This window comes from Ahaetulla prasina, chromosome 1, assembly GCF_028640845.1.
Source record: "Ahaetulla prasina isolate Xishuangbanna chromosome 1, ASM2864084v1, whole genome shotgun sequence".
Lineage (NCBI taxonomy): Eukaryota > Metazoa > Chordata > Lepidosauria > Squamata > Colubridae > Ahaetulla > Ahaetulla prasina.
In genome coordinates, this window is record NC_080539.1 from 251,981,126 (window position 1) to 252,183,217 (window position 202,092).

Here is a 202,092-nt window from a genome sequence, read left to right on the forward strand (position 1 = left end):
GTAATTTATGATTTATTAGATTCAACATCTTGTTTTTCCTTGCTCTTTTTCACTACTAAGCATTCAATTGGGGCAAATTTTCCACCTTTCTTCAGCTATTTTCAATGTGTCAAATAAACAGTCATTGTTCATCCTTTTGCTTTTTGCATTTCAAAATTGCTTCATCTTTAATCATGCCATGAATATCAGTTCAGAGCAGTTGTTTTTATGTTTGTATTATTTGTTTCACATTTCTGTCTTGGCCTGTTAGTTTATTAGCATAGCGTAGTATGAGTATAGTATAATATAGTGTAGAATACATACTTACCTACATGATGCTATATATAGCAAACCATAGCACAATTTTCTGTACATATATTGGAACACAACAACAGTATAAACAGATAAAGACCACAAGTATGTAACATAGGTGTAGAGCGTCATCAGCTAATTGAAGATGCTACTGTCACAACTAGTTATGACACTTTAATAGTCCCCAGTCACTTTGAAAATCTGCTATTTGAATGACTCAAACCAAAGACCCCCTCAAAACCAATACATCCATACTCTGGAACTTATATCTTTAATATTGAACGACAAGGCTATTAAGATAATACGCTGGATTGTAAAACCTCTCCCTGTGGAGCATTTATCTCACTGTGTGGTTGACAGAGTCATACCATATTACAGTCTGGTCTTTGTGGTGCTAACAACCAAGCTCCTTTCAAATCGGGATGCTCATTGCCATTAAACAAATAAATTCGGTGCAGCTTTATTATATTTTCCCTATATTTCTTGCATTGGTATTTGTAAGCAGACAGGGAAATTAATCTGGGGAGGAAGGAGAGAAGAGTCTACCTGGCCAATAAAATGTTTGTGCAGGATATTAAAAGACAGAGGGAAAAAATCCTTCGCAGATATATTTTTAAAAATGCAATTTGCTGAAGAAAATTTAGGGTACAATCCCCAGTATCATCTCTATTGAATCAAGGACCTATTTAATTCACTAGCATGTTTTCTGCCTGCATTTCATATTCACAGTGGCTGAATAGAATAATCCAAGTTTACATCTCAAGAAAATAGGTGAACTGTTTAGCTGACATGATACCTTTTTTAAAACCCTATCTATAAATACTAGCCTGCAGAGGTGTTATTTTTCCCTAAGACTGAGAAAGTCTAAGCTGCCCAGTGTTCCATGAATGAGCGACAAATTCTTGTTTTTTCCTCTTCCTTGGTTTTTTTTAAAAAAAAGCCTTTATAGCTAGGTAGGTTGCACAGAGGGGAGATGTAAGAAAAGATGCGATTTGAGTGTTGTGTTTTTTCCTGAGGATCAAACAAAAGGTATTAAGAGGAGTGAGGAGAAGTTTTTCTGCTGCCTGGTTCATGGAAATTGCTTGAATTTACTCCTGTGAATCTGCAAAGGGTTATGTTGGAAGGAAAAAGTTCACTCTCTCCAGTTGGGAAGTTGGCATAATGGACAAAATGAGAAGATGGGAAAGCAAGCTGCTTGGAAATGAGGTTTCTTCATTTCAGAAGCCAGAAACTGCAGTGACAACAGCACAGGTTTCTGGGTCAGCTGGCAACCTGCTATGGTGACTAGATGGACTTTTACATTATTTTGGGGCTGTCACACAGCTCAATGCCTCTGACATCTCTAGGCTTCAAATCATTGCCAGCTCCATTTCAGCCCTCTAAGGTGGACCAGACTAGGAAACAAATGACTCCTTCTCCATCCCACCTAAAATCAGACTAACAGAATCTTGCAAATCTAAACATGCTTCCTCCCTCCCTTTAACTTCATCTGTACTAGGGAGGGGCATGTCAGAATAACAGAATAACAGAGTTGGAAAGGACCTTGGAGGTCTTCTAGTCCAACCCCAGTTCAAGCCTGAAACCTATATCATTTCAGACGAATGGTTGTCCAATCTCTTCTTAAAAACCTCTAATATTGGAACACCCACAAATTCTGGAAGCAAGTCATTCCACTGATATTGTTCTGTCAGGACATATCTCCTTAGTTCTAGGTTGGTTCTCTCCTTGATTAGTTTCCATCCACCCATCCATTCCATTCCATATCTGAGATGCTTACTTACATTACATTCGTGTGCTAGACTCATTCCTCTTTTATCTGGCCGTTATCTTTGTAGTGGATCTCCCTGTTTTCCCTGAAGGCCATTCTCTTTTTCCCTCTATCTCACCAATCACTGAACAGCTGATCAGCACACCAGCTTTTCCTTTGTGGCCTGTAATTATTTTTTATGTATCAGTCTGGGCTTTTTCCTTTTATGCACAGGCTTGACGCATAGTGTGTGCTACTGCACTCCTATAGCAGTGGCATGGTTATTTTAACAGATGGCTAGCTTTTTCTTTGTGACAGGCTTTCTGAACAGGTATCCCTTTATTGCAATTTCTGCAGATTTTTTTTTTTTTTGGTCAAATCTACATTGAGCTGGAACATGTGGACCTCTGCCACAATGATAGCACAGTTCATTTTGGCTTATTATTCTCTGTTTACATGTTACTGCAGGCTTATTCACATTTGCTTTCACTCTTGACAGCAGATCTATAGTATTTCCAGCAGCAGTTTCCATGGAGCGAGCATTTTCAAAAGTTCTTATAAACGTTAAATCTGTCCATGATAAGAGACTGAAGAGAAAAATGTTTTCTTTCAGAAGTCAATAGAATAGCCAATTTCTCAGTGCATTCTTTTGTAATGTTCAGAGAGCTTTTTAAATTCAGCTACTTATGTCGCTGCAGCATCTTTCTGGCTTCAGTTATGGACCCTGAAATATTCTGCAATCATTTTGATGCCAAACATGGCTGCATTATTTTTATAGTTCTGAAAAGCTGAATTGTAAAGGAGTTGGAAGGGAGGAGCAAATAAGCTTCTCAGTACATTATATACATTGCCTGTCATAACACACAATATTTTTTTCAGTAATTATCTTATTTGCCTCATCAAATCATTCAGCTTCTAGACCAGGGGTAGTCAACCTTTTTATACCTACCGCCCACTTTTGTATCTCTGTTAGTAGTAAAATTTTCTAACTGGTCACCGGTTCGGGGGGAGATGTGCAAGCTATTCTGGGACGAGGTTCTTTTGTTTGCGGTCGCAGTATAGCGCCATTTAGTTTCACCTACGTAACGTGAATTAAACTTATGCACAGGTGATACAAATAGTATATTTTCAGAAATTTAAATTGTCACAGGGAATTTTATGAAAATGTTTTTAAATAATCCTATGAATTTTTTTTAAAAGTCAATTAAATTAAAAAAAAGGAAAGTGCTTATCGGACAAAACCCCTACCGCCCACCATGAAAGCTGGAACACCCACTAGTGGGCGGTAGGGACCAGGTTGGCTACCACTGTTCTAGACAAACCAGCTCCATGAGTCTGCAAAAACTACAATATATACAGACAATCCAAAATAGTTGAGTAACAGTACAAAATCAAAGATATATTTAATTAGACAATAAGAAAATCCAAAACACTACAATGAGGAAGTGTTCTATTTCTCAATCAACCAAAATAGAGCTGGAAGGGACCTTGGAGGTCTTCCAGTCCAACCCCCTGCTCAAGCAGGAGACCCTATACCATTTCAGACAGGTGGCTGCCCGGTCTTTTCTTAAAAAACCTCCATGATGAAGCACCCATAACTTCTGAAAGCAAGCTGTTCCACTGGTTAATTGTCCTCACTTGTTAGGAAGTTTCTCCTTAATTCCATGTTGCTTCTCTTCTTGATTAATTTCCATCCATTGTTCCTTATCTTGCCTTCTGGTGCCTTGGAAAATAAGTTGTCTCCCTCTTCTTTCTGACAGCCTCTCAAATACTGGAATAATGCTATCATGTCACCTCTAGTCTGTCTTTTCTCTAGACTGGCCACAACCAATTCCTGCAACTGTTCTTCATGTGTTTTTGTCTCCAGGCCCTTAATCATCTTAGTTGCTCTTCTTTGCACTTTTTCCAAAGACTCAACATCTTTTTTTGTAATGTGGTGACCAAAACTGGATGCAGTATTCCAGGTGTGGTCTTATAAAACTGTACTAATACTTCACACGATTTTGATTATATGCCTCTGTTTCTACAACCAAGGATTGTATTAGCTTTTTTGGCTGCAGCCATAAACTGCTGACTCATGTTTAATTAATCGTCCATTAAGACTCCAAGGTCCCTCTCGCAGTTACTCTTTTTGATCCAGGTTTCGCCTAATCTGTACTTGTACCTTTGGTTTTTCCTGCCTAGGTGTAAAACCGTGATTTTCTCCACATTAAATTTCATGTTGTTGGATGAAATTGTTCTCGTTGATGTAATTGTGGGCCCATTATTCACCTCTGTCAAAATCTTTTTGATCCTAAACTTGTCTCATGAGGTGTTGGTTATTTCTGCCAGCTTAATGTCATCTGAAAATTTGATAATTCCCCTTCTATTCCCTCATCTAAGTCATTTATAAAGATATTGAATAGTACTGGGCCTAAGATAGAACCTTGTGGTACCCAAGTGCTTACTTCCCTCCATGTAGATATAGTACAATTAAGGACTACTTGTTGAATATGGTTTGTCAGCCAGTTACAAATCTATCTGGTGATGCTGCTATCTATCTCACATTTTTTTAGTTTACCAAGAATAATTTGTGGTCTACTTTATCAAATGCCTTGCTAAAGTCTAAGTATACAGTGAGGAAGTGTTCTATTTCTCAATTACATTTTCCAATATATACAATTGTGTGGGATGCCTAATAGTATTTTAATAGCTAAACTAATTATCTGGATATATTGAGACAGAGAATTAAGGCAAATGTTTGTTTGATTTTTCCAACCCAATTGATCACTCTAAAAATAACTTTCCTGTGTTCTTTTGAAATAAAATGCAATATCTGCAATAAAAAGAAGCTAACTATGATATGGAACTTTGCTGGGAAATATACATCCATCTCAGGATCTGGAAATTTTTGCAGGCTTTAAAATATATTACTGGGTCTTTCTTTAGTAAGTCAATAAATAAATCAACACTTTCATAATATTAATTGGATATTGTTTTTCAATGAAGAGAAACTTTCTATCTGTTTATGGGAAGTTTATGGGTTTATGTATTCCCATCACAGCCAACTTGGAGCAAAAGTTTAGTTCCAGGCATCAGAATTCTGATTCACCATATTTCCTAGTAAATCAATTAACAATTATCTTGCCATCTAAAATAGAATAAGGCATGAAACCTTTAAAGTAGATGCAAACTTCATCTTAGCCAGAATTTTATCTCTAGAGCCAGGCCTGCATTTCTCAATTTAAAGCTTACCAGTTGTAATCTATAACTGTGAAATTTAAACAATGAGGAAGAATGAGTGAAAAAAGATACCACATTTAAATTATGCATTTGGAGAGTGAAACTCAAAATACCAGGAACTACAAGATGAAGTTATCAGTCCAGGACCAAATAAAGACTGATTTCTCCCTTGCAGGGATGATTTATGCCATGTTTTAATTTGAGTAGATTATGTACTGGAAAAAAATAATTATGTTTTGCAAGTTTGCAAGCAAGGAGAAAACAATGGATAATGTGAGAAAGCAAGATAAAAGTTATTTCCAGAAGATCATTATAAGAGCTTTGAGTCAAAGGACAGGTCAATATGGCAATGATTTGCCCCATAGTCCCCAGGAATTAAATCTGACTCAATGAACCTAACTAATAATGTCTTAGTTGCAAAGCCGATATGAAGCCAGGTTGGACCTTAGCTTGAGAATTTGTTGTCATTCTCTCTGCGCTGCTCTCGGTGTCCTATAGTCCCATTACACTGTTAATTTAGAGCTATACTCAGTATAAAATCTCTGATGCTCAGCACTCAGAGATGAATAAAATGCAACTCTATGTTGTCCTAGTTTTGAAGCAACAGTGCCACCTTAAGGTATTTTACTCCTCAAACAACTCTTTATCACCATAAACATTAGGTGAATTATACAGTATAGCCTTGAAGACCTGGTTGACAAAGTCAATAGATAGATCAATAGATAGTACATAGCACAAGTAGATGCACTTTTTAGGCTCCTGACCTATTTTGAAAATTTGGGGACTTTCTCAGTAGACAAAGAAGTATAGTATACAAGTTCTTTCTTTCCAAGGGGTGGAAATACCACAAAGTAGCAGATAACTGTAAACAATGCTTTCTTATGTCACACATCTTCTCCAACAATAGCCTGTTGCTTTGGATTAACTCCTTTCTCCCAGTCCCTGCAATTTGATGTAGACACTTAAATACATTATTAATACTCAGTTGTTAAAAAAACAAACCCAAAGATTCAAAGTTTGTAAACTGGCATACAATTTTTGCCACCTTCCAAAAGGTCAACAATTAGTTGGGATGAGATGTTGCCTGGGTGTGGTTGCTCTTTTTCTCTGATTGCTGCCAAGATCCAAGCTCTGCTCTTAAGAAGTCTTGTTTTGGAGGATTCCAGCTGAGCCCCCAAACCAAGCTCCAGACAAGAATCCCAGCAGGATATGCTGCTTATCATAGCTTGTGGTCCTGTCATTTGTCTGATAGTTCTCTTACCTGCCTCTAATAGCTTCCTAATCTGCTCACCATCTGCATTTCTCCTTTTCTCCTACACATACCCCCATACACACACACACACACACACACACACACTGTCTTAGTGTTTGCTTTTATAGGTGAAGGGCTTGAGTGAGTGAGGCTGTCTCTGGGCATCCCATTCCTGGAAATGCCAGGGTCTATTTCAATTAACCAGGAAGCTGGAATGCTAGCATGGGTGCTTGTGAGTGAACTTTGAGTAAGGGCATGAACTAAATGAATGAAAAAGCTTATCTCTCATGTCTGGTAGACTGTAAATATTTAAGACCCTTTGAACTTCACCTAAGGAAAGTGGAGTTTGGAAGTATTTCTGCCTGGATGCAGCTGTTTTTTTCCAAAAGTAGACAGAAATCCCAGCTTCACTTCCTCACAAAGAGATTTAGCTTTGGACCGATGATAGATCAAAATAATAACTGAATGCCATATGGAAAATAAACAAAAGGAGAGCTGTAAATAATCTGATTCCCCTAAAGAAATTAAAAAGCTACCACCTCAAAAATGTGTATTGTACAATACCTAGGTGTTTAGGAAATGTTGTACTGGAGATTTACTTGAAAATTGAAGGCCATCACAAGTTTAGCTTTCAATTAGTGTGATACCACTACCTAAAGCTGGCGATAATAGGACCGAAAGCAGTTCCCAAGATGTTAAGGCAGTTTCTGCATATGGCTACGGAGATTCTATCATCAGGTCATGGTTGTCCCAAATGTGCTTTTTCAAGAGGCAACTGGACTTTCATGCTTTTCTTTGAAGACATTTTGCTTCTCATCCAAGAAACTTCTTGGATAAGAAGCAAAACGTCTTCAAAGAAAAATAAGAAAATCCAGTTGCCTCTTGAAAAGCACCTTTGGGACAATTTCTGCATATGTTTTGTATATATGAAAAAGAAAAAGTCTGTATGAAAGAAAGTATTTATCTGTGTTTGGCGGATAAACATTTACAGTAACATTACCTTTTATAGTACAAGTTGGGTTAGGTTGGAATTTTTTATCTGCAGGTGTATCTTATGCAATAAACCCAGTCTCCATTACTGCCATCCAATCAATATTTCTATCTGACACTGGAACCATAAATTCCAATGAGATGGCTAGCATTGCCTTTACAGCATAGTGAAGTATCTCAGTATCTCAACATGACAAACTATGATTGACTTGATCTCAAAGTATTTAACTTAGCTTAAGTTAAACAAAAAAAAGCCAACACAGTTCTGGGCTGCATAAACAGAGGGATAAAATCAAGATCACGTGAAGTGTTAGTGCCACTTTATAATGCCTTGGTAAGGCCACACTTGGAATATTGCATCCAGTTTTGGTCGCCACGATGTAAAAAGGATGTTGAGACTCTAGAAAGAGTGCAGAGAAGAGCAACAAAGATGATTAGGGGACTGGAGGATAAAACATATGAAGAACGATTGCAGGAACTGGGTATGTCTAGTTTAACAAAAAGAAGGACTAGGGGAGACATGATAGCAGTGTTCCAATATCTCAGGGGCTGCCACAAAGAAGAGGGAGTCGGGCTGTTCTCCAAAGCACCTGAGGGTAGAACAAGAAGCAATGGGTGGAAACTGATCAAAGAAAGAAGCAACTTAGAACTAAGGAGAAATTTCCTGACAGTTAGAACAATTAATAAGTGGAACGACTTGCCTTCAGAAGTTGTGAATGCTCCAACACTGGAAATTTTTAAGAAAATGTTGGATAACCATCTGACTGAGATGGTGTAGGGTTTCCTGCCTGGGCAGGGGGTTAGACTAGAAGGCCTCCAAGGTCCCTTCCAACTCTGATGTTATGTTATAAAATCTTGCCAGGATATATCAATAATCTCCTACTGTTAACTCCTTGTCTACATTGCATAAATCCTACATGATCAGAATATACTAAACTTGCTAGTACCTTTCAATTGGTTAGCAAGAATCTCACATAATTTTATCATTAATACTCACTGATGTATGCTCTCTTACTTCAGTGTAATTAATGAGAGTTACAGTGATATAAGAGAAGCAGATAAGAATACCAGATTCAAATACAAATTAAACTGAAAATATTTAGAAAACAATATATCTGTTGGTACTTCATTTCGTTTTTGTTGTGACCAAGGCCCAAGTAGTGATTACTAAACACAAATCAGTCCTCAACAAACTTATTGTATTAAAACAGCTGAGAATTAATTCATTCTCAGCTTAGTCCAAAACAAAATTCTAAATAACCAGTCCGTAGGCCTTATCACCAACCTTTGATGTCTTTGGCTACCTGCCAAAGGCTTTTCTTGGCAAAAACCCTACAAAGTTCAAGAGACGCTGGCAAGACGCATGGAAATTAACATTGCTTTTCTATAAAGAACCCAATGGCTCGTTGCTGCTCTTTTAAGCCTTATGGGAGTGGCCAATCTTCTGGCCTTACTCCTGAGTTGTCCTTTTTTCTTCAGCTGCTCTTGCCTTCTGGCAGCTCTTCATATGCATGCACTAGGAACAGGCTCCTCCTGTTCCTCTGCCTCTCTGCTGTCCAACTCTGGAGGCTCCGGAGTCCGTGCATTGCTCCTAGATGGCCCTGGCCCCATCTCTGCCTCTGATGCAGAGCCCTCGTCCAGGCCTTCCCCTCACTCCAGGACTGGCCCATTACCCTCCCCAGCCTCCTCACTGTCTGACTCTGTTGCCAGATTCACGGGCTGCTGGCAAACCACAACAGTTTTACAGGAAAACTATCAGACTGACATTTCACCGCTTCAAACTCTGAACAACGTGTTTAATTTCTCTCACCCAAATAGCTCAGAAAATAAACTGCCTTGCTGATTGTCCAGCACAGAAGATTCAACAACAAACAATTGATTCCTTTTCCATAATTCATTTCCCATCAAATTGTTATGCTGTCTTGATATTATATTGGCTTTCAGTAAACTCCTTCAAATTGTAAATGCATGTCTTCAGGTATTGCTACATCTATATTATGATCATCCTGAACCACTGAGATAAAATTCCAAGCTTTTGCTGCTTTCATCAATATGACAAAACATTATTTGGTTGTTCTGCAATAGATGTGTTAATGCAAAGCCTGCCTTAGCAAAAAGCAATTTATTTAATATATTTTCCAATTTGCAATTCCTTGAAAAAATATGGAGGAAATGAGTATAACATAAGGACAGTAGAAGCTTAACCTCCCTACATTATTTTTCTTCTTATAATTCCTTTCATAGAAAATCATTTGTCCTATATGCCTTGCACATTTCTTTGTCACTACTATAAGAGATAAGGATTCATCATTCGTATTAAAGTCACTATAGAAGTTTCAAAAGTTGTTTGTCGACCATCTAATTGTAAAATACTAGTTTCTACATTAACTATACTAATTGTAGTTAACTGATGCTGCAATGCCTCTGACCATCTTTCGTACCTTTAAACTCAACAGTCATATCATTATTTGTTTAAAATAAGATATTACACTACCATCTTGTTCCATAGTAAATGAAGGAGATGATGTCATTGCCCTGGAAGACAACGCAAAGCCTCTTTCCAGTGTTGAATTTCCCTAACTTGAAGGCATCTAAATAGTATTACAAACCATTTCAGAATTAGACCACTAAAATAAGGACTATTCATCTGTTTATCTGTTCTAATGAAAGACATGCATTGCTTTCTAAATGAAAACAAGAAAAGCAACAGGAACTTGGATTATGGAGACATCTTTACCAAAGCTCTTTTGCTGAAATGCTTTAATTTTATGGCATTTCATCAACTGCCATCATTGGTGAGTCAGGACAAGGACTTTTTTCTAGCACTAGATCCTAGATCAGCTGCAATTAGGGATAATAGCGGAGCTGCTATCTTTTTTTCATCTCCCTATTACACTGTGCTATTCATATGTTTCACAAAGGAAGCAGAAAAAAGTATATTCGGTATTTTTCTTAAATATTCTAAAGTAATTAGGTGTTAAATATCCCTAGATTAAAATTGGTTACATCTTCAGAACATGCCCACAGTTAATAACATCATCAGTAATTGTAGTGATTTATTTCAGCATTATAGTTTTCAAGCCTGAGCCAAATTTTATTCAAATATAAATAGGTGTCTTTTCTTCCCATCTTCATCCCTTAAATATATAAACCGTCTATTATAATTAATGCCAACTATGCACTTGCAGGAAGATAGAGGACGATTCTCTTAATAGATGCACAAGTTTTTGATAGAATTAATTGGCTCCTAGCAGGAGATCTACACTTGATAAAGAGGTAGAAAGTTCAATGGGGAAGGAAACAACAAAGTCATTACAAACTTAACCAACAATATTAAAGCCTTGCAAATTTAAATTAAAAGTCTTTAAAAGCTTAAGTCAGACTATGGAGTCATCAAAATTTGAAAGTAGAATGTTTCAGATAAATGTTCCCCATTTAACAAAGGAGCAAAGATGACAAGATTCAGAATCAGGAAAAATCTATTCATCTATTCATCTATCTTTCTTTCTTTCTTCTATCTATCTCTCTGTCTCTGTCTCTGTCTATCTATCTATCTTTCTTACTTTCTTTTCTTTTCTTTCTTTCTATATCTATCTTCCTTTCTGTCTCTCCTCTATCTATTGTCTATCTATCTGTCTTTCTATTTATCACCTATCTAGCTATGTATCTATCTATTTGTCTGTCTGTCTGTCTGTCTGTCTGTCCGTCCATCCATCCATCCAATTTATATGGTATTCAAATACAGCTATTTATCTTACCACCAGAATTTGACAAACAATATCTTAAATATTTAAATTATATAATTTGGTTGAATTTCAAAGATGTATAAATTTGTTTTGGCTCTCATATCCACAGTAGATATTTGATTTTCCAAAACTTAAAAAAGTTACAATAGTGTTGTCGTGTCCCACTCCTCCGCTGACGGCCGGGTCAGGGAAATCCGAATCAGGCTTTATTTATTTATTTATTTATTTATTATTCGAATTTATATACCGCCCTATCTCCCAAAGGACTCAGGGCGGTTTACAGGCATATAAAACATCAATATCAATATACAAATTAAAATAATCCTTAAAAAACTTATTCTAGCGCCCGAATTATTAAAAATAGAAATATAAATATCAAATATAAATATTAAAATCAATTTAAAACCCCTCTAAATTTAAAAATCTAAGCCAGTCCTGCACAGATGAATAAATGTGTCTTGAGCTCGCGACGGAAGGTTCGAAGGTCAGGAAGTTGACGGAGTCCTGGGGGGAGTTCGTTCCAGAGGGTGGGAGCCCCCACAGAAGGCCCTTCCCTGGGCGCCGCCAACCGACACTGCCTAGCTGACGGCACCCTGAGGAGTCCCTCTGTGAGAGCGCACGGTCGGTGAGAGGTATCTGGTCGCAGTAGGCGGTCCCGTAGATAACCCGCCCTATGCCATGGAGCGCTTTAAAGGTGGTCACCAAAACCTTGAAGCGCACCGAAGGCCACAGGTAGCCAGTGCAGCCTGCGCAGGATGGGTGTTATGCGGGAGCCACGAGGGCTCCCTCTATCACCAGCAGCCGCATTCTGAACTAACTGCAGCCTCCGGATGCCCTTCAAGGAAGCCCCATGTAGAGGCGTTGCAGTAATCCAGGCGAGATGTCACAAGGCGTGAGTGACCGTGCAAAGGGCCTCCCGGTCCAGAAAGGCGCAACTGGCGCACCAGGCGAACCTGGTAGAACGCTCTCCTGGAGACGGCCGTCAAATGATCTTCTAGAGACAGCCGTTCATCCAGGAGGACCCTAAGTTGCGCACCCTCTCCATCGGGGCCAATGACTCGCCACCGATGGTCACCCGCGATTTAGCTGACTGTACCGGGATGCCGCATCCACAGCCACTCTGTCTTGGAGGATTGAGCTTGAGCCTGTTTCTCCCCATCCAGACCCGTACGGCCTCCAGGCACCGGGACAGCACTTGATAACCGTTGGGGTGGTCCGGTGTGGAAAAGTACAGCTGGGTGTCATCCGCATACAGCTGGTACCTCACACCGAAACCACTGATGATCTCACCCAGCGGCTTCATGTAGATGTTGAACAGAAGGGGCGAGAGGATCGATCCCTGCGGCACCCCACAAGTGAGGGGCCTCGGGGCCGACCTCTGCCCCCCTGTCAACACCGACTGCGGCCGGTCGGAGAGATAGGAGGAGGACCACCGGTAAACGGTGCCTCCCACTCCCAATCCCTCCAACCCGCGCAGCAGGATACCATGGTCGATGGTATCGAAAGCCGCTGAGAGGTCTAATAGGACCAGGGCAGAGGAACAACCCCTATCCCTGGCCCTCCAGAGATCATCCACCAACGCGACCAAAGCCGTCTCCGTGCTGTAACCGGGCCGGAAACCGGACTGGAACGGGTCTAGATAGACAGTTTCATCCAGGTGTAAGGGAAACTGATATGCCACCATACTCTCAACAACCTTCGCGGCGGGTTGGAGACCGACGATAATTACCTAAAACAGCCGGGTCCAGGGAAGGCTTCTTGAGGAGGGGCCTCACCACCGCCTCTTTCAAGGCGGCCGGAAAGACACCCTCCACCAAAGAAGCGCTCGTAATCGCCTGGAGCCAGCCTCGGGTCACCTCCTGCGTGGCCAGCACCAACCAGGAGGGGCACGGGTCCAGTAAACATGTGGTGGCATTCAGCCTCCCCAACAACCTGTCCATGTCCTCGGGAGCAACAGGGTCAAACTCATCCCATAAAATGTCACCAAGACCACCCTCAGCCGTCTCACCCGTATCACCGCAATCTTGGTCCAAACCATCCCGAAGCTGAACGATTTTATCGTATAGATAACCGTTAAACTCCTCAGCACGTCCCTGCAACGGGTCATCCCGCTCCCCCTGGTGTAGGAGGGAGCGGGTCACCCGAAACAGGGCGGCTGGGCGGTTATCTGCCGATGCAATGAGGGAGGCGTAGCTACGCCTCGCTTCCCTCAATGCCACTAGGTAAGTCCTAGTATAGGACTTCACTAGTGTCCGATCAGCTTCTGAACGGCTAGACCTCCAGGAACTCTCTAGGCGTCTTCTCCGGCGCTTCATCCCTCTCAGCTCCTCGGAGAACCAAGGAGCCGGTTGGGACCTGCGCCGGGTCAGAGGCCGCAAAGGCACGACACGGTCTAAGGCCCCCGCCGCGGCCCGTTCCCAGGCCGCAACAAGTTCCTCAACCGAGCCGTGAGCCAGACCCTCAGGAAATGGCCCAAGCTCCGTCCGGAACCCATCCGGGTCCATCAGGCGCCTGGGACGGAACCAACGTATCGGCTCCGTCTCCCTGCGGTGGTGAATGGCGGTCAGAAAGTCCAGGCGAAGAAGAGAGTGATCTGACCATGACAAAGGTTCAATGACTATTTCCTTTAAGTCCAGATCTCTCAACCACTGACCAGAGACAAAAATCAGGTCCAGAGTGCCACCCCCAATGTGAGTAGGGCCTCTGCAGCTCTGCCCAAAGTCCTAGCAAAGTCCTCAGAGCAGGCAGGAGACCGGTAAGTGACTTCAGCAAGATAAGTTCGACTTTGCCTGACTCAGAGACTGCCAGAAAGCAGATCCTTTATATAGGCCATGGGGTGTGGCTCCATGACTCAGCACTCATTAAGGCCTGCCCCTCCCTTCCTTCTGTTGCCTCCGCCTATCCAATCTTCTGATGTGAGGGTCACTCCAATCAGCTGTTGGAAGTAAACTTTCCTCAGGCTCACATGCTGTGGAGGAGGGGGAGGGGTCTAGCTGCTCCATTTGCCTGGGCATGGAGCCAGGGCTGGGGCCGGGGGATGCTCCCTCCTCTGCAGCCTGCTTGGGCATGGAGCCAGGGCTGGGACCGGGAGGTGCCCCCTCCTCTGCAGCTTGTCTGGGCATGGAGCCAGGACTGGGGCCGGGAGGCATACATTCCTCCGTGTTCGGGAGCAGATAAGCAGACCCCGGCTGCGGTGAGAGCGAACAAGACACAACAAGTGTTAAATGCTTAGTCTTTTTGTTGTTGTTGTTGTTGTTGTTAATTCATTTTGATGATGCTTTGACAGGGGGAGGGGAGGCAGAATAATGTTGCAACATCACAATGTGTTAATGGTATGTTGGAATGACCTTGGGAGACAGAAGGAAGAACCGCAGCCTAGACAATAATTTGATTAATAACATTTGAGTCCAAAGGAGAAGGGGTAGAGAAAGCATCTCAGAAGGGACCTTCCCAAGTTTTGGGAAAAGTAAAAATGAGAGATGGGAGGGTTCTTTCAGAATTTCAACATTCTTGTAATATAATTTTACAATAAAGACACAGCTATTATTCCTGATTGTGCTTATTGTTTGGACTATCTCTCAACTCCAACATAATGCAAGCCCTACTCCTTTTGTACACGCATTGTGAGGTACAAAATACAATGCTACAGTGCTGCTTTAGTCATTCTGATGCAAACAGCAAATTCCTGGGGACTCTGAGACTTTGTTTAATACATCTATTTTGCATGTTTTAAATGAAAAACAACAACAACGTGAAATTGTACTTGTGTGGTAGTTCTGCTGTTAACTTCCAGTAACACAGCCTAGAATGCTTTGAGACTGCAAACTAGCAGCTGGGATCTCCATATGATTCTGTACCCAGGAGTTATGCATTCTTCCTGTAACTGCAGCCTTTCATTCTTCAGTTCCAAACCTAAGACAAAAACCAAACTACATCTACCTGATCTTTTGGGTTTCGACATCAGTCAACTGCCTATCATAAATAACTTGACCTTTACTTCCAGTACTCTCCTATTCCCCATTACACCATGATTTGACGAAGCTATCCATTCATTTATTCCAACTCTTGGCAATTCTGTGGGCCAGGTCTTTTCACATCTTCCAGTTTTGCACTACTCCTTTGAGTTGTTCTATGCTCTGGCTGGTTTCAGCTTTGATGGTATACTGTTCTTCGGCAGCATGGTTTCCTTTTACCGCTAACTCACAACATTATAAAAACATGATCACTGTCATACTACTTTTCATGAAAAATCCACCATAAAAGCATGACTCCAGTCTCCACACACAACAATATGAGTCAGGAAAGAAGGGGCGGGGTCTTCCATTCTCCTCAAGCAACGAGACCCTCTTCTCTTTGACATCACTTTTATTTGTGATAAATGAAGCGTGCAATAAATGCAGGAATAGAAAAATGCTCCTCAGATCGCTGTTCAGAGGAGGGCAAAACAGTTTTGCACTGCTAATTGTGTAGTAGTTTGACTTTATTCTGAACCTGGAGGCTGACTCCCCCATTTAAAGTTCATAAGAGGAGCCTGTGCATTAGCTGTTTGACCCTGGCAATATAAAAGAAGCCACTTTCTTAGAGGAGCACAGACAGAAAAGTAGCCACTTGTACCATTGCAATAATTACAAGGTTTTGGTCAAAATCAATAGCATGATTCTTAACAAAACCTTGTAATTATTATTAAATTATTGAAATTGAAATGCTAATCTTAATTTGATCCAGGTTTTGACCAGATCATAAAAATAACACTGAGACCTATATAAGAAAGTTCAGTGTTCCAATCTCAAGTTAATCAAAAACTCATTAGCTGTCCTTAGTTATCTCTCTGGATCCACCCTCAATGCAATCTAGGATCCCAAGTATATATGACTGTAGGATTAATCATATGAGTTGGAACTAGATTTGGCCAGACAGAACAGTCCTCATGACAATTAATGGCATTTATTCCAGCCATTAAATATTCTGAACCTTGAATCATATTTCACACTAGGACATCATGTGGTTTCTGTAATTCTCATTTTGATGTTGCAGGGATCCAGCAATTTGATTTGTAAATAATGATTTATGTCATAGCCAGTTGTATGTATGAAACCAATTGCAATTTATTCCCAGAAAATGGTTAAATAGGCCATCCTGTAACACAATGTGAAAAGTAGTTTTTGTATGTTGCCTTTCTGGATCCAGTCTTCTTTGTGTGAAGTGCTATGAAGTGCTGGAATGTAATTTTCTGTGAAGCATCCTTGTTCTGGATTTTCTGCTAAGATATGAGCAAAAAATACTTCTACCTAAGAGTTGCAATGATGATATAATTTATTTTTAGTTTATTATAAATGCTGCCATGTACAACAATACCTCATAGAGAAAATCTTACAAATATTGTTTACATGTTCTGTTGAAAAGCCTGGAGCTTTAAAAAAAACAATAAGTCAGAGTATTATGGTATACTGTACCTTCTAAATCCAATATTAACGTCAAGATAGCAGAGTAAATTAATGCCATTAGAATGGACATAATTTCCAATAATATAAACAGCAATTTGCAGACCCCTCCACTATGTTCTACAACATGCCTATAATTAACTCAACCATGGTTTATACAATACAGCTACATTTCCATGACACACCAAATTATAAATTAACCACAAGGCCTAGAGTCACATAGCATGCTAGGCTGAAATGTTATTTGTGATTAAATATGTCACGGACTCTATACAACCACCTAGAAACTCGGAATAGTTCCATTATAACTTTTAGAATGGAGATAAGAGAGTTCTGAGCTCTTGATTGATCTGCTATTTCCCTCTATCTGTTTTGCTAATGATGTCATAGAGATGTATGCAGCGTGGTAATACCAAGTCATTTTCTTTGTTAATGTCTCTACATATATTACCATGGAAGAGTTCATGGTAGGACTGATTTTTTTCCCCCACCTAGAATAACTATTGTCCAGCAACTCATAGAATTGGTACTTTAAATTTATAATCTCCTTCAGTTAGGAGAAATAAATCAGAATGAAATTTTTGGCACATAGCCAGTATAAGGAAGCTCAATTGTTTCCATTTCTTGATATCCCTTTTAAATCCACCACTTTTTAATCTCATTTATGCATTCTGGATACAACCCAGAAAAACATTCATTCATTCATTCTAATATGTCTCCCACCACAAAAATTTAAAATAGCATTCAACTTTATTTGCATTTAATTTTTCAATATTGTATCTTGTGACTACAGATTACTCTTATGGATAGCAAAGGGACAGCAACCACTATTGCTTTAAAGTGAGGACTTGAATACTTTGCCGATGGATTTAACAGGGCGCAATCATATCCTCCAATTTAATCTCAATTAATTCAATTTTGGTGGGTGGGTGGGTTTAATTAAATAAAAATGCGAAACAAGTTTGAGTTGGGACAATTAGATGGAAATACGGTGTGGCTGGATATGAATACTGTTTAACTTAATAACAGATAGTAGTGCAGGTTTATGGAGCTACAGTAAATGGTTTATTTAATGGATGGAATGGTTTATAATGTACCATATATAAAGATCTTAACAATAAACATTTAATTAGCAACTTGTCTTGTATTTTTTCCAGTATGCGGAGCAAAGCTGTTAATAAAAAGAGTCATTAGTTGGAAATAATTTATGTCTCTTGAAAAAAAATCTTTAAACTGCAGTGATGGTAACAAATAGAAAATGTCTGTTTCTTTGAGATATGGGAGACTTGGAAAAACTCAGTTTTTTACATATTTCAAGGACAGCAAGGCACCTCTATTTTCTTCTTACAACACGCTTGGAAGTGGCTAGAGTACAAGAAGCCTTGCAGATGTCAGGAAGTCAAGGGCTCTGGAATAAAAGGTTTGCTCTTTGAATATACCTCAGAAGAAGAAGTCAGCTGGGTGGCTCAACTAAATCATTCATTAGAGCCTCCATATTGTGGGCTATCACTAAAGGTTTTGCCATTTCTGTCAGAGAGAGAAGAGATATATTTTCCAGCCTGCCATCCCAGTTAGGGTGAGACAGTCTTTGTTCACCAGTGCTGGAGATCTCTATGGAAGCAGGTAGTAGATGGGCTCCATTGATGCCTTAAATTTGAACGTCTGAGAGATAACTCGGTTTACTGAGTATATTGTTCTTGTATCTAGTGGAGACATCAAAGGGTGAGGGGAAAATATAAGTAGCCCTTGACTTAGAATCATTTTAGTGACCATTCAAAATGACAATGGCGCTGAAAAAAGTGACTTATGACTGTTTTTCATACTTACAATCATGGCAGCACCCCATGGTCATGTGATCAAAATTAGAATGCTCTTATTTATGACAGTTGCAGTGTCCCTGGGTCATGTGACCTCTATTTGTGGCCTTCTGACAGGCTAAGTTAATGGGGAAGCCAAATTCACTTAATAACTGTTACTAACCTAACAAATACAATTAATCACCCTTCTGTGGCAAGAAAGGTTGTAAAATGGGACAAAGGTCATTTAACAACTGTCTTGCTTAGCAATAGAAAATTTGGGCTCAATATACAAGTAGTCAAGGACTACCTGTATATTATCAATGGCTGACCAAGAGTGCCAGTAACTGCAGCCCTTTGAGAACCTTCATATAGAACCCAATTATATTTTTAGCTTTTACTTTTTGATTTCATTTTCAAAAATGCTTCAGTGTACCCATCACACTTTTTCTCTCATCCACAAGATACTTTCCTGTCAGAAATTGCTTAAGTGCTCAAGTCAGGAGCTTTACATAACCAGAGCAGTGTTTTATTTTCAAAGCTTAGTGTCCCACTCTCTACCTGATAATAAGGCTAAGCCTGCCTAGATTTAAAGTCTACATTCCCTTGAATCTCTTAGGTACCTGGATGTTTCTGGACTCAGAGTTCAGGTATTTTAGCTTTCCAAGTCAACAAAGGTGCTGTGGTGCTTTTGGTGCATGAATTTTATGTCATATTTATCTCTACATGAGTGCTTCCTAGAATAGAAATGGGGTGCATAAATTAAATAGAATTTATTCGTAACTGTTGATATCCCCCACACAATTGGAATTCCTACACATTTCTGGAGAACTGTTGTATACCTCACTTTCCAAAGACTCCAGCATTAAAACAAGGAACCCACACTGGATATATTTGCAAATCAAATTCTTACCTATGGTTAAATAAGTTTTATGCAATCTTCATATGAGAAATTTATGAATCATTAACTGTTCAAAAAAAATCAGGTTAAAATGTATTTGGCTAGTTCAGTGCTGAATAAACAATAATGATATTGTTTCAGCTGGGAAGTGGCTCAACAGGCTAATGCAGTCTGTTATTAACACACAGCTGCCTGCAATTACAATTACTGCAGACTCGAGTCCCACCAGGCCCGAGGTTGACTCAGCCTTCCATCCTTTATAAGGTAGGTAAAATGAGGACCCAGATTGTTGGGGGGGCAATACAAGTTGACTTTGTATATAATATAAAAATAAATGAGACTATTGCCTTACACAATGTAAGCCGCCCTGAGTCTTCGGAGAAGGGCGGGATATAAATTCAAATTTTTTAAAAAAATTGTTTCAATGCACTTAACAATATATGTATTTATAATTCCCTATCTGTACGTGCATATTTCTAAGAGACTGAAATCCCATTGAAAAAGCTATTTAACCATTTGAAAGTTCTTGATTTGATTGGAATTGTGTTCATTTCCACATCACAGTTTTGATGCCATTCTTTCATAGATACTATGCACCTCGATCTATCATCCTAACATGCAAGCCGAGCTGAATTTTTTTCTAGAAATTTGCAACACTGGAGCTCAGGGAAACATGGAGATGAGCTGTTTTCCCATCACATATATTAGATTTCATAAGTGTTCTGTCCCCTCCCTTCCTTCCCAAAACAATACGCCAGCTGAGGTTGTCTACCAGCAATTTATTTACACTTGGCCGGGCTTCTTCTGGCAACAAAAGTTCTGGCAACATTCCTTCACGTGCCAGCCAAGTACTTATCAAGTAGCAACGTGCTGACAGACCATTGCCAGGGCAACCAGGAATCTGCAGGATGATCTAAAGTACTCACAAGTAATCCCAGCCTTCAGTCCAAAGCAGTCAAAGAGCCAGTAGTCCGTAACTTTGTCCGACACAAGGGCCTATGGAGCACTCTCCCTGCTTTTACCTCCTGTGGGGTATGGCTCCATGACTCAGCACTCCCTGGGCCTGCCCCACCTTTTCCTCTGCTGCGCACGCTTATCTTGGCATCGCTGTTTCTCATCTAGCCAAGATTGATCCTCAGCAGCTGGTTCTTGGGGCATTGCCAGGGAGGAGGAGGGTCGGGGGGGGAGGACGCCTTGCCAGCTCCTCCTTCTCATTCTCCGAGTCATCCGGCTCCAAGAGGCCAGGCCCGGGGGCCGGAGCCACAACAATAAGCAAACTTATTAGCAAATCCAGTGACAATCCTTCTAACTAGTTTCAAAAGTCTTGTTAAAAAATATCCAGTTCATTTTCCTCCTTATGAAAGCAACGTCTCTGGACTTTTGCCTCCCAACCTCTGGCATCCAGAGAGTTGTTTTTCTCTCACCTGGCACCTACATAGAGACAACCTCATGTCCATAGTGGCAGGTGTTGGGAAAAGCATAGCAGCCGCAAAATGTCTATGTTTTATGTTCATTGCAGCTTTCACTATCAATTTATATGCTGGAGGAATGATGTTTTGATAGCCGGACAGCTTTCTTTCGAATACCTGAGATTGTTTGAAAAAATTGATCAACACACAGCATGTACCAAAAATGGAGGTGGTGGAGGGAGCAGGAGAGCAATTTATGTTCCCTCTTTCTAAATGGAATCTATGAAATAATACTTTGATTACTTCAAGAGTTTTCGTAACTCAAGGCCCAGTCCTGATTGAATGGCAGGTTTTGTACTTTCCTACTGGTTGGCAGGAGACACTTCAATTGGCTCCTGATGCTGTCCGCCTCTTCTCAGCATTCCATAGTTGCTAGGAAAGATGATGACCGCACAGCCAAATTCAAAATATTTTGGGGGAAATTGAAAAGTGCCCTTATGTTAAGAATATCAAGGAATAAAGTTTTTCCACACAAAAATGCAGCCCATCCGACAGCACCCTTTTTATTTACTGAAGTAAGTACAGTTGAAAGGTCACAATTGCTCACAAGTGTTTAGTAACCTATGTGCATCTAGACTACTTAAAACATTTAGCAAAGGAGATTGTTGATATTCCTTTTCAGTTGAAGAAGAGAATTGTAATATGAGAAGAGTTCAGTTAGCTTTCGCCCCCAATTGCTTTTCTTTCCTCTCAATCCATGACCTTTCTGTATTGATTAAGGGAGTTCCAACTGAGATTCATGGAAAATGGGGAGCTGCAACCAAGAATGGAATATGGTGGCCAAGTTCTAATATGGCAACCTGTGTCTCAACATGCTACTGTATTAATATATTGATGATGGATAACCTCTCCCCTCCCCTGCTCCACTATAAAACCCAGATGGTCTTTTTCAGAAATTCATTTCTATTCTTAATTAAAACCAAAGAATGTCAGATATGCACATGTCTATGTCCAATACTGGTACAGAAATTAAAACTATCCATAATTGACCGGAGTTTCTGGTATATGTAGAGATTAGAGTGACTGGATGTGAGGAGCCACTACATTTCTCTTATTTTTAAGCAGCATAAAAAGACAGTGATGTGCTTGTTAAGTCGCATTTACTAGAATGTCTTCTTTTGTGCAACTATCACAAGTATAATCACTTGTATTTTGCCTTCTGGTCACTCTGGAGATTTGTTTCCAGTGTCCAGAAAATAAACTGTCTTTTTGTCAGACCTACTATTTCAAAGACAGTGTAGGATGACAACGTTATCTTTCTTAATGCGGTATCTCTAGCTTGGTGGCTTGTGTACAGTAACTACAAAGAAAGGAAGAATTACAGCAGATTATCAGGTGTAGTGGCAGTAGTGTGTAACCTAATATACTCTTGCATTTCACAAATTGGTTTGGTTCATGACCCAACCAAGGTGTTGTAGTCCCTCATCAGCAAAAGAATAATCCAAGGAAGGAGCTTGATCTTTAGCAGTCAGCAAGAAGCTAATTCATCCTGGATGCTTGCTTAGTTGTCTTTCCACTGGAGTTATTTATAGCTTTGCAAATTGAACAGACAGTACAAGACCCAGGACAGACTGATTGCCGATCTCAGTTTCATTCAGATTACTAATGAAGAAAAGGACACTGCTCCAGCAGAAGCTGCTGTGCATTTGATTTCAACTACCTGAGGTGAAGCTGCCAGATCCATTTCAGCAGCATCATTAATTTATAGCCCCACTGAGTGCCCTTCTGTTACTGTTGCCAAGGGCATTCAATATAGAGAACACCAGAACAACTAGACACAAGAACAGTTTTTCCCCGAATGCCATCACTCTGCTACACAAATAATTCCCTCAACACTGTCAAACTATTTACTAAATCTGCACTACTATTAATTTTCTCATTGTTCCCATCACCCATCTCCTTCCACTTATGACTGTATGACTGTAACTTTGTTGCTTGTATCCCTACAATTTATATTGATAGTGATTGTTTCCAGATTGCTTATTTGTACCCTATGACTATCATTAAGTGTTGTACCTTATGATTCTTGATGAACATATCTTTTCTTTTATGTACACTGAGAGCATATGCTCTAAGACAAATTCCTTGTGTATCCAATCACACTTGGCCAATAAAAAATTCTATTCTATTCTATTCTATTCTATTTTATTCTAGAGAAGGCATCAGCAATGCAACATTGGAAATGGTGTGAACATTTTGGTTAAACCAATATTAGCTTCTCTTTTGTATCTTTTCTTGCATGTAGAATACATTAAACTTTGATGTCTACAACAAAATTGCAAGCCTATCCACTAGATCAGGAGCTCTATATTCTAGGGAGATGGTGCATTGGGGTTTAAAGCAATAACATATGGCATTTCCTGTCAGCAGATGAGTCAGACTTCAAATGTTGGAAAGAAATTATGTAAAGGGGATTGAGATTGGCTGGTTGGTTGTCTGTCCAGAAGCAATGGGACCAAATTTGGTGTAGCCCGAGAATCTGACAAAATAATGAAAGCAATCCAGAGTTGGGGTAGAGTTATGAAGAAAAAAAATCATTTCAGTGTATTCCTGTAAGAAAGGCAAGTGGACAGCACCATGGAATGCTATCAATTCCTCCATTCTAAGCCTCTCCCACTTTTTAGCAATAGCAATAGCACTTAGACTTATATACCGCTTCACAGTGCTTTACAGCCCTCTGTAAGCAATTTTCAAAGTCAGCATATTGCTCGCAACAGTTTGGGTCCTCATTTTACCAACTTTGGAAGGATGGAAGGCTGAGTCAACCATAAGCTGGTCAGGATCGAACTGCTGGCATTAGGCAGAATTCGTCTGCAATACTGCATTCTAAGCACTGGGCCACCCCGGCTCTTTTAGGGTGATAAGACTGGAGCATGTCAAGGACACACAGACACAACCTAGGGATATGCAGAAATGCATACATAAGCAGAAATGCAGCACAATATTTATCACCCTATCAGTTATTTAGGGCCCCATGTGCTCACACAGAGACAACACATATGCTCTTAACTCTGAGTAACTCCTGGGGAGAAAGTGTACACACTTGTGCTCACAAACAGACAAAAGAGATGCCACAGTTTGTTTTACTGCACTGCAGAAAATACAGATACCCGGACTGGAAAGATCTCTGGATTGTGATATGCTGAGGTGTGAAATAAATTTATTGGTGGGCTGAATTCACTCAAGCTACTTAATTCTCTAACAATTGCTCCTTTTTCTGTAGAATTTCATTCCAGGGCTGATCCTTGCAATCCACATCTTGATACATTTTGTGAATATTATCGCAGTATTCAAAACTAAGCTGCAGGTTAAATCTGGCCTGTTAACTAAACATCCAGTGGAGTCAGCAGCCTTTCTGCCTCCTTAAAAAAAATTAGATCACAATGACTTTTTGTTTAGAATCAGTGATGAGTAAGCCTTCCTGATTAATTCACCTCATAAGATAAGCAGAGGGCTGTGAGGACATTCTTATATGTGTATATTAAAATGAAATTTGTTATTTTAAGCTCCTTTTCATTTTAATATTGACTTAAATCACTGGAGCCAGTGTTACCAGTTTTTAAACAGAATTGCCAAAGAAACTTCAGCTGAAATCTGAAACAGACTAAACTTAAATTTCTTAGCTTTCTGAATGAAAATAACCTTTCAAAGCCAAGAAACGAGTATACTTACATCATAAATCATCTATGTGTCTGTTGGGGGGTGAGGAGGTGATCACTCTTTCCTTCTGCCAATAATTGACTTATGGACTAAATTTTAAGATGCTTGTTAACTAAGGTAATCTAAAGATTCCAGTGGAACAAGAGGGGAAAAAAATGAAGAAAAATAGTAGAGCTGTTACAAAAATGGAATAGGATATTCTCTTGATCAATGAAATACTATGATAACTATTGACCAGCATCCAATAATCATGGATGCTGTTGGAAGAGGGATTAAGTGGCATTCTAATTCCAGGAGGGCCTACAGGAAATGAATCATCTCAGTCTTTCCAGATTAAGTTCATACATGAACCTGGAACAGAGGTGGTCTTGAGCATCTTGGAGAAGAACCATTCCAATGATACATCTGCCAAAGTTGCCCTCTGGTGGCTACCAGAAAGTGGTATTAGGCTACTTCTACTTAAGTCCATGGGAGGGAGGGAGGACCTTGAGGGCTATACTATTGTTAATGTCATTTGATATTTAAATGAAGATCCCAGGAAGAATCCTTTGCAAATTTGGAGGCAGGCTCATAATGCTCAACCACACATTTTTCTTCTGAGATGTCTCCAAAGCTTCAGAGTTTCTCCAGGATATAAAGAACAAGAATACAGAAGAATAAGCTGAAAATAAAAGAAACTGGCTGGATTCCACAATTTAGTAGATAAGTGGAACTGGACTCAATGGAACTCAATGGAACTGGACTCCCTCTTAATGACTAAGTTTGCAGTTTGGGGTGAGGAGGGGTGTCCTCCAGATCCAGGATTAATACTAAATAATTCTATAATAGTCATGGCACAGAGGCCCTTTTATAAATTTGCACTGGCAAAACAGTTCCATTCATCTCTTATCTAGAGGAGAGATATTTGGCTTCCATGCCTCTATATGTCAGTAACCTCATGTTTAGGTTACTATTCTTGTGAAGGGGGGCGGATTTAAAGACAGCCCTTGTAGTTTACTTGGAATGGTGGATCACCAGCAAGGATGGTGAGTTAGTTCTCTCAAAAGCCCTACATTTTCTATGTTCACTGATTGGTGGCTTCCTTCCAAAGCCATTTCAAAGTGTTTCATCTTGGTTTATAATCACATGCATAGTTTAGGCCCAGGTTAGAAAGATATGACTCTAGGATAAAAACACATATTTTTCAATATTTGAATTTAAAAAAAAAAGAACAATATACAAGGAAAAAGGATGACATAAAATTATATATTGTTGATTTTTGAATGTAGGGATAAATAAATGTATGAAATATGTCAGCAAAGTCACAATTACAGATCTCAATACACCAGGATCCTTTTGTTTGTTTGCTTGTTTGTTTGTTTGTTTGTTTGTTTGTTTGTTTGTTTGTTTGTTTGTTTTGGTAAGACAAAAAGAAATATCATCCCAATGTCATGTGATAGCAAGTTACAGGGTCAAATAGAGTCTAAGAGTCATAAAGTCAAGGAGTTAGAGAACTATTGGATCCACAAGGAATACAGTAGAGTAAGAACCAGCTGTATCTCCAAGCAAAAGGATTTAATAGACAATAGATATCAAAGTGTTCTTATTTTTCATGTGTAAGTTTTTTCCCCCTCTAATAGTGCTAATTTACTTGATTAACAAACTTGGGAGAATAGATGTCTGAAGAAACAAATGAGAACAGGAAAGATTTAATTGTTACATGCTAAAATGCTAGCAGTCAATAGGACAGAAGAGGGGGAAAAACATTTAGACTGAGGGACAGGAGGTAGACTGGCCAGCAAATAACAAAAGCATTTAGATTTATATACCACTTCACAGTGCTTTACAGCCCTCTCTAAGTGGTTTACAGAGTCAGCATATTTCCCCCAACAATTTTACCCACCTCGGAAGAATGGAAGGCTGAGTCAACCATGAGCCAATGAGATTTGAAGTAGCCTGCAATACTGTATTCTAACCACTGTGCCACCACAAATCTCATTGATCAGATATTCATTAGATTATAGTTACTCCTTATAACAATTTACTAGGTTCTGTTTGGTTGTGAACTGTTTCAACTCAGTTTTAACATTTATCTTCTTTGTGGGAACTCTATTTAATATTTGATAACTTCATACATTACTTTTTCCTTAAATACCTAGGAAAATTGGGCTTTACCTCTTCCAAGCATCCAGAAAGAATGTGAAATATGATGTGTTATGATGTTCAACATTGGATATTTTTTAGAATTTCAAAAACCAAAACTTTTTTAGACTTTACTCTGTCTAGCAAAGTTTTGTGACAGGTGGTGAATCCCACAGTGGATTTTCTATTATGATACTGCACACCCGGAGCAGATGATAAGAATTTATATAAATATGGAAATTGGTCATATCTGGTATAATCCTCTTCTTAGACTTATAAGTACCAAGAACAAGTACCAAATTCTTGGCTATATATTAACATAAAGATCCATTAGTCTACCATTTGTTCTTTGGCAAGGTTTTTAAAGTAACTTTTTACCAGTACAAAGTTTGTGTTTCTGGACATATTTAAAACTTAGTGCATGTTTGCAATCTGTGTAGTCCAAACTTCTCATGCAATATATTATACTTGATGGGTTCTCTGTGGAGGTGCTTTTATATAGCTGTAAAACAATTTTATATTGAAATCAGTACACTGAACTTCACCAAGGAGCCTGCACTAAGTTAGTTGAGCCAGAAAATGCAGCTTTAAACTTAGAATTTCTGCATGACCAATCTCAATACCTTTCTTAATAGAATACCTGATATTCCATATTTTGTTCAATAGAATTTTCAGTTCAAGTCCAAATGATTTGATTTCTGAAATTAAGATTTTGCTTAGCTAGCAGCTGCAAAGTTTTCTGTATGTGATTTGGCAAAGTAATCTATGCAGAAAAAGAAAGCAAATTTTATTTTTTGAGATGCTTCCCGTATGAAATCTATAATGATATTTTTGTAAGAGTTGTTTGTACTTTGAAACTTGGGGCTTGAATCACAACAAATTAAACCAAGCCTAAATAAGCATAACATACCCATACCATTTGTTTTTCAGGGAGATATAATATGCTATTTAAAAATCTAATGGTTTATTGCCTTCTTAGAAATTGGCCCACTATAGCAGGAAGAATGTGCCAAGATTACAATCCTGTACATACACTTACTTTTCAATAATTGTGTTGTAAACACTCTGCCAAATTTAAGCAAGCATACCAACAATAAACATTAAACTGATCAAATATTTTTTTCATCACCATATATCCAGAACTATGCACTCGAGGGCTATAACCCAAGTCAATTAATTTTTAATTGCAAACAATGGATTGGAACAATGGATTCTGTTCTACTATCAGATATCTCCTCAATCCAAGATATATTCAAATGAAGAGTTTTATCCAATCGTGTTACAGCAGATTTTCCATGGAATTACAAAGGGTGGGGTAGGAGACAACAAATATCAAAAGGCAGCTTTTTTATCCAGAGAAGATTTCTACGGGATTCAATCCAATATTTCTATAGCAAGAAGTACACTTCGTTTTTAAACTACAAATGAACTATGGTATACAATCATCTTAGCATAGCTTTCGTTCAGAGAATACAAGACAAGTCTTGTTATTCAGTTTAATAAACACTCATTTTAAAAGATAATCTATTTTTTTTGGTAAATTAAAGATTTTAATCAATAGCTCTAGCTAGTTAATTGCCAAAACTGTGATATAAGCACATTCCTTTAGAACAGGGGTCTCCAACCTTGTCAACTTTAAGCCTGGAGGACTTCAATTCCCAGAATTCCCCAGCCAGCTTTGAAAATGGGATTTGCATTGCCAAGTATTCTTCAACACCCTTGTAGAAGATACAGGCTATGTTGGATTGTTGTTGGGATTTTTTTTTATTTCCATTGAATTATTCCCTTTTCATTGAACAGATTTCTTCAGAAGCAAATTGAAATAGATCCACAGCAACTGGGAAAAAATGAATGAGACCTCAGAACTACAAGCTTATCAATCATTATTTTAAAGGCCAGGAGCTATACCACAGCATCAGATACAGAAATCAATAAGAACATAATACAGTACTGGATAGTTATTTTTCCTTAAATAAAGAAAGGTTGCCACATTTCTTCCTAGCATTTGTCTGCAAAATAAATATCAAGAACAGAGAACATGACTTCAGCTAAAAGTTCTATGTACTAGTTAGAAGTTAGATAATTTCTGATAATTTTTTCCCTCAAATTTCACAGGACTTATTTTTTATATAAAAAATAGATATTCCATAGATATCTTCTTTATTTCATGAGCATATCTTTAGTTGATATTCCTTTAAAACCACACAATATGTTTTATTCAGGAATACAAATTTGTCTATAAATGCATAAAAATAGCTTTAATGGCAAGTTATGAATGATGCAAAGATACATGCAATACTCGCTGGTATCTATCATGGAGTAAATAGCAATTTTGCAGAGGGGTAGTTCTAAGAAATGGCAGTGGAATTTAAATAATGAACCCCAATTCCTAGAATGTATTAAGGCTAACCTAAAACAAAAAGAAATTAGAAATTCCACTAGTCAGATAAGGAGTTTTGAAAACCTTGTTATGAAAGTTATTCTGCAATGGCAGATGAAATGGCTTTAATTGTGTGTGCGCAACAATACAGTGGCACACACTTCTCCTGGTTGTATGCACATACTCTTGACTGTGCAATGGCTCTGGATCAGGGGTGAAATTCAGCAGGTTCTGGAGAACTGGTAGCAGAAATTTTGAGTAGTTTGGAGAACCAGTAGCGGAAATTTTGAGTAGTTCAGAGAACCGGCATATGCCACTTCTGGCTGGCCCCAGAGTGGGGTGGGAATGGAGATTTTGCAATATCTTTTCCTCAGGAGTGGGGTGGGAATGGAGATTTTGCAGTATCCTTCCCCTGCCATGCCCAAGCCACACCCACAAAGCCACACCATGCCCACAAAGCTACACCCACAAAGCCACACCCACAGAACCGGTAGTAAAAAAAATTGGATTTCACCACTGCTCTGGATGGTGCTTTATATATGTGGTGCATTATTTGAACCAGGGTCTGTCTGTTATAGAGTATAAGAAGAAAAATCACCCGTGAATCTATCATCAAGAGGTGTTGTATTTTCTTACATACACATACAACACGTGCATGGATGTGTTCTATTAACCTTTACTATTGGTTTGCAACAGGAGCCCGCGCTCTTCTGCGCATGCACAGAAGTTTCTGCGCATGCGCAGATCGTCCATTATGACATCCGGGCAGGTGAGCGGAGCCTCCCATCGTTTTTACTACCGCTTCACAGGAACCGGACAGAACCAGGAGCAACCCACCACTGAACACGTGATTCTACAGACCATTAGAAACCTAGGCTGATTTTTCCCAATAGTGAAAATTGGCTTATCCTGCTTTTCTAAAGCTACCTTACATTTTATGAGATTGTCAAATGTTAAGTATTTTCTATGCATTCCAATGCACGAAATGGTAGTAGAAAAAAACTTTTGAAACCAGAGCAAAAAATAAATAAATTGAAAAAAAGGAAAACAAATGAACACAACCACACACACACACACACACACACACACACACACACAAAGACCCATGAAGAGCTCAGCAGCTGTATACAGCATAAAATGAATATTTGCTCTTACAGTTGTTGACCGTTGCTGCAGCTAACATTCAAGTAATTTATAGGTGCATTAATGTTTGATTTTTTTTCTGCAAAAAGATTTGTGGAAAATCATACTGCTATGGTTGGGAAAATCCCAGTGAATTTGCAGTTCAGTCTTGAGGGTTCCAGTAACTACAAAAAAGAAGTTTGGAAAAGTTTCCTTCCCCATACATTCTTCATACATTCATAATGCATCCTAGAAAAGATCCAGCTCTTCTCTGCAAATCAATATTACAAAGGAAAAATTAATAATGGGAAGCAAAGCAAGAAGCCTCACTGAGTTTCTCACTTGGTTGCTTCTGATATCTTTTTAAAGACAATTTGAAATGTAGAAAGGACTATTATTTCCAAACTGGCATTTTATAATGCAGTGGTTTAAGAGTGAGGCTATGATACCTGGGCTACATAAACTCTAGACAATCACTATATGGTAGCTACAACATTAAAAACCCTCTAATTCTTTGCAACCATTTAGTGATTGTTTGGGTTTTTGCAGCTGAGTGATGGTTGCCCTAGAACAGGGGTGTCAAACTCAATTTCAAGGTGGTGGTTGACCTCAGGGCGCTAAGTGGGCGTAGCTGGCTGGGTGGGGTAGCCAACTCAATGTCACTCACATTGGGAGTGGCCTGGGCAGGGCTGGGGGGGTGGCCTGGGCAGGGCTGGGGGGGATCCATTTTCTCCAGCGAAGGAAGGCAAGACCAGAGCGAGCTCCAAACCCTTGTCCACCAGAGGAGCCTCGCCATCCCTTTCAGGCCATGTGGAGGACCCTTGTACAACAGTGCGGGCTGCTAGAGCCCAGGGCAACAGTGGGCAAGGGCCCAGCCCTCAAGCTCCCAGGGCACTGGGACCCCACAGCTCAGCACCACTTCCCCGAGGGGGCGCCCAGCTGCACTTACCTCCTGCTCAAGGCTTCTGTGCTGTGCTTGCTCTCCTTGGCCAGGTTGCTCATGGTGGGTGTGGGAGGGCAAAGAGTATTGGTCAGAGAGAGGCCCATTCCTTCTCCTTGTGAGGAGACTCAGCTTTGTAACCAAAGCATCCTCAATGATAGGATGGGAGACCACAAGGAGAGGAGAGGATGGTGAAAGGGCAGCAGGGCTGCTGGTGGCCAAGTACTAAGGCAGGACTTCTCTCAGACCCTCTCTCCCATTCATAAACTCCTTCCTTCCTTCTTTCCTTCCTTTCTCTTCCTTCCCTCCCATCTTCCCTGCCTCCCTCCTTCTCATTCCCATTTCTTCCTTCCTTCATCCCTTCCGCTCCTTCCTTCTCTCTTACCCTCCTTCTCATTCCCATCTTCCTTCCTTCCTTCCTTCCTTCCTTCCTTCTCCTTCCCTCCCCCCTCCTTCTTTCTCTGCTTCCCTCTTTTTCATTTCCATCTCCTTCCTACCTTTGTCCTCAGGAAGGGACAAGGGGAGGGGGAGAAATTGGCAGCACTGCTGGAGCCATACCACTGGCAGTCGTGGCTTTCTCATGCCGGGGCAGGGGCAGTCCTGGAAAAAGGGAAGCGGTCATGTGCTGCAAGGCCAGGCTGGCGAGCGGCCCATCCTGGTGGCAAGCGCAGCGCTGATCTACAACTTGGTGACAGCCATCTGGGCTGCTTGGCCCCACTTCCGGGCATGTGCACAGAAAGTGGCGAGCGCATGTAGGCTGGCATCATGGGTGAAAGGGAAGCACTCAGCCAGGCTGCAGGGCAAGACGGTCACCAGGGATCCCAGACCTCATGTGCTCACCGCCTCCTATGCATGTGTCTATGTGGCGGGGTGGGGTCGGCCCCTCGCTGCCTCCAGGACAGCCTGCAAATCTAAGGCAGACAGCATTCCAGCCCAGATGGCCATCATCAAGTTGTAGATCAGCACCTGGCTGGCCTGGGCCGGGTCAAGATACCGCAGGCCGGTCCTTTGCTGTTTCCAGGGTGGCCCCGCAGGCCATATCTAACCACATCATCGGCCTGATCTAGCCCGTGGGCCTTGTGTTTAACAACCCTGCCCTAGAACTTCACCCGTTATAGTTTTTAAATACAAGATAAATACATCTTAAGAGCAAAGACACAGGGAATAATTGTTCAGGACGCAGAGCAATGCAAACATGGCTAGGAGTTATACAAACGAAGCACTCACTCCATCACTTCATTTATGTGACCTCTAACATTATGCCAGAATCAGCTGCATTGGTATAATTATATGTATCTCTCTTCGTCATCACCTCTTCCTATCAGACAGCACAGAATTTGCAGCCATCACCAACCTTCAATTTCAATACAATATTATGAAAACAATAGTAGTAAAGAAGCTATATTTATACTTTTCCTGCATATGAATGTTTCCTGCAGGAGTAAAAAAACACAGGTCATTCTTACACCGTACCTGTCAAGGACCAGGCTTACTTTCTTTCTAGTAAGCAATGACAAGTATTTTAAATGTATGAATTTTGGTTACATTTTTTTTCAAAAGGTGAACACAAACACACACACACAAAACACAGGACAGGCATTGAACCTGGGGCAGCTTGATGGTATACTTTGCAGGGGGTGCCACAGAAACAAGTTCAGTCACAAAACAGGTTGACCGTGCCTTCCCACAAGATAAAACTTTATTGTGTAGTTTCAGGAGAACAGGACTGCCAGTATTCACAGCTTACGATGCTGAGCACATCCTATTTCACACAACATTGCTCCACCACTCAATGACAACCTTCTGGATTGACCTTATTTAACTCAAACAGAAAAGGGATTTTTCCCAACCTGTCTTTCTTTATTATCTCTATCTTTGATAATACTTTGATTCAGTGGATTTCTAAGAAACATTGTTTTCTGTGAAGAATCCAACCTTTAAGCTGCTTTTTTTTAAAAAAAAAAACATTCTTTCAATTTTCTTTTAGACCTTCCTCAGGAGGAGGGGAAGAAGAACACATCTTGCTTTCTTGCTGAAGAGAAGCTATCTAAGGAGCGGCAAGACCTCACTGCACCCGTTCAGTGAAATTCTCTGGGAAAACTCCCCGGCATTGGTCAAATGCTTTGTGCTGAAGCCAATCAGATTCTTTCACACCCATCAGCCATCCTTCATCCTGGCAAGAGACAGAAGAAAAAGAGAATGTTAGTACAACAAACACCAGGCATTATTTGTCTCTAAGTTCACTGAAACTGAATTTTAAATCAAGTGATAAAGTTACGTATAGGTGATAAAACTATTATCTTTAATCACAGCACTTGTGAATAACCCTTGTGTTCCTTCTCATCCTTCTGGGGTGCTTGCAAGCAGGAAGTGCAGTACAGACATACTCTTTTCCCACAGTTGTTCCTGCAACTGGGATTTGGAGGCAGGCTATTCCAATACTGAGTCTTCAAGATGAAAATCACAATATCTCATAGCAATGAATTCTACAAGCTAATTATGCCTTTTATGGAGCAGTGTTTCTTTGGTCTGTCCTAAATCCCTTTCCAATAGTTTGATTCTTGGTCCTAGTGTTTTGAAAACTGTGAGGGAAATTTCCTTTCCTTTTTCCACGCTATGTATGATTTTATATGTATTTATCTTTCCCTAAAGTTGCCTTTTTTCCCTAAACTGAATAGTCTTATCTACACAGGCTCTGAACTGCCAGTCATTGTGGATATGCCGTTATATGGGAGCTTCCATCTCACAGCCAACCAGCAACTTAAGTGGGTTGAGAATGGATCCAGCGGCAAATTGGAAAAACAGCAGAGACCTTTTCTATGCATCAGTTCATCAGTGAATGAAAGACAAGGCTGAAATAGGTTGATGACCAACTGGCCAGCTGCAGGACTGCCTCCTTCCATCTAGCCATAGAGTTCTGTGCCTCCAAGAACATTTCTCCTTTGGTTGCTGGAGAAATTCCCTCTGCTTTTTGGCTCTAGTGGGAGTATTAACCTCATCAAGGTATTCCCTAAGGTTGATATTCCTACCATCAAAGTCACTGCCTCTCTCCATAGTGTTCCTGACTTTGCCTCCATGGTTTCTGGAGAATGCTGCAACTCCTGACTGCTGGAAGGGAGAAGGCAGCAATGCTGTCCAGCAAGCATTTGGGTAAAGGAGAGTTTAAAGAACAGAAGAGTTACATCTAATAAAAGAATATAGTCAACTAGTGGTCAAAATAAAATTGGCACTTGATGTGGGTCAACAGAATTTGGGAGAGAGAGTGGACTTAGGTTTCTTGTGCCAACGCAATGATTCCAAACTGATGACACATTTAACCCCGCTTTCCAGCTCAGACTGCTTTTCTCTTACAGAATGCAAGCAAACAGAAGTGACCCTAAGTGCACAGCTACTCAGAGAACTGGAGGAAAGGTTCCAAATCTAGAGGAAGCCTTCTACAGATGAGGCATCCTTTGTAATGTTTGATGCAATGCTAACGTTTACAATGAGGCTATAGGAAAAAGCATGCAAACAAAATGTACAATTGGCTAAGAAACATTTCTATTTCCACCTCACTCTCTTTACAAAAATGAATGAATGCAATAAAGACCTATAAGAACACAGTGCCATCTACTGGCATTCACAAAGAGCATGAACAAGACGGAGAACAAAAAAATATTGCACTGATAGCCACCATCACCATTTTTAAACATTTGTAGGGCAGAGAGAGGGATGAAAAGCAAATATGAAATCAGAAAACAGCAGAGAGTACAATAGTGGGTACATTAATTCACTTTTTTACAGGTAAATTAAATTACCTTGAGATACTGTAATTAAGAGGTCCCTTTTTTTAATACTTAAAAAATACGTTGCTGGTTGCAACTGCAATGAGACTCTCCGCTGTAGTATTCTGATTGCCTTTTTCTGATCTAATTAGGTAAACCTAATATTACAGATTAATATTTATATACAATATAGTTTAAAAAGTAACACTAAACAAGGATAACCTCCTTAGTTCGATATTGGATTGGATTAGGAAATTCAATAATCAATATTCATCTCCTTATTTATTTATTTATTTATTTATTTATTTATTTATTTTGTCACAACAATATATGTAGGTATCATGCAAAAAGATTATATAGTATATAAACACATATATGAGTAAATATAAGGAGGTATAAGCATATATATATATATATAGGAAGAAGAAAAGAAAAACAATAGGACAGGAACGGTAGGCACGTTTGTGCGCTTTGCACGCCCCTTATGGTCCTCTTATACCGAAGATCTCTATTAAACCACATCTCATGCAATATTTGCTTCTACATAGGAAAACGTCATTTTAAAGAAATAGCCTACTATTTGAAGAAGTAGAGATTTACTCATTATCTTGTCTATCAAGAGGTTAAACTGAAAGGTTTGACTTGCTGAAGGTCACATAGCAGAATGCAGATTTGATCTGAAATCTTGAAACTGGATCAATGCGGGACTTACAAAACCATGTTACTTATGAGACACAACTATTGCATTATCAGCATACCTGCTCCTCTGGATTTTCAAATGGAGTCACCAAGACCACATCTCCAGTTTTCAGCTGCAATTCATCATTGTCAGTAGCTGCGTAATCATGCATGGCTTGTACCTGCACAAGAAGAATGGTTCCACAGTAAGGATTAAGGGGGAGATCTTGTTTCATATCTATACATATCTAGTGCAGCTGAACCCTTACATACTAACTAAACTGCAGTCTATCTGCTGTTCTATTTCTCCTTAATCTGTTCAGTATTCAGGAAAGCTCTATGATACATGATGACTGTACTTTTAGTAAAATGAATTGATACTGTCCTGCAGATTATTTTTTTATAGTTTCATTGCTTCAATTATTTTTTGCAGTTATTTTGCGATAGTTTTTGTATTGTTTCTTTGTAAAAGAAGTAAGTAAATAAGATAGTCTTAGTAAGTAAGAGTCCAAGTCACTTGACAGTGAGGCAGTATATAAATTTAAATATATTCCCATACACACATGCAGACTATTTTGGATATAATCTGTTATTGAATTTCTAAAATCTAATAGTTATTTTATTTTATTTTTATATATGGGTGTGTGTATGTGTATATACATATAAAATAAAATAAAATATTAGATTTTAGAAATTCAGTAACAGATTCTATCCGAACTAGTCTACTCTATTTATTTTCTTTTTTCTTTCAACAGACAATAATTTATCAGCATTACATGTGACACTGGTGAGTTTCCTGTATCCAAACTAAATTCATTTAAAATTGTACACTGAGTTCTCATAAAGTGCTGAGTCAGCTTTCCCTTTTACAGCTTCAGTTATTCAAAACTCATAGAATGAAATGGCTGCATGTCTAGGGTGAATATTCAGGTGCATCTTCACCATAGAAACTTACCTTGAAGAGAAACCCTGGTGGCATGTCAGACCTCTCAGAGACAGCTGTATTCTCATCGGTCCCATTAACTGTGGCAGGGACAGAATCCACAACTACAGTTGGCAGAGAACTCTGAAGGAAATAAAACAGGGTTAAAGGCATCAAAGTTAGGCCCAATTGAGAAAAGAACACAGAGCAAACCCTCCCTGTAGCCATTTCTGAAAAATGAATCCTTTATTGAAATATTCATTATTTTGTGTCAGTATTTTGTGGAAGTTAGGATTTAGGTATGAGGGGTGGCTGAGGTAAATAGAATGACTTATGAAAAGATGGAAAGGAAACCACAGAAGGCAATAAACTGTAGAGGGAAATTGGTGTGTGAAAAGATTAATAGAGTAAATAACAGATTCTGTTATTACAAGACATTTAGGTTTGTAGTAATAGGCAGAATTTCTGGTCAATTTTCTCCCTTTTAAAAAAAAAATCTAAAATCAGTTTTGGGGTTTACCACGGATGTATCTAACTTCTGCGTCCTCTGAATCATTCTCATTCCCAGCAGTAACAGCTTCTTTGTGATTTTGTAAGGATATCAAATTGTAACTAGACATGCTGAACAAATGAAAGTTAGTCTCAGCAATAAAAAAGGGTTGTTGTTGTTTTTCTTTTTTAAAAAAATGTAGGTCCACGTTGGGCACACATAAAAGTTCCAAGATGACTAACTGGGACCGAAGCAGATATATTCTTTACAATTCAGATGAATTGCAAATGCTGCAGGAATATGTTTAGCTGTTTGCATCAAAGAGACAACCATCTATGGATGAATAATGGACTTTGTTCTATGGTCCAAATGAACAGAGTCTCCAATCAGGGATTCAACCCACGACTCAGAAAAGCTAAACATTTTATCTTCAATGGGTTCACATCTGCTCATATTAAATGTGAACAAGGTTTAGGGGAAAATGAGACCCCTCCTCCCTCTCCCTTGCCTATTGTCTTACTGAGGCAGATCCTGAATCAGTTTCGGGTTTAGCAGCTGCTTCAGCTCCAGCTGTTCCTCCTTTGCCAGCTCCCTCAGCCTCAGCAGGAGTGGCTTCTGTAGACTGCAACACAAAAGCAGTTAAACTCCTAGATCTCAAAGTGCCTAACCAATCCCACGCCTTTGCAGAGAATTGCCATGACCTGCTCTGTTTTTAGGGCTGGTTTGAACTATCAGTTTCTGAAAGTCAAAGCTGAACTGGGTTGATCTCTTAGATGAATAGCCATGTCCATGCTTGCAAGATTCTCAATTTGTGTACTGTATTGGCAAGCCGATGTTGCATCACCTTCATGAGAAGCAAATTGTTTTAGGCTAGAATGTTAGCTTTTTATTACATTCTCACAGTTGCCTTGTCTGGGTCAAGCTCGTCTGCCCTCTGATATTTCTATATGCGAGACTTAAGGAATCTTTTCAGTTCCTGGCTGTAGTGTTTCTCTTCTTGTAAAAAACAGAAGCATGATTTGATTATTTGTATGAAAGCTAACCAATTAAGATTGCTTCAACATTACTCGAAGGAAGTAAAGTTGTACACCTTCCCATCTAAAAATATTCTTGGAAATCACCTCTACACCTTTCCACAGCTTGGCTTCTCCTCAACATATAAATCAAGGGCACGTCCAGGATTTTCTGATGTCCGTATAATTGCAAAATGTCAGATTATCAAAATGTTTTTTCTCCCATCATCGTTATTGCTTCTATTCATTTGAAACCTACCATATCTTGTCCTAGTTCTCTTAAATAAAATATTTAAATGTGGCTGACAAAAAAGACTGGAGAACTAAAAAGGAAATATGATTAATTCTAATTTGGCAATAAGCTTTCTTTCAACAATAGCAACAGCACTAAGATTTATATACCGCTTTACAGTGGTTTACAGAGTCAGCATATTGCACCCAACAATCTGGCTCCTCATTTTACTGATTTTGGAAGGATGGAATGCTGAGTCAACCTTGAGCCTGGTGAGATTTGAACTGCCAAATGGCAGACAGCCAGCAGTCATCAGAAGCAGCCTGTAGTACTGCACTCTAACCACTGTGCCACTGTGGCTCAGTGAACCTGCTCCTTTTTAAAAGCACCTGTTAAGCAAATCATCATGATTGTTATCCGAATCCAGCTTCCCCAATGTTTTCTTGCTGAAAATCACATGAACACAGGATGCTGCTACCGGTCATAAATGTGAGCCAGCTGCCAAGCACCCAAACTGTGATCACGTGACTCTGTGGGTGGTGTGATGGTTGTGAGGACAAGTACAAGTCGTCAGTCACTTTGTCCAAGATTGCCATAACTCTGAACCATCCTTAAATGACATAGGACTATACCTGTATCCAACAAACCTGTCCTCAGCTATAATTTTCAAACCAACTTCATGAGAAGCTCATTAAGACAGCCTCTACAAATTTATTCCATCTCTTTTTTAAAGCCATTAATTAAAAAGTAGTATTTTTGTTGCAGAAAGTAATTTTGTTTTTGTTGGTGGTGGGTGATGATCCAGAATCTTCAGTCACAACTTTACTGTTATGAGAAAAAAACTCTATTCTACACTATGAATAAGCTCCTTCATTTAATAATTTTTCTCCTCAAACAACCTTCCAACCTCCAAACAAAACATAAATTATTAATATATTGAAAAGCTTGAATATTTCTAAAAAGAAATATAATTTCTGAAATCAGAACTCTGGGATACTCTATAACCATGATGGCATGTATGCACCAGCCAGCTGATTTTCCGGGCCTTTTGGGCCACCCAGAAGTAGGGAAACAGGCTGTTTCCTGCCTCCAGAGGGCCTGGGAAGTGGGGAAGGCCCATTTTTTGCTCTCCCCAAGCTCCAAAGCCTCTCTAGGAGCCCGGGGAGAGCGAAAACGGCCTTCCCAACCCCACCCCCCCACCCACAGCCCATTTGGGACCGGAAGTCGGCAAATTTTCAGCCTCCTCAAGCTCCTAGAGAGGCTCTGGAGCCTGGGGAGAGCAAAAAATGGACCTTCTGGTCCCATCAGAAGTCAGCAACCAGGCCATTTCTGGCCTCTGGAGAGCCTCTGTGGGGGTGGGGAAGGCCATTGATTTGTAATCAATAGGAATTTTTATGGACATAGTTGGCATTTTTCAAATGTTCTGGAACAACTTTAAAAATTCAAAAGGCAGGTTATAAAAGGACATCCATCCTAAAGATGGTTATGAACCATTACAAGATGTTCCAAATCAAATTACTGTAGAACTTTAGTTTCAATAGATCCCGCCCTATCGATTTAATAGGAATTAAATTCTAATTTCGCTGGAAATGAAGTGTGCTAAGTAAAGAAGGCTGAAGAAAACCAGCAATCAGATAACTCCTAGTATGGAGCACAGCAATCAATAAGGACATTTCTGAACATTTGTTAGTTTAACCTTTTTTTTTTATTTAGCTGGCTGATAATCTGGGTGGGCTGATTGGCCAATCTACCGCAAATGCACTATTGCTAAAATTATCAGCAGGAAATGAATCCATAAATCGCATCTGCTGAAGGGATTTTTTTTTTCAGGCAGATATATAAAATTTAAGGAAAAGAGAGAAACAGAAATTGGGCAGTAGAAAGAGAAAGTAACGAGCACGAGAAGATACAATAATGAAAAATACTGTGAGAAGACAGACAGTGAAAATGTTCCAGGGTAATTAGATGTGTTGGGCTAATAAGAGTCAATTGCTTTATATTTTGGATAATTAATAGGGGAAAGGCAATGCTATATTATGTATGCAACGAATACTGTAGCAAAAGTGTGAAATTATATGGTGGGAGGGAGAAAGATTGGGAAAGATATGCAATGTTAATGATATAGCAGTGCTGTATTTAATTGATGCATTAAACAGATTTGTATGTCACCACAACCAAAAATGACTCGGTGGCTCAACTAAAAAATGTAATGCAAAATAAACCCCATATAAAAATTAAAAATACAACAGCCCTACAAAAATAGAGAATAACAGATGGCAATAATAACTCAAATCAGGGCAGGCTCTCTCTCAAAAGAAAAGCTAGTTCTTTAAAAACTTGCAGAAAACCAACAGAGAGGGAGATAATCTAGTCTCCCCAGGGAGGCTATTTCACAATATTGGTTTAGCGGGGGTGGGGGGGAGGGGGGGGAGCAGCACCTTCTTCTCCAATCAACTCCAAACTTCCTTAAATAAGTATTTCTCTAGGGTCCTTAGTGCTCTCTGTGCTTGGTTGAAAACTGCAACTATTCTCTTCTCTAAGCATTTCTGTCATTTTATGTGGACTCTCATTATATTGCTGATTCTATTTTAAAATTTTTAGAGCCATTTATCTCTAGTTGTCCTTTCTCCTTAAAATCAAAATCTTGCTGGAATATAAAGAATTAAATTTGAATGAAGAAACACTGTAGTCTGCACATCCACCATAAATAAAATCAGATTTCCAGTGATTTCCTGCATGTTATTGTAAATTATTATTTTATTCTAAATAGATCCGAAGGACAGATTCTGAAATAACTTCCCTGCAATGTCTGGGATTGATATCTCCATTTCTAACCCACTGTCTACTCATCATAAATATCTTTTTTTTTCCTAGGAGGAGAAAGCATGGAAAACCCATTAGTAAAATACAGTTTAGAGCAGGGGTCCCTAACCTTTCAGACCTCAGGGGCCACTAAATTCATAATTTTAAATCCCATGGACCACTAATATGATCTGCTTAATGACCAGCTGGGTGGGTGTGGCTAAGTAGTCATGTGACTGGGTGAGCATGACCAACCTGATGTCACTCACGTCGAGGGACACCTCACCGGCCTCTACTCACCCCTCCCCTCCTACCCCCTCCTCCCTTGCCTGCCCAGGCTCCTTAGGGGCCCAACAGGAAGCAGTTGTTGGACCTAAGCAGCCACCATGAGAAAGAGTTGGCAAAACAGCTGGCTCAGTTCAAATTGGATCTGACCGAGAAGGAGGCTCAGCAGAAGCACCTCACTGAGGACTAGGAGCATAGGCTTTCCAAGCAGAGGGAAGACCTGCAGGAGTGCAAGGCCAGGTACCGGTGCCTGGAGGCTCAGCGGGCTGAGATGGTCAGCCAGTTCCAGGCCATGATGCAGTTCCACTAGAACAAGGCCCTCCAGCTCTTCACCCCCACCAGCACTTCGCTCCAGCCTTCACCCAAAGCCCCACACGAGGAGGCTGAAGCAGACCCCAACCCACACAATAATGCAAATAATTTTTCTGGGAACCACCAAAATTTTCTCACAGACCACCAGTGGTCCACAGACCACCAGTTGGTGACCGCTGGTTTAGAGTGACAATTTTACATTCCCATTGAAGATGGTTCAGAATTGTGTGCAATTTAAAATGGACCTAAGGTTTCATTGATACTGGTATTTAATCGAGAAAAAGTATTAGTAACTAATAAGTCATAGTCCAAATAGCATAATAAAAACACAATTTGAAATTAAGTGAGATATACACAGCAATCACTTGTCCAATAATAATTGCAATCCCATTGTTAATTTAAAGCTATTAAACCTACATAATCTGATGATCCCTTTATCATTACATCAGAAAACAATAGCTAGAACTAAACATTATAAATGAGAGGAAATCAGAACAAGGCTTTTAAAAATACAGGAGCATAGATAAGTAAATTATTAATAGCTGATAAGCACTTAAAATGCCCAAATATATTAACAAGATTAACGATTTGATATCACTTGATATGATACCAATGTCAACTTCATTTCAATACAAACTTAGAAACAGTGATAGATACTAGAGAGTACCATGATATGAAACTAGAGCTGTTGAGACACTACCACATGCAACCTAAACCAACAAAGAAAATTATACTACCAAAGGCATTTTATCATTGGAGAGTCAGTTAGGTATAGTCATTAAGGCATCAGGTTAGAAACTGGGGGATCATGAGTTCTGGCCTTGCCTTAGGCACAAAGCCGGCTCTGTGGTCTTGGGCCACAAACTTTCTCTCAGCCTTAGGAAGGAGGCAACGGTAAATTGTGGCAAACCATCCTAAGACTGAGAGACAGTTTGTGGCCCAAGATCACAGAACTGGTATGTGTGTATGTATGGTGTGTGTGTGTGTATTACGTACACACACACATACATACACATGTATATGTGTATACATGTATGTGTGTATATACACACACACATATATATACATATACATATAGTATTTGTATTAATTGATTTTACTTTGGCTGTAAACCGCCCTGAGTCCTTTGGGAGAAGGGCGGTATAGAAATCGAAACAATAATAATAATAATTATATATATATATATATATATATATATATATACTTATAAAACATATTTCTTTTTAAGAAGTAATTCTATGCCTCTAGAGTACCATGGGGTGCATTGAACTTTCTCCAGAACAGAAGGGAGATTTCTTCAAAAATCCCGTTTTCTATCATCCTTGCCAACTTCCAAAGCAACAGCTGGAATATCTGAGATCAAAATGTCCAAAATAGGAATATGGGAGAAGAAATGACATCAGAAAACTCTAAGGTTTCCTCCACATCTCTGCCATGTTTTCAAAAGGAAATTTTGACCAGCCATAGCTCACAACAGGAAGATATTTTCTATCTAAAATATGAAAATGATAAAATAATGCTGTTCCTTATACTACAAATTTACTATTAAATTAGCCATATGTTTCTACTGTGGGAGTATCTAACCAAGCAACTACCGTACCGTCAATGAGAATAGAGGCTCAATATACACATAATGGTCTTTGCATAATAATGGTGCAAAGTAGCATTTACAAACATCAAGTGTTACATTATAATTTTGCAGTGAAAATCGTATTAATAGAAATCTTACCTCCCATAAATCCCAAGAGAAAGACTAAGCATAACAAAAAGCAATGGGGGAAAAGCATTAAGTCTTTATTATTTCAAACAACATAAAAAGTGCAAACATACCAAACGACCACAAAATGTTTAGTAATGTCATACATTGAAACTAAGTAACGTGGTTTATAGCTTTGGCTAGTCCATTTCAGTAGTTAAGACTTGAAAGACCAAGGTAGGAATAGATCCTCCTACAGATAATGATTCTATGTGGTCAGTAGATATTGACCTATTGGGCCATGATCAATCAATTTCAGTTCTTTAAATATTTCAGTATTCAAAATGGGGAAGATGGCAAGTTTGGATGGATGGATGGGATCAAAGAAATGTCTTTCAAAGAAATCTGAGTTACAACTAAATACAGTACAAGATGAAGGGTGTTTGCCTATGGAATCATCATGAGCATCTAACTCATTAGCCTCTAACTAATAATACTCTATGGTAAGCCTGATTACTATTTCAGACTTAACCAAATCTGTAATATTGCAACTTGGCTATAGACAAACATTAAATAAACACCAAATATTACTGCTGATCAACAAGATATATGCAAGACTCAAGTATGCGTTTTAATCACCAAGAGTTCATCAGTCACACCATACAATTCTCCCCATGAGAACCCATAAAGTCTTTACTGCCTGGTTGTGGAGTGAAGGAATGACAACAGGTAAACCAACCTGAGTAGCAGGTGTGGGCGACTTCCCTACAAGGTTGTTATCTGGTTTAATGGGATCAAAATCCAGATCCAATAGGCTGGCTCCCTCCTGGAAAGACCCAGGGGCATCAAACTTGGCAGCATTAAAGGAAAAAAATCAGTATTTTTAGACAGTTACAGTTAAAAAAGATGGATGGTATGCGGAAGATGTTATCTGCAAACTGAAGGTACAAAAGGTTATATATTAAATATATATTCATATATGTTGGTTGGCTATGATGTGCTTAACACTTCTGCAAATAGTAGATCATAAAATTCAAGAATTAACATTTTACAAAGCTCAGGCACTGCATTTGTTTTGCCACTATCCCAGGCTGTCTATTAGATCAATTTCAAGTTCCATACACCCAAACAAAGACTCTGACTCTCTCAGGCTTCACTACTTCAAACCTTATGGTGGGCCTACAATTTCCAGCACAACTGTTGCATTGATACCACATTTCTGGTTATCTTTAAAAAAAGATTGGATAGCACTTTCGGTGAAAACTTCTAATTTAATCTCACAATGTTTCTGTACCACCATCTTTTTCTTTCTTTAAAACCTATCTCTGGGAACTTATTTGTCTGAAATGGTATAGGGCAGTGATGGCAAACCTTTTAGACACCAAGTGCCCAAACTCTGCATGCACATGCCCAAACTGAAATGCACACATGCCGATATGTGTGCATGCGCATCAGGGACATGAAGACCAGCTGGCTAGCACGAGGTGGGGCATCCAACAACAGCAGCGCAGCAAGAGGTAAGATCTTTTTCTTTCGGGAGCTTCTGTTTTGTCGTTTGCAGGGAAACAGAAGCTCATGAAAGAAACGCCAGAAAGATCTGACCTGGGGCAATGGCGCACATGCCAGCAGAGAGGGCTATGTGTGCCACCTCTGGCATGCGTGCCATAGGTTCGCCATCATGGGTATAGGGCTTCCTGCCTAAGCAGGGGGCTGGACTAGAAGACCTCCAAGGTCCCTTCCAAATCTGTTATTCTGTATCTGTATCTGAATGATTCCTCTACTATTCTACCATATTAAGGCAGTTTACTTAATGGGCTCTTATTTTGTAATAATAATAAATTACAGAATACCATAAACATTCAGGATATATTGCATCCAAGCAAGACAGAAATACCAGTAGCCTCTTACTAACAAGGAGATCATATAATCTTGCCAAGTGATACTATTAAACAACATTTTCATAATATTACTTAATGTAATTCAAAAAAACTAAATCATTTCCTAATTTCTACTGGGGAATACAAAATAATTGTCAACACCAAATATCTACCAAAAACATAAATATATCAGTTAATGGATATCTGTTATTTTTCAACTAAAGCAATCTAATAATATATATTTCTAGATTATTAAATAGCATATTACTATAATTTCTTAATTTTTACTTTCTTTATAAGAAGAAAACCCACTGAAATCCATTCAACTAAAATGTTTCCTGTTCCATCACCTCCACAATATAAGCATTAAAGATTCATACTTAACCTTTATTTTCCATTTAATGGTCCTGACAACAGTTTCTTTGGAAATAAAGTCCGATTTTTAAGTTTCGTGTATATGAAATAAAATTTTAAAATGAGGTCATAGCCATGCTGGATTCTTACCTGTTACTTGTATCAGATGTTGAAGAGCCTTCCTCCTTGCCAATTTCCTCTATCTTCCTAAATAATTGACCCCGCTAAAAATAGAAATGTGTCCATATACCTGTCGCTCCCCATCCCTTATCCACTAAAAAATTCAAGTTGTTTTCTAAAGATACTCTCCAGTTCAAGTATCCTACACTCTGAACCTGTCCCAGTCAGAATGCTCTGTTTATGCAAGGGTTTTTACACAACACATACAATACAAAACATGGTATAAAAAAATGCTTGAGGCATGCTACAGGGAAAGGATAGGAGCAGACAAGGGTGGAAAGACTGATCAGTGGCCTACGGCTTTCTCAAACATTAAAGCATAGACAAGTTTTGCAACTGTAATTCCTGAATGGAAGCAATTCTGTCCAAAAAAAAATCCATAAAGTTAAAATTGTCTATTTTTTAATCCTCAAATTAAAATAGCAATGCTTGCTTGTGTGTTTATACACAGACGTAAATTTGTCTTCTGTCTGCCACTGAGAACCACAGTTGATGTGACATGCTTACTCTAACCATATATTGGAGTTTTTAAGGCCTAGAATCTTTGTACATCAGCTTTAGGAAAAATACCAACCCAAAAGATGTCTTGTTTTTTTCCCCATGTCTTTTCCCAACTCTAAATCCCCATAACTTCAAACGGACCCCAAGGGAGGGGAAAAAACATTATCTAAAACTTTTGCCAACTTCTATTCTTATAGCAGTTCAGAATTTTTTTAGATAGAGAAAAGAATCTTTTAAGTTTCTGCAAGGCCTAAATTTTATTGAGATAATAAACCAATATCCCAAGTGGTCTGTAGAGAGAAACACAAATGTTAAGTATGTTCACAGGAATGAACTGGTCATTTTTTTCCTTTTCTTCTATGGGTTCCCAGTTGAGTCTGAAAGGTCTCTGATATTTATCTGATGCTCACTGCCAGTGTCAGCACATGTCAGGATGATTCCATATTTACTCTTTGTCTAATACTAACTAAGAACTAAAGCTTTGCAAAAAAAAGAGATTGAAAACTTAAAAGTCATTTTGTATCTCATTTTCTATTCCAGAATGAAAAGGAAATTCTGATCCACCAAACTATTGAACACTACGCGCATTGTCCATCTGCCTCTGTGGGGTGTCCCATCACCTTGACAACCTGAGGCCTACACTTGCCTTTTCTCCCAAATTCAGGCCTTTCACGCAAAGTTTCAGTCGTCGAACAGGAGGAAGAGGTAAAAGCCGCAGGCCACCGTGCTGAGGTAGGGAAGGAAGAATGGAGTCAGGAAACATACATTCTAGAGGTGCCACTGGTTGCTTTTTATGATATATTTTTTTTAAAAAAGAATATTTATCACGATGATGATGATGAAGATAATGATGATGATAAAAGTTGTGAGAATGAGGCCAGAAAACTGGTCAGGCTGCTTTTTTAATCTCATCATAGTATCTAAAGTTGAGTCATCAAAAAGAGGTTCATCTATTGGTCAGGGAAGTCCCTTAGCAAATTTGCTTTTAGAGATTAGCTTGGGGGTGGTCATGAGAGTCTGATGGGCTGGTGAATGCTAACAATTTGTAAAAATGATTAAATGAAAAATCATTGAGCAAGGGAATGACCTCTCTCAGTATAATCCCAAAGCTCCTAAAACCATTGGGGGAGAGGACGTTTATTATGTAAATAATTGCCAAGAAGAACTAGTCAGCCCATGTTTGATCTCAATAAACAAGGAAAGCTCTTAAAAACACAATAAAACTTTAGATTACTCTTGCAAAAGCCTTTAAAAAGGCACAGTCCTGCCCATATATTAGCTAAGAAAAATAGCAGCACAAAATGATCTCAGGGCCACTGCTTTTTAAACAGAGGTGGTATTCAGCCGGTTCGCACTGGTTGTTGTGTCTGCGCCCCCCGAGCCGGGCCCCCTGCCAGAAAGTGACTTGGAAAGTGAGGGGGAAGGGCCATCAGGACTTACCTCTGGAGCACCAGCTCCTCTGGCTCAGCTCTAGGAGCCAGAGGCAGGCCAGGTGGAGGAGATAACGAGGCCTCCGTCCCCTGATTCCCCCCCAGGTCACACCTCCAGACCCAGCTGATGGCAATCAGGCCTGGCTGGATCCCAGGTTTCGGAGATACGAAAGGCGGCTACAACAAAGGAAGGGGTGGGGTAGGCCTAGAGAGTGCTGAGTCACGGAGCTATACCCACAGAGTATAAAAGCAGCCCTGGCTGCTCTTCTGCTCCGTGACGAGCAAAAATTGAGCTGAACTATTTGACTCGTGGAGAAGTGAGCTGAACTCTTTGACTCATGGAGAATTGAGCTGAACATTCGGCCTAGCTTGCTGACTTCCTGGTTGCCCGGCAACCCCAAGATAAGGGAGACTTTGGCAGGCAGCTGCAGATTCCCTGCAAGGACTGATAGCAGACGTGAACTCAATTACTGGCTCGTTTAGCCAGCTCGCGTGGCTGAGGCCAGGAGGGGACAGAACACCGGTTCTCACAAATTGCTAGTGGAAATTGGCCAAGGTTGCCGAACTGGTAGCGATGGCCGGCTGGCCATGTACCCGAACCAGTCCCCTAGTTGCCACTTACTTGCCCCACCCACCATGTTTGTCGCCATGTTCTTTACACATGGAGATCCCATTGCCTTGCAAGTCCAGTAGGATGTGCATACACGAAGAACATGGTGGTGATGGCAATATCTTTTTCCATGGTACTTTTTGGTGGCATGAGGCCAGCTGCCGCCTCTTTGAGAGTGGCTTTGTGCAAAGCCGCTCTCAAAGAGGTGGCAGCCAGGAGGCTTCTTTGCAAGCCACTTTCCAGCAGCGGTGGTTGGCTGGGGGCCACCAAAAACTCCAATCAGCTTGCTTTCCAGACTCTGGACCAGCTGCTGCGGTAGGTAAACAGCCCGAGCAAAGACGCGGTGTGGGGGGAAGAAGTGGAGCTAGGGCCGGGGCCACTAAAGGAGGGGAAATGGGGACCACTGGCAAAGGGAGGGTGGGATAGATAAGTGGAATTCCAAAAAAATTCCTGTTTTCCTGTGGACATGGCTAGGTGGGGGGGTCATGTGACTGAGTGGGAATGGGCGTGAGTAACATGAAGTTGGCCATGCCCACTCAGTCACATGCCCACCAAAACTGTAGCGAAAATTTTTGAAACCCACCACTGCTTTTAAAGGAAATCAAACAGGTGGGAACCCCACAATCGAGCTCCAATTCACACTATTCAACTCCATTCTTTTGGATAGAGGAGACTTAAACGTCAAGAACTTCATTGGTGTCAGGGATTCTCAAACATTATGAACCAAAACTCACCATAAAGAAAAATAATGATTTCCATTAGAAGAAAAATAAATATAACACTTTTAATAATTGTATTTTAATTAATCAACCGCTGCCATCTTGCAACAGTCCATTGCAAATTCATGCAGACAAAACAAGGAACAAAGTCCAGACTGAGTGTTGACTGAGTGCTCTGGCTTTGTCTGGACAAGCCATGTCAGATTAAAAAGAGGAAATGTGCTTGGGTTGACCAGAGCTGCCTAGGAGTTCCAACCCATTGTGTGAAAATTTCTGTTTAAAAAGCAGTTCCAAGTACTGGGATCATTTGATGTGAGTGTAGTTTAAAAATATGTTGTCTTGTTTTCAATGCCTTTTGCATTCCACTAGTTCCCCCCACCCATACACACACACACACACACACTTCTCATATTTAGTTTGGAAATCCTGGTGAAGGACACCATGGAAGAAAGCAGGTGCTCCGTTTATAATACACCTTCTTTTCTTTTCTGTTTCCAGTTAAGAATCCACCAATTTTAGGGGTTCCAATTCGCTATCCCATTGGCCCAATTCAAGCCCCTTTGACTGCTTACCCTCTGAACAGTTTTCTTGGCTTGACACCTCTAGTAAGGAATAGAGGGGGAAAAGTGGAGGGGGGGCAATAGAAGAGAGGACAAGAGAGGGCAGGGAAGAAGGAGAAGCTAACCTGTGAGGGGGTTGTCACACTGATCTCTGGGACAAAATTGTCATCAAACAGGTTGATGATGTTCTCCTGCTTCATCTCCTTGGATGGAGTGAGTTTTGGAGGTGGTGGCACAGGAGGGCCTTTCCTCAACTGCATGCAAGTGAACACATGGCCACGGCACAAACAGCAACACCCAAAAAACCAGAGACAGGGAACCAGGTTAGCAAAATAAAAACAATTGCCCACTCGTATTACATACAAAGAGGGTCGGAACAAAAACACATGGCAATAAGAGGAAACAATCACACTCTTCCTAAAAGCTTTGCATCATTAGTTACACTTCAGTCGTGGGCAGGTTTCCTTCTGCAGAGGAGAAGCGTAACATAATTAATGTGCATAAGATAGGACATGCAAACACATTTAGAGTCTGTGCAACTTTCTGGAACAACAAGGTGAGAAATTGCATATTACTATTTTTTTTAATGTTCTACAAAGCCAGGGAAGTTAGCAGGCCTACATGTGCAGAAATATCTATTTCCATAGAGAAAAGGGTTTCTAACCAGCTTTGGTTTGACTGATTCCAATGTAGAAGACTCCCAATAATATAAAACTCAATCATTATTATTATAATAATGTGATAATAATGTTGTCAATGGGGTAGTTTAAACATTACTCAATGTTAAGTAATAGAAATGAGATCTGATTATTTTGGAATGGTGACATCACACATAGCAGTAGAAGAAATTAAGCTGGTATGAGAATCCCTGTTCTCCTAATATATTTACATCAAGGATTTTGATTTATTTTGATATCATCAGGTACACAGCATCACACCAATAGGATTTATTACATATTGATTTTCTCTTCTGTACTATAACATTTTTTCTCAGATCTCTTCATAGTCTTAGGTTTCTAAATTCGTTGGGATGAATCTCAGTTCTAGGTAGAATGTCAGAGCAGTAAATTGATTTTCAAAATTCAAAATAATTTAATTGTTCTAACAATGTTTCTCAGTCAAAATGATATACGCACAAATCTACCCTGCCCTCACTAAATATGCCTAAATAGAAGTTTTGTAAGAATAAGCTACTAATCATTGACAAATTTCTGTAACTGTTGTGTGCTAGGTCATGGGAAAAGCCAAGGGACAATTCACACAATTTGTACATTTGCTTTTTGCCAATTCTTAAAACTTGTTAAGCTTATTCTAAATTTGACTTCATTCTCTTTTTTATTTATTTATTTATCTATTTATTTATTCGGTTTTATTAATGATTGAAGAATAACCTTAAAAAGTAAAAACACAATTGTGCAGAGAAGAAAAAACAATGATGTGAAAGATAAATAGTACCCCCCAAAATAAATAATAGATTGTTTTTCAAAAATTTTCAAGAACCAGTGCTGACTGAGCAAAATTTCATGACTTCCTTAGATACAAACATATGGAATCAGATCACCCAATTCTATTTCTAACCCTACCTGAGTTATCTAGCAATGATTCTATAAATCTTTTTGAAGTCCTTTATAAAATGAATAACAAGGTAATATGTGGTGTATCCATGCTGGCCCTCCTTGATCTCTTAGTGACCTTCAGTACCATCAAGATGTTATCCTTCTGGGCCAACACAAGGGATTAGGGGTAGGAGGTATTGTGTTACAATGGTTCCCCTATTTACTCCAGGGTCAGTTCCAGTCAGTGTTGGTAGAAGGAGAGGTTAAATCTGAAGCCCTCATTTTACAGATGTAAGTAAATGTTTATTAAATATTAGAAATAAATAAATAATTTGCCATTTCTATTTCCATTCATCTCTGTGGCTAAATTCACTCTGTGGCTAAAACTCCTGGGATTTTATGGTATTCTCCCTCCAATAATATGGAGAGCAATGTACAAATCTGGCCATGGGGAAAGCACTCCAATGCCTGTCAGAAGTGATATTTGTCAAATATGTTGTGGGAGTAAAGGCTGTCTTATTAAGCCATCATCTACTGTAAGCCAGGAAGGATCAGAACCCATGTCCTTTTTAATGCTAGATATTCCATCATATCTCTCTCCCTGTCCCTTCCTCCCTGTCCCTTCCTCCCCCCCACTTCTAGAAAATTGACAGTGCTTCATAGCTTGGTTGATTTCAAATCCTCAAATCCTCCCATTGTCTCAAATATCCAGATTCCAAATGCAACAATTCATTTAGAGCACAGCATGAACTGTGGAAATCTGCTTTAAGAAATTTTGCCTCAAGTGTTTCAGGTCTTCTGCTGTTTCCAAAAATAGGATCTGTGAACCTCGCAGCATTTTGATACTGTTTTGGGACTTGAAAACCTTAAAGGAGTCACCTTCTGTGCTTAAGCCTCTCTGCATTTCATTTGAGACCATTTCCCTTGGCTGAAATTCTCTTTCACGTCTTAGACAAACTTTCAAATTTCAACTGTGCATTCTTCTCTACTAATTATATCTTTTGCACTACAAACCATTGGCCTATCTCCTTCTATTGCAATTTCAGGGAAGAACCTATCCAAAGAATTTAATGTCTCATAGAAAGGTTCCCATTGCCATTATATCATGGGACTGGGTCTCCTTGAATTTCATCCGGTATACTCTCCTTCTTGGTCCTCTTCTACTACACCATTCAATGAAAATAAATTCATGTGCGCCTTCATTTGTGTCAAATGTCACTTACTCTAATTAGTCCTTTTATTTTTAGAGCAGCATGGCTGAATCCCATAAAGGATCTTTTTTCCTAAGTGGGTGGTACTTGTAATTCCATAAATTATTTACTTGAGTTAGCAATCACAGTGAGAAAACAAACATTAATTAATGTTTATCCCTTCGTGTTTATTTCTGTGATGGGGCTAAAGGATTGCAAGAAGATACAATAGTATATATAGTTTAGAACTAGTTGGCAATAAAAATGACTAATCCATTCCTAACTTGATCTCTGATCTCATTGAGTTTTGTATATTGAAACTCTGTCACTTTCATTCTTCTTTTATTCAACTCATCTGCAAGCAACATGATGCCAGAGTTACAAATCAAGTTCCTAAAAGAAAGGTCTTGAAACACCAGTCAGCAATGTTTCACAAGACCAGAGATGTTCATTGCAAAAGGGTAGTCTTGTTTTCTCCTTGATATAAGGTCACATCCTCTGCTAAATTTATATTTAGGTCAGTACTTCTTTTTCATGACCTGGCAATTCATAGTTTGCAGGTGAACATTTTAGGATATGATCTATTTAATGTACAGTGAGAAGGGTTTTTTTTACAGAAATTGCTATCTGGTCTCATAAGAACTTTATTATCTGTGTAAGCTTTATTCCCAAGCCTGTCAACGTTTGTATTTCAAGTGTTTTCATTTTGAGCATCCTGGGTAGATACTGCGGTTTTATTATTCTTTGTTTAAATCAGTTTAAATTCATTGTAATGAAATGGCACTTCATCAGCGGATTCTTGGATATTTATATTGCCACTGTCACAACATTTATAGTTGGTTCCGCTGCTATGCAAACAGCTGTTAACAAGGATTTTAAATTCCCTAGCTTAGAGATCATATTGGTTTCTTCTTTTATGGAACTATTTTATAATGTAGTATTATATCTATTTTTTCATTTTCCAGTTCATCACTTGCAATGTTTCCATGCTTATCAGAGATTTAAATTCATGGATGTGATTCTACATTGTATTTGTCTTCTGGGGGCATTCACGCACTCTCATTGTCTGCTGCAGCTGTTTTGTTGCCTTTTCTGAAAACAGCTGCATGCTTTTCTTTACAGAAGGCACCTGAACTACTTTACAAAAAGTAGAAATGAATATGAGTCTATAAATTAAATAAACTATAAAATAATTAAATTAAAGCAATTTCACATTAATTAGCATCAATGGGATAGTGAAAACATACTAATTACCATGTTTAGTATTTCTTCTAGATCTACATAATAGGTTTGGCAGTATAAACACTGACTCAGTAAAAAGATTATCCTTTTGAAATTCACATTTTATGGTCAGTTTCATTTGAGACTTTCCTACAATCACTCTGTGGCAGGACAGGATTAAGCCCAATTAATCCACAAAATACTGCCCTTCCCTGAAAGGCATGGGAAGGAAACAAATGTGATAAAATCACACCTTCAAAAAAACCTTTAATACTTTAATACCATGTCAAAGATCATGTTTTTTTAACAATCCAAATTAAAGTAAAAAAAATGAAGAATAAGGATAATTACAAAAAAAATTGACTCCAGGTTGGCAGGGAACGAGTTAAGGTCATGATACAAGGGGGGGGAGAGACTCTGTGGTGCCCCCCTTCCTTTGGGGTCTTAAGCATATAGTTATTTTGCTTAATGGTTAATCCAGGCCTGCTCTGTTGAGTTGGAGAGAATACCTGTAACATGAGAGAATAGATATATAGATACTGTATATAGATATATCTCCTACAGGTGGTTTTCATAGCATTTTAGAGTGGTCTTAGAGTTGAAAAGTTATATTTCTCTGCCATATTAATTTGGATTTTGGCTTTTCACACCAAACCTTACAAACCGCTCTCTTATTAGATTATTTGTTACATTTTATCTTCAGAGTTTTGGTACTATTAAAAGTTCTTGCAATTTTTCTAAAGTGCAAGGTTTGTACATATCCCACTGAATAGGACATAGTCTTCACCATACTAGCCTTTAGGGAGAAGATTAATTTGTTTGAGCTTTTGCATTTTTTCTCTTCTAGCAATGTTATTTTATATTTGAATAATGCATCCTTATAATGACAGAGCAGTAATTTCTCAGTTTTATTCTTTTAGGGTGACGTATTGTATTCTAAAAAGAAGAACTGGAAGAGAAACATAACTTTTTTGTTCCAAATTAAATATTTCATACAAATACACAGAGGTCTAAAAGAGGAGACTATCTGCAATGCTTAAATATTTTATGCTATTCACAGAAGGGAGAGCATTCTGTTAATGTCTCTCAAATTTTCAAATACTCCTTTGAAATCTTATACCAAGGTTCTTTTTTCTCTCCTAACATTGAATTTAGAAATTTACTTTAGGTACAAATTGCACCACTATGCTAAAAGGATCAATTAGAAGCACCCTTATTGTGGTTTCTAAGGGAAACTATGATTTGTTGATGTTTTAATCATACAACAATTATAAAGAAAGTGAAATTAATCCTCTTACAGGATTTAAGGCCTTTTGGTTTCACCTGTTGTTGCACACAGTGAGCGATAACAAGCTTCATTATGCATTGAAAGAGAAATGCCAGCTGAGGGCACTGTGCACCACATATCTTTTTTCCTTTTGAGAGGATGTGAGTAATCCCTTCTCCTCAGAATAAGAATCCTTCTTAAGTATTCTTTCTTTCGGGAGGTGGGGTGGAAGATGACTGGAAAGAACTATGATTTTAGTAACAGCTAAAGATGGTATGACAGAAGCCTTGCTCATGGTGCCTATGCTACTCTTACTATTACTTCTATTCAGAGTTTGTAGGATGCTGTGGTGTTTCAAAAGCTTGCTTAATCTATGTCAAAATTGAGAAGAAAATGAATATGTACAATACAGTTACTGAAGGTGGAAGTGCCTGCAACATTGGTAGGGAAGGATAGAAATATGTTTTTGTTGTTAATGGATATTTTCTATGGTTAAAAATCAATAAAAATGTCAAACTACATACCTCATCGTTTTCTACAATTTATAAAACCATAAACCTTTATTATTAATTCTTTCCAAATTCTTGGAAAGAGCTGAAAATAATTTCTCAGCGTAAGAATAAATAGCAAAATTCTACAACATGTACAAGCCCAGTTCAAAGTGTAGAACACTAAGCAGCCTTCTGGCTATAAGGCCATTAATCTGAGGAGATCTGCACTTTATACATTCTAGTGTCTCCTCCACAATCTTTCCTTCTCATCACCTGCACTAATTTAGAAGACAAGGTGCTGTTTATTGCAAAGGGGTCACAACTATTACAGCCTGCTTTTCTATTTCTACCCGGATGGAGGAATAGAAATAAGCTTCAATGAGTTGAGAAAAGATACAATCCCATAATTATTTAGAAAAAGAAAGGCAAGCAACAGAGATTGCTGCTCTTATAGTAAATTTGAAATCAATAGCATATATCCCCAAAAGATTAACATTTGCCTAAATAAGCTAACCTTGAACCTCAGAGGATGGCTCTGAAATGTTTGCTCATTTGAAAAAACACCAAAGTAGGAGTCAAGTGGTATTTGTGTACGTCTAAATATGCTTTCAGTACATTGTATTAAAACTCAGATAACAAATTGGGTAGCTTATTACATTAATGATCACAAAAAACGTTCTAAACTATGAAAGTGATTTCAATTCAAGTTTAGCCAAGAAACTTATTTAACACTCCAGTAAGACAATGAGGTAGCAACATTGTTAGTTTAAAAGAAAAAAGAAAAAGAAAGTAAAGAAATATTTCAAAAGCAACCAAAGAAGTTTTCAAGATTGGTTAGAACTTGCCTTAAAAATCAGAGAGAGAAAGATGAAAACACTGCAGAGATCTAAACATTTATGTTATGCTACTGTATTCTACCGCCATTTTCTCAGCAACTTTATCTGAATAAAAACTACTCACAGAGTGGCAGGCCCCATGGTATTCTATCAGTTTTATTTTACTGAAACAAAACATTCCGCAAAATGTATCTCAAGTTAAATGTACTTGTTATGATGTTGTGTTAACTAAAATTGCTGCTGGACAGCAACTAGGCCTCCAGAATGTTGTTATTAGCAAATTAACATGAACACAGGGCTAATTTTTGTCCAAATGACTATTGTTTCAGTCCAACTGGGAGTCAAATACACAAAAACAGCAAATTTCCATTGCCCTATCCCAGTGGTGGGATTCAAGTAATTTAACAACCAGTTCTCTGCCCTAATGATTTCTTCCAACAACCAGTTGGCCAAACTGCTCAGAAAGTTAACAACCGGTTTTCCCAAAGTGGTGCGAACTGGCTGAATCCCACCACTGCCCTATCCATAGCTGGAGTGGGAAATTTGGACTGTTGATCCAAACAGTCATTTATCCAACTTATCTCTAATTATAATTAGATTTTACATCATTCCTAAGTTTTAACATCTAACATCTAAAAATTCATTTTGAACCCAGAGTACTTCTAAGACAGATTTGGCTTTTTCCTTCTCCCAAGAACACTGCTCTTCACCGACCAGAGAAGTTTCACTAATAGGATTGATAAATGTATTCCATTTGCAAGTTTAATGGTTTTATAAAAACAGGGCAACTGCATTTTTAAAAATGACCAAATGTCAAGGCAGGGTGGGGTGTTTCTACAATGAATTTGGAAAATAGAGATATGTGTGATTGGATAGGAATAGTGATTGCATTATAATGTCTTCTTATAGATAATTAATCTAGATCCACCATTATTCTAACATTCTAGGAATTCATAATTTATTCCATATAACTATAATTAAATTCCAAAATATTTATCTGCTGGCAAATCAGTTATATTTTTAACCAGCTGTTAGTTTTCAAATGATTGTTTGGTGCTGAAATACTAGAACAAAGCTACTTTTGTGAAGCCAAAGTGAACTTGGACAAAGCCAGATTAAAGTCACACTGACAGATATTTAGCAAAAAAATAAAATGTTCATTTTTAATAAAATGATACAAATATACATGGGCATCTGCAGAGGAGGGCAAGTAGGGAGTCAAATGAAGACCCAAGTATGATAATGTCATCATGCAAGTGATGTGGCTTGCAAGCACATAATGTCATCGTTTGCATGAGAAATCCTGTATGTTTGCTGCCATTTCCAAATAGACAATGCAGATGGTAGTGCTTTTCCTTTAAGAAAACCATTTAAAAGTTTTCAAAGTGAAGACAATGTAATAATCCTATTGGAAAACCTCTTCAGAGTAACCTTCGGAGGTCTAGGAGTAACCTCCGGTTTATTATCGATGTCTCTGACAATGGTTCAGGAAGCTTCACCCAAAATATTTCCATTCTACTATCCCACTGGTGTTGCAATTGATTACCTTACTTCAGAGGTTACACATGCCAAGGGATCTTATTTAGCTAGGTCGTCTCTTGCTTTTATGAACAATTATGCATTACATTAATTACATAATACAAACTAGCTTGTTTCCAAGTAGAACACTGGATTAAGAAATGGCAGCTTTAGAGCGAAAGAGAAATAACGTAGTTTGGCTAAAACTATTAAAGAACCTGAACCGGGGGAAAAAAGTAATTGATCTACAGATGAAGTTGAACTGTCCGCTGTAACAAAAATAGGGAAACGTGTAGTAGAAATGTGAATATTCCCAAGGAAAGCACAACAGCAGCTCTCATTACCTGAGAAGGAGACTTGGGGATGCCTCCTCCAGGAGCTTCCAGAGTGGATGGCTCTGGTTCATGGTTGACGACCTTGATTTCAGGGCTGGTGATGGGAGTACCATCAGGTGGAGATGAAGGAGTTTTGTTTGCTTTTGTGCTGTCACTGTAAGAAAAAGAAGAAGAAAAGAGAAAGCACTTCTCAGTTCTCAGGATTGACATCTTGAGTAGGGTTTTTTTTTTTGCATGTCTTGGAATAGACTAAAATGCTTCTTTCACTTGCATTGTTTGGGATACCTCTATTTATATTACTTTAATTTGTAATAAAGTGCATGTGTGTGTCATATCAAAAGAAGAGAAAAACAATGTAAGGCTGAAGCACTGCCAAAAACCTAACTCCCAAAACTTACGACATATAGCTAGTTCAAGGACTGAGCAGTGCTAGCGATGGAAACTCTTAGAACCAAATTATGTGATGCCTTACATGTACCTTGATTATGCATGTATGCATAGATATATTTTAAGCAGTAAACAACAACAATTGATGGATAGAGGGACATCCAGTGTAATTCCAACAGAAATCCATCTTCTAATCATAATTGGGATTTTGTGTCAAAGGAAGCTACCAAAGAGATTTTCTATCCCATACTAAACAAGAGAAAGGAGAAGGGTACTGTATGAATTGTAACATAGAGGGGAAAAAGAATGTTGCTTTTACTTTTTTAAATCAACATCTCTATTTCCCTCCATGCTCTAATCTAAATTGCAATACATGCAGTGCCAAAATTTGTCTACCATATAGTTTTAGCTCTTAGATATTCTCTAAGATTTAAATAAGATTATTTTCACTATACGTTAAAAATAAGCAGACCTTTAAGCTCCAAAGAAGTATAGAAATTGTAATCCCCTAAGGAATTTTCTGTATGTGTGTGTGATCCTGCACACTGTTCTCTGTTATACAATGAGTATTTTGAAATTAAACCAGCTAACCATGTAGTTTAGAGCAGGGGTCTCCAACCTTGGCAACTTTAAGTCTGGAGGACTTCAACTCCCAGAATTCTGGGAGTTGAAGTCCTCCAGGCTTAAAGTTGCCAAGGTTGGAGACCCCTGGTTTAGAGGGATGAGACATTTAATTTCTTATTTAAACAACACAAAGGAAAAGGCTGAAAAATGGATCTAACCCCCCCAAATATGAAAGCTTGTTTTACACACTTTGTTTGTCAACTAAATATTCAAATATTAGATTTAAAACAAAAATATCAAAACCCCTGATATATAGCAATATATATTTTTAATATCATGATATAAGATATATAGCAATATATTTTTCATATTATATATTATATTATATATTATATATTTCATATCATTTCTATTGCTAATTTGTATTGGGAAGTAAATTCTCCTAAATTCATTAGGACTTATGCATATGTAAATATTCTTGGTTCTAAGTGGTTTTAACTACAACCCATTCACTTCTGGAGATTCATGCAGAAGATGAAGATGTAAGTAATCAAAGATGAACTACCAAATCATATCTCAACCATGTCTATCTTCTTCTGCCTCTTATTGTATCTCCAAATCTTATCAAAAGAGAGACATCTGGTAGAAAGAAAACAATTGAGAACTCTTTTTTTACACACATTTTGTATCACTTAGTCATACCAGCCATCATGCATATTTATTCAGCAAGCTAGTTAGTATAGAAAACTCTTATTACAATAATTTGTCATAAAACACCATGTACTCCAAATAGTGATTTAGCTTTTTCTCTCTATTGAAATGCATGTCCTTTCTAGGGAGTTTTTTTTTTCCCTCCATACAACTGATAACTCATCTCTTCAGGAAAGATATCATGATCTGCGACCACACCACAAAAAAGCAAAGAAAAAGGAGAAGTTACTTTTCCAGCAGACTTTTACAAAGGAACAACCGAAGTCATAAGGGCTCCTTACTCAGAATCTGAATGGAATTAAGAGATCATTTTCCTCCTTCTCTTCCCTCATGAACTGATTGCAGATATATTTAAAAGGAAACATTGATCATACCATAATAACTTGGCAACCAGCTTCAAAATTTGAATATTTTTGGAGGCCAGCCAACAGAATATGAATAAAGAACAGGAGCACTATTATAGTTCACCACTTCTATTGTGGAAGTCATGAGGAAATAGGACCAAGTTTTCTGGCTACATAACAATTTGACTGAAACAAACAACAAAAATCTATTCATCAATAGATGAACTTGCCTATGCTTCAAATAAATGCTGGAATTTTATCCATAGTTGCTCTAACTGCAAAAGTCTATCATTGTTCAGCACTGTTATATCCATTGCTGCAACGTATTAACTTAAGCTCTTGCAAAGGGATTACATAAGCTTTACAAATATCAAGCAGAAATTAAAAACAAATTGTACACAGATTTCTAGTGAAGTAGTACCCTTAGTGTCCTTAAGCTAAGAGGCCTTAGTTCAAATCTAACTTGATAGTCCTACTAGCTGTGCACATTATGTGTAAAATATAGGCCCACTTCAGCTTGAAAAATTAAATAGCAATAGCACTTAGACTTATATACCGCTTCATAGTGCTTTATACCCCACTCTAAGCGATTTACAGGGTCAGCATATTGCCCCCAACAATCTGGGTCCTCATTTTACTGACCTCAGGAGGATGGAAGGCTGAGTCAACCTTGAGCTGGTGAGACTCGAACTGCCAAACTGTTGGCAGCCGGCAGTCAGCAGAATTAGCCTGCAATACTGCATTGTAACCACTGTGGCTCTTTAAAGGAAAAACAATGCCCTTTTTTCATGTGGGAGGATCCAATATCATAACCCACTAGAGCAGGTCTGTCAAACTCCCGGTCCATGGGCCGCATGTGTCACACATTGGCCACACCCATGCCTGGTTTAGCGAAGGAGAAAAAAGTCCCAATATGTCACATGACACCGCCATGACGACGTGAGTTTGACACCCCTGTATTAGAGCAAACAGTGTTGGGTTGTCTGGTTCCCTAATTAGCACTTATCACTTAGGTACAGAGCACACAGTATTACAGTTATCCTTGAGAAATGTATTAGGAAGCATAAAAACTGTCATCATGAACACCACAGATGATCTTCCACTAAAAAGGTATTGGAGGGCGGGAATTGAATTAAAACAATAAAATATTTAGATTATTCAGACACACACAAAGGCAATCTCAAACAATTCTAAGAGAAAGGGGTTTAAATCATGCAGAGGAAAAAAAGGGGGGGAAATCTACATTATCACGCTATCAATGCACTATGCTGTTAGAATGCAGCCTGGCCTTTGCTTTTGTCATCCAAATCAGACCACTTTTGCCATTCTGGTACCTGCTCATCTTTTTCCTCAGCCTGGAGAAGAGTTTAGTTTTCTTTCTGTTGAGGACGGCACACGTAAGTGATCTCCATTACAACACGGCTCAACCAATGAGAAAGAAAGGTGAAGATTCCGTGCATGAGCTAATGCAATTACTGCGAAGATACTCGTTCATAGAGGAACTAGAATGTGGCCCAGTGGGTCATCTTAGTATAGAAAAAGTAACCCACACTGGACATTTTCAATTAAAAAATATATACCCATTAAGTGCTATGTCAATACCCAGTGAATGGAAGATGAAGAGAAAGATAGATGTCACCACTCATCCTCATATTACCTCAAAGACGTACTAGAAAAGAAATGTGGATGTGGAACAGGGCTGAGAAATATGCAATAGTTATAGCAGAGGGCTGTGTTTTGGCAATTGATGTTTCCTTATCTATCACAAGATCAGTGAACACAGTGAGCCTTGAAAAGTGTCTTTTTTTGAGAAAACTGGTCTTCTTTAAACATTAAAGGTAAAGGTTCCCCTTGCACATATATGCTAGTCGTTCCTGACTCTAGGGGGCGGTCCTCATCTCCGTTTCAAAGCTGAAGAGCCAGCACTGTCTGAAGACATCTCTGTGGTCATGTGGCCAGCATGACTAAATGCCAAAGGCGCATGGAACGCTGTTACCTTCCCACCAAAGGTGGTCCCTATTTTTCTACTTGTATTTTTTACATGCTTTCGAACTGCTAGGTTGGCAGAAGCTGGGACAAGTAACAGGAGCTCACCCCATTACGTGGCACTAGGGATTTGGACTGCTGAACTGCCGACCTTTCAATCGACAAGCTCAGCATCTTAGCCACTGAGCCACCATGTCCCTTCTTTAAACATTAGCAACATGGAAATCACTTTCCAATGCAATTGGAAATTGCAGCACTAATGTACTCTCTAAAGCCCCATAGTCACATGGATTTGATCAATTTACATATTTTCTTAATAACTATCCAACCAGACACTAATTTGACATTAAATTATGGCACAGAATGGGTAAGGGTCTTTAAATCTGTCCTGAAAAACATGTTCCCACAAATTATAAATTGTTTGAACTATTGTTGTACTTTGAATGATAGCAGGTGAAAACAGATGCCAAAACTTTTGGGATCCTTATGCCATCCCATAATACTTTTCTTATTATGGGTCTTCATGTCCTTCCTACACTCTCACAGATATACCAGTTATTTTTTCCATCTCTATTTCCAAAGTACACAGATAAGTTATTTTATAAAATTCTTTTGGCTTGTAAATACTGTATAACAATAGTTCCTAGTTCCCACTTTGATTTTAATCTTGCTTTTTCTTTCCTGAAACCTTATTTTTTGCTTCAGTTCTACTGGTATGCCTAAACCAATGCTATTTAGCCAGACTTCATAGGAAAAAAACCAAAACAAATAATTGTTTCAAGTATAGTATAACTCCTTTCAGATGAGATATCAACAGAAAGGAATCTATAGCAGTGAAATAATCACTGTATTAAAAATACAGAAGGAATAAACTAAACTTCATTTAAAGAAATCAAATTATCCTTATCATAGTCACTATGCATTAAGAAAACAAATGCATATTTACTCAAAAATCAACCCCACTAACTATAATGTGGTTTTCTCCCAGTTTAGTGTTTAAAATACAAATCTTCATCCTAAACAGACCACATCTAAGTTCCTCTTTCTCTGCTTATTGTTACATACCGGTAATATATTTGGGGATTTAATATATATTTGTTCAGCCTCTCTCGTTCTTTCTTCATTCTTCGTTTGTTCAGAGACTGAACAAATATATAATAAATCTTATTTTATTACAGATCTGTTTTATTGATGGAAAGTGGTTTATAAAGGGTTTGCAATACGCTCTCGCTCTCTTTCTCTTTGAAAAACCTAAAGAGTTCCACTCACTGCCAAGAACACAGGAACAGCTAGATTTTCTGATATCAATTCATTTTCCAGATTCATCTTCCCTTTGTTCTATTGTGTGCGTAGGCGTAGTTTTGCAAAAAAATAAGGAAGCAAAATAATTTCAGTTTGCTTTCCAAAAGAAGTACGCAACAATCCTTTTCCTAATGATGGCTTGGCACATTGCATGTCATTAATGCAAACACAGCAAACCCCCAGATTCAGAGCAGCTGGGAGTGAGTTCCCAAACTGCTTCATCATTCACATCTTTGGATAAAAGTCAGAAACCAAAAAGTGAGGCCTACTTTCCTCTTAACTGTATGAGCTGAGGGTTGGAGAAAATATCCTCTCTGTGTGTGTGTGTAAAATGTATGAAAAAAAATTGGCAGATGTTGTGTTCTCTTCCTATCCCTGCCTCTACTTGGAATTGGCTTAAAGTTATAACTATAGTGAATACCTTCACGAAGAATTTCACAGTATTGCTCAAGAAAACCTAACGAATTTAATAGTAAATTCATTAGCAAATACTAAATGCCTCAATAATGATCATACAACATATTTGTGTGTGGTGGTGGGGAAATCAAAGAATTTTCACCAACGTTGCTTGAATTTCCCAAAGCAGTTCAAAAACATCCTTACTTTTATAGCAAAACTAAAAAAATGTTGTGATCCATCTTTTACAGTATTATTGTTTGTGGGAATTATAGGTCTGTTTTCCAGTTCAGATAAACACATTCATGATCACAAATGAAGGCAAATATATGTGTCCTAGGATAATGTTGCAGGATCCAATTTGGGCCAGTCACTGGGACCAGAGGTTTTGTCTTCCAAGCTTTCAGACTCATGCTGGAGCCCAACTTCAGGTTCTCTAGCAGAGTGTGTACTGTTCTGTGTGTGGTATTTATATGGTGCCTGTTACATGTGGCTTTTTAGATGCTGATTGGGGTGTCTGGCTTTTAAGTTGTGGGCTTTCATTTGCTTGTGCTGCCCAGCCCTCACCTTCTAAATACTTGAATTACTGGTGGTAAATCAGCACTCCTGCTGATTGACAGGTGGCCTGTTTCCCAGGCTTCAATCTTCAAACCTGGCTATTTTTGTGCCTGCTCGTCCAACAATATTAGTAGCTGCAAAGTTGAACTCCTTGAATTCACTGATTTGAGCAATTAAATGAGGAGACCTGAACTCATTGGTAGCCTCACACTGCAATGAACAAGGACACACATTCAACTTTGTAGCTACTAAGATTGTTGAACAAGCAGGCACAAAAACAGCCAGGAAAGTGATTGAAGCCTGGGAAACAAGCCCCTCATCAACGAACAGGAGTGCTGATTTACCACCAGCCTATCAAGTACTTAGAAGGCGAGGGCTGGGCAGCATGGGCCAACTTCAGCCAACGACTTAAAAGCCAGTCATCAACACACCCCAATCAACATCTAAAAAGCTGCATACAACAGGCACCATATAAATACCACACACCAAACAGCACACACTCTGTTCCCAATTACTGACCCAGATTGGATCCTGCAACATTCAAGATCATCTAAATGTAGCCACTGTGTATTACTGTATGCCAGAATTGCACTGTCTTGATTTACTAATATATTCAGCCTTACGGTCGACATTGTAGATACATTTATTGTTGGGTAAATCTAATATCTTTTTATGGAATTGTGATAAAGGGTATCTGATATGGAGCTGTGATCCTTAAGAATATAAATCATAAGTAACAGAGTCAAGGAGCTCAAAGGGCCAGCCTTTAGCCCCAGAGCTGAGAATATGGTTTATTATTATTTATTATTATTTATATAGCACCATCAATGTGCATGGCATTTTACACAGTACAAGAGAACAAGTCCCTGCCCCGAGGAGCTTACAATCTTAACATTGACAGAGGAAAACAACAGAGGAAGGAAAGGAAATGGAGACAAGAATAAATGGGAAAAGAATATGTGATTAGTTCTATTAGACATACTTACACTGATGTACACAAAGATATGGAAACCAGAATATAGTGCCAAGAACACTGTGTTATAACAGAATCAATTCTGGCAAATTATATTTTAGCCCAACTGAAATGTATTTTTCCCATTATTGTATCTCCATAAAAATGTCAACTGCTAAATTTCTGAAGACCCATCTACAGATGAATATATCATAACTGAAGCCTGAAGGGTTCACTCATAAGTAAACAGAAAATACAGGGGTTCCTACTCTTTTCCAACACTTCTTCCTTTTTTCCTGACATTCCAGTAGGTGTATTTTTAAAAGATGTGTTTACGTAAAATTATTATATACACACAAACACCTATACCCCTCTAGTCATTTTAACACACATTTTGGTCTAGGTTTTGTTCTGGTGCTGAAAGGGAAATTGCACATTTAACCATGAAAAGCACTGAGGAAATATTTGCTAGGATGCCAGAATGGAAGGAGAAAGAAAAAATATAATGGTCAGAAGACACTAGCTAGAAAATAAGATAGACAGATGTGGTGCTGCTACCCAGCTTTTAACACGGAAAGAAGATTTTTTTTACATTCTATACTATACATTATATATAAAACTATACATTGGTTTATGCATACTAACCTTGGCTGGGCTTTAACAGGATAGGTGCTTGTTGCATGTTCTTTCTCTAGATTCACAAGGACATCATTCAGGTTTTGGTTTAACTGAGACAATAAATAAACAAAAGTTCAAAATAGGAAAAGAAATTACAGGTCAGTATAACAAAGAGCCTATTAGAAATATGTCGGTATAATCAGGATCCCAAAAGTGGGTTATTTTGCTAAGGGGAGGATGCTGCTACTTATTTATATTACCTCACTGACAGCGCTAAGGACATCTTTTGAAACAGATGCCATATGAGCAAAATCTGTGACATATGCACACACCATAATAATATGTTCAGTTCATATTTCTTCATTTTCTCCTCCCCTGGCTCACATACTTATACTGCTCCAGGCTCTTCCCTCAATACAGACTCTTTGTTTCTCACTGGGACTTAATGCCATCTTCCTTCTCTCTCTTTCATCCCATTGTCCGCCTAGGTTGCTATGAAATCTTAGTTACTAAATAAGAAATCAGGCAAAACTAGTGGAAATGGCCTGCAGGAAGGAGTTCAACTAGGCTTGCAGACCACACAAGCCACTGCAGCAGGTCCATGGGCAAATCTGACTCTAAAGAAATGCAGATTATCTTTTGGCATTATTTTTCCCAGAGGAAAAATGGAAGAAACAGGATTACCCCAGAGAAACAGGTTGATCAGGATTTTATCTCATAAACTGTTGCGTTGTTGGTAGAATGTATTTGATAAGTGTAATGTTAGTGTGGCCTGGTTCTGGTGCTTTTACATTCAAATTGCTCCCATAAGCTATGGGAAAGCATACCTACACTGTCTGATCAATATAAACAATGTGAAACTTCAGTTCAGCCTTGCTATAAGTGGTCCACCTCTCTGTTTTTCTCACTTGTAAAGACTTTAAATGCCTTAGCTGAACTGTGACAGGAATAGGTTTTCCTAGTTCAAAAATGTCTAGTTCGGTGGATTACTTTTGGATATGTGGCTACGACATCCATCCGATCATATCAGTGGATCAAACACCCCTGTTAGTTGGCAATTTCATTAAGCTTAATGTACATTGCCATCCATACTATTAAATCTTCTTTGTGGCTCACAGTACATAATATTTATAAAGGTAAAGGTTCCCCTCGCACATACATGCTAGTCGTTGCCGACACTAGGGGGCGGTGCTCATCTCCGTTTCAAAGCCAAAGAGCCAGCGCTGTCCGAAGATGTCTCCGTGGTCATGTGGCCGGCATGACTCAAGGCCAAAGGTGCACGGAACACTGTTATTTATATTTATATAAATATTTTATATAATATTTATATAAATATAATTGTTATATAACAGTTATATAAATATAACTGTTATTTATATTATTTATTTATCTATACTATTTATAGAGATATACAATAGCTTAGAAATAGGAGCAAAATAGAAGCTACACAATTTCCCTCCTGAGTGTCTAGTTTTTAGGAGCCTTTTTGGAAGTCTCATTAACGCAAAAGCATGGAACCAGGCAATATCTACCTTGAAAGTTTATATATACAAATCTGAACTCCTTGTTGGAAGATTGGCAGAATCTTGCAACAACTTTAGCACTTTCCTCTTAATATACTTTTTTTCAACTTGTATCTAGTCATTTGACACCCATTATATATTCTCCTTTCAATATTGACATGTTCCAACCTGCTTTTTCTATTGCCTGGTACAATTTTAAATTCTAAGCAAAGAGAATTAAGTTGCAGGTTTATGTAAACGGATGGATATAATTTCCTTCTTTTACATTTCCTCTTTTAAACTGTGGTCTTCCTGATTCCTTGTCAAGTTATTTGTACAAGGGAAGACAAAGATAGTTTATGCTACTCTGAAGGTGTAAATTCTTTATCCATGATATTAAAGTAAAATATGGCACAGTCACTGGAGAAATTCAGGACACATTTCACTATCAAACAATTTTTGAAAGCAACTGAGTAGTTTCATTAGTTAAATACTATATATATTAATAGTATATATACACCATTAACCACGGAGTTTAATCATTGATAATCTTTCACACATATAAGAGCAATGGCTCCAGCCTTTCAAATCTTAATATAAATTGATGGACAGAAGTCATCTGAATCTACAGAAAAATAGATCTATAGAAAAATGAGGAAGTAGGGCCTCATATAATGATCTTTTTTTCTTCTTCTCATATTTTTCGCTAATAGAACTTAAGGAACCATACATAATATACCAAGGCAGTTTTAGGCACTATCCAAACTTGGAACTGTTTATATTCTACACCAGGGGTGTCAAACATGTGGCCCATGGGTTGGATCCAGCCCATGATAGGCCCAGAGTTGTCCCGCGGGGCTGACCAGGTGACGGCGAGGGACTGGCCTGTGCTGCCCTGGCCACCCAGTTGGCCATGATGACCAGGCCACACCCACCCCAGTCCGCCAAGGGCAAACAAACTCCTGATAACACCCGCAATGGGATTGAGTTTGACATCTCTGTTCTACAAGATTGCTACTGATGCCTTCAAAATATGCCCCAGGCTGTTTTCAGAAGAGGCATCTCAACAGGTTGCTGAGGCTGCATGCCACTACATGTTTACTGGACCCGTGCCCCTCCTGGCTGGTGCTGGCCACTCAGGATGTGACACGAGGCTGGCTCCGGGGTATTATAAATGCTTCTTTGATGGAGGGGGTCTTTCCCGCTGCCTTGAAAGAGGCGGTGGTGAGACCCCTCCTCAAGAAGCCTTCCCTGGACCCAGCTATTTTGGGTAATTATCGTCCAGTCTCCAACCTTCGCTTTGTGGCGAAGGTTGTAGAGAGTGTGGTGGCACCGCAGTTCCCTCAGTACCTGGAGGAAGCTGTCTATCTAGACCCGTTCCAGTCCGGCTTACGGCCCGGTTATAGCACGGAGACAGCTTTGGTCGCGTTGGTGGATGACCTCTGGAGGGCCAGGGATAGGGGTTGTTCCTCTGCCCTGGTCCTGTTGGATCTCTCATCGGCTTTTGATACCATCGACCATGGATATTTATATAAATATTTTATATAATATTTATATAAATATTTTATATAATATTTATATAAATATAACTGTTATTTATATTTATATAAATATAATTGTTATATAACAGTTATATAAATATTTTATATAATATTTATATAAATATTTTATATAATATTTATATAAATATAATTGTTATATAACAGTTATATAAATATAACTGTTATTTATATTTATATAAATATTTTATATAATATTTATATAAATATAACTGTTATTTATATTTATATAAATATTTTATATAATATTTATATAAATATAATTGTTATATAACAGTTATATAAATATTTTATATAATATTTATATAAATATAATTGTTATATAACAGTTATATAAATATTTTATATAATATTTATATAAATATAATTGTTATATAACAGTTATATAAATATAACTGTTATTTATATTTATATAAATATAATTGTTATATAACAGTTATATAAATATTTTATATAATATTTATATAAATATAATTGTTATATAACAGTTATATAAATATAATTGTTATATAACAGTTATATAAATATAATTGTTATATAACAGTTATATAAATATAATTGTTATATAACAGTTATATAAATATAATTGTTATATAACAGTTATATAAATATAATTGTTATATAACAGTTATATAAATATAATTGTTATATAACAGTTATATAAATATAATTGTTATATAACAGTTATATAAATATAATTGTTATATAACAGTTATATAAATATAATTGTTATATAACAGTTATATAAATATAATTGTTATATAACAGTTATATAAATATAACTGTTATTTATATTTATATAAATATAACTGTTATTTATATTTATATAAATATAATTGTTATATAACAGTTATATAAATATAATTGTTATATAACAGTTATATAAATATAACTGTTATTTATATTTATATAAATATAACTGTTATTTATATTTATATAAATATAATTGTTATATAACAGTTATATAAATATAATTGTTATATAACAGTTATATAAATATTTTATATAATATTTATATAAATATAATTGTTATATAACAGTTATATAAATATAATTGTTATATAACAGTTATATAAATATAACTGTTATTTATATTTATATAAATATAATTGTTATATAACAGTTATATAAATATAATTGTTATATAACAGTTATATAAATATAATTGTTATATAACAGTTATATAAATATAACTGTTATTTATATTTATATAAATATAATTGTTATATAACAGTTATATAAATATAATTGTTATATAACAGTTATATAAATATAACTGTTATTTATATTTATATAAATATAATTGTTATATAACAGTTATATAAATATAATTGTTATATAACAGTTATATAAATATAACTGTTATTTATATTTATATAAATATAATTGTTATATAACAGTTATATAAATATAATTGTTATATAACAGTTATATAAATATAACTGTTATTTATATTTATATAAATATAATTGTTATATAACAGTTATATAAATATAATTGTTATATAACAGTTATATAAATATAATTGTTATATAACAGTTATATAAATATAATTGTTATATAACAGTTATATAAATATAATTGTTATATAACAGTTATATAAATATAACTGTTATTTATATTATTTATTTATCTATACTATTTATAGAGATATACAATAGCTTAGAAATAGGAGCAAAATAGAAGCTACACAATTTCCCTCCTGAGTGTCTAGTTTTTAGGAGCCTTTTTGGAAGTCTCATTAACGCAAAAGCATGGAACCAGGCAATATCTACCTTGAAAGTTTATATATACAAATCTGAACTCCTTGTTGGAAGATTGGCAGAATCTTGCAACAACTTTAGCACTTTCCTCTTAATATACTTTTTTTCAACTTGTATCTAGTCATTTGACACCCATTATATATTCTCCTTTCAATATTGACATGTTCCAACCTGCTTTTTCTATTGCCTGGTACAATTTTAAATTCTAAGCAAAGAGAATTAAGTTGCAGGTTTATGTAAACGGATGGATATAATTTCCTTCTTTTACATTTCCTCTTTTAAACTGTGGTCTTCCGGTGCGCTTCAAGGTTTTGGTTAACATCTACATGAAGCCGTTGGGCGAGGTCATCAGTGGCTTTGGGGTGAGTTATCATCTGTACGCTGATGATACTCAGCTGTACTTTTCCACCCCAGGCCACCCCAGCGAAGCTGTCAAGTGCTGTCCCGTTGTTTGGAGGCCGACGGGTCTGGATGGGGAGAAACAGACTCAGACTCAATCCATCCAAGACGGAGTGGCTGTGGATGCCGGCATCCCGGTACAGTCAGCTGCAACCGCTGCTGACTGTTGGGGCGAAGTCACTGGCCCCAACGGAAAGAGTGCGCAACTTGGGCGTTCTCCTGGATGAACGGCTGTCTTTGAAGATCACTTGACGGCCGCCTCCAGGAGAGCTTTTACCAGGTTCGCCTGGTCCGCCAGTTGCGCCTTTCTTGACCGGGATGCCTTATGCACGGTCACTCATGCTCTCGCCACTTCGACTGGATTATTGCAATGCTCTACATGGGGCTACCTTTGAAGTGTACCGGAGACTGCAGTTAGTCCAGAATGCAGCTGCGGGTGATTGAGGGAGCACCGCGTTGCTCCCGGTAACACCTCTCCTGCGCAGTCTGCACTGGCTACCTGTGGTCTTCCGGGTGCGCTTCAAGGTTTTGGTTAACATCTACATGAAGCCGTTGGGCGAGGTCATCAGTGGCTTTGGGGTGAGTTATCATCTGTACGCTGATGATACTCAGCTGTACTTTTCCACCCCAGGCCACCCCAGCGAAGCTGTCAAGTGCTGTCCCGTTGTTTGGAGGCCGACGGGTCTGGATGGGGAGAAACAGACTCAGACTCAATCCATCCAAGACGGAGTGGCTGTGGATGCCGGCATCCCGGTACAGTCAGCAACACTGACTGTTGGGGCGAAGTCACTGGCCCCAACGGAAAGAGTGCGCAACTTGGGCGTTCTCCTGGATGAACGGCTGTCGTTTGAAGATCACTTGACGGCCGTCTCCAGGAGAGCTTTTTACCAGGTTCGCCTGGTCCGCCAGTTGCGCCCCTTTCTTGACCGGGATGCCTTATGCACGGTCACTCATGCTCTCGTCACTTCTCGACTGGATTATTGCAATGCTCTCTACATGGGGCTACCTTTGAAGTGTACGCGGAGACTGCAGTTAGTCCAGAATGCAGCCTGCTGGGTGATTGAGGGAGCACCGCGTTGCTCCCGGGTAACACCTCTCCTGCGCAGTCTGCACTGGCTACCTGTGGTCTTCCGGGTGCGCTTCAAGGTTTTGGTTACCACCTTCAAAGCGCTCCATGGCTTAGGGCCCGGGTACTTACGGGACCGCCTGCTGTTTCCACATGCCTCCCACCGACCCGTACGCTCTCACAGAGAGGGTCTTCTCAGGGTGCCGTCCGCAAGCAGTGTCGGCTGGCGGCCCCAGGAAGGTCCTTCTGTGGGAGCACCTACTCTGGAACGAACTTCCCCCCGGTTTACGCCAATTGCCTGACCTTCGGACCTTCCGCCGGGAACTGAAAACTTATTTATTTATACAAGCAGGACTGGCCTGACTTTTTAAATTCTAAATTTAAATTTTAAACTTTTAATGGTAATTTTATTGGGTATTTTTATGGTCAATCGACGGTTTTAATCTGGCCTTTCATTGAATAAGCTTTTTAATGGTTATTTTAATATGTATATTTATTGTTTTAAATGAAGGCTGTACACCGCCCTGAGTCCTTCGGGAGAAGGGCGGTATAGAAGTTTGATAAATAAATAAATAAATAAATAAAACAGTTAAAAAGACTCTAAGAACTGTGTCAGCATTCTTAAGCATCATCAGCTAACACAATTGCTTTCTAATAAAAAAAGATAGAATGAAGAACTATGTGTGATACCAATATGAAGAAGAATGCCTTGGAACTTTACCTTGCCCATTTCCTTATGAAAATTCTCTTCTAAGCCAGCAATACTCTGGAATGTGTTGACATAGAAACCAACACGACTAGAAAATAAAACAGTGCAAGTCAATAGAGATACAGGCAGATGTTTGTCCTTCAACTTTACCCAATTTGCTAATCAGCTTTCATGTCCTCGACTCCTCTCGCAGGATGGATGATCATGTGATTTAGCAAAAGAAACAGCATGGACAGAATACTTTGTTTGAGCTTCACTGGAGCAAAAACCAATCAAACTCTTGTAAATTTCTCCACTGAGACCCTCAGCTTCTTTCCAGAAATATATAGGTAGAATAAAGAGCATTTTTTTTGGTGCTCACCTATTCCATAGTGAAGGCAGTTCTTCCTGAAGATCAATGTTCATCTCTTCAAATACTTTCTGGGCTTTTACTAATTCTTCTTCAGCCTGTGGAGCATCAACAAACCCATATGCAACCATTCAGAAGAGAGTTTACATAAGTTCCATATTGGTCACTATGTAGCATAGCGGAGATCTGGAAAACATTTACTAGAATATGGGCTAGCAAGCTAAACAGGTTGTTAATGCAGACAAATGGAGGCGATAACAATATCCCAATCTTTCCCAGGAGCCCAGTATTCTTACCTTCCAACATTTGACAAAGCTGATCAAGATCCCACAAGTCCATCTCTTTCCCATTGAGGACTGAGAGAAAAGATTCTGACAACTAAACTTTGGTCACTATACAGAAAAATGGATGTCTACTTTATACAAAGATAAACTAATCTTGGCCTCATTAGAATGCCAGTTAAAGTCCGCTTGCACCTCCAACTGATAGAAATGCTCTACATTGCTCTCTACTTCCTCAGATGGCCTCAGATGTAGGCCATCTGTCCCCATTAAAGGTGAGAAATCCAGTATGTGGCTGCAGGAATAGAAATGGTTTATGTGGCTAATATGGGGAGTTACAAAAGCCGTATCTACAAAGCTATCGCTTACTCTAGTTCATTCTCAGAAAACAACACCAACGATGTTGGAAATATTGGTCTGAATACCACTAAGGACTATTACATATACACAGACTTCTGGAATTCTACGGTAATGCAATTATGCAGTATTCAGTTCAGAGTAAAACTAATAAAAATGTTTGATACTCCCCAGATGATTAGCACTAACACAAAGTTTTAAAGAGCCTAACGAAGTGCAAGCATTGGGGACATATGTATCTATAGACTGGTGAAATAGACTATTTAACCAGAAGTTTCATTTTATATCATATATGGTCTATCATAATATGGATAAATAGTAAAGCTGGATTCTTACCAGTTCAGTAGCAAGAAGATATAGAAATTGCTTATATGCCAATCAATGGCAGGAATGCTAAGAGGTCCCTAATGAGTATATACAGGCCTTTCTGTCCTTGAAAAGAAATTCTAAGAATATTTTAATTATTCTTATAAGTTGCTAATATGAGCAACACAAATCAGATTCTTTGGTTAAAGGAGAAATATATTTTCTTAGTGAAGATATATGCTAAGATATATTCTATAATATTAGCCTGGTGCCTGATTGGGGTTTTCTAAGAATGGGGGCAGGGTGTCACATGATTTGATATTGATGAATGCCTAAATTAAGCAATGAACAGAAATTAATAGCAAAGTTGGGGGTTTGGAGTATACAAACTGTATAGAACATTATTACTTGGAATCTTAATACTGAGCTAGTCTTTTCCATTTTCAGCAGACAGAATGATTCACGCTGTAGGAACTAAAAAGTTGATATCTACTTTGAAATATTCCAATATTATGAGACAGAACTACCCAAGGCAACGTTCACTCTATAAAGAAACAATAAGAGGCTCTAAAACCCAATTGCAATACTACGGTTTCCATGGGAGTCACCTTGGCAGCACTCAATAAAATAGTTATTACAACAATTATCTGTCTCTTTATCTTAAGGCAAATTAATGAAAATAATATAAAATATAAAAATATTGAGATATGCTTTGCTATATAAAGCAATACAATACAAAACTGAACAGGCAAAAAAGGAATAAAAAATAAATCTCACCAAGATATCATGCACAAATTCTAACTTGCTACATAAATCTCGTGGCAACTCTCTACAATTCTGTTTTTACAACAGCTGAGAAATTTTATGGGAAATGGCAAAAATGGACTTTGACCAATTAACAGGAAACCCTTCACGCTATTTATGAAAAATTGGTTATGCTTTTATATCATTGCTTCTTTCTGATAGAGAAATGTTATTTATTGCCTATCTTTGATAGAGATTATGGCAAGAAACAAGGAATTAAAAGTTAGATCCCTTACCAAAGGAGAGTCATTCTAGAATGTACACAAACCAAATGTTTGTTTTGACTGTTTTGAACCTGAAATTTGGAAGGTCTGATGAACCATTCCAGGTGGACATTAGGTGGACATTAGGAGTGGTTAAGGGGGAGTAAAGGAGGGGAAATGCTGTGGAGATTGAAGAATAGGAAGCCACTTGGCTATGTCATATTTGAAGCTTATTGGTTTCAAGCACAGCACATTCAAATGGTCCGTCTAATCCTTTTCCATGCTCCTTTTTTCCACCTTCCTTTAGTCATCACCAATAACAACAACTGTCTTGATTGCTGCAAATCTAATCAATTCACCCACTGTTAAGTTCTGGAAGTAACGAGGCTGGAGACCAGGGTAGTGACAACAGCTCTTTAATATAGGGTGAACCCAGCAACAGGCTGGGGGAAAACCTCTCCTTTTATACAGTTCTGTTGAGGTTTCCCAATCAGCAACGTGTTGATTTCCGCCAAATATTTAAAGGTACAAACATGAATACATAACACCTCCCTCCCAGAAAACACTTTGCCTCTATTTACATATTTATTTACATGTTATTTTTCGTAGTCACGCAAATAACCCATGCCTCCTAGTTCTTTCTGACCCGCGCGGTTCAGTTCTGGTGAGTGTTTTGAGCTGGTCGGAGGGCTGTTTTCTCCTCCCAGCTCTTTCTCTGAGCCAACGGGCCCGGATTATTGGCCGACTTTTTTCTTGGCCATCCGCCTTGGATTACTTTTGAATTTTCCTGCTGTTTCCCTCGGGAACCTGATGGCCGCTGGAACTCTGGGACCTCAGCTAAGTCTTGCGCCCCCGGTCATTGTCAGCTGTGAATTCAAATTGGTATTGGTCATGATCTGTTTCATTTGGTTGGTTTGATCAGTTATTCGCTTCTTATCTGATCTATGTGGCGCCCACACTCGGTTGTCTGGTAGCTCTACCAAGTACGATTTTGGGCCGTTATCTTTATTATTTGTCCTGCGAACCAACTAGGGCCGCCCCCATAGTTTCGGCCCACACCCGGTCGCCTATGCTCATTTCCTTGTCTTTTCTAGTTCCCCTTGTAACCTCTGGTGTGTAATGGGGATTCAAACGGTCAAGTGGGCACCGGAGTTTCCGTCCCATTAGCAATTCGCTGGGCTTTTCCCAGTGGCCGTGCTTGGGGTTCTGTGCTGACGGCCAGGAAAAAGTCTATTTTTGTTTGCCAGTCACCTGGCTTGAGCCTGACACGCCTCCTTAGCGCCCGGACGGAACGCCTGCAAGGCCATTCGACGCAGGGTGGAAAGGCGCAGAGAGGGCATGTCGGATGCCCTCCTCTGCCAGGTATTCTTCAAACTGGGCTGCCGTGAATTGGGGCCCATTGTCGGACACCAGAGTGTCCGGCAACCCGTGAGTTGCGAATAGGTGGCGCAGGGGGTTGCGATTACTGCTTGACGTGGTGGATTTCATGAGTATGATCTCCAACCATTTGAGAATGCATCCACAACCACTAGGAACGTTTGGCGTGGAAAGGGCCAGCAAAATCAATGTGGATTCTTGACCAGGGCCCTTGGGGCTTTTCCCATTCCTGACTGGGGCCGTTGGGGTAGAGGTCTGGACTCTTGGCAAGCCTGGCATTTCCCTACCCTCTCAGCAATCTCTGCGTCCATGAGTGGCCACCACACATAGCTTCTAGCTAACCCCTTCATCCTTACGATCCCTGGGTGACCCTCGTGGAGGTCCAATACCTTTCCCTTAATTTATCAGGAATTATTACACGATCACCCCATAACAGGCACCCCTTGAGCCGAGAGCTCATCTCGTTTTTAACAAATTCTTTGAACCGTTAAGCCCGGCGCATGACACCTCTCTGTACCCAACCGAGTACAGTCCTTAACACAATGTCGGTATGATGCCGAGCCACTTCCTTAGATGTGACTGGGCCAGAGTCCAAGAGTCAATAAGTAGGATGGGCGTCCCGGAGTGGGGTCTTGATCGCCCCTGGTAGTGGGCATCGGCTTAACGCGTCTGCATGCCCCACTTCTTTTTCCTGGTCGATGCTGCAGCTTGTACGAATAAGCGGCTAAGAATATAGTCCATCGGGTCAAGCGTGGCGAAAGTGCCACAGGCGTTGGTGATCGCCAGCCAGTATCCTAGTAGCGGTCTGTGGTCAGTCACGATTTCAAAATTCCGCCCAAAGACATACTCGTGGAATTTTTAACCCCTGACACAATGGCTAGTGCTTCTTTGTCTAATTGGCTGTAGTTCCTCTCTGGGGAGGACATCGTTCTAGAGTAAAAGCTATAGGGGCTTCTGTGCGTTTGAAGTCTATGGCTGAGTACAGCCCCACCCCATAAGGGAGGCATCGCAAACCAGCACTAGGGGTAATGAGTTGTGATATTGGATGAGCAGGCTATCACTTGAGAGCAGGTTCTTTACTGCTTCAAAAGCCCTATTTTCTGACTTTCCCCAAGACCAAACAGTATTTTTCCTAAGAGCCTATGCAGCGGTTCCATAGCAGTTGCTTTGTTCTTTAAAAGACCGTAAAAATTCACCAATCCCAGGAATGCCTGCAGCTCTGCTTTGTTTTTAGGCGCTGGAGCCTTCCTAATTGCCTTAACCTTGCTCTCAGTAGGGTGAATTCCTTTCTTGTCTATCCGGTAGCCCAAGAAATCACGGATTCGACCCCTATCTGGCATTTGTTTGCCTTGACTTTTAATCCGGCTGTCCGGAAAATCCCAAAACCTTTCTTAACGCTCCCCAATTCCTCCATGTTTTCCCTGAAATTAGGACATCATCAGTAGGGAACTACCCTGGGAGCCCCTGCAGTAGTCGTTCCATTAGGTTTTGGAACAGCCCTGGTGCCACACTGACCCCAAATTGCAATCGGGTGCACTTGAATGCCCCCTGTGCGTTACAATCGTTTGGGCTTGGCTGTGCGGGCGTCTACGGGCAGTTGTTGGTAGGCTTGGGCCAAGTCTAACTTTGCAAAGACTTGCCCTTGCCCCAAAGAGTGCAATAAGTGTTGCACCACGGAACCGTAAGCGCTTTTCTGTAAGGCTTTGTTAAGCGTCGCCTTGTAGTCAGCGCAAATTCTAATTGACCCGTCCGCTTTATTGGGGTGACGATTGGCGTCTCCACTTTGCGTGATCGACTGGCACCAAAATCCCTGATTTATGAGCTTGTCCAGCTCCTTATCGATTTTTGGTTTTAGGGCAAAGGACTCTCCTCGCCTTAAGCCTAATGGGGCTACCTGGGGTCTAAGTTGAAGGAAATAGGGGTCCCCTTGTACTTGCCCAGGCAGTCCTTGAAGACATCTTGAACTCGTTAAAGAGAATGTCTTTCAGGTTACAGTCACTTCTGTAGATGCCAGTCACTCCCATGCCCAGGGCACGAAACCAGTCTAGTCCCAACAGACTGGGCAGAGTTCCTTCGGCGATCGTGATGGGCAGGGTCTTCTTGTGTGGACCGTACTCGACTCGGACGGAGGTGGTCCCTCGAACAGGGATGCGATTCCCTGGTAGTCGTGGACTCGTAGCCGTTGTGCTTGCAGGTGGCGCCGCGACGGACGGCAGCGACCGCCAAAGTGTCCCAGGACATGATGGTGATCGCTGATCCGTGTCTACTTCAAGCCGGCACCGAACTCCCTCTATTTTTGGCTTGGTGAAGATCTTCTTCTCCACTTGGTCGGTAGGCGACCTATGACCACAGTTGTTTGGTTGGAATCGCGCCTTTTTGTTTGAGCCAATCGCGGGTCGCCTTGCCGATTCCGCGCTCTGATTGGCCGATTTGAATTTTCGGCGGGAAGGTTGGGCGCTCGACAAACTTGAGCTAGGTGCCCTTTCTTCCCACACCGACATGTCGCGTCCTTAACTTGCAGCGTTGGCGCTGGTGTTGACCCCGCAGCTTCCGCATTCGTCTCGGTCCCCTTTGTCGCGTTTCTCGGTGCGGCAGACCCTTCCTCATCTTCACCGTGGATTCGGTCTGAACCTCCTCCTGGTGCACGGAGTTGCCTTCGCCGCCTTTTGTGGGACCGGCTTCTGCAGTGTCTCTGCCGCTTGGGAGGACATTTCATGTGCTCTGGCTTCGTCCAGGCGTTGGCCAGCGTTAGGTTGCTCTTTGCTAGCAGCCGTCGCGCAAGCGGATGTCTTTGACCCCTCGGATGAGTTGCTCGAGAGCACCTCGTCTGAGTCACGGTATCCGCAGTCCTTGGACGCCTTTCTTAGGGCGGCCATGTAGTCACCGATGGATTCGCCCTCCATCTGTCTTCGCTCTCAATTCAAACCGCGCTGCGTATTTGGGCGGGCGTTGGTGCAGTGGTTTTTAGTAAAGTCTGTAAAGTTGGCCACGACACCGACTGCAACGGCGTTGGCTCTGCCAGGCTTCGCGATATCAATGACCTCCGGACCACAGTGGCTTAAGAAGTAAGCCCTTTTCGGTTATCTGGAACTCCTTGCAGTTCGTTGGCTTCTAAGCTTTGAAACGGGTCATATACGTTCCCCATTTCTCTTTCGCCGGGTCAAACGGTGCGGGCGGAGTGTAACTGGCCATCTCCGCTTTTCTGCCCTGGGTTTGCTGGGTTCGGGTCTATCGTGCTTCAGCTCGGTTCTGGTTCTCCTTAGCCTCGATATCCCACCTTCGTCGCCAATGTTAAGTTCTGGAAGTAACGAGGCTGGAGACCAGGGTAGTGACAACAGCTCTTTAATATAGGGTGAACCCAGCAACAGGCTGGGGGAAAAACCTCTCCTTTTATACAGTTCTACTGGAGGCTTCGTCCAATCAGCAACGTGCTGATTTCCCGCTCAAATATTTAAAGGTACAAACATGAATACATAACACCCACTGTTCCCCAATATTCCCAGTGACATATTTTTCCTACCTCCCCTTAGCTACCACTGATGATGTTTGGGTTTTGGCCTACTCTTTCTCCAAAGAAATGCTGGAACACACATCTGGACTAGACCTGTTTCAATCCAGATACAGACCACCCAAAATTCTCATCTGTCCAAATTAATATAACCAATGGTCAGTCAGGACAGATAGAAATCCAAGCCATCTGGAATTTGAGAAACTGGGTTTAAAGTATCCAGCAGTTAATTAAACTAATTCATTGATCAGCTCAGAGAAACCACAAAAAAGGAAAATAGTTTCTTTAGTTCAAAACAATAAGTTATTGTCCTCCAAATATTTGCTCTTTTTTTTCTCTTTGTTTTAGTTCTTTGCTTCATTTAATGGACACACTTGCAAAGTGTGTCCTTTGTTAAAACACAATATACTACCCTGGTCTTTATTTCTGTTTCTCATGGAAAACAGACATCTGATAACTCTTATTCACTTATTACCACGTTGTTTCCCATAAGGCTTTTGGATGTTCAAAGTTCTTGGCAGGAGTTTATTTACTGGCACTTGATTCTTCAAATGATTTTAGAGGAAAGGTTACATTGTCCAGAGACATTTCTAATCATAAAGCAGAACAAGATTTAAAAATTATAGACTTAAAGTTTGTTATACATTCATTTAAAAAACATCTGGATTTTATAAAAAGTTAAGCTATAAAATAATATGTACAAACAGAAGCTGAAAACCAAAAGGAAGCTGATACAGGGAATTTTAAAACAACAGAATGGCAGAGTTGGAAGGGACCTTGGAGGTCTTCTAGTCCAATCCCCTATACCATTTCAGACGGGAAACCCTATATCACAGGTGTCAAACTTGCCACATTACATTGTCATTTCGTGACATATTTCTCATTTGCAGAGCTGGGGTGGGCATGGCCTGCGCGTGACACACCAGTTTGACACCCCTGCCCTGTATCATTTCAGATGAATGGTTGTCCAATCTCTTCTTAAAAATTTTCAGTGTTGGAGCATTCACAACTTTTAGAGGCAAGTTCTACTGATTAATTATTCTAACTGTTAGGAAATTTCTCCTTTGTTCTAGACTCTCTCCTTGATTAGTTTCCATCCATTGCAGGGGTGAAATGCTCCCGGATCGTGCAATCCGGTAGCAATGGCAGCTGCTGGTTCGGTGGACCGGTAGCAAAAATCCCTGGCCCTGCCCCCCCCACCTCTGCTGAGCCATACCATCAGAAGAGAGGGGTTTTTTTACTTTTAAAAGAAGGTTTTGCTTCAGCATGCCTTTAAAAGTAAAAAAAAAGCCTTTGAGGATCCCGCCCCTCAGCTGAGATCGGCAGAGCCTTTAAACTTAAAAAAAAATTTTAAAGGCTACTCTGGGGATCTCACCAGAGTTCCTCATCAGCAGAACCTTAAAAAACATGTTTTCTGTAGAAAACATGTAGAAAAACTCCTTTTAAAAGAGTCTAAGACACTTACCTGATTACTGATTGACCTCATGGCTTTTTTCGCAGCCGGAAAGCCCCAGTTTCGTTTTCAGCACCAGACTGAGCTAATCTAAATTTAGCTAATCTATTTCACCACTGAATGATTAATGCTGTCTGGCTGAGGAACTCTGGGAATTGAAGTCCACAATAAAATAAAATAATATAATAAAATAAAATATTTGTGCAGCTTTCTGAGATTTGGTATGTTTCTGTAGTGTTTCACTCTAACTACACAAACACACAAAATCTTAGAAAATTGTATGTGGTATTGTGTGTGTGTGTCAGTTGTGTTGTGTTGTGTTGTGTGTGTGTAAAGTGTGAAAGTTGGTTTTTGGTACCTCTTATTGTTTTTTTTATACTTTGTTTATTATTTTTATTATTTATTGTTATTGGCCACGCCCACCCAGCCATCTGACCACCAAGTCACGCCCACCAATTAAGCCACGCCCACAGAACCAGTAGGGAAAATTTTTAGATTTCACCCCTGATCCATTGCTTCTTGTTCTGCCTTAAGGTGCTTTGTAGAATAGCTTGACTCCCTCTTTATGGCAACCCCTGAGATATTGGAACACTGCTATCATGTCATCCCTAGTCCTTCCAGCAACCTCCTTTATATATTTTAGTTTCCAGTCCCCTAATCATCTTTGTTGCTCTTCTCTGCACTCTTTCTAGAGTCTCAAAATCTTTTTTACATCAGGGCATCCAAAACTGATGCAGTATTCCAAGTGTGATCTTACCAAGATATTATAAAGTGGTATTAACAGTTCACAAGATCTTGATTAATACTCCCTCTGTTAATACAGCCTAGGACTGTGTTGGCTTTTTTTGGCAGCTGCAGCTGCAGATCCTCTTTTCTTTGCGTATTACATAGAGAGTGGTGAAAGGAAAGAAACGTGAGAATAGAACAACAATATCCATTTCCAAGAAATAGATCCTGGTATTTAATGGCTGAGAGTTAATGAAAGAGAAGAGTAACCGTTGACCAAGAATTATGGTCAACTAGCTGAAATTTGAGTGAGAGTGAAGGACTTTAAGCATTGATGAGTTAATAAATAATAATCCTGGCTACAAAACCTTTCATAAGGACTGAATATCAGAAAAAAAATCTATAAAAATCTATTGTCAAACTCAATTTTCATTGAGGGCCGCATCAATGTTGTGTTTGACCTCGGAGGGCTGGGGGTGGCATGGTTGGGGGTGGCCGTGATCATGGTGGGCGTGGCCAGCTCGACATCACTCATGTTGGGGGAACCTGTGGTGGCCAAGTCTAAGACAGGACTTCCCTGAGACCCTCACTCACTCATAATCTCCTTCCTCCCTCCCTCCCTTCCTTCCTTTTCTTCTTTTTCCTTCCCTCTTCATTCTTATTTCTTCTTCCTTCCCCTCTTATTTTTCCTTCTTTGCTCTCTTCCCATCTTTCCTTTTTTTTCTTTGTCTTTCCTCTTTCCCTTTCTCCTTTCCTGTCCCTTCTTGCATGTTCAAATGCAAAAGGGGAAACATTTCTCCTTTTGTTTTGTTTTTAGTTTGTTTTGCTAGCCCCCTGCCAAGGAAAATGAAGAGGGCCCCATTTTTGGTCGCAATGGCCTCCTGCAGCCCTCTACCAGTGAAAATGGAGCTCTGGGGGCCCACACATCCCTCACCCCATTTTTTATGGCAGAGGCACCGCAGGCCGGTCCTTTGCTGCTTTCAGGCCAGCCCTGCAGACCAGATCTAAATACCCCGTGGCCCAGATCCGGCACACAGGCCTTGAATTTTACACCCTGGATCTATAATAACAAGAAAAGGCTATTGTATAATATGTCGATATATACTTGCCTCTCCTCATTGTCATCCATAGAGCTCAGAATCCAGAAAAATTGGATCATGATTAAGCAATTAGAAACTCCTAGGTGAACACTACTTGTAATTAAGTAATACCAGTTGACACACAGTAGAGACACACAAATTAAACAGTGACTACTGGAGCCACTTCCCCACCTTCTATCCTATCATCTCACTGGACACCCCTACATTTAATTGTTGATGAGGACATGGTACCATGTATTAATCTAGGGCATGGGTGTCAAACTCGCAGCATCACGTTGCCGTCACGTGATGTTTTGCGACATTTTTCCCATTTGCAGAGCTGGGGTGGGTGTGGCCTGTGCGTGACCCATCCAGCCTGTAGGCCGCCAGTTTGACACTCCTGATCTAGGGGAATACAAAATCAGAGAAACTACATTGCCTTTTCAAACATGTTTTTGGCTTCAAGAAGTCTGAATTTTAATTCAATATTCCTCCCAGGAGAGGTTAGAGTGAACGCTGCCTGGGGAATAAGCACAGAAGGGAGCTTCAGCCAGAAATAGCATGCAGGGTTAGATAGCAAGGCAAGCTGGACGATCACCTGATTCCGCAGCAGGTTAGTCTGAGCTACGAGATGCGCTTGTAGCTTCCCTTGGCACCACTGAGGCGCAGCTTTCTCAAGCAACGAGACAGGCTGGGCAAGAGCATATCCAGAACAAAGACAAGAAGAAAACAGACACCTTTTGAGAATTACTTTTTAAAAATCAAAATCAAAATCAAATAATAAAGGTTAGAATGAAGCAACCATCTCAACAACAACAAAAAACAAACAGAAGAAGTCAGTATTAAGTGATAAGTCAAGGATGAATCCTATATGACATGCCAAATATAGCAGTAATTAATGCTCCACAGAATGATCAATGAACTCCAGAGCGAGCACAGCTTATACACACTCCAGCTGCAGAGAGCAACAGAGAAGAAATTGTTAGTCATTTAGAAAGCAACACAGTTCAACCTTACTTAGTCTCTCTTCATAGGTCATTAGCAAGTTCAAAAGGAGCCAAGATTAAAAGACAACTTCATTATAACAGCCATGCAGCTTATTCATATTTTTTAGCATTTGATTTAAACATTGGAAGGTGACAACTGGTGGGAATAATTTGCATTAAACACAATGGCACTTATTTAAAACATCCATAAGATCTTAGAGCAGATAATTTAAAATGAACTGAGGACTATACAGAATTGAAGAATATTCCCCCTCATTAGTGATATGATTAGATTTTTCAGAGCACAAGGAACAATAGTCACATAGAGAAGCTTGATTGAGAAAATGTTTAATCTGAATTTCACAAAGTCACTCCTGCTGATATCCTTAACTTGTGTCATCATCAGTCTCTGCGATAGCCATAGGTAGAAACACAGCGCATTTACCTCCATTCAAAAAGGCAGATGCCTTTCACCAGAAAAAGCCTGGACAATTTGTCCTAGCAAAATCATTTTGCCCCATGACACAAACAGTCAAATCAGAAAAGTCTACATTACCCAAAATCCCTAAATGTTTTATTAATGCAGGAGTAAAGGAATACTAATAGAAAGAACACTTTCTACACACTGAGTTTTTCATCCCCTAGCTATAAGACTTCTTGTTTCTTCATTTAGTTTTTATTTTCCTTTTACCATTGACACACACTACTTATTTTTCATTTCAGTTGTAGATAATAGTTTTTACGTTGTTTCTATTCATAAGATAAAATCAAGTTTGTCAGAAATTCTGAAGTTTGGGTACTTTTTTTCTTTTTTTACTTCTAACAACGAAAAGTGGATTGTTATGTAGATACATACAAACATACCATGGTACAAATACCTAAATAACGTGATTTAGAACAAACAGACATTCCACCTCTTACAAGGGCTTTTTACCTTGGCAATTTTAGCCTCATCTTTCTTCTTTGCAGTTTGAAGAGATTCATAATGATGCCTGGCACTGTCATAGTCTACAAGTTTCCTTCCCCGTTTAGCAATGCGAGACTGAAAGGAGATGTGAGAAGAACACCAGAGCCATGAAGTAACAATTTTCACAGACCAATGTGTATGCATTCTGCCAATCATGCAATCAACAAGCAAACTGTCTTGTAATCAACTTCCCTAAATCTAAGATCAATGTAAATTATTTCAATTTTTCTCCTAATGTATATGCTGAAATTTCTGATGCACAGACCTACACACACACACACACACACACACACACACACACACCAATTGGCAAATGCGCCAATGGTAATGAAAGGAGAGAGTTGGAGTTTTTCTTTCTACCAGTTAGCTGGATGGAGTATTAGCTGGCTGAGTGGAAGGTTGGAGCAGCACAACATTATTGTGTTTTTCTCTTCAGAGTAACCTTCTCAGAGAGGCTGAAGTGAGATACTGTACAACTTCACCTTACAGCTTTCCCATTTCCCACTTAACAAAACACTAATCCTACTCCCTCAATATTTTTACTCAAGTATGTCTCTCTTCTAAAGTATTTCAACTTGAAACATAGATGTCTGGGTGCTTTTCAAAATTCCTTTCTATGTCATTCTACATCATTTCTTTTAAAAAATTGACAGAAATGGAATTGCTTAAATTATTATGATGCACAAATAACGTATTCTATGTATGCATCTTCAGTTCTTTTGCTACATAATGACCTTTTTCCACATTCTGAATATTGTGTATTGTTCCTAGAGTGACAGTAGTAAAATAGACTTAAAGAACACCTTGTTGTTGTTGATGCATTTTTGCTTTGGGAGCTTTGAGAAACGAAACAAGAAAGAAAGACTAATATAGATACCATGCTAATTTTTCATTAGCTTAAGATCCTGAGACAATAAAAAACTAGATCCAGTTTTCCACAGCTTCAGTTTTCAGAAAAATTGACTAAAAGGCAAGGAAATATAGAAAAGAAAATATTTGTGCATGTTAAGAGTATGCAGTCCAACAGAACTTACGATCCATTCAGAAGAAAGAACGGTTTTTGTTCATCATATTGAACAATGGTTTCTGATTTGACATACATTGTATGGTTTTATTAAGTTTTATATTTCAAATCAAATAAATCAAGCTAATTCAATCAGTAACAAAAACATTGTTACTGATACTACAATGTATAAGTTTCATCATTCAGATGACTATTGAATGATTAATTGATTGGTTATGTCATTGTTGACTCTTAGCAATCACATAGAGATAAATATAGGACTTCAGTAATCTTGGTTTTTTTTACATATTTCTATTTCAGCTCTATTGAGACTTTAATTACTGTCAGCTTTCTATTTTATCATTTGAATGTATTTATCATGAATGTATTTTTGTTCACTTGATAAATTTTTTGGGTGGTAGTCAAATGCGGAATATAAATTATATTATCATTATAAGTCAACCTATAAGTCTTGAAGGACTTTGTAAAATTTTATATATCAAGTATTTTTACTACAAAGAGGCTAAAGAACAGGATGGATGCCTGTGAGTCTAATTCACCAATCCATATATACATTTTTCTCAAAACAAATATCTTCTACCTTGCAGAGAGTATAGAAATTCTTACATTAGTGGTTTTGGAAGTGTGGGTCTAGAGACCATCACTGGTCAATGGAAGTCCTCCCAGTGGACTATGCAGCCTCCCTACATTCATCAGCCAGAGCCTATTTCCAACAATCAGCTGACACCCTATCAATGGACAAGGGTGCAAGAGCTAAATCAGTGAGTACTGTGTATGGAGGGAGGCCTCCAACAGTTAGCTGGCCAGCGTCTGCTCAGTGCCTCAGCCCCCACCTCAAATACTATTATAAATACTTAATTCTGGATTGCCCATTTTGCTATGAATATTAGTTTTAAAAGGCTTTTTAAAGTGGAATAAGAAGGCATACACAAATGCAACAATATTTTACTTTAAAATCCTCTCCCAGGCTCACAAAGATGAGCATGTAAGAAGGGGGTATCTAATGTGCTTTCACCTTCCAAAAGGAATGTAAGGTAGACCAAAATTTTATGAGACTCATACCTTTATGTCTGGGAACTGGCCAAGATAAGTGTCCATAGTCAGCAGTGCCTGATCTACCAGTTTCTGATGGAAGTCTGTCCAAAGCAGCTCATTGTTCTGGAACAGAATAGGAGTAATGTGGGAAGAGTTGAGTTATCTGTGCATTATGCAGGTCAAGTTCATCTATGTGAGCAAAAGTACAATAACAGTGAGATACATTTCATCCCTAGTACTGGTTAAGTGAATTCATAAGACAAATCATGTTTGAAGGTTCCTTTTTAAGTATGCATATGGGTAACACCATTAGGATCTATTCCTAAAACTGTCGTATTTTTGTTTTCTAGACAATTGTAATAGCTACAATTATTTAAAAGAGTTGGGCAAAGATACTAGTTTTTCATATTTTCATATTTATTTTATCACAACATTATATATAAGCATAAGCATGAAATAACTATACGATATAAATATATATCACACATTGATATCACTGTGTGATATATATCACACAGCTGCGATTACACATTGCTCCCAGAAGCACGAAGCTGAAGCCTGAAGATGACGAATGAGACTTCGTCGAAACGTCGCCAAGACAATTCCAATTTTACACGGGAGAAAACCCGAACAACTAAAGACCTATATACAAACACCCGTGAAAACCTCAGAAAACAATATATATATATATATAAAACCATCAGTATGTAATAACTATATGAAATTGGATACAATCAAAGGGAACATTAGACAGGAACTGTAGGCACGTTGGTGCTCTTATGCACACCCCTTAGTTTTGTGCATCTTCTACCCAGTGGCCCCCAACTGTTTTGGAACCAGGGACTGGAATCATGGAAGACAATTTTTCCATGGACCTAGGCAGGGGGAATGATTTCCATTTCACTCACTCATCTGCCGCTCATTACCAGCTGTGTGGCTCATTTCCTAGCAGGCCATGGACCAGTACTGGGTTGGGGGACCCCTGTTTTATACAACAAGGAAAGCTCTAACTGTTGAATTTCAACCCGCCATGAACAAAAGATTTACTTGGAATATTTGCTATATGACCCCGTGCCTTTTCTCCCTATCGCGACAGTAGTTTGGATTTGTTGTGGCCCATCAGCTGCCAGCAGAGTTAGCAGCTGAGTCATTATGAGAAGGAGGTTGAGGGGGAGCCTGGGCTGGCTTCGAAGCCTTTGGAAGGCTCTGATGAGGAAGCAGATCAGAGACAGAGGCAGAGGCAGAGCTGAGGCCTTCCATCCTCCCCCCAGCTGGAGAGGCAGCTGTCTTTGGGGCCTAAACTGAGTGAGGGGAACAGATAGGGCCCATCCCAGATGCGCACATGCATAGGGTGAAAAGGAGAGGAGAACAACAGAAAACAATAAGCCGGCTCTAAGGGAAAGGAAGACATAGATGCTAGCCAGCCTCTCCCTGCTGGGAAATAAATAGTAGGGGTTTGGGAGTGGCCGGTTGTCACAGACAACTGTTCGTTTTTCCAGTGTACATCAATCATGTCAGATTCCTTTGCCAGAACCAGGTTTGTCGGGACTAATGCTCTGTATTTGAGATGCCAACGGAATCTCCCTGCTGGAAGATAATAGGGAGGGCACTTGCCTCAGCCAATGTGAAGAGAGATTGTTCTTGCCCTGTTTTTAGAAGGGGAAAAGACTTTCATTTGTGACTCATTACTTTTGGTTTTGTTTATCCAATGTGAACAAAGACTGACTTAAATAAAAAAAGGATTTGTGTTACTCGTGAGTAAGTGGTTTCTCATTGCTTGTGAAGGCTGAGTCAGAACAGCATTTTATGAGATATATGGGTTCCATCAATTCACTCTTGCTTTTTTCTAAGCAGCTACAATATCAGCAAGTGCCTAGTGTTCACGTTAAGTTGGAAAACATTATCTGCAGACACTCGGGATCAGTACAGTTCCCCCCACCTGCTTTGATACTGTGCCTGTGAATGTAAGAGATATGCTATTTGCTTATTGTTCTTGTGTGGAATTTTCGAAATTTGTGCATGATGTAAAACAATAGATAAGCATAGTAAGTCATAGCCAGCTCAGGATTTTTGCTTGAATACTCCCTCATTCCTGTTTTGCTACAACAGGCACAAGGAGGAGATTGGAAACACCATCTTCCAACCCCAAAGTTTACTTGACACAACAAAGGCAAGCTGTAATTAATTCAAACCACGGTTCATTAAAACAAAGCAGGATTAAATCATGGCCTGTGATCATGGTATCTTTCAATAAATTAACACTTGGTAAACCAATTGATAAGTCATGAAGAGGAAGTGATGGCTTCTCTTCTTTTCCTTGTGGCAGAATATGCAAATCTAAGATATAAGCACATCCATTTGTGTAACACTGCACTGTGGTTCAGCTATATTACATATCACCCAAATCCATTCAGCATGTGCCGCCTCCATAAATTTGAGATAGTAATACATTTATCATGCTCATGCGTGAGAAATCCAAACCTCACCTCAGCTATTTTGTTAGCGTCATCCCTTCCTGGCCACTCGGGTTCGTACACTTCTTGCAAACACTCTGTAAGTCTCTTGGAGGCTTCATGCATTGCTTTGAAATAGAAAAGAATGACATAATAGTACCCAAATAATTATTCACCCCACCCCCTAAGAAAAACCCAAGCAAACGCCTTGCTCACATATAAAAAGACTTGAATATATTCATAATATTTGTTTTCCAACGAGAAAAAAACAGATGAACAAAAAAACTTGGTCACACACACATCAATAAACCATTACTGTATGGTTTAATATTATTTCTTTAATTTATTTCTTTAATAAACAAGTGAAATCAAGTTCCTTTTTTAAATTGCTAATTTCTCATTTCTGACCTTAGTATAATTTAAGAAAGAGTTTCAAATATTTGGCTAAGATAAATAAATGATAGATAGATAGATAGATAGATAGATAGATAGATAGATAGATAGATAGATAGATAGATAGATAGATAGATAGATAGATAGACAGACAGACAGACAGACAGACAGACAGACAGACAGATAATGTTATTTGTTCTTCAACTTTATACTGAAAGATTAAAATAGGAATTGCGGTCTATTGATATAATTAGTCTGTGCTATGTTTTGTGGAGCTTTTTTAACGTAGTAAGAAGAAAATTAAAAGGAGGGGACAGGATCCCATTAGAAAGAGGAGATTTGCATTATGATCTCTCCTGCTTCTTAGAAACTGAAAAGTATAACACATGTCATTTATTTGTTATTAAGCAAATGAGTAACTCCAAGCTTTCAAGCCTGGTGGTTATTTTTTTTTACCATCATGGTACCAAATAATATGCCAAGAGCCATGAGAGCATCTTATTATTATTATTATCCTCTTAATATCCTAACTTATGAGACAAGATATAGCTTGAAGCATTTATAAAATGTCAGTCAAATCTATCTGTAGCACATCCCGAGGAAATGTTTCCAGATTATACTACAAATAAATAGCATTTGCCCTACCCGCAATTTTTCTTGACCTCCACTATACTCCAACCATTACTTAGTTCCATAATTATAACTTTCTAAAGTAATGCAGATAGTACTACCTAGCAGCAATAAACAAAACCAAGTAAGATGAGCCTTAATAGTGGCTTCTGGAATTTACTTCACTGAAGATCATGCAAAAGCAGTATTATTCAAAGTATTACCTTTAACTGAAGACAGGTAGGTCCGGAGATCCTTCTGTAGCTTGGATCCTTCTGTCTAAAGAAAAAAAAAAGGGAACAGAATTAGTGAATAAGCTATTATAATAACAGGTCACAATAGTTTGTTTTCATACCAATTTCCAATGTTGTTGTTCATCTTTAAAATCTTAAAAAGAAAGGCTAGAATGTTGCTTTTCTCTTAAAATGAACCCCTCTAGTTTCTAAGATTAGCTGTAGAGGCAACTTCCCAAATTAGCAGAAATTCGTCTTTTTACAGTAGATATGACATCTTTGTAGAAAATTTATCCATGGAAAGCCATATTAATTTCCTTTATTAGGCTCCCAATTAACTATTGTTTTTGTTTTTAAAACTTTTAATTTAATCAATTAAATGATTTTCAGTCATTTATATAATTCCATATTGCTTTTATCTACATCAGCCTCAGAGTTACAGTACTGAGAGAACAGTCACATCAATATTACTAAAGAAAACTTTTCATTTTGAATGATAAATTTGTTTCAATCTAATGGCCAATGTTGGAGTTGGGCAACCTAATTTTTACAGCTGTTTCCGATCATTCAGCTTGGAGGCTAAAGACACAGCATGGCCTTCTCCAATTCGAAGAGACATTTGTTCGGCAGGCTGAGGCAAAGAGGCAGTCCCGGAACCAGCGAAATCTGTGGGCTGGGCTGGGGACAGAATGTATCTGCCCTCAGTATGGAAGGATTGCCACTCTCGAATTGGACTTTTTAGTCACACTAGATGCTGTTTTAGGATTTCTTTCCAGAGCACAATACCATAGTCTTTTGAGACTGAAGGATGCCAATGTTGCAGCTGGAATAAAGCAGGAATCTCCAGGTTTCCTATCTCCATACATCAGGTCAGCAAAGTACTTTTCTTCTTGAGAGCAAGGCTTTTAAAAATTGCACTCTCACTGGCTTGAAACATGGTCTCCATCAAGAGTTGACAGTCAAAGAAGAACCTCTTAATTGCAACAGGGATGTAAGTCATTTCTGGCCTGATCCTCCATTTTAACATTTAAATACTCAAAGTCCCCAACCAATATCTCCAGCATAATTCCAATTCTGCAAATCCTCTGCATATGGGATAATTTAATCCTCAAAGCGTGCATCTTCAAAGACAGTACAAAAGAAAAGAAATGGTCAAATACTGGACGTCCCTTCCCACCTAACATCAACAAAAACTTGATGGAATGCTCTGTGGCCATGGGAACAGCTGTGACTTTTCAAAAGGAAGGACATGGGCAGCTGGAAAAAGAAAAATCTATCTAGCATCTGCTTGTACAAAAGATTGCACTTCCCCTTTCCTTTTATCTTCATAAAGGGGCAGTTTAAAGAGAGGAAGCTTATACAACATCTGTTTCAGGAGGTACCAGATGAATACATGTTTCCTATCATGGTCCTCCTTGCTCTTACTCTAAATGTGTTTATGTCTTCATACTTAACCTTGTGTTTTTAAAATAAAAAATCATAATAGGGTTCCAAAGACTTAAATGTATATGTTTCTGAAATGTTCAGATATGCACCAGTTCTGTTGCTGATGTTGGCTCTGCATTCATTGTACTGAAAACCCTTATAAAATGAGTGGGATAATCTTTTTACAAACTTTAGCTTAGCTTTGGAAACTATCAATTACAAATTCTTTCTGTATACGAGGTCTCCAGAAGGAGAGAGATGGGGATATACTGTATCTGTGCTGCTCTTTATGTCAACAAGACCACGTCAACAGAAAATTGAACAGAAACAGATTCTTCCACATAATCACCATAGATGCCAATACAAGCTCCCAAAATAATTTATTAGGAATGCAACAGTTCCAGAAATGTTGAAGCAATGGAGGAAAATAATAATAGCCTTTCCTTTAATTGTCTGGAGATGGGAAAATAAATACTTGGCGAAAGAATGAAATAAACATAATACATAACTCTGAGGCCAATTAGAATTTTAAAAATAACTTAGTTGTTTAAAATTTGTATTATGTATAGCTTGATTTGCTTATGCAAATATATTTGATGTAAAAATTGAAAAGTATAATTTATTTAGATAGCAGTTGCACATTGACTGGAGCCATTTTTATTTATTTAAGGATTGTAAGGATTGCCCTTTGGGGGTCTCCTATGATGTCCCCAGCAGGAGCTGGAGTGAAGGACGAGAGCTCACCCTGCCCCACAGAAGCATTTGGGCCTCGAACGCAGGCTTGCTAACCTTCAACCAAGTGTCTTAACCACAAGAGTCACTGTACTCCCGACTGGAGCCATGTTGAAATATTTTCAGTTTTAAAGCTGCTGAACTCTAAAATATGTCTCTTTCCTTCATTTCTGCGTGTTTTGAAGAAGCATCCCAGCCAAAGTTAAGGCTGAAAATTATGGAGGCCATCAACACTGTAACGATATGCCAGTGGTAGTGCTGAAAAAGCAGCTGACTCTGGTTACACACTAATTGCAGACCAAGAAACAGAACTCAGATGGATGATCAAGCTGAGTGATGTTTAATCTGTTTTGGCATCATGATGCTCATAGATAGGAAATATTCTAGTTCTATCTTTGTTAGGACAAGTATTCACTGTAACATGAAGCATTTTTACTGGCTAAGGCTAATGCATCAGCTCTAATGCTATAATGAGATAACAAATAGCATTATAGCTAAGTAAAAGGGGTCATGAGAGAAAGAGAGAGACAGAATTTTGCCTATTATAGAGAAAGTGACTGGAACACATAGGAGTATATGGGGGTAGACAGCTTAGCATGACCGATCAGGAACAGCTGGGTTTCTCTCTGACACTCAGGCACATAAGAATGCAGGAAAGACTATCTTTCTGTCATTATGCATCCATTAAGTCTTGAGCCTCATCAAATGTTTAATGCTATTAACAGAACAGAAAGGAACAGGAAAGATAAGGTGGTGTATTTAATGCCAACACTTAATTTGCTATTTAGAGATATGGCAGATGAACACTTGAGGTCCAGCTCACAATTTGCTTTTTTGAGATACTCACTGAATTTGAGGCTCATTATTTCTGTATACCTAAAAGAACTTCAGTGGATGCCATAAAACTTTTTACCAAGTACGCTTGGTTCGCCAGTTGCGCCCCTTCCTTGACCGGGATGCCTTATGCACGGTCAGTCACGCTCTTGTCACTTCCCGTTTGGATTATTGCAATGCTCTCTACATGGGGCTGCCCTTGAAGTGCACCCGGAGGCTGCAGCTAGTCCAGAATGCAGCTGCGCGGGTAATAGTGGGAGCAACTCGTTGCTCCCATATAACACCGATCCTACGCGGCTTGCACTGGCTTCCTGTGGTCTTTCGGGTGCGCTTTAAGGTTTTAGTTACCACCTTCAAAGCGCTCCATGGCTTAAGGCCCAGGTACTTACGGGACCACCTGCTGTTACCTCATGCCTCCCACCGACCCGTACGCTCACACAGAGAGGGTCTTCTCAGGGTGCCGTCCGCCAAACAATGTCGGCTGGCGGCTCCCAGGGGAAGGGCCTTCTCTGTGGGAGCTCCTACGCTCTGGAACGAACTTCCCCCTGGATTGCGTCAATTGCCTGATCTTCGGACCTTTCGCCGTGAGCTGAAAACACATTTATTTATTCAAGCGGGACTGGCTTAATATTTTTAATATTTCTAAAAAAAATTTTTTTAAAAATAATCTTTTAACTGGGTTTTATCATTTTAGGGTTTCTAATTTTAAATTTTAAATCTTTTATTTGGCCTTTTTCTAATATGCTCGGTTTTAAATTGTTGTTTTAATTGTATATTTTTATGTTTTTATTTTTTGGCTGTACACCGCCCTGAGTCCTTCGGGAGAAGGGCGGTATAAAAATTTAATAAATAAATAAATAAATAAATAAAAACAGATGGGAGATAAATTATAGAAAGAATACACTGTCAGAGAGAACAAACAAGTTATTCTCATCAAAACAAGAAGATACATTAGACCAGAGGCTCCAACCTTGGCAACTTTAAGCCCGGAGGACTTCAATTCCCAGAATGCCCCACCCAGCTGGCTGGGGCATTCTGGGAGTTGAAGTCCTTCGGGCTTAAAGTTGTCAAGTTTGGAGACCCCTGCATTAGACTATATACGTTAACCTACAGTAACTATCATTAAAGTGCTTTTTTTTTGTTTGTTTGTTTACATTTATATCCCGCCCTTCTCCGAAGACTCAGGGCGGCTTACAGTGTGTAAGGCAATAGTCTCATTCTATTTGTATATTTACAAAGTCAACTTATTGCCCCCCCCAACAATCTGGGTCCTCATTTTACCTACCTTATAAAGGATGGAAGGCTGAGTCAACCTTGGACCTGGTGGGGCTTGAACCTGCAATAATTGCAGGCAGCTGGTTTTAATAACAGGCTTCTTATAGCCTTGAGCCACCACGGCCCTTTGCAAGATCATTCACAGCATTTTCTTCTTTCTTTTCCCCTTCTTTGCCAAAATAGACACAGTCTGGGGCAGAAGGCTCTGTGCTTAATTGCAATTCCTAGATATGGGAAACTAATTCATTGGGAAATATTCTTAACATGAATATTTTCCCAGACAGCAATTTCCAGAAGTGGGAATTTATGAGACTACAGCATAACCGTTCTCTGTCAATCGACCAAGAACAACTCCCACTACAACTGAAGAAGTTAAGGAGTTCCAAATGTGTCTATTTGTTGAAGGAATAGTGTGTGTGTGTGTGTAATCTGCTGATTAAATCAGCAAGTGCAGTGAGCAAGGCAACTATTAGCCAACACAGTAAGATTCCCTTCCAAGCACATTTATATGCTATGTTTGTATACAGGGGTGGGCTTCAAAATTTTTAGCAAGGGGTTCTCTGCCCGGTTGCTCGATGGGTGTGGCCATGGTGGGCGGCCTCCTGCACCACAGCGGGGGGCGTTTTTGCTCTCCCTGGGCTCCAGAGGCTTTTCTCAAGCCTCCAGGAGGGTGAAAAAGCCCCCCCCCAACTTCCGGTAGGCCGGTTGTTCACCCTCTCTGAGCTTCTGTGCACACCCTGCACTTACCTGCATCCAAAACAGGGCCCGTGGAGACTCCTGAGAGGGGTGGGATGGGTGGGGCCAGGAGTGGGATTTGGGGTTCTCTGAATGCACAGAATCTTAGCTAGAGGTTCTCCCTAACCCCTGTGAACCCCCAACCCCTGTTTATATACGTATTGAACATTTAAATCAGGGGTCTCCAACCTTGGCCCCTTTAAGACTTGTGGACTTCAACTCCCAGAGTCCCTCAGCCAGCAAAGCTGGCTAAGGAACTCTGGGAGTTGAAGTCCACAAGTCTTAAAGGGACCAAGGTTGGAGACCCCTGATTTAAAGCATTCCATAAACTTGATGTATATTTCTATTCCCTAAAATAATGCTACTATTTTGAATGAATAAATATCGCTTTTTATTTTGTTGTAAACATGCATTCATTCCTGTTCATAATGTCCATCTGAGAGCTGTTTTACAATGCAAATGTTGAAACACTGTAGTTGGTTTGATAATTGGGGGGCGGGCTGCTTTTCCTTTTAAATCAGAGGTCTTCAAACTTGGCAGTTTTAAGACTTGAGGACTTCAACTCCCAGAATTCTCCAGCCAGTTATGCTGGCTGGAGAATTCTGGGAGTTGAAGTCCACAAGTCTTAAAGCTGCCAAGTTTGAAGACCTCTGTTTTAAATGAGAGCATGAGTGAATAGGAGCATGCTCCTAGCTGGATTTGTGTTTACTTTCTTATATTTTAATATAAAATATAATAATAATAATAAAGCAGAAGCTATTCTGAAGAACTATACAAAGGACAGATCAAGTGAAGGAGAAAGTTTTCTTCTGGTTAGCTCCAGTTGTGCTGTTCGTCAAACTGCAGACGTACCTCAGATTACTGGAATGTCAAAGCCTCTGCCAAAAAAGTCAACCCATGTTTGGTTTACATGACGTGTATCAAGGTCAGCCCCTAAGCTAACAGGGAGGTACATCTCGTGCCATTTGCAGGATGAAAGGAAGCATGCCCATAGATCTCTGAATGGACATACAAGGTATTTAGAACAAGATTCCCTTCCCATTCAGGAATAAGAAAAAGTTGACAGTGTAATGCATGAGCGAGGCAGCTAATTTTATATCCCTTCCATTTCACAGCAGACCTCGTGCCCACTTGACTGTACAAAAACAGGGTCTTAGCTCAGGGCAAAGCAAAGACAGCTGTCTGTTTGTCTTCCCAGCAACACAGCAAACAATCGACCCATTCTTCAATAGATGCCATTTCTATCCTTCCTGGGACTCCAGTTTAAATAGAGAAAGGTCTCTGCGTTCATAAGATCGACTTCCTTTAGTACTTATACTTCCTGTAGCTGGCATAAATGTGGTTTCTCAGACCCAAATATAATCCCAAATCAGGCAGGATAATGAACAGTGAAGTACCGGTAGGTAGTCTCGACAAAACTAAGAGCCTTATAGCCAGAAGATCCCACATGTCTACCCAGAGAGTAGCAGTGACTAGCTAGTAATAAAAAAGGATAACCACAGCTGCAGTGACAGGTGTTGGTCAACACTTCATCCTTTCTTTTATTTGGGGCAACCAGCTAGACAATATAAATTTCCAGATGGTCATGTTATGTTTACTTTTAAAATATCTAATGATCTTCCTTCCTGAAAATCATCTTTGTCCCAAGTACATGTAATTGTTTAGCAAACCAGCTCTGTTTGGTATGATTGTATTTGTATGATTTTCTAAGCTTTGTATGATTGTAGTTACAAAGCCTTTTTTTTTTTTTTTTGAAGAGGCCTTTTTTGTATTTAATCAATATTCCCCCTTGGGTTTTATTCTTATACAAGGGTAAACTTTGTTTTTCTGGCATCGAATATTTTTCCCAAAGGGGGAAAAAATAGATCTTGTGATAACCTGTGAGATTTCAGCAATTATACCCTGATCTCAAATGATCCTTAGCAAGAATGTTGAATTCTCATGAGAATCCAACCAAGAACACAGATTTTTAAAGAAATTGCGACATTTTTTCCCCTAAAAGATCATATAAGCTGTTAGCATCCTTTGAGCTTATATTAGCCAGTAAACTTGTAAGTTTTCATTCATTTTATTTTTAAGATGTTTTTATTGAAATCCAAGGAGAGGGATCCATGGGAAGTATTTAAGATGCAATGGAAATCATGGGAATCCAAGTGCTAACTTATTGCCAATCCAAGTGCTAACTTATTAATCAGGTAGAAACCTATTATAAAACACAGAATGCCATGATGGGGAGACGGGACATTGTATACTTCTTTATAAAAACACATGTGACTGTTTAAAACCCACAAGAATTCTGTTTTCTGACAAACCTTTCAATTTAGGGTCTAAAATTATGTAGTGTAAGGGCTGAGGCTGATACTTGCAAGATGGGAATTTGAAACTCAGGCAGGACAGAAGGGTTTTGTAAACTCTAAGCAAGCCTCACCCAATCTCAAGGCCAGAAAGGCTATGACCAAATTTCTGTTGATTTGAAAATGCAGAATAAAATTTAGAATTTAAAATGTGGGCCAAAATACTCACACCAATTTTTGGTTTCTGTATTACAGTTAATCCTTGACTTACAACTGTTCATTTAGTGTCTGTTCAAAGTTACAATGACACTGAAAAAAAGTGACTTATGGCTGTTTTTCACACTTACAATTGTTGCAGCATCCCCATGGTCACATAATCAAAATTCAGATGCCTGACAACTGGTTCATATTTATGATGGGTGCAGGTGCACTGGAGTCATGTGAACAACTTTTGTGAGCTTTTGACAAGCAAAGTCAATGGAGAAGCCAGTTTCACTTAACAACCATGTCAGTAACTTAACAATTGCAATTATTCATGTAACAACAGTGGCAAGAGAAGTCATAAAATTACATTATTTTCCCACTCTGCCATGCTTATACTGTATTGTGAATTTTGTCAAACGCCAAGGAAATCAGAAGTTTCAGGCAGTTCAAATGTGTATAGAGATTTATTGCAAGCTTAAGGTCTCTATAAGAATCTGAACTACTAATGGTCAAGGGAAATTAGCAAGAGTTAAAAACAGAAAGGAATTCAAGGACTTAGATCTCTTGTGGGAGCGCAGGGTCTCATGATGGATGACGTGTTTGACTCCTCCCTCAGGCTCAGCCTGGTCATCTCCTACAAATTCGTGCTTAAACTTATTTTAATGGAAACACTTGCTCACACGGTACTGAAGAACATCTCTACTTTATGCTTATAATACAAAAAAGCAGCAAGATGAACTCCTAAATATGGCTTGACATTTCAGTATGTTATAAGGGAAACTACTTATTGAATTACTGTAAGCTAAAAACACCTGATTTCAAAAATCACATACTCAGTGAAATTAATGTATGTGTTATTTATAACTAAGCAAGAAGGTGACCTAGCCAGCAAGATTTTTGCTCAAAATGGCCAAACCTCTTTTCTGCACACATACAGAACCAACTAGTGTTTGGGGATATGGGCATCTGACCATGGGCTTTGCATTTTGCAGTCCCTGATAGTTCATTTACTACTTTTAAATCAATTAAATAGTTACAGTGATGCTTAAAAGTGTATGACTTTAATTACTTAATTCAGTAATTACTTACTTTTAATTATTCAATATTTCTGCATAAATGTGACCTGAAACACATTCCACATATGTTCCAAAATGAGTTAAATTATATAATAAATAAATTAAAAAAGAGAATCCAAGTAAACAAAGACAATATAAGACAATTTTTTTGTTCATTGTTCTATTTGCATTTTTTAATATCCAAGTTTTCTACATGTTCTGTTGAATGGGATATTGTCTGTTCCATGAAGATCTTTTGGGAGAGGGCTAATTTGTTTGACCTTTTGTTATTTTTTTTTCCTCTCTTAACAATGTAATTTTATGTTTGGATGATACATTTTTGCAATTATAGAGCAGAAAATGCTTAATTATATTTGTATGGCAACATATGTTATATTCTAACAAGAAGAACTGGGAAAGAAGGATAATTATCTGTTCTGTTGCAGATAAAGTAAGTCAACTAAGACACAGAAGATTAAAACACGAGGCTATCTGCATTTTTAAAATACTGTGTGCTATTCACAGGGAGGAAAGAATAGTTACAGCAATCAATCAATGTCTCTAAATTTTGCCAAATAATCCTTGAAACTTTTAAACCATGCTGGAACTGAAGTAATGTACCCCAAATCCATTCCTGATCATCTGGCATTGGTTTGGTACCAATTAAGATCAGGGAAGAAAAGAGACAAATCGTAAATTAAAAGAATAAATGAACAAATTTTATTCATTTATATATTTATAAAATTTATATGGCCACCCATCTCATTGTAAGTGATTCTGGGTGGTGTACAACAATCAGTGAATGAATCCTTTTAACTCACTTACCAGCTGTTTGTTAAAGTTTTGCACACACTGTTCAAATTGCTCATCTTTTGTTTCATCCGCTTTGCCAAGTTTCTGGAGGACCTATAAAAGCACATGAAAACAAGGAAGAAATTAATGTTTACAACCACATAACCACATCAAAAAACCAATATTTTTGTTTATTTTAAACAAAAATAACAGAAAAATTAGGAATGGGGAGTAGGAAGAAGCTCATCTTAGGTTAAGTACAGTCCACTCAGTTTTAGAGCAGATGCTCCGACTACGATCAGTGCCAAAGCCAGTTGAAGATTTTGACCAGGATGGACAGTTATCACAACATAAAAGTGAGGGGAAGATGATCCAAAGGCCCAGTTCAGCATAAGGTAGCATCACAGATTGAGGGAGAACTCTTCAGCGTATTTCTGAGCTTATCCTTTCAAAACAATTGGTGAAAAACTCAACTGAGAGCTTAGCATTTTTCTTCACAATTTAACATTGTTATTGAGTTATAAGATAAAATAAAGATACAAAATACGAAAGTAAATAGGAAAGCAGTGGGGAGAAAGTGGGGGGAGAGAAAAGTGAGGAAGAGTTGGGAAAAAGAAAAAGAAGCATTGACTTCTGACTCTCTCAGTCAAATAAGGCATTAACATCAAACCATAACTTTTTGTTTTTTCATAATAATATAAAGTAGCCATTTCTATAAGGATCTATTAATCTAATCGGTAAAACCTAAAATCAAAGTTTCATTCTTTTTCACATCAAGAACGAAGTTCAGAAGTGGTCCCCATGTGGAAACAAAAGTACATATATTTTTTTCTTTAATCAAAATAGTCGATTTCAGCCAACTCCACCAATTTCTGCAGCCATCCATCCTTCCAGTTTTGTGTATATAATAATCTTGCTGCTGTCAACATATATAGTGTCGAAGTTCCAAATTTTTTCTCCAAGTCTTTTTTCCATTAGGCTCAAAAGAGAAATTTATGGTTTCAGCTTTATCTTCATTTTCAGAATTTTCTATATTAAAATATGAATCATGCTCCAAACAATTTTTACTTTATCACATGTAGAGAAGCTTAGCATTTTTCTTAACCAACTTCATTTTCTGCTAAAGTAAAAAGAAGAAATGGCTAATAAGAGCAATGGGGCAGAAACCTACCCTTTTTTTCCATCTACATCCATTATAGGAGGGGGAACATGTGGTCTTTCAGATGTTGCTTTCAGGAGCCAGCCTGCTGACTGATAATGAAGACTGCTGTAAACTGTAATTTAGCAACATCTGGAAGGCAATCAGTTTTTGTTCAGCTCTGCTTTCTATAACATAAAGGGAAAACTGCGTGGGCTGCAGGTTTTTAATTAAATTAATTTGCTGAAATTTAATTAGAGAGGCATGGCACTGAAAAGTCAAAAGAATTGGAAAGCAACCATGTGCAGCGCAATCCTGATCCCCCTGCAAAAACGTTAGGGCAACTTCCCTACAAAATGGTTCCTTTGTGAAATACAGAAGGATTAAGTTCATATGCAGAGCACAGAGTTATCACTCTTGGGTTTATGAGAATTGAATACACTTCTGTCTAGGATTAGAAATAGCCTCTGGAGACTCCTGTCATAGGGACATGATTCTGTCATCAGGAAGGACCAGAATAACCATGGCAATCAGCCAGGCCTCTCTTAGCATTGAGAGACCCTTTTTAACAATGCAGTTCACACACCATTTGAGGCAAAGTAAAATTTAATCAAGACACTTCATTTATCAGCCATTTCTTATTAGAGCTCTTTGTATGGAGTCAAGTGTGCGGCTGCCATGGCGGGTGGCCTACAAAAGCTAACTCAGGGCTGCCTGCCTGGCTGTCTTGAATGACTGCACAGACCCAAGCAATACTAGGCACAGTGTCTGTTATTGACTTCAATTGCCTGCCCCTTCCCCTTCATATTGTATCAACATACATGTTGATGCAATAACCAGCTATAACAAAGATCAGGTATGACGATTTGCCAAGTTTACATTTAATTAATTTAATTGTGTGGGGGGGGAGGGAGAGAGAGAGAGAGAGAGAGAGAGAGGGAGGGAGGGAGAGGGAGAGAGAGAGTGTGTGTGTTTAACAAGCAAAAACTTAAAACAGTCCACAGACAGTGAGTTCCTACACAGCTATTCCATCAAACTATTTGTATGCTACTATGGAAAGAGTATACCCCAGCCTAGTTGTGTCTGACTCTAGGGAGCAGTACTCATCTCCATTTCTTAGTCAAGGGAGCCAGTGTCGTCCGAAGACATTTCTGCTGTCATGTGGCCAGCATGACTATACGCCAAAGCATCGAAGTGGTACCTATTTATCTACTTGCAATTGCATGCTTTAGAACTGCTAGGTGGGTAGGAGCTGGAACAAGGATGTGAACTCACCCCATCATCATCATTATTATTATTATTATTTTATTATTATTATTATTTATTTGATTTTTATACCGCCCTTCTCCCGAAGGACTCAGGGCGGTGTACAGGCAAAATAAAACAAACAATACAAAGTACAATTTAAAATGCAATTTAAAAAACTTATTTAAATTAGCCTGAAAATTTAAAAATTTACCATACACTAAAAACCCCATTTAAAATTGATAAAAAATTTGACATTTAAAATTCAATTCAAGCCAGCCCCGCGCGGATAAAAAAGTGTGTCTTCAGTTCGCGGTGGAAAGTCCGAAGGTCAGGTATTTGGCGTAAACCTGGGAGAAGCTCATTCCAGAGTATGGGAGCCCCCACAGAGATAGCACTCGGGTCTCGAACCTGGGCTGTCAGCTTTCCAGTTGCCATTGTGCCCCCAGTATAAATGTGTATTCATAAGCAATAAACTATAGAATGTTTTTCTGCACATAAAATATTGCAAGTTAAAGACCATGTTACTGATTTCTTCCATCCTCATGCAGAGAAGAGTAAAGAATCTGCTCATTCCTTTGCTCTTCATTTGGAAACTTCTTTAGAAAATATGTTTCTCCAAAATATTAGAATAAGGAGTACAGCTATGGGGCCTGAGAAACTGCCATGGAGAATAGAAGAAGAGTGCTTAGGGAAGTGGTTAAAAAAAATAGTGGATATAGAAGTGTACTCATTTATCCTAGCACTGATAACTCTCAGAGAGGATGGAAGGGGTCAAAGAATAAACCAGTTCCTACAAGCTCTCATTTCTGTTAAGAAATTCCTACTTCTTACTCTAGTACAGATTGATTGTTGAAAGATTGCATAATTAGAGACAAACCAAAATTCCTAATCAATTTACACTACAATTTTGAATTTGATCCTACGCACATATGTGCAGACAGCTGACTCTGTAATCCTGATTTTCAGAGTTTCATTTTATCCGTGTGCACAAGAGTAGTACTTAAGGCTGGTATTTAATGACTGAGTGGGTGGCTAGTTCAGCATCACCCTTTTCAGAAACCTTTTTCCATGCCCTGGGATTCCGTTACTATTTGTCAGTCTTTCCTGAGCTTGCAATATGATCCCAACTGACTTCTCCTTTTTCGTTACTTTGCCAGATTTCCTAGCATAAGCTGTGCCATCTCTGTCCTAAATTGTAACTTTAACAGTCTTTTCAGAGCAAGGTTTCTCTTACTTGCATTTCTTTCAACTCGATGTTTAACCTCTTCTTAAACCACAGTGAATTAAAAAGCATAGTAAATGCAGTGCCAATTTACTTGTTTTCAATGTTGTTCTCTGCCTTGGGTTCTATTCTCTGGAAGGCTGTAGAGTGTATGTGGCAGAGACATGTTGTTACCTTGGTAATGATTTCTGATGAGTTTGCCCCTGCAGTCTTCCAGGATGTGTTTTGGATTTCATGAATTTGCCTGTAAACCTGAGATGTCCTGATAGTCTCCCATCCCAAAACTAAAGAGGTCTGAGTCTAATCCTACTTAGCTTTTGCCTTCTTGAGATCATAATAAATAGACCACCAACTCTCACTCACCGAAAGAAATTTCAACCGTATGCCAAACCTTAGCCAGCAGATTGTGCCAACCTTTATATATCCTTTTAGAAACTCACAAATTTGGATCAGTTAAGCTAGATAGCTGCACATTCTTTTTTATAAGGTAAATAAAATGAAACCACCATTTGATTTCAATACAATAGTTAATTAAGTAGAACAATAGAAAAAGGTTCTTAGAATGACAAGTTTATGTATTATAATCATAGAAAAAAATAGACTCAAGCGGTATCAACTGTTTGCTTCTGTGCTCTTTTTTCCACATTCAGTAGATTAATACATGTAAATATTCAACAAGGATCTTTTGAATAATCTGGTTTAATATTCAAATTTCAAGAAATGCAAAGTCATGCCCAGTTGGACTGTTTCCCATCTAAAGACAGAGATGTAGAATATCATTTTTAATGAGCATTTAATATTGATGGTTGTATGGTTCTGGGGATTCTGGATATTATCCTCATCCTGGTGATTCTTTTAGCATAATATGTACTGACTTTGTAAAATGATTATTTTTTGAACTAGGTTAAAGTTCATTTAACCCAAGCAAATATTGTGACCATGTTGTAATATCTGAAAGGTTTCCCCTATAAAAAATAGTATACATACAAAATGCAAGACACCAGTTGAAAACTTCCAACTCTGATCATTTGTTTAAGCACTGATTATTATAAACTTCAGTTGGATTCACAAACCACACAATAACATTACACATCTGCAGTATCAGTGCCTTGAAAGCACATACTACTTGGAATTAATTAGTTAAGAGTGCCAAATTATGGTAAAGTGACTGTACTTCTAAAAAATCAAATATAATTATTAGGGATGTATAACACCCTTATTAAAATTCAGAAAAGGTTTTTCAAAGCCCGTGGCAACACAAATGTACCATCTATCTGTAACTGTCCACCTGAAGCTGTAGCATCATTTCCTGAGACTGCATAGTTATTCTCTTCAGCTGCCATGTGATTCTCAGAAAAAGAAGTGGTTGCTTTAAAAAGGTACAGAACATTGCTTCCCATGTCCTCTGACGCACTTTTTGGGACTGAATCTGAAGCACAGATCGGCCACTGACTGAATTGCAGCAAGCTCATTCAAGCTATGTTTTTCTTCCTTTCCTGTAGTCTCGCCAAAAAACCTGTTCTTGCAAAATCACAGTTACCATTGGGAAAAGTTCTCTTTGATACCAATAGCAGCTTCCTTCCTATTGCCAAATAATAGCCTGGAAGGAACAAATTTCTGAAAAGATTAAAGTCTCCTTCCATGCTTACTATGATTTTAATAATTAACTGTATTCCCCCTTCCCTCACTGCCTGTGAGGAATAGTGCCCTGTGGCTATTTTCATTTTGGAAAAAAAATCCATTAAATGCATTAAACTCTAGAGTCTAGACCAAGTAAAACATGTTCAGTGTGTTTTACTTGGTCCAGAGTTAATCATATATATGTGGTATGTCTTTATAGAAAACAACCACATATTAGCTTAACCTATAAACTCAAAAAAAAATCAGGTTAAAATACTTTAGCAAATACAATTTCAAGAATTTGTAGAGACCGAGATTTAAATCATTCTTCCACAGCATCGCACTGGTAGACTTTGAGGAAGTTCCTGTAATCTCTGTCTCAGTCAAATATATCTCTCAGGATATTTGAAAAGGAGATGGTAAAAGAGGCTGAGGTCAATAAGTAAATCAAAAATTACGTAAACTAGCCTGAGGTACTATATTTGGAGAAGCAATGAGAAGACAAAAATATAGGTCACAAAATAGATAAATGTTTGTATTTATCTGCAAATTTGAGCTAGTATTTATTTTATATTTAGGTTTCGTAATGCTATTTTACCTGAATCCTAGAAGGAAACTGTATGATTACATGATATGGATCAGAATATATATTGGTAGTAATTGCATTAGATCTGTCTGCACGCAAGATACCTATATAATCCATATGTATTGAAAAGATTTCTGTCAAGCAGTAGATATTCAAAATGGATTCCATGAAAGTGCTTAAAAAGTAGACAGCAAAAGAAAATATGCTTTTCAAATGCCTACATACACACTACATACCCCTACCCCTATTCACATTATAGCACTAAGAAAACCTCAGTGATCGCCAAGTCTGTATTTTTAATGTGAAAATTCTACAGAGGATTTTCTCCTAAAATTTAAAATCTCTAGAAGAGACTGATTCTGTTTATAAATAATTTTTATTTCCATTTTCCAACATCATATTTATGTACAAACTATTATCCATCATTAGTCATTAATTTTTATTTATTACTGATTCAGGCCTGCCCGATTGCCACTTCCTTTCTTCACAACCTCCCTCTCTACCCTCTACTACTTTCACATCCTTCATCTCCTTCGCTTTACTACTTCCTCTCCTAGAAGAGACTGATTCTGAAAAGGCATAAAACACAAAAGTTGTGCAATTTATAAAGACAAAGTCTTACAGTTCCAAAAAGACTAAAAAACACAAAACATGTGGATGCTTCAAAGCAGACAGGAAGATGCTGCTAGCTGTTAACAACAGGCAGCTCCCAGCCTTCAGGAGCTGGAATGGGACTCAACCCAGAGCAGAACTGAATAGTTCAGCCAACCATCTCTCTCACACATGTGTATTTAAATCAAAAGCTGGACTCAGACAGGGACTCAGCATGAGCGTTTTAGCTGACACAACAGCTGGGAACAGAAATGTGCAGGATTACGCTCATTTCCCATTAATTATCAGTGAGCTCACAGGATAACACCCATTCCCTGAAGGAGTACAAATGGTGTCAAATATTAATATTCCTCAGCAACATGGGTTTGCCCTCTCCCAGTGTCCCAGTGTAACGCCATCATGCATAACCTATGAGATCAGACAAAAATCTTAAGACTTTACTTGGGGTGGAGTGTCAAATTAATTACAGGTATTAATGAAACAGATCTGCCTATGCAAAATTGAAAAAAGACAATCAACATTACTCTCAGTATTGGCTTGAGGGGGAAGGGATAAAGGAATTTGCTGCCTGAAAGAAGGAAAAGGAAAAGATCACACATATGTAGAAAGGTAAAGGTTTCCCTGTCAATCGTGTCCAACTCTAGAGCAGGGTGCTCATCTCTGTTTCTTGGCCGAGGGCGTCAGTATCGTACGAAGATAATTTCCATAGCCATGTGGCCAACATGGCTATATGCCAAAGGCACACACCTTTGGCATGTAGCCAAATGCTGTTACCTTCCCACCAAAGTGATATCTATTAATCTACTTGCATTTGCATGCTTTCAAACTGCTAGGTAGGCAGGAGCTGAGGTAAGTAATGGGAGCTTAACCTGTCACATGGCACTCAGGTCTCAAACCCAAAATGTCAGTTCTTCAGCTGACAAACTCAGCATCTTTAACCACCGAGCCATCTGCCCCGTCATATATATGCAGCAGAGAGATAAAGCTTTGATGTGGTTGCATGTAATTCAGCGAAGCTCTCCTTGTACCTTTATTTTCCCACAGACCTGTTGAAGGTCAGCGGTTTTAATTACAGCAATAACACACAGGTTGGAAACTGACCCCAAAAAACATGACAACACCCTGTCTGGATCAGACCAAAGACCCGCTAAGTACTGTTTTGGAATTTTGTTTTGTTTGTTGACATTGTTGGTTTCTTTTTTTCTTTTTTTTTCTTTTTTTGCAGAGCAGCTAACCACATGCATTTATGGTGCTTGCGAGCTGGACAATTGTCCAGACATTCTTTCCCTTCAAATAAAATGTAGTGAAATCCTCTGAGCCCAGGAATAAAAATGGATGTTTGAAGAAGACTGTAGAACAAGAAGATATATTCTGTTTGTGTCTCAGTTTCTGCCTAAATCAAAAGACATTACAAAGGTTAAAAGTATCAAGGAGGACTACTTGAATGCAATCACTGATTTAAAAAAGGGACAAAACACACAAGATACCAAGTTCCAAGACTCTGTAACTTAACAAGCCTTTGTGAAACTCTTGATTTCTTGGATAGGCTTGACATATCTCCAGCGTACAATTAAAGTGACATGTGAAACGTCATTGAATGATAAAATGTTAAATAAGTTTACAGCTATGATTAAAATAGAATTCTTCAATATGCTGGATTATTTTTGCCACTGTATTGCTTTGGATGAGACTTCCCCAGAGCCAGGCTCTTTCATCCCAGAGCACTGATCCTTCTAAGATTATCCATGACACTTGAAACTCACCACTACAATCTCTGAACTGGACTAATGGAACAAAATCAATAGACTGTGAATTGACATCCCTTATTGGCATTCAGCCAGGTTAAAATGAGTAACTTATTTAACAAAGGAAAAGGGCAGGGTTTTCTCCTAAATCACAAGGAATGAAGGGCCAGGTGCAAGCAGATGAGAGTAGACTAGCATTCTCTCATTGCACTTGCCCATTAAACAGGATTAGATGCAAAGGTGGTATTCATCAGGTTCTGACCAGTTCTGGAGAACTGGTAGTGGAAATTTTGAGTAGTTTGGAGAACCGGTAAATACCACCTCTGATTGGCCCCACCACCATCTATTCTCTGCCTTCCGAGTCCCAGCTGATCAGGAGGAAATGGGGATTTTGCAGAAACCTTCCCCTGGAGTGGGGAGGGAATGGATATTTTACAGTATCCTTCCCAGGGATGAGATGGTCCCGGTTCAGACTGGATCGCCTGATCCGGTAGCGATGGCGGCGGTGGTTCAGAGAACCGGTAGCAAAAATCCCTCCCCCGCCCCCGCCCCAGATGAGCTGTGCAATCATCAGAGGTTTGTTTTTTTTACTTTTAAAAGCATTTTTTTGGAAAAATGCTTTTAAAAGTAAAAAAAAAAACCTCTGATGATCGCACGGCTCAGCTGGATCATCAGAACCCTTTAAAAGCATTTTTTCTACAAGCTCTTCGGCCGAAGAGGTTGTAAAAAAAAAGCTTTTAAAAGGCTCCTCTGGCGATCCCAGGTGAGTTGCCTGATCGCCAGAACCTTTTAAAAGCATTTTTTACAACCTCTTCAGCCGAAGAGGTTATCGAAAAAATGTTTTTAAAAGGTTCTGGTGATTAGGCAACTCAGCTGGGATCGTCAGAACCCTTTAAAAGCTATTTTTTCTTCTGGCGATCCCAGCTGAGTTGCCTGATCATCGCAGGCTTTTAAAAGCATTTTTTACAACCTCTTCAGCCATAGAAGTTGTAGAAAAAATGCTTTTAAAAGTAAAAAAAAAAAGTTGGCCACGCCCACCCAGTCACATTCTCCCCCCACCAAGCCACAGCTCCAGAACCAGTAGTAACAAATTTTGCATTTCACCCCGATTCTTCCCCTGCCACGCCCGCCAAGCCATGCCCACCAAGCCATGCCACGCCCACCAAGCCATGCCCACAGAACCGGTAGGAAAAAATTTTGAATCCCACCACTGAATAGATGATTATGGGATTTCATAATGGGATGGAGACTACACAGGACTAGAAGCCCTAAGTGTGCTTTGGGACTGAGAGTAATAGACTGAGAGTTTCTACCCAGTGGGATTTAAGATCGAGTTAGTAATATGTAAGTAATGCATATGATTAGGCTTGCCAAGTCCAGCTCAATCAGTTGCTGATCTTCCAACAAATAGTTTTTCTTTCTTTGGCTTTGCTTTGCTTTCCTTCTCCCTATCCAACTACTACTTGTTGGCTTCTCTATTTTATTTATTCCGTTCTTTTCTCTGTCTTGCCCAATTCAGTTACTTTTCATTCCCCTCCATTGTTCCTTTTTTTGCTCTATATGTTGGAAAGGGGGGAAGGAAGGCTATGTCTATGTGCACCCAGATGTGCAGATATAGGAGTGTGTGATCTAGTATGTTTGCAGATAGAGATCAGTTTGTTTTATAAATCAGGTGGATTATGCAATAATTGTAAAGCTTCAAAAGGCGCTTTTGCTGTTGCAAATATTATGGCTTCTCAGCTTGGCAATGAACTATGGGGGAAGGGAAGGGGTAGATAGAATTTAGGTTCCAGACATCAAGATGCCAGCTGTGAGAACCATGAACATTTCAGCAGGTGTTTACCAGAGCCAAAAGACTTTCTCACAACAATACCAGGATACTCCATTGGACAATGGTCTAATAAGGGGGAGGGAGAAGCTGAACTTTAACTATATGGGTTTGTGCAGCAAATGGTTAGATGTGGTCAGTGGTGGGATTCAAATAATTTAACAACCAGTTCTCTGCCGTAATGATTTCTTCCAACAACCAGTTCACCAAACTGCTCAGAAAGTTAACAACCGGTTCTCCCGAAGTGGTGCAAACTGGCTGAATCCCACCACTGGATGTGGTTTTGTCCTCATCTTTGCCGAAATGATGTACTCAATAAAGTTTTGCATTAAGAGACTGGATGGTCTCAGCCATGCTTGCATTGGTTGGGTTCGTCAGCTGGAACATTGACAATAATTTTAATTAATAAACACTAATTGACCATCCTTTTTTCCCCCCCTCAAAATGTGGCCTCTGCCTGGTTGCAAATCAATCTTAATTTGATTTAAACTGAAGACTTGGAATGATTCAACTCAACTTGTATTTTTGACAGCTGATTAAAGTTGATTTGAAGTTTAGTTAAAAATTCAACTGAATAGTCCAGAGACTATAATGAAAAAGTATTAAAACACTTATTACCTCTTCATTTTGTGGAAGGTGAGAGATGGCAATAATAGGGGAGACAGACATTTTCAGGATGAAAAGAGCAGGTATGGTAAGTGCTTTACAGCACATAGATTTTTCCTCCCCATGTTTCAGTTAGATGTCTTCAAGAATTTCACCACATTAAAGCCTTGAACAATTCCTCTTGCATTTCTTACATGGCAGAGATAGCAGGAATATGGAAAGGGCAGTACAACCACCTCTTCAACAAACAAACAAATAAACATCTGATGACATTTGTACTAAACCAGCATAAAACATTGTGTTTCTCCAACTTAAGAACCTCAATTTTGAAAACCTGTTTTAAAAGCAAGCTCTTACTAAATACTGATGAAGTCATCACTCATTGAACACTTTCTTTTGTCTAATATTTCTGGTCTGCTTTGTTGCCAGGCAACATTGACCTCTTCTTGGAATGACACACATGATGTATTGTGTCTCATTTTTTAAAACAACATGTCTAACACATGTATTATATAAGCAACAATAGTAACATGCATGCACATTAGACCTTTTGTTATGAGTAGTCTAAGAACAAGCCCTTTACTTCAGGCTTACTCACACTGTAAAGCTGAGCCTCCCTTTCTCTGTCTTCCTCTAAATCGGTGGTCTCCAACCTTGGTCCCTTTAAGACTTGTGGACTTCAACTTCCAGAGTCCCTCAGCCAGCAAAGCTGGCTGAGGAACTTTGGGAGTTGAAGTCCACAAGTCTTAAAGGGACCAAGGTTGGAGACCCCTGCTCTAAATAAAGCTAACTAATCAAATTTAATGGGAAAAAATCTAGATAACTCTTTCTCATAGGAAGGACTCTTGTTCACATTAAGTAGGATGCCAGGGTGAAGAGGCAATACTGTCAAAGTGTGATCTCTTTTCAACAGGACTGGATTATGTCAGACTTGCTTTTGTTAGTTAATTAGAGGCAGGAGAAAGATAATGGTATACTGAAATAAAGTGCTTCAGATTCCAGTAGAAAAATTGGCACAGGAACCACTGCAATAGCTCCTCATCTCACATTTTTAAAAGCAGCAAATGTCTGGGCCAACACTTTGTGCTTAACCTGGTATCTATTCATTCATTGTCAAGAGATGTAAAGAGCTTCCAATTATGTACAACTAAAAAGTAAGGTTTGACCCAAGAATGTACACTAGACTCATCAGCTTTGCATATTCAGAGTGTTGAGATGGACCCCTAGTTGCATTGGCAGGATATACGATTCCAGAAGTACAAGCGAGAGCATATAAGGCTTAAGAATGGCTGTATTTTTTATTTTTTTTTATAAAAAAGTTTTATTTTTACAATCTTATCAAATAATTCATCCAATGTACAGTTATATACAATTAGTCGGGCCTGCCCAGTCACCACCCCCCTTTTTAACCTTCTTCCCTCTTCTACCTTCTTTTACTTTCCAAACCTTCCTCTCCTTCTCTTATCTACCTCCTCTCCTCCCTCCACCCTACACTCTTCTTCCTCTTCTACCCCTCTTCCTTCCTCTTCTCCTCTTTCCTACCTCCTACTCTCTCTTTTTTCCCTCCCCACCGTTCTAAAATGGCAACTGGTCAGACCCGACCCTACATTAATTATATTTATACATCTTCAATAATCCCTGTACATTAACCATCACTCCATCACTAACCTCAACCCCCAATTCCTTCCCTTTACCCCCACCCCCACCCCGACTTCCCAGAACAAAATGCAGGGTATCAAAACTAACAATCATAATCTAAAATAATTCCTAAATTATAATCTCTAGTCTCTCCACGCTTATTCACACTCTCAATTCCCCTCTCGTTCCAAATATTCAAGTAAATTTACGATTTGCCTCACATTATATCTCATCTGCCTACCCTTAATAAATCCTGACTGATCATTATGAATTATTTGATTCATCACTGGCATTAATCTATTAGCCAATATCTTGGTAAATATCTTGTAATCAGTATTTAAAAGTGATATAGGCCTATAATTCTCTGCTTTAATACCATCTCGATCTTCCTTCGGTATTAACGAAATAAAGGCTGTCCTCCATGAAGGGGGAACATCTCCTCCCATTTGAATTTTATTAAATAACTCTTTAAGTGGTTCAACCATCTCATTTTGTAAATTTTTATAATAAACAGCTGTTAAACCATCTGTTCCTGGTGCTTTACCGATTTTAAGTTGTTTAATTGCTAAGAAAATTTCCTCTGAAGTAATTAATTGATTCAATTCTTCTCTTTGATTTTCTGTAAGCTCACAAATATTTTGTTGTTGTAAATATCTTTCTATCTCTGTATCATCAACCATATCCCTAGAATATAACTTACTATAATACTCTAAAATGCTTTTTTAATCAAGTTCTTTTGATAAACTTCCTTACCCCTATATTCTATTTTATCAATCGTTCGTGATTTCTGTTTTTTCCTTATTAAATAGGCAAGCCATCTTCCTGGCTTATTGGCATTATTAAACGTATTATGTTTTACATATTGTAAATTAATTGCTACTTGATCTGCCATTAACATATTAAACTGACCTCTCAATATATTTATTGATTCTTTTATTTTACTATTTCCTGGGCTATTTTATCAATAATTGTTCTTTCTTTTAATTTCCTCTTCCAGTTCCTTTTCTTTTCTGCAATTTATTTTTGTATTTAATATTCATTTGTATAAGATTTCCTCTCATATAAGCCTTACTGAGTCCCAAATCATCTCTATAGATGTCTCTTTTTCATATTCATAATAAAAATTCTTTCATTTGTTTTTACATTCATTTACATTTTGTTCATATTTAAACAAATTCTCATTCAACCTCCATGATCTCCTAGCCTCCTTTTCCGATCAAATTCAATCCAAACTGGACTATGATCAGATAAAGTTCTTGAACAAATCTTAGTCTTCTTCACTCTAGAATACAAATCATTAGTAATCAAAATAAAATCAATCCTCGAAAATGATTGGTGCCTATCAGAAAAGAAGGTAAAATCCTCTCTTCTGTATTATGTTCTCCAAATATCTCTTAATTCCAAGTCCTCCATCATATCAAAAAGCCTTTGGTAATTTACCGCTTGATATCTTCCTTAAACTTTTTGTCTTTTTGAGTATCCAACACACCATTCCAATCACCCATTAATATATATGATTTATAATCCCAAAATACTATTCTTTTATGTAAAAACTTGAAAAAATTTTCTTGTTGTTGATTTGGAGCATAAACTCCTATTAATAATGTCTTCTTTCCCTCCAACAAGAGTTCAATAGCAATGTATCTTCCTTGCTTATCCACCTCAATTAATTTTGCTGATATATCCTTCTTTATATATATAACTAAACCATTTTTTTTCTCCAAAGAGGAGGCAACAAAATGTACTCCCAGTTTTGAATTTATCAAATATTTCTGGTCTAAAGATCTAATATGTGTTTCTTGTAAACAAGTAATGTCATTTTTAAATTGTTTCAAATAATGAAATACTTTCCTTCTCTTCATGTGAATTCCAACCATTAACATTCCAAGATAATAGTTTAATTGCCATTATCGGCCAAAGGAAACTTTTGGAACACTAGCCGCAAATCACATTTTGCTTTAGGCCTTGCTCCTCCCACTGTTTCCGTTGTAGTAGTTGCCAGTTGTTGTTGTGCCTTCATCTCTTGTTCCTTGCGATTAGCAGCAGCTCTTGTCAGCCTTTGTTCTTTTGAATCTGGACCCGTCATAGGTATTTCCAACACTTGTAATAAATCTTCTTCCATCACAATCTGTTCTTGAACCTGCTTCACTTCTCTTCCTTCACTTCAGTCTCCTTCTTCTAGCATCCAATGGAGAAAGACTTCCAACTTTAATGCCTCAACATAAAATTCTCTTGCTTTTCCAACTGTATTGAGACGATGTACTTTCCTGCATAATATACTATTATACCAGTTGGAATATCCCATCTATATTCAATCTGACGTTTTTAAGTTCATTCACCAGGAAGGCAAATTCCTTCTAGCTCTTAACATTTTGGTGGAATTTCCTTTAATATTAAAATATCCTGACCAGCAATCTGAATCTTCTCCCCTTATATGAGGCTTGCAAAATCTGATTTCTCACTGTTCTATTTGTAAAATAAATAACAACATCCCTTGGCAACTTTTTTGCCTTGCTATCCAAGAATTCACGATATATTTTATCAATTTGATAAGCCACATCTGCTGGACGAGCTGCTAATATCTCAGCAAATACTTCAGAAAAATTTCCTTAAATCCTCTTCTTTATTCTCTTCAGACCACGAATTCTTAGAGCAAATTCCATATTTCTGTATTGTATCAAAACTATTTCATCATCTGTTTTTCCATTTTACTTTGAAATTCAGCCATTTTATTTTCTAATTTTAAATTATGTTGCTTAATTTCTTCAACCTCCTCTTCTAATAAAATCACATTGTTGCCAAACTTTGTACTGCAATTACAAATCCTTCTTTAGCTTCTTTATTTCCCACTTGAATTTCTGCTATCTGCTCTTTCATTTCAGACATCTCATCAGTTATTACTTTAAATTTTTCTTCTATAAAGCCTTTTAAGTTCTCTTGTAACGCCTCTAAATTCAATGTTCTAGTCTCTGCTGTATGAGCTGGAGAGGCACCAGCTGATAAAGTTCCAGAGCTCTTTGTTACAGTAGACTTTAATTGTTTGGCTGCCATCTTCTATAAAATTATTTATTTATTTATTTCCAACTTAATATTCACTTTAAATCTTCTTAACTTCTGAAAACACAGTCTTTTAAAGCAGTATTTAAAAAATCTCCCTAGATTCTATCAGCAGGCAGCAAAGAGTTAAAGCAGCAAGTAACATGCAAATTACCAACTGCAGAGGCACACGCTGAAAGTATCACTTTCGCTTTCCACTCGTTAACTTGTTAACAATTCGCCTCCATTTTCTTGCTGTTTTCAAGCTTGTTACAAAGTATCGGGGAATCGGCTTGGCTACTTGCTTAAAGTTCTCCCACTTTCGTTCTGTCCGGTATAATCCTTTATTGTCCAAAATAAATCTCGGCGTTTGGTCGTGGTGATTGGTTCCGCCAAAGCAGAAGAATCCTCGGATCTGGAGCACTTCGGGTTACTGGAGGGAACTTAACCCTTCAAACCCCTTTTTTCTCAGGGGCTTTAGGGAAATTCAACCTCTGCCCTCAGCTCACCCCTTCTCCTTCTCCCGAAGAGGGGGTTTTCCGAACCGCTGGACAGCAGATTTAAGCTGTCCTAGCGATTCCACATAATCCAGAGGTTGGTGATCGTAAAGATCACCGCCATCACCTACGGTGCCAAACCGGAAGTCAAGCGAGAGCATATAAGGCTTAAGAATGGCTGTATTAAAGAACTGAGTGCTGACATTCTAGAGTAAAATAAATGTTGCCTGACCATTCCAAAACAGCTTTGTGTACAGATACGCAGACATATTAACTACTCATAGTACCCTAGCCTACTCGGGTCTTTGTCAGCAGGATGGAAGGACCATTTGATGTGTTGTGCTTCTGGGACAAATGTGTCCTTATCAGGAAAATGACACTGCATTATCTCTAAGCAAGAAGATCATTAAAATAACAAAGTCATTTTAAGCACTTCCTTGACCAAGTTCCCTCTCAAGGCAAAAAACTGGAACCTTGATATGGGCTCAAGGCCAACAGAAGATAGCAAAGGCTTGGAACTTGCTGCACATTTTCAGAACACTTGTGGTCTTCCAGATCATAAGTGCTTAATCATGTGCTTTTAATTAACCTTCTGCCATTTCAGTACTTATATTTTACACTGTTCTGTTAAAAAAAAGTTCACTTTTAATTATACGGTATATATTTTTAGTACTGAGAAGACTTGTGAAAAAATATTGTTGGAAGAGAAATGGGTACCCTCATCATTCCAGAAAGCAGGAACAGGAATTTTGCTTTGTTTTATTTAGGAGATACAGTGAGGCGAAGCCTTTTAGATTTTCAATTGCCTGTAAGCCCAAGAGCCATGTATATAAAGACTTTTAAAAAAAAAAACCCAAAAGACCCTATCATAATTCTGGATATGATCATCGGTCTAAGTCACAATACACAGCTTTATTTAATTTAGTGGAAGTGATTTCTGAATACTGTTAGTTACCGCATATAGAGGATTTGCAATGCCAAACTCCTTAAATTTCTCGTTGTGCTTCTGCTTTTCAGTAGCAAAAGCAGATTATCAGAAATTGTAATTTTACTGATTGGTCTCAAAATAATAAACCACAGCATCTTCTGACAAAACTTTCTGTAATCCCTGAGATTACATATATGAAGTATGGAAGAGGGATTAACCAACTCATTTTTTTAGCTATCTTGATAGCATATAGTGGGAAATCCAGATTAAGTCACTTTCCATTAGAATTCTTGAAGATCAAATACTGCATTCATGGTCATGCTGATATCTGGGTATTGACCTAAGGTTGGAGGAATAGTAGTATAATGACCAGCCAATATCTATGTGCACAGAACAATATCTAAATAAGTTTTTTCGTGAATCACCTCAACTCTCCATGCGACCAGAAACTCTTAACAAACTAATTTCCTGAATGTGTGGGGAAAATCTATCATACAATTATAGAGGAAGGTAATCATGTTTCTAAAGGCATCTTATAAAAACATTCGTTTTCCTTATAAGTAACTTTGCTGTTTGTATCCTTACGATTTATTGTTTCCCGATTGCTTATTTGTAACCTATGATTATCATTAAGTGTTCTACCTTATGATTTTTGGCGAATGTATCTTTTCTTTTATGTACGCTGAGACATATGCACCAAGACAAATTCCTTGTGTGCCCAATCACATTTGGCCAATAAAAAATTCTAATCTATTCTATTTTAAATCACTTAAGAGTAACATGATTGCAGTGGTTTTAAACAAATAAGTAAAGTAACAAATAGCTACTTTACTCCATTTTGGTAAAAACAAAGACATGTGACATTGCATAAACTAAGGCTTTGTCTACTGGAGAGTAGATTAACTGTAGTCCTATTTAATGCTAAGATTCCATCCAAAGTTTACTCTAATAAACCTATTGTAGCTCAGCTCCATTTCACTGATTCTTAAAAGATTCTAGAGTACAAAAACTTCTTCTATAATAAACTTCGTTGTTTTTATCTTTGGTTTGATTCAAGGTGGCTTTTCCATACGTTCTAAGTTTACTTAACTGGTTATTAAGAAAGTGGGAAAGCATGCACTAATGCCCACAAAAGCTGATTTGGGGTATATTTCATGCCTGTGAAATACTGAATAGAGTTATTCTTTCATTGCAAAAATATTTTTTGCTGATATGAGGATAGCATGTACTCCTTCTGTGAATACATGACTTTTTCCAATGAAGAACCAACAATCAGAATTCAAAATTACTTTTTATTCCAAACTAGCCTTTCTTAAAAAGAGGAATCTCAGCTTTAGTGACATGCACCCTTTCATTAGTGATTGGTTTTTTCCTTGTTTATGGCCACTTCAAACAGATTTCCTTTTGATAGCCGGACTGAAGAGTACACAATTAAAATGGCTTGGTTTTTTTCACCTCTGGGTATAGACTCCAGCGTCATCAAAAGAAAGGGTGGGGGGGGAGACTATTTAAGCCTTCATTCCTATGTTCAATTGGTTTTCTAAATTAGGCATTGACATTTCTCTGAACCAATGTCAGTCCCTTGGGGAAGCCTCAGTTACCAAGGCTGTTCACATTGCATCTATTTATAAAGTTTAACTATGGAGGGAATGGGCAGAAGAATATTACTAGCGGATTCTAATGCTTCTTATTCTGTTTTCTTGCACAGTTAACATGCAGGTGGCCTTCAGCTGAATTATTCCAGGCATTCTTTGTCAAGCACCCCAAATGCAAAAAAAAACCAAAACCAAAACCACAACCTATCAAGGAAGCCAAACACCTGTCTCAGCAGAACAAAGTAGAATGGGTTTAAGAGCTTTACCGATATTCTTTCCAGTCTGAAACATGATCTCAGAATGCCATGAAGCTTGGAGACTTATATGCCCAACTCATGAGACTTTTATGGAGGCCCTATCTATTTGCAGGCTTATCCCGAAGCCTGAAAATCATTGAATGAGTAGCAGAGAGATGCTATGCTTGCACAAGAACTAACACACTTCTGAGTCCTTTTTGAAGCATGCATTGCTCTAATACGCAGACACTAAACTGTATCAAATCACAACTGTGGGGTTGTGAGAGAAAGTTGAACTTGGTGAAGATAGGGCAGCTGCCCAGACTAACTTTCATTAGTCACACAAATGTTGTCAAACTTTGTGCAGCAATCTTACATTAAAAAAAAAACCAAAACACATTCCCCTTTCAGATTCATCTGACCTACTCATAAGGTTGCTGCCTGCAAGCATGAAGAACATCTCGAAGTATGACAATGGGAAATAACATTCTAAAAACACCCTTTCCGGTGCCATCTTCATCTGATTCTTAATTTTGAATGATTCCAGAACTTGTTTTTATTTTCTTTATTTTCTTACCATTTGCCCATAGACAACAAAGATTTCATACCCACTTATTTTCACTTATTTTCAAGTGCATAGATTTGGCAAGACTTCCATCCCCATTCCCATCCAACACTGGGAATAAGGTAGTCCTCGACGTACGACCACAATTGATGCCAAAATTTCTATTGCTAAGCAAAACAATTGTTAAGTGAGTCTTGCCCCATTTTATAATTTTTCTTGCCACTGTTGTTAAGTTAGTGATATGGGTATAAACTAGGGGTGAAATCTACTTACATTCCTTACCGGTTTGGAAGTGCACACGCCACACATACACATCACATGTGCGCACACACCCTCTGCACATATGCAAAACTTTTCTGCACATGCACAGATGATACAAAACACATTACTTCCTGGTTAAAACCAGGAAGTAATGACAGCCGGGAGGGTGGGTGGAGCCTCACACCGTGATTGTTACCAGTTCTCTGAACCACCAGCCAAGATTGCTACCAGATTGGGCGATCCGGTCCGAACCAAGAACATTTCACCCCTGGTATAAATTGAATCTGGCTCCCCCATTGATTTTGCTTGTTAGAAGCTTGCAAAGTTTGATCACATGACCCTGGGACACTGCAATCAACTGACACTGCCAGTTGTCAAGCATCCAAATTTTGATCACGTGACTATGGGGATCTGCAATGGTCGGGTTAAAAAAATGATCATCAGTCACTTTTTTCAGTGACTTTGAATGGTTACTAAATGAAAAATTGTAAGTCGAGGACTACTGTACAGAGTTCCTTAAACGTGTGTGAAATCAGTATTGAAATGGTAAAAAAGACTTTTCGCAAAAACAGCTTGAATTATCCCGAGAGTGTTAAGGGTTTCCAGCACAGAGAGACTCCTTAGTCATTAGCTGTATTTCCTACTATTGCAGCACTCCAGTCAAAGCTTAAATAACCTTTATTCTTTTTGTGAATCAGCTTGGCAGACGCAGGTAGCTCTGGATCAATATTTTCAATACTGGGTTTTCTCCGAGAAATATAGGAAATGCCCAGCAATAGCTTTTTTCCCCTTCCTTTCCTGCCTCGTTTTAGCAGATCCAGTTACTCACTCACTCACTTCTGCTCTCTATAAATGCTTCAGGTTCTCAGATAACACAGAATCGATTTAAAGCTCAGCAAGTTTTATTTTTGTCAACCCTGGGAAAGTGCCCAATTACCAAGCTTGGATATGGAGCCTTATTTGCTCAGTTCTGGATTCAAAGAGCGGTGACAGATGCGGAATATACGACATGCAGGAGGACAGGAGCTGTCATTGCCAGATGGGCTGCAGAAATGCACAATGGAAAGCTTTTGCCACTGCAGCTCAATAGAAGCCCTGTGGAGACATTTCTTCATTGGCTGCATTCATTGCAGCTGTTGTTGTTTTTAAAGGCATGCTGGAGAAGGAAGAGAGAAAGAAGTATTTACATTTGTGGAAGCTGAAGATGGCTGGGAAGGCATGAAGGTGATTCATGCCTGTTTGGGAGTAGGAATCTTAAGAAATATAGATATCAAACATTTTACAATAAATTGTGCATGGATAGAAATGGGGGGGGGGGTTCGATAAAGAGTAACAGAAAGTTGTTACAGTCTAATTTCTTGGAGAGAGACTGAAGCATCCAGTTGAAAATACTAAGAACATGTAGTGGTTTGACTTCAACTTTAAAGCCAAAAATATGAAGTTCTCCACATGGTGTCAATACTATTGGCGGTTCAGGAGGGATACTACAGATTGAAGATTCACTGGCTGATCTCAGAACTTTTTGAAGTAGACTTCCTTGTTAAAACCAAGACTAATTATTATGTCTGAATTCAGCCATGATAACAGCCGTTTCTTAAAGCAAGCTTCTCACTTATTGTATGGAAGCAGTCAATATTTCTCTTCTGCAAGTCCTTGATAATAAGCCAAACAATCACTGTTCCAGATTCACAGAGCTACCAGGAGTGTGCTTGGGCTGTACTTTGGGACATTATAGAATTCTAGATGTTTAGGAAATATCCAGATCTAAAAATGGAAAAATAAAAACTAAGAATCTGAGACTTAAAAGTGGGAACTCAGATTAACAGACCAGCTTTAAAGCTGTGGTCCCCAACCTTTCTGGCTCTATGGACCAGTGGTGGGAGGGAGAGAGGGGATGGTTTTGCACATGCACATGCTGCTTGCACAAATGCAGCTTTTGCACGCGTGCTCATCCACCACTTGCATGGCCTGGTTACCAACGGGCCGTAGCCCAGCACAGGGCCACAAACCGGGCATTGGAATCTCTGGTTGAAAGGATTTCATATAACTTGAAATTGAACTGGAGTCAATTTGTATTAACAAACATATATTGGGTGAAGAGTTCCAGGTTGTAGATTTGCCAGAATAATAAAACAGATGGTGATACAGCATTGGGCTGTCCTGAAATGAACTTGATTTCTCCTCCCCCAAGTTTAACATCAAGTAACAAATGCTACCTTGTAATGATGGACATCATTTGGCAGCACAGAATGTCTTTAGGTGTGCTTGAATTTCTTATGTAAGGGGAAAAAAATAAAGGACATAGAATTTAGAAGAAGTAGTGAGTCAGAGGTGAAGATTTGTTATACGGCAAGGTGAGCTGCTCAATATTACCAGTTGTGACCTCTAATTCAGCATTTGCATCGTAATTCCATTTATTCTTGCTTATGAATTGTAACAGTCTATTAGCAACCTCTCAGAAAAGTTGCCTATGATCAAAACAATGACAACAGATAGTTCGACTTATAACCATTCTTTTAGCAACCATCTGAAGTTACAATGGCATCGAAAAAAGTGACATCCAACTGGTTCTTACACAACCATCCCAGCATCCCCACAGTTACATGATTAGAACTCAGGTGCTTGGCAACTGGCATATATTTACAAAGGTTGTAACATCCTGGGGACAAGTAATCTCCATTTACAATCTTTCCAGCCAGCTTCCAATCAGCAAAGCCAATGGGGGAAACCAGGTTCACTTAACAATCGTGTGACTCACTTAACTGGGTGAATTGCTTAACAACCACTGCAACCTGGGCGTCCTCCTGGATGAACGGCTGTCTTTTGAAGATCATTTGACGGCCGTCTCCAGGAGAGCTTTCCACCAGGTTCGCCTGGTGCGCCAGTTGCGCCCCTTTCTAGACCGGGATGCCTTATGCACGGTCACTCACGCCCTCGTGATGTCTCGTCTGGATTACTGCAATGCTCTCTACATGGGGCTCCCCTTGAGGGGCACCCGGAGGCTTCAGTTAGTCCAGAATGCGGCTGCGCGGGTGATAGAGGGAGCCCCTCGTGGCTCCCGCGTGACACCTATCCTGCGCAGACTGCACTGGCTACCTGTGGCCTTCCGGGTGCGCTTCAAGGTTTTGGTAACAATCTTTAAAGCGCTCCATGGCATAGGGCCGGGCTATTTACGGGACCGCCTACTGCTACCGAATACCTCTCACCGACCCGTGCACTCTCACAGAGAGGGACTCCTCAGGGTGCCGTCAGCTAGGCAGTGCCGTCTGGCGACACCCAGGGGAAGGGCCTTCTCTGTGGGGGCTCCCACCCTCTGGAACGAACTCCCTCCAGGACTTCGTCAACTTCCGGACCTCCGAACCTTCCGTCGCGAGCTTAAAACACACTTATTCATCTGCGCGGGACTGGATTAGATTTTAAATTTACTGGTTTTAAATGGGTTTTATTATTTATATTGTTTTTAACAATTCGGCTATGGAATAAGTTTTTTTACTTGTTATTTTAGTTTGTATTTATATGTATTTTTATGTGCCTGTGAACCGCCCTGAGTCCCTAGGGAGATAGGGCGGTATATAAATGTGAAAAATAAAAATAAATAAATAAATAAAAAAAGATCATAAAATCAGGAGCAACTCAACAACTGCCTTGCTTAGCAATGGAAACTCTGGTCCCAATTGTAGCTGTACGTTGAGGATTGCCTGCAAAGTAAAATGCTCTGAATGAAAGGAAACAGTGCCTACCTTGATGCAATAACTGATCAATAGTTAAAATTGTCTGATAATTTATTTCATTTAATTTACAACTTCGGAAACTGCAATGAGAGCTGAAGACAGTGACCAGTCATGATTTCATGGCTAACATTTGATTTTACGAATTTATTTTTAAACCTTTCCTCTCTTCAACAATGGGTTTTCCCATGGTTCTTACAGTATGTAAAAATTAAGCATTATATTTATACATTCTCATTTCTAACATGAAAGTGACTAATTTACATCTAAACAATTCATCTAGGCCTATGCAGGTTTTGTTGATTGGCAGCAATTTTTTGAGAGATGAAAGGGATTTTTTTCATGATAAAGAGGAGGATTTAGGATCTTAGGCTTCACCTAAGGTTTTCTCCTTTGGTTGCTGAATAATGGCTTCTCTGACTTCCATCAAGAGTTCTATCAACTTCACATCAAAGAATGTTTCAGTTGTGCTTTTAATTGAAGACCTCTGAATACGTAGAGGAGATCATCCATATGCATTCCTATCACGTCTACAAATCCTACAGACTTTCTTTCTTAGAAAGGAGACGATTGACCACATCAATATTTGACTAAAGTTACATTTCATTCTTCACTGCCAGATATCTTATATTAAAGCAAGGGTGCACAATTGAGCCCCAGATAGCTCTGAAAATTATAATCAAATTTTAACGTTGAATGTGACATAAAGAGAAAAATAACCACAGGACCTATATTAACTCTAAATAGCTGTATTTCAATAAATTTAAGTGTCAATGAAATGCAAGGAAATCAAATCTAATCTCTGTTCTCCTCTCTCCTGCCTGCTACTGTTCCCAGACTGTCATTCAAGACAGGAATAGCTCTCAGCTGAGAAAATTACACCTAAAAGTCATCTGAATATCTGGGCATTCTTTGGTAGGAATCCTGTATATGCTACACAACACATCCAATACTGGATATAAATCCCATATTCATCCAGAAGAGGATGTGCAAATAGATAGCAATAGCACTAAGACTTATATATCGCTTCACAGTGTATTTACAGCCTCCTCTAAGCAGTTTACAGAGCCTATTGCCCCCAACAATCTAGGTCCTCATTTTACTGATCTCGGAAGGATGGAGCCGGTGGGACTTGAACCTTAGCCAGTAGGACTTGAACTGCCAAACTGCTGGCAAATCAGCAGTCAGCAGAAGTAGTCATCAGTACTGCACTTTAACCACTGCACCACTATTTCTCAAGAGCTGAATGACACACATGGTAAACTCTTATGAAGAACATGATGATATTTAAATGCTACCACCCATTCCCAGAGTAGCTATCAATTTTCTTCCATTAAGAGAAAACTCTTGATTTACTCGTTTTGAGGACTGGTTGATTTCCTTTTGAGCACCCTTCAGCATCTAACATTTTAGTATTTGGGCTGCAGGCAATATTCTTTCAATTTCAGGGTGTTGTATATTCTAGCAAAAGGGAACGCCTAAGTTCTTGTAATGTATAAAAAGTATTCCATGTTTAGATCACAGTTACAAAACTGGGCCATTTGCTGTCTCTTGATACTTACTCATTGGCTATTATACTTACTCGCTGACTAAAAAAATCACAGATTTTATCAGAGAAGTAACATTCTAGAATAATATTGAGAACAGACAAGGGGAAAAGATTTATTACATTCAGAAGTTAACATTTAGTGGACTATAAAAAGTAAAAACATTGTTGTCGATATTGCATTACAAAGTAGATCCTAGCTATTGAGTAACTTTGGCTCAGTTTAGCCAGTTTAGAGAGATTTACCTTGTCTTACTCCATTATTTCTTAACATTAATTTCTTAAATACACACTATCAGTATCTAAAGCTGGGCTGGAGAAAATAGTTCCGAGCATAAATGTCACGAGGTCTAAACTACTGCGAGGACAACCATGGAGATGTGTCTCTGTCAATCAAAGGCACCACAGAAATGCACTGCTATATCAGACACCATTGTCAGCTGTTGCCTTTAGAGCCAAGAGTCTATTCTCAGCAGTCCCAGTTCCTGCCATCATCAATAACTACAAGACCATCTGCAAACCTTCCCATGTTCAGTCCCAGATGTTCTTCTTAGATGTGGACGTGTTAAGACACCCCATATCATCAACCTGCAAGTATCAAATACACTTTAAGAAAAAAAGAACTTTATGGATTTGAAAGGCTATAAATCAACTCCACAAACTCTGAATACAAGGAGGAAAATACCTCTAACATCAGTGGGACACAGCTTTCAAATCAAAGTACTACTCCACATTAATTTTAAGAGTGTGGGGTTTTTTTAATGTTACAGTACTCAATTTGGACTGTTATACACAAAAAAAGTAAGGACTCTAAGAATGTATAGTTACACTATATACAAAAAAAATCTGCAAAATGCAGTATTCATAATTGGGATTTGTCAGCTAAGAATGAGAATTTTTTTAAAAAATGTAATTGGTTGAACATTCCCAATAAATGCAAAGCATTGCACAGTACTAGTAAATTTCAAATGTCACCGTTGTTAAATGATTAGATTCTCATTGCTAAACTAGGATTAGGAATTTATTTTATTTATTGACTTTGAATCACTTGACTCCTGACAACTACTTGGACAAGACCCTGCAGTTTTCTAGGCTGCCTTTTCAGAAGAAGCTTTTGCCATCTTCCTAGGCCTGAGAAGGAATGACTGACCTAAAGTCATCCAGTTGGCTTCCATGACTAAGGCAGGACTAGAACACAAGTCTCCCAGAGTGGCTCTTGGGAATTGGATTTGGGGCACCAAGCCCAGATCTAAAGGTTACTGTTTTCATCTTAGTCTTGTAAAGACTCAAGATAGAACGCCACACACCGAGCAAAGGCAAAGGGCCAGGTTCCTGGTATTTATAGCAGCCCTGACTCATGCAGAAGCTTCATACTGGATGGCAATTACAGGACTAATGTATCTCTAAGAGCAAAAGGGTGAACATGTACAGACTTTGGGCAGTAAAAGAACTGGGTTAAAGGACTGATTGGGCACTTTCCAAGGGCTATGCCACATCCATGAATTAGTGGTGCACTGTCCTCATTGGAGCCCATGTATCTCTTTCATCCAAGTAATCTAATGGGAGAACCCAAGCAAACATGGGAGGAGGAGAAACAGCCATTACTACATGTCCATTGATCTAGCATTTTCCTAAGAATGGTGTAGGCAGAGGGCTAGATGGCACAGAAGTAGGACTGATTCTCTAGTCTAATCACTCCAACCTAACATAGTTTCTCTACTACTAGCAACCATGATTCAACTCTTTCAGATTCCAGATTCTAAGACAAAGCTGACATTTGCCCTGTTGTGACCCAGGGTTGGCGTGCAAACTAGGTAAAAGCTTGTCAGCCTTTATTCAACCACCATCCCCCCAAATCCTCACAATCTAGCAATTCCAAAGTCTCTGACCACAGGGCACACCTACAATCCAAGAGCAAGGCTCAAACCCACATGCCTGCACACACTCCATGCAACTTCCCGGCACTGGAAGTCCACCCACATCAAGGCAAAGGATCAAATCTCAGTCAACAACAGCAAGGATTCTGGAGCAAAGTTCTTCTAGGAGCCGTGAAGAGTGTTGCCATTAAATATAACACTTGTTCCTGACAAAAGCATCTCCCCACAGCATGTCCTTAAATGCTACTCTCCAGGTGATCCTCGTGAAGAGGGGTGCAGTGCCCTCTTCCTGAGTAGTCAGGTTGCCATGCGCTGACTCTGACTCTTCTCCATTCTCCACACTCAGGGATCAGGTGGGGGAAACATCTATTCATCTCCAGAGCTCCACCATTCCTCTGCTCTGCTGTCTGTCCTTTCCATCTCCTCCTCCCTTCCTTGGTCAGCCTGTGCCCTCTCTTCCTCCCTGCCTATTCTTCCAAGGCCCAAGGGACCTGGGACTGCCTCGTATTCATCTGCAGATCATTCCTCAGGGGCCATAGAGACTGCAGCTTCTCCTCCTTGGCCTGGGCTCCAACAAGGCCATGACATGCCCATAATCTTAGTGTATTACACCTAAAGCTCATTTAGCACTTTTTTTAAATAACAAAGGTATAAGAAATACTTAAGTTTGATGAACAATGTGAATTTCTTCTTCATATTTTACTCATATAAAACAAGTAATGAATGAATTAAGGAATAAAGTAAAACACTCCAAACCTAACACTTCCTTTCTTGACTCCCAGTCTGAAAAGGAAGAATTCTGCCATATTTTCTAATATTAGAAACCTTTTGCCAATATAGAAAGCCAATTCATTTTGACTTCAATGTATAATTATTTAAATATTCAGCTTATTCCAAGGAATTCAGTCATCTGTTTTTAATATCGTTTCTGTAGCACATTCAATATCTGAATCTTCCAAATTAGGTGATAATAAAAAACAAGAAAAGGTGGACTATTCTTTCTTTTACTTAATATTCTATTACTTTCTTTACAGTGGAAGAAAGCAAAGAACAAAAGGCATCTTTAATGTAATTTGAGATACTTAGGAAGCTGGAGCTAAATTAGGAAACAAGCTGCTTAGTCATTCAGTGTTTCTGGGTAGCAGCATTGCAAAATCTATCTATTTATAAGAGCACGTGTTTGTTTTAAAGGTAAAGATAAAGCTTTCCCCTGTCCAGTTGTGTCTGACTCTAGTGCATGGTACTCATCCCCATTTCCTACCCAAGGGAGTTAGCGTTGCCTAAAGAGACTTCAGTAGTCATGTGGCCAGCATGACTAGATGCTGAGGTGTACGGAACGCTGTTACTTTCCCACCAAAGTGGTACCTATTTATTTACTTGCATTTGCATGCTTTCAAACTGCTAGGTGGGCAGGAACTCACCCCGTCATGTGGTGCTAAAGTCTTGAATTCAGGCTGTCTGCTTTCTAGCTGAAAAATTCACCATCTTTAACCACTTTTAGAAAGCCCTAATTCCTACTTCTCTAGTTATATACGTTATGTAGCTATCTATCTATATACACATATACTCATACAAGCATGTATGCATGCACACACATGCATATGTAATTCACAGGTCCCTATTTCATCAGTCAGACAAAATGCCTTTTCTATTTAAAACTGTACATCTGGAAGCTAACATGGCTAATGACTAGAATGCCATTGATAGTCCAACATATAGAGAAGCGAGCTAGTTGGAGAAAATCTCACAGCTCAGCTACATGCTTCTCCATCACATCCTGTCTGTCCACTTAACATTACATGCCAGAATAGAAATGGTCCTCTCTATCTGCCAGCTAAGTACCAGCTAAGTGCCCTGCTATATATTTTTCCATAAGAACACCAACCCCATCCTTCACAGGCCAACAAAAGATGATGGGAGTTGAAGTCCAAAACCACTACAGGTTGAGGACAATTGCTGTAGACAAATTGAGCCAGTAAGGTAGGAAAGAAATTACTCATATTTGCAGTTAATTAAGAAGGATGCTTCCTAAACAGGGACGTAAGCTGACCTGAACAAACATAACTAGTATTATGTGGGATGTAATGAACCCATACCCAAATTCCACCTACCACTAAAAACATCACCCAAAAATGAGAACAGACTGTGCAGAATCAAGAAACAAACACCAAAATTAGTTTAACTTATGTGTCCAGAGACTAAGGAGATGCACAAAGAAAAACATTAGAATTTAAACAATTTTAAATAAATAATTACAAGTAACAATCTTTAGAGCACCACAAAACTGCAATGAGTGAGTAAAATGTGGTTAGGAGTAAAGTGCTATGAAAAGTATTGGAATTCTGCATACAGATTGGTGATAGGACCTGGAACAAGGCAGTCAATGGTTGAAAAACAGATGGGGGAGGAACAGTTTTAGCTGGACATGCACTGGTTCTAATGGTCATATCCATGTAATGATGTTGCATCAACTGATCTATAACTGCTAAGTGTAACAGTTGGGAGACTAATAGATCAATAAAATGATATATGGTGTGATATAAGGTGCAGTTAAACCAGATGTGTGCTATATATCCAACTTTATTGCCTGCCTACATAAAGACAATCCTGACAAGGAACATAGTTTCTGCGCCAACTCAGTAAGCTCAAACTGCCCAAGGAGCTGCTGATTCAGTTCTACAGAGGAATTATTGAGTCTGTCATTTGCACCTCTATAACTGTCTGGTTCAGTTCTGCAACCCAACAAGAAAGACACAGACTTCAGAGGATAATTAGAACTGCAGAAAAAATAATTGCTACCAACCTGCCTTCCATTGAGGACCTGTATACTGCACGAATCAAGAAGAGGGCCGTGAAAATATTTACAGATCCCTCACATCCAGGACATAAACTGTTTCAACTCCTACCCTCAAAACGACACTATAGAGCACTGCACAACAGAACAACTAGACACAAGAACAGTTTTTTACCAAAGGCCATCACTCTGCTAAACAAATAATTCCCTCAACACTGTCAAACTATTTACTAAATCTGCACTACTATTAATCTTCTCATCGTTCCCATCACCAATATCTTTCCACTTATGACTGTATGACTGTAACTTTGTTGCTGGCAATCATTATGATTTATATTGATATATTGACCATCAATTGTGTTGTAAATGTTATACCTTGATGAAGGTATCTTTTCTTTTATGTACACTGAGAGCATATGCACCAAGACAAATTCCTTGTGTGTCCAATCACACTTGGCCAATAAAATTCTATTCTATTCTAGTTAAATCTACCAAATGACAAATTGAATTCCCTTCTATGTGAGACTTGAAGAATATGATAAATACACCTAGGTGTTTAGGTAACTAAAAAGGAACGCACATGAGCTTGCGATATAGTAGTAGAAATGTGTATTTTTAAATTATTTTTTTACATCAAGGACCAAAACTGTTTAAGAATTGTTAAAGCTTTTTCTGGACTCAGACAAATATAGGTAGGGGGATAGTCCACAATGAGTCAAATCCATTTGTTTTTTCAAAGATGAGTTGTAGTTTCCACAACTGTAACCTAGACCAAGGATCTATCCTATAATGTTTGTTTTAGCCACAATTGTAAGATTGTAAAACAGGCCTTAAGAAAGACAGAGCCAAATTCCAATAAAGTATAGTGCATCTGCAATTGATTAAGAGTCATAGAGAATGGTCTTCAAAAAAAATAGACTGAAAACATAGAAGTGTCCTTCTATACAATGAGTTGAGTATCGTATGGCAGAAAACTTAATGCCTTTTGACAGCTGCAGGCCCATAATTATTTGTAGCTGATTTAATGAAACTTTTTGAGTACTTGAAAAAAAGTTAACTTATTTGGAGATCCTAAGAAGCAGATGTTTAGAAGCAAATACCATATTTAGATATCTTAAATCTTAAGCTCAACTCCTTTATCACTGATTTGCCAATTGCAAGAAAGTTTAAAGGGCTTTTGGGTGAAAACTTGGAGCTTTTTTAAAAAAAAGTATAATTAATTACTAGGCTTTTTCCAGCACAGAAAGATGCTATGCTATTAACACCAAAATTAGGCAGGAAAAGCAAGCAAAGGGCTGGAAATTGACTATAGTGATATCCTTCAGACATTGAAGTTGAATAGACGTAACTCTGCAATGACCAAGCTCTACAGATTCTTTGCTCACAATTGTTGAGCATCCAAACTATAACTTCTCACACTGAGTCAGACCATGCAGGAATTACTGTGCCAATCACATGGTGGATTAATTTATCATGTCATAATTTAGTTTCCTGTAGATGAAAACAAAAATAGAAAAAAACAAATGTGAAGAAACCTGGAGCTGACAATTTAGATCACTTGTATCTAGCTGGGATACAACAGGAAACCACCTTATGTTTTTGTGGCAACTTTGCTTGTGTGTCCTTGAGCTTGTACTTTATAATACATGAGCAGAAACCACACAATCTCTGTTTGAACACATAACAGCTCTTTTTTGGACTGTATATTCAGCATAATTCTTTGATTCAGTTGAGTAATGTTGGATTGCACATAATATAATAGAATACTGTGTACAGTTCTGGTCACCACACTGCAAAAATGGTGCAAAGAAGACCCTAGAAGGTGTGCAGAGAAAAGCAACCAAGTTGATAAAGGGTCTGGATGCTAAATCATATGATGAATGATTGAGGGAGCTTAGCCTGTCCCCTGGGGGAACAGGATAACTTGAGGGACTATCATAGAGAAGAGTGGGATTGACTTATTCTCCAAAACACTAGAGGGCAGGAAGAGAAGTAATGGACACAAGCCTGTTAAAAAGAGATCCAACCTAGTAGTAAGGAGAAATTTTCTGACGGTGTGAACAATTAATCAGTGGAATAGCTTGCCTCCAACAGTCATGGGTGCTCCATCACTGGAAGTTTTCAAAAATAAACTGGAACAATCATTTGACCAGGATGATATCGGGTCACCTGCCTTGGCTAGGGGATTGGATTAGAAGACCTCTGAGGTACCTTTCAGCCAGTGGTGGGCTGCAACCAGTTTAGCAACTGGTTCTGTGAGCATGCGCTTTGCGCGCGCAGACAGACTTCATGAGCACGCCTAATGTGCTTGCACGCGGTGTTCAAAAAAGCAATTTGAAGCTCAGCTGCTTACCTTCTAAGGCAGCCCCGGTAAGTAGAATAGCGGAGGCATGGAAATCATCTGTGCCGCGTGAATCAACTGAGCCAGAAAGAAGGAAATACAGGACAGGATAGGGCAGGGCGAGCTGACTGTCGGAACTACAGGTTTGTCCGAACTGAACCGAACCAGCAGCAGCCCACCACTGCTTTGAGCCCTAATAACGGAGAAGGGTTCTTTTGATAGTCATACATATTATCAAAATTATTCCTTCCCTGGGGAGATTCAGTTGAAGTCCATGCCCAATCATGGAAGCTCTATAGGTGACTTTGGGCAAATCACTCACTCTCAGTTCCCCTGACCTCCTAAAGTTGTTCATGTAAGATAAAATAGAGGAGGGAACATCTGTAAACTGCCTGGAGTTCCTGGAGGAAGAAAGGAATATAAATCTCACGAATGCATAATAAATAGATGAACAGTGTTCAGTACAATAAAAGAACCTGGCCTCACTCTTCTGTCTTTCTTTCCTTTCCATATCCATCACAATTTGAAGTTAATGAATTAATACACTGACATGTCCCTTTGTATTTTCCACCATGTCCTGAACTGAAACAAATGCTCTCAGAATGAAGCCGCGATGGATGAGTCACAGCTGAGCTATTAGAGGAACATCCTTTACCGGAAGATGGAATTAAAGAGAAAATAATGTAGCTTTTAGCTGAAGGGGGGGCGGGTTGCTTTCATCAACATCCTGCGTTGCTGAACATGCTGCACAGAAGTGAACTAAAATCAGCTAATAATATAAGACTCCTCCTCTACTCAGTCTAAGCTGCTCCTGAAATTGCCAAATGGTGCTGTACTGTATTGAGATGAGAAGTTGTGCTTCTCATGCCTGATGTGGTTCCCACAAACACTAATGTTTATCTGGTAAGGTCTTAATAAAACAAGTCAATCATGATGCAAATGATCAGCAAATATAGCCTGAATTTATCCTGAATACACTGATAGGCAACACACGTACACACTTCAACCCTCTGTGCAGAGAAGATGCCTGTTAGCAGCAGGGGAAGGGAAAGGAAAGGAAGGGAAGGGAAGGGAAGGAAAGGAAGGAAGGGAAGGGAAGGGAGGGAGGGAGGGAAGGAGGAAGGAAGGAAGGAAGGAAGGAAGGAAGGAAGGAAGGAAGGAAGGAAGGAAGGAAGGAAGGAAGGAAGGAAGGCTGGCTGGCTCACAAAACACAGCATTTGGAAAGCAACAGAAACCTGGCCTGCCAAAATGTTGTTGCCCGGAGCAACCAACTAGCCCCATAGCCCCATAACTCCTGTGCACCAAGAAAGGAATTATCATATATAGCTTGGGGGCCAGTTTTCATTTCTTAATGTAACATTCTCAATATTCCCTTTAAAATTTGAACTGAAAACATAAGGGATTTTTTTTTAATGTCAAAACGCTGTTCTGGATTACCCTTTTTGGTCATTGATCGTATTTTCATTAAAAAGAAAAGTCTCCCTGAGTTGAACCCAACTGCTTGTAACTTTGTGGGGGAATCCATATGGTCTTCTTAGAATATATATTATAGGATATTGCCTTCTCCTGGCAAGTTTTCAATTTTCCGGTCTAGCCTACAGCCCTTGGGTTTGTTGGTTTTATCCCACAGTCAATTACAAACCAGGTTAGCTTTTTGCAATCAGCCTGGATCAGTTGGGTGCTGCCAACAGCTGTAACAAATACGAAATTACTGATTGGATAATGCCCGCATAGTGTTTTTCAAACTTGGCAACTAAGAGGTATAGACTTCAGCTCCTAGAAGCCAGCATACTGGCTAAGAAACGCTGGGAGCTGAAGTCCACACAACTTAACATTCCAAGTTTGAAAAACACTGTGCTAAGATTGTAGTTAGAGTCTTTTAAATCAGTTATGGGAAGATGGCATGCGGCAGAGTAGCAATCTATTGCATAATCTGAGCAACAACAAAAAATGAAAATGATAGGCAGTGGGGAATCAAGTTCTCTTTTTGGAAATGTGCTCACATAGCCAGAAAAAAAGGACAAAGCTATACTGGCTCAGTATCAAGCATCTTACAAGAGGGGAGGTTAAAAACATGACAGGTCACATTTTTGGCAAAATGGTGCTTTGCCATTTTGCAAGTGCATATCCATGATCTCAAAATTCCCACGCACATTGTGTATGCCAGTCAATCTGTAATAAAACCTGAAAGAGAATCATAAGATCTGTCTAGCATCCTTATCTCTAATTAAACTTTAAGAAGATGATGGGAGCAGAGTTACATGTAGGACGTGTCTATTAAAAGTAACTAAATCCCAACCTACTAGCAAAAACATGCAATTCATGGAGCAAGATATTTGGCCAGTTAACAATATAACCAGAAAATCGGGCCCTTGGCACATTTAGCGCCGCAGGCTGAGGAGCATAGCCAGGTTCCTAACAGCAGGACATAGAAGACTTCTGATCCAGCCACCTAAAAAATTGGCAAAAATCAGCTAAATGTTAGAAATGCCATCAGACACCAGGATCATATTATCATATGTGGTGGACGTGTCCAGAAGCAAGAAATTATTGGATTAAAATTAAAACATGGTTAGGAGAAATGCTACAACAACATATTGATTTAAAACCTGAACTGTTCCTATTGGGTATTCTACCAGAGAAAATTAGTAAAGAAAACAGTGGGATTAGTTTTGCATCCATTCAACCAGAACACAATGATTAGGTTTACACATCCCACTTAGCTATTTAGCGTTGCCTTAGTATGTTATGCAAACCTTCCCTTTGTGGCTTGTACATCATGATTCATGGCTTAGCTTATCTATGAGATGCCACAAAGTATTTGATCTAGATCAAGGGTCAAACTGGTGGCTCACAGGCTGGATGTGTCACACACAGGCCATGCCCACCCCAGCTCCATGAATGGGAAAAACGTCACAAAATGTCACGTGATGGCAACATGATGCCATGAGTTTGACACTCGTGATCTAGATATTGTATTTATTTAGTACAGCATAATGAACTGTAGTATCTTATCCAACCATCTATAGTGGGTAGAAGGAATGGCCTTGAGGAACAAGTGCTACCAAGACAATAGTCAGATAAAAGAAATTAGAGTCCAGGGCAGAACTGTAACCTGGAAAAGCATCTCAGACAAGATTCTACTTAGTTCTCACAAAGGTAAAGGGAGAAAAGGGGGAAACGCATTCACACTTGCAAGATTCTGTTATGATAGCTTTAAAATAAAAGTTCTATTCACTTGCTTGACTGGTTTCCTAGACTGGTCTACCTCCATATATGTTTGCTCCTAATCAATCATACTTTTTTAAATTTTATAAAATATATATTTTTTAAAAATCGGAAGAAATTGTCTTTCCTTCAAGATTCCCTTTTCAACAATGTGGACAGTGGACATCTAGTCCACAGACATCTTATTATTAATTCTATATTTTCATCCAATTATTAAGACAGTTACTATCGTCTAAACTGTGTTAAATTTGTTTAAAGAAAAGAAGGTAGACCCTGTCCTCATATTTACAAAGGCGACAAGACAACCAAGGGAAGGAAAATAGAAGCAAAAGGCAAAGGACTGAGATGATGTATCAAGAACTTAATGAAATTATGATCTATAATATGGTGTTTAAACAGGTCAGACTGATCAGTCCAATGTATTCAGAGGTTTTTGTACTATAAATGTATGTATGTATATGATTTGCTGAAACTGTTTCAGCAAATGACGTTTTAATTAAGACTACCAGTCCTTGGTTGCAAAAATTCAAAGGCCAATAATTAGTAATTATCTCTAATTCTTCACTGCCATCTAGTAATCATCCAGACTTGTGCAGCACAGATACAATATGCCATGTATCTGTTGGGTATGATGACCATCCTGGGGAGACATCTTTCGTTACCATCCTAATACTTACAAATTTAGCAGATGAAAGGAATTTTGGACACACTTTCATTCCAACATGATTTAAACAAAAATTTTCCTGTTTCCACCTTTTTGAGGAAAGCTTCACTTGCTTATTTTATCCATGTCAAGTTCCTTAAAAGAGGAAGGATTCAAGCTTGATTGTGAAGGTACATATTTCTTAAGAAATAGTACCGTATTTTTCAGAGTATAAGATGCACCTTTTTCCCCAAAAAAAGAGGGTGAATATCTGGGTGTGTCTTATACTCCAAATGTAGCCCTGCCCAGCTTCTCAAATGGAGGTTTCAGAGGCTGAAAAAAGCATCAGAAAAGAAGCTTCAGAAAAAGCCCCCAAACAAAGCTTCAGAGGCTTTTTTTTCTGAAGTTCTGTTTCGAAGGCTTTCAGAGGCAGAAACAAGTTTTTTCTGAAACAGAGTTTCAGAAGTTTCAGAGGCAGAAAAAAAAGCAAAAAAAAAAAAGGCACAGAGCTCACAACCAAGGAACCTGTTGCTAAAATTCACCTCTGGGAACAGCTGATTGGGGATATTTTGGGAGGCCGATCCACCTGCCAATCAACTTTTTTTCTTATTTTCCTCCTCAAAAACTAAGGTGCATTTTATACTCCGAAAAATATGGTAATCAGTATTTCTAATGAAGCCTTAGAAGGATGAAGATTCAAAGTTAGGATCAATATGAAGTCATCATTAATTTAAAATAAAGTAAGATAAAATACCAACTTGGAAGAAAAAGTTATTCCCAGCATATATTCTATTCAGACTTTCAAATGTTTTCAGAGACAAGCTCTACAGATATTCAGAAAACTAGCCTATTAGCTGTTTTAACCCTCGGGGCCAGAATAGTATCATTTAATTCAGCTTGCATCAATGTCACATTCCACACCCTGTAACTCCACAACATTGTAAGTATCTGGCATTTGGGTAGCATTTAAGATGGCTTAGTGAAACACTATCTATAGCTAGCTGTAACCCTAGCAAGAGCATTGCAAGCAAAAAATAGTGCAGCTTCCACAGGCTCCACATCCCTACTTCTCGGGGGTGGGGAAAACAGCCATTATATCCCTTAGCGCTTTGCAAATTATACATTCACAGAATCTTGTTTTGATTCTTCAGTATGAAATGGCCACAAATGCAAAGAGTCGGGATTGAAACAGAAAGTAAGAAATGAAGTAGAATAATAATGGCCTTCAGTCCATACTGAATTGAAATACAGAAGCAGAAATGGAATGGACTATACAGGTAGTCCTCGACCTACGACCGCAGTTGAGACCAAAATTTCTGTCGTTAAAGTGAGGCATTTGTTCAGTGAGTCTTGCTCCATTTTATGACCTTTTTTGCCTCATTTGTTAAGTGAATCGCTGCAGTTGGCAAGTTAGTAAGCCAGCTGTTAAGTGAATCTGGCTTCCCCCATTAACTTTGCTTATCATAAGGTCGCAAAAGGTGATCACATGATCTTGGGACACAGCAACAGTCATAAATATAAACCAGATGTCAACCATCTGAATTTTGATCACATGAGCCATGATGGAGCAGTGGTTAGAATACAGTACTACAGGCTGCTTCTGCTGCCTGCCAGCAGTTCAGCAGTTCGATTCTGACCGGTTCAAGGTTGACTCAGTCTTCCATCCTTCTGAGGTCAGTAAAATGAGGACCCTAATTGTTGGGGGCAATATGCTGACTCTGTAAACCTCTTAGAGAAGGCTGTAAAGCACTGTGAAGTGGTATTTATGTACACTGAGAGCATATGCACCAAGACAAATTCCTTGTGAGCATATGCACCAAGACAAATCACACTTGTCCAATAAAATTCTACTCTACTCTATTCTAGTCTAGTCTAGTCTAGTCTAGTCTAAATGCTATTGCTATGATCATGGGGATGCTGAAAAGATCATAACTGTGAAAAACGATCATGTCACTTTTTTCAATGCCGCTGTAACTTCAACAATCACTAAATGAACTGTTGTAAGCCGTGAACTACCTGTTCACTCATACTGATGAGTGATCTTAAGGAAGGTTCCACAAGGGTGTTAGATCTCATGTGTTTCATTCATTCATAAATAGTCTGGAATTAAAGCTGAGCATCCCTCAGCAAAGTGAGTCAAATTTGTTGATGACACCATATTTCTCAGGGAGTCAAATCAAAGAGATTCTGGGCTACTCTAAAAAGGGTTTTTTCAAAGTAAGCAACTTGGCCCTTAAATTGTAAAATAGAGTTCACTCTAAGGAAGTGGAAACACGGCAATCCAAAGTGGAAGCTTCACATATATACATTAATGGGAACCGATCTGGCAATGAGGGATCAGAAAAGAGATCCTGAAGTTATGTTCAACAGCTCCGTGAAAATGTCAGTGCACCATGACTATTTAAAACAAGATAGTATATAGAACATGGCTTCTGAAATACTTTCCAGTCCATTTATTAGCAGGGGCTATAGGAAGCACCAATATTTTATTCAGGGTAATGAAGTTTAAATACCTGTGGGTATATATGTTTCCCCTCTCCTGTCACATTGCATTTCTATGGGTTTATGTCTATGTATGCACTAAGAAGGGCAGCATCAACAGTATAATGCTGCTCAGTGATACATGACTAGGAGGCATGATGACAGTCTTCTAAGCCCCTATCCCATAGAGGGTGCATTGTGGAAATTTTTCAGGAACTCTTCTCCACAGCTCCCAGATCAGGTGTTCAATTCAGCAGGTTCTAGCAGGTTCTGGAGAACTGGTAGCGGAAATTTTGAGTAGTTCAGAGAACCAGCAAATACCACCTCTGGCTGGCCACAGAGTGGGGTGGGAATGGAGATTTTGCAATATCCTTCCCCCAGGAGTGGGGAGGGAATGGGGATTGATTGATTGAGTGAGTGAGTGATTTGTCACAACAATATATATAAGCATAAGCATGAAATAACTATATGATATAAAGCATAAATATGATCATAGGTATGTAATAACTATATGAAATTGGATACAATCAAAGGGAATATTAGGACAGGAATGGTAGGCACATTTGTGCTCTTATGCACACCCGTCACAGACCTCTTAGGAATGGAGTGAGGTCAACAGTAGATAGTTTTGGTTAAAGCTTTGGGGATTTTGGGAAGAGACCACAAAGTCTGGTAGTGCATTCCAGGCATTAACAACTCTGTTACTGAAGTCATATTTTCTGCAATCAAGATTGGAGCGGTTCACATTAAGCTTAAATCTATTGTGTGCTCGTGTATTGTTGTGATTGAAGCTGAAGTAGTCTTCAACAGGAAGGACGTTGTAACAGATGATTCTATGAGTTAAAATCAGATCATGTCGAAAGCGGCGTAAAAGATTTTGCAGTATCCTTCCCCTGCACTACCATGCCCACCAACCCACGCCCACCAAGCCTCACCCACAGAACCGGTAGTAAAAACAAATTGAATTCCAGCACTGTCCCAGATACATCTATAGTGTGTCTTTCTCAAACCAAATGTATCTTTAGCTGGCTTCTTCCCTCACATCAATGTGGTCCCATTCGGTTCCGCTTTCAAAGAGTTCCTGTGCTGACAGAGAGCTGGATAGACAGACAGACAGACAGGATCCCAAAGCCCTTTAGATGCATTCTTTCTGAGGATCCACAGGGATGGGGGGAAAAATAGAAAGGATTACAACTGGCCTTCAGTTTACAATCATTTATTTGGCAACCATTTGAAGTCACCATGGTGCTGAAAAAAGTGACTTACAACCTGTCCTCCTCACACTTAAAACCACTGCAGCATCTCCAACATGATCAAAATTCAGGTGCTTGGCAAACAGTGTGTATTGACGATGGTTGAAGCATCTTGGGGTCATGTGATTGCCATATGAGACCTTCCCAACTGGCTTCTGACAAGCAAAGTCAATGGGGAGAGTCAGATTCGCTTAGTGGCCATGTGAGTCACTTAATGACCATGGTGATTTGCTTTAAACACCTTGATAAAAAAGTTGTAAAATCAGATGGGACTCATATAATTGCATCACTTAGTGACAGAAGTTCTAATTGTGGTCCTAAGTCAAGGACGATCTGTAAAACGTCAGGTTGGAAATTTAAATTTTGTGTTGTTTTATTCTGTGAAAAAACTTTTTAATTGTGTATGAATGCATGCATGTATATAGAAAGGGCAACCCCTCAAAAAAATCACAGACGTTAGGATGTTTTACATTGACGAAAAAGGAAAGATGTAATAGATGCACATAAAATCATGCAGATAATGGAAAAAGTAGGTAGAGAAAAGTTGATGGTTCTAATTCCTCATTTACTATTTGAATTATTTAGATTTCATCTTTCTGCATTTATTTAAAATTAGCTTTGGCATCTGGGTGTATATTTCCATTGCAGTAGTTTTTGTAGTACTTGTAGTAGTTGCACTTTTTTTTTACTGCATTATGTTTCAATTTGATAGTCTTTTTAAAATCCTGAACAAGGAGACCTTTTCTCAACCATCTCAAAGTCCTTTGAAGAACTGTCTTATTACTGTCAAAAATTTTCTATTCTCTCCTTTCAAATACTTCATGGATCAATCGGGATCACTGTTGTTCAGTAATACCCCTCTTCTTTATCAAAAGCTTTGCACGAGTATTCTCCACCCAAATATTCATCACTGAAGATTCCATAGGAGACATTCATTTACTCAGCAGCAGGCTGTCCCACAGTTATAGCAATGCATAGAAGGTAGAATAAAATATCTCACAATATTTAATAATTTATAATGAATCTTAGCAGTTAAATATGAAACTGCAGGTGAAGGGCCTTTCTTTCCTTGCACACAGTCAAAGTACAAGCATGCGTTGGAGCATTTTTCCATTCGTTATTTTTCCCTGCAGTGTCCACATGACGTTGCCTACATCCTTTGATGTATTGGGGTTAAAACAATGTTTTTCTCTTAGGGTGATATCAACCAAAGGTAGCCACAAGATGCATAAAAGCTTGTTCTGCCCTCCATTATTTCAGAGGCAAAGCCAAGAGACCTGGTGGGATCTGAACAGCATTTATTAAACAATTTGGACTGATGTAGACACACCCTTTCTTCTCTGTCTTCTGCTCAGGATCACCTGCTGCCATTCTGCTATTTCTCTAAAGGGCAGGACACAGGAACCCTCTCTTTCATCCCTGCAAAGCACCTCTCTTGGTGCTTTGAAGGGATGAAATCTACTTACCTTCCCAAATGGTTCAGAAGTGCATGTCCTGCGTACACGCATTTCGCTTGTGCGCATGCACGTTTCACTTGCATGCTTGGACCCTCTGTGGATGTGCAAACCCTTCTGTGCATGTTAAAACCAGGAAGTAATGATGACCGGGTGGGTGGGCGGAGCCTCGTGCCACCATCGCTACCAGTTCTCCGAACCACCAACCGCCATCACTACCAGTTTGGTCAAACCAGTCTGAACCGGGAGCATTTCACAGGTGGTGGGATTCAAATAATTTAACAACCAGTTCTCTGCCCTAATGATTTCTTCCAACAACCAGTTCACCAAACTGCTCAGAAAGTTAACAGCCGTGGTGCAAATTGGCTAAATCCCACCACTGCATTTCACCCTTGGTGCTTTGTCAGAGTTGAGTAATAGCATTGCTGTGTTCTACAATCCTATAAAAGTACTTTAACTCTATGGTTCTTACCAATTTAGTTCCACCTTGTAACAGCAAAACAGTGGGACCGTGGGATCAACTCACTTGCCCATTGCCTCCTGACCAGAACACAGAAAATCTGTTAATTAATTAATTAATCCATATAAAAAAGGCTGTATGTATGTATGATCCAGCATGACTCTGGAACGCCTCAAGCAATTTCAACCAAACTTGGTACACAGATGACTTACTATCTGGAAACAAATACTGTGGGGGTAAGACACCCCTGATATGTGTGTGTGTCTGTGTGTTCCAGCATAACTGTGGAATGCCTGGGCCATTAAGGACAGCAAGTGTAGCGTCCTATAGCAGCAATTGTTTATGATGTCATGGGAGGGAGAAGGGAGAGCCTGGGCTGTTAAGGATAGTATGTGTGTTGTCCTAGAGTGGCAATTGTTTGTGATGTCAGTTCCTTCACAGCTTCCTCTGGAAAGGCAGCCATGACATTCTCCCACCAGTGTAGCAATGGGGAAACATCTGATGGATTTGGGGCAAAGTGCCAGGATCATAGACAGGGCAAGAAAGAGGAGCACATGGGAGGGTGAAGAGATAGGGCAGGGATGATGGGCATGGGAGTAGGGGGAAGAAAGGGTCTCAATGGCTCTCTGTTAGACAAAGGCTTTGACGTCTATAAATACCCGGGCAATACCGGGTTAACAGCTAGTTCAATATATAAGAAAAGAAAGGAAGAGGAGAGACACTCTAATCTAAATAAAGGTACTCATTGTGATTCAGCTCCCTTCCTGACTGCAATTTTTTGATCTTTTTAATGCATAAATAGGGTGAGGAGGAGGAACATTGAATGGGCCAAGGGAAGATGCATAAAGTTCTGCAACTAGCTTGCCTTGTCCCAGCTGCAATGTCATAATTGGCAAGTGTTTGTTCCTTGTCTGCTGATGCACAAAAGAGACCTGAAAAATTCAAGGAGCCAATCAACCCCTTTGGTTATCATGCCCATTTCTAAAACAGCCATCAACTTTCAGACAGCAAGTTTTTTTTTTTATTATTTCATTTTGTCACAACAGTATACACAAACATTGTCATAAGTAAAAAAACATATCATGAAGAAAATATATATATATAAGTAAAGAATATGCATCAGCTATATTAATTTGATGTAATGAAGGGAACAATAGGACAGGAACAGTAGGCACTTTTGTGCTCTTATGCACGCCCCTTAAGTTAGAAGAAACACGTAAAAGGCTGCACAGAGATCAACAATTATACCACTTCATTCTACTATAATTTTCTGTCAAAGTCCTAAGGGTGCCCACACTGTACATAAATACATGTGCTGTGCATAAATACAAGGTTTTCTGATTAAACTCTAAATTCCAGCTCAAGCAATTAACATTAGCAACATTTCTAATAGGAAAAGTCCTCTGAACTTGTCAACAATATAAAATAAAGGCAGGACAATATCAATCAAATAAAAGATAAATGAATTTAAAAAATGATTTTTGTTTCGTAACAGCTCTTCAGATACTAGATAAGTCATAAAGGAAACTGAACAATATTAACTTATTAATAGCTAATTTCTGTTTCAAAGAAAGAATGATCAATCTAGGACTCATTGCTTTAATTAAAAATTTTAATTGATTTTTAAATGTTTTATTGCATATAAGAAAAGAAGAGATTTGGACTGAGGTAATGTGCGTAACAATGAATATATTATCTACAGTATATAAAATATGTACCTTATGTTTGAGAAATGTAGTAAACACAGAAGTGTGATAAACAAGACAGGAGCAGGTTATTTCAGAATTGTCAAGTGTATTGTTATTAAATAGAATCCTCCTTTGTGGGATCCAAACGTTCCCTGTTTGGCTTTTTGAAAGTTCATTAGTTACACAGGAATATTAACCAAATGCTTATTTGCAGCTTGATATCTTCAGTCATGCGCACTGAGAACAGAATTTAAAAATAGTTTCCTGCTTTTAAATCCCTTATTTTCAAGGTAAGTCAAAGCACAAAGTATTATTTCTAGCAACACTCCCTCTCTGAAATGATGTTTTGCTAGTCTGATGCCATTATGAAGAGATTTCTTTACTTATTTTATTTTCTTTGGAGCTCAATAGCAATCCACTCCTCCATAACATTCAAAGAGAGATGTTGTTGGCCCATTGTAATCTGATATCTTCATTATAAACTAATACTGTAATCTAGATTTCCCAAGGCCCAAATTCACATTTTCTATCAACAGTCCTCCCAAATACCGTATATACTCGAATATAAGCCGATCCGAGTATAAGCCGAGGTCCCCAATTTTACCCCAAAAACTGGGGTAAACTGGGGACTCGAGTATAAGCCGAGGGTGGGAAATGAGGCACCTACCGGTTGGGGAAACCCACCCTCCCTCAGCTGAGAAGGCTGGCGGCTCCCCCGCCCCGCCCTCTCACTGCACCGGCAGGGCTTCAGTCCGGTAAAATGTGAAAAAAAGAAAAAAAAAAACTCGAGTATAAGCCGTATATACTCGAGTATAAGCCGAGGGGCTTAAAAAAAAAAAACTTGAGTATAAGCCGTATAGACCCGAGTATAAGCCGAGGGGACGTTTTTCAGCACAAAAAATGTGCTGAAAAACTCGGCTTATACTCGAGTATATACGGTAGTACTCTATACAGCAGGGATGTCAAACTCAAGGTCCACAGACCAGATCCAGCCCACAAGGTGCTTAGATCTGGCCTGTGGGGCCGCCCTGGCCTACGGTGCCTCTGTCAACAAAAACAAAGTGTGGGCGGGCCATGGGGAGCCCTCCCAAGCTCTGTTTTCACTGGCAGAGGGTTGCAGGAGGCCACTGCAGCTGAAAATGGAGCTCGGGAGCCCGTTTTCACTGGCAGAGTGCTCGGGCCGCCACAGGTGCCCCCGACACGAATGACATTGAGCTGGCCATGTCCACCCTGGCCATGCCCCGATCCCCTCCCCCCCCAAGGTCAAACACAACCCTGATGCTGCCCTCATTGAAATTGAGTTTGACACCCCTGCTATAGAGAGATTACCAATAAATAGGCTTCTGAGGGCAATTCAGGGTGCTGGATGTGCTATATTGTAAAGCCCTTGCTGGCACGGGAGCTGGTTATTTAAGTAACTGTCTGTCTTCTGCCTGGCGTGTATTAACAGGAAGATTTGGCATGCTCCAGGTCCCATTCATTAAGCAGTGTGCCTTCCCTGTTGCAGTGTTTGCCCTCTGGACCACTGTTCCTCTCCAAATATGCCTGGTCCCCTCCATGGCTATGTTTGAAATAATAGGTTTAGAGTAGGCACTATGTCTTTCTCTTAATGATTGCTTTACTTCTGAAGCGTGGGTGGGGGTTTTGTTGTTGTTTTAACTGTATTCTATGTACTGTACCACCCAGAGGCATTAGAGACCTGGGTGGCCTTATAAAATTCCAAAATAATAAATAAACAGGGATCACAATCAGATCATTACTATGTTAAATATTTGCAAGCTGCAAAAATGTAAGGCTTTTACGATTATAAAATTAGCATACTGGAGATGCATTGAGGTTTCTAAGAATGTGAATATGTACTGTCGAAATGAAATTTATATTTAACAGTTGTGTACTTATATCACCCCATTGTAATAGCTATAGTTATCTTAAAAAATAGCAATAAACAATAAAATTCAATCTAACAATTAAAAACAAAATGGCAGCTTGCCAACACAAGCAACAAAACATTGACTATTCCTGAAGTATTTTTTTAAAAAACTATTTTTTAACAGTAAAGTGTGATTCAGATGGAGTTCTAATATTAATTTGATCTAAAGCTAAACCATTAGCAATCCCACTTGGATATAAATAGCATTTTTTTTAAAAAAAAACAGCTATTTATAACATGAACAAAATAACTGCAGAGTTATATAAAGATAAGAAACAAAAAGGAAAGGAGACAAATAATTACACAAAATATAATACACAGAAAAAGCAAGTACAATTTATAAAGGTGTGTGTGTGTGTGTGTGTGTGTGTGTGTGATTGATGTATATACACAATATATTTGCATATTTTTGTGTCTGTATAGGTATTGGCTTATGTGTGTATATACTGTGTGTGTGTGTGTGTGTGTGTGTGTGTGTGTGTGTGTGTGTGTATGTAGGTCTTTGGTTATTCGGGTTTTCTCCCGCGTAAAATTGGAAGTGTCTTGGCGACGTTTCGACGAAGTCTCATTCGTCATCTTCAAGCTTCAGCTTCGTGCTTCTGGGAGCAATGTGTGACTGCAGCTGTTTCTTCCTTTTTAACTGCTAGTGGGGGTTTGAACTGATTGGGTGGGAGCTTGGCTGTGCTCTGATTGGATGGGGGTTTTTTTGTGCTCTGATTGGATGGGGGTGTGTCCTGTTTGGGTAGGGGCTTGGTTGTACTCAGATTAGTCTGAGTTGCAGGGGGATTTGAGCTGGTGAGCTGCACTGCTGCTGTTTGGCTTCGTGGTCGTGGTCGTGCTACATCTTCATAGTGGGTGTCAGTCTGCTGCATGTATGGATTGGAGGGGTTTGAAATGGCTAATGTTGCAGCTGCGGTCTGGCTTCTGGTCCTTGGTCGTGCCTCCTGATCAGTGTGGGTTTGGGTCTGCTTTCTGGGTGGATGTGTGGTGGTGACATCCTGTGTGGACCTCGTTAGTGTGGGTCCTCGTGAGTGGGGGTCTGGTGTCATTCCTTGTTTGTCAATAAGGGCTGGTTTCCAAATGGCTGGTAGGGGGGAGGTATCATCTCGTTTGTTCATGCTGTGTGGGCGTTTTTCTATCTCGATGGCTTCTCTGATTATTCTCTTGTTAAAGTGTTCAGTTTTGGCGATGGTTCTGGTCTTTTTAAAGTCAATATCGTGTCCTGTGGCTTTAAGGTGTTGGACCAGGGAAGAAGTTGGTTCCTCTTTTTTGACTGAGTTCTTGTGTTCTTCAATGCGTGCACTTATTCTTCTGTTGGTTTGTCCGATGTATGTGGTGGGGCAGGCGGTGCATGGGATTTCATATACTCCTTGATTTTCTAACTCAATTTTGTCTTTGGGATTTCTTAGGATGGTGGATATTTTTTGGTTTGTGCAGAATGCTGTCTTGATGTTATGTTTGTGGAGGATCTTGCTGATTCTGTCTGTGGTGCCTTTTATATATGGGAGGAGGGCTGTGCCGTTTTCTTGTTCTCTGTCTTGGGTTTTAGTGGGGGGTTCTTTTTGGATTAGTTTGGTAATCTTATTTCTCTGGAATCCATTTTTGATGGATTGAGCTCACCAGCTCAAATCCCCCTGCAACTCAGACTAATCTGAGCACAACCAAGCCCCCACCCAAACAGGACACACCCCCATCCAATCAGAGCACAAAAAAACCCCCATCCAATCAGAGCACAGCCAAGCTCCCACCCAATCAGTTCAAACCCCCACTAGCAGTTAAAAAGGAAGAAACAGCTGCAGTCACACATTGCTCCCAGAAGCACGAAGCTGAAGCCTGAAGATGACGAATGAGACTTCGTCGAAACGTCGCCAAGACACTTCCAATTTTACGCGGGAGAAAACCCAAATAACCAAAGACCTACATACAAACTCCCGCGAAAACCTCAGAAAACATATATATATATATATATACACACACACACAAGTACATATAAAAATTTATGCCAGGCACAAGAAATCAAGAATCAGGGTACTACAGATGAGTACAGGTTTATTCCATGCTATTCCTAAAAAAGAATCTGAACCACTAATGGTCAAGCCAAATTGGCTGGTCTTCAACGGCTGGACTTAGATCTCTTGTGGGTGCAAAGGGACTATGATACGCTTGGCTCTTCCCTCAGGTTCAGCCTGGTCATCTCTTACAATTTACAATTCATGGTTTCTGGACACAATTAAGAAGACATCTAAGAAATTTCATCTGATGCTTCAATACAATGACTCTGAAGCTTAATTCTGCACTGATGAGAATTCAATTTAGAGACAAAGTTCAAGGCATAAGGAATAACATGATACATGACTTCAGTTTAAGAGACTGCAATATCCTCAAGTAACTAAAGGTTCTGTAATTGTTAGATTAAAAGTCTCAAGGGGATTATGAAAATAAGATGTAAGTGAATGACCAATATGCAGTATGCCAGATCTCCCTCTGCTACATGAAAGTAATCAATCTTCAGACTTGTGGGAGCTACTTTTTTATTAGAATTCATAAATGATTCATTAACTAGATCAAATACAAAATATTTATAATTAAAATTAAATAATTCTGATCCCAGGAAACTGTTCTGAGTAACAGAACTGGACAGAATTCAAAATGCTTATTTTGGATACCATCCTATCAGATGTCACTCCAAAGGTGGAGTGGAACTAGAATCCAACAACTTGAAAGAAAGTGGGTGTACCAGCACCATGGAATATTCCCTCAAAAATTGGCTGGCTCCTATATTATGACTGCTAATCAGCTGATAAAAATGGGTTATTTTCAGAGGTGAAATCACCCGTTTCTATCCGGCTCGCCTAAAGGAGGTAATGTGACTGGGTGGGCGTAGCCAACTTTTTTTTTTACTTTTAAAAGCATTTTTTCTACAACCTCTTCGGCTGAGGAGGTTGTAGAAAAAATGTTTTTAAAAGCCTCTGATGATCAGGCAACTCAGCTGGGATCGCCAGAGGAGCCTTTTAAAAGCATTTTTTCTACAGCCTCTTCGGCCGAAGAGGTTGTAGAAAAAATGCTTTTAAAGTGTTCTGACGATCCCAGCTGAGTTGCCTGATCCCCAAAACCCTTTAAAAGCATTTTTTCTACAACCTCTTTAGTCGAAGAGGCTGTAAAAAAATGCTTTTAAAAGGTTCAGACAATCCCAGCTGAGCCACGTGATCATCAGAGGCTTTTTTTTTACTTTTAAAAGCATTTTTTTCAGCCGAAGAAAAAATGCTTTTAAAAGTAAAAAAAATTCCCTCTGATGATCGTGCGGCTCAGCTGGACATGAGGGAGGCAGGGATTTTTGCTCCCAGTTCTCCGAACCACCTGCCGACATCACTACCGGATAGGGTGATCTGGTCCGAACCGGGAGCATTTCACCCCTGGTGCCACATCTCATGAGATGGGCAGCAATATAAATATGATAAATAAATATTCTTTTGCACCTGCCTCTCTTTATCGCTTTATTTAAGAGACAGCCTGCTCCCCACTTTTGGGCAGGAGGGCAAGTTTCAAGCTTTGTCGTAGTCATTCATCTATAGGCTTGCTCTTGTTTTGTTTCTCCCTGACTGTGTGAAAACTGACTCTTTATACATCTCTAATTACCCCAAGTTTCTATCTATTTTGCAGCAGAACTAGAAAAAGTGGGAGGAAATAGTAATTTATTTCTATTTTAACCTATGTACAATCAAATGTCCTTGAAAATCATGATTGTAAATCATGATTTGCATCCACCTACCGTGTTTCCCCGAAAATAAGACCCTTTTTTTTTGAACCCTGAAATAAGCGCTTGACCTTATTGCCATCCGCTTAAAAGCCCGATTGAGCTTATTATCAGGGGATGTCTTATTTGGGGAAAACAGGGTAAATCTAACCTACATGTTCTTCATCAAAACACATTTTCTAATTAAACTTGAAATCAATTCCTAAAATATTTGTGTTCCTTGGTTTTCAAAGGGAGCAGGCAACTATAGGTTAGCAAATAGCAGCTAGAAAGAAATCTACACCATTAAATCCATAGATTATAAATATTTCAGAAATTGGAAGTTGTCTTTTTTCTTAAATGGTCAGTTATGGAAATATCACAAAGACAATAAATTTAGAGGGGATCGTTTTTCCCAATTAAGGACATGCTTCTGTTGCCAAAACTTCCTCTTCTCCTTTTTATGCACAATAAGTAGCCCACTTGAGCTATCATTTTCTTTTACTCTATTGATAACACGGACTATTTTAGAATATCCAAAATTCCTACATGCCACTGGCAATTTACTTTTTATTTTCCTCTTCTATAAAAATAATATTCTATGCAGGATAAATGGCTTCTGCTATGACCATACAATTTTCTGAATTTTACAGAGACCTGATACTGAGCTATAAAGCAGCATTCATTTTTTCTTCTGCTACCACTTTCAGCCCAAGTTCCATAAATTGTAAAAATTCTTAATTCCATACATTTAGTGATCAGAGCTGATAACTTACAAAGAGCAATACAAATCAGTGCAGCAGCACTATTTCTGCCACAATCAAAGCAGTGGTGGGTGTGCAATCTGGCTCAGTTTTTCTCTTAAGAGAGACAGAAGGGCCATTTTCTTGTTTTATAAATTACGGTAATAACAGAAGCTGCAGTTTTTCCTTTAAAAATAAGGCTAATGATTCACCGAGATGCAGAATCAATCCCTGTAATCAATTCGATTTTATACAAAACTTCTACACTGAGAAAATCATGATGTGTTCACCAAACAGGATGCCAGCAGGCTAATCTAGGGAATGTAGGCTGGACCATGTGGCACACAGACCTCTTTCAAAGGAGAGACTGACAATGCTTAATGCCTGAGATAGACTTCTGCCTGAAGGCAGTTTTAGCCCTGCCCGTCACTAACCTTTCTAGAATTCCACAGAATGACACAGTGGGTAGCATTCTTCTATGTCCCCCACTGGAACATTAAAAACCAGGCTGAAAAGACCTAGATAATTCCCATCTCCTTCCCATCTCCTTCCCATCCTATCATGGTCAAAGTTCTTTGAAGAGAACGAAATCTTTCAAAGATGCAAAATTAAATCTACTGAATCGTCTAGTACAGTGTATCTCAAGCTTGGCAGCTGTGTGGACTTCAAGTCCTGGAATTTCTGAGCCAGTTTGCTGGCTGGGAAATTCTGAGAGTTGATGTCCTGACAACTTCAAGTTGCCATGCTTAAGAAACACTGATACAGCACAAAGATTATTTTTTTTTAAAGGAAAGGGCAAGTATCTGAACGGAAGTTGTGACAATTGTGCAAGAGAACTATCATGAGAAGTAATGAGAAGAGAAGACTATTTGGAACAAAAATCATTGATTTCTTTTTTAAAGCTCTTAATGCTTTCTTTAAACAGAACAGGTTTTATTCATTGCTTATTCCTAGCAATTTTCAAAGATAATGTGAAAATATAAGAATAATGAAATCATTATTAGACAGCTCTTCCAAAGATAGTGACTTTGTAGTTATTGTCTTATAATATCCATGGAACACTCACTGACAAAATGAAAAATGTTGCATCATGTATGCAATGGGAACAGTGTGTCTTTCAAAATATGGGTTATTAGTGCTACCCACACATTCCAGCATAAATAAGCATTCAGAGGTGAAACATGATCATTCTTAACCTATTATTTCCTTTACTTTAATGGATCTGAAAAAAACAGCTCAACATGCAAATTTCATTATTTTAGAAAAACACTACTCCATACCAAATACATTGATTTACTATTAATGCAATTAAGTAAAAAAAAAAAGCACGTGTGTATACATTTGGATTTACATACCCAACCCAAAGTTTGGAAGATTATTGCACAAATGCCATTAATTCTAAACAAAGTTGCAGTAACTTTGATAAACAACACAAGAAAAGAACCTAAGAGAAATGTCAGTATAAGGACTAAAGCTATCTATTATGTGTCAGGAAAAAAAACCTTCCGTCGCAAACTGTTAATTTGTGGTAACATTAATCCAGGACATCAATAGTTATTTGAGCAGACACAAAATTTACTATAATTCATTGGCATCCTTCAGTCTCAAAAGACTATGGTATCGTGCTCTGGAAAGAGGTCCTAAAACAGCATCTAGTGTGACTAAAAAGGCCAATTCGAGAGTGGCAATCCCTTCCACACTGAGGGCAGATACATTCTGTCTCCTGCCCAGCCCCCAGATTCCGCTGATTCTGGGACTGCCTCTTTGCCTCAGCCTGCCGAACAAGTGTCTCTTCGCTATGCTGTGTCTTTAGCCTCCAAGCTGAATGTTCAGAGTCAAGGTTTCCCAGTTGTTAATGTCCATTCCCAAAGCCTTTAGATCCCTCTTGCAGATATCCTTATATCACAGCTGCAGACTCCCTCTGAGGCGCTTTCCCATACAGGATTCTCCATACAGGAGAATCTTCCGGAATCCAACCATCAGCCATTCTCACGACATGCCCAAGCCAGCATAGATGTCGCTGTTTCAATAGTATATACATGCTAGAAATTCCAGCACATTTCAAGACTGCGCTATTTGGAACTTTGTCATGCCAGGTGATGCCAAGAATACGTTGGAGACAGCGCATAATATAACATAATGAAATAGAACTTGAAACTATTCAAAGCCAGTCAAGAATTTCCTTGGGTGGTACAAAACCAACTTAAAAGTGATATATTGTTAAGAGCCTTTTTTTAACATATCATATGTCTGACAGAAAAGAAAAAGATAGCTCAAATATAAAAGTCATATTTCCAAATTAGCTTTGCGCCATCTGATTCCTCTCATACATCAAATATATAGCAACCATATCAGTCTTCCCAGTTTGATGCCTTCCATCAGTAGTGGGATTCAGCTGGCCAGTTGGGCAAACCGTTTGTTATATTGCTAGCTGGCCCTGCCCCGCCCCTTCCAGGAGTCCCCACACACCCTTTTTTGCTCCCAGGAGGTTGCAGGGAGGCCTACTAGGCCCAAAACGGAGCACGGGGGGGGCGACACACCCTACCGGGTCCATTTTTGTTCACATGGGGGTGCAGGAGGCCAAGTGCTGCCTGTCACACACCCTAGCCATGCCCACCATGGCCACACCCACTCAGCCGGTCATTAGGGCAGAGAACTGGCTATTAAATTATTTGAATCCCACCACTGCCTTCCATGTATATTAAACTGCAGTTCTCTGACTTCTTATGCTGATGGCAGTACTGGTAGCATTCTCAAAGGGTGTGAAAAAGCTGGTGTAGATTATATGAGCAGAAAGGCCAATAGTCTGATTTGATGTACAGTAGAATTCTAAGAATTTATGATAGGCATTTTTAAGGAACTATTACTCCGCATCCAATCACTATATACCTCATGTCTAGCTTTTTCAAGAGGATCACAAATGTTCAAACACATTACTGACTTCAGGATTGACCTTTATGCAAAGAAAGGAGGAACTGAGAGTTAGTAAACCTCTCAACTGAGGACAGCATGGGTTCTTTTTTCCTTTTACAAACCTGTCTATTCTCTCCCATCGCACATTATTCCAGGAAATCCTTCAACTCTTACCAGCCCTTTCATTTATGCTCTGGAGCCAAAGCATGACATCAAGAACAGGAGATCGAAGTTCTTATATCAAATATCATTTTTTATATTTAATCTCCCACCATTCCGATACCTCACTGCCACCAAATTACAGGCAGCCATTCCAAGCAGCCTTGAGTTCCCACAAGACTTCAGACTGACCACCTGGGAATTACAGAAATGAACATTTGCCTTCTGGATAAATATAGCAGAAATCTCCTGCATCTGTTACACAGATGACTAAAAAATTCAACCACCTGTCATTAATTTTGACGTAGTTACTATGAACTACACTAGATGACTTCATTGTTTCATTTCTAGTCCATGTTATAATTTATTTCAAATTTCTGTTTAATACAATCATCTTTCAGAATTAAGTCCATAGCTAAGTGGAGAAGTTTACAAGGTTAGGTAAAGCCCAAATGCTCCTATAACTGTGGTTTTCAAACTGTGCACAGACGGAAATTGGAATTCCTTTTTAAGGATAACAGTCAAAAATTCCTCAACCTCTCTCAATTTTCTCTAGAGTTGAACTTGTTGGGATATACACTGTATTTTCAAAGTCCATTCTCAAGTGATGTAACAGCACACAAAACATCATAAATTGCTTCTATGCATTGCTAATCGCCAAGGAATTTTCAGAAAACACTGTGTTATATTCTGCCTTTCTCTGCGTACAACATGCACTAGAACTCTGCAAGACCAGCTGGCATCCATGCCAGGGACAAGTGGTAAAACAAGCCTCAGACATCAACATACAAGTATGCAAAGGCAGGGTGTGCATTGTGATATCACATATACCTCCAAATGTCATAATTTAGATGTAATCTCAGTTTGCTGTGGATGGCTATGACCATACCCAGAGTAGATTACGGAATTCCTTGTAGATGACTTAAATGGGATATTATTTGACAATAATGATTGAGCATCCTTATACTAAAAGCACACCTGGAATGTTTATATTCCATCATATCCCAATATATATTCCAGCACATAAAGAATGGTTGCTGGAACTGGGTATGTCTAGTTTAATGAAAAAAAGGACTAGGGGTGACATGATAGCAGTGTTCTGATATCTCAGGGGTTGCCACAAAGAAGAGGGAGTCAAGCTATTCTCTAAAGCAGGGGTCTCCAACCTTGGTCCCTTTAAGACTTGTGGACTTCAACTCCCAGAGTTCCTCAGCCAGCTTTGCTGGCTGAGGGACTCTGGGAGTTGAAGTCCACAAGTCTTAAAGGGACCAAGGTTGGAGACCCCTGCTCTAAAGCACCTGAAGGCAGGATAAGAAGCAATGGATGGAAGCTACTCAATGAGAGAAGCAACCTCGAACTTTAGAAAGTAGAAATTTCCTGACAGAACAATTAATCAATGGAACAACTTGCCTCCAGAAGTTGGGAATACACCAACAGGGGAAGTTTTTAAGAAGAGAACCATTTGCCTGCCTGAGCAGGAGGTTAGGCTAGAAGACCTTCAAGGCCCCTTCCAACTCTATTATTCTATTCTATTCTATCCAGAGTCCATACCTTAATCTGTAAGGAGACATAGAAAAGTAAAAGCTCAATTACGTCTTAGTTAAGTAGGCAACCCTGAATTTGAAACCCTGTATTTGAATTCATGGAAAGCTGAAAAGGAGAAAATACACAAATACATCCTTAGCTTTATTTTTGTGGAAAGTTTACCTAAACCAAAGTTCTTAAAAAATTTACAAAATTGTTTCACAATAATCAGAGATAGCATTCCAAGGACATGTTCACAATCTAAAGTAATCTTCCCCAATATGTATTAGGATTACATCTTTCAGAAATCCCAGCCAGCAATACCAATGGGATCCCAATCATTCTGGAAGACAATAGATTATGATATAGAAGAAACTAGTTAATACTAAGCCAGTCTTCACCCTATATATTCTATAAACCTAATTAATATCTTCATGAGAAAGCAGAGGGAACTCCGGCAAAATGACCATGAGGTTTATCAAAGAAAACAGGGTGCAGATTAATCCTTGAGTATTTCAGCTTCTGAAAAGCAAGCCAGCAATATCTTTGTACAATAAAATCATTTCCTTATTTTGCAATGTATTTCATGAAGGGTGACTCCCAGAATAAGATTCTAAAAATCTGTAAAAAGTTTTAAACAGATGTTTTGGATCAACTTTCATCAGCTCCTGCCAGCATGACCAATGACCAGAAACTGTGTAAATGTAGTTCAAAACATCTGGAGGACATAAGATTACTTTTTAACTGAGATTTACTATTTAAGATACTCTTGAGTCAAGCACAATTCCCAGTAACTACATGAACACATTTCTTTACAACAGAATGGAAACTGCTTGCTATTGTCTTCTTCTGAAATATTTATTTATTTGGTTGGTTGTTAAATTAATACCCACTGCAAATAGTCAACTAGTCTCTTTGCTAACCTCTGTGATTACATTTTATAACATTCATGGTACAAAATATAAACAATTCAAACCACAAGAACAGTAATAATAACCAAACTACCAATAATCAATTGATCAAGGACATTATTTTAACCTCCAAATAATAATAATAGATACAACTCAAGGTAAACTGCTCCAAACTTGATTGCAGAAAATATGACTTCAGTAACAGAGTGGTCAATGCCTGGAATGCACTACCTGATTCTAGTTTCTTCCTCAAATCCCCAAAACTTTAAGCTTAAACTGTCTACTGTTGACCTCATCCCATTCCTAAGAGGTCTGTAAGGGGCGTGCATAAGTGCAGCTGCGTGCCTACCGTTCCCGGTCCTAATATTCCTTTTTACTTACTTTTTTTTTTACTTATTCCTTAAAGCATCCAAAACACTTCAATTTCAATTTCAGAAAGTTAACAATGTGGGAGAAAGCCTGATTTCCATAAAATAGGCACCATCACGGAAAAGCAACACCTATCTATTTCTGCTCCACTACTACATTCAAAGTAGGAAATCATCTCCAAGAACATACAAATCAAGTTGGCCAGTTCTGGCTACCAATAGCAGACCTACAAGTATCTCCATCCCAGCCCACCTAGGACCTTGCAGATAATAACCAACACTTTGGATTTCACCCAGAAGCCAGAGGAAGATATTGCGGAATCCAAACTACCAAAGTAATGTGATCATTGCAACCGATAACTGGATCACTCATTCCTGACTAATTGAAGCTTATGAGTGATCTTCAAAGGCAGCCCCATGCAGAGCGCATTGCAATAGTTCAAGTGGGCAATGATGGCACTGTTGCAAAATCTTCAGGTAGGGTTGCAATTGGTACATCAAACAGAATTGGGCACCTCTACTCTACCTCACTAAATCATGAACCTGTTCTTTCAGGAGCAGTATCGCATACACACACCCCATCAAGAGACAACACCAGAACTGACAGAAAACTTGAATCTTGCCAGGATTCAACTTCAATCTATTCCATGCCATCCAGATCACAACTGCACCATAAGGCATGCGATAAGCTTTCTTAACTGTAATTTCCAGTGCCCCTCTATTGCTGGAAATAGTTTATACCAAGACCAGACAACCTGTGCCCACCCCCCTGGCTGTTGTTAAACTACAATTCCCAGCAGTCCCACCCACCCTCATTTCCAAAGGTAAAGGATGTAGGGAAGTACATCCTTTACCTTTATATGGTAAATACATGGAGCAATATATGGAGGGTTTATGACTATATATTTGTCGGGGACTGCAGGAAACAGGCAGGAGAAGAGTTATGTGGATATGAGAAGAGGCAGCCCACCCAGAGTTGGGGCTGTGAAACATTTCAAAGAAACTTATACTGGATTCAAGCTTAAATGATATTAATATTTTAACCCATTAATTAAACTAAGAAATTATATCCACATGGTAGAAGAAGAGACAAATTAAGGAATGTTTACTGCAAAACAGCAGTGGAGCAGTATAGTTTGTTTATGTGATTTATCTACCACCTGAAACCTGTCATAGAGTTGTTGCCATACTTTGTAAGGGTAAGATAACTTTGGACAGTATAGTGCAACTCATCAACAGACAAAGGCTTCTCTTGTAAATAGATCTGTCTCATTTAGAAACATGGTTCAGCTTAATCATCTTAGACGAGAAGTAGTAGTTAAGGTAACCTTTCCTCTAATATTTCGTTTCCCATCCACTGGACTAGCCCATCTGCTGAGGGTGGAATCACAAAACTCCTTTGCAAGATAAGCAGGAGAGCCTGGAACTGCCAGCTGTCTACAAGGACAGCTGTTTAAAGTCAATTCAGTTACAGATCACCTCTTCACAAAACTCCAAATATACAAAGAGCCAATATCATTCATGTCACTATATCATTGCAATATGTAATTTGTATCATTTGCACAATGAAGTCATGCCATCACTCCCCCTCCTCCCCAGATACCTACAAACATACATTTTTTTGTCTTCATGTTTAGAGTCCTGCTCCCATTGCTGTCATAGGGTGGAAATGATGAATAGGAATTTGGCAAAGGTCTTTCTCCAGAGTAAAAACAGTTCCTGGCCATCTGGACAATTGCACACTGAGATTAAGAAATTCTCCATTATTTCCTTCTCAAACCAAGATTTTATATACAAGAAAATCTCCAGGAAGGAAATACCATCCCTCCTCAGCAGGCCTCAAGGTTTGCAGGGTCACACACTGAACAGAGGACTAGTGCCTAAGGAACAAAGAAAGTGTGATGGGGCACCCAAAATAAAAGGTAAACTTCCTCTTTTTACTATCACCATCTGGGGATAGCTGCATGGTGTCCCTTACGCTTTGCCAGGACAGTCAAATGTCTGGGAACAAAAAAAGGATCAGACAATTTCAGGATTAGTGCTTAGTGTTTATCACTTCACCACAGCAGTTGGGGAGGTCCAAAAGCCAAATCGCCCCAAATCTTCCAATGAACCATGCAGATAGTGGTACATTTGAACCTGGATCTCCCAAACCTAGGCTTATACAGCAGCAGCTGGTACCATACAGACAAGAGACACAGGGTAGTGATTTAAATTCGATGCTCCCATTTATTAATCTGAGAGAGGCTTCCAGTGATGAAATATAAGTAGTCCTCAACTTACGACCACAGCTGAGCCCAAAATTTTTGTTGCTAAGCTAAACAGTTGTTAAATGAGCCTTTACAGCCTTTTTTGTCACAGTTGTTAAGTGAGTCACTGCACTTATTAAATTAGTAACCCAGTTGTTAAGTGAATCTGGCTTCCCCACTGACTTTGTCAGATGGTCTCAAAATGAACCCAGGACAAAGCAGCAGTCATAAATACTGAATTTTGATCACTTGACCACAGGGATGCGGCAACAGTCGTAAGCGTGAAAACCAGTCATAAGTCACTTTTTTCAGTGCCGCTGTAACTTTGAACGGCCACTAAACAGACTGTTGTAAGTCGAGGACTACCTGTACCGGGCCCTTATAGAACTGTCAGGTATAAATGACTTTCCATGGGGGCGGGGCTACACAGCAATCTAGGGGGTTAGGAAAGGCAGTTTTAAGAGCTTGTTTTTATTTTTATTTATTTATTTATTTATTTAAATTTTTATACCACCCTTCTCCCGAAGGACTCAGGGCAGTGTACAGCCAAGGTTAAAACAGTTAAATATACAAAATTAAAATACATATTCAATAATGGCCAAATTAAAACTACTGTTGCTACTGCTGGGGAGATTTGGAGTAGAGATTTTGGCGGGTGAAGTTCCCAAATCTGTCTCAGGCCAGATCCGAAGAAGCAGAAAAAGAAAAAGAAAAACAGTTTGCCATTCGATCTGCCAAATTGCAGGCAGCCGGCAGTCTATGCAGCACTTCTGCCGTCTTTCCCCCCACACACACACCTGGGCGAGCAGCCTCTTGACAACGTGGCTCCCACGGCCAGGTACCTTCCCTGCCCCCACCCCACCCCGCCGCTTGGGTCAATCTAAGCTCTCGCAGAGCCTCTTCCCAAAGCCGCTTTATCCCAATAAGCCGGTTCTCAAGGCCTGACCTCACACCTGAAATCAAAAGGGGAAAGTGAAAAAAGGGCGGAGGGAAGAGAAGAGAGGGCTTCAAAGCGCGAATGCTTCACTCTCCCCTTCAGACCGCCAAAGTCTTCACACATCTCTAAGTCTGTAGAGATTCTCAGTCATCCAGGTCATGGCTGTCCCAAAGGTGCTATTTTTCAGGAGGCAACTGGACTTTCTTGGTTTTTTTCACTTTCTTTTGAAGATGTTTCGCTTCTCACGACCAGCTATCTGCAGGGAATAATTAAATCCTTCCATTCCCCACAGTTCCTGTCAGAACTGAAGAAGCTTCTTGGATGGGAAGCGAAACGTCTTCAAAGTCCAGTTGCCTCCTGGAAAAAAACACCTTTGGTGTGGTCCCCTTCACACCTAAGGAGAACGGAGGGGAACGGAGCCTTTCCCCCAAGCCAAGAAATGGGGTGGTGAGAAACCCCGATTCGGTTTAGTTTAGGCTGCAGATGGAGCCGGGGGCGGGGTGTTAAGCCGGCAGTCGGTCCCAAAGGCAGAAGCCGCTCCAAGAGTCACTTCCAGAGGGATTTCCGGAGGGAGAATTTGCAGCCGAAGCCTCTTTTTACCTTAAAGGAGAGGGAAGGAAAGGAAAGGGGAGGGGAGGGAGGCGTTTGAAGAGACTGACAAGCTCGCTTCTGGAGAAGGAAGACGGGAAAGGGGAAATCTTCATCTGACGTAATTTGAGCCGCGGCCGATCCATGGTTTTTGGGTTTTTTTTCCTTTTAACTCTGAAAAGGTCGGTGATCTTTTGCAAGTCAGTCCCCCCCCACCCCCCATATGTAAGAAGCGGAGGTCTCGGAGGCCAGCCAGTCACAAAAAAGCACCCTTTCTCTCCCCCCCCCACCCCGTTTATTAATCCCACGCCGAGGCTTGGCCCCCGAACTAATTTTAAGGTTTTTTTAAAAAATCAAAAACGAGGCAGCGGAGAGGTTCTCGCTCTCCTCCACCTCAAGCCTTATTCATTCTCTCTCGCTTCGACCCGAGAGACCAGAAATAGCCGCCGTCCTGCGTCAGTCAGGCAGCGCGCGAGTTGTGTTTTTTTTTTCCCTCCCTAATTTATTTTTCCCCTCGCTCCGAGCGCCGCTTTCCCAAAGCGGCAAGGTGAAGTGTGTGTATGGGGAGTGGGAGGCACGAACCTCCGCTCCCCCCTGGCCGCTGCCGACGCCCCGGAGCGATAAAACAGGGCTAAAAGAGAGAGAGAGAGAGAGAGAGACGGATCGGATGATGGGGATTATCTTTCGACCCATAACAGCAGCGTGCAGAACAGCGGGCGCCTACAATAACCTTCGCCGCTCCGCCCCTCGGCCGAGAATTTAATAAGGGGGGGGGGCGGAAAAAGACCAATGCTCCGACCGCAACGATCTAAAAATCCAGCTCGGGTTCCCCACCCGGTGCTTTCCAGATGTGTTAAAACCGACTATCAGCTTCCGGCCCTTCCCCATCTGGCGCTTTTAATCGCAATCGCCCCGGGATTGATTTGGAAAGAAATCCGAAATCCCCGCTGTCGTCCCCATCCCCGGCCTCGAAGTCTTCCGTCGCCGTCCGTCCCCCCCGACAAACGCAACCCCTGTGGGTCTTTGGGAACACGAGTGCGGGTGGTGGTGGGGTATCTTTCCGCCCGCGGATCTTTCCCCCTTCCGAGCATAAGGACCACAAAGCGAGTGCAACCCCCCCCCCAAAAAAAAAGAACCAACGGCGTGGGGGGCGGTAACGAGGTGGAAAGCGAAGGCAAGGTAGACAACGTGGCCGAGCTGTCAATGTCAACGAAAGGAAGCACACGGTGCTGGAGAATTGGTGCATTACGTTGCAACCGCCTTCTCCCCCCCTCTCCCGTATCCCACATAATCACAGCAATTGCAACAGTAGCACCCCCTTTTTTTGTTTTCGCTTCCTCGGAGGTGAGGAAGTGCCCCCCGCAAATGGTCTGCTTACAGATTAGCCTCCGGAAGCCTTCCCCGTTATTTTATTTTAATGTTTACGGATTTTTTTGTTCCTCTCCTGCCTGCCCTTTCCTTACCTTCTCTTGGGCCCTGGTGAGCTTCTTCTGCATGTTGCTGGCTATTTTCCCTGCCGTGACTCCCTTGCCCATCTCAGCCATCTTGCCGTCCTTTTAATTTTTAAATCGGTACGACGGTGGTTAAAATTAATCAGATTAAGAGGAAGCGAAGAAAGACGAGGACCGAAAAAATGGCCATAGTCCTTCTCAAAAGCTTAGGGACAAGAGGATACAGCCTTTTAAAGAGACAGTACAACCCAGGCACGGCAGCGTCTTAAAGGAACAGAGCACCCTGGTTTGAGCAGGGCTTGCGCAGGAAGGTTTCAGGCTGGGAAATGGGATATCGTTGATACGGGATGATAAAAAAAAAAATCAACCCGAGGAAGAATCAAGATCTGATAACGTTTAATTTTTTTTTCCAAGAATCTGATTGACTACTGACACAAACCTATTGGCATGTGGATTAGGGCTTTTAAATATATATTTTAAGAAGAATTTAAGAAGAATAACTGTTTGTTTAGAATGCCTTGCAATAGTCCAGTGGGAAATGACAACCATAAGGCATGGGTATCCATGAGTAGGCCTTCCTAACCCAGGAATGGTCTGAATTGAGACACCTTGCCACAGCCAACTTATTGTGGCCAATTTACCATGGCCAACTCTCCATGGCCAACTCTCCATGGCCAACTCATCATGGACAATTCGCTGCGGGACAACTCGCTGTGGGACAATGTAACAATTCTATTTAATTATTTAAAATATTTTAATTTTTGCTATTCACATTTTATTCTGTTCCTCCTTTTGCAGTCTTTAATTATTCTGTTTTATCAATTTCCTTGATATTGTCCCGCAGCGAGTTGGCCCTCAGCAAGATGGCCTTGGCGAGTTGTTCTGCAGCAAAGTTGGCCGTGGCAAGTTGGCTGTAGAGAGTTAGCCGTGGTGAGTTGGCTGGGGAAAACTGAACATGGTGAGTTGGCCGTGGCAAATCGTCATAAACCCACCCACCCCCCGCCACAGCTGCCACCTGCTTTTCAAATAGCAGCCTGTGAGTCCAAGGGAAAAAACCCCCAGACTGCACACAAAGTCTGAATAAGGCAGTGCCCCTTACTGAAAACCAAAAATTCATTATTATGGTTGGTTGCAGTCAGCCAGATGTTTAGACATTTTTATCTCACATATTTATTCATTTGTGCAGGACTGGCTTAGATTTTAAATTTAGATTTTAGATTTTAAATTTATAGATTTTTAAATTTACAGGGGTTTAAATTTGGTTTTAAGATTTATATTTATATTTTTAATATTTGGCATTAGAATAAGTTTTTTAATAGTTATTTTAATTGTATATAAATGTTTTATGTGCCTGTGAACCGCCCTGAGTCCTTCGGGAGATAGGGCGGTATACAAATTTGAATAAATAAATAAATAAATAAATAAATAAATAAATAAATAAATAAATAAATCTACCTATCAAGTTCTTCCCAAGGATCTGAGATAGGCAAACATTGTTGCTTGATGGTGTTAAAGGTGTCATGCCAAGAGGCAAGGTGTTCCAAGTAAAGCTGCCTTTTGCAATTGACTGATGGTGATTTTATTAATGCTGATGATGTTCAAGTGGCACTCCAGATGTTTTGGGATTGCACCCAGAGTGCCTATAAGTCCTCTTCTTGTTCAACTTGCTCTGATCCAGCCTTAACAGAAGCAAGAAATAGACTCCTTGTCACGAAAAACCCCTCTTTATTTACCTCTTATGAATTAATTGCATTCACCCACCAAAAAGTCCAGGCAATGATGCTTCAAGGGGTTAACTGAAGTAACAGACCTTATCAGTTCCTTGCAATAATTACAAGGCTGTGAGCTGAACTGTGAGCTCCCAGCTGAAAGGCTGCAAATTAAGTTCTGGCAAGCAGGCTTGGTGGCACTAAACACAATGAGCAAAATCTTCAGAAATACAAACTGTTGTCTCCTACCACAACACTCCTCTTTCCTTCTATTTATTCCCCAGCCAGGTAGGGGCCATTCAGGATCCACTTGTGCTTTGCTTCTCGTGTCAACTCCTTGCCCTCTGTTGTTCACCTCTCCTAACTGCTCTGCACATATGTGCATCTGGAACAGGCCCCAGCTGTTCTTCCTCCTCATTCGTATCAGCCTCCAAAGGCAGCTGCCTCCTCAGTGGCTGGGAAATGTTGGGCGGCCCTGGCTCTATCTCTGCGTCCAATGCAGAGCATTCATCAGACTTCCCCAGAGTCCGGAACGGGCCCAAGTTCCTCCATGACCTCATCTGAATCTGCCACCAGCTCCACCGGCAGCTGGTGGGCCACAATATGTTTTAAATGGGAATGACAGAAGAAGTCAAAGGATAATGACAGCAAACACAGGGACCTCTTTAAAGCTTTTAATTGACAAGTTCTAGTAAAAGTTTTCAGCATCAGCTACTGAAATATAGGTAGTCCTCAACTTATGACCATAATTGAGCCCAAAATGTATGTTGCTAAGTGAGAAATTTGTTAAGTGAGTTTTGCCTCATTTTGCTATCTTTCTTGCCACATTTGTTAAGTGCATCACTGCAGCTGTTAAATTAGTAACACTAATTAGTAACAATTAGTAACTAATTGACTTTGATTATCAGAAGGTCACAAAAGGTGATCACATGAACCCGGGACACTTCAACCATCATAAGTGTGAGTTACTTGCTAAGCATCAGAATATAAAACATGACCATGGAGATGCTGCAACAGTCATAAGTGTGAAAAATCATCGTAACTCACTATTTTTAGTGCTGTTGTAACTTCAAACAGTCACTAAATGAACTGTTGTAAGTCAAAGACTACCTGTACAATGTCTGACAGCATAGAGAATTTCATTCAAACTATGCACCTAGTTCTCACATAATCTGAAACTATGCCTAATAGTTTCTAGATCTCAAAAGCTGGAGGACATCTGATTTAAAAATAGTCTTCTTCAAAACAACTGGAATTCCTTGGTTATTTTTTTTCCTTGAAAACATTTTGCTTCTCATCCAAAAAGCTTCTTCAGAACTTCAGCAAAAATTTCAAGGAGGAAAAAAAAAACAACTAAGACATTTCAGTTGCCTTTGGGAAAAGCATATTTGGGACAACCATGACATGGATGATTAAGAATCTCCATAGATATTCTTCAAAACAAGTTCTACTTATGATGATTTCATGGACATATCTGCACAATTTTCTTAATAAAGTAAGGAAATGATTTGCCATTGCCTTTTGGAATATATTTTTGACTTCCCATTGTAGTCTATAGTTCTAATATTTGCCTCTTGATCCACACCCTAACCATAAGCAACCCTGCTTAGCTTTCTTCAATTTATGCCTTTCCTTTTTTTAAATAATGTAGTGAGTAAAAATGAAAGATTACTAAACTAGTCAGATCAATACAAACAACGCCCACATGCATACACACAAGCCGAAACAGCAAAGACAAGGTACTTGAAAAGTTTAAAAAAAAAGACGAGGACAGAAACTGTATTAGTTAAAACACTGGTCTCCATAACAACAGTTGGCTAATCCTGTCTGCACACTATGACATGTAATAAAACAGAGGCCAAATATTTATAGGAAAAACTTGATAGTTTAAGTTTATATTATATACTATATTTATAGCTTAAAAGGGGGGTGGGAAGAGTCAGATTTCCAGTTACCCCATCCATTTTTGCTGTAACCAATTTAGGCTGAATGCCAAAAGGCTGGAATTTTCCACCAAGTCTAATAAGAACAAAATCAAAGCTTGCTGCAACCAAAACTCAGACAGCATATCCTTTCTCTAATATTTCTATACTCCCAAACACATACTGGTAAAAAGAGTATTACTGAATACATGCTGACAGGAGGGTTGATGCAAATTTAAGCAATAATGTAAGACTTTTTTTCAAATGTAATTATGCAGGAATACATCTCCAAGAATTGGAAACAGGTAGCCCTGCGAAATGATGCACATTTGTACCAATCTGTTGTTTGGAAGCCAGGGGACTAGGGAGTATTTTAAAGCTTACACTCAGTTGGGATACTTTGTGACGTATGGACAATGAATGAAATAGATATGTAATTAGAGCTTATTTTTAATCTTATTTTCTTATGACAATACTGTATAATTTGTATTTCATACTAGTATTTATAAATTTGGACGTGTAATCATTTTATGTGTGCTTTCATTCTGTATCCATTTTTGTGAAAAGGTAGCAACTACAGCATGTGAAGAACTAAAAGTTTTGGCTGATCCATCATCAGCACGGAGAAATATTAATTCACCAAGCTTCATAATGAAAGGCCTATTTCTTTGCTCTCATTGTTAAAAAATTCCTGTTATTAATGAATTACCTGCCTGGCATAGGTTGATCTGTCAGAGGCCACAATGGTATCACACAAAAACATTGTGTCCTGACTCTCTTTAGTGTGTTTTGTAATTTGGTACAATGTGTCAGGCACATTTGTGTAAACTGTTGATTTGAGGTAAATCCAGATTGAAGGGGGGAAATCAAAAGGATCCTTCAAATTAATGAGAGAGACCCTTCGGATCTGTTAAAAGCAGTAAGGAAACATCTTAGGTTAGGAATCAGTTTAGAAATCTGTGTATATATTCCAAAAGAAGGGAAAGGAAAAAATAAATAGTCATCAAATTAACTTTCTAACATAACTTAATTTAATATTTGCTTGTTCTCCTGCCTTTTATGAATAGCATCTATTCAATTATTAATATTTGCCTTTGTCCTGTAGATTCCACATTTTCAGTTCTTAGCAGAATCTTTGAATTAGGACAGTAAGTACATTGTGTTTGGTAACATTATTTTGTGAAAACTCTGGAAATTAAGTACTAAACCATTGGGAGGTGAAGTGGGCCAACAATATGCCCCTAATGTCCCTAATTTAAATAACTAATCAAACATGAAATTGGGGGAAATGTTTATGATCTTTCAACATGCAGTATAAACAAAAATATGCTTTTTTAAAAGCAAGGCATCTAGATCCTGTGGGAATTTGTTGTTTTATAATTAGTGTGTGAGGATGTGAATTCAAAACTGAGCAGAATATCGCATTAAGAGAAAATTAGCAACTGGCAAAACTTGAATTATGAATCATCCACTTTAGTGACAAATAGTACAGATCATTCTAGGATTGCTATGAGGAAGGTGCAAATGGAAATACTAACAAAAGTGTAAAAGATTAGATTAGGAGATTCTGATTCCAAATGACTCAGGTTCCTCCTTTGTTGTTTATTTGTTGTTCATGAAAGAGCTATGCAGGATTTTCAGGCATGCCCTGGGTTAAGAGATGGCAAACAGAGACAGCAACCATTGTCTGCGTCCATATCATTTAGCTGTGTGGAAATTGCGGTTGGAAATGGCTGCTGCAGCATGTAAAATTCCCCAATAATTAACATAGCATGCAGGTTACATGCAGATTACATGGAATAGCACCAATCCATGGTTTTAGAGAGGATGCAGGGATTTAGAATAAACTATTCCCCTTTCCGAGCCCATCAAGCCTTAATATTTTTGTGTAATATTGTTGGCACTCCTGACAGGCTATATCAGGAAGGTAACAAATTAATAATAGAGAAATGCATCAGTGATGGTGCCAATTGGCTGTTCAATGCTATTTGAAAAACAAACTAGAGAGAAAAGACAGTTAAATAAATTCCAGCCACAGATACAGCTCTATTGTGTACCAAGCATTTTACACTATAGCTGCCTGTATATTCAATACAGTATATCTATTCTGTGTAATATAAGTGTCCTCTGACAGACCAACTTATGCCAGGCATGGAATAATTAATTCCCCAGTTTAATTTTAGTATGTACAGTATTTATCATATTACTTTTTCCTGTTATATCAATATATGCTATATAATAATGAAAACCTATGAGAGGCCAGGTTAACAATATTTCCATTTTGATGTTAGCCTGGATTATATCTATTGCTTGGTCATAATATTATCTGTTTGATCTTCAAGTTGGAAATAGAATAGAATAGAATTTTATTGGCCAAGTGTGATTGGACACACAAGGAATTTGTCTTGGTGCATATGCTCTCAGTGTACATAAAAGAAAAGATACGTTCATCAAGGTACAACATTTACAACACAATTGATGATCAATATATCAATATAAATCATAAGGATTGCCAGCAACAAGTTATAGTCATACAGTCATAAGTGGAAAGAGATTGGTGATGGGAACTATGAAACGATTAATAGTAGTGCAGATTCAGTAAATAGTCTGACAGTGTTGAGGGAATTATTTGTTTAGCAGAGTGATGGCCTTCGGGGAAAAAACTGTTCTTGTGTCTAGTTGTTCTGGTGTGCAGTGCTCTATAGCGTCGTTTTGAGGGTAGGAGTTGAAACAGTTTATGTCCAGGATGCGAGGGATCTGCAAATATTTTCATATAAAGATGCATATCCATTATGTTTTAGTAAAATGTATGAAGCAGGCCAATGTTTTTGTGAATGAATCAATATTTAAAGTGGCATCACTTACTATATGACTTCTAGTCTTCAAGAATGTCGAAACTGAAGCTAAAATCTGATAGCATTCCAAGGTTATACAGCAGCATCAACTGCTTTTTGAATTAAATTTATAAGACAAATATGAAATCTGTAGTATATAAAAATATACAATGTGTATCAGAAGTAGATCAACATATACGTATTAGTCACTTAATAAATTGCCTCTGCAATTGCTGGTTTAAAAATGGCAGCTTATTCTCTCTAGATAGATAGAGAGATAGAGATATAGAGAGATATAGATATAGATATAGATATAGATATAGATATAGATATAGATATAGATATATGCAAGACTCATGCAAGATGGAAATTGAGCCTCATGGGAAAAATAGCCATGAAAATTGTCAGGCAAAACTTTAAGAACATTCAAAGTAAAATCAAATTTTTCACCATAATCTGATAATTTTCTGATTTTGGAAGTATGCTTATGATTCCTTCCAGATTTAAACTGGGCCAGAATCCTGGAAATTTTTCACTCCAGCTAACTTACCTACTCATCTGTTTCTCTTGGGAAGACTCTTCAAAGCTCTTCTAGCTTGTTAATCACAAGATAAGAAAGAGAATTATGTTATGTTGGGTTTTAGAAATAGTAGTTTGATTGAGAGATGATTATCAGGTATTGAAATGGATCAATAAAGCATTAATTCGCCATTACTATTTACTGTAGAAAAATCAGTTTAACTAAAGCAATCCACAAGTTCTGGCACACAATTCATCTGACAGCCTGAGACAGTGAGGTAGAACAAATGGTATAATTAAGGAGCTGTCTTCATACACATCTACCCACATACAAGATGCTTTGGTTTGGGTGACGAGTGTTGGTCTTATTGTTGGGTTACTCTGCTCTGGAAGCTGCCTAAGCAATCACTGAATGGAATACTCTCTTTCCTTTCCCTATCTGCTGTTACCCACCCACCCCTGCAATCTGGAAGACAGGGGAGAGTTCATGAGGGACTTCTATGGCATGAGCACAACAAGGCTTGAGATGGTTGCTGCTGGACAGGGGTGGGAATAAGAAGGGGAATAGCACAAAGCTCAGCCAGGTGTATGGGGACATGTCAGAGTGAGAATGAGGAATGGCAAGGCTCAGAATGGGCTCAAAGGAATTTGTGAGGGCCACAATGAGGCTTAGAGATGGTATGTAGAAGTGTGCAAGTCACTGGTGTGGTGCCGAGAGTGCAGAGGGTCTGGGGAAGGGTGCAGAGGGAGACTCATCCTAGCAACTTGTGATCCTCCTCCTTCTGGCTTTGGGACAGCCAGAACTCAGGACCAGTTGTAACCACTGTTCATTCAGGGTTGACAGTTGCTGAATGAATGGTAATAAGTTGGTGCCCATCTCTATATCATTCACTTGTTTTATAGAAATATGTTTCTACTTTTCCTAAAAATTTAGATGCAAAGTTAGACATCCATGCTTCGTCTAAACATATGTTGTATAGGAGTTTTAAAATTAAAAACAAACAGGCACACTTTGTTTTAAATAAATATAAGCACCTTTCTGAATTCTGAATGTAAATGAAGATGTCTAGACATATACCTGTGATCTTTAGAAAAACATGTGCAAGTTTCATTGGAATTGAAAAGACCATGTTTCCCAGTGGTGGGTTTCAAATTTGTTTACTGCCAGTTCTGTGGGTGTGGCTTGATGGGTGTGGCAGGGGAAGGTTACTGCAAAATCCCCATTTTCTCCCGATCAGCTGGGACTTGGGAGGCGGAGAATAGATGGGGGCAGGGCCAATCAGAATTTTTACTATTGGTTCTCTGAACTACTCAAAATTTCTGCTAACGGTTCTCCAGAACTGGTCAGGACCTGCTGAAACCCACCTCTGATGTTTCCCCCTATAATACCGGAGACAATATTAACTGTGGACACAAGATATGTTTTCTGCATTTCTATTTTGCATTGTCCATATTAAACATATGGGAGTAGAAATTTTGGGACAAGTACTGTATATTATATATAGCATCTCCCTGATGTCAAATGATGATACGCTGGAAAAAGATCCCTAGATAAAATCTTAAAACAACTCAGCTTCAGGGTGTTAAGACCAGCAGAATGATAGCTGTGTTAAAGTTGAGAGGCAATGAAAAATAGTCTCTGCGGCCATAACATTCCTATCTTTCTGCTCCAATTATTTCTTTGCCTGTCTTTTCCTGCTTATTGTAGCATGCAACATTGTAGCTGCAGAATACAGGGAAAAAATGGTTGTGTGAAAAGATGATTGAAGTAAAGGAGCACAGACCAATTTTTAACCTACTTATTTCCTTTCTCCTTCTGAACAAGCTGTTTATTAGTGAGTTAATTCTGCTGTGTTAAGTTACTGATATTTTCTAATGCCCTATAACCCACAGCATTTCAGATGTGCCCTAAATATTTGTTAGAATAAAGTACTGTAATAATTGGCAAAAGATGGTAAAATGAATTTTAGAAATCATATTTTTAAAAATAAATACTCTTTCTGTGACTTCTGTGACTTAATGTTTAGATTTCTCAAAATAGTATTATTGTAAGGAAGCTTTACTTCAGGGCTTAAACCACAACCTAAAGTATATCATAAAACAACAAACACTGGTCATGAAAACGGCTGCATAATATCACCATGAAGAGCTGGATCTTGCCAACTACTAATCATTCTCCTGATACTAAAGTCCTTCATAGTTCACTAAGAGAAATTAAAATACCAGCTTAATCTTCTGTTCCTCTTCAGATTTCCCCAAGGCTATCAGTGAAGTTCTGCTATCTAAGGCTGTGTTTGATGTTATTTACTCAAAGTCAGAATGCTAATAAAAAGGTATTTTCTTTTGTTTGAACTCCAGAAGTTTCAGTTTGCTCCTTTGTATAAATATGTGAAAAACTTACCGATTCTCAGATTCTTTCATAAATACACAGACTTTTAGCACTGCATGAAATTAAAATTCAATCATCCTAAGCTTCTTCATTCAAAAATAAGACTTACTGCATAAGATTGGATTTATTAGGTAAACGAATACTGTGGGAATAAGGCAATTGCACATTTGGTTGATTGTTTATTCCATTCTATTCCCCCCAAAAGAGTTCCCATTAAGTTGGAAAGGATAAGCAAAAGCATCAACTAAAAAAATTTCTTAATTTAAAATATCTTTTTGTTTCAAAAATAGAGGGAAAAAAAACCCACTCTGGCAGACCTTTAATGTGGAAAAGAATGTACAGGTTTTTCAATAGAGAAAAAAAAATAGGACTTTATAATACAAATGGTTCAGAGGCAATAAAACTAATTTTTTAATTTTAATTTTCTGCATAGCTTTAGAATACATGAGGAACCATATATTTAAATTGCAGTTTAAAAACTGATACAATTTCTTTCAAATTAAAGCTGATCAAATTGTTTTCTCTGAAGTAAAGTTTTTGTGTACTCACCTAATTACAGTAAAGAGAAAAATTAGCTCCAGCTGCTCTGCTAACATTCACTGATCTTTTTTTGTCCCTGAGCTACCCATTCATCTATCTATCTTAGCTGATTATATAAGCAGCATCTTTCTAGAAACTGTTTTAAAAATTAGTATCTGGTTTTTCTTTTTAGTCTTTGTTATCCATCCACTTTACAATTTTTCCATTTACATTTATATCCCACTTTTATTTTGCACAATTCAAGGTGATACACATAATGCCCCATCTATTTTTGTAACAATATTCATTCTGTAAGGTGGGTTGGGCTGAGAGAAAGTAAATGACTCAAAGACATCCAATCAGATTTCATGCCCAAGGACCAGAAATCCTGGTTTTTAGCACTAGTGACTGGCCAGGACTATATGAATGACTCAGAACATTATATATAGGCATACAGAGAGAGAGTGAGGGAGAGGGAGAAGGAGAAGGAGAGAGAGACTACTTTGAACACAAAATAAATTTAGGGCTGAAGATAAATAAGCAGAATAAACAATAGCCCCACCTGGTGGTATTTGGAGTGTCTATTTAAAAAATCTCTTCATGAATTTAATTTAGGTAGTGATATATTACAATATATTCTGTATCATTTAATGTAAATATATATTTACATTTACCATTGTAGTATAGGAGTTTCCCTCAAGAACAGACCTTTTTCCCCTCAAGAACATTTATAATTTATACAAAAATCAGATCTTTCATATTAATCTGTAATAACCAGAGTAACTGTTGCCCGGCTAAAAAAACAAAAGTAGATGCAAAGAAACTCAACTGGATATGTACTTGATCTTTAAGTACTAAAAATAAGACAAAAGCATTTCTGTTTCCAGAAATACTGGAAAGCTGTAGGCATCCCAGATCTGAAACTGCACAGAACTGGTATGTATTCCATTATAGTGGCTAAGGTCTGCAGGTCTTCTGCCACATTTCCACCTCTACTATGAACTATGTAAATGAGTGTTCTCTGTGTTTAAAAAACAGTAACTGGAAATCTATGCCACTTTCTAAGTCAATCAATATTATATTAATGAGTTAATGACCAGATCCTTTCCCCACAATTCTACTGCCAATGTATTGATTTACTCATTTCACATACCAGGCATTACAGCCAGTGGCTTTGTTGTTGTTGTTGTTGTTATAATGCTTTTGGTAAATACTAGAAATAGTTAAGTATTGCCTAAAAGTATTATGACACTGCCAGTTGAAAATGAAAAAAAAACCTTTAACTCTTCAGAAATTGATTCAGAACGATGAAAAAAATATGAACTAATAAAAGATGAGGGTCAATCGAAATGCTAAGTGCATTGAGAGTTTGTGAACATGCCTGTAACTACCTATCATTTCCATTACCCAAATCTTCAAAAGAAACTTGATCTAGGCTGGCAATTGTCTCACTATCCGCATAACTCAAAAGACAGAGAATGCTGCTATGAAAACTGAATCCCTTGTGTAAAACAAATAGGAGTTATATGACGACGTTCTCACCAAAGGCAGAATGGTCCACTTACATGTTCTGCAGAGCTATAGCCTTTCAAGTGAAAAGATCAGCTTTGTTTCAGTTTTGGATACACCACAGCAGAGACATTAACAAACCATTTGGCTCCTTGACACAGTTAGCATGATGAGACTGGACATCTATGACGCTGCTCCTGAACTGATGAATTTTACCTTTTCTCCAAGAACAGAAGGAGGAGTCTTTAATCCTCCTCAACTTGTATCACTAGGATAACAATCCTATAATGTAAGTTGGGTAGAGAATAAGTGATTGGCTGAGCCACATTTCATGTCTGAACATGGATGAATATACAATACCCTATTATAAAATGATATTAATCAATCAGTTAATTGAATTACAATGCTGAATAATGAAATGATCAATGAAACAAAATGGAAATATATCACTTGAAACAGACAGGAGTTATATGGGTATCATGTTTTTATGGACCTGTAGACATTTGTTGACCCTGTATAACAAGTAGTTATACTACTCAGTCCTACTTTTTTTGTTGCGATAATATTTAAGGAACACAAAGAATGTTATCAAAATTATTAATTTTATTGTATTGTTAACATATGCCCTTCTGAAACGCTTACATAATACGAGTTAATTTTCAAAATACCAGTAAACTTACAATTTTACCAGTAAATATTACAGTCTTAAAAAAGCTAATACAAAAGCCTAAATTCAGGTCCGTATGATATCCAAACTGAGATCAGAACTTGTTCTTTCGTTCCTCAAGCAAAGAATCTGCTGAAAGCAAGTTTATATAGTGAAGCTAAGTAAATTTTTTGTTGCACTCCTCTCTCTTGGGTCTAGGACAATTGGCATCAGCCAGATTACCATGCCCACTTCTCCATGGGGCCCCACTGCAGCCAACCCACCACCAGCATTTATGTTCAGTGAACTCTCTGCTGGCACTCCTTCCCAGCAATAGTCTTCTGCCAGTCCTTCTCCGGCTCCTTCTCCCAGCTGAATCACTGAGGGATGATTCTTCCCAGGCATTTCACTACACGGGACTCTCCTACCTCCCAGTCTGGCCCTGGGAGGCTCATTTAAGTGTCTTGTGCAGCGAAACACCCGGTAAGAAACACCTCTGTGACTTAACTAGGAGAAGACGGCCTGCTAAACATAAATTTCGGCGATGGGTTGGCTGTGGTGGACGGGCCTGCAAAGAAGTGGGCATGGTAATTTGGCTGACACCAATTGTCCCATTCTGTCTCTCTGGAAACCATTCAGTGATATAAAGAGAAAGCTGGGCATATTCTTATACATTTGAAAAATAAGTACAAAGCTGAGATTAGTGATAACAGATAAAATAATATCAAGTGTGTCCAAAATTAGTAATATAAATATTTTGAACTAAATAACCTTTACCTATTAAATCTATACTGTAATCAATGTGTCATTAAATAGGTGTGCTCCATTTTGATAGCAAAATGTTTTGTTAAAAGGCATAAAATGGTTTAGTACAAGATGTTTAATTTAATGAAACTTACTATATAAATATCATCTTGCTGAAATCTGTCTTATCACAATAAAATCACTCACATACAACCCTCTGGTAATTACTAGCTATATAAATTGTGCAAACAATTAGAAAGTGTCTGTCTTTTGAATATGCAAAAACTATGTCATTATCTGTCTATCCTAGAGAGGGCAGTAGCCCCCACAAAGAGTAACATATAAAAGCAAGCAATTAGAAAAAGAATGCAAGGATACTAACGTCAATTTTTATTTTAAAAAGAAAAGTAAATTTTAAAAAAACATTTGTATTTTCAGTCAATGGACAAATATAAAAATTGATTCTTTTATCATTTCTATTGCTCACTGATTTAAGTCTACAAAATTATGTGTTATTTCCAAAGCTTTTCGGGGAATAAAGATCAGCCTTCTGAATAGGCACAAGCTTAGATTTCAGAATTTTCTTTAAAATGTCTTTATATTTGGAAAGAAAGCATAGTCAAGACAGAATTTCTGAGACTACACTGAAGAAAAGATGCAAAAAAATGGTAAATACTATATATTCCATTGGATAAAGGAATGTTCTTGTTTTCGAGGTTTTACATGAGGTATGTAATAACTGAAGCTATTCTAAAATGTAAATTGCTTACCATTTAACCATGTATAGATAAACCATTAACTCTTATTTTAACAGGGGGATTTTTAAATTGAGGAGAAGGATTTAATGATGGGTAACTAACTTGAATATATTTGAGGCTACTAAAATGAATGTGTTGATTCTTGTAAAGAGTTTCCTAGAAAAGCAATACAATGAACACTGCTTAAGGAGTCTAACAAGGCTATGTATGAGCTCTACAAAAACAATAATTGGTGTGAATTTAACAACATCCCACTTCTGTTCATTAAAGCAGACCCTCCTTTTTCAAGCTTTAATGAATAACAGAGAGGTACTCTTGGAGGTCCAAGATACTTCTTCCAAATAATTTTTGAAACATGCACAGCCCAAATGCTGGATGGTGAATTGATGCATTAGTTGCCTTTACTGTATCTCTCAGAGATAAACAAAATTCTGAGCATATAAAAGGATTATTTTGATACTTATATAAAATTTTGTGTTATGCATAATACTTTTCAGGAAACAGATATGCTTCTGTGAAAGCATCTAAAGCTTAGAAGGAAAATCCCATAATGGCTAAGAGAATCTTCAAGAACTTTGCATCAAAGCTAAAACTGGAGATCTTCTTAAAATTACTGCTTTCATTTCCTGTCAGCAAATTTCACATTGATGGGATCTGCAGGCGTCAATAATCCATGAGTTTTGGCAAAAACTGATTTAGTTTTTGGAGATCTTTTTATTTCAAAGTGCTGAAGTAGCTAATAGAAAAATGGAATAATAACAGGATTAATAAAAATGAAATATCAGAAAGGCGGCAATAGCAGTTATCTTATATGATACTACTATACATTGTATTTATTTAATTAAACAAAGATCAAAACAAACATGCCAGAAAAAGATAAAAAGAAAGAGGGGAAAAAATCTATTGTTAAAAAACAAAAAGGCTCTATACAGAAATGTATATAGAAAACTTTCAAAAATTAAAAAAGTACAGTTAACTGTCTGAGAAAGAATGTGATTGAAACAAATATAGTAACTCCCCTAGAGCTATATGATGACCAGTGAGCTAAGGGGAGAATAGGAAGCGGTTAAAAAAAGACATTATGGTATTAGATTGACTCACAGTGCCATCTAGGAAGGACAAGACAAAGCACATGAGAAACTGTTTGCTGTTTCCTCCAGTGCAGGGTTTCATTCCAGTATAAAATCACAGACAATGAAACTTCAAATAATGAGAACATGCCAATAGAATGAGATTACTTTCCAAAGTCTACAGTCCTCATCCCCTTCTCATCCCATAGATGATGGTCCCAATAGTGTCAAAAATGTCACTTTATGATGAGAAACAGGCAAAGTTTCGATGAATGCCAAAGTATGGCTTCTTTTTCATATCTTCTGGCTAGTTAATTCTACTCCCTGTAGGTCTGACCCTGTTAGTATTTAGAGATCGCTTTAAAATATTGTAGCTTTAAATATCGTAGCTTTAAAAAGTCCTAGATAAATTCAGTTGCTGGGCTTCTCTATGGAAATTCTGTGCACATTAGACTTTGATAATGCTAGAGCTGCCCTTAAACAATAAAACTGGATATATTTTCAAACAAGTTTAAGTAAGGAGTGACCTCCCATTATTTTTCATTTGCTCCCCAAAGGGTCTTATTTTAGAATGTTAAACTTACATTTAGCCTTCACTTTAGCCAGGTTGGATACTATGCCCTCAGCAGTGCTTTTTGGATATTTTAAGGGCACTCCTATGCATTTTTTGTTATGCTCATGTGGTGATGATTCAATAGAAACCGTAGGCCATATGCTAGTATAGTGTTTCCTACATAAGGACTAGACAGACCCTTATATATATCCTGCCTTGAAGTCATTTCCAGGTAAAAATAACATTTCAAGTTGCATAGTTCTGTTCTTATGGTACCATTACTTAAGATTGGAACTTCTAATAATATTTGTGTAGTGTGCACTGCGCATGCACGCACACAGCACACACGCACAGCCAGCAAACTGGTAGTAAACAGCTTCAGATTTCACCACTGGATTGAAGACTGGGTCAACCTTGAAGCTGGTGAGACTCGAACTGCCAAATTGCAGTCAGCCAGCAGTCATCAGAAGTAGCCTGCAGTACTGCATTCTAACCAATGCGCCATCACAACTCTTAGACAGACTAACCCTAACTCTACCTAATCCTTAACAAACTACATTCTAGGTGCATGGAAGCCCATCATCCATTTTCTATATATATCAAATAATAAAAAACCCACCCGAATGCCAAAACTGCAGTTAAGTAGCAGATAAATTACACATATACCAAAGTCATGTCTCTTTTTATCATAGATATGTAAAACCTTGAATAATGAAACTGTGGATAGCATGTATAACCTGTACTTTTGGATCAGGGAGAATCAAGTACCTAATGTTCAGACACTTAATGAAAGGTTGTCTAGAAACTCACATTCTTTTGGTATGCTTCTGAGATTGATGCACAGTTTCAATACAAGGATTTAGAGAGGAAAGTAGCTTTTGTTGTGTTAGATTTACCCAAAGGACCTGCTGGCCCTTTTGTTTCATATAGTTTTACGTAGCTCATTACTTATGAAGAAAGTGAATGGAAGATGCGGGAGATCCTTCTTTCTTTTTCTAATCTATGATAGCATCTGTCATCTCTTCAGCTACAATGTTCTTAACCTTATTGCTAATAATAATTGTGGTGCAGTTGATTCTTTCTCCACATCCTCATGAAAATTCAAATAGAATTAAAAGGGGCAGCTTCATATAAAGCACCAGTTTTTCTAAGGAATCTACAGGGCATCTGGAATGCCCAGTTATTCTCTGGAGTTGGTAGCAAAGAAAACTCAGTTTTTCTTTTTCCACATGAAGTGTTTGGACTGTAAAAAGAAACCAGGGCAGAAAAAACTTCAAATAGTTGTCCTCTGACTCACCAAGCCTGCCTAGCCTTTAAGAAGACAAGGTAGAGAGTATTTTTTTCTCTGGCTTTAGCACTAAATCAGGGCTCCTAACCTTGCTGACTCAGAACATTCAAGGAGAATGTTTGTTTAATAGCTCTTAGGTTATTCTAGATAACAACAGCCAATAAGTGGGAGGGGGGAGGAGGGAAGTCATTCCCCTCAATCTTGAGGAATGGAAGGAAAAAAGCCATAAGAGAACTAGCAGTAGTTCTGAACAGAGTGGCTATTCACCCTTGTTATCTGCAAGCCCTGTCACCATTTAAAACAGCCCATAAACCTCTTCCACCTGTAGCTTAGAGGAAGACAGAGAGAAGGTGCTAGAAGGCCAACATCTTCCTTTCTGATTCAAATGGTTGGAGTGATGCTTTTCTCAGGGAATGTAGGACAGTTAAAGAATTTTAAAAAGTAGTTGCTTGTTCATTGCATGTTTTTCCTTTTACCATAATATTTTATTATTATTTTTTTTTCAACAAAAGCAGCTTTAGTAGGTATAACTTGCTTACCTGTATTAGTGCAAGATGAATTTCCAATTCAGCAATTCGCTTGCCTATGCAACTTCGAATACCATAACCAAAAGGGATGGATCCAAAATTATCTACCCTATCCATATTGTTTTTCCTTAGCCAGCGTTCAGGTTGGAACTCCTTTGCTGAGGCAAAATTCTCTTCCTGATATGAAGTAGCATAATGACAGAGTGCCAATTGTGTCTAATAAAGTAAATATATTGTAGCATATATATATCAATCCCCAAGTGCATGTCCTTTTTTATAATTTCACAAATATCAAAACAGTATGACAAAAATGTTTATCATGTTATATATTGCTTCAAAAATTATTTCAAATAAAATCACAATAGCCTTGAGTAAGCTAAGATATTGTAATAGTCACGGTTGTAATTATGACAAAGATTAGAATAATTGTATTTATCAAGTTAGTTTTTAAACCTGCCAGTATTTTTTAATCTCATAAAAACATTAAAATTTACTCAATATTTTGTGGGAGGAGGAATTTATAACCAAAGTCTATCTCATCAGATCCATCTTAATTAGATTTAATAAATTAGCAATACAAATTAGCAATTCAATATCTGTTTTAGAAATGTGTTGCTGTCCACAATGGATTATAAATCACTATTGACATTGACATATTGACATATTTGGGTCCCTTTCATGTGGCTGCTCACCCCAACATAAGCAGCATTTTTACACTTGTGCATTTGCTGGCAAATAACCTAGTTTTCCTTTCCTTGAGCAAGGTCATTATTGAGTACTATTCACTCCAATTAATCAGGGAGTGCAAAAATGACACCTGGCCAAGAGTCTACCTTTTTTTTTTCTTCTATCAGCACAACTATGAAGAAAACATTTTTTTAAAAAACAAAATCCAATTGAACAGAAATGGCAAAGCAGGATTGATGGTAGAATTGGATTTTGAAGGTGGAATAAAATGTGAGTTCTCATTAGTGGGGAAACTCTCTACCCAGCAACTCAGACTCAGACTGCAAAGCTATCTTGAATATTAACTTAGTTTCCCAACTTCCATGGCAGTTCCATAACATGAAGGATTGCCACGAGTCCACCCACCTAGCAAAGAATTAGGAATAGAAGATAAGGAGTATGTTCTATTGCTTTATCTAATATGGTGCTACATTATTCCTGGTCTGACTTTTTTGATTTGTTTTTTCCACATTATTCAGTGTCATAATTTGAGGAATGTTTAAGTCCTTTGTTGGGTCTGGACAGATATTGTTCAACTGTCATCAATGGTTATTTCAACAGCATATCCATTATTGTGAAGGTAATGTGATGTAACGTATCTGACTCCAAAGGATAAGTTGTGAAAGTTGCTGAATTGATATTTCCTCAAGAAACTGTATTTCCACAGAACTGTGTACATTTTTAATTCTATTGAAATTCAGAAGATGTTTTCCACCAATCACTGAGCAGGATTTAAACCAAAATCTCGTAGCACACTGGTTCAATATGAGGAAGGCTTTATGGGATTTGAAGGGAGAAAAAAGACCAGAACAGCAGAGTACAAGAAACAGGGTGTTTTCATTACTGAGCAGGGAAACAAATAGTTAGGAAAAGTGAAACAGGAAAAATATGCTCATCCAATTTCTATCTCACTGATGTAAAATGAACTTATATTCAATATGCAGGCATTCTTTTATAGTTTTCCAGCCGAATTTCTAGAGCTTTAATTCTTGATTAGGAATTCCATTAACAGGTTCAAAAGCCTGAAAAAAATCAAATTCTTCTTCTAGAGTTTTCACATAAGAATACTATTAATAAATCATAATTCAAGAATAGGCTGGTAAGAGGTATTAAGAGGTAAGAGGTATATTAAGAGGTAAAAAAAATTTCAGTTCTTAAAGTAATAATCTTATATTAAAACTAAATGAATCAAATCTGAGATAATTTCTTAGCTCATACTTGAATACCAAGTGGTACCTTGGTACTCAACTGCTTTTAAACTATAGAATAGAATAGAATAGAATAGAATAGAATAGAATAGAATAGAATAGAATAGAATAGAATAGAATAGAATTGAATTCTTTATTGGCCAAGTGTGATTAGACATACAAGGAATTTGTCTTGGTGCATACACTCTCGGTGTATTCAAATTTAGTATTCAATGCATTCTGACACAAAAATTTTGTCCGGGTACCCATTGTTTCCTTGGTAATCAATGCACAAGCTAGAATTTGTCATTGTTGGCTGCCTTGTAATTCACTATATTATTCCTCATGGGAGAAAATTGTTTTGATACTCATCTCACCTCCTCATCTCACCACCGATTAACAATCAATACCAAGGTACCACTGTACCCAATATAAAGCTGCAGCTTATTTTTTCCCAGTCTTTTGATAGAATCATTGCCCTACTTACCCCTTTAGGTATCAAGTAGCCTCCAACAATCATATCTTTCTGTGTAACTCTGCCATTTCCTGGTAATACTGGAAATAATCTACAAGTAAATGTCAATTACATATTTAGTGTCTGTATCATTACTGGGTATATGTTGATGATAATACATTACATTATTCAGGATCACAAAAAATCTTAGAGAAATTGTGAAGAGTTTCAGATTATATAATTGTTAATAGAATGAGATAAAATACTAAAAGTGTTGAATAATTCAACAAGATATAATAAAATCCTGATTTCACAGGATATAAATTGGTTGAAGCAAATGTAAGAAACAGCTTTTAAAGATATGTCTGAATATTTTTAGCTTTAATGTCATTCTTCTAAAACTAGTGCTTATAGTTTAACCATTAAATACATCATCCTACCTGGTAACAATAAATGTAGAAAAAAACAAAAACAAATGCAATGTGATCAGTAATCCAAGGTAAACCAGACAGGTATCTTGACCAGATGAACTAATTCAACTTTATTATAAGGCTACATATTAACAAAATCTTGCAAGTCTGAAAACATAAATCTCCCACCAACACTTTTAACTGCCTGATCCATTAGGGTGGGTCTTTCTTAAGTTTTGTTCTCTGACTCTTAAGCCATTGGGGGCTCCCCCCTCTCCTGTCTGATTGTTTCCTAGGCAGTATCTCTTCCCATCAATCTCACATGCCATTACAAATCCTATACAATTTTAACTAGAAATATTCTCACCATGTTCAATGGAGTGACTTTATAATTAATCAGGCACATATTGCACAATAAAATGATAAAGACAGTAAAACATCCTTTTTAGTTAGAAATCATACAAGACAGTTACAATATATTTCTAAAAAGGACTACTGTCTACAATGTTCTAAGTAAAGCTTAGGGGGTTTTTTTGGTATGATTTTTGTACAGAATAAATCAAAATAATATTTAATGCTATAATAGAATTCACTGGAGATGATAAAATTTTTTAAGAAATTACATGTTTGTTTACTTTAGGCCTCATCTTCCCATCTTGCCCTAGAAAATGATGATTTCAGAAGAATTTATCCAATTATATAATACAGCTTTTGAAAATACTGGGGCAGCGCAGTGGCTCAGTGATTAAGACGCTGAGCTTGATCGCTGGAAAGCTCCCATCCTCACCCTAGCTCCTGCCAACCTAGCAGTTCCACAGCATGCAAATATGAGTAGATAAATAAATACCACTTCAGTGGGAACATAACAACAGTCTGTGACATCAAGCTGGCCACATGACCATGGAAATGTCTTTGGACAGTGCTAGCTCAATGGCCTTGAAATGGAGATGAGCACCGCTCCCATAGTCAGCAACAACTAGTGGAGTAAAATCTACCTTTTTATTTTTTAAAAAAATATTGTTTTGAAATTTATGGAACTACATTTTCTAGGGTAGTCTAGTAGTCTAGTACCTGTTGGTAATTAATAGATAAACTATTATTTATTTCTGTCTTGTTTTAATCAGAGAGGCAAACTATAAATCTATAAATTGAGTTCAGACACAGAATTTGAGAGATTAGTCCAAAAGTTTAAGGGAAACCTTTCTATGTCTTCTCACTGTATACAAAAAAAACAAGAAGGGAGGCATTTAAGTGGGCAAGTGTTGGCACGTCAAAACAGCTCTTCACTCTCACTGTGTGTAAAAGGTGAATAAATAAATTGCTAGCTCTTTTACCCCATCCCTATCCACGTTTTCATTCATGTTACATTTTTATACACTTACCTTAAGGTTTCTTTGAGAAGAGCTCTAGTCATTGGCAAGTTGGGAATATGGTGTGCATCAGGAACTTTATCTTTTCCCAAATTATGAACTATCTCTTTATAGATTGAATCCTGCACTTCTGGATGCTTTGCTAAAAGATATGTTGCCCAGGATAAAGTGAATGAAGTCTTGGAGGGGGTTGGGGTAGGAAGACAAGAGAAGAGAGGCGAGGAAAGAAGGGGGATGTGATATTATTCATTAAATAAGACCATTTTTCGTTTTCAACCAATCATATACATTCGGACAAATCAAGTTGTATATCAATCATGGTATCAAATGATTATCAGACAACATGGCCTTTGTTTGTTTTGCTGATCTTTTGCATGTTGGATTTTCAGAGAATCTAATTCCCTTTGCATAGAATTGTACCTTTTAAAATTGCTTGTTTTATAGCATTTATATGGCTGCCCATGTGAACAAAAGTGTACAAAGGGTGTACAAAAACTGTATACAAAAATATTCTGATGATAGCGCATCGTTCAGTTGATTGTTGGAACTTTTTTTTTTACTTTTTAAGCATTTTTTTACTACTGGTTCGGGTGAATAGGTAGTAAAAAAATGCTTTACAAAAGTTTTTTTAAAAGGTTTCCAAGATCGTGCACCACAGCTGATTCTCCCCTCTGTTCTACTTACCTTCCCAAGCCTCCTTTTGGCAGGTAGTGTGCATATGCACATAGCGCACATTTGGTGTGAACTGGGCATGTGTGTGCGCAGCCAGCGAACCAGTAGCAAACCAGTTCAGATTTCACCACTGCCTTGGAGGTCTTCTAGTCCAACCCCCTGCTTAGGCAGGAAACCCTACACTGCTTCAGACAAATGATTAACCAACATCATCTTAAAAACTTCCAATGTTGAGCATTCACAACTTCTGGAGGCAAGTTGTTCCACTGATTAACTCTTCTAACTGTCAGGAAATTTCTCCTTAGTTCTTAGTTGCTTCTCTCCTTTATTAATTTCCACCCATTGCTTCATGTCCTACCCTCAGGTGCTTTGGAGAGTAGCTTGACTCCCTCTTCTTTGTAGCAACCCCTGAGATATTGGAACACATTTGCATCAGCTAATCCCTAATCATCTCAATTGTCTGTTTCTGCAACTTTCTCGACTTTCCAGTGTCCTTTTTGAAGCGTCTACAATTACAATATCAACAGTTCTATGGTGATCAGAATTGGTGCTCAGTATTCCAAGTACATTTTCATCAAAACATCTTTACCTATATTAAATATAATGCCATACACTACTGCTAAAGTAATTGACATTTCTCTTTTTCTATTCTTCCATCTTCCATTCATTGTTCCAATTTCCATTTCTCTTAATAATACAATTAAATGCTTTCGGTTTTGGGTTTTAATTCAGCCCCAGAAATATTGATTTGTATTTCAAGTTTTGTGTATGCTTTTAATAGCTATCAAAACACATGTCATATTCTTAGGATGACGTTTACAATGGCATTTCAATTTTTTTTCTCCATCTCATGAAAGGGGAAAAAAGAGACATCTTTTCACAGCATTTTACAATATTCTCTCACAAAAATTCAATTTTGCACTATGTAAGAATTTACTGTGATCTAAATAATACTTATTTCTTCTCGGATCCTTCACCCCTTCTTCAAAATTGTTACTATCCTAAAGAAATATGGATTTTACAGACTTAGAACTTATTGTACCTGCCTCCCTGAAGTTCAAGCATGTATCTTTTACAGCAGCAGAAAACTCACTGAGTGGATAAGTGATCAATACTGATATTCCTTAACAGAATAGAAGGGAGATTGGGGGATGGATTTATTACATTTAACTGGAAAACAATTTCATCTAGATTTTTGTGGGAAGATAGACCAACTTTGGAGATTGGACTTATTATATTTAACCAGACAACAATTGATAATAGATGGTATTAAGAAACAAATGTGGACATTTGATCCAGGATGAATCAGTATTAACTTTTGGGTGATTTGAGATATATAAGAAGCCATGGTAAATTTTCTGTGAGTTGATTATAATAGTTTGTTAACAGATGGTTTTCAAATTCTAATGTTGTCTTTTTATTATTCTTATTCTTCCTGTTAACTATTTTGTCATTAATATAGTATATAGATGACAGATTAATAACTTGCAAATAGAATTAGTAGATTAAAATTTTGAGGCTCCATTTCTCAAGGGATGGGAAATTAATATTAGTGTAATATATTTTAATTAGTATTCAGCTAGGGGCGATAATATATTTTTATGTGTTAGTTTCTTTTTAATGCAGTTTTTAATGTCTTGTTTGGATTGTTTTTTAAAAAATATTTTTTGGAGTTTATAGCGTCCTTTCATTAAAATAAAAATAGACTAAAATGCTTTTGTGCCTATATTTGTTAGTAGAAATATTCTGATAAAAACAGTATACTGTTAAATCCTGGTTTGCATGGAAACCTCCCATATACAGTTGAATTTTTAAGAATCTCTTTCTACATACATATGATACGATGTGTGTGTGTGTGTGTGTGTGTGTGTGTGTTTGTGTTTGTGTGTGTGTGTACACCTTGAACTTCAGAGAAACAGGCTACCCAAAGTGTGCCATGTCAGTGAAAATTATTTATTACAATCCATTCATGTGTGCATTAAAAATAATGAAAATAGAAGACCCAAACTTTACTATGTAAAATACTGCCCTAATTTATCCACTTACTTAAATATAAAAGAAATTTAATATTAAAAGGTAAAATATTTGTTTTAAAATAATTTTATTGCATTTTTATTTATGTTGTATATAAGACACTTTGGGGCATGGATATCCAGAAACATAGGATATAAATAATGAACTTACTGTGTCAACACCTGCCAAAAGCATTTCAGTCATATTGGCATAAATTTCTTCTATTGTAAGCTCTTTTCTCCTAAGTAGAGTTGTGAGTAATCCACCTTCTATCTTTTTTCCTTGATCTAAAAGGGACTTTATTTCATTTATTTTATTGTCAACATGAATTTGACCTTAGTGATTAAAAGAGAAGAAAAAACAAAGAATGCTTATCAAAATTTGAAAACTAATTTCGTATGCTGTTATCTCTTGTTTATAAAGTAGGGTTTTTAAAAATATATTTACCTTCAATTGTTTTAAAAATATTTTTTTGGAGTTTATAGCGTCCTTTCATTAAAATAAAAATAGACTAAAATGCTTTTGTGCCTATATTTGTTAGTAGAAATATTCTGATAAAAACAGTATACTGTTAAATCCTGGTTTGCATGGAAACCTCCCATATACAGTTGAATTTTTAAGAATCTCTTTCTACATACATATGATACGATGTGTGTGTGTGTGTGTGTGTTTGTGTGTGTGTGTGTGTACACCTTGAACTTCAGAGAAACAGGCTACCCAAAGTGTGCCATGTCAGTGAAAATTATTTATTACAATCCATTCATGTGTGCATTAAAAAGCAAAAATAATGAAAATAGAAGACCCAAACTTTACTATGTAAAATACTGCCCTAATTTATCCACTTACTTAAATATAAAAGAAATTTAATATTAAAAGGTAAAATATTTGTTTTAAAATAATTTTATTGCATTTTTATTTATGTTGTATATAAGACACTTTGGGGCATGGATATCCAGAAACATAGGATATAAATAATGAACTTACTGTGTCAACACCTGCCAAAAGCATTTCAGTCATATTGGCATAAATTTCTTCTATTGTAAGCTCTTTTCTCCTAAGTAGAGTTGTGAGTAATCCACCTTCTATCTTTTTTCCTTGATCTAAAAGGGACTTTATTTCATTTATTTTATTGTCAACATGAATTTGACCTTAGTGATTAAAAGAGAAGAAAAAACAAAGAATGCTTATCAAAATTTGAAAACTAATTTCGTATGCTGTTCTCTCTTGTTTATAAAGTAGGGTTTTTAAAAATATATTTACCTTCAATTGTTTTAAAAATGTTAAATGTCTTACTATCTTCAATCCTGGAAAGTAATTTATTTTCTGTCTATGGAGATTCTCAATTATCCAGAACTGAAAAAGTTTATTGGATAAGATGTGTAACATTTTCAAGGAAAAAACCCCAAGAAATTTCAGTTGTTTTTGGAATAGCACCTTTGAGATACTTTCTATTCTGATAAGATTCAAGAACTTGCAAGTACTAAATAGTCAGTGGAGAAGCCAGATTCACTTAACAACCATGTTGCTAATTTAACAACTTCAGTGATTCACTTAATTCTGACAATAAATGTCTTAAAATGGGGCAAAATTCAATAATGTCTTGCTTAGCAACAGAAATTTTGGGTTCAATTGTAGTCGGAAGTTGAGGACTATCTGTATGCAATTGAGGCTAGCAAATGAGTCCAATGATATTGTTTAAAATCAAAATATGATAGTAATCCATTCTAAAGGTACCAGAATGTAGATTACTATTATCATTCTAGTCAAACTAAGCTGTGCTATCTGACACGCTACTGAACTTAATTCAAAATTCTTGTACTTATCTTTAAAGACCAAAATAGTTTGGAACCCTAAAACTCAAAAATATCTATTTTCCCATGCAACTTGACCATAAAAGGCCTTTTCATATAAAGATTATATGCTTTATGCATGAACAAAAGAAATATTCTTTGGCAAGGCATTTCCCAATTTGGATTAGAGAGCTACTTAGCACAGATGTTGTATATTCCTTCAAATGCCTAATTGTATTTTTATATTATGCAGCCATCTTAAATTATTGCATTTTTAGTGGATTAAAAAGTTTTTATTCCTCCCATTTTTAGCATATTAGTAACTTAATAGTTGACATTGTTGCAACATTGCACTTCAACAGGCATTATGTGGTATGGCAACATCCATACTCTGAATGTTAGCAAAGAAACATGAAAGGAATTTTAAGAAGTAAAGGGTTCCTTAAAACCTAAAGTAAATCCAATCATCCGCTCTCAAAAAAAAAGTGCCACTCTCTTTATGGAGGCCAAAAAAGGAGACTTTTTTTTACTTTTGTGTTTTAAAATACTCTATGAAGAAAAGTTTTGCCTATTCGAGTATGCACTGCACCTCCATTTTCAGCTCCCTCTACAGAGTTTGCTATGACATTGAAAAAAACCACTTCAGATTATTTAAACATTAATACTAAATATAATTTTTCCAACCTGATTGGAAACACACACCAGAAAGAAAGAAAAAAGAATCAGTATGCAGGAAAGAAGAAACCATGCATGAGGTCCGAATAGAAAAAAAGAAAAAAAGAATAATGGAGAAAGATTGGGAAATTATTTTCTGCTTGTTAAAAAAAACCCAAGGATAAAGGTTACTTATATTACAAGAAAGGCTGAGAGTGGGTTTGTAAAGTATGAACTTTACAATCATAACTATACAAATAATAATATATTCATGCATTATTAGTCAAATTCTTACTTTTTTCCAACATAATTAGAATATGGTATTTTGATTGTTACTGTAGTAAATATGTTTACAATTAGGGCAGAACATCTGGCTCCTTTAATTTCAATTTTAGATATAATTTAAGAAAATTAATATTCATAATTAGATTCAGTATTTCAGGTTGCCTGAACAGTTACACTTTGACTTTCTTTAGCTAACATAAATGATATTTGAATTTCAATCTTAAAAAACAAGAACACTTACTAAATTTAAAGAGTCCATCCCACGATTTACAGAATTCTCTCCAAGGCTTTGGAATAATTGGACGAAGCCACTTGGGAATAGCTCCTGCATACATAGTAGATTTGAAACTGCTAAACATCAACTCCAATGCTTCAATATATTCCAGTGTATTCTTGGGAATGTGATTTTCCAGGCAACCCAATCGACACTCATACAAAACAGTTGCAACTCCTGTAAGGGCAAAGTAATGCAGAATTTATTGTTTTTCTTTGCAAAATAATGTACAAAACAATACCATGCAACAGGAATAGATAAGGGTGAGTTCTGGTACTTCCAGTGTAGTTGCTCAGAAAATGGTGACTGCTTTCAGAATCATGCTGCACAACCCAATAACAAACAGCTTGTTATACTTCTCTAACCTGAGTGCCACAGCCTCCTGTACTGCAGTGGAACACTGCAAAAGGCTGTGGTATGCTGCAGAGCTCAAGTTAGGGAGTGTAGCATGGCGCTCACCACTTTCCAAGTGACCAGAATTCCATGTGGTTGCTTGGAAAATGACAGCCACTTTCTGGAAAATGACACCACGTGGACCAGCAATGCAGCAGCCTGCCCTCTTTCCCTAACCCAAACTCCAGAATTTTGGAGATCTACAAAAGGCAAGTAAGGAGAACGTAGGACCCAGTAGGGTGGGAAACAGACCCAAACAGATAGATGGGACCCTGCAACGTCTCTGTAGTCAGTCGTAAAGGCGAAAACCGCAGGGATGCTGCAGCACTAATTTACTGACCAGATTGTATGTAGCTTTTGGCGGGGGGATCTCTCATGACTTTGAATTGTTGCTGCATGACCAGTCATAAGTCAAGGACTACCTGTATATCTCCAACATTCTTTTTTTAATGAACTTATTATTAAGGTGTGTTCTTGTTGAAAGGTTTGGATCTCTCCATCTTGAGCTGTTTGCAACCCATACTGAACAGCCATTTGTTAGATTCTGCCATCTGTTAATTATTTTTCTTTAGAATCTCTCATAACTATGGCTATTGGCAAGGGCTTATGAAAATGACAACCTCTAACAACCTCTAGATTGCCTACCCTTGATTTGTAGAATATTCCATCACTTGTTTGAATGTTGTAGCAGTGACTTTAATTGGTAATAATCTCTGATATAATCACATGGTTTAAGCTTTTATTCCTTCTTTAAAAAATGATGACTCTTACCTTCCATTGAATATTTGAAAAAAAGACTATTAATGTCTGTCACAGTTTCCCCATCTTCTTCTTCATTTCTAAGAATACGGATTCTCTTAATTAAATCTGAAATAACTTCATTAATTCCTCTGGAGAAAATTGCAACATCACTGGGCTTTACCATCTTTTGTCTTAGTACACGTCTCATTTTTAGCCATTGTTCCCCTTCTCTAGAAGAAATAACAAATAAGGATAATCTAGATCACTTTTTGAACAATTTTTGTTCAAAAACAAAATCAAAATTTTCAGAGATAGAAATATACCATACTTTAAACCAGGGGTCTCCAAGCTTTGCTGGCTGAGGGACTCTAGAAGTTAAAGTCTACAAGTCTTAAAGGGACCAAGGTTGGAGACCCGTGTTTTAAACTGTTTCTGGGGGGTAATATTTGTACAAAAATTATTAGACTAATGTATAAAATGCTTTATTAAACATTTATGTTAAACATTAAATTTTATTATTGTCATTTTATTGGAATACGTCTACCCTTAAGTTATGAATTTTGTCAGGTAAAGAAACACATCTCTTCCACTTATACTAGTAATGTAATGAGATTTGGAAGGCATATGCAAGAGGTTGCTACTGAGTTTCAACATCACAATTTGGTGTACTTTTGGGACTACTATAGGATTATTGGAAACTGCGTGTAGCCTACAAAACCACAAGTTGATCCAGAAGCTGATGGTGACATATATATTCTTGGGAGTAATGCTACATTACTAGATAATCTGCAAAATCTTCATCTGAGTCCAGGGCCTGATCATTTTTTTTTCTGAAAGAAAGATAAGGGGAAATATCAGTAGCTCTTTTTTGGTTTGGAAAATGGGAAGCTGCCTCTGATCATTGTGTGAAGTATCATTGACTCTGTTACTAAAAACTGTAGCATATGGGGGAAAAACTGTCAAAGGTTTCGACTGAAGTCCACAATAGAAAATTATAAAAAGTAGATTGAGAATAAAAGTAATAAAATGTTTTTTAAACTATTTAATCAATCATAAAAGAAGTACAGAGCTTTAGAAGAGTAAAGAAGAGTAATTAAGGTTTTCCTGGAAAGGCTCATCCATTGCAGTTCAACTGTGCTGATCCCTGTGATTTCCCATTCACATATTTGGGGGGAGGGGGAAGAACATCTTTTAGTTTTCTTTTAGTCTTCTTTTGACTAAAATCACTGAAAGTTAATTTGACCAGAATTCTTTTTTATAATAATAATAAAATAGGAAGTGCTGATTTTTTAAATTTAACTAAATTTGCCTGTTTATTATGAATAATCCTAGAAGTTATCTGTGCTTATATGCTACTGGTTTTAATATGCCTTAAATGTCTGTAGGGTGACTAAACTATAACTGCAGTTTTAACAACAAATGACTCTGTGGTTAACCAAAATAAACTGAATGTTCCATTTCTGGAATTACAGAATTAGGATCTTTGTGTTACTACATAGAGTTTCATTAAAATTTTGCTGATATTTTCTAAAGCACATTCTGGTTCTTACTTTATAAAATACTTAGCTGCCACAATTTTATCCTCTGGAAACAGAAAAGTACTATGACTCATGAAGGGACTGGCTTTCATTTGAAAAACCACACTGCATCAAAAACTCTTATTTTGATTAATTATTCCCCATAGGCATTTACCAATACCCAATCCCTGGCGATATAATCACGTTATAAGTAGATTCTCTTTAATAAAATACTTTAATTGAGAACAGTTGTATCACTAGGCTTAAGAAGAATATAAAGTTAGAATATGGTTTGACAATACCACCAAAAAATGTGAGTGTACTCACGCCGATATAAGTCCTGTAGCTCGTGCCCGTAAAGCTCTGTATTCCTGCCAGGAATCCATGTCAGCTCTTTGTGGCATGCAACCTTCTTCCCGTAGAACCTGAGCCACCATGTCTTTATCTGCAATGGACACAACTAGTTTGGGACCAAAGTGAGACTTGAAAATTTTTCCATATTCCTGTACATGTTTCTGCTATGAAGGGGAGAAAAAAGAATATATTACTCATCCCTCCTGGCAATAGTGACATTTTTATAGAGCTCTGAATTCTAACATGCATTATAATATCAAACTGCAATTAAAAATAACAGCAATAATTTTCAAAGGAATTATATTTATTTGCTGCTCGTGATTCCAAGATATTGCCCACATTTTCATTTCAAAGTTAAAGTCAGCTTCTCCTTCTAATAATAATTACTGGGTACCTTTTTTACTGTCTTATATGCTTGCCCAGAGTCACTTTTTTGTAATATGATCTTATAAGTTGCCCATCTCTGCCCTTTGGCCTTGCACCCTGTTTTGTCAAACAGCAAGTAGTCCCAGAACTGCATGACTCTGGGGCTCTTTGCCAGATCCCAGGAAGCTGCAATTGCCACAACCTGCCCCAGGAAGCATTTATTAACCTGGAATCTTTCTCTTCCCAGTTTCCCATACTAACTTCTTGCCTTTTGCACCCAGCTGTGGTAGCTGAAGAACCACCTTGATGCCTTAACCTGTCCCCTTTTCAGACTCATGGCCACCATGCTACCTTGCTCCAGCTTCTCCAGCTCACACCTGGCTCCTCAGTCTGCCCTAGAAGCGTGATGCCAAACCACAGCACCTTTGAAGCACCAAGCAGCATTTGTTTATCCAGCTACCTTCTGCCTTAGTTCCCTGCACCTATCTTATGCCTTTTGCATTCAGCTGCTGTGGCAGAAGCAGAAGTGCTTCGCTGCCTTTGCTGTCTACTTTTCAGTCCCAGCTTCTCTGGTGAACATTTCCCCTATGTGGCTTCATGAGTCTTTGAAAACCTAGTGCCATTTTCTGGAGGCTGGTGCTGCCTTTGTAAGGCTAGACTTTCTTTCGAAAGCCTTTGGTAAAAAACATGATGTGGGGAAGTGGGAGACAAGGCAGCTGCCAAACTTATGCTGGCTGCTGATCGCTGGAGCAAGCGGGGGTGGCTGAGGCTTCCAGGGATATGCCAAAAAGCCTCAGAGTTATGCAGTTCTAGAGCTGCTTTTCTCCCATCAAGCAGGGTGTAGGGTGGCCAAAGCAGCATAGACTGGGGGCAGATAGACAAGGGTTAAAACACTGCTCCAGTCATAGGAACAAGTCAGCTGACACATGCCTGATCACATGATCATGAAGGCACTGCAATAGCTGTAAATATGGTTAATGGTCATGTCTATTTTCCCAGCATTGTCCTAACTTCGAACGGTCACTGAACAAATGGTTACAAGTTGAGGACTACTTTTTCAACAAATATGTGAAATATACAAATACGTTGCAGTGGCCAAGGTATTTATGGTATGGGATTTTCTGCAGCCTTCCTTCTAGAGACATCTCTTTGGAGACATTGGCAAGAATTAAGCTATGTTCAATTTAATGCTCCATATCAAATATTTGTTATCTGAGGTTCTTCCTGATGAAGTACATCGCTGTCATTAGTGTACCAGGACAGAAGCTGTAATAACTTCTGCTCCAGTCCTTTTTTCCATTTTGAAATAAAAAGGTTTAACAAATATACATAGACCCAGCCTACAAGGAAAATATCAAGACTTAATCAAAATTTGAAGACAGCTAGTTATGTGGCTATGACATCAGTCTAGAAACCAGCAGACCATGAGTTAGGGTCCTGCTTTAGACATAAAACCAGCCTTCGGGCCTGGGTAACTTTGGGCCTGTCAATCTCTCTCAGCCATTGGAAGGAGGTAATGGCAAACTATTTCAGGAAAAAAAACTTTTCCATGTAAACTGCAGGGATTAGTCCATGCAGTAACCAATGTGTGTGCATACACACACGCACTATATATATATATAATGTTCCATATGAAAACACCAAGTACACACCAAAGCATTTGAACAATATTTCTTAGGAATTTATACTGAACAAACTCAATCTTTGAGATGTCGGAATAAATATCAATTTGAACTCCATAAAGGAACACACAAAACATGAAATATAAATTAATTTCAGAGGCTAGGTTCACACCATGCACTGAGCCACTAACTATCCTATTGAAGTGTGCAAATCCAACTAATGTACATGTTATTCTCGACTTATGACCATAATTGAGACTGGAACCTATTGCTAAGCGATACAGTTAAGTAAGTCACACCTGATTTTAGGAACTTTTTTGCCATCATCATTAAGAAAATCTGGCTTCTCCCATTGACTTTGCTTGTTGCTACCTGGGAAGGTTGCAAATGATCATCACACACACACACACACACACACACTGGAACTGCAACTATTGTAAATACATGCTAGTTGCCAAGTGGCCAAATTTTCCTCATGTGACTATGGGGACACTGTGACAGTCTTAAGTATGATCATTATACGGTCATAAGTCATTATTTTCAGCACCATCATAAATTGAAAGGTCATTAAATGAATGGTTGTAAGTTGAGGACTATCTTTAAAATTATACTGTCCCTAATTTCCTTTTATTACCGTAATTCAAATGGCGGTCATCCAAAAAGTGTCTCATGTATGCTGCATGAGACCTAGGCATTGGTGTTTGAGTCACAGCTATTTACTGAAATCAACAGGTTGACGGATGCAAAAAGGTCTTATTATGTGGGAGAATGCCATTAGTGGTTTGATGAGATAAATAGTATAGCCTTCTAATGGCCTGAGAGGGGATAGTTTTTTGAAACTAGTATTTCTTGGCCCCAAATCTTGGGCTGGACGCAATAAAAACTGACAGTATACGTATAGGACAAAGTCTTTTGCCTGCTTCATTAACCACAAACATCTGTGGGCTTTCCTGGGCATTGAACAACTGATTGTAAAATTATGAGTGTTGGGCCATATGGACAAATTAGTTAACAAGATTGTGACATTGCAAATCAACCAGACTGTAGCTTCAGATGGCATTCCTGATCTGCCCTTTAAGATTTTAGTATGGGCTTTGGTTTTTTATAGCCTGTCAGCTTAGATCAGACTCTTTCAAATTTATTCAGGCTGCAGAATCTGTTAGTTTAGAATCTGTTTTTTAAAACATAAGCTTTCCTTTTTGGCCTTACATAATATTTTGGACACAGATATACAGACTTGGGTGGGTAGAAGCAAGGAAAACCATTATGTTTTCATAATCCAATCAATGAAGAATACAGCTCCTCTGAAGCAATGTTGTGCCACTTTAACCAACAAAGTTCCAGCCATAGATGTTACACCCTGACTTAATGTTGGAGTCAGGTTACGACAAACAGAACTCTCATTGTGAAACCACTAAATTCCCTCTGCCTTTCACATATGTTATAATGTAGAGAACATTTTGTATATCAAACTATCATTTAAGTTCAGGGTTCAGATTTTTTTTTATCCACTGCACACAAATAGAATTATATTAAAAAGTTAGGCATACTAATTTATGAAAGACTTTTCAGCAAAAAAAAAAAAAAGCTAAACATTATTGCGCAGAGTTGTTCTTGCTTAATACCACTTTCAGCAGCTTCTTATAAACAGTTGAACAACATTTTCTCTATTTAGATGTAAAGTTGTACCAACAAATTTGAAAAGATTGGTTACATTTGATTAGGCATCTTTTAAAATCACAAATATACAACCAAGCAGAGTTGTCTGCTAATTCAAAAAAAGCTTTGATCTATTTCATCATATAACACTTCCTAGTTTTGAAAATTTGAGTCATTTTTTCTCTTTTTGTTCTATTGCAGTTTTTAGACATAAGAGGAAAGCTATTGTTTCCTTTACATAATTGAATCCACGTAGACCTCTGGCCAGCCTATTTTCCCAGAAACTATTGTCTCATCTTGCCTCCTAGCTCCTGAATTTGGCAATTGCCCCCACTTGAAGTTCAACAGCCAATTTGTTTGATTATCTCCTTTATCCCAGTTGCCGCAGCAGCATCTAATTACTATAGCTCAAAATGCTGACATGCTATCCTTCACCATTAGTTCCTGAGAGCAGTTAAATGCAGTGGAGGAAAGGTGGTTTGGCATCTTTGTAACTTTTCCAATTAGCAATTGCTCAAAATATTTTTTTGGACATGACTAAGTAGTAAAAAAAAAGAAGCTTGCCAACAGTTTTTCAAAGTTATGTGAAGTGAAATGTGGAGAATATAGTTAAAAGATGGACCAATTCATATCTGATTAAATTTTGCTACTTTGAGTGTGGTGCTCAACTATCATCATCTACATATTAAACAAATGGATTCAATATGTTTGGTTATTGTAGTCTTTGAAGAAGTTTCTACCTATCATTGCAAGATATCCTACTGAACCACAAGCAGCTTCTTGAATAAGGATATTGTTATGGATAATATTGTGGACTGTCTTTAACAATCAGGGAAGAATATTGGGAATACTGGGGGAAGGGGGGAAGCAACCAAAGCAAGAAAGCTAACAAAGAACAAAGCTCTTTAAATAATATGGACATGCAAGATCTATAGTAACCTGAGATAAAAAAGATAGAACTAGAAATCAATCCAAAATAAGAAATTGTTTATCAAGTAGAAAACAAAACCTAGCTGAAATGGACTTTATCAATATCAACAGCTGAACTAGAAAGAGAACTGTTATAAAAGGCTTGACCAGAAGTTGATTGGAAATACTGTTTATATCTACCATCTGAAGCTGCAGTTTTTGCCATTTTCTCTCCTTGGGCAATCGCCTTTTGAGGATTTGGTATATGAGAGTGAAAGGTATGTGCATAAAAATGGTGAAGCAAAACTTATCTAGGTTAACAATGGATTCTTTTGTCATTTACTGTGAATTATTCACTCATCCACAATCCCTATAAATTGTTATCTCACTAAGAGAGAGAGATGAATAAACTCCCAATTGCTGACCACAGATGTATCTCCAGCAATCTCAAGGTACCTGCTCTTGTTTGAGCTGAAAAGAAAGCAAACTGGAAGAGTAAGAACAGAAAAGAGCTGGAAGGAACCTTGGAGGTCTTCTAGTCCAACCCCCTGCTCAAGCAGGAGATCCTATACCATTTCAGACAAGTGACTGTCCAGTCTCATCTTAAAAATCTCCGGTGATGAAGCACCCACAATGTCTGAAGGCCAGCTGTTCCATTGGTTAATTGTTATCACTGTTAAGAAGCTTCTCCTTAATTCCAGGTTGCTTCTCTCTTTGATCAGTTTCCATCCATGGTTTCTTGTCCTGCCCTCTGGTGCTTTGGAGAATACTTTGACCCCCTCTCCTTGGAGAGGAGTCCCTCAGTGGGTAGTGAAAGGAAGACTAGGTGATTGAGATATTGTAAAATCGTATTTATGACTTATGGAGCCATCCATCTCACAGCAGTGTTTCTGAGGTTAATATTAACTGAGGCTGAATTTTTCGTCCCCAATGTCATATGACCACATCACGTATCTATTGCAATCCTTGGCAGCCTAATTGCTGTCATTTACCAAATTTTACTAGTCAATAGTTGAGGTCCCAGCCCAATCCAAGCCATTCCTATCTTGATCCCACCCAGCCACAAGCCTTGTTAGTGTACGGGACTGCTTCTTCTTAAATTCCCCCACCATCTCCATTATTTTGGCTACCCACTGCTGCCAGATGCCCTCTGCCCCGCCCTACTTGCAGCACCATGTGCCATTACTGTCCCAGCCTGGGCCTTCTTACAACCTGTTGTGTCTTGCCCGCGCTCAGAGCAGCCGGGGCCTTCTTATCTGCTCCCGAACACGGAGGAATGTATGCCTCCCGGCCCCAGTCCTGGCTCCATGCCCAGACAAACTGCAGAAGAAGGAGCACCTCCCGGCCCCAGCCCTGACTCCATGCTCAGGCAAACGGAGCAGCTAGACCCCTCCCCCTCCTCCACAGCATGTGAGCCTGAGGAGGGTTTATTACCAACAGCTGATTGGAGTGACCCTCGCATCAGAAGATTGGATAGGCGGAGGCAACAGAAGGAAGGGAGGGGCAGGCCTTAATGAGTGCTGAGTCATGGAGCCACACCCCATGGCCTATATAAAGGATCTGCTTTCTGGCAGTCTCTGAGTCAGGCAAAAGTCGAACTTATCTTGCTGAAGTCACTTACTGGTCTCCTGCCTGCTCTGAGGACTTTGCTAGGACTTTGGGCAGAGCTGCAGAGGCAAGCCTGATTCGGATTTCCCTGACCCGGCCGTCAGCGGAGGAGTGGGACACGACACAACCTTTCTTTCTCCATGATGCAGCTGGGCTTCTCTTATGTGGTGGCCAGAGTCTCCCTTCACCAAAGCTCAGTATGCAAAACATGGCCCCTGCTGGAAGGGTGATTATTATTGGCATGTAAGGATGCAATTAGGGCCTCTGGTGGCTCAGCAGACTAAGCAGTCTGTTATTAACACAGCTGCTTGCAATTACTGCAAGTTCAAATCCCACCAGGCCCAAGGTTGACTCAGCCTTCCATCCTTTATAAGGTAGGTAAAATGAGGACCCAGATTGTTGGGGGCAATAAAAAGTTGACTTTGTATATAATATACAAATGGATGAAGACTATTGCTTAACACAATGTAAGCCGCCCTGAGTCTTCTTAAAAGAGTCTTAAAAATTTTAAATTTTTAAAATCTTAAAAATTTTTTAAATTCAAATTTAAAAAATGGTTTTATACAATTTTATCTAATTACATTCCATTCCTGTTTATCAAATGATTTTTTTTCCTCAGTGGCTAACCTCTATTTTATAGACCTCTGCAAAGCATAAGTGGGATAATTATGTTTGTTGAGAAATATGAGATCTTTAGCAAGAGTTGTGAAACACTGAGGCTATCATTGCCAGCAATGGGGATGTCAAAAGCACCAAAGATTCGGGGGTGGAGGAGGAATCTATGTACGCAAATGCTAGATGAGTGAAAACACCCTCGGCACCATGGCAACCATCTTGTCATGGAATGAGGGCGGGACTATGGAGCCAAATGTGAAAAAAATAATAATAATCAAGGAGCCAATGGGGAAAGAGGACGGTCGGGGAATCCTAACCCGTTCTCCTGAAATTCGACCCATCCCCTAGAAAGCGCGCGTGTACGCACGCGCGCACGCCAGCGACTGACTACAGTATGATTGTAGGGAATACAATATGAGGAAGGGAAATTGGAAGAAGGAGCGGAAAAGATAGTAGCGGGTTTCGTAGTCCTAGTTCGGTCCCACCTACCCTCTCTCCTTCCCTCCCTCCCTCCCTCCCTTTGGAAGCGCCGCGTGAGGGGAATGTGCCGTTGCTGGGGGTTTGGCACCGTTAGAACCTCGCGGGCGCGCGCGAAGCGGCTCCGTGGAGGGAGGCAAGCCGGCTGAAAAATGGGAGGGCTTCACAATGCCGGCCTTCTGCTAAAGAGGCTGTTAACTCCTTAGCCGGCAACTCATGCTGCTGCTGCTCTTTCTCTGTCTCTTTCTCCCCCTCCCCCTCCCCAAATCGTCCAAGTGAAATAATCTAGCAGGTATACAACGAGCAGCAGATTTTAATAGCGTGGTATACCGAATAAGCTTAAGAGGACAAAATGGTCTCTTGGCCCGAGAGAAAGAGAGGGGCTGGATGGATTAAATCAAGGGTGCATAAGCGCACCGACGTGCCTACCGTCCCTGTCCTAATGTTTTCTTTTATTCGCATCCTTTTCATGTATTTATAATTATGTTTACACTCGTATCTGTCATAAAATACATGCTTGGCGAAAATAAATAAAAATACAAAATGAAAAGTCTGTGGAAATAGGTTGCTGTTGGCTCTGAGGGCAAAGCCCAGCAATGCGACTTGTACCCAGACGCTTTTGCAACCAGTTTGGAAAACCAGCTGAGAGTATTTTGGTCAATTTAGTTCAATTTCAAACGGAAAAGATATCTCGGTGCAGAAATACTCTTCATCTTGAGCCAATTAAAATAAAAAATCCAAGTGTATATCTACTTGGAACTAACTCCCATTGAAATGGATGCAGCTTTAAACTAAAACATTCATTGAATCATTTCTTCACTCCTTTTTCTGCAGCCCGGCTGTAAGTAAAAGAACATGCACATGTAAACATGCTAATATTAATCTGACTACAATTCAAAGGCTGCAGATACCTTAAGTATAGGGGTTAACAGTCTCCTATTCCTCAACCCCACAATTTATGCCACTCCACTGCAATATATGTTTTTAGTTAATAAAATCAGAACCTAAAGTATTTCTTCAGAATAAAAAAAAAAACCTTTCATCACAAGCAGACAATAGGAAACCCAGAATAGATGGTAGATGGAAAGTAGGAAATACTTATTTTAATAGCAAAACTCTAGCATTAAGATGCCATGGCCTAAGGAGAAAATTAAGTTAAGTTTAAGAATTGCTTTGTGCAACAAAAAGCAAATCTAATCAATCTCAACCATTGCTTTTCATTAAATTGTACCTGGATTTCATGAATGCGGGCAAAACCATCCTTACAGAAAAATTCCATGAGATTAGAGAAAGTCTTGGGTCCTGGCATTTCTTTCAGACTTTTTACTCTTCGGTGGCTTGGATGCTGGCTGGGTTTGAGAAGTCCCATGGCTTCCTCTGAAGTTTCCACCATCTCCTCTTCTTTGTCCTCTGTTGCTGCAGCTGCATTATTTTGCATCTTCAAGGAAGTGCTGCCTGAAAGTTTGGGCAGCTGGTGAAACTTATGGCCAAAAACAACACTATAAATACAGTTCCTTTGAGCTTCAATCACCTGTTTGCAATCCATTTTCAAAGCTTTGGAGAGAAACGACATTTTCTTTTAAGTTAGACAAAACTTTTGCTAATCCTCACAAACTGATTTTCATTTAGACTGAGCTTCTCTGTTTGATTGCTAGTCAAGCAGCGCTTCTCCAAACTCTGCCTGAGCATCAGTTTACACAGGCCATTATTAAAGACTCCCTCCCCGGAGGCTGAAAAAGGCGGGGTGGTCTGAGACTTCAAGGGAAAAAGCCGATGATGTATTTTGTTTCATTTAGGTCGGATAAGTGCCATACTTAAATACATTATTTTACATTGCCAACTTTGGGGCTTCTACTTTACATTGGTTTGGCAAAAGAAATTGAGTTACATGTCTATTTTTTGCAGTTTACTTGGTTTTTATGTGTCAATACTAAAATAGAACATTTTAAAATTATTTAATGTGCAGCTGCATTACAGAAAAGGCACAATAAGACATCTTTCAGTGATATTCATCAGTGCTTAAATAATTTTGTATTTCATGTTTCATATTAAATACAGACAATACTGTATCTTGAAGCTAACATGTCTCTGAAACAGAACTAATTTTTTATGTAATTTTGATTTTGTTCAAATGTTTTAATCTTTATTATAGCTGGCTATTTAAAAGATTAAATAATAACTATGAAGAGGGAAAAGACAGTTTTATCCTGTCACAATCTATTTGCGTGCATTTCTGAGAAAACTCGCTAGGATTATCACTCCATTCTCAGAATGAATTCTGATGTGTAGAAATATAATTCTAATCTTGACTCCATTATAATTTTCTTTAAATGGGCAATTTGACCCCAAAGGAAAAAAGCTGTCATCCTCCAATGGGATCTATTGCTTGATTGCAATCCCATTTGCTAATAAAGGGACTCTATTTGTGGACATGATACTATCCAATCCAAAATCCTGCAAACATTAAGGATTTCATAAGAGACTACCTTGCAAATACAATTAAGTCATTTTTTTCAATGCAGTTGTAACTTCAAATGATCACTAAACAAATGGTTGTAAATCGAAGACTAACTCTATAGATTTTTTGTTAATTTATTTTATTACTTAGCATTAATCTAAGTGAAGTTCATTCTACGTTTATTCTAATTCAGGAAATGTATTGAGCTAAAATTTCAAGAGTATGTCCACTTGATATTTCAAATAGTTATTAAATCACACAGAACAAATTGGAATGTGTGACATAAATTGATGAATAACATTAATTTCCTGAGATTACTTTCTAGATGTGGGATAACAAAAAAGACGAATCATTCAGCTACAGTACCTCCAAAAATTGTCAATAGAATTATTAGCTCCTTTAGAACTGGGCTTTACTCTTGTGCCTAGTTTTGTATATATATCCACTGCAGTTATCAAAGTATTTCAATCCCATATCCAAAGGGAAAAAAAAAACAAATAATTGGCCTAGACTTCAAAATGGGAAGAATAGTTAAAAACTAGCTTATGCCACTATCCACAATTCTATTTTGTTATCACATAGAATCAGCAAAACCAGCAAATCAGTAAAACTATAGAACGATTGTACCAGCCGATAATTAAAACCATTAGGTTTTAAATGTTCTGCAGAAATCCCATTTCAAAGGTTTTTCTGGAGGGATAGATGCAAATTACAAAGTAAAACACTGCTTCAGATGCTTTCTCTCTTCACCTCATAAATGGTAAAGGTAAAGGTAAAGGTTCCCCTCGCACTTACATGCTACTCATTGCTGACTCTAGGGGCGGTGCTCATCTCCGTTTCAAAGCCGAAGAGCCAGCGCTGTCCGAAGATGTCTCCGTGGTCATGTGGCCGGCATGACTCAACACCAAAGGCGCACGGAACACTGTTTCCTTCCCACCAAAGGTGGTCCCTATTTTTTCTACTTGCATTTTTATGTGCTTTCAAAACTGCTAGGTTGGCAGAAGCTGGGACGGAAGCTCACCCCGTTACACGACAGCACTAGGGGTTCGAACCAACATAAATGTTGGGACATACTAAACCTCCCCACCTAGGATAATGTGTACTGGAAGGAGTCAGTACCATCTGGAGGAGATAATCTAGAATTTATTTGTAGAACTTGAAGAATTAAAAACCAGCAATTTTGAGTTCCATTTAAAGCATATGCAGTACAGCTGTATCCACTTGTATTTATGACTGAAATGAATATTATCTATTCTGTACCTACTGCAACTTCTGGAGTTTTCAAAGGTAGCCTCATCTAAAACAGATTGCATTAATTATTTTAGTGGTTGTGGTTACTGTTTGTTGAAACATATTTAGATATACCGTGTTTCTCCGAAAACCCTATCTTATATTTTTCTGAACCCTGAAATAAGCGCTTGGCCTTATTGCCATGCGCTCAAAAGCCCAATTGGGCTTATTATCAGGGGATGTCTTATTTTGGGGAAAACAGGGTACTGAAGATAATTACCAGAATATCAACAATATGGCCATGCTCATAATAAATTTCTGGAAGTCCTTTTACTTCTAATGGATTTGTATTAGAGATAAATCCAGAAGGTATACTATCTTTTTTTCTCTCTAACCTCATAATGGTCTCTCAGTTTAGGTCTCACCCTTTCAATTACTATTAAGGCAGAACTCTTTGAAACCAACAGGAGTTGTGTGTGAGTAATGATTGTTGGACAGCAGCTTTTGTAACTGTTTTCTCACTCTTTGAACTCAACACCAAGTTTTTTTAAAAAGCTTGGCAATTGTTATTATAGGGTTTTACTTTACTAAGACTGATCACATCCCAAGCTGCCTCCCACTAAAGCAAAAGGGAAGGGAAAATTTAATTTGTTTTACTTGATGATGTTAGCTTGAGTCATAGTGACAGTCATTCTTCATGTTTGTCTTTGTACCTTTTTCTGACAGCTGGGTAACTTTC

General features: G+C 38.6%; 2 protein-coding genes across 15 annotated transcripts; both read right to left on the reverse strand.

The window, feature by feature from the left end:
* Window positions 1-32,759: 32,759 nt before the first annotated feature.
* BIN1 (bridging integrator 1) lies at window positions 32,760-160,813 on the reverse strand. 14 transcript variants are annotated; one of them, XM_058195755.1, is made up of 18 exons: window positions 160,595-160,812; window positions 100,256-100,336; window positions 90,868-90,922; window positions 89,675-89,769; window positions 87,216-87,311; window positions 85,097-85,204; window positions 83,775-83,867; window positions 73,095-73,180; window positions 72,746-72,821; window positions 65,763-65,845; window positions 61,258-61,302; window positions 57,927-58,071; window positions 49,629-49,757; window positions 46,831-46,911; window positions 37,453-37,554; window positions 36,476-36,586; window positions 35,601-35,702; window positions 32,760-33,251 (listed from the first exon to the last, which is right to left on the reverse strand). In XM_058195755.1, exons 1-18 carry the CDS (start codon window positions 160,673-160,675, stop codon window positions 33,144-33,146), a joined length of 1,677 nt encoding a protein of 558 aa, XP_058051738.1. In that variant the 5' UTR covers window positions 160,676-160,812; the 3' UTR covers window positions 32,760-33,143. The 14 variants fall into 14 exon arrangements, with proteins under 14 accessions (XP_058051738.1, XP_058051748.1, XP_058051757.1 ...); XM_058195765.1 differs by lacking the exon at window positions 61,258-61,302; XM_058195774.1 differs by lacking the exon at window positions 46,831-46,911 and having other exon boundaries at window positions 160,595-160,811.
* Window positions 160,814-172,612: 11,799 nt separating this feature from the next.
* Window positions 172,613-199,331, reverse strand: LOC131189329 (cytochrome P450 27C1). The gene is made up of 9 exons (XM_058165459.1): window positions 198,897-199,331; window positions 190,383-190,573; window positions 188,569-188,768; window positions 187,372-187,581; window positions 185,386-185,549; window positions 181,729-181,895; window positions 179,970-180,048; window positions 177,582-177,785; window positions 172,613-174,867 (listed from the first exon to the last, which is right to left on the reverse strand). The coding sequence occupies exons 1-9, from the start codon at window positions 199,236-199,238 to the stop codon at window positions 174,751-174,753; spliced, it is 1,674 nt and encodes a 557-aa protein (XP_058021442.1). The 5' UTR covers window positions 199,239-199,331; the 3' UTR covers window positions 172,613-174,750.
* Between the last annotated feature and the right edge of the window lie 2,761 nt (window positions 199,332-202,092).

Bases quoted from the DNA above. Each gene is read 5' to 3' on its own strand.
- BIN1 (XM_058195755.1), bottom strand. From the start codon at position 160,675: ATGGCTGAGATGGGCAAGGGAGTCACGGCAGGGAAAATAGCCAGCAAC. The intron at 65,846-72,745 runs GTAAAGTTCCAA...TTATTGTCTCAG, and splicing joins TTCATAAGGAAATGGGCAAG to TTAAACCAAAACCTGAATGA. The intron at 36,587-37,452 runs GTAAGACAATAG...TATTTCCTTCAG, and splicing joins CTGATTCAGGATCTGCCTCA to AGTTCTCTGCCAACTGTAGT.
- LOC131189329 (XM_058165459.1), bottom strand. From the start codon at position 199,238: ATGTCGTTTCTCTCCAAAGCTTTGAAAATGGATTGCAAACAGGTGATT. The intron at 188,769-190,382 runs GTGAGTACACTC...TATTTCTTCTAG, and splicing joins GCTACAGGACTTATATCGGC to AGAAGGGGAACAATGGCTAA. The intron at 181,896-185,385 runs GTAAGTTCATTA...ACCCCCTCCAAG, and splicing joins TTTTGGCAGGTGTTGACACA to ACTTCATTCACTTTATCCTG.